This window comes from Neoarius graeffei, chromosome 27 (genome assembly GCF_027579695.1).
Source record: "Neoarius graeffei isolate fNeoGra1 chromosome 27, fNeoGra1.pri, whole genome shotgun sequence".
In the NCBI taxonomy this organism is placed as follows: Eukaryota; Metazoa; Chordata; class Actinopteri; order Siluriformes; family Ariidae; genus Neoarius; species Neoarius graeffei.
Genome location: NC_083595.1, coordinates 19,726,680 through 20,015,037, shown reverse-complemented (window position 1 = coordinate 20,015,037; position 288,358 = coordinate 19,726,680). Strand labels below are relative to the sequence as shown.

Sequence of the window (288,358 nt, the reverse complement as noted above, 5' to 3'; positions counted from 1 at the left end):
GACAAACACACACGACACACCACACGAGACACACACGACACACCACATGAGACACACACACGACACACCTCAAAAGACACACACACAAACACACGAAACACCACACGAGACACACACACACACGACACACCACATGACACACAGGCGACACACCACATGAGACACACACACGACACACCACATGAGACACACACACGACACACCACATTAGAGACACACACTCATGACACACCACACGAGACAGACACACACGACACCACACGAGTCACACACACAACACACCACACGAGACACACACACACAACACACCACACGAGACACACACACGACACAACACACGAGACACACACATGACACACTACACGAGACACACACACGACACACCACACGAGACACACACACACGACACACCACACTAGACACACACACATGACACACCACAAGAGACACACAGACACGACACACCACACGAGACACACACACCCAACACAGCACACAAGACACACATGACACACCACATGAGACACACATGACACACCACATGAGAGAGACACACACGACACACCACATGAGACACAGACAAGACACACCACATGAGACACAGACACGACACACCACATGAGACACACACATATGACACTCCACATGAGTCACACACACACGACACACCACAGGAGACACACACACGAGACACACACACACACGACACACCACACGAGACACACACACGACACACCACATGAGTCACACACCACACGAGACACACACGACACATGATTTGAGAGAGACACACACAACACACCATATGAGAAAAACAAACACGACACACCACATGAGAGACACACGACACACCACATGAGAGACACACGAAACACCACATGAGACACACACACACACCACATGAGACACACAGACAAGACACACCACATGAGGCACGCACACAACACATGAGAGACACACCCACCAGAGAGACACACACACCACACGAGACACACCACATACGACACACACGACACTCCACATGAGACACACACACAACACGCTATTTGAGACACACACGACACACCACACGAGACACACACACGACACACCACACGAGACGCACACACGACACACCACATGAGACGCACACACGACACACCACACGAGACGCACACACGACACACCACACGACACAACACGAGACACACACCACTCGAGACACACACGACACACCATATGAGAGACACACACGACACACTCTATGAGAGAGACACACATGACACACCACATGAGAGAGACACACACGACACACCACATGAGACACAGACAAGACACACCACATGAGACACAGACACGACACACCACATGAGACACACATATGACACTCCACATGAGTCACACACACACACGACACACCACAGGAGACACACACACGAGACACACACACACGACACACCACACGAGACACACACACGACACACCACATGAGACACACACCACACGAGACACACACGACACACCATTTGAGAGAGACACACACAACACACCATATGAGAAAAACACACACGACACACCACATGAGAGACACACGACACACCACATGAGAGACACACGAAACACCACATGAGACACACACACACACCACATGAGACACACAGACACGACACAACACATGAGTCACGCACACAACACATGAGAGACACACCCACCAGAGAGACACACACCACACGAGACACACCACATACGACACACACGACACTCCACATGAGACACACACACAACACGCTATTTGAGACACACACGACACACCACACGAGACACACACACGACACACCACACGAGACGCAAACACGACACACCACATGAGACGCACACACGACACACCACACGAGACGCACACGACAAACCACATGAGACACACATGACATACCACACGAGACACACACACGACACACCACAAGAGACACAGACAACACAGCAAATGAGACACACATGACACACCAGATGAGAGACACACGACACACCACATGAGACACATGACACACCACATAAGAGACACATGACACACCACATGAGAGACACACGACACACCACATGAGACACATGACACACCACATAAGAGACACACGACACACCACACGAGACAAACACGACACACCACACGAGACACACACACACACGACACACCACAAGAGACACACACACACACGACACATCACATGAGACAAACACATACGACACACCACACGAGACACACACGACACACCACACGAGACACACACACGACACACCACAAGAGACACACACAGAAACACACGACACACCACATGAGACTCACACACGACACACTACAGGAGACACACACACGACACATCACACGAGACACACACACACACGACACACCACAAGAGACACACACACACACGACACACCACAAGAGACAAACACACACGACACACCACACGAGACACACACGACACACCACACGAGACACACACACGACACACCCCAAGAGACACACACACAAACACACGAAACACCACATGAGACACACACGACACACCACATGAGACACACACGACACACCACACGAGACACACACACGACACACCACATGACACACAGACGACACACCACATGAGACACACACACAACACACCACATGAGACACACACACGACACACCACATGAGACACAGACACCACACGAGACACACACGACACACCACAAGAGACACACACTCACGACACACCACACGAGACAGACACACACGACACACCACACGAGACACACACACGACACACACACGACACACCACACAAGACACACACACATGACACACCATACGAAACACACACACACGACACACCAAACGAGACACACACACACGACACACAACACGAGACACACACACACGACACACCACACGAGACACACACACACGACACACCACACCACACAAGAGACACACGACACACCACACGAGACACACACGACACACCACACGAGACACCCACACACGACACACCACACGAGACACACACACGACACACCACACGAGACACACACACACGACACACCACACGAGACACACACACACACACACGACACACCACACGAGACACACACACACACACGACACACCACACGAGACACACACGAGACACACACACACGACCCACCACACGAGACACACACACGACACACCACACGAGACACCCACGACACACCACATGAGAGAGACACACACGACACACCACATGAGACACATACGACACACCACATGAGACACAGACACGACACACCACATGAGACACAGACACGACACACCACATGAGACACACATACGACACTCCACATGAGACACACACACACACGACACACCACACGAGACACACACACGAGACACACACACGACACACCACACGAGACACACACACGACACACCACACGAGACACACACGACACACCACATGAAACACACACATCACACCACATGAGATACACACCACACGAGACACACACGACACACCATATGAGAGAGACACACACAACACACCATATGAGAGAGACACGCACGACACACGACATGAGACACACACGACACACCAGATGAGAGAGACACACAAAACACCACATGAGACACACACACACACCACGAGACACACAGACACGACACACCACATCAGACACGCACACAACACATGAGAGACACACCCACAAGAGAGACACACACACCACATGAGACACACCACATAGGACACACACGACACTCCACATGAGACACACACAACACGCTATTTGAGACACACACGACACACCACATGAGACACACACAACACACCACACGAGAGACACACACGACACACCACACGAGACACACACACGACACACCACACGAGACGCACACACGACACATCACACGAGACGCACACTCAACACACCACACGAGACGCATACACGACACACCATATGAGAGAGACACACACGGCACACCGTATGAGAGAGACACACGACACACCACATGAGACACACACGACACACCACATGAGACACACACACAACACGCCATTTGAGACACACACGACACACCACATGAGACACACACGACACACCACATGAGACACACACGACACACCACACGAGACACACACACGACACACCACATGAGAGACACACGACACACCACATGAGACACATGACACACCACATAAGAGACACACGACACACCACATGAGAGACACACACGACACACCACATGAGAGACACACGACACACCACACGAGACACACAGACACGACACACCACACGAGAAGCAAACACGACACACCACATGAGAGAGACACACCACATGAGAGAGACACACACGACACACCACATGAGACACACACACGACACACCACATGAGAGACACACACAGACTACACACCACATGAGACACACACGACACACCAAATGACACACAGACGACACACCACATGAGACTCACACACGACACACCACACGAGACACACACACACGACACACCACATGAGACACACACACGACACACCACACGAGACACACACACACAACACACCACACGAGACACACACACACGACACACCACACAAGAACCACACACACAACACACCACATGAGACACACACAGACAACAAACCACACGAGACACACATACGACACACCACACTAGACACACCACATGACACACAGACGACACACCACATGAGACACACACTCAACACACCACATGAGACACACACACAACACACCACATGAGACACACACACACCACATGAGACACACACACGACACACCACACAAGAGACACACACTCACAACACACCACACGAGACAGACACACGACACACCACACGAGAGACACACATGACACACCACACGAGACACACACACGACACACCACACGAGACACACACACGACACACCACACGAGACACACACACGACACACCACACGAGACACACACACGACACACCACACGAGACACACACACGACATACCACACGAGACACACACACACGACACACCACACGAGACACACACACATGACCCACCACACGAGACACACACACGACACACCACACGAGACACCCACGACACACCACATGAGAGAGACACACACGACACACCACATGAGACACATACGACACACCCCATGAGACACAGACACGACACACCACAAGAGACACAGACACGACACACCACATGAGACACAGACACGACACACCACATGAGACACACACATATGACACTCCACATGAGACACACACACACACACACACACAACACACCACAGGAGACACACACACCAGACACACACACACGACACACCACACGAGACACACATGACACACCACATGAAACACACTCGACACACCACATGAGACACACACCACACGAGACACACACGACACACCATATGAGAGAGACACACACGACACACCATATGAGAGAGACACGCACGACACACGACATGAGACACACACGACACACCACATGAGAGAGACACACAAAACACCACATGAGACACACACACACACCACATGAGACACACAGACACGACACACCACATGAGACACGCACACAACACATGAGAGACACACCCACGAGAGAGACACACACACCACACAAGACACACCACATAGGACACACACGACACTCCACATAAGACACACACACAAAACGCTATTTGAGACACACACAACACACCACATGAGACACACACGACACACCACACGAGAGACACACACGACACACCACACGAGACACACACACGACACACGACACGAGACGCACACACGACACACCACACGAGACGCACACACGACACACCACACGAGACAGACACACACGACACACCACACGAGACGCACACACGACACACCACACGAGACACCACATGAGACACACACCACACGAGACACACACGACACACCATATGAGAGAGACACACACGACACACCATATGAGACACACACGAGACACCACATGAGACACACACACTACACGCCATTTGAGACACACACGACACCACATGAGACACACACGACACACCACATGAGACACACACGACACACCACATGAGACACACACACGACACACCACATGAGACACACGACACACCACATGAGACACATGACACACCACAGAAAAGACACACGACACACCACATGAGAGACACACATGACACACCACATGAGAGACACACGACACACCACACGAGACACACACACATAACACACCACACGAGAAGCACACACAACACACCACATGAGAGAGACACACCACATGAGAGAGACACACACATGACACACCACATGAGACACACACACGACACACCACATGAGAGACACACACACACACGACACAACACATGAGACACACACACACGACACAACACATGAGACACACACACACGACACACAACATGACACACAGACGACACACCACATGAGACACACACACGACAGACCACATGACACACAGACGACACACCACATGAGACACAAACACGACACACCACACGAGACACACACACACAACACACCATACGAGACACACACACACAACACACCAAACGAGACACACACACACGACACACCACACGAGACACACACACACGACACACCACACGAGACACACACACACGACACACCACACGAGACACACACACGACACACCACACGAGACACACACACAGATGACAAACCACACGAGACACACACACACGACACACCACATGAGACACAGACAAGACACACCACACGAGACACACACACGTGACACACCACACGAGACACACACACACACGACACACACACATGACACACCACACGAGACACACACACACGACACACCACACGAGACACACACACACGACACACCACATGAGACACACACAGACGACAAACCACACGAGACACACATACGACACACCACACTAGACACACACACGACACACCACATGACACACAGACGACACACCACATGAGACACACACACAACACACCACATGAGACACACACACCACACGAGACACACACACGACACGCCACACCACACATGAGACACACACTCACGACACACCACACGAGACAGACACACACGACACACCACACGACACACACACACGACACACCACACGAGACACACACACGAGACACACACACACGACACACCACACGAGACACACACACACGACACTCCCCACGAGACACACACACGACACACCACACGAGATACACACACGACACACCACACGAGACACACGACACACCACACGAGACACACACGAAACACACATACACGATGCACCACACGACACACCACACAAGACACACACGACACACCAAATGAGAGAGACACACACGACACACCAAATGCGACACATACGACACACCACATGAGACACAGACACGACACACCACATGAGACACAGACACGACACACCACATGAGACACAGACACGACACACCACATGAGACACATACACACGACACACCACATGAGACACACACACACACGACACACCACAGGAGACACGCACACGAGACACACACACACGACACACCACACGAGACACACACGACACACCACATGAGACAAACACCACACAAGACACACACGACACACCATATGAGAGTGACACACACGACACACCACATGAGACACACACGACACACCACAAGAGAGACACCCGAAACACCACATGAGACACACACACACACCACATGAGACACACAGACACGACACACCACATGAGACACGCACACAACACATGAGAGACACACCCACGAGAGAGACACACACACCACACGAGACACACCACATAGGACCCACACGACACGCCACATGAGACACACACACAACACGCCATTTGAGACACACACAACACACCACACGAGACGCACACACGACACACCACACGAGACACCACATGAGACACACACCACACGAGACACACACGACACACCATATGAGAGAGACACACACGACACACCATATGAGACACACACGACACACCACATGAGACACACACACTACACGCCATTTGAGACACACACGACACACCACATGAGACACACACGACACACCACATGAGACACACACGACACACCACATGAGACACACACACGACACACCACATGAGACACAGACGACACACCACATGAGACACACACGACACACCACATGAGAGACACACGACACACCACATGAGACACATGAGACACCACAGAAAAGACACACGACACACCACATGAGAGACACACATGACACACCACATGAGAGACACACGACACACCACACGAGACACACACACATGACACACCACACGAGACACACACACGACACACCACACGAGAAGCACACACAACACACCACATGAGAGAGACACACCACATGAGAGAGACACACACATGACACACCACATGAGACACACATGACACACCACGAGACACACACACGACACACCACGAGAGACACACACAAACACTTGAGACACAGCACATGAGACACTGAGACACACACACGAGACACACCACATGAGACACACATACACACACACATGAGACATACCACATGAGAGAGAGAGACACACCCACGACACACCACATGAGACACACACACACAACACACCACATGAGACACACAAACACAAGACACACCACATGACAGACGCGCGCACACACACGAGACACACCTCATGAGACACACACATGAGACATGCCACATGAGACACACACACACGAAACACGCCACATGAGACACACACATACCGAGACACGCCACATGAGACACACACACACGAGACACACCACATGAGAGAAACGCACACACACGAGACACACCACATGAGAGAGACAAACACATGAGACACACACACAAGACATGCCACATGAGACAAGCCACATGAGACACCCACACACGAGACACGCCACATGAGACACACACACAGGAGACATGCGACATGAGAGACACACACACACACACAGGAGACATGCCACATGAGACAGACACACACACACACACACACACACACACAGGTGACACGCCACATGAGAGAGACTCACACGCAGGAGACACGACGCATGAGACACACACCCAATAGACATGACACATGAGACACACACACACACACACACATGAGACACGCCACATAGGACACATGAGACACACCACATAGGATACACACACACGACACAACACATGAGACACACACGACACACCACATGAGAGACAGACCCACACGACACACCACATGAGACTCGCGCGCACACACACACAACACACCACACGAGACACACACACACACACGACACACACACACACGACAGACCACGAGAGACACACACAAACACTTGAGACACAGCACATGAGACACTGAGACACACACACGAGACACACCACATGAGACACACATAGACACACACACGAGACATACCACATGAGAGAGAGAGACACACCCACGACACACCACATGAGACACACACACACAACACACCACATGAGACACACAAACACAAGACACACCACATGACAGACGCGCGCACACACACGAGACACACCTCATGAGACACACACATGAGACATGCCACATGAGACACACACACACGAAACACGCCACATGAGACACACACATACGAGACACGCCACATGAGACACACACATAGGAGACACGCCGCATGAGACACCCACACACGAGACACGCCGCATGAGACACCCACACACGAGACACGCCGCATGAGACACACACACGAGACACGCCGCATTAGACACCCACACACGAGACACGCCGCATGAGACACCCACACACGAGACACGCCGCATGAGACACACACACACACAGGAGACACGCCACATGAGACACACACACACAGGAGACACGCCCCATGAGACACACACACACGAGACACGCCACATGAGACAGATACACACACGAGACACTCCACATGAGACACACACACACGAGACACGCCACATGAGACACCCACACACGAGACACGCCACATGAGACACCCACACACGAGACACGCCACATGAGACACCCACACACGAGACACGCCACATGAGACACCCACACACGAGACACGCCACATGAGACAACCACACATGAAACACGCCACATGAGACACCCACACAGGAGACACGCCACATGAGACACACACAGGAGACACGCCACATGAGACGCACACACACACAGGAGACAAGCCACATGAGACGCGCCACATGATACACACCACATGAGTCACACCCACACACACCACACGAGACACACCACATGAGACACACACATATATACACAAGACACACCACATGAGACACACACACGACACACCACATGAGACACACCCACACACCACATGAGACACACACACGACACACCACATGAGACACACACACACACAAATACTCGAGACACACCACATGAGACACACACACACACGACACAACACATGAGACACACATGACACGCCACATGAGACACACACGAGACACGCCACATGATACACAGGAGACACGCCACACGAGGCATGCCACATGAGACACAGGAGACACGCCACATGAGACGCACATGACAAATGCCACGAGACACTCCACATGAGACACGTCACATTAGACACACACCACATGAGTCACACCCACACACACCACACGATACACACCACATGAGACACACATACACAAGACACACCACATGAGACACACACGACACACCACATGAGGCACACATGACACACCACATGAGACACACACACTTGACACAACACATGAGACACACACGACATGCCACATGAGACACACACGAGACACGCCACATGATACACAGGAGACACGCCACATGATACACAGGAGACACGCCACATGAGACACGCCACACGAGGCACGCCACATGAGACCCGCCACATGAGACACACACACAAACAGGAGACACGCCACATGAGACACACACACACACACACAGGAGACACGCCACATGAGACACAAACACAGACAACACACCACATGAGAGACACACACACACAGGAGACACGCCACATGAGACACACACACAGGAGACATGACACATGAGACACACACACACACATGACACACGACACATAGGACACATGAGACACACCACATAACATACACACACATGACACACCACATGAGACACACACACACGACGCACCACATGAGACACCCACCCACACGACACACCACATGAGAGACGCACACACACGACACACCACATGAGACACACACACACGACGCACCACATGAGACACCCACCCACACGACACACCACATGAGAGACGCACACACACGACACACCACATGAGACACACACACACACACGACACACACACGACACACACCACATGAGACACACATATATACACACACACGAGAAATACCACATGAGAGAGAGAGACACACATGAGACATACCACATGAGACAGACACACACACACAACACACCACATGAGAAACACACACACACGAGACACACCACATGAGAGACGCGCGCGCACACACACGAGACACACCTCATGAGACACACACATGAGACACGCCACATGAGACACACACACATGAAACACGCCACATGAGACACACACATACAAGACACGCCACATGAGACACACACATACGAGGCACGCCACATGAGACACAGGAAACACGCCATATGAGACACACACACACACAGGAGACCCGCCACATGAGACACACACACACAGAAGACACGCCACATGAGACACAAACACAGACAACACACCACATGAGAGACACACATGAGACATACCACATGAGAGAGAGACACACACGAGACATGCCACATGAGAGAGAGAGGCACACACGCGACACACCACATGAGACACACACACACGAGACACACCACATGAGAGAGACACACACACACGAGACACGCCACATGAGACACACATACACGAGACACGCCACATGAGACACACACACACGAGACACGCCACATGAGACACACACACGAGACACGCCACATGAGACGCACACGAGACACGCCACATGAGACACACACGCACACACGAGACACGCCACATGAAACACACACACACGAGACACGCCACATGAGACACACACAGGAGACACGCCACATGAGACACACACAGGAGACATGCCACATGAGACACACACACACACAGGAGACATGCCACATGAGACAGACACACACACAGAAGACACGCCATATGAGACGCGCCACATGAGACACACACCACATGAGTCACACCCACACACACCACACGAGACACACCACATGAGAGACACACATATACATGATACACAGGAGACACAGCACATGAGACACACCCACACGACATGCCACATGATACACAGGAGACACGCCACATGAGACACGCCACACGAGGCACGCCACATGAGACACAGGAAACACGCCATATGACACACACACACACACACACACACACACACAGGAGACCCGCCACATGAGACACACACACACAGAAGACACGCCACATGAGACACAAACACAGACAACACACCACATGAGAGACACACATGAGACATACCACATGAGAGAGAGACACACACGAGACATGCCACATGAGAGAGAGAGGCACACACGGGACACACCACATGAGACACACACACACGAGACACACCACATGAGAGAAACGCACACACACGAGACACACCACATGAGAGAGACAAACACATGAGACACACACACAAGACATGCCACATGAGACAAGCCACATGAGCCACCCACACACGAGACACGCCACATGAGACACACACACAGGAGACATGTGACATGAGAGACACACACACACACAGGAGACATGCCACATGAGACAGACACACACACACACACACAGGTGACACGCCACATGAGAGAGACTCACACGCAGGAGACACGACGCATGAGACACACACCCAATAGACATGACCCATGAGACACACACACACACACACACACATGAGACACGCCACATAGGACACATGAGACTCACCACATAGGATACACACACACGACACAACACATGAGACACACACGACACACCACATGAGAGACACACCCACACGACACACCACATGAGACTCGCGCGCACACACACACAACACACCACACGAGACACACACACACGACACACACACACACGACACACCACGAGAGACACACACAAACACTTGAGACACAGCACATGAGACACTGAGACACACACACGAGACACACCACATGAGACACACATACACACACACACGAGACATACCACATGAGAGAGACACACCCACGACACACCACATGAGACACACACACACAACACACCACATGAGACACACAAACACAAGACACACCACATGAGAGACGCGCGCGCACACACACGAGACACACCTCATGAGACACACACATGAGACACGCCACATGAGACACACTCACATGAAACACGCCACATGAGACACACACATGCGAGACACGCCACATGAGACACACACATACGAGACACGCCACATGAGACACACACACACGAGACACGCCGCATGAGACACCCACACACGAGACACGCCGCATGAGACACCCACACACGAGACACGCCGCATGAGACACCCACACACGAGACACGCCGCATGAGACACCCACACACGAGACACGCCGCATGAGACACCCACACACGAGACACGCCGCATGAGACACCCACACACGAGACACGCCGCATGAGACACCCACACACGAGACACGCCGCATGAGACACCCACACACGAGACACGCCGCATGAGACACCCACACACGAGACACGCCGCATGAGACACCCACACACGAGACACGCCGCATGAGACACCCACACACGAGACACGCCGCATGAGACACCCACACACGAGACACGCCGCATGAGACACCCACACACGAGACACGCCGCACGAGACACCCACACACGAGACACGCCGCAGGAGACACCCACACACGAGACACGCCGCACGAGACACCCACACACGAGACACGCCGCACGAGACACCCACACACGAGACACGCCGCACGAGACACCCACACACGAGACACGCCGCATGAGACACCCACACACGAGACACGCCGCATGAGACACACACACACACAGGAGACACGCCGCATGAGACACACACACACAGGAGACACGCCACATGAGAGACCCACACACGAGACACGCCACAAGAGACAGACACACACACGAGACACGCCGCATGAGACACCCACACACGAGACACGCCGCATGAGACACCCACACACGAGACACGCCGCATGAGACACCCACACACGAGACACGCCGCATGAGACACCCACACACGAGACACGCCGCATTAGACACCCACACACGAGACACGCCGCATGAGACACCCACACACGAGACACGCCGCAGGAGACACCCACACACGAGACACGCCACACGAGACACCCACACACGAGACACGCCGCACGAGACACCCACACACGAGACACGCCGCACGAGACACCCACACACGAGACACGCCGCATGAGACACCCACACACGAGACACGCCGCATGAGACACACACACACACAGGAGACACGCCGCATGAGACACACACACACAGGAGACACGCCACATGAGACACCCACACACGAGACACGCCACAAGAGACAGACACACACACGAGACACGCCACATGAGACACCCACACACGAAACATGCCACATGAGACACCCACACAGGAGACACGCCACATGAGACACACACAGGAGACACGCCACATGAGACGCACACACACACAGGAGACAAGCCACATGAGACGCGCCACATGATACACACACCACATGAGTCACACCCACACACACCACACGAGACACACCACATGAGACACACACATATATACACAAGACACACCACATGAGACACACACACGACACACCACATGAGACACACCCACACACCACATGAGACACACACACGACACACCACATGAGACACACACAGACACACACACACACAAACACTCGAGACACACCACATGAGACACACACACACACGACACAACACATGAGACACACATGACACGCCACATGAGACACACACGAGACACAGGAGACACGCCACACGAGGCATGCCACATGAGAGACAGGAGACATGCCACATGAGACGCACATGACAAACGCCACGAGACACGCCACATGAGACACGTCACATGAGACACACACCACATGAGTCACACCCACACACACCACACGATACACACCACATGAGACATACACATATACACAAGACACACCACATGAGAGACGCGCGCGCACACACACGAGACACACCTCATGAGACACACACATGAGACACGCCACATGAGACACACTCACATGAAACACGCCACATGAGACACACACATGCGAGACACGCCACATGAGACACACACATACGAGACACGCCACATGAGACACACACACACGAGACACGCCGCATGAGACACCCACACACGAGACACGCCGCATGAGACACCCACACACGAGACACGCCGCATGAGACACCCACACACGAGACACGCCGCATGAGACACCCACACACGAGACACGCCGCATGAGACACCCACACACGAGACACGCCGCATGAGACACCCACACACGAGACACGCCGCATGAGACACCCACACACGAGACACGCCGCATGAGACACCCACACACGAGACACGCCGCATGAGACACCCACACACGAGACACGCCGCATGAGACACCCACACACGAGACACGCCGCATGAGACACCCACACACGAGACACGCCGCACGAGACACCCACACACGAGACACGCCGCATGAGACACCCACACACGAGACACGCCGCACGAGACACCCACACACGAGACACGCCGCAGGAGACACCCACACACGAGACACGCCGCACGAGACACCCACACACGAGACACGCCGCACGAGACACCCACACACGAGACACGCCGCACGAGACACCCACACACGAGACACGCCGCATGAGACACCCACACACGAGACACGCCGCATGAGACACACACACACACAGGAGACACGCCGCATGAGACACACACACACAGGAGACACGCCACATGAGACACCCACACACGAGACACGCCACAAGAGACAGACACACACACGAGACACGCCGCATGAGACACCCACACACGAGACACGCCGCATGAGACACCCACACACGAGACACGCCGCATGAGACACCCACACACGAGACACGCCGCATGAGACACCCACACACGAGACACGCCGCATGAGACACCCACACACGAGACACGCCGCATGAGACACCCACACACGAGACACGCCGCATGAGACACCCACACACGAGACACGCCGCAGGAGACACCCACACACGAGACACGCCGCACGAGACACACACACACGAGACACGCCGCATGAGACACACACACACACAGGAGACACGCCGCATGAGACACACACACACAGGAGACACGCCACATGAGACACCCACACACGAGACACGCCACAAGAGACAGACACACACACGAGACACGCCACATGAGACACCCACACACGAAACATGCCACATGAGACACCCACACAGGAGACACGCCACATGAGACACACACAGGAGACACGCCACATGAGACGCACACACACACAGGAGACAAGCCACATGAGACGCGCCACATGATACACACACCACATGAGTCACACCCACACACACCACACGAGACACACCACATGAGACACACACATATATACACAAGACACACCACATGAGACACACACACGACACACCACATGAGACACACCCACACACCACATGAGACACACACACGACACACCACATGAGACACACACAGACACACACACACACAAACACTCGAGACACACCACATGAGACACACACACACACGACACAACACATGAGACACACATGACACGCCACATGAGACACACACGAGACACAGGAGACACGCCACACGAGGCATGCCACATGAGAGACAGGAGACATGCCACATGAGACGCACATGACAAACGCCACGAGACACGCCACATGAGACACGTCACATGAGACACACACCACATGAGTCACACCCACACACACCACACGATACACACCACATGAGACACACACATATACACAAGACACACCACATGAGACACACACGACACACCACATGAGGCACACATGACACACCACATGAGACACACACACACAAACACTCGAGACACACCACATGAGACACACACACTTGACACAACACATGAGACACACACGACATGCCACATGAGACACACACGAGACACGCCACATGATACACAGGAGACACGCCACATGATACACAGGAGACACGCCACATGAGACCCGCCACATGAGACACACACCACATGAGTCACACCCACACACACCACACGATACACACCACATGAGACACACACATATACACAAGACACACCACATGAGACACACACGACACACCACATGAGGCACACATGACACACCACATGAGACACACACACACAAACACTCGAGACACACCACATGAGACACACACACTTGACACAACACATGAGACACACACGACATGCCACATGAGACACACACGAGACACGCCACATGATACACAGGAGACACGCCACATGATACACAGGAGACACGCCACATGAGACCCGCCACATGAGACACACACACACACAGGAGACACGCCACATGAGACACACACACACACACATACACACAGGAGACACACCACATGAGACACAAACACAGACAACACACCACATGAGACACACACACAGGAGACATGACACATGAGACACACACACACACATGACACACGCCACATAGGACACATGAGACACACCACATAGCATACACACACATGACACACCACATGAGACACACACACACGACGCACCACATGAGACACCCACCCACACGACACACCACATGAGAGACGCACACACACGACACACCACATGAGACACACACACACACACGACACACACCACATGAGACACACATATATACACACACACGCGAGACATACCACATGAGAGAGAGAGACACACATGAGACACACCACATGAGACAGACACACACACACAACACACCACATGAGACACACACACACACGAGACACACCACATGACAGACACGCGTGCACACACACAAGACACACCTCATGAGACACACACACGAGACACGCCACATGAGACACACACACACACGAGACACGCCACATGAGACACACACACACACGAGACACGCCACATGAGAGACACACACACGAGACATGCCACATGAGAGACACACACACGAGACATGCCACATGAGACACACACACACATGAGACATGCCACATGAGACACACACACACGAGACAGCCACATGAAACACACACACACACACAAGACACGCCACATGAGACACACACACACACACACACACGAGACACGCCACATGAGACACACACACACGAGACACGCCACATGAGACACACACACACGAGACACGCCACATGAGACATGCACACACACACAGGAGACACGCCACATGAGACACACACACACGAGACACGCCACATGAGACACACACACACGAGACAGCCACATGAAACACACACACACACACAAGACACGCCACATGAGACACACACACACACACACACACACGAGACACGCCACATGAGACACACACACACGAGACACGCCACATGAGACACACACACACGAGACACGCCACATGAGACATGCACACACACACAGGAGACACGCCACATGAGACACACACACACACACAGGAGACACGCCACATGAGACACACACACACACAGGAGACACGCCACATGAGACACACACACACACACAGGAGACACGCCACATGAGACACACACACACTCAGGAGACACGCCACATGAGACACACACACACACAGGAGACACGCCACATGAGACACACACACACGAGACACGCCACATGAGACACACACACACGAGACACGCCACATGAGACATGCACACACACACACGAGACACGCCACATGAGACACACACACACGAGACACGCCACATGAGACACACACACACGAGACAGCCACATGAAACACACACACACACACAAGACACGCCACATGAGACACACACACACACACACACACACACGAGACACGCCACATGAGACACACACACACGAGACACGCCACATGAGACACACACACACGAGACACGCCACATGAGACATGCACACACACACAGGAGACACGCCACATGAGACACACACACACACAGGAGACACGCCACATGAGACACACACACACACACACAGGAGACACGCCACACGAGACACACACACACACACACACAGGAGACACGCCACATGAGAGACACACACACACGAGACACGCCATATGAGACACACACACACACACAGGAGACACGCCACATGAGACACACACACACACAGGAGACACGCCACATGAGACACACACACACACACAGGAGACACGCCACATGAGACACACACACACTCAGGAGACACGCCACATGAGACACACACACAGGAGACACGCCACATGAGACAAACACACACACACACACACACAGGAGACACGCCACATGAGACACACACACACACAGGAGACATGCCACATGAGACACACACACACACAGGAGACACGCCACATGAGACACACACACACACAGGAGACACGCCACATGAGACACACACACACAGGAGACACGCCACATGAGACACACACACACAGGAGACACGCCGCATGAGACACACACACACAGGAGACACACCACATGAGACACACACACACAGGAGACACGCCACATGAGACACACACACACACAAGAGACACGCCACATGAGACGCGCCACATGATACACGCCACATGAGACACACACCACCTGAGTCACACCCACACACACCACATAAGACACACCACATGAGACACACACATATATACACAAGACACACCACATGATACACACACACGACACACCACATGAGACACAGCCACACACCACATGAGACACACACACGACACACCACATGAGACACACATACACACACACACACAAACACTCAAGACACACCACATGAGACACACACGACACGACACGAGACACACACGAGTGACGCCACATGATACACAGGAGACACGCCACATAAGACACACCACACGAGGCACACCACATGAGACACACACGACACAACACGAGACACACACGACATGCCACATGAGACACACACGAGACACGCCACATGATACACAGGAGACACGCCACATGAGACACGCCACACGAGGCATGCCACATGAGACACAGGAGACACGCCACATGAGACACACACACATAGGAGACACGCCACATGAGACATACACAGGAGACACGCCATATGAGACACACACACACACAAGACACGCCACATGAGACACAAACACCGGCAACACACCACATGAGAGACACACACACACGACACACTGCATGAGACACACACACAAGAGACACCACATGAGAGTCACGCGCACACACGAGACACACCACATTAGAGACACAAATACACACGACACGACACGAGACACACACAGGAGACATGCCACATGAGACACACACAGACACAGGAGACACTCCACATGAGATACACACACACACAGGAGACACGCCACATGAGAGAGAGACACATGCGACACACCACATGAGACACACACACAACACACCACATGAGACACACACACACGAGACACACCACATGAGAGAGACAAACACATGAGACACACACACGAGACATGCCACATGAGACAAGCCACATGAGACACCCTCACACGAGACACGCCACATGAGACACGCGCGCACACACACACAGGAGACATGCCACATGAGAGACACACACAAACATGAGACATGCCACATGAGACACACACACACACACACACACAGGAGACACGCCACATGAGACACACACACACACAAGAGACACGCCACATAGGATACACACACACACGACACACCACATGAGACACACACACATGACGCACCACATGAGACACCCACCCACACGACACACCACATGAGAGACACACCCACACGACACACCACATGAGACACACACACAACACACCACATGAGACACACACACGATACACCACGAAAGACCCACAAACACTTGAGACACAGCACATGAGACACACCACATGAGACACACTTACACACACACACAAGACATACCACATGAGAGAGACACACCCACGACACACACACACAACACACCACATGAGACACACACAACACACCACATGAGACACACACACACGAGACACCTCATGAGACACACATATGAGACACGCCACATGAGGCGCACACACACGAGACACGCCACATGAGGCGCGCACACACACGTGACACGCCACATGAGGCGCACACACAAGAGACACGCCACATGAGGCGCACACACAAGAGACACGCCACATGAGACACCCACACACGAGACACGCCACATGAGACAGACACACAGGAGACACGCCACATGAGACACACACACGAGACACGCCACATGAGATAGACACACAGGAGACACGCCATATGAGACACCCACAAACGAGAAACGCCACATGAGACACCCACACACGAGACATGCCACATGAGACAGCCACACACGACACGCCACATGAGACACCCACACATGAGACACCCACACACGAGACACGCCACATGAGACACCCACACACGAGACATGCCACATGAGACACCCACACACGAGACACGCCACATGAGACACCCACACACGAGACACGCCACTTGAGACACCCACACACGAGACACGCCACATGAGACACCCACACATGAGACACGCCACATGAGACACCCACACACGAGACATGCCACATGAGACACCCACACAGGAGACACGCCACATGAGACACCCACACAGGAGACACGCCACATGAGATACACACACACACTGGAGACACGCCACAGGAGACGCACACAAGAAACGCCACATGAGACACGCCACATGAGACACACACCAAATGAGTCACACACACTACATGAGACACACACGTATACATGACACACCACATGAGAGACACATGACACACCACATGACACACACACACACACACAAACACTCGAGACACACCACATGAGACACACACGACGCCACATGACACACACGAGACACGCCACATGATACACAGGAGACATGCCACACGAGGCACGCCACAGGAGACACGCCACATGAGACACACACACACACACAGGAGACACGCCACATGAGACACACACATAGACAACACACCACATGAGAGACACACATAAGACACACCACATAAGAGACACACGCACACGACACACCGGATGAGACACACACAAGACACACTGCATGAGATACACACGCACACGAGACACACCACATGAGACAGACCACATGAGAGACACACACATGAGACACGCGCGCGCACATTCACACACATGGCACACCACATGTTACAGACACACCACATGAGACACACGCACCACACCAGACACACACATACGAGACACATCACATGAGAGACACACACACGAGACTCACCACATTAGAGACACACCACATTAGACACACACACACACACGAGACTCACCACATGAGACACACGCGTGCCCACACACACGCACATGAGACACACCACATGAGACCCACACACACTACACCAGACACACATACGAGACACACCACATGAGAGACACACACACGAGACTCACCACATAAGAGACACACCACATTAGACACACACACACACACACACACACACACACACACACACACACACGAGACTCACCACATGAGACACACACACACACGAGACTCACCACATGAGACACACACGCACACAAGACACACCACATGAGACCTAAACACGGACAACACAGCACATGAGATGTGCACACACACCACATGAGACACCCACCCAGGAGACACATCACATGAGAGACACACATAAGAGACATCACATAAGACACACACACGAAACACCGCATGAGAGAGACACATAGGATACACCGCATGAGACACACACAGGATACACCACATGAGACACACACACAAGACACACCGCATGAGATACACACGCACACGAGACACCACATGAGACACGCACACGAGACAGACCACATGAGAGACACACCATATGAGAGACACACCCGAGAAACACCAAATGAGACAGACACACACACGAAGCTCACCCCATGAGAGACACACCACATGAGATGCACGCACATACACACACGGGACACACCACATGAGAGACATACGCGTGCACACACACATGAGACACACTCAAACCCGAGACACACCAAATTAGAAACACACACACACGAGACACGCCACATGAGACACCCACACACGAGACACACCACATGAGACAGACCACATGAGAGACACACACATGAGACACGCGCGCGCACATTCACACACACGGCACACCACATGTTACAGACACACCACATGAGACACACGCACCACACCAGACACACACATACGAGACACATCACATGAGAGACACACACACGAGACTCACCACATTAGACACACACACACACACGAGACTCACCACATGAGACACACGCGTGCGCACACACACGCACATGAGACACACCACATGAGACACACACACACTACACCAGACACACATACGAGACACACCACATGAGAGACACACACACGAGACTCACCACATAAGAGACACACCACATTAGACACACACACACACACACACACACACAAATAAGACTCACCACATGAGACACACACGCACACAAGACACACCACATGAGACCTAAACACGGACAACACAGCACATGAGATGTGCACGCACACCACATGAGACACCCACCCAGGAGACACATCACATGAGAGACACACATAAGAGACATCACATAAGACACACACACGAAACACCGCATGAGAGAGACACATAGGATACACCGCATGAGACACACACACAGGATACACCACATGAGACACACACACAAGACACACCGCATGAGATACACACGCACACGAGACACCACATGAGACACGCACACGAGACAGACCACATGAGAGACACACCATATGAGAGACACACCCGAGAAACACCAAATGAGACAGACACACACACGAGGCTCACCACATAAGAGACACACCACATGAGATGCACGCACATACACACACGGGACACACCACATGAGAGACATACGCGTGCACACACACATGAGACACACTCAAACCCGAGACACACCAAATTAGAAACACACACACACACGAGACACGCCACATGAGACACCCACACACGAGACACGCCACATGAGACACGCACACACGAGACACACCACATGAGACACCCACACACACGAGACACACCACATGAGACACCCCCACACACGAGACACGCCACATGAGACACCCACACACGAGACACGCCACATGAGACACCCACACACGAGACACGCCACATGAGACAGACACACAGGAGACACGCCACATGAGACACACACACGAGACACGCCACATGAGATAGACACACAGGAGACACGCCATATGAGACACCCACAAACGAGAAACGCCACATGAGACACCCACACACAAGACACGCCACATGAGACACCCACACACGAGACACGCCACATGAGACACCCACACACGAGACATGCCACATGAGACACCCACACACGAGACACGCCACATGAGACACCCACACACGAGACACGCCACATGAGACACCCACACATGAGACACGCCACATGAGACACCCACACATGAGACAAGCCACATGAGACACCCACACACGAGACACGCCACATGAGACACCCACACAGGAGACACGCCACATGAGACACCCACACAGGAGACACGCCACATGAGACACCCACACAGGAGACACGCCACATGAGACACACACACACAGGAGACACGCAACAGGAGACGCACACGAGAAACGCCACATGAGACACACCTTATGAGACACACACCACATGAGTCACACACACTACATGAGACACACACGTATACATGACACACCACATGAGAGACACATGACACACCACATGAGACACACACACACACACACACACACACACAAACACTCGAGACACACCACATGAGACACACACGACGCCACATGAGACACACAGGAGACACGCCACATGATACACAGGAGACATGCCACACGAGGCACGCCACAGGAGACACGCCACATGAGACACACACACACACACACACAGGAGACACGCCACATGAGACACACACACAGACAACACACCACATGAGAGACACACATAAGACACACCACATAAGAGACACACGCACACGACACACCGGATGAGACACACACAAGACACACTGCATGAGATACACACGCACACGAGACACACCACATGAGACAGACCACATGAGAGACACACACATGAGACACGCGCGCGCACATTCACACACACGGCACACCACAGGTTACAGACACACCACATGAGACACACGCACCACACCAGACACACACATACGAGACACATCACATGAGAGACACACACACGAGACTCACCACATTAGAGACACACCACATTAGACACACACACACACACACACACACACGAGACTCACCACATGAGACACACGCGTGCGCGCACACACGCACATGAGACACACCACATGAGACACACACACACCACACCAGACACACATACGAGACACACCACATGAGAGACACACACACGAGACTCACCACATAAGAGACACACCACATTAGACACACACACACACACACACACACACACACATGAGACTCACCACATGAGACACACACGCACACAAGACACACCACATGAGACCTAAACACGGACAACACAGCACATGAGATGTGCACACACACCACATGAGACACCCACCCAGGAGACACATCACATGAGAGACACACATAAGAGACATCACATAAGACACACACACGAAACACCGCATGTGAGAGACACATAGGATACACCGCATGAGACACACACACAGGATACACCACATGAGACACACACACAAGACACACCGCATGAGATACACACGCACACGAGACACCACATGAGACACGCACACGAGACAGACCACATGAGAGACACACCATATGAGAGACACACCCGAGAAACACCAAATGAGACAGACACACACACGAAGCTCACCCCATGAGAGACACACCACATGAGATGCACGCACATACACACACGGGACACACCACAGGAGAGACATACGCATGCACACACACATGAGACACACTCAAACCCGAGACACACCAAATTAGAAACACACACACACACACGAGACACGCCACATGAGACACCCACACACGAGACACGCCACATGAGACACGCACACACGAGACACGCCACATGAGACACCCCCACACACGAGACACGCCACATGAGACACCCACACACGAGACACGCCACATGAGACAGACACACAGGAGACACGCCACATGAGACACAGACACGAGACACGCCACATGAGATAGACACACAGGAGACACGCCATATGAGACACCCACAAACGAGAAACGCCACATGAGACACCCACACACAAGACATGCCACATGAGACACCCACACACGACACGCCACATGAGACACCCACACACAAGACACGCCACATGAGACACCCACACACGAGACACGCCACATGAGACACCCACACACGACACGCCACATGAGACACCCACACACGAGACACGCCACATGAGACACCCACACACGAGACATGCCACATGAGACACCCACACACGAGACACGCCACATGAGACACCCACACACGAGACACGCCACATGAGACACCCACACACGAGACACGCCACATGAGACACCCACACAGGAGACACGCCACATGAGACACACACACACACACGAGACACGCCATATGAGACACACACACACACACAGGAGACACGCCACATGAGACACACACACACACAGGAGACACGCCACATGAGACACACACACACACAGGAGACACGCCACATGAGACACACACACACTCAGGAGACACGCCACATGAGACACACACACACACACACAGGAGACACGCCACATGAGACAAACACACACACACACACACAGGAGACACGCCACATGAGACACACACACACACAGGAGACATGCCACATGAGACAAACACACACAGGAGACACGCCACATGAGACACACACACACAGGAGACACGCCACATGAGACACACACACACAGGAGACACGCCGCATGAGACACACACACACACACACACACAGGAGACACGCCACATGAGACACACACACACAGGAGACACGCCGCATGAGACACACACACACAGGAGACACACCACATGAGACACACACACACAGGAGACACGCCACATGAGACACACACACACACAGGAGACACGCCACATGAGACGCGCCACATGATACACGCCACATGAGACACACACCACATGAGTCACACCCACACACACCACATAAGACACACCACATGAGACACACACATATATACACAAGACACACCACATGAGACACACACACGACACACCACATGAGACACAGCCACACACCACATGAGACACACACACGACACACCACATGAGACACACATACACACACACACACAAACACTCAAGACACACCACATGAGACACACACGACACGACACGAGACACACACGAGTGACGCCACATGATACACAGGAGATACGCCACATAAGACACACCACACGAGGCACACCACATGAGACACACACGACACAACACATGAGACACACACGACATGCCACATGAGACACACACGAGACACGCCACATGATACACAGGAGACACGCCACATGAGACACGCCACACGAGGCATGCCACATGAGACACAGGAGACACGCCACATGAGACACACACACATAGGAGACACGCCACATGAGACATACACAGGAGACACGCCATATGAGACACACACACACAGAAGACACGCCACATGAGACACAAACACCGGCAACACACCACATGAGAGACACACACACACGACACACTGCATGAGACACACACACAAGAGACACCACATGAGAGTCACGCGCACACACGAGACACACCACATTAGAGACACAAATACACACGACACAACACGAGACACACACAGGAGACATGCCACATGAGACACACACAGACACAGGACACACTCCACATGAGATACACACACACACACAGGAGACACGCCACATGAGAGAGAGACACATGCGACACACAACATGAGACACACACACAACACACCACATGAGACACACACACACGAGACACACCACATGAGAGAGACAAACACATCAGACACACACACGAGACATGCCACATGAGACAAGCCACATGAGACACCCTCACACGAGACACGCCACATGAGACACGCGCGCACACACACACAGGAGACATGCCACATGAGAGACACACACAAACATGAGACATGCCACATGAGACACACACACACACACACAGGAGACACGCCACATGAGACACACACACACACAAGAGACACGCCACATAGGATACACACACACACGACACACCACATGAGACACACACACATGACGCACCACATGAGACACCCACCCACACGACACACCACATGAGAGACACACCCACACGACACACCACATGAGACACACACACAACACACCACATGAGACACACACACGATACACCACGAAAGACCCACAAACACTTGAGACACAGCACATGAGACACACCACATGAGACACACTTACACACACACACAAGACATACCACATGAGAGAGACACACCCACGACACACACACACAACACACCACATGAGACACACACACACGAGACACCTCATGAGACACACATATGAGACACGCCACATGAGGCGCACACACACGAGACACGCCACATGAGGCGCACACACACGTGACACGCCACATGAGGCGCACACACAAGAGACACGCCACATGAGGCACGCCACATGAGGCGCACACACAAGAGACACGCCACATGAGACACCCACACACGAGACACGCCACATGAGACAGACACACAGGAGACACGCCACATGAGACACACACACGAGACACGCCACATGAGATAGACACACAGGAGACACGCCATATGAGACACCCACAAACGAGAAACGCCACATGAGACACCCACACACGAGACATGCCGAATGAGACAGCCACACACGACACGCCACATGAGACACCCACACATGAGACACCCACACACGAGACACGCCACATGAGACACCCACACACGAGACATGCCACATGAGACACCCACACACGAGACACGCCACATGAGACACCCACACACGAGACACGCCACTTGAGACACCCACACACGAGACACGCCACATGAGACACCCACACATGAGACACGCCACATGAGACACCCACACACGAGACATGCCACATGAGACACCCACACAGGAGACACGCCACATGAGACACCCACACAGGAGACACGCCACATGAGACACACACACACACTGGAGACACGCCACAGGAGACGCACACAAGAAACGCCACATGAGACACGCCACATGAGACACACACCAAATGAGTCACACACACTACATGAGACACACACGTATACATGACACACCACATGAGAGACACATGACACACCACATGACACACACACACACACACACACACACACACACACACACACACACACACACACACTCGAGACACACCACATGAGACACACACGACGCCACATGACACACACGAGACACGCCACATGATACACAGGAGACATGCCACACGAGGCACGCCACAGGAGACACGCCACATGAGACACACACACACACACACACACACACAGGAGACACGCCACATGAGACACACACATAGACAACACACCACATGAGAGACACACATAAGACACACCACATAAGAGACACACGCACACGACACACCGGATGAGACACACACAAGACACACTGCATGAGATACACACGCACACGAGACACACCACATGAGACAGACCACATGAGAGACACACACATGAGACACGCGCGCGCACATTCACACACACGGCACACCACATGTTACAGACACACCACATGAGACACACGCACCACACCAGACACACACATACGAGACACATCACATGAGAGACACACACACGAGACTCACCACATTAGAGACACACCACATTAGACACACACACACGAGACTCACCACATGAGACAAACGCGTGCCCACACACACGCACATGAGACACACCACATGAGACACAAACACACTACACCAGACACACATACGAGACACACCACATGAGAGACACACACACGAGACTCACCACATAAGAGACACACCACATTAGACACACACACACACACACACACACACACACACACACACACACACACACACACGCGAGACTCACCACATGAGATACACACGCACACAAGACACACCACATGAGACCTAAACACGGACAACACAGCACATGAGATGTGCACACACACCACATGAGACACCCACCCAGGAGACACATCACATGAGAGACACACATAAGAGACATCACATAAGACACACACACGAAACACCGCATGAGAGAGACACATAGGATACACCGCATGAGACACACACACAGGATACACCACATGAGACACACACACAAGACACACCGCATGAGATACACACGCACACGAGACACCACATGAGACACGCACACGAGACAGACCACATGAGAGACACACCATATGAGAGACACACCCGAGAAACACCAAATGAGACAGACACACACACGAAGCTCACCCCATGAGAGACACACCACATGAGATGCACGCACATACACACACGGGACACACCACATGAGAGACATACGCGTGCACACACACGGGACACACCACATGAGAGACATACGCGTGCACACACACATGAGACACACTCAAACCCGAGACACACCAAATTAGAAACACACACACACGAGACACGCCACATGAGACACCCACACACGAGACACACCACATGAGACAGACCACATGAGAGACACACACATGAGACACGCGCGCGCACATTCACACACACGGCACACCACATGTTACAGACACACCACATGAGACACACGCACCACACCAGACACACACATACGAGACACATCACATGAGAGACACACACACGAGACTCACCACATTAGACACACACACACACACGAGACTCACCACATGAGACACACGCGTGCGCACACACACGCACATGAGACACACCACATGAGACACACACACACTACACCAGACACACATACGAGACACACCACATGAGAGACACACACACGAGACTCACCACATAAGAGATACACCACATTAGACACACACACACACACACACACACACACACACACACATGAGACTCACCACATGAGACACACACGCACACAAGACACACCACATGAGACCTAAACACGGACAACACAGCACATGAGATGTGCACGCACACCACATGAGACACCCACCCAGGAGACACATCACATGAGAGACACACATAAGAGACATCACATAAGACACACACACGAAACACCGCATGAGAGAGACACATAGGATACACCGCATGAGACACACACACAGGATACACCACATGAGACACACACACAAGACACACCGCATGAGATACACACGCACACGAGACACCACATGAGACACGCACACGAGACAGACCACATGAGAGACACACCATATGAGAGACACACCCGAGAAACACCAAATGAGACAGACACACACACGAGGCTCACCACATAAGAGACACACCACATGAGATGCACGCACATACACACACGGGACACACCACATGAGAGACATACGCGTGCACACACACATGAGACACACTCAAACCCGAGACACACCAAATTAGAAACACACACACACGAGACACGCCACATGAGACACCCACACACGAGACACGCCACATGAGACACGCACACACGAGACACACCACATGAGACACCCACACACACGAGACACACCACATGAGACACCCCCACACACGAGACACGCCACATGAGACACCCACACACGAGACACGCCACATGAGACAGACACACAGGAGACACGCCACATGAGACACACACACGAGACACGCCACATGAGATAGACACACAGGAGACACGCCATATGAGACACCCACAAACGAGAAACGCCACATGAGACACCCACACACAAGACATGCCACATGAGACACCCACACACGACACGCCACATGAGACACCCACACACGAGACACGCCACATGAGACACCCACACACGAGACATGCCACATGAGACACCCACACACGAGACACGCCACATGAGACACCCACACACGAGACACGCCACATGAGACACCCACACATGAGACACGCCACATGAGACACCCACACATGAGACAAGCCACATGAGACACCCACACACGAGACATGCCACATGAGACACCCACACAGGAGACACGCCACATGAGACACCCACACAGGAGACACGCCACATGAGACACCCACACAGGAGACACGCCACATGAGACACACACACAGGAGACGCGCAACAGGAGACGCACACGAGAAACGCCACATGAGACACACCTTATGAGACACACACCACATGAGTCACACACACTACATGAGACACACACGTATACATGACACACCACATGACACACCACATGAGACACACACACACACACACACACACACACACACACACACACACACAAACACTCGAGACACACCACATGAGACACACACGACGCCACATGAGACACACAGGAGACACGCCACATGATACACAGGAGACATGCCACACGAGGCACGCCACAGGAGACACGCCACATGAGACACACACACACACACAGGAGACACGCCACATGAGACACACACACAGACAACACACCACATGAGAGACACACATAAGACACACCACATAAGAGACACACGCACACGACACACCGGATGAGACACACACAGGACACACTGCATGAGATACACATGCACACGAGACACACCACATGAGACAGACCACATGAGAGACACACACATGAGACACGCGCGCGCACATTCACACACACGGCACACCACAGGTTACAGACACACCACATGAGACACACGCACCACACCAGACACACACATACGAGACACATCACATGAGAGACACACACACGAGACTCACCACATTAGAGACACACCACATTAGACACACACACACACACACACACGAGACTCACCACATGAGACACACGCGTGCGCGCACACACGCACATGAGACACACCACATGAGACACACACACACCACACCAGACACACATACGAGACACACTACATGAGAGACACACACACGAGACTCACCACATAAGAGACACACCACATTAGACACACACACACACACACACACACACACACACACACACACACACACATGAGACTCACCACATGAGACACACACGCACACAAGACACACCACATGAGACCTAAACACGGACAACACAGCACATGAGATGTGCACACACACCACATGAGACACCCACCCAGGAGACACATCACATGAGAGACACACATAAGAGACATCACATAAGACACACACACGAAACACCGCATGAGAGAGACACATAGGATACACCGCATGAGACACACACACAGGATACACCACATGAGACACACACACAAGACACACCGCATGAGATACACACGCACACGAGACACCACATGAGACACGCACACGAGACAGACCACATGAGAGACACACCATATGAGAGACACACCCGAGAAACACCAAATGAGACAGACACACACACGAAGCTCACCCCATGAGAGACACACCACATGAGATGCACGCACATACACACACGGGACACACCACATGAGAGACATACGCGTGCACACACACATGAGACACACTCAAACCCGAGACACACCAAATTAGAAACACACACACACGAGACACGCCACATGAGACACCCACACACGAGACACGCCACATGAGACACGCACACACGAGACACGCCACATGAGACACCCCCACACACGAGACACGCCACATGAGACACCCACACACGAGACACGCCACATGAGACAGACACACAGGAGACACACCACATGAGACACAGACACGAGACACGCCACATGAGATAGACACACAGGAGACACGCCATATGAGACACCCACAAACGAGAAACGCCACATGAGACACCCACACACAAGACATGCCACATGAGACACCCACACACGACACGCCACATGAGACACCCACACACGAGACACGCCACATGAGACACCCACACACGAGACATGCCACATGAGACACCCACACACGAGACACGCCACATGAGACACCCACACACGAGACACGCCACATGAGACACCCACACACGAGACACGCCACATGAGACACCCACACATGAGACACGCCACATGAGACACCCACACAGGAGACACGCCACATGAGACACCCACACAGGAGACACGCCACATGAGACACACACACACAGGAGACACGCCACAGGAGACGCACACGAGAAACGCCACATGAGACACGCCACATGAGACACACACCACATGAGTCACACACACTACATGAGACACACACGTACACATGACACACCACATGAGAGACACGTGACACACCACATGAGACACACACACACACACACACACAAACACTCGAGACACACCACATGAGACACACACGACGCCACATGAGACACACAGGAGACACGCCACATGATACACAGGAGACATGCCACACGAGGCACGCCACAGGAGACACGCCACATGTGACACACACACACACACACACACACACACACACAGGAGACACGCCACATGAGACACACACACAGACAACACACCACATGAGAGACACACATAAGACACACCACATAAGAGACACACGCACACGACACACCGGATGAGACACACAAAAGACACACTGCATGAGATACACACGCACACGAGACACACCACATGAGACAGACCACATGAGAGACACACACATGAGACACGCGCGCGCACATTCACACACACGGCACACCACATGTTACAGACACACCACATGAGACACACGCACCACACCAGACACACACATACGAGACACATCACATGAGAGACACACACACGAGACTCACCACATTAGAGACACACCACATTAGACACACACACACACACACACACACACACGAGACTCACCACATGAGACACACGCGTGCGCACACACACGCACATGAGACACACCACATGAGACACACACACCACACCAGACACACATACGAGACACACCACATGAGAGACACACACACGAGACTCACCACATAAGAGACACACCACATTAGACACACACACACACACACACACATGAGACTCACCACATGAGACACACACGCACACGAGACACACCACATGAGACCCAAACACGGACAACACAGCACATGAGATGTGCACACACACCACATGAGACACCCACCCAGGAGACACATCACATGAGAGACACACATAAGAGACATCACATAAGACACACACACACGAAACACCGCATGAGAGAGACACATAGGATACACCGCATGAGACACACACACAGGATACACCACATGAGACACACACACAAGACACACCGCATGAGATACACACGCACACGAGACACCACATGAGACATGCACACGAGACAGACCACATGAGAGACACACCATATGAGAGACACACCCGAGAAACACAAAATGAGACAGACACACACACGAAGCTCACCCCATGAGAGACACACCACATGAGATGCACGCACATACACACACGGGACACACCACATGAGAGACATACGCGTGCACACACACGAGACACACTCAAACCCGAGACACACCAAATTAGACACACACACACACGAGACACGCCACATGAGACACCCACACACGAGACACGCCACATGAGACACGCACACACGAGACACACCACATGAGACACCCCCACACACGAGACACGCCACATGAGACACCCACACACGAGACATTCCACATGAGACACCCACACATGAGACACGCCACATGACACCCACACACGAGACACGCCACATGAGACAACCACACACGAGACACGCCACATGAGACAGATACACAGGAGACACGCCACATGAGACACACACACGAGACACATCACATGAGATAGACACACAGGAGACACGCCATATGAGACACCCACACACGAGAAACGTCACATGAGACACCCACACACGACAAACGCCACATGAGACTCCCACACACGAGACACGCCACATGAGACACCCACACACGAGACACGCCACATGAGACACCCACACACGAGACACGCCACATGAGACACCCACACACGAGACACGCCACATGAGACACCCACACACGAGACACGCCACATGAGACACCCACACACGAGACACGCCACATGAGACACCCACACACGAGACATGCCACATGAGACACCCACACACGAGACACGCCACATGAGACACCCACACACGAGACACGCCACATGAGACACCCACACACGAGACACGCCACATGAGACACCCACACACGAGACACGCCACATGAGACACCCACACAGGAGACACGCCACATGAGACACCCACACACACACACACAAACACTCGAGACACACCACATGAGACACACGACGCCACATGAGACACACACGAGACACGCCACATGATACACAGGAGGCACGCCACATGAGACACACACACACACACACAGGAGACACACCACATGAGACACACACACACACACAGGAGACACGCCACATGAGACACACACTCACACACAGGAGACAAGCCACATGAGACACACACACACACACAGGAGACATGCCACATGAGACACACACACAGACAACACACCACATGAGAGACACACATAAGACACACCACATAAGAGACACACTCACACGACACACCGCATGAGACACACACACAAGACACACTGCATGAGATACACACGCACACGAGACACACCACATGAGACAGACCACATGAGAGACACACACATGAGACAAGCGTGCGCACATTCACACACACGGCACACCACATGTTACAGACAAACCACATGAGACACACGCACCACACCAGACACACATACGAGACACATCACATGAAAGACACACACATGAGACTCACCACATTAGAGACACACCAGATTAGACACACACACACACACACACACACACACACACACACACACACACACACGAGACTCACCACATGAGACACACGCGTGCGCACACACGCGCACATGAGACACACCACATGAGACACACACACCACACCAGACACACATACGAGACACACCACATGAGAGACACAAACACGAGACTCACCACATAAGAGACACACCACATTAGACACACACACACGAGACTCACCACATGAGACACACACGCACACGAGACACACCACATGAGACCCAAACACGGACAACACAGCACATGAGATGTGCACACACACCACATGAGACACCCACCCAGGAGACACATCACATGAGAGACACACATAAGAGACATCACATAAGACACACACACACACGAAACACCTCATGAGAGAGACACATAGGATACACCGCATGAGACACACACACAGGATACACCACATGAGACACACACACAAGACACACCGCCTGAGATACACACGCACACGAGACACCACATGAGACACGCACACGAGACAGACCACATGAGAGACACACCATATGAGAGACACACCCGAGAAACACCAAATGAGACAGACACACACACGAGGCTCACCACATAAGAGACACACCACATGAGATGCACGCACATACACACACTGGACACACCACATGAGAGACATACGCGTGCACACACACAAGAGACACACTCAAACCCGAGACACACCAAATTAGAAACACACACACACGAGACACGCCACATGAGACACCCACACACGAGACACGCCACATGAGACACGCACACACAAGACACGCCACATGAGACACCCCCACACACGAGACACACCACATGAGACACCTACACACGAGACATGCCACATGATACACCCACACACGAGACACACCACATGAGACACCCACACACGAGACACACCACATGAGACACCCACACACGAGACACGCCACATGAGACACCCACACACGAGACACGCCACATGAAACAGACACACAGGAGACACGCCACATGAGACACACACACGAGACACGCCACATCAGATAGACACACAGGAGACATGCCACATGAGACACCCACACACGAGACATGCCACATGAGACACCCACACACGAGACACGCCACATGAGACACCCACACACGAGACACGCCACATGAGACACCCACACACGAGACACGCCACATGAGACACCCACACACGAGACACGCCACATGAGACACCCACACAGGAGACATGCCACATGAGACACCCACACAGGAGACACGCCACATGAGACACCCACACAGGAGACACGCCACAGGAGACGCACACGAGAAACGCCACATGAGACACGCCACATGAGACACACACCACATGAGTCACACACACCACATGAGACACACACGTATACACGACACACCACATGAGACACACACACACACACACAAACACTCGAGACACGCCACATGAGACACACACACACACAGGAGACACACCACAGGAGACGCACACGAGAAACGCCACATGAGACACGCCACATGAGACACACACCACATGAGTCACACACACTACATGAGACACACACGTATACATGACACACCACATGAGACACACACACACACACACAAACACACACACACACTCGAGACACAACACATGAGACACACATGACGCCACATGATACACAGGAGACATGCCACACGAGGCACGCCAAAGGAGACACGCCACATGAGACACACACACAGACAACACACCACATGAGAGACACACATAAGACACACCACATAAGAGACACACGCACACGACACACCGGATGAGACACACACAAGACACACTGCATGAGATACACACGCACACGAGACACACCACATGAGACAGACCACATGAGAGACACACACGAGACACGCGCGCGCACATTCACACACACGGCACACCACATGTTACAGACACACCACATGAGACACACGCACCACACCAGACACACACATACGAGACACATCACATGAGAGACACACACACGAGACTCACCACATTAGAGACACACCACATTAGACACACACACACACACACACACACACACACACACACACACGAGACTCACCACATGAGACACACGCGTGCGCACACACACGCACATGAGACACACCACATGAGACACACACACACCACACCAGACACACATACGAGACACACCACATGAGAGACACACACACGAGACTCACCACATAAGAGACACACCACATTAGACACACACACACACACACACACACACACACACACACACACACACACACACGAGACTCACCACATGAGACACACACGCACACGAGACACACCACATGAGACCCAAACACGGACAACACAGCACATGAGATGTGCACACACACCACATGAGACACCCACCCAGGAGACACATCACATGAGAGACACACATAAGAGACATCACATAAGACACACACACACGAAACACCGCATGAGAGAGACACATAGGATACACCGCATGAGACACACACAGGATACACCACATGAGACACACACACAAGACACACCGCATGAGATACACACGCACACGAGACACCACATGAGACACGCACACGAGACAGACCACATGAGAGACACACCATATGAGAGACACACCCGAGAAACACCAAATGAGACAGACACACACACGAGGCTCACCACATAAGAGACACACCACATGAGATGCACGCACATACACACACGGGACACACCACATGAGAGACATACGCGTGCACACACACATGAGACACACTCAAACCCGAGACACACCAAATTAGAAACACCCACACACGAGACACGCCACATGAGACACGCACACACGAGACACACCACATGAGACACCCACACACACGAGACACACCACATGAGACACCCCCACACACGAGACACGCCACATGAGACACCCGCACACGAGACATGCCACATGACACCCACACACGAGACACGCCACATGAGACAACCACACACGAGACACGCCACATGAGACAGACACACAGGAGACACGCCACATGAGACACACACACGAGACACATCACATGAGATAGACACACAGGAGACACGCCATATGAGACACCCACACACGAGACACGCCACATGAGACACCCACACACGAGACACGCCACATGAGACACCCACACACGAGACACGCCACATGAGACACCCACACACGAGACACGCCACATGAGACACCCACACACGAGACACGCCACATGAGACACCCACACACGAGACACGCCACATGAGACACCCACACACGAGACACGCCACATGAGACACCCACACACGAGACACGCCACATGAGACACCCACACACGAGACACGCCACATGAGACACCCACACAGGAGACACGCCACATGAGACACCCACACAGGAGACACACCACATGAGACACCCACACAGGAGACACGCCACATGAGACACACACACACAGGAGACATGCCACAGGAGACGCACACGAGAAACGCCACATGAGACACGCAACATGAGACACACACCACATGAGTCACACACACCACATGAGACACACGTATACACGACACACCACATGAGACACACACGTATACATGACACACCACATGAGACACACACGACACACCACATGAGACACACACACACACACACAAACACTCGAGACACACCACATGAGACACACGACGCCACATGAGACACACACGAGACACGCCACATGATACACAGGAGGCACGCCACATGAGACACACACACACACACACACACACAGGAGACACACCACATGAGACACACACACACACACACACACACACACAGGAGACACGCCACATGAGACACACACTCACACACAGGAGACACGCCACATGAGACACACACACACAGGAGACATGCCACATGAGACACACACACAGACAACACACCACATGAGAGACACACATAAGACACCACATAAGAGACACACGCACACGACACACCGCATGAGACACACACACAAGACACACTGCATGAGATACACACGCACACGAGACACACCACATGAGACAGACCACATGAGAGACACACACGAGACAAGCGCGCGCACATTCACACACACGGCACACCACATGTTACAGACACACCACATGAGACACACGGACCACACCAGACACACACATACGAGACACATCACATGAAAGACACACACACGAGACTCACCACATTAGAGACACACCACATTAGACACACACACACACACACACACGAGACTCACCACATGAGACACACGCGTGCGCGCACACACGCACATGAGACACACCACATGAGACACACACACACACACCACACCAGACACACATACGAGACACACCACATGAGAGACACACACACGAGACTCACCACATAAGAGACACACCACATTAGACACACACACACGAGACTCACCACATGAGACACACACGCACACGAGACACACCACATGAGACCCAAACACGGACAACACAGCACATGAGATGTGCACACACACCACATGAGACACCCACCCAGGAGACACATCACATGAGAGACACACATAAGAGCCATCACATAAGACACACACACACACGAAACACCTCATGAGAGAGACACATAGGATACACCGCATGAGACACACACACAGGATACACCACATGAGACACACACACAAGACACACCGCATGAGATACACACGCACACGAGACACCACATGAGACACGCACACGAGACAGACCACATGAGAGACACACCATATGAGAGACACACCCGAGAAACACCAAATGAGACAGACACACACACGAGGCTCACCACATAAGAGACACACCACATGAGATGCACGCACATACACACATGGGACACACCACATGAGAGACATACGCGTGCACACACACAAGAGACACACTCAAACCCGAGACACACCAAATTAGAAACACACACACACGAGACACGCCACATGAGACACCCACACACGAGACACGCCACATGAGACACGCACACACGAGACACGCCACATGAGACACCCACACACACGAGACACGCCACATGAGACACCTACACACGAGACATGCCACATGAGACACCCACACACGAGACACACCACATGAGACACCCACACACGAGACACGCCACATGAGACACCCACACACACGAGACACGCCACATGAGACACCTACACACGAGACATGCCACATGAGACACCCACACACGAGACACGCCACATGAGACACCCACACACGAGACACGCCACATGAGACACGCACACACGAGACACGCTACATGAGACACCCACACACACGAGACACGCCACATGAGACACCTACACACGAGACACGCCACATGAGACACCCACACACGAGACACGCCACATGAGACACCCACACACGAGACACGCCGCATGAGACACCCACACACGAGACACGCCACATGAGACACCCACACACGAGACACGCCACATGAAACAGACACACAGGAGACACGCCACATGAGACACACACACGAGACACGCCACATGAGATAGACACACAGGAGACACGCCACATGAGACACCCACACACGAGACACGCCACATGAGACACCCACACACGAGACACGCCACATGAGACACCCACACACGAGACACGCCACATGAGACACCCACACACGAGACACGCCACATGAGACACCCACACACGAGACACGCCACATGAGACACCCACACAGGAGACATGCCACATGAGACACCCACACAGGAGACACGCCACATGAGACACCCACACAGGAGACACGCCACATGAGACACACACACACAGGAGACACGCCACAGGAGACGCACACGAGAAACGCCACATGAGACACGCCACATGAGACACGCCACATGAGACACACACCACATGAGTCACACACACCACATGAGACACACACGTATACACGACACACCACATGAGACACACACGACACACCACATGAGACACACACACACACACACACACACAAACACTCGAGACACACCACATGAGACACACACGACGCCACATGAGACACACACGAGACACGCCACATGATACACAGGAGACATGCCACAGGAGGCACGCCACATGAGACACACACACACACACACACACACACACACAAGAGACACGCCACATGAGACACACACACACACACACACAGGAGACACGCCACATGAGACACACACTCACACACAGGAGACACGCCACATGAGACACACACACACACACACACACACACACACACACACACACACACACACAGGAGACATGCCACATGAGACACACACACAGACAACACACCACATGAGAGACACACATAAGACACACCACATGAGAGACACACGCACACGACACACCGCATGAGACACACACACAAGACACACTGCATGAGATACACACGCACACGAGACACACCACGAGACAGACCACATGAGAGACACACACATGAGACAAGCACGTGCACATTCACACACACGGCACACCACATGTTACAGACACACCACATGAGACACACGCACCACACCAGACACACATACGAGACACATCACATGAGAGACACACACACGAGACTCACCACATTAGAGACACACCACATTAGACACACACACACACACACGAGACTCACTACATGAGACACACGCGTGCGCACACACACGCACATGAGACACACCACATGAGACACACACACACACACCACACCAGACACACATATGAGACACACCACATGAGAGACACACACACGAGACTCACCACATAAGAGACACACCACATTAGACACACACACACATGAGACTCACCACATGAGACACACACGCACACGAGACACACCACATGAGACCCAAACACGGACAACACAGCACATGAGATGTGCACACACACCACATGAGACACCCACCCAGGAGACACATCACATGAGAGACACACATAAGAGACATCACATAAGACACACACACACACGAAACACCGCATGAGAGAGATACATAGGATACACCGCATGAGACACACACACAGGATACACCACATGAGACACACACACAAGACACACCGCATGAGATACACACGCACACGAGACACCACATGAGACACGCACACGAGACAGACCACATGAGAGACACACCATATGAGAGACACACCCGAGAAACACCAAATGAGACAGACACACACACGAGGCTCACCACATAAGAGACACACCACATGAGATGCACGCACATACACACACGGGACACACCACATGAGAGACATACGCGTGCACACACACATGAGACACACTCAAACCCGAGACACACCAAATTAGAAACACACACACACGAGACACGCCACATGAGACACCCACACACGAGACACGCCACATGAGACACGCACACACGAGACACGCCACATGAGACACCCCCACACACGAGACACGCCACATGAGACACCTACACACGAGACATGCCACATGAGACACCCACACACGAGACACGCCACATGAGACACCCACACATGAGACACGCCACATGAGACACCCACACAAGAGACACGCCACATGAAACAGACACACAGGAGACACGCCACATGAGACACACACACGAGACACGCCACATGAGATAGACACACAGGAGACACGCCATATGAGACACCCACACACGAGAAACGCCACATGAGACACCCACACACGAGACACGGCACATGAGACACCCACACACGAGACACGCCACATGAGACACCCACACACGAGACACGCCACATGAAACACACACACGAGACACGCCACATGAGACACCCACACATGAGACACGCCACATGAGACACCCACACACGAGACACGCCACATGAGACACCCACACACGAGACACGCCACATGAGACACCCACACACGAGACACGCCACATGAGACACCCACACAGGAGACACGCCACATGAGACACCCACACAGGAGACACGCCACATGAGACACCCACACAGGAGACATGCCATGAGACACACACACACACACAGGAGACACGCCACAGGAGACGCACACGAGAAACGCCACATGAGACACGCCACATGAGACACACACCACATGAGTCACACACACCACATGAGACACACACGACACCACATGAGACACACACACACACACACACACACACACACACACACACACACACACAAACACTTGAGACACACCACATGAGACACACACGACGCCACATGAGACACACACGAGACACGCCACATGATACACAGGAGACATGCCACACGAGGCACGACACAGGAGACACGCCACATGAGACACACACACAGACAACACACCACATGAGAGACACACATAAGACACACCACATAAGAGACACACGCACACGACACACCGCATGAGACACACACACAAGACACACTGCATGAGATACACACGCACACGAGACACACCACATGAGACAGACCACATGAGAGACACACACATGAGACAAGCGCGCGCACATTCACACACACGGCACACCACATGTTACAGACACACCACATGAGACACACGCACCACACCAGACACACACATACGAGACACATCACATGAGAGACACACACACGAGACTCACCACATTAGAGACACACCACATTAGACACACACACACACACACATGAGACTCACCACATGAGACACACACGCACACGAGACACACCACATGAGACCCAAACACGGACAACACAGCACATGAGATGTGCACACACACCACATGAGACACCCACCCAGGAGACACATCACATGAGAGACACACATAAGAGACATCACATAAGACACACACACACGAAACACCGCATGAGAGAGACACACAGGATACACCACATGAGACACACACACAAGACACACCGCATGAGATTCACACGCACACGAGACACCACATGAGACACGCACACGAGACAGACCACATGAGAGACACACCATATGAGAGACACACCTGAGAAACACCAAATGAGACAGACACACACACGAGGCTCACCACATGAGAGACACACCACATGAGATGCACGCACATACACACACGGGACACACCACATGAGAGACTTACTCGTGCACAAACACATGAGACACACTCAAACCCGAGACACACCAAATTAGAAACACACACACACGAGACTCACCACATGAGAGACACACCACATGAGATACACGCACGCGCACATACACACACACACACACACACACACACACACACACACAGCCCACCACATGTTACAGACACACCACATGAGACACACACACACACCACACCAGACACACATACGAGACACACCACATGAGGGACACACACATGAGACTCACCACATTCGACACACACACACACGAGACTCACCACATGAGACACACACGCACACGAGACACACCACATGAGACCCAAACACGGACAACACAGCACATGAGATGTGCACACACACCACATGAGACACCCACCCAGGAGACACATCACATGAGAGACACACATAAGACACAACACATAAGACACACACACACGAAACACCGCATGAGAGAGACACACAGGATACACCGCATGAGACACACACACAGGATACACCACATGAGACACACACACAAGACACACCGCATGAGATACACGCGCACACGAGACAGACCACATGAGAGACACACCATATGAGAGACACACCCGAGAAACACCAAATGAGACAGACACACACACGAGGCTCACCACATGAGAGACACACCACATGAGATGCACGCACATACACACACGAGACACACCACATGAGACACAAACACAGATAACACACCACATGAGACGCGCACACACAAACACACACACACACACACACGAGACACACCACAGGAGACACACCACAAGAGAGGCACACACGAGACACACCACATGAGAGACACACACAGGAGACACCGCATGAGACACACACACACAAGACACTGCATGAGATACACACAAGACACCCTACATGAGACACACGCACATGAGACACACCACAAGAGTGACACACACATGAGACACACACACACAAGACACACCATATGAGACACACATACGAGACATACCAAATGAGACACACACACGAGACTCACCACATGAGAGACACATCACATGAGACACACCCGCGCGCGCGCACACACACACACACACACACACACGAGACACACCACATGAGTCTCACCACATGAGAGACACATCACATGAGACATGCGCGTGCACACACGAGACACACCACATGAGACACACGCACACAAGACACACCACATGAGACAAACACAGACAACACACCACATGAGATGTGCACACACACACGAGACACACCTCATGAGAGACACACAGGAGACTCACCACATGAAAGACACAACACATGAGATGCGCGCGCACACACGAGACACACCACATGAGATATACGCACACACACGAGACACACCACAAACACAGACAACACACCACATGAGATGCGCGCGCGCACACGAGACACACCACAAACACAGACAACACACCACATGAGATGTGTGCGCGCACACACACGAGACACACCACATGAGGGATACACACGCACACGAGACACACCACAAACACAGACAACACACCACATGAGATGCGCGCGCGCACACGAGACACACCACAAACACAGACAACACACCACATGAGATGTGCGCGCGCGCACACACGAGACACACCACATGAGGGATACACACACACACGAGACACACCATATGAGAGACACACGCACACGAGACACACCACATGAGAGACACACACATAAGACACACACGAGACACACCACATGAGACAGATACACACACACACAGGAGACACACAGACATGAGACACAAACGAGACCCAACACATGAGACACACACACCACTTGAGAGTGAGAGAGACACACACGCCACATGACACACACGCCACGAGAGAGACGCACACACGCCACATGACACACAAACAAGCCAAATGACACGACACACACACACCAAATGACACGCACGCGCCACATGACACACACACCACAGACACATGACACATACACACGCCATGTGTCACACAAGCCACATGACACACACACACACATGCCACATGACACACACATGCCACACTATTTTGGCGCAATCTTCAAATGTGTGTAAAATTATAATTCACCCACCTCTTCTCTGACAACTCTGCTATCATTGGCCTTGTCACAGACGGGGACGACAGGGAGTACAGAGGACTGTTGCAGGACTTTGTGGACTGATGCCAGCGAAACCACCTCCAGATCAATGTGAGGAAAACTAAGGAGCTGGTGGTGGATTTTTGCAGGCACTCTCACCCCACCCCCCCAAAAAACAAAAACAAAAAAACACCAGTGAGCATCCAGGGGAAGGACATTTTGCTGGTGACATCTTAAGTTCCTGGGTGTTCACCTAAACAACAAACTGGACTGATAACACCACAGCACTGTACAGGAAAGGTCAGAGCAGGCTGTATCTGCTGCTGAGATTTGGGTCTTTTGGAGTCAAGTTTATTTTTATAGTTCTTTGAACAATAAACATTGTCACAAAGCAGTTTTACAGAATTTAATAGCCTAGTAAACTAGACCCACCCGCCTAGCGGCCAAAAATATTTTTGCCTAGCGAGTGGGTCTAGCCTCGCACCATATAAACAAAAACACCCCGGGCATCAAATCGTGCCTGCCAATCACATCGCAAGGTTTTTGTTTGGATTCTTTGGGCGGGCTTTTGCAGGAGTGACGACAAAGCTGCGCGACGCTGGAGAAAGCACAGCAGGAAAGATGGCTATGGCTAGTGAACAGTGCGCGTTTGACTCCGCTTTGGAATCAGTTTTAGAAGAATTAGACTTGGAGTTTTCGTTGAAACATGAGCAGGAGGAGGCTCTCCACTCATTCCTTTTCAAGAAGGACGTTTTCGCTGTTTTGCTGACCGGCTATGGCAAAAGTCTGATCTACCAGCTGGCTCCGCTCGTAGCCAAAAGGATGGGGCTAGTTTGTGCAGTACGAAGAATTAATAAACAGCTTTGAAACATTACTTTTTGATTGCTTCTTATTTTCCCATTATTTTAAATTTAAGGGAAATAATTTCACCAAACACCACTAAATAAAAACTCTCAAAAACAGTTTAAGCAAACCCTTGAAAAACACTTGGAAAAAAAATGAGTGTATGTGGTACAGACTCCAAACTTGTGGTCATTATCTCCAAACTTCTTAATATCTAGAACCTGTTTATTAATTAATACACATTTTGAAAAATTATTTATTTCAAGGTCTCCCCCACTGCTTTCTGTCGCTCTGACTACGTCACAGTCACTGTTGCGCTGATTGGTCAGAGCGTTGGCCTATACGCACAGAGACAATTTGAAAGACAGCGGTTTGTTCCTCCCACCCCCTTCGGAAATGTCTACGGATCGAGGCCAGACTAAATATTCACATTTAGTCTGGCTTGCCAGGCTAAGAATTTAAATGATTTTAAACATGAGCTAATTTTATCCCTAATCTATCCCCAATGAGCAAGCCTGTGGTAATGGTTGCAAGGAAAACTCCCTCAGACGACATGAGGAAGAAACCTCAAGAGGAAACAGACTCTAAAGGGAACCAATCCTCTTTTGGGTGATAACAGACAACGTGACTATAACATTTTTAACAGTTTTAACATGAAGTCAGTTTCGTTGATGTTATAACTCTTCATTGATGGAAACTTGAGTGTAAAACTGTTCATGACAACTGCAGTCCTAAAGTTAGCAAGTCAACTGTAGTCCTCAGCCATAAAAGCATTACTGTAAGTGTCCAGAGCGTCCTCCAAGCGTGACTTTCAACTCTCCACATGGGGCCGTCCTCCACAGGAGCGATGTGATGAAACTCCAACCAGACATAGGGCATCAGGATGGATCAGGCAGATCTGAGGAGCAGAGGAGGTCAGCATCTCGATCTCAGGTTTGACATGTAACTCAGAGGGATGGGGTGGGAGTGAGAGAGAAAACACAGGTTGTTAGGTATGCCCAAAGTCACCTGATGAAGTAAGAACAGTATATATTTTGCTTTGAGTGCAAGCGGGGATTCCGACAAAACTATGACAGCATAACTAAAAGGGGAGAGCCAGAAGGTAACATGAGGGCGCCCCGGGACATAAAGCAGCAGCCACTACACAACCTGTGTTTTCTCTCCCCCCCCCCATCTCTCCCTCTGAGTTATATGTTGGGCCTGGGATCGAGATGCTGACCTCTTCTGCCCCTCGAACCTGCTTGATCCATCCTCGTGCCCTGTGTCTGTTTGGAGTCTTATCGCATCGCTCCTGTGGAGGATGGCCCCATGAGGACAGTTGAAAGTTACATCTGGAGGACGCTCTGGACTCTTACAATAATGCTTTAATGGCTGAGGACTACAGTTGACTTGCTAACTTTAGGACTGCAGTTGTCATGAACAGTTTTGCACTCAAGTTTCCATCAATGAAGAGTTACAACATCAACGAAACTGTCATGTTAAAATTGTTAATATTGTAGTCATGCTGTCTGTTGTTGCCCAAATGAGGATGGGTTCCCTTTTGAGTCTGGTTCCTCTCGAGGTTTCTTCCTCATGTCGTCTGAGGGAGTTTTTCCTTGCCACCATCGCCGCAGGCTTGCTCATTGGGGATAGATTAGGAATAAAATTAGCTCATGTTTTAAGTCGTTCAAATTCTGTAAAGCTGCTTTGCGACAATGTTTATTGTTAAAAGTGCTATACAAATAAACTTGACTTGACTTTACACCATCAACACACTCGAGTGAGCTAGCAAGCTGATTGGCACAAATCTCAAAAGCTTGGAGATGATCTATAGGGAACATTCACTGGGTAAAATAGACACGATTTTAGCAGATAAGAAACACCCTCTATTTTATACATTTGAATTATTGCCATCAGGCAATAGATTCCGTTACCCTGCTCTCTCCAAGAATAGGACCAAGCAGTCATTCATTCCACAAGCCATTAGCCTTTTTAATAAACAAAATCCCAGATCTTAATTTTGATTTTAATTTTAATTGTCCAGGAACTGTTCAGCGGGCCTGAGCAGGGAAGCCACATTTTATCACATTTTATCTTATTGAGTGTACATTTTTAACTTCTAACGTTTTTATTGTTTTTAAGGATGTATTTATTTCCTCCTTGCTGTTTGCACATTTCTCCAGTATATACTTTTATCTAGGACACTTTAGTGCTATTTATTTCCCCTCCCTACTGTACCTGCACAGCCAGCATTTTTGCACAACCAGTGCATTTTGGCCATTATGCACTTATGCCAGAGAAGTAGAAACTGTGAGTGGGACTGTTGAATAGTTTGTCCTGTCCTGTCTAATGTCCAATGTCTTTTTTGTTAATATCTGGGTAAATGTGTAATGTAAATGTGTTAGACTTTGTTCCTTCATGTCATAGGCAAATACAACATGCCTGGTGTACCTCACTTGCTGACCAAAATTTCCCCATGGGGACAATAAAGTTTCTAACTAACTAAACTGACCGCATCCATACATCCCAGTTTACCTCTACTCTATGTCTGAGGATCCTCCAGATCTACTCCTTTCCCTCATAAACACCATTAACAAAAGGCTTGACTAAACAGACATGTTTTCAGCCTAAACTTAAACACTGGGACTGTGTCTGAGTCCCGAACACTACTTGGAAGGCTGTTCCATAACTGTGGGGCTTTGTAAGAAAAGGCTCTGCCCCCTGATGTAGCCTTCACTTTACGAGGTACCAGTAGATAGCCTGCACTTTTTGATCTAAGTAGGCGTGGCGCGTCATAAAGGACCAGAAGTTCACTCAGGTACTGTGGCACGAGACCATTCAATGCTTTAAAGGTCAGTAGTAGTATTTTATAAACAATATAACATTTGATTGGGAGCCAGGGCAGTGTCGATAAGACAGGAGTGATGTGGTCATATTTTCTAGTTCTAGTAAGGACTCTTGCTGCTGCATTTGGAACTAACTGGAGCTTATTTATGCAGTTATTGGAACATCCATGTTGGTTTAAGCACTTATTGGAACATCCCTTGGCGTGCAAGGGGCACTCCTGAAGACCTTTCCTGACACTGTGGTGGCGTCAGCCATCTTTCATGGCGTGGTTTGCTTAGATAGCTGCATCTCCACAGCTGATAAGAAGAGACTGGACACACTGATCAGGAGGGCCAGCTCTGTGCTGGGATCTCCCCTGGAGCCAGTGGAGGTAGTGGATAGGAGGACAATGATGGCTAAGCTGTCATCTGTGATGGATAATGACTCCCACCTCCTACAGGACTTACTCACTGGACTAAAGAGCTCCTTCAGTGGGAGATTGCTCCACCCTAAGTGTGTGAAGGAGCGTTTCTGCAGCTCATTCCTTCCTGCAGCTGTTAGACTGTACAACCAGCACTGCTCACAGTAAACTCACATCTGTATGTCTGTCAATAGTTGTTGCATTGTTTTTTTTCTGTTTCTTCTGTTTTATCTTTTGAAATTATGACGACCTGATATGCACAATAAGTGTTTCATTGACTTCATAAGTCCTCTAATTTAGTATTTATCTTAGGTATCTTTTTTGTTTGTGTGTGTGTGTGTGTGTGTGTGTGTGTGTGTGTGTGTGTGTGTGAGAGAGAGAGAGATATTATGATTATTATTTATTTATTTAGATATATTTTTTAAACTTGTGTGGCTTTATATGTCCTCTTCTGCTGCTATCTACTGTGCTGCTGGAAACAGGAAATGTCCCCATCATGGTATAATAAAGGTCTTTTTATCTTGTATCTTATTACAAAGTTACACTAAGCAAGGAACTGGGCATGGTCCTGGAGCTCTATAGTGCCCCTGAGAACAAACTATGGTTGAGATGAAGTTGCTTGGATTGGCCCGAGATTTGGTGTGATCGATACTCTTGTGATAGAGGATAAAGTTTACTTAGTTGTATTTGACTCCACCCAACAGGAAGTCAGCCAGGTTGGACGGAATGTTGGATTTTGAAATTTTCCTGTGCTGTTTTGAAGGGCTTACGATGGCTAAAAATTCATGAAATTTTGCACATACATTTGTCCTATGATACTCTTTGAGGTGATATGGTAAATTAGTCTATGTGGGCTTCATTAATTCCATAGTGCCACCTAGTTCAAAAATACAGATTTGACACCTTGGACATATTCGAAAACTCATGAAATTTGGTACACAGGTCAGTCATGCACCCCGAAACTCAGCAATAGGGGCTTGACCCCAGGTGTGTCTGGGGGACTCCAAAGCGCCCCATATATCATGGAGCCTCCTGCTCGGTATATAGTTTCATCTATCCATATCAAATTTGGTAGGTGTGTGGAGTGCCCCTAGCCGAACAAAATTGCATGCTGCATTGCATCAGCCATACTCAACAGGAAGTGAGATATTTTTGGTTTTGTGCAATTGGACACGTGTTACATTTTAATGTACTCCTGCTTAGGGGTTTTGTTGGATCCATGCCATATTTGGTATCCATCATCTCAAGATGTTGCTGATGTTAAATTTTGAAGGGATTTGCAATATGTTGCAAGATGTTGAAATGGCGAACCAATAAATGTATATGTACTCCACACAAACAGGAAGCGAGTCATAAATTCACCATGCATTGCCTGATGCAGCTCGAACTTCACAGGTTATTGGATATCCTGGTTTGGAAGATATCCACATGCCCAAAGACACCCTCTGATATAGCGCCACCATTTGGACATGGACAGTAATGACTCCATTGCCAAAACATATGATGCATTTTGATGTACTCTTCCTAGGTGTTTTTTTCTTATTCATGCCATATTTGGTATATATCATGTCAAGATGTTGCTGATTTCAAGTTGCTAAGGGATTTGTGATATCTTGCACGATGTTGAAGTGGCGAACCAATAAATTTGTTATACCACATGAACAGGAAGCATGTCAAAAATTCACTATGCATTGCCTGATATGGCTAAAAATTCACAGGTTATAGGATAGGATGATTCTGATGATATCCACATGCCCAATTTGACCCTCTGGTATCGTGCCACCATTTGGATCTGGGCAGTAATGATTCCATTGCCTAAAAACTTTGACTCATGAAATTTGGTACTCACATCAGTCCTGGCCACTGCTACTCAGGGATAGAGGCTTGACCCCGGGTGTGTCCAGAGGACTCCATAGCACCCCCACATGTCATTGAGACTTCTGGCCGGTATATAGTTTCACCTATCAGTATCAAAACTGGTAGGTGTGTGGGGTGCCCCAAGATGAGCAAAACTGAAATGCACATTGTCTTAGCCAATTGACTTGCGACAGGATTTGTGATATATAATGTTGAAATGGTAAAACGATAAATTTATATGTTTCCCCATGCAAACCGGAAGTGTGTGATAAATTCACCATGCGTTGCTTGGTACAGCTCAAACTTTACAGGTTATAGTATATAATGTTTCTGATGATATGCACATGCACAAAATGACCCTCTGGTATAGCGCCACCACTTGGACATGGGCCATAATGACTCCATTGCCAAAAAATTAATCACTGTTAGCGCATACATTAGATACCCAGGCTTTTGTTTCATATCTCAGATGCGTGTGCATTGTTTGATGAGTAAATGTGACAGGTCATGGACCTGGAGGTGCGAGGGCCCCTCATCGCTACTTGTGGCTATATTTATTATTCTTTTTCTTCAACACATTGCCATTTTGGAGGTGGTTCCCATGGGCAAAACCTCATGAAATTTGGTATACGCATCAGTCATGCACACCGTTACTCAGCAATAGGGGCTTGACCCCAGGTGTCTCCGGAGGACTCCGTAGTGCCCCCATATGTCACTGAGACACCTCCCCGGTATATAGTTTCACCTATCCTTGTCAAATTTGGTAGGTGTGTGGAGTGCCCCTAGACGAACAAAATTGCAATATACATTGCGTCAGCCATACTCAACAGGAAGTGAGATTTTTAGTTTTGTGCATTTTGACCCATGTTACATTTTAATGTTATCTTCCTTAGGGGGTTTGTTGGATCCATGCCATATTTGGTATATGTCATGTCAAGATGTTGCTGATGTTAAATTGCAAAGGGAATGGTGATATCTCCCAAGATGTTGAAATGGCAAACCAATAAATTTATATGTTACTCCCCACAAACAGGAAGTGAGTCATAAATTCACCATGCATTGCCTGATATGGCTCAAACTTCACAGGTTATAGGATATGATGGTTCTGAAGATGTCCACATGCCCAAAGACACCCTCTGATGTAGCCACCATTTGGACATGGACAGTAATGACTCCATTGCCAAAATGCGATACATTTTGATGTACTCTTCCGAGGCGGTTTGTTTGATTCATGCCATATTTTGGTATATGTCATGTAAAGATGCTGCTGATTTTAAATTGTGAGGGGATTTGAGATATGTTACAAAATGCTGAAATGGCGAACCAAGAAATTTGTTACAACACACAAACAGGAATCGTGTCATAAATTCACCATGCATTGCCTGATATGGCTAAAAATTCACGTTATCGGATATGATGGTTCCGATGATATCCACATGCCCAATTTGACCCTCTGGTGTACCGCCACCATTTGGACCTGTACAGTAATGATTTTGTTGCCTAAACACTTTGACTCATGAAATTTGGTACTCACATCAGTCTTGGCCACCACTACTCTTCGCTAGGCTTGACCCCGGGTGTGTCCAAGGGACTCCATAACGCCCCCACATGTCATTGAGATTTCTGCCCGGTATATAGTTTCACCTATCAGTGTCCAAATTGGTAGGTGTGTAGTGCCCCGAAATGCACATTGTCTTAGCTTGTGACAGGATTTGTGATATCTTGCATGATGTTGAATAGGTGAACAAAAAAATTTGTATGTTTCGCCAGGCCAAAAGGAAGTGTGCCAAAATTCACCATACATTGCCTGAGCTAATACTTCACAGGTTATAGGATATCAGGTTTCTCCATGCCTATAGTGAGACTCTCATGTAGCACCACCATTTGGACCTGGACAGTAATGATTCCATTGCCGAAAAATTGACTCATGAAATTTATTACACATATCAGTCCTGGCCACTGCTACTCAGGGGTAGAGGCTTGGCCTCGAGTGCGAGGGCCTTTTATCACTGCTAGCAGCTATATTTTTTAATAATAATAATAAAATGTATTATTATTATTATTATTATTACACATGCGCAGCTCTGGAAAAAATTAGGAGACTGCTGCAAAATTATCAGTTTCTGTGGTTTCACTATTTAGGTATGTGTTTGAGGAACATGAACATTTGTTTTGTTCCATAAACTACTGACAACAGTGGGGAAGCCATGACCTAAGGGTTAGAGAAGCAGCTTTGGGACCAAAAGGTTGCTGATTTAATTCCCTGGACCAGCAGGAACGGCTGAAATGCCCTTGAGCAAAGCACCTAACTCCCAACTGCTCCCCAGGTTGCTCTGGGTACCTTGTACATCGCACATCGCTCTGAATAAGAGCATCTGCTAAATACCTCTTGTTAGGACTGGAACTGTTTTGGCCTCTAGAGGCCGCTGTTATTTCATTGTCTTGTCATGTTTGTTTTGGCCTCTAGAGGCCGCCACTGTTTCTGTGTTTTATGTTTGTTGTTTTCCATGTGTCTTGTGCCCCGCCTAGTCCTCATTAGTGTCACCTGTGGCCTATTTTAGTTTGTGTATTTATACCCCTGAGTTCAATCCTCTTGTCACAGAGTCTTTGTGTTGTTATGTTTAGCTCCAGTTACCTCTGTTCTGTGTTCCTTGCCGTTGTCTCTTTGGTTTTGCACTTTGCTTTTCTTTTTGGACTTTGTGTTTACTGTTTTTTGATCTTCTGAGCGTTGGTATTTTGCCTTTTCTTTTTTTTGCTTTTGTATTTAACTTTGACCTTTTGGATATTTTATTTTCCCTTCATCTTCTGAGCATTTTTTGGATTATATTTTTGTTTGGACTGTAAATATTGTAAATAAACTTTTTGATACTTTTCTACTTCCGCCTCACACCTCTGCACTTGAGTCATCCCCCTGGTGGCCTAGTGGGGGTTTGCTGGATTATCACACCAACGAACCAGGTTCGAATCCCAGCAAAACCCTAACAGAAAGACTCCGTCATGACCGACTCAGCAGAGGCTTCTTCATCTGTCTACCCGGCCAACCTTCAGGGAATGATGGCTGCATTAACACGCCTCGGATCCACCATGGACACTCATGGACAGACTCTCGCAAGCCAACGTGAGACCCTTGCTCACCACGAGGTACTGCTTCAGCAGATTGGGAGAACCCTGGCACAGCTGACTTCTCTGCCCCCATCTCCTCCACCTGATTCTGCTCCTGCTCCACCATCCGCTCCTGCTCCAGTGCCTCCTGCCATGCTGCCTTCTTCACCTCGCGAACCCAGCCTTCCTGCACCACAGAGGTATGACGGCAAGCACAGTGAGTGTCAGGAGTTCCTTACCCAGTGCCAACTCACCTTTGAGCTCCAGCCTACCACCTACAATACGGATCGCCGCAAGATCGCCTTTGTGATAACCTTGTTAGCTGGTAAAGCACGAGCTTGGGCAACAGCTATCTGGCAGAGACAGGGACCCGAGTGCTCTGATTTTGAACTATTTACTGAAGAGATGCTTCGGGTCTTCGACCAGGCGGACATCAGTACCGACGCAGCCAGAAAGCTCATGTCCATCTGGCAAGGAGGAAGCGTCGCCATCTCGTTCCGGACGCTTGCAGCAGTAAGTGGATGGAACGAGACTGCTCTGGTGTCAGCCTTCCACCATGGTCTGTCTGACCCCATCAAGGACAGCCTGGCCTCTATTGGATGCCCAAGTGACCTCGAAACTCTCATCTCACATTCTACTCGTCTGGACAACAGGATGAGAGAATGCCGCCAAGTCCTGAGCCTCCCCAGCCTCCCTGCCTCTACCTGGAGCCCGTCTACCTCCTCCAGTGACTGTCCAGAACCCATGCAAGTGGGTCGCACTCGCCTCTCCGCATCTGAGAGGGAGCGCAGAAGGAGGGACATGTGCTGCATCTACTGTGGCAAGCCTGGTCACTTCTGAGCATCATGTCCCAAACTCTCGGGAAAAGGACCGCCCCGTCCAGCCGAGGGAGGGTTGTGATGGGGCCTACCCTCTCTCCCGGACTCCCTGGCCAAGGAATCTACATCCCAGTCTCCATCTCCTGGGGTGAGTCTGTCCACTCTTGTCAAGCTTTGTTAGACTCAGGGGCTGCTGGGAACTTTATGGATATTCACTTCGCCCAAAGTATCAATGTCCCAACTGCACCTCTTGAAGTCCCACTGTCTGTGTCTGCCCTCGATGGCCAAGTGTTAGGTAATGGAAGAGTCACCCAAGTTACTTCTCCAGTCTTCCTCCAGTCTCAAGGTCACAAGGAAGAAATATCCCTGCACCTGATTCCTTCACCTGAGTTCCCAGTTATTCTAGGTCTTCCTTGGCTTACCCGCCACAACCCTCGTATAGACTGGGTCACTAGCCAGGTTGTGGAATGGGGCCCTGCATGCCATGCCTCTTGTCTGCTCTCTAGCTCTCCTGTGTCTCCTGCCGAGCCCCCTGATCTCACCGAGCTATCTCAAGTTCCCACAGAGTACTGGGATTTGAAGGAGGTATTCAGCAAGAGCAGGGCCGCCGCTCTTTCTCCACACCGGGCCTACGACTGTGCCATCGACTTGCTCCCTGGGACTACCCCTCCTCGTGGCAGACTGTTTTCCCTCTCTCAGCCAGAACGCAAGGCCATGGAGGAATACCTCAAAGACACCCTGATCTCTGGGTTCATTCGACCCTCCACCTCACCTGCTGGTGCCGGCTTCTTCTTTGTCGGCAAGAAGGATGGGGGGCTCCGACCATGTATTGACTACAGGGGCCTGAACAAGATCGCTATGCGCAACCGATATCCCCTTCCGCTGATGTCCACAGCATTCGACCTGCTCCAAGGCGCCACCGTCTTCACCAAGTTGGACCTACGGAACGCATACCACCTCATCCGTATCCGACAGGGAGACGAGTTGAAGACTGCCTTTAACACCCCGTCTGGGCACTACGAATACCAGGTGATGCCCTTCAGACTCACCAACACACCAGCTGTTTTTCAGGCCCTAATCAATGACGTCTTGAGGGACATGATTAACCTGTACGTTTTTGTCTACCTCGACGACATCCTTATCTTTTCCAAGACCATGCAGGAGCACCGCCACCATGTCCGCCAGGTTCTCCAGAGGCTGCTACAGAACAATCTGTTCGCCAAGGCCCAGAAATGCGAATTTCATGTTCCCGAGGTCTCCTTTCTGGGTTTTATTGTACGGACAGGCCAACTCCAAATGGACCCAGCCAAGACCCTGGCCATCCGGGACTGGCCCACTCCCAAGTCCGTCAAAGAGGTTCAGCGGTTCTTAGGATTTGCTAACTTCTACCGCAAGTTTATCAGGAACTTTAGTTCTGTAGCAGCACCCATGTCGGACCTCACCAAAGGGACAGGTGGATCTTATGTCTGGTCTCCTCAGGCGGAAAAGGCATTCAAAGACCTCAAGGACCGCTTCTGCACAGCACCCATTCTGGTCCTCCCGGACACCTCCCAACCATTCATCGTGGAGGTGGGCGCCTCGGACAGTGGTGTCGGCGCGGTGCTCTCTCAACGTTCGGAAGGAAAGCTGCACCCCTGCGCTTACGTCTCCCACCGCCTGAGTCCTGCGGAGTCCCGGTACGATGTGGGGGATCGAGAACTGCTAGCAGTCAAATTGGCCCTTGAGGAGTGGAGGCACTGGCTGGAGGGAGCGCAACATCCATTCCTGGTTTGGACTGACCACAAGAACCTGGAGTACCTCCAGCAAGCCAAGAGACTGAACCCACAACAGGCTAGGTGGGCCCTGTTTTTCAGTCAGTTTGACTTCACCCTCTCCTACCGCCCCGGCTCCAAGAACACCAAACCTGATGCACTGTCCAGGCTGTTCTCTGCCACTAACAGGTAGAGTGAAGTCGGGCCTATTATCCCTGTGTCCTGGATTGTGGCCCCTGTCCGCTGGGGTATTGAGGAGGCCGTCCGACGAGCCCAACGCCAAGACCCCGGTCCTGGGACGGGGCTACCGGGCCTCTTGTACGTCCCACATCAAGCCCGGGCCAAGGTTCTCCAGTGGGGTCACTCTTCCCCTCTCCCCGCCCACCCAGGAGCTCAGAGGACCCTGGACTTCCTGAAAAGAGGCTTCTGGTGGCCTAACATGGAGAAGGAAGTAAGATCATTTGTCCTGTCCTGTGAGGTCTGCACCAGAACCAAGAACCCGCGACAGCGTCCCCAGGGTCTCCTGCATCCTCTGACCATTCCCCGGCGTCCCTGGTCCCACGTGGCAGTCGACTTCATCACGGGTCTCCCTGAGTCTCAAGGTAACACTGTCATTTTGGTTATAGTCGACAGATTCTCGAAGGCCTGCCGCTTCATACCACTGTGCAAACTCCCTTCTGCTCTTGAAACAGCCAAACTTTTTTTTTAATCATGTCTTCCGAGTCTTTGGTCTCCCACAGGACATCGTCTCAGACCGAGGGCCCCAGTTCTCCTCCCGAGTGTGGCACGGGTTCTGCAAGGTCATCGGAGCCACTGCCAGCCTCTCCTCTGGGTTTCACCCACAGTCCAATGGTCAGATGGAGAGGCTCAACCAGAACCTGGAAACCACCCTGCGAGGCCTGGCTATGGATAACCCGACATCGTGGAGCACCTGGCTGCCATGGGCAGAGTACACCCACAACACCCTGCAGTCATCGGCCACCAAGCTGTCGCCATTCCAGTGCCAATTTGGGTTCCAGCCACCTCTGTTCCCGGACCACGAGGAGGATGCAGGCGTGCCCTCGGTCAACCAATATGTGAGATGGTGTCGCAAGACCTGGAGCAAGGTCAGGAAGACCCTCATCCAGACCTCTAGAACCAACCAGACTCCGGCCAACTGCCATAGAAGACCTGCCCACGCTTTCCGCCCTGGGCAGCGGGTTTGGCTGTCCACCAAGGACCTTCCGCTGTGGGTGGAGAACCGCAAGCTTGCTCCTCACTACATTGGCCCCTTCAAGGTGGTGTGCAGGGTGAATCCTGTCTCCTACCGGCTCCAGTTGCCCCGGACTCTGAGGATCAACCCCACATTCCATGTTTCCCTGTTGCGGCCCGTACTGACGTCCACGTATGCCCCTGCCCCTAGGAAACCCCCACCCCCCCGCATCTTCCAGGGTCAGACTGTGTTCACCGTGCATCGCCTGCTTGACTCCCGCTGGGTCCGCGGCGGGCTGCAATATCTTGTGGACTGGGAGGGCTATGGTCCTGAGGAGCGCTGCTGGGTTCCCGCTCGGGACGTCTTAGATAAAGAACTGTGTCGGGACTTCCATTTGGCCCATCCGGATCGCCCTGGGAACGTCAGGAGATGCTCCTGGGGGGGGGGGGTCCTGTTAGGACTGGGACTGTTTTGGCCTCTAGAGGCCGCTGTTATTTCATTGTTTTGTCATGTTTGTTTTGGCCTCTAGAGGCCGCCACTGTTTCTGTGTTTTATGTTTGTTGTTTTCCATGTGTCTTGTGCCCCGCCTAGTCCTCATTAGTGTCACCTGTGGCCTATTTTAGTTTGTGTATTTATACCCCTGAGTTCAGTCCTCTTGTCACGGAGTCTTTGTGCTGTTATGTTTAGCTCCAGTTACCTCTGTTCTGTGTTCCTTGCCATTGTCTCTTTGGTTTTGCACTTTGCTTTTCTTTTTGGACTTTGTGTTTACTGTTTTTTGATCTTCTGAGCGTTGGTATTTTGCCTTTTCTTTTCTATTTTTTTGCTTTTGTATTTAACTTTGACCTTTTGGATATTTTATTTTTCCCTTCATCTTCTGAGCGTTTTTTGGATTATATTTTTGTTTGGACTGTAAATATTGTAAATAAACTTTTTGATACTTTTCTACTTCCGCCTCACGCCTCTGCACTTGAGTCATCCCCCTGGTGGCCTAGTGGGGGTTTGTTGGATTATCACACCAACAAACCAGGTTCGAATCCCAGTGAAACCCTAACACCTCTAATTTAATGTAACATTTTCCCCAAATTCCACATTAAAATATTGTCACTTAGAGCATTTAATTGCAGCAACAATAAAAACCACCACCACAACAAAACAATTCCAAGGTCCAAATGTACTTTTTAATCGTTAACCGATTCCATTGCAGACCATTTACTTATCTGTGAGGGAATACTTTCAGGTCATACAAATTCCAGGATCAGTTTTGTTCTAATACATGTTGAAAATTTAGATTTACTGTATCCTTAATTTAAAAGAGGAAAGGTAAACAAAATATTTTAAAACTTTTTTTAAATTTGCTTGTTACACTAATTCTGTTTTAATCCATGACTTTCCTCTTCCCTGAACTTGTCAATGTTTAGAGATCAAAGTACATATCAACTGGATGGAACAGGTTCTGTCACATATCGAATGTTAGGCTGACCTGCTCTGTCCTCTCTGTTTCCACAGCAAAAATCAGAAGAATTATGTTGGCCAGGATTTTTAAGCATGAGTACAGAAGAAAATTTGATTCTGTATGGAGACATGCAAGTCAACACGCTGGTCAAAGGCTTGATATTGCTGGGATTTATCCTCCCATTGCCACTCCGTTTACACAGAAAGGAAATGTGGATTATCAAAGCCTTGATAAAAATCTACAAAAATATGGGAGGATACCTTTTAGAGGTAAGCATAACAATTTTATATACAATGAAAGTTGTTCATTCAGCAGGACCTATTTAGGCATACTTGATTTGCTTTATTTGTTAAGAATATACTGTCTTTAGAATGTTGAATACAAATGATTAGAAAGTTTACCATCTAGTGACTTCTTAAGTTTGCAATGCTTATCTGTAAAATGGTGTGGTGTGTTCCCCCCCGATTTTGTCAGGTCTTGTGGTGCAGGGCTCTAATGGAGAATATCCATATCTGACAACCGAAGAGCGAATAGATGTTGTTAGAAGAGTTAGAGAAGCTCTGCCTACATCAAAGCTAGTGATGGCTGGATCTGGCTGTGAATGTAAGATACTTATGTATGCTTGTGTTATTCACCAACTATTAATAAATTAATTCACGTCATCTGACATCATCTGATATTCCCCCATTCATATGCAAATCAGTAAGAAATTAAAGGATGAGCTAATGGCTGTTTGTCATGTGGGGCATTTTGATGGCATGGTTCGGATCCACTGATCCCCATAGAGGGAAGGATCACTACAAATCTATCCAACATTTTAATGACTAATCAAGGTTTTGAGTTTTTTATTGTCATTTCAACCATATACAGTTGGTACAGTACACAATTAAAATTAAATAACGTTTCTCCAGGACCATGGTGCTACATTAAACATCACAGGACTACAAATCTACATATAACAATAGAAACGTGTAAGAGTGCAGTGAGTGCAAACATTGCAGACAATAACCTACATACAGCATAAAGTGCAAACAACAAGGACAATGTAAAAATGACAGCTAGTACAAACAGACAGTCCAGTGCCAACTAGTATCTGTCACTGATGATGTGTGGAAATTTTGAGGTCGCATATGTAAATAAAATAAATAAATGTAAACTTTGTGTACATGTGAGAAGCATTGTAAATATTGTAAAAAGTGATAGTGCATTATTGTTCACTGTACAAAGACTGCAGTGGGAGTGGTGTGGTCAACAGTCCATGTGTATCAGTCCAGTCCCTCAGATTTGAGGAGCCTGATGGCATGTGGAAAGAAACCGTTACAAAGTAGGCATATCAGACGCTTGCTGGCCGTGTTGTGAAAATTTTGCATGCAGACACTCATCTAAGTTTCCAAATCTGTCATTGCTTAACTGTTGAATATTTTCTATCATCAATATTATCAGTGGGTGGCACGGTGGTGTAGTGGTTAGCGCTGTTGCCTCACAGCAAGAAGGTCCGGGTTCGAGCCCCGTGGCCGGCGAGGGCCTTTCTGTGCGGAGTTTGCATGTTCTCCCTGTGTCCATGTGGGTTTCCTCCGGGTGATCCGGTTTCCTCCACAGTCCAAAGACATGCAGGTTAGGTTAACTGGTGACTCTAAATTGACCGTAGGTGTGAATGTGAGTGTGAATGGTTGTCTGTGTCTATGTGTCGGCCCTGTGATGACCTGACGACTTGTCCAGGGTGTACCCCGCCTTTCTCCCGTAGTCAGCTGGGATAGGCTCCAGCTTGCCTGCGACCCTGTAGAAGGATAAAGCGGCTAGAGATAATGAGATGACATGAATATTATCAGTAAAAAGCTTATAATTTCTGCTTTCCAAAGAAATTCATCTTGTTAAGATCTGTTCAGTACTTTGGGAGTAATGGCAGGTTGAAATTGGTACAACAGAGGACACTCTATGCTCACGCACCTTCAGAAAACTGCCGGTGCTTTTTGAGTCACGGAAAAATGGTCAGGCTCTCTTCTGATTGATATTCACAACAAACAATCATGAATTTTTATATAGGGATGTTCTCTAGCTCTCACTGTTTCTGATGTAGTATTCAGCAAAAATTTCCATCTGCTAGTTTTGACGTGATTCACAGGAGACTTTGAAATGAGTTCTCATAGCTTTACTTATTTATTTTTTCAAATAAAACTGATTCATGTAAATAAATATTTTAGAATATAACTGTAGTTGTTTTGAAGAAAAATATTGAGATCTTCATGGTCAGAACGATGTTTAAAAAAACGGAAAGTCAGAAACGCGAGTGTCAATTCCAATTCAATTAACTGGAATTGTTTATTGGACGTGACTCACAGTTTTTTCGAGGTTAGCCTTGAAAGCTGTGAATATTATCATTTATATTATTTAATATAAACACGAGTAGACCCTACAAAGGCCTACAGAGCCCAAAGAGGGTATTAGTAAGAATCTTTTATCACTTTTTATTGAGTGTACCAGTTTAGTGGTTTACCTAATTAGCATAATTAATTATAATCAAATACTAATTTGTATAATTTGTTTTTCTTAATTTTTCAAACTTTGTATTCAGTATCCAACCAGTTATGTGCCTGCCAATTTCCATGTAAATATTTTGAAAAAAACAGAAAAGTTATTAATAAAAAACATTTGATCTCATTTGTTAATTAGGCCAACTTTGCACCATGTTATCCTAATGCATAATATTATGTTGGTTTTCTAAAAATTAAGCTGTTGCTTCAATCTTTGATTTGTAATATCTCAAGAATGGATAAACATTTTAATTCTGCACTCAGTTCTGAAGTCAGTGAGAGCTGTTTCAGGCAATTTGGATTTAATTTGAATTTTCACCTGATATGCCTATGCAAAGCCTGGCTGTGAAGGCCTGAATGCTTCATTACCTTTTTCCAAACAGCAGGAGGGTGAAGAGATTATGTGAGGGGAGCGTGGGGTCATCCATAATGCTGGTGGCTTTCCGCATGCAGTGTGTGGTGTAAATGTCCTTGATGGAGGGAAGAGAGACTCCAATTATCTTCTCAGCTGTCCTCACTATTTGCTGTAGGGTCTTGAGATCTGAAATGGTGCAATTCCCAAACCAGGCCATGATGCAGCTACTCGGAATGTTCTCAACTAATCCAGTGAAATATTCCTATCCTAAAAGCAATAGTCTCTTCCAGGATGACAATCCCCTCATCCATAGAGTACAATGGCCCACTGAATAATCTGATGAGCCTGAAAATTATTTAAATCTCATGCTATGGTCTTTGCAGACAGACTCCAATCCAGTTATTAAAGACCTGGGAGATTTTGTTCTAACCTGTCATGGAAATGTGAATATTTCACATTTACATTCTATACATATTGCAATCAAATATGAGAATTCAACATGAAGATTGAAGATTTAACAACCATGAACATTTGGAATTATCTCATTCATGTATTATTTTCATTTTCAGGAGCACCTGCTCACACACATTAAGATCTCATTCATTCATCTCATTATCTCTAGCTGCTTTATCCTGTTCTACAGGGTCGCAGGCCAGCTGAACCCTATCCCAGCTGACTACGGGCGAAAGGCAGGGTACACCCTGGACAAGTCGCCAGGTCATCACAGGGCTGACACATAGACACCAGACTACATTCACACCTATGGTCAATTTAGAGTCACCAGTTAACCTAACCTGCATGTCTTTGGACTGTGGGGGAAACCGGAGCACCTGGAGGAAACCCACGCGGACACGGGGAGAACATGCAAACTCCGCACAGAAAGACCCTCACCGGCCACGGGGCTCGAACCCGGACCTTCTTGCTGTGAGGCGACAGCACTAACCACTACACCACCATACCGCCCTACACATTAAGATATGCCCACAAATGATATTGATGGGCTGTGTTTATATGTATGTCAGAAGATGCAAGATTAATTTCAAAATGGAAGTCCTACAAACAATTGCATCCTGTGCATAAAGTTGTCTGCTATTGACAATCACATGCAAATTTGCAAGCTGATTTTTTTTAACTGGAATTATTATAATATCGCTTATGAATATGGAATAAGGCCATATTTACCTAATTGTGTAAAGTAGTGGCTGGTGTCTATGCTAAAATTAATTTGGCACTCATTATGTAATTGATGAGTCACTTTGGTGTTTGTGTGTTTAAATTAATATGACTGTGTTTCTGCCATTTGAATACAGAATTATACAAGTTACTGAATTTTAAGAACAAGAAAGTTTATTAGTTTTTCAATACCTCACTGCCTTTAATCATTATATCTGTATGTTTCTGGTATTCTCTTTTGAGAATCCATTGATATTTTGCACGTGCAAAAACAGAAGCAACATATTTAACTGTTAAGGGTGTTATCATATGTAAAATTCAAATTAGTTACAATATGATATGGTAGTGTGTTGCTGGTGTGTGGGTTTTTGTTTTGTTTTTTGTTGTTTTTGCTACAGCAAAAATAAGATTTGCCTGTATATGTGCCTTCAGGTTCAGTTTTCAATTAAGTCAACCATTCAAAAATATAAAATTACAATAATTGAAATTTAATAATGAGACAGGGTGTGCGTGATCCATTCAGACTTTGTAGGGGAAATGGTCTGTTTATACAGGAAGCACTAGAAATTAAAGGTATATACCATCAGCTTTATTTAATTTAAGTAATCAGTTTCATAAAGTAATCAGCCTCAATAAATCAGTGTCGTATGCCATTTTAGTTTAGAATTCTAATTTTAATAAGAGTGGGAACAAGAGAGATGACCCCGATCAGCCTAATGGTGACACTACAGCAAAGTGTTTTATATGACAGAAAGCACATGTCCTAAAGTGAAAATTAGGGCCCGAGCACCAAGGTGCACCATAGGTGCACCGTAGGTGCACAGCCCTATTGTTTTCGGCCTGTTTTTAGGGCCCGAGCACTGAGGTGCACCGTAGATGCAAAGCCCTGTTGTTTTCGGCATGTTTCTTCTTCTTATTATTATTATTATTAGGGCCCAAGCACCGTGTGTTTATAAATTCACCATGTATTGCCTGATGTAGCTAATACTTCACAGGTTATAGGACATCAGGGTTCTGATAATATCCCCATGCCCAAAGTGAGCCTCTCATGTAGCGCCACCATTTGGACCTGGACAGTAATGATTCCATTGCCGAAAACTCTGACTCATTAAATTTGGTACACACATTAGTCCTGGCCACTACAACTCAGGGAGAGAGGCTTGGCCTCGAGTGCGAGGGCCCTTTATCGCCACTAGCGGCTGTATTTCTTTTTATTCATTTGGTTCTCCATAACAAAAAAAGTCTCAGGAAACATTTAGCTCCATCCATTTTTTTTTTTTGATAATTTGCATAATATGCTAAACCTACTTTTGAGAACGTTGTCATAGTGATAGATTTTTTTATTTTTGTTGATTTATTTATTTTATTTTAATTAATTTCTTTATTTATTGTTCTGAACTACTCAGGGGAGTGTACCCTTCAATAATTATCAAAAACACATTGGCATTTGTAAACAATATGGCCAATCAATTCTAGTGGGGCAGAACCCAATTTACTTAAACAGCTGTAACTCATGCCTAATTGTACTGATTTGCACAGAACCTAAGATGTACAGGACAAGATTCTGTGGTAGATTGCAAATGTTGGGGTGTTGTCATACATAGCAGTGGGGCTAATTTTCAGGTAACTATTATCAGGGATCATAAATCTGATCAAGTTCAAATTTGATATGCTGCATCTATGTACTCATGTGCCTATGGATTTTTGATGTAATTCGTTCAACATGACTATGATTTCCACAGGTATTTGATAAGGATAGCATTGAGCTCTTATCACAAAACTTGAATGATTGGTCTGGGAAAGGACCCACTGCTATCTGATGCAGTCTCACTCAAATTGCCACTGGAGGTGTTTATTGCCATAATAAGAAGCATATCTCTTGATATGTACAAAATGAGGTGCATGGTGAAACAAACTCTAAAAAGTGCCTTTTGGAACATTCCGCTTTGCCCAATTAAATTTGTGATAATTTGCACAATATGCAAAACCTACTTCTATGAACTAGTGCTGGAATGTTCAGCCAATCTTCACAAAATTGGCATCAAACTACTCAGGAGGGTTTCAACATCACTAATTGCCAAAAACATTGACATTTGTAAACAATTTGGCTGCCACATGTCAATCAATTCGAAGGAGGTGGAGCCTAGTTTATTTAAACTGCTATAAGATAGTGTTAGGTTGTTTGTTTATATTTAATAATTAGGAATAATTTAGTAATTAAAAGAAAATTAATTGTTTTTTATTCCATTTAATGTTAATCTGCTCTGTTATATGTAGCTGGTGTTTGTGCACTGGGTCAGTCACACAGCAGCAAGGGAAGACCTCAGGTTTGAGAACAGTCTGTATCTGGATGCAGTGCTGACTATAAAGAATGTTATCGCAAGCACAGAAACAACAATAGAGTCTGTTTAATTTATTAATCCATCCTGGCTTGAAATGTTGGCATGAGGATGCTCTGGTTGATCGGATGTTACTGATATGAAAAGCCATGGTCTGGGAAGCATTGAATGCAAAATAAAGTCTTTATCAAAGTTTTCACAATTTAATCCTGCTTTTTATTATTTATTTATTTATTTATTTATTTTAAACCATTTCTACATTCTAGCTAAATGTCTGACAAAAATGCTGACCTATACTGAGGTCAGTCCACATCCTGTATCTACTTCAAAGTGTCACCAATTCAATCTCTCAGTAATTTTAAATGGATTAAAACGTGTTCTCATACACAAATTGATTTTGTTTTTCCCCCAGACAGAATGTATCCTAACCCAAACATTCCTTCACAGAATGCAGACAAAGATTTTGATTGTAAAGTAATCGGATATAAAAGTTAAACGCTCTTCATTCTTCTGTTTAGCATATCACTATGCTGCATGTAATTGTAACAAAATAGAGTGAACCGTATGAGCCCAATTAATGCCCATTTTCATCTGTTTGAAGAATGTGGGTAAAGCTTTTATATATATATATATATATATATATATATATATATATATATATATATATAAATTTTTTTTATATTTTTATAATTCATTATATATATATATATATATATATATATATATATATATATATATATATATATATATATATATAAATTAAGGCTTATTCACCATGTAAACTTTTGCACGAGATTCTTTTCATAGTCCCAATCAACATGTATGTCCTTTGCATGTGTGTTTGAGTCATGATGTGCTCCAACAATACAAGTCATATCAGAAAAAACAGCTCATCTTGCAGACTTCAGTAGGAACAGGGTTACATTCTACAACCCCAATTCCAAAAAATGTTGGGATGTTGTGTAAACTGTAATAAAAAGAGAATGCAATCATTTACAAATCATGGAAACCCTATATTTCATTGAAAATAGTACAAAGACAACATATCAAATGATAAATTTTATTGTGGGCGGCACGGTGGTGTAGTGGTTAGCGCTGTCGCCTCACAGTAAGAAGGTCCGGGTTCGAGCCCCGTGGCCGGCGAGGGCCTTTCTGTGTGGAGTTTGCATGTTCTCCCCGTATCCGCGTGGGTTTCCTCTGGGTGCTCCGGTTTCCCCAACAGTCCAAAGACATGCAGGTTAGGTTAACTGGTGACTCTAAATTGACCGTAGGTGTGAATGTGAGTGTGAATGGTTGTCTGTGTCTATGTGTCAGCCCTGTGATGACCTGGCGACTTGTCCAGGGTGTACCCTGCCTTTCGCCCATAGTCAGCTGGGATAGGCTCCAGCTTGCCTGCGACCCTGTAGAACAGGATAAAGCGGCTAGAGATAATGAGATGAGATGAAATTTTATTGTTTTTTGAAAAATATATGCTCATTTTGAATTTGATGTCAGGAACACATTTCAAAAAAGTTGGGACAGGGGCATGTTTACCACTGTGCTGCATCACCTCTACTTTTAACAACACTCTGTAAACATTTGAGAACTGAGGAGACCAATTGTTGTAGTTTTGAAAGAAAAATGTTCATGACAACAGTTCATGCTGCAAACCCAGCTACCTGTGCAGAAACCAAGACTGCAAGGAGAATACTGCAGAGCACCATTTACTATCTGTGCCCCAATGCTAAAGTAGAAAAAAGCAGCACAGAAGAGGAGCAGATTTGGTCTGGAGGAAGATAAAGGCAGGAGGAAATACACAGAGGATCAAGAGGAATTCTTCAGTAAACTCTCACCTGAATTGGCAAAACAATGCAGAGATATGTTTTCCAACATTGCATCCAGAGCATTCAGCACTGCAAAAGAGCAGCCAAGCCTTTTCGTGGAAAGTGGACTACTAGAGCTGCCAGTGATGATGATGCTTCTTGAAGTTACAGTTAATGCTGGACAGAAAATTGGGACATTGATTTGGCTTCAGATACCATTTATATAACCCACAAGGTTACAAGCAGGCTGAACCTCGAAAGTGAGAGAATCACATTTGTTCATGGAGTTTGAGGGATGAAGGCTCATATGGAAACAAAACAGTACCCCCTGAAGATCTGAGTAAAGACTCCTAAAGGCATTCTCAAACCATACCATCCATCCATCCATCCATCCATCCATCCATCCATCCATTTTCTTCCACTTATCCAAGGTCAAGTCATGGTGGCAGCAGGGTATGCCAGGCATCCCTCTCCCCAGCAACACTTTCCAGTTCCTCCTGGGGGATGCCAGGGTGCTCCCAGGCATGTTCTGGGTCTACCCCAAGGTCTCCTCCCAGTTGGACATGCCCGGAAAACCTCCAAAGGAAGGTGCCCAGGAGGCATCCTAATCAGATGCCTGAACCACCTCAGCTGACTCCTTATGACATGAAGGAGCAGCAGCTCTACTCCAAGATCCCATCTGATGTCTGAGCTCCTCACCCTAAGGGTGAGCCCAGCCACCCTATGGAGAAAGCTCATTTCAGCTGCTTGTATTCACGATCTCATCATTTTGGTCACTACCCAAAGCTCATAACCATAGGTGAGGGTTGGAACGTAGACTGACCGGTAAATCAAAAGCTTTGCCTTCTGGCTCAGCTCCCTCTTCATCACAAAGGACCGGTACAATGCCCGCATTACTGCTGATGCTACCCCAATCTGCCTGTCCATTTCACACTTTATTTTACCATCACTCATGAACAAGACCCCGAGATACTTCAACTCCTTCATTTAAGTCAGCAATTCCCTCCCAACCTGGAGGGAGCACTCCACTGTTTCCTGGCAGAGAACCATGGCCTCAGACTTGGAGGTGCTGACTCTCATCCAAGCTGCTTCACTCTTGGCTGCAAACCATCCCAGTGCATGCTGAAGGTCACACTCTGAAGAAGCCAACAGAACCATATCATCTGTAAAGAGCAGAGATGCAATCCTGAGGTTCCCAAATCAGACACCCTCCTCACCCTGGCTGTGCCTTGAGATCCCATCCATGAATACCACAAACAGGATTGGCAACAAGGGGCAGCCTTGACAGAGTCCAACACCCACCGGAAGCGTGCTTTGACTTTGTGCCAAGAATATGGATACAGCTCACACTTTATTTGTACAAGGATCAGATGGCTTGTAGCAATGACCCTGATCCCGTAATGCCCCCACAAGAACCCCTGGGGGACACTGTCATAACCCTTTTCCAAATCTATAAAACACATGTAGACTGGCTAGTCATATGTCCATGAACCCCCCTCCCCCCCAAACAACCCTGCCAGGGTAAAGAGCTGGTCCACTGTTCCATGGCCAGGATGGAACCCGCATTGCTTCTCCTGAATCTGAGGAGTCTCCTTTCCAGCACCCTGGAATAAACTTTCCTAGGGAGGCTGAGAAGTGTGATACCCCTATAATTGGAGCACACTCTCCCATCCCCCTTCTTAAAAAGAGAAACCACCTCTTTTTCTGCTACTCCACAGGCACTGTACCCGACCTCCATGAAACATTGAAGAGACATGTCAGCCAAGACAGCTCAACAATATCCAGAGCCTTCAGCATCTCAGGGTGTATCTCATCCACCCCTGGCCCCTTGCCACCAGGGAGCTTCTTGACTACCTCAGTGACCTCTGTCAGAGATATGGGTGAAGTCCTCAGATATACTCAAGTCCTCAGATTCTGCCTCCTCCATGGAGGACATGTAGGATGGGTTCAGGAGTTTGTGAAAATGCTCCTTTCACCACCCGACAATATCCCCAGTTCAAGTCAGCAGTTCTCCTCCCCAGCTGCGCACAGCCTGAGGCAAGCCCTGCTTCTCATTCTTGAGTCGCCAAATGGTTTGCCAGAACTTCCTTGAGGCCAACCGAAAATCCTTCTCCATAGCCTCCCTGAACTCCTCCCACACCTGGGTTTTTGCTTCAGCAACTGCCAAAGCTGCAGCCCTTCTGGCCTCCTGGTATCTGTCTGCTGCCTCAAGAGACCCCTGGGCCAATCAAGCCTGAAAGGCCTTTTTCTTCAGCTTGACTGCTTCCTTCACTGCCAGTGTCCACCAGCGGGTTCTTGGGTTACTGCCATGACAGGCACCGATGACCTTTCGGCCACAGCTACTACTAGCTGCCTTTACAATGGAGGCTTTGAACATGGTCCATTCGGATTCCATGTCCCCAACCTCCCTGGGGATGCACGAAAAGCTCTCCCAAAGGTGGGAATTGAAGACCCCACAGACAGAGGACTCTGCCAGACATTCTCAGTTCACCCTCACTACACACTTGGGTTTGCCAGGTCTGTCCGGCAGCCTCCCCCACTATCTGATTTCAGCTCACCACCAGGTGATGATCAGTTGACAGCTCTGCTCCTCTCTTCATCTGAGTGTCCAAGACATATGGACACAGATCTGATATGACCACAACGTCGATCATCGATCTTTAGCCTAAGGTGTTCTGGCACCAGGTACACTTATGAACCACCTTATATTCGAGCATGGTGTTTGTTATGGCCAATCTATAATGAGCACAGAAGTCCTAGCTGATGAGGCAAATGGTATGACCCTGCAGAAATAGCCGAATGCAAGGAGCTTTTTTTTTTTTTAATGCAAGGAACTTTAACTAATTAGCATAACAATGGAACTGCATCACACCAAGATGGAAATGCACAGAAAACATCGTGCCAATTAAAAATTGATTATACCAGCAGATCATATTACATCGAAAAGCTGAAACATGCACCACAGATTGATTGATTTATTTATTTTCCCTGCATACTGGTCTCTGTGTGTGTGTTTGTGTGCACGCGCGTGCGTGTGTTCACAGCTTCAGATGGATTAAATGCAGAGGAGGAATTTCGCTTTGCTTGAGTGAACATGTGACAAAAATAAAGCCTTCTTAATTTAACCACAAATGCATTTGAAAACCGAATTGAAAAGTGTATGGTAAACCAGCTCCTGGATTTGGGACACTATGACATCCTGGACTATTTGGTATTTGGGACTTCTAAGTACACCAAAGATGCTAAAGGCAGACAAAAGTACAGATGCCAACCAATATTTCAAGGCAGGTTTCGTGCATGCTGGAATATTCTGGGAAATCCCCGATCAAGAAAGTACCTTATTATGACAAAGGTAAGCTCAAACACAGACTTTTAACAGCAATAAACAAGCCAGGGTCTAGAGCGAGCATATTTTATGGTGTTTAGCCTCATGTACATTATCAGTACATCACAAATATGCTGCTACTCTAGCCAAGCATTAGATCTAATAAAATATATTGCGTCCCAAGCCCACATCCAGATTTTAACATTGCACAAAGTTTTAACACTAACCCGATATAAAATGTTTTCCACGCACATGGGATGTTTTGTTATCATCCAGTCTTCCTATTTAACTCCAGCTTGCCATTTTTCTCATCTTTTGGGGTTTATCAGGAAGCAGTGAAAAGTTAAACCAGGCTTATCTCCACATCTGTTATTACATCCAAAAGCACGTCAGGTCTCTGCCATTTGTTCTTTTAGATGAAACAAGTTTTTCTGTAAATGTACTGAATTGGGCTTACAATTACTCACATGCACTTGTGCCGGTCGTTGTCAAACGCAAAGCTTGGCTGGATAAACAAATCCACATTTACGATGATGTCATGTTAAAGGCCCCTTTAACTCCATACTCACTACTGTGGAGTCAAGCCCATGCATTCCAAGGCTAAGATAGCTAAGCTCAGAATAGAATGACTTAGTTATCTGTCCAGAAAAATTACTTGCTCTGTCTTGCAGTTGCACTCACTAGGCAGGTTTTCCTTTTCTTTACTGCTGAAATCTGCCATGTTTGCCCACGCCAACTTGTTTTGGTTAAAAGTAGGCCAAACGCGGCCCATGGTGGTCATGTGATATTGTTGTTCGCTTGCTTCGGCAATTTTCGGAATCATAAAATACGTGATGCATTTTATCTCGGCTAAACAGCAACACATGGTATATGGTGTGTGCAGCATTGCAATGTCTCGGAACTCCAACAGTTATAAGCCATAGAACATTTTGCCCAGAATTCAACTTTGCAGTCAGCACCTTTAAGCAACATTTTAGAACTCTTAGCACCATGGAGTTAATTATTAAATGGGTATATGTACAACTCCAAATCAGAAAAAGTTGAGACAGTATCGGAAATGCAAAAAAAAAAATTGTGACGTCTAAATTTACTTTGACTTTGTATTTCATTGCATACAGTATGAACCCAAGATATTTCATGTTTTGTCTGGTCACCTTCATTTCATTTGTTAATATACATCTATTCGTTTTTCAGGCCTGCAACATGTTCCACAAAAAGTTGGGATGAGGGCAATTTTGTGTTAGTAATGAGGTAAAACAACTAAAAATTATGTGATTTGAAACTGGCAATGTAATCATTAATTGGCACAAAATCACTATCCAGGAAAGGTCTCGTCTTTGAGGAGCAAAGATGGGCCAAGGAACTCCAGTTTGTCAAAAAATGCATGGGAAAATTATTGAAATGTTGAAAAACAATGTTCCTTAAAGAAAGTTATGAACGGATCTGGATATTTCACCTTGTATGGTGCATAATATAAAATGTTTCGAGGAATCTGGAGAAATTTCACTGCATAAAGTGTAAGGGCACAAGCCTAAGTTGAACACTCATGATCTCCGATCCCTTCCATGGCACTGCTTCAAGAACCATCATTTGTGTTTTGCTCATATAACCACATAGGCTTATGATTACTTTGGCAAACCTTTCAAGCATCACAATTCATAGTTACATCCACAAATGCCAGTTATATCTTGACTGTGCTAAAAGGAAGTATTCTATGTCTCTTTTGCCAGATCTGGACAATGTGTTCTGGACCAAAGGCAAAAAGACCCATCCAGACTGTTACCAGCAAAACGTCCAAAAGCCAGGGTCTGTCATGGTTTGGGGTAACTTAAAGATAACTTATCCTTCTGTGATGGCAGCATTAATGTAGAAAAGTACACTGAGGTTTGGAAGCAACATATGCTGCCTTCAAGATGACATCTTGTCCAGGGATAATTCAACAAGACAATGCAAAACCACATTCTGCACACATTACAAAGGCATGACTGTGAAAGAAAAGGGTACCTGTTCCCTCTGTCCCCAATTGAGAATTCTGAAATGTAGAATATGACAGTGTAGACCCTGTAATGTTACACACCTGCAGGAAGAATGAAACATCTTTTAAGTGTTGTGAGAAGGAATGGCAATGTTATAAAGTGGTAAATGCTTTACCATCCCAACTTTTTTTTGCAACATGCTACAAGAATCAAAAATGAAACGAGTGTTTTATTTAAAATAAATTAATAATAATAATAATAATAATAATAATGTAAAATGTCATGTGCTGTTGCATTGTTTTGAGTGCAATGCAAGTCAAAGATTGTTTACAAATTATTGTTTTCAGTTTTAATTTCAGTTTCAACATGCTGTCTGATTTGAGGTTGTATTTTTTTACCCTGTATGTTTAATTTTGGTCCAGTGTTTATTTCAGAAAATACAAAATAAATTAACACTTGTGCACAAATTCTTGTATTCTTTTTCTATTAAAGATAGACAAAAGAATAATTGTCATCACTGTACAATCATTCTTCCCCAGAAACAGAATAATTCAAAGAAATCATTGAAAGCCCAATATTGCCTTGGCATTCATGTCCATAACGAGTGTCTGTAAACTTCTGACCACAAGTATACCATCACAAAATTTTAACAGCATGTCCAGCTAACAGCATGGTTTCAGAGGCTGCAACAGCACTCAAACATGTAAAATTTCAACAAATTATTATTTTGGGAAATAATTCTCAGCTGAGAGTGTATAAGCCTCTCAACCTGTCTCTAGGAACACCAGTGAAACCATATCCATTCAGAAAAGCTTTAGAATATGCGTGTTTGAGTAAGACTCAATGACCCTCTTATTTCCAGAAGCACTCAGAGATGAGGATAACTGAGGCAAATCAGACAAATTAAAACCAGAGGAATCAAGATAAGACTGATCAAATCAGACATATCAAAATTGGTCTCTTCCAATCGACCCTAGGAAACACTATAAAACTATTTATATGGTGGATGAATGTGTGTGACTGGGACAACTGAAAAGTACTTCATCCAGTTGGCCCTAGGAATCACCAAAGGATTATTTATACGATGCACATATGTGTGAGATTGGGATAACCAGATTTCAGATCTCTAGATGGAAGAAGAGAACCCAATGTATTTAGTTAAAGAAATTATCTTACCATCCACATGGAAATCTCAGATTAGCTCCAGAAAACTGATAGGTTTTGATCTGTCTGTACTGAAGAAGGTTGAATTGACAAAGTATGATCTAGGAATGTCGACCTCTGCTGCCTAGAAGTTTCAGCCTCATCGATTGATCCAGGAGCAAATAGTCAATTGATGCAGACACAGCTGTTCAGAGATGTTTCTCAATTTATTGTAGGACAAACATAAGTATATATTCACATTCAAGTGTGTGTTGTAGCTATGTGACTTGATGATGATGATGATGATGATGATGTGATTGAAGTTCAAAAGTGTGTTGTAGCTACTGGTATGTGATTGGATGATGTGACTGACAAAGCTAAGTTATTGATGTATGACGGTAATGTCAATGGGTGATGAAGCGTTACATCACTGGTTGAGACTACTTTATGAAAGAAGAGAGACATTACAGTGGTGCTTGAAAGTTTGTGAACCCTTTAGAATATTCTATATTTCTGCATAAATATGAACTAAAATGTCATCAGATTTTCACACAAGTCCTAAAAGTAGGTAAAGAGAACCCAGTTAAACATCTATCCATTATCTGTAGCCGCTTATGCTGTTCTACAGGGTCGCAGGCAAGCTGGAGCCTATTCCAGCTGACTATGGGCGAGAGGCAGGGTACACCCTGGACAAGTCGCCAGGTCATTGCAGGGCTGACACATAGACACAAACAACCATTCAGACTCACATTCACACCTATGGTCAATTTAGAGCCACCAATTAGCCTAACCTGCATGCCTTTGGACTGTGGGGGAAACCGGAGCACCCAGAGGAAACCCACACAGACACAGGGAGAGCATGCCAACCCCAAACAGAAAGGCCCTCGTCAGCCGCTAGGCTCAAATCCAGGACCTTCTTGCTGTGAGGCGACAGTGCTAACCACTACACCACCGTGCCACCTCCCAGTTAAACAGATGAGACAAAAATATTATACTTGGTCATTCATTTATTGAGGAAAATGATCCAATATTACATGTGAGTGGCAAAAGTATGTGAACATTTACTTTCAGTATCTGGTGTGACCCCCCTGTGCAGCAATAACTGCAACTAAATGTTTCCAGTAACTGTTGATCAGTCCTGCACACTGGCCTGGAGGAATTTTAGCCCATTCCTCTGTACAGAACAGCTTCAACTCTGGGATGTTGGTGGGTTTCCTCACATGAACTGCTCGCTTCAGGTCCTTCCACAACATTTTGATTGGATTAAGGTCATGACTTTGACTTGGCCATTCCAAAACATTAACTTTATTCTTCTTTAACCATTCTTTGGTAGAATGACTTGTGGGCTTATCCACGTGATCTTTAGCAAACTGCAGATGAGCAGCAATGTTCTTTTTGGAGAGCAGTGGCTTTCTCCTTGCAACCCTGCCATGCACACCATTGTTGTTCAGTGTTCTCCTGATGGTGGACTCATGAACATTAACGTTAGCCAATGTGAGAGAGGCCTTCAGTTGCTAAGAAGTTACCTTGGAGTCCTTTGTGACCTCGCCGACTATTACACGCCTTGCTCTTGGAGTGATCTTTGTTGGTCAACCACTCCTAGTGAGGGTAACAATGGTCTTGAATTTCCTCCATTTGTAGACAATCTATCTGACTGTGGATTGATGGAGTCCAAACTCTTTATAGATGTTTTTTTTAACCTTTTTCAGCCTGATGAGCATCAACAATGCTTTTTCTGAGGTCCTCAGAAATCTCCTTTGTTCGTGCCATGATACACTTCCACAAACATGTGCTGTGAAGATCAGACTTTGATAGATCCCTGTTCTTTAAATAAAACAGGGTGCCTACTCACACCTGATTGTCATGCCATTGATTGAAAACACCTGACTCTAATTTTACCTTCAAATTAACTGCTAATCCTAGAGGTTCACATACTTTTGCCACTCACAGATATGTAATATTGTATCATTTTCCTCAATAAATAAATGACCAAGTATAATATTTTTGTCTCATTTGTTTAAATGGGCTCTCTTTATCTAATTTTAGGACTTGTGTGAAAATCTGATGATGTTTTAAGTCATATTTATGCAGAAATATAGAAAATTCTAAAGGGTTCACAAACTTTCAAGCACCACTGTATATACCATAACATCACCCATTAGGATCATAATCTTGTGAAAGAAGGAGGACATTACTGGTCAAAATAACCTTCATTAAGCAGAGAGCAGAAAGTGTGAGCAAAGATAAATCTTTAGGATTTCACTAACCAAAACAAGTAGCAATCTGACCAGCCTGCGTCAGTTTCAAGCATGCCAAACAGATATCTCTATCAATGCCCTCTTAGATTCTGAAAGGATCTGATGCATGCTAGTCAGACTGGACTTGCTTTGTACAGTGTCTTGCAAAAGTATTTATTCCCCTTGGTGTTTGTCCTGTTTTGTCATATAACAAGCTGGAATTAAAATCAATTTTTGTGGGGTTTGCACCATTTGATTTACACAACATGGCCACCACTTAAAAGGTACAAGTAGATTTTTATTGTGATGCAAACAATAATTAAGATGAGAAAACAGAAATCTGGAGTGTGCATAGGTATTCACCACCCAAATTCAATACTTTTGTAGAGTCACCTTTTGCTGCAATTACAGTTGCAAGTCTCTTGGGGTATGTCTCTATTAGCTTAGCACATCTAGCCACTGGGCGGCACGGTGGTGTAGTGGTTAGCGCTGTCGCCTCACAGCGAGAAGGTCCTGGGTTCGAGCCCCATGGCCGGCGAGGGCCTTTCTGTGCGGAGTTTGCATGTTCTCCCCGTGTCTGCGTGGGTTTCCTCCGGGTGCTCCGGTTTCCCCCACAGTCCAAAAACATGCAGGTTAGGTTAACTGGTGACTCTAAATTGACCATAGGTGTGAATGTGAGTGTGAATGGTTGTCTGTGTCTATGTGTCAGCCCTGTGATGACCTGGCGACTTGTCCAGGGTGTACCCCGCCTTTCGCCCGTAGTCAGCTGGGATAGGCTCCAGCTTGCCTGCGACCCTGTAGAAGGATAAAGCAGCTAGAGATAATGAGATGAGATGAGATCTAGCCACTGGGATTTTTACCCAAAACTCACAGCTTGTAATGTGACAAAATAGGACAAACACCAAGGAGGATGACTACTTTTGCAAGACACTGTTTACAAAAATGTATACAAATGTATATGGGGGGGGTCATGTAATTCCAATACTTTTGGAGCGCACTGTATATAGACTTCAATTACAGCCCTTTGGTGTCTGACAAAAAATGCTGATGTGGCCTGGGCAGAATTTGAGTTTGACACCCCTGCTCCATATTAATAACAAAGTCCACTTTCTGGAGTCAGATTATAATTAGAACATTTTATGTATTTTCTCTCTAGCCACAAGAGCCACAATCCAAATGAGTGAGAGTATGGCCAGTGCAGGTGCTGACTGTGTGTTGGTAGTGACCCCGTGTTTTTATCATGGAAGAATGAATACCAGTGCTTTCATACACCACTATACACAGGTAAGATATGTAATGCAGTGGTGGGATTCTTGGTCATTTTTTAATTAAAAATGCCTTTTTACAACATAGACTTAATCTCAACCCTAACCTGACCATGGTATATATAAATGTTTGTTGTAAGACCTGATTTGTGCTGGATATGAACATTGGCAAGTTTGGCAACACATTAATGTTACTAAACAATTGTGGTCATTACCACCTGTGCTAGTTGATTGATTTTGTTTTATTGATTTAAATATACTATAGCCAATATCTATTTAATCTGGAATTCCTTAATCTGGAATACACTGTAAATATACTGTTCAGATTTGCTGTCATTCATGCAGTGCATTATCTAAACAGTGTTCAAAGGGGAAACTGGAGTGCCAAATCAACACAAATGGATAAGAAAAGGTCTAGGGGCAGTCCAAGATGGAAGCTTGCTGATGCATATTTTTTTAAAGTGCCACAAAAAAGCTAATTAACACTGATTATAACAGCGATTTACAGTGAACAAAATAAAACTGGCATTAAACCACACCAGTGTGTGTTTTTACATTGCGAGCCGGTATTCCGCAACCACAGGCATGATGTGTCACAGCAGATTGTCGGGGCCGCGACTTACATGTTTCTTACATATTTTGTATTTCAGAAATACAACCCCGATTCCAAAAAAGTTGGGACAAAGTACAAATTGTAAATAAAAACGGAATGCAATAATTTACAAATCTCAAAAACTGATATTGTATTCACAATAGAACATAGACAACATATCAAATGTCGAAAGTGAGACATTTTGAAATGTCATGCCAAATATTGGCTCATTTGAAATTTCATGACAGCAACACATCTCAAAAAAGTTGGGACAGGGGCAATAAGAGGCTGGAAAAGTTAAAGGTACAAAAAAGGAACAGCTGGAGGACCAAATTGCAACTCATTAGGTCAATTGGCAATAGGTCATTAACATGACTGGGTATAAAAAGAGCATCTTGGAGTGGCAGCGGCTCTCAGAAGTAAAGATGGGAAGAGGATCACCAATCCCCCTAATTCTGTGCCGACAAATAGTGGAGCAATATCAGAAAGGAGTTCAATAGTGTAAAATTGCAAAGAGTTTGAACATATCATCATCTACAGTGCATAATATCATCAAAAGATTCAGAGAATCTGGAAGAATCTCTGTGCGTAAGGGTCAAGGCCAGAAAACCATACTGGGTGCCCGTGATCTTTGGGCCCTTAGACGGCACTGCATCACATACAGGCATGCGTCTGTATTGGAAATCACAAAATGGGCTCAGGAATATTTCCAGAGAACATTATCGGTGAACACAATTCACCGTGCCATCCGCCGTTGCCAGCTAAAACTCTATAGTTCAAAGAAGAAGCCGTATCTAAACATGATCCAGAAGCACAGACGTCTTCTCTGGGCCAAGGCTCATTTAAAATGGACTGTGGCAAAGTGGAAAACTGTTCTGTGGTCAGACGAATTAAAATTTGAAGTTCTTTATGGAAATCAGGGATGCCATGTCATTCGGACTAAAGAAGAGAAGGACGACCCAAGTTGTTATCAGCGCTCAGTTCAGAAGCCTGCATCTCTGATGGTATGGTGTTGCATTAGTGCGTGTGGCATGGGCAGCTTACATATCTGGAAAGACACCATCAATGCTGAAAGGTATATCCAGGTTCTAGAGCAACATATGCTCCCATCCAGACGACATCTCTTTCAGGGAAGACCTTGCATTTTCCAACATGACAATGCCAAACCACATACTGCATCAATTACAGCATCATGGCTGCATAGAAGAAGGGTCCGGGTACTGAACTGCCTCCAGTCCAGATCTTTCACCCATAGAAAACATTTGGCGCATCATAAAATGGAAGATACGACAAAAAAGACCTAAGACAGTTGAGCAACTAGAATCCTACATTAGGTTAACATTCCTATCCTTAAACTTGAGCAACTTGTCTCCTCAGTCCCCAGACGTTTACAGACTGTTGTAAAGAGAAAAGGGGATGTCTCACAATGGTAAACATGGCCTTGTCCCAACTTTGAGATGTGTTGTTGTCATGAAATTTAAAATCACCTAATTTTTCTCTTTAAATGATACATTTTCTCAGTTTAAACATTTGTTATGTCATCTATGTTCTATTCTGAATAAAATATGGAATTTTGAAACTTCCACATCGTTGCATTCCATTTTTATTTATAATTTGGACTTTGTCCCAACTTTTTTGGAATCGGGGTTGTACAAATACCCAGAGCATATGGGCATTGCTTTCAAAACAATGGCAGGTGAACTGTTGAGGTCCCCCCCCCCCCCTTACCTATGCACAGTTATACTGACCTTTCTGTGAGAAGTTTGCATGTTCTCCCCATGTTGCGTAGGTTGCGTAGGCTATCTGCTGGTACCTCGTATAGTGAAGGCTACATCAGGGGGCAGAGCCTTTTCTTACAAAGCCCCACTGTTATGGAACAGCCTTCCAAGTAATGTTCGGGAATCAGACACAGTCTCAGCATTTAAGTCTAGGCTGAAAACATATCTGTTTAGTCAAGCCTTTTGTTAATGGTGTTTATGAGGTAAAGGAGTAGATCTGGAGGGTCCTCAGACATAGAGTGTTTTGGTAAACTGGGATGTATGGATGCTGTCAGTCCCCACTCGCTTGCTCACTCGAGTTTGTTGACGGTGCAGTGGCTGGCTGCTTTATGTCCCGGGGCTCCCTCATGCCTGTGTTACCTTCTGGCTCTCTCCTTTTAGTTATGCTGTCATAGTTAGTTGCCGGAGTCCCTGCTTGTACTCGGTGCAATATGTATACTGTTCCTACTTATTCAGGTGACATTGGGCATACCTAACCACCTGTGTTTTCTTTCTCTCCCCCCCCCCACCCCAAATCTGTCCCTCTGAGTTACATGGAGTCAACAGGAAATCTTTTGGTGGAGACGGTGGGGACCTCGACTGGCTATCGTAGCCTACAGGGAATCGGCCGTCAGACATTCTGTCGCATGTCCCAGACCCGGTTAAATGTAACTGAATTGTCTTGGCCAGGCCTAACGGTCCCATCTGCATCTCATCATTGCTGAGGAGTGTGCTCCCATCACCCAATCAAGCATCCAGCCAGAGCAGGCCATGATATATTTTTTACCATATTAACATGCCATTGTGCGTCATGCCTGATGTAAAGACTCTCGTCTCTGCGAGCCTACCACACAGATTTAATACTTGTCATTTTTAGGGCATACCTAACAACGTGTTTTCTTTCTCTCCCCCCCGCCCCCCCATCTGTCCCTCTGAGTTACATATTGATCCTGGGATTGAGATGCTGGCCTCTTCTGCCCCTCGGACCTGCTTGATCCATCCTGGTGCCCTGTGTCTGGTCGGAGTTTTATCGCCCCACTCCTGTGAAGGACGGCCCCATGAGGACAGTTGAGGGTTATACCTGTTAAAACTGTTAATATTATAGTCAGGCTGTCTGTTGTTGCCCAAATGAGGATGGGTTCCCTTTTGAGTCTGGTTCCTCTCGAGGTTTCTTCCTCATGTCGTCTGAGGGAGTTTTTCCTTGCCACCGTCGCCACAGGCTTGCTCATTGGGGATAGATTAGGGATAAAATTAGCTCATGTTTTAAGTCGTTCAAATTCTGTAAAGCTGCTTTGCGACAATGTTTATTGTTAAAAGCGCTGTACAAATAAACTTGATTTGATTTGATTTGGTGCTCCAGTTTCCCCCACAGTCCAAAGGCATGCATTCAGTTAACTGGTTACTCTAAATTGCCCATAGATGTAAATGTATGTGAATGGTTGACCTCTATAATAATCCAGCAGAAGGCAATGGGAAACCACAACTGGGGCAGTGGTTGGTCAGTGGCTAAGGCTCTGGGTTACTGATCTGAATGTCATGGGTTCAAGCCCTAGCACTGACAAGCTGCTACTGTTGGGCCCTTGAGCAAGGCCCTTAACCCTCCTTGCTAAGAGCATCTGCTAAATGCCTGTAATGCAATTTAATGTAATGTAACTGCAGTTGTCCCTTGAAACTCTGATGGAGGTCAGCGTGACCACATCACTGTAGTAGGAACTTTTACTGAAATCTGGAAGCCCTCGTTAATGATATTATCTTTACTTTGTTTATACATTGAAACACACTTGCTCGATCAAATCCAGTTGAAAATATGTCCATGTGGTGCATTTTAAACATTTTTGTTTGTTTGTGCAAACCATGCACCTTTGACAGTGTGTTTAATACAGGAAACAACTTCAGTTACAAATGCCCAAACTGTGCTTGTTCTATTTCCGGGACATATTATGTGGATAGCAGTCAGATGTGAATTGGGACTCTCTCCTGGGTTTTATTGACGATGAAAACACAGAAGTGCCATCAGCCACTTTCTCATCTTCCTATATAGGAACACCTGACTATGAGTGTTTTAAAAAGAAGGGCCTGCATTTTCTGCATCTGAACGCAAGAAGCCTTCTGCCAAAAATTGATGATGTTCGATTGCTAGCCAAGGAGAGTAAAGCGGCCTTTATAGGCATCACTGAAACTTGGCTGGATTCAAGTGTACCTGATGCAGAAGTCTCTATTGAAAATTACATTCTATATAGGCAGGATAGATCCCGTATGGGAGGTGGTGTCTGTACTTTCGTCCGAAAGGACCTTGCCTGTAACTTCAGACCTGAATTTGGACAGAATGGTCTAGAGACAGTGTGGCTCAAGATACTGCTACCAAAATCTAAACCTTTCTTTGTAGTTGTTTGCTATAGACCTCCTAAACAAACAGATTTTTATGATTTACTAGTAACATCATTGTGTAATATACCAAACATTTGTGAATCTGAATTAATTTTACTTCAGTAAGAGAAGTAAAAGCAATAGTCTCATGAAATTTTTATCATTTTGTCAGGTTCTTGGTGTTACTCAGTTAATTACTGAACCCACCAGAGTGTCTGCATTTTCCAAATCAATCAGAGATTTGATCTTTGTTACAGATCCTTCTAAAATATGCCAGAGTGGCGTTGTACACATGGGTATTAGTGATCATAGTTTAATATTCTGCACAAGGAAAATCTGTAGAGGCCAGATCAAAAAGCATAATTCAGTATTAATCAGATGCCCCAAAAACTATTCCAGTGCTTTGTTTTGTGAAGAGTTACAAAATGCTGACTGGTCAGTAGTTTACTCAGAAAAAATATTGATTTAGAATTGATTTAGCTTTTAAAAATGTATTCACTTGTGTATTGGATAAATTTGCCCCAATCAAGAAAGTATGCCTAAAACAGCGCACTAAACCCTGGATTGATGATAGCATCCTTGAGTCTCTTAGAGCCAGAGACAAAGCTTTCCATGATTTCAAAAATGCTTCAGATCCTGTTATAAAACTAGAATGTAAGAGAAAGTTCAATAAAATTAGGAATAGGGTTCAATTTCTAGTTAAAAAAGCAAAAGCAGATTACATCCAAGGGGTGGCATGGTGGTGTAGTGGTGTCGCCTCACAGCAAGAAGGTCCTGGGTTCGAGCCCCGGGGCCGGCGAGGGCCTTTCTGTGTGGAGTTGCATGTTCTCCGCGTGGGTTTCCTCCGGGTGCTCCGGTTTCCCCCAGTCCAAAGACATGCAGGTTAGGTTAACTGGTGACTCTAAATTGACCGTAGGTGTGAATGTGAGTGTGAATGGTTGTCTGTGTCTATGTGTCAGCCCTGTGATGACCTGGCGACTTGTCCAGGGTGTACCCCGCCTTTTGCCCGTAGTCAGCTGGGATAGGCTCCAGCTTGCCTGCGACCCTGTAGAAGGATAAAGCGGCTAGAGATGATGAGATGAGATGAGATTACATCCAACATAATGTAGAAGCCAATACCAAAAATCCTAAAGAACTGTGGAAGGTGCTTAAAAATTTAGGATTACCTACTAAAGGCGTCAGATCTACTTCCTCTTCGATTGGACTCCAAATCGACGGGGAAGTTTGTTTTGAAAGCAAAACAGTTGCTCAGGAATTTAATAGGTTTTTTTTACAACAGTTGCTGACAAGCTAGTTTCAAAGCTCCCACAGGGTACTGGCAAATTTGGTCTAAAATTTGTTGAAACTTACTATAGTAGGTTAGGAATTCAGCAAAATAGTTTCTGTTTAAAACCAGTCTCAGAAGACCAGGTCTTAAAAATTATCAACAGTATTAGTGCAAACAAAGCTTCTGGCCTAGATGGATTGCCTGCTAAATTTTTGAAAGATGGGCAAAACAGGTCTGTCGTCCATTAACCTTCATTGTAAACATGTCAATCAACCAAGGTGTTGTACCTAGTGAGCTTAAGGTTGCTAGAGTCATACCAATCCATAAAAAGAGTAGTACCCTTGATGTTGGGAATTATAGGCCAGTATCAATTCTGTCTATTATGTCAAAAGTATTAGAGAAAGTGGTCTGCCAACAGATAGGGAGTTATCTTGATGAACGTAAACTGATGTATGACTTGCAGTCTGGCTTTCGCAAAGGGTACTCAACGGAGTCTTGTCTGATCTATTTGACAGATCATATCAGGAACCAAATGGATAAGGGGATACTTACTGATATGGCGATGCTAGACTTACAGAAGGCATTCAATACTGCTGACCATCAAATTTTAATTCAAAAATTAGACACACTTGGTTTGGATGAGATTTCTAGGAATTGGTTTAGATCTTATTTGTGTAATAGGAATCAATTAGTGGATATAAATGGGACTTTTTCTGAACAAGCCAAAATTACTTGTGGGGTACCCCAGGGGTCAATTCTGGGGCCCCTTTTGTTTTTAATTTATGTGAATGACATGAAAGGCGCAGTTGACTGTGACTTGTTGCTATATGCTGATGATTCGGCTGCAACAAAATTGAATCTAAATTGGAAAATGAACTTGGCTCCATTTGTGATTGGCTAATAGATAAGTTGTCGATCCATTTAGGCAAAACGGAATCTATTCTATTTGGTTCTAGAAAACGTTTGCAGCAAAATTCGGCACTTTGTATAACTTGCAATGGGGTCCAAATTCAAACTAAATCTTCTGTTAAATATCTAGGGGCTGAAATTGACCAGTGTCTTACTGGTCATCTAATGGCTGCATATTTGATCAAAAAAGGTACATCTAGACAAAAATTTTTGTTCAGGCAAAGCACATTTCTCACTGGGTCTATGAAAAAACTCACTTTGATTACTCTTGTTGTTGGTGGTATAAAAGTCTCACTTCTAGAGACAAATCCAAAATTCAAATTTTGCAAAACAAAATTATAAGATTTGTTCTTGGTCTCTCTCCTCGTTCTCATATTGGTGCTTCAGAATTTAGACAGATAAATTGGCTTCCAGTTGAAAAAAGGGTAGATCAAATTATACTCTCACACACTCACAAAATTGTTTTGGGCAATGCTGCTAGCTATATGTACATGGGCTTTATTCGGTTAAACCAGTATCATCATTACCAGACAAGGAGAAGTGCATCAAATTTTGTTATAAACAGAGTAAATTCAAATGATAAAGTTTCTTTCAGTCATGTTGCAAAAACGCTTTGGAATGCACTTCCTACCTCCTTGACCCAAATTATCGATTCAAAATTGTTCAAATTTAAGGTCAAGGAGTACTTTTTACAGGAAATTGAAAATAGCGAAAATAATGTCTTCATTTTTTATTAATCTTTTCATTTTTCCAGGTCTTCTTGCCCGAATTTCTCTTCCCCTTGGCATTTGGTACCTTTCGTTTTCTACCCTTTATTTTCATTTTATCTTTGTTTACAAGAGTTTATTTACACTCACTTTGTATTTAATTTTATTTGTGATATTTGTCAGTTTATATGCGATATCTATTTTAGTCCATTGTATTTAATTTATACTTAACAATGCTACACATGTGATATTATATTCTAATCTGTGTTGCGCAATCTTATGCTAACTTGCTTATCTGTTTTTTATGCACATTTATTTTTTGTTTTTACTTTTTAGTTGTAATTATATTCAGTTTATATGCTTATGTTCTTAATATGTTTTATTTCTGACTTTCCTGTTTGTTCATATTTTTTCTACTGTTTGACACACCTAAAATTTATTTTTTATTTTTAAATAATATTGATTGAGTTATGTCATCTTATAATTATTGCAACTTTGAAATATTCATTATACTCAGTTTAATCAATTATTATAATATTTTGATGATTCTGTGATTTTAAATATTATTTTAATTTTGTCATCAACAAATAACATCTAGTGACTATAACAATATATAGGACCGCAATGGAAATAAGAGACTGTTTTCCCTTTATTGCATTTTTATCCTGCAACTATATTTTAAAATATCATTGACATTCTATTAATTTTAATTTGTATTTTTGTTGTTTTTATGCATTATGCACTTGTAAATTTTTAGTTTGTCTATCTCTTTGTTGCAAATAAACTCAATCAATCAATCAATCAATCAATTGTTTGCTTGGCACTATACACTGAGGGTTTGCTCCAAGCTTATTAGTGTGTAACATTCCATTAACTGCTGCTTCTAAACACTCCATTTTCTAACACACAGGTAGCAGATTCCAGTCCTGTACCCATCGTTCTCTATAGTGTGCCAGCCAACACCTTTCTGGATCTGCCTGTGGATGCAGTGGTACAGTTATCCCAACATCCAAATATAGTTGGCATCAAAGATAGTGGTGGAGATGTAAGAGACACTTTCATTTTATTGTATTTTTTTTTTACTCAATCATGGGTTTGAGTTAAGAAACAAACCAATTAATTATCTTGCTTCTTAATGAAAACCACGCAACACAATAAAATTCTTTAGTGCCTTCCCACCTCCTAAAAACAAGCAGATAGGTGCATTTGCTCTGAAATTCCCCCAAATGTGAATGAGTGTGTCAATAGGTGTCTGAATGGTGTTCTGCAGTGGTTTAGCAATCCCATACAGGGTAAATTCCCATCTGGCACCAGTGTTCCTGGGGTAAACTCTGGATCCACCATGAATCCTGACCAGGGAGAGCAGTAACAGAAGATGAATGAATGGATGAATGAACAAAATTTTGGCACCTTTCAAGATAAACACCTTAAGAAATTGCTTACTTTTCCTAAAAAAGTTCACTGAATAATTTGATTTTTAAGGAATTATGTTAAATGGGTATACATAAAAATCTTTTTTGTTTTTCCCATGGTTATGTATGTATATACACTCCCTCCTCCCAGTATTGGAACAGCAAGGCCAATTTTCTTTTGTGTTTGCTATACACTGAAAACATTTGGGTTTGAGATCCAAAGATAAATATGAGGTGATGGATCAGAATTTAAGCTTTAACTTACTGATGTTTACACCTAGATGTGTTAAATAACTTAGAACATGGGACCATTTATTTGAACCCACCCATTCTTCAAGTGATCAAAAATATTGGAACATATTACAAACCGGTATTTCTTGCTTCCCAGGTGTTCCGTAGTTGTTAAAGAAGGCAACTGGACTTGCTTGAAATCCTTGAAGACATTTCATCTCTCATCCAAAAGGCTTCTTCAGTTCTGCCTGACTAGTAGGGAGTTTCAGGTATTTATCCTCTAATGAATCAAAAGCAACCCTAAGGAGAGTCATTGAGGTCACATGGGTCACTGACCCTCTCAGTCGTCCTGTAGGTTGTTAGGGTCACTGGAGTCCAGGTATGAATGGTGTTGGCAGCCTAGAGGATCATTAGGCTGATCTGTGAGTCATTGGCTCTCTGTCATCATTTGAGTCAATGAAGTCAGCTGAGTTTTGGTGTGGATATGTATTCAGTTTTCTGGGAAGTGTGCCAAGGACTGCATTGTAGGTGGCTGATAAGTGCTGTCTCAGACCATCTCCTCTTCTGCTCCACCTACCACTCACATGATGGAAGAGAGAGTCAACAACTCACAGATTGCCCTAACAACCCTCTAGGCTACTAACACCATTCACATCCAGGTGGGGTTTACATTGGACCGTATCAGCGGATCATCAGATTAACGTTTTTAAAACGATTAGTGTGCACACAGCACCACCAATACACGATTCGCGTGCACACAGCAACACCAATACACGGATACGCTCGGCTCCGCAGGCATCCTGCGCTCCAAATTACTCCGCCCTGAACAGCGAGTGCCCTCTGGAGGGTGCGCACTCCGGCCCTGCACAGCTCACAGAGCGCGCGAGTATAGCGCACGAGCAGTGATTCGGGACTGAGCCGCTGTGTGTGTGATCTCAGTGCATATCACTTACCACTTGCAAGTGGAAGGATGGCAAGCCTAAAGACAATCATAACTACACAATGGGCAGTATTTGCATCAGTATTTGCAGTATTTTCATACTTTTATACTCTTTAATGAAAGGTGATACAAGGCGGAAGTCCGCGCCGTTTTTCAGCAGTCGCATCACATGACCAACGCCAGCGAATCAGGAAGGTGGATGTCACAGTGATGTTGTCCAATGACGACGCCAGCTAGAGCTCAGCACAGCGTATCCGCGTATTCTCAATGTTTACACAGCACCGGACCAGACACGATCTAGATTGAATACGTGGACCCTGGCGGATTCCCGTTTCCCGGCGTTTCCAGGCAGTTTAATGTAAACGGACAGTGCATCCGCGAAGAAAATGAGACAGATACGGTCTAATGTAAACTTGGCCCCAGCCTCCAGTGATCCTAACAACCTACAGGATGACTGAGAGGGTCAATGACCCATGTGACCTCAATGATTCTCCTTAGGGTTGTTTTTGGTCCACTAGAGGATAAATACTTGAAACTGCCCACCCGAAACTTGCTTGAAATCCTTGAAGATGTTTCACCTCTCATCTGAAAGGCTTCTTCAGTTCTGTCTGACAAGCCAGAACTGGGGATAGATTAGGGATAAAATTAGGGATAAAATTAGCTCATGTTTTAAGTTGTTCAAATTCTGTAAAGCTGCTTTGCGACAATGTTTATTGTTAAAAGTGCTATACAAATAAACTTGACTTTACTTGACAGAGGCTTCTTCAGTTCTGTCTGACTAGACAGAACTGAAGAAGCCTTTCAAATGAGAGGTGAGACGTCTTCAAGGATTTCAAATCACCACTTATCAGCCATCTGCAATGCAGTCCTTGGCACACTTCCCAGAAAACTGAATATATTACACCAAGACTCAGCTGACTTTAATGACTCACATGATGACAGAGAGAGCTAAGGACTCACAGATCACCCTAACGACCCTCTAGGCTGCCAACAGACAGAACTGAAGAAGCCTTTCGGATGAGAAGTGAAACGTCTTCAAGGATTTCAAGTAAGTCCAGTTGCCTTCTTTAGCATCTACGGTTTACGATAACCTGGATGACTGAGAACCTTCAGGTGATCCCTGTTGGATTGATTGTTTAGACAGTTAATAGCTCTGATAATAGCTCTTGATTTGAGTCCTGGGTTTTGCCATGTGAAAACTGCCTTTATTACTGTAAAAAACCCTTTGTGGGAGTGTGGAGGAACATCTGTTGTCCGAAGAAACCTACAGCAAAAAAGCTCTACAACCAAATCACTTGGATAATCTAAGTCAGAAAGAAGCAAAGGATATATATATATATATATATATATATATATATATATATATATATATATATATATATATGCAAAAATTATAATTTTAGTGGTTATGATCTGTACAAAATTCCTCGAAATGATTGGAGTGACAAAACAGATTTGTGGCCTAGCATTACCTAAATGTTGGAATGTACGTTCTTTTTTTGAAGTGTCCCTACATGGAAGAACAGTTAAAAAAACTAAAAAAGCAAGAAAACTTTTGTGGAAAGAATTTTTCCCAACATCAGCTTTTGGGAACAGAATGTTGCAAAAGCCAAAGCATTTACACTTAAAGGACTTCAACCCGAAATGATGGCTCGATGGTATTGCCACCCCTTCATATCTCAACAACCTCAAGGACATCTAGTGAGATAGCTAGATGCACTCTGTCATTTATACATTGATACTTATTGTTAAAGCAAAATATGAAGTGTTATTATTTGTAAAATGACAAAATATTGTGCACTAGACTTTCTAACAATTCGTATTGTCAGATTTTATTCTAATTTTACCTAAGAGTGGATTATACAATAATTACAAACTCTAACACAATCAGCACATTCCAATTGTATCTACCGTGGTGCTTGAAAGTTTGTGAACCCTTTAGAATGTTCTATATTTATGCATAAATATGACTTAAAACATCATCAGATTTTCACACAAGTCCTAAAAGTAGATAAAGAGAACCCAGTTAAATAAATGAGGCAAAAATATTATACTTGGTCATTTATTTATTGAGGAAAATGATCCAATATTACATATCTGTGAGTGGCAAAAGTGTGTGAACCTCGAGGATTAGCAGTTAATTTGATGGTGAAATTAGAGTCAGGTGTTTTCAATCAATGGGATGACAATCAGGTGTGAGTAGGCACCCTGTTTTATTTAAAGAACAGGGCTCTATCAAAGTCTGATCTTCACAGCACGTGGAAGTGTATCATGGCACAAACAAAGGAGATTTCTGAGGACCTCAGAAAAAGCATTGTTGATGCTCATCAGGCTGAAAAAGGTTAAAAACCATCTCTAAAGAGTTTGGACTCCACCAATCCACAGTCAGACAGATTGTGTACAAATGGAGGAAATTCAAGACCATTGTTACCCTCCCCAGGAGTGGTCGACCAACAAAGATCACTGCAAGAGCAAGGCGTGTAATAGTCAGCAAGGTCACAAAGGACCCCAGGGTAACTTGTAAGCAACTGAAGGCCTCTGTCACATTGGCTAATGTTCATGAGTCCATCATCAGGAGAACATTGAACAACAATGGTGTGCATGGCAGGGTTGCAAGAGAAAGCCACTGCTCTCCAAAAGGAACATTGCAGCTCATCTGCAGTTTGCTAAAGATCACGTGGACAAGCCAGAGGGCTGTTGGAAAAATGTTTTCCATAGACAACATATCAAATGTCGAAAGTGAGACATTTTGAAATTTCATGACAGCAACACATCTCAAAAAAGTTGGGACAGGGGCAATAAGAGGCTGGAAAAGTTAAAGGTACAAAAAAGGAACAGCTGGAGGACCAAATTGCAACTCATTAGGTCAATTGGCAATAGGTCATTAACATGACTGGGTATAAAAAGAGCATCTTGGAATGGCAGCGGCTCTCAAAAGTAAAGATGGGAAGAGGATCACCAATCACCCTAATTCTGTGCCGACAAATAGTGGAGCAATATCAGAAAGGAGTTCAATAGTGTAAAATTGCAAAGAGTTTGAACATATCATCATCTACAGTGCATAATATCATCAAAAGATTCAGAGAATCTGGAAGAATTTCTGTGTGTAAGGGTCAAGGCCAGAAAACCATACTGGGTATCCGTGATCTTCGGGCCCTTAGATGGCACTGCATCACATACAGGCATGCTTCTGTATTGGAAATCACAAAATGGGCTCAGGAATATTTCCAGAGAACATTATCTGTGAACACAATTCACCATACCATCCGCTGTTGCCAGCTAAAACTCTATAGTTCAAAGAAGAAGCCGTATCTAAACATGATCCAGAAGCGCAGACGTCTTCTCTGGGCCAAGGCTTATTTAAAATGGACTGTGGCAAAGTGGAAAACTGTTCTGTGGTCAGACGAATCAAAATTTGAAGTTCTTTATGGAAATCAGGGACGCCATGTCATTCGGACTAAAGAGGAGAAGGACGACCCAAGTTGTTATCAGCGCTCAGTTCAGAAGCCTGCATCTCTGATGGTATGGTGTTGCATTAGTGCGTGTGGCATGGGCAGCTTACACATCTGGAAAGACACCATCAATGCTAAAAGGTATATCCAGGTTCTAGAGCAACATATGCTCACATCTAGACAACGTCTCTTTCAGGGAAGACCTTGCATTTTCCAACATGACAATGCCAATCACATACTGCATCAATTACAGCATCATGGCTGCATAGAAGAAGGGTCCGGGTACTGAACTGGCCAGCCTGAAGTCCAGATCTTTCACCCATAGAAAACATTTGGCGCATCATAAAACGGAAGATATGACAAAAAAGACCTAAGACAGTTGAGCAACTAGAATCCTACATTAGACAAGAATGGGTTAACATTCCTATCCCTAAACTTGAGCAACTTGTCTCCTCAGTCCCCAGACGTTTACAGACTGTTGTAAAGAGAAAAGGGGATGTCTCACAATAGTAAACATGGCCTTGTCCCAACTTTTTTGAGATGTGGTGTGGTCATGAAACTTAAAATCACCTAATTTTTCTCTTTAAATGATACATTTTCTCAGTTTAAACATTTGATATATCATCTATGTTCTATTCTGAATAAAATATGGAATTTTGAAACTTCCACATCATTGCATTCCGTTTTTATTTACAATTTGTACTTTGTCCCAACTTTTTTGGAATCGGGGTTGTAGGAACAGTATACATATTGCACCGAGTACAAGCAGGGACTCTGGCAAAACTAACTATGACTGAAAGGGGAGAGCCAGAAGGTAACACAGGCATGAGGGAGCCCCAGGACATAAAGCAGCCAGCCACTACACCGTCAACAAACTTGAGTGAGCAAGCAAGTGGGGGACTGACAGCATCCCTACATCCCAGTTTATCAAAATACTCTATGTCTAACAGGGCTTTGAACCGGTTCAAGGAACGAAAACGAAAACCGGGAACTTTTTCTATTTCACATGGAACAGAAACGAAACCAGAAACTTTATTATTTTTTATGTTCCGGAACAGAAACGCTTATTAAAAATAATGGTAACCGGTTAATACCGGTTTTTATTTCGTTCCTCAAAGTTTCCGTAGCCTACAAATAAAAAAGTCATTCTTCTCCTGCGCAAGTTTCTATGACCCGCTGGGGTTCACTTCCTGTGTGACAGTCGCTGACTGAATGGAGAGAGCGGGAAGGTGTACTACTATCACGTCTCCATGTGATAATAAGTGAATTACTGAGTGTCTGAGCAAAGAAGAGCCTGAACGTTGCAACCTCCCTATTGGCTGTTTGTAAAAATGTATCAATTGTTGCCCTTCCCACGGGAATCATCGCGGACTCGAGAGACGAGACCTGACGAGTTAGTTCGTTGGTCGCAGAACAAAATGTCTGGACACAAATCGGGTTTTCAGAAAAGGAAAGAAAATAAACGGAGGGTCGAAAATACAAAAAAGGAGGCAGAAAATGCAAAACGACTTTTAAGGTAGGACAAATGGTTACTTTTTAAGGCAGCCCGCTGTGGCTGCAGGCCTTCAGTTGTGTCATTGAATGGTTACTTTTCTGAGGCAGCCCGCCGTGGCTGCCTGCAGGCTTATTTATTATAGCCCATTTAGTTAAAATAGTTGATATAAAATGTTTATAGTTATAGTTATGTGATGGTTGTCCTGATTTAGACTGTTTTTTTTGTTGGGGGGGGGGGTTGCGCGATGTTGCACCCGGGTCCAGATTAGGGCAGAACCGGCCCTGGCTACATTTCAGGTGTAGTTTGTTTTATGTATGTATGTATATATGTACTTGCATAGATGTGTACTTGGTCTTCCAATATGGCGCCTAACAAAATCTCGCGGCGCGGTGACGTCATGCGGTAGCCCTCTACAGGGCCTGACTAGCCTTTGGTAACACACTAAACGAATTATCTTTCATTTTTGGCACTTTTTCTGTTTGTGTAGATGGGAAGACATACTGAGAATCCAAATCGCCAACATTTGAAATAATAATTGTTTTGAATTATTTCTTGTCTTATTTAATGAAGGTTGTAATAGAATTAGCCTACATTTGGCTTAAGCTGGATGAGACAGAGACATAATTTTATAGCCATTTGTTAAACAGCTGACAGGGAACGTAATTAACCGTTCCGGGAACGAAATTTTTTTGTTCTAACCGGTTCGGGAACGTCTATTTAATGGTGGAACCCCAAACCGGAAACGTTAAAATTCCGTTTCTGTTCGGAACGAACCAATAGGAAAAAAATTCTGGTTCAAAGCCCTGATGTCTAAGGACTCTCCAGATCTACTCCTTTACCTCATAAACACCATGAACAAAAGGATTGACGAAACAGATATGTTTTCAGCCTAGACTGAAAGGCTGAGACTGTGTCTGATTCCCGAACATTACTTGGAAGGCTGTTCCATAATTGTGGGGCTTTGTAAGAAAAGGCTCTGCCCCCTGATGTAGCCTTTAGTATACGAGGTACCAGCAGATAGCCTGCACCTTCTGATCTAAGTAGGCGTGGCGGGTCATAGAGGAGCAGAAGTTCACTCAGGTACTGTGGAGCAAGACCATTAAGGACTTTAAAGGTCAACAGTAGTATTTTATAATCAATACGAAATTTGATTGGGAGCCAATGCAGTGTGGATAAGACAGGGGTGATGTGGTCATATTTTCTAGTTCTAGTCAGGACTCTTGCTGCTGCATTTGGAACTAACTGGAGCTTGTTCATGTACTTATTGAAACATCCAGACAGTAATGCATTACAGTAATCCAACCTGGAGGTAAAAAAGCATGAACTAGTTTTTCCACGTCATGTAGTGACATTAAATTTCTTATCTTAGCAATATTTTTGAGATGAAATAAAGCTATCCAGGTAATGTTATCAGTGTGAGTTTCGAATGAAAGGCTGGGGTCAATAATCACTCTGAGGTCTTTTACTGCTGCACGTGGAGAAACAGAAACGCCATCCAGAGTTACTGTGTAATCAGAAAACTTATTTCTAGCTGCATGTGGTCCGAGTACAAGTACTTCAGTTTTGTCAGAGGTAAGCAGAAGGAAGTTAATAAGCATCCAGTGTCTAATGTCCTTCACATATTCCTCAATTCTATTAAGCTGGTGTCTCTCATCAGGTTTAGCAGAAACATAACTGCGTGTCATCAGCATAACAGTGGAAACTAATACATTGTTTACAAATAATATCACCCAGAGGTAACATATATAAAGAAAAAATCAGTGGCCCCAAGACAGAACCTTGTGGAACACCAAACTTTACCTCAGTATGTCTAGAAAAATCAGCATTTACATCAACATACTGATAGCGATCAGTTAAATAAGACCTGAGCCAGGAGAGGGCCATTCCCTTAACTCCCACAACATTTTCTAGTCTATCCAGAAGAATGGAATGATCAGTGGTATCAAATGCTGCACTAAGGTCAAGCAACACAAGCAGCGAGACACAGCCTTGATCAGACGCCAACAGTAGGTCATTTACTACTTTAACCAGAGCTGTCTCTGTGCTATGATGAGGTCTAAATCCTGACTGATACATTTCATGGATGTTATTCCTATGTAAATATGAGCATAACTGCTGTGCCACAGCTTTTTCAAGGATCTTGGAGATAAAGGGGAGGTTTGATATTGGCCGATAATTGGACAGCTGACAGGGATCAAGGTCAGGTTTTTTAATCAGGGGTTTGATAACTGCTAGTTTAAAGGATTTGGGTACATAGCCGATCCTAAGAGAAGAATTGATTATTTTTAGAAGCGGTTCAATTATTTCAGGTATTATCTGTTTGAATAGACGTGTACGGTAGGTAAGGGATCTAGTACACAAGTTGAGGCTTTTGATGCGGAGATTAATGAAAGTGATTCAGTTTCTCTAAGGCTACGTTTACATTACGTCGAATCAGCGGATCATCAGATTAATGTTCTTAAAATGATTCGCGTTTACACTAAAACCGTTAGCCGTGCACACAGCAACACCAATACGCGGATACGCTCGGCTCCGCAGGCATCCTGCGCTCCAAATCACTCCGCCCTGAACAGCGAGTGCCCTCTGGAGGGTGTGCACTCCGGCCCTGCACAGCTCACAGAGCGCGCGAGTGAAGTGAACAAGCCACGATTCGGGACTGAGCCGCTGTGTGTGAGATCCCAGCGCATATCACTTATTACTTGCAAGTGGAAGGATGGCAAGCCTAAAGACAATCATAACTACACAATGGGCAGTATTTGCATCAGTATTTGCAGTATTTTCATACTTTTATACTCTTTAATGAAAGGTGATACAAGGCGGAAGTCTGCGCCGTTTTTCAGCAGTCGCGTCACATGACCAACGCCAGCGAATCAGGAAGGTGGATGTCACAGTGACGTTGTCCAATGAGACGCCAGCTAGAGCTCAGCACAGCGTATTCGCGTATTCTCAATGTTTACACAGCACCGGAGCTGATACGATCTAGATTGAATACGTGGACGCTGGCGGATTCCCGTTTCCCCGCTTTTTCAGGGGGGTTAATGTAAACGGACAGTGCATCCGCGAAGAAAACGAGACAGATACGGTCTAGTGTAAACGTAGCCTAAGGGGAGTAAAACATTCTAATTGCTCATCTGATACAGTTATATTGTTAACTACAGGGTGACTTACATTGTCTGACCTTAAATTAGTAGTTTGAATTTTTTGTTGGATATTCTCAATTTTGTCATTCATGAAGTCATAGTGACTACTACATACTGTAGGTGTGCATGTGTCTATAGTAGACTTATTCCTGGTTAATTTTGCTACAGTATTAAATAGGAATCTAGGATTATTTTTGTTATCTTCTATTAGGGAGGAGAGATATGGTGATCTAGCAGCACTAAGAGCTTTTCTATACTTCAGGAAGCTCTCCTCCCTAGCTAATTTGAACGCTTCCAATTTTGTTTGACGCCATTTACGTTCCAATTTTCAAGTGGTCTGTTTTAAAGTGCGAGTGTCATCATTATACCAGGGTGCTAATTTTTTGTCTCTGACCATTTTCCTTTTAAGAGGAACTACATTATCTAAAGTATGGCAGAACGTTGACTCTAAGCATTCAGTTGCCTGATCAAGTTCTGCAGGGGCTGACAGTGACCCAATCAAAGTTGATAACTCTGGGAAATCATTTATAAAGCTCTGTGCAGTAGTTGACTTGAATGTATGTTTAATACAGTAGCGTGGTGAGGTGCATATATTATTACTCAGACATATTTTGAATGAGATGAGATAATGATCTGAGATAACTTCAGACTATGGAAGTGTGACTGTATTTTCTATGTTTAACCCGAATGTTAGTATTAGATTGAGGGTGTGACCACCATTATGGGTCGGTCCTATGACATTCTGATTAATCCCTACTGAATCTAAAATGGACACAAACACTGTTTTCAAAGGGTCTTCTGGGTTATCGAAGTGAATATTAAAATCTCCGACAACTAAAGCTTTGTCTCAGGAAATAACCAGATCTGAGATAAAATCTGCAAATTCAGAAATAAACTCAGAATATGGCCCCGGGGGCCTGTAAATAATAAGTACCGGAATTAACTGGGTAGACCTATTTTTCGAGGCTACATACATTATATGAGTATGAAGAACTTCAAATATATTAAATTTATGACCAGGTTTTTGTGTTGCACTTCGATAATCATTATAAATAACCGCGACGCCTCCTCCTCTGCCAGTTAGACAAGGCTGGTCTATATAACTGTATCCATGAGAACTAGCTTCATTTAATGCTATATATTTATTTGGCTTAATCCATGTTTCAGTTAAACAAAGTACATTAAACTCCTGATCAGTCATGAGTTCATTTACCATTAGCACTTTAGATGCAAGAGATCTAATATTTAATAGCCCCACCTTTAGATCAAAGGTGTTGGCAGCAGCTGTACAATCAGTATGATCTAACTTTATATTGATTAGGTTACTGGAACAAACACTCTGAATATTTCTACTTTTTTGTTGAGCTCGGGGAACAGACACAGTCTCAATGTAGTGGACCCTGAGTGACGACTCAGTGCAGCTAGCAGACAGTCGGTATAGCCTGTTTGTCTGCTCCCTGGCCTTGGCTCTGGATTGTCAGAAATTAACTAGGCCTGTTCTGAGACTATGATCTATGCTGCAGGAAAATGAGAGCAGCACCTTCCCGAGTGGGATGGATACTGTCCAGCCCTAACAGGCCAGCAGTGCCCTCAAAATTAGCCCAATTATCTGTAAAGCCCACACTGTTTTCAGAGCACCACCTGGACAACCAGCAGTTCAGTGACCATAACCTGCTGTAAGTTATATCACCATGCCTCATTGGGATGGGGCCGGAGCATACTACAGCATCGGACATCGCCTTCGCTAATTTAAACACCTCTACAAAGTTACTCTTAGTAACCTCAGACTGATGAAGGCGTATATCATTAGCTCCTGCATGGATAACTATCTTTGAGAACCTGTGCTTGCCTAGGACCCTAAGATTACCTGCTATGTCCGGCACCCTGGCTCCCGGTATACAACTGACTAAAGAAAACGTCAGGTCATCTGTCCATGAATCTCAAGAGAATGTGGGTCATGCAGCAAGACAATGACCCTTAGCACACAAGTCGTTCTACCAAAGAATGGTTAAAGAAGAATAAAGTTAATGTTTTGGAATGGCCAAGTCAATGTCCTGACCTTAATCCAATCGAAATGTTGTGGAAGGACCTGAAGTGTGCAGTTCATGTGAAGTCATTTGCAAAATCTGTATCGGTAAGTACTACTGCTGGATGTCTCTTACACCGTGCCTGTTGTAGCCTGAATCCAATGGGTTCTTCATTTCTTGTCTCCATTCTTATCACGTAGTCTAGAGCTATTATGAATAGAAAGGGTGCAAGAGTGTTACCTTGAAGTACTCCAGCAAGAAACCCACCAACATCCCTGAGTTGAAGCTGTTCTGTACAGAGGAATGGGCTAAAATTCCTCCAAGCTGGTGTGCAGGACTGATCAACAGTTACCGGAAACCTTTAGTTGCAGTTATTGCTGCACAAGGGCGTCACACCAGATACTGAAAGCAAAGGTTCACATAATTTTGCCACTCACAGATATGTAATATTGGATCATTTTCCTCAATAAATAAATGACCAATTATAATATTTTGTCTCATTTGTTTAACTGGGCTTTCTTTATCTACTTTTAGGACTTGTGTGAAAATCTGATGATGTTTTAGGCCATATTTAAGCAGAAATATAAAAAATTCTAAAGGGTTCACAAACCTTCAAGCACTACTGTATAGTCATCATCATCATCATCATCATCGGAGCATCCTCAGATGAACATCATGAACTACTTCTCTCCAGAGTCTCTTGTCCATTGCTTTTGGCAGGTCATTCTTCATCATTTCAGAGTCTTCAACCAGTTGGTCAACAAACGTTCTTGCAGGACGCCCTCTTAGTCGATTTCTGTGTGTTGGCTCCCATAGCAACATTTGGCTAATCAACTCATCCTTGTTACGATCACAATGTTCACAGAATTGCAGTCTTCTTTTCCTTATAATGGTGGTAACACTCGGAAGATTGCTGTATAACGCCTGGTTTGTTGTGTGGGACTGCCATTTGATATTCAGTGCTGCTCTTAGAAGCCTTGTGTGGGTTCCATCTAATTTTCTTTCCAATGTCTTTGTGAGGGTCCAAGTAGTGCAGCCATATAACAGTACGGTTTCTCCTGCTGCTCGAAAGAAATTGATCTTTAGCTTTCTGCTCAGGTTTGATTTCCATATTGTTTCCATCTTCGACATAGCTGACCATGCTTTTGCAATCTGGGTGTTAATATCCTTTTCACTTGTGTTCACCCAAGAGCCAAGATAAAGGAAATCATCCACTTGTTCCAATTCACAACCATTCAGCATTCTTACAAAGCTATCAGCTAGGTTGTAAGCCATGTATTTAGTTGTGTCTTCGTTTACATGTAATCCAATCTGTTCAGTATAGGACTCAACTCTCAGTAAGAACAGTTGGGCTTGCTCTATTGTTTCAGATAGTAACGCGAAGTTATTTGGAAAATCTGTATCGGTAAGTACTACTGCTGGATGTCTATTACTTCGTGCCTGTTGTAGCCTGAATCCAATGGGTTCTTCATTTCTTGTCGCCATTCTTATCACGTAGTCTAGAGCTATTATGAATAGAAAGTGTGCAAGTTACCTTGAAGTACTCCAGCAAGAATTTCGAAGGACTCAGTATCACCATCCAGTGAAAGAACTTTTGTAGAGGTGTCTTTCTAAAGTTCTTCAATTGCTGATGCTACTTTCTTGGGGATTCTGTATGCAATCAGGATATCCATAAGCTTCCCTCTGTGGATCGAGTCAAATGCTTTTCGGAAAGCTACAAATGTCAGCACAGCTGGCAGCTGTTTTGCTTTCACACCTTCGATTAGTCGCCTTCGTGCCAGTAGCTGCGCTGTTGTTGTTCTACCTTTCCAAAACCCATTTTGTTGTTTGTGGAGAAGTGGGTCGACATGAGGCCTTATCCTGTTCCAAAGCAAAAAGTCAAAGTCATTCCTGCACCATTCATGGCGCATTTGGCAGCGCCGATCTCCATTTCGTAGCCCTTGGCCTCTCACCTATACAGTAGGGGGCTAGTCCTCTGGTAACCGTGAGAGTTTAACTCCCCACTCATCTGTTTTGAAGCATGCCTTGCCAGAAGACACCATTTTTGTGATGGTCTTTGGTACGACCCAACCGTGAGTAGAACTCGTGATCTCCCGATCGAGAGGCGGACACGCTAACCACTAGGCCACACACCTGTTCCAAAGCATCTTGTTATACATCTTTGCTGCAACCACAGTTAATGTGATACCTCTGTAATTAGCTGCTTCTGCTAAGTTACCTTTCTTTGTCTCCACACTATTGCCACATCATGCTTTATTGCAAATGTTAAGGAGCTGCTTGTCCACTCAACCAGTTTTCTAGACTTCAGCTGGAATTTCATCTAACCCTGAGGCTTTGTTGTTTTTCAGTCCTTTGATCACAAGCTTCAGTTCATCCATTGTAAGTTCTCCAGTTTCTAATGGTAGGGTGTCATACACTTGTTCAATTTGCACATCATCAATCACTGGAGCTTGGCCTAGTAGATTCTGGAAGTGCTTCTTCCATAAGTCCACTCTTTCCTCTGCACTTTTGATTTTTATCTGTCCAGAATTTGTCTTCTTCCTTCCGAAAACTTCATCAGTTATGGACCATACAAGCCTAGTTTTCTGGTTTTCATGAGTTTTCTCTAGTTCATCGATCTTGCCTTCAACATATTTTTCCTGTTCAATCTCATCTGCATCATTAAGGCCTTTTTTTTTTGCTACCTTGAAATCACATGTTCTGTTGTGTAGGATTTGCTGGCTTGATGTTGTTCAGCTCTTTAAGGTTATGTCTTGCTTTTGCCATGTTGCTGTTTTCCCAAGGAACTCAGCTTTTCAGTTTGGGTTTCAAGTGGTATGTTGGACTCAGCTACAGCCTTGTGTGCTTCTATATGTTGCTATACATAGTATCAGCATTTTCGCTATCATTTAGATCTTGCAATGCATTGAATCTGTTGGTCACCTTTCAACAGCTTTGACCAGTCATATGGTGTTTTCTTTGTCATCTTGATCTCCCTTAACGAGAGACGTATTTTTGCACGGGGCGGTTTGCAGTCGAGTGTGAAGCGGCTGGGATGAGAATCAGCACCTCCAAGTCCGAGGCCATGGTTCTCGACCGGAAAAGGGTGGCTTGCCCTCTCCAGGTTGGTGGAGAAGTCCTGCCTCAAGTGGAGGAGTTTAAGTATCTCGGGATCTTGTTCACGAGTGAGGGAAGGATGGAGCGTGAGATCGACAGGCGGATCGGTGCAGCCTCCGCAGTGATGCGGTCGCTTTACCGGTCCGTCGTGGTGAAAAAGGAGCTGAGCCAAAAGGCGAAGCTCTCAATTTACCGGTCGATCTACGTTCCGACTCTCACCTATGGTCATGAGCTTTGGGTAATGACAGAAAGAACAAGATCGCGGATACAAGCGGCTGAAATGAGTTTCCTTCGCAGGGTGGCTGGGCGCTCCCTTAGAGATAGGGTGAGAAGCACAGTCACTCGGGAGGAGCTCGGAGTAGAGCCGCTGCTCCTCCACATCGAGAGGAACCAGCTGAGGTGGCTCGGGCATCTTTTTCGGATGCCTCCTGGACGCCTCCCTGGGGAGGTGTTCCAGGCATGTCCCCCCAGGAGGAGGCCCCGGGGAAGACCCAGGACACGCTGGAGGGACTATGTCTCTCGGCTGGCCTAGGAACGCCTCGGTGTTCTTCCCGAGGAGCTGGCTGAGGTGTCTGGGGAAAGGGAAGTTTGGGCTTCCATGCTTAGACTGCTGCCTCCGCGGATAAGCGGAAGAAGACGAGACGAGTATTTTTGCACTGGATGGCCGATGGTCAGACCCGATAGCATTGAAAGTATTCTATGCCTTACAATTCAGTGCACTGTTCTTCCACTTCTTATTTATCAGAATGTGATCCAGTTGGGCTTTCAATCCATTTGGATAGGTCAACGTCCACAGTTTATCAGGTTTTTTGGTGTACTTGGTGGTGAGATTGATCAGGTTACAATCACTCATAATGTCCAGTAAGTGTTGACCATTTCTGCTTGTTTTCTCATGATAGGGAGTGCCTTTACAATTGTCTTTGCCAATTTGCACATTCACATCTCCAGCTACTAAGGTAACATGATGTTTTGGAATCTGCTTGATGATGCTAGCAAGTTTGCAGTAGAATTCTTAAGCTACTGAATCTTCTGAGAAATTTGTTGGGCTATAGCAGCAGATAATGGTGGTACATAGGTTGCCAATGAATGTCACAAGAATAATTTGTGAGTTGATGGGCTCCATGTTAATGAGAGCTTTGTTGGCTTTTGAACTTATTAGAATACCCAATCCTCCTCCCGTAGAGTTTAATGTGTTCTTTGTTGCTGATCCAGAGTAAAACCTCCAACTCTTGCTGATATTGTGTGTCTTACATATTACATCCTCATGGAACAACCTGTGCTCTTAGATGCACATTTAAGAGCATCAATTCCAATCTCTTCTGATCAGGCTGCTAGTTCATAGAGCTTGTGATCTTGTTCTAGTGTGTTAGCATTGAATGTTATTATAATCAATGTTCTTCCTTAGTTTTAAACTAGGAGCACACTTTTCATTCCCAACCTGGTTTACCACTGGGGGACACACTCCTTGTTCACCCACGTGACGAGCGATGCAGTATGCTGGGTCATCAGAGACTGTAGTCACAGTGTTTTTCAGTTGCGTGAAGAGATACAATCAGCTGCTGCAACACATAGTGAATAAAGCAGTTCCTTTCTATTGAAGACTTTATCTCCTTGCCGTTGACAGGTTTTGAACAATTTGAACAACCAAAAACAGTGCAAAAATTAAACATATTTAAGGCAGATGAAGCCTTGCTTACAGGAAAGATGGTATCTGTTTGCCCCTAGGTGAAATTATCACATGATGTGTGAGGTCATGCACAAGGGGTCGATAGGACTGATTCTGAGCTTTAGAATGATTTACTGATTGGCCAGTTTGAAAGACAATAGGGGTGTGAAAACCCCCTCCCTGACAGAACATGCTGAGTCATTTGCTGTATCCGAAAAACTCACTATAGAGATCTTGCATGTGACGTCACAGCCGATCCAGATTGTAACAGACGCCATCTTGTCGGTCAAACGCCATATTTCCGCCTTCTACTTCTACTTCTGGTTCTACTTCTGCTTCTACTTCTACCTTTTCTTCTGGAAAACCCTACTATATACAATTCTACTACAGCGGCTGCGGCTACAAGCTCTCCCTACCTGTGCATGTTTTTTATGTTTTTTGTGTGTATTTCTGCGTGCTGTTCATCTGTACCGGACTTCAATATCCACTACAACCGTGTGGACTTACTGGACATTGGTTTCCAGCAGAAAATGACGGTTTGTAGCAATTTCCATCGCATGCACAACATTCCGGACGAGATAGCGAGACCAGCGGGGTCTCCGTGGATTGTTATCGGGTCTGGCAGGTGAAGGAGGCGGCGTCGGGAGAGTAAGCAAAAGCGAGGCTGCAGAGCCGGCCTGTTGACTAAGCTCAGAAAACAGCCACTCAAATCTCCACTGCCAAGCCTCTATCTCTCCAATGCCAGATCCATGGTAAACAAGACGGACGATTTGGAATTACAGCTGGAATTACCTTATTCTATTCTATTCTATTCTATTCTATAATCGGCTGGTCAGTGCTATACTAGATACTACTGATATATCTAGTATCAGTACTAGTAATACTGACTTACCCGTCCAATGAGGATTGTTATTTTCTTGTTTACAAGATGCCACATCTGAGGAGGGCTGACAAATCCTGAATTTCTGTAAAGATAACTGTCCAGACATTTATAAGCATGCAGTGCTTCACCACTGAACAGCGAGGGAAAGTTAATGAGGTAATTATACACATCTGGGTATTCCGCTGGCAGTTCAATATCCACTGACACGGTCGTGAAAACTACGTCCGGTAATCGATAAGGGTCACTAATCTGTAGGTTGTTTATTTTAGACATATATCTAGTTATCTGTTCATTAGAAAAATGAGCTGTGTAGTCTGTCGGTTGAAATTGATCCATTTTGTACACGAGTGCAGCAGTATTCACCTGTGTTTTTTACTGACAAGATGGCGGCTGTTTACATTCCGGTCACGTGACTGCAAGAGGTCTATACAATGAGTTCACCATTTTGTAGTGCTGTCCGAATGTATAGTGAGAATTATTACACCCTATATAGTGGACTCATACAACCCCGATTCCAAAAAAGTTGGGACAAAGTACAAATTGTAAATAAAAACGGAATGCAATAATTTACAAATCTCAAAAACTGATATTGTATTCACAATAGAACATAGACAACATACTGTATCAAATGTCGAAAGTGAGACATTTTGAAATTTCATGCCAAATATTGGCTCATTTGAAATTTCATGACAGCAACACATCTCAAAAAAGTTGGGACAGGGGCAATAAGAGGCTGGAAAAGTTAAAGGTACAAAAAAGGAACAGCTGGAGGACCAAATTGCAACTCATTAGGTCAATTGGCAATAGGTCATTAACATGACTGGGTATAAAAAGAGCATCTTGGAGTGGCAGTGGCTCTCAGAAGTAAAGATGGGAAGAGGATCATCAATCCCCCTAATTCTGCACCGACAAATAGTGGAGCAATATCAGAAAGGAGTTTGACAGTGTAAAATTGCAAAGAGTTTGAACATATCATCATCTACAGTGCATAATATCATCAAAAGATTCAGAGAATCTGGAAGAATCTCTGTGTGTAAGGGTCAAGGCCAGAAAACCATACTGGGTGCCCGTGATCTTCGGGCCCTAAGACGGCACTGCATACAGGCATGCTTCTGTATTGGAAATCACAAAATGGGCTCAGGAATATTTCCAGAGAACATTATCGGTGAACACAATTCATCGTGCCATCCGCCGTTGCCAGCTAAAACTCTATAGGTCAAAGAAGAAGCCGTATCTAAACATGATCCAGAAGCGCAGATGTCTTCTCTGGGCCAAGGCTCATTTAAAATGGACTGTGGCAAAGTGGAAAACTGTTCTGTGGTCAGACGAATCAAAATTTGAAGTTCTTTATGGAAATCAGGGACGCCGTGTCATTCGGACTAAAGAGGAGAAGGATGACCCAAATTGTTATCAGCGCTCAGTTCAGAAGCCTGCACCTCTGATGGTATGGTGTTGCATTAGTGCGTGTGGCATGGGCAGCTTACACATCTGGAAAGACACCATCAATGCTGAAAGGTATATCCAGGTTCTAGAGCAACATATGCTCCCATCCAGACGATGACTCTTTCAGGGAAGACCTTGCATTTTCCAACATGACAATGCCAAACCACATACTGCATCAATTACAGCATCATGGCTGCATAGAAGAAGGGTCCGAGTACTGAACTGGTCAGCCTGCAGTCCAGATCTTTCACCCATAGAAAACATTTGGTGCATCATAAAACAGAAGATACAACAAAAAATACCTAAGACAGTTGAGCAACTAGAATCCTACACTAGACAAGAATGGGTTAACATTCCTATCCCTAAACTTGAGCAACTTGTCTCCTCAGTCCCCAGACATTTACAGACTGTTGTAAAGAGAAAAGGGGATGTCTCACAGTGGCCTTGTCCCAACTTTTTTGAGCTGTGTTGTTGTCATGAAATTTAAAATCACCTAATTTTTCTCTTTAAATGATACATTTTCTCAGTTTAAACATTTGATATGTCATCTATGTTCTATTCTGAATAAAATATGGAATTTTGAAACTTCCACATCATTGCATTCTGTTTTCATTTACAATTTGTACTTTGTCCCAACTTTTTTGGAATTGGGCAAGGCAAGGCAAGTTTATTTATATAGCACATTTCATACACAATGGCAGTTCAATGTGCTTTACAGAAGTAAAAACAAAAACAGTAAACAATAGAGAAATAAAATTACATAAAATAATTTTATTTTTATTCTAAAACAATTAATTAAAAGAATTAAAATAAATTAAAAGAAAATAATAAGAATTAAACAATAGTAAAAATAAAATAATAAAATGAAGTAGTAGTTCAAATAGGATGAGAAAGAAAAGAGAAAAAAACCAGCAGAATAGAATAAAGAATAAAATAGGATAAAGTTAAAGTAAATTTAAAACATGCAGAGAAGTAAAGATTATAAAGAATGTAAAGAAGACAATATAATTATTTAACAGAAAGCATCTGAAAACAGCTTGGTCTTTAGTCTAGATTTGAAGCTGCCAACAGCAGGAGCATTTTTAATGTCCTCTGGGAGTTGGTTCCATAGCTGTACTGCATAGTAGCTAAAAGCTGCTTCACCACACTTTGTTTTAACAACTGGTTTTAATAGTAAATTTTTCTGTTTTGATCTGGTAGATCTGATTGGGTTAGGCCGCTGCAACATATCAGAGAGGTAATTGGGCCCTGTACCATTTAGAGATTTGTATACCAGCAGCAATACTTTAAAGTCAATTCTGTAGCTTACTGGAAGCCAGTGAAGGGACCTTAGAATTGGAGTAATGTGCTCTGTTCTTTTTGTTCGTGTGAGAACCCTCGCCGCTGCATTTTGAACCAGCTGAAGTCGTTTGATGGTCTTTTTTGGCAAGCCTGTGAAAAGGCCATTGCAGTAATCAACCCTACTAGAGATGAAGGCATGTATTAGTTTTTCCAGATCATTTTTTGACATAAGTCCTCTTAGTTTGGAAATGTTTTTTAGGTGATAAAATGCCGTTTTAGTGATTGCTTTCATGTGACTGTCAAAGTTTAGCTCGCTGTCAATGAAAACAATATTTTTAACCATTTCTTTAGTTTTAATCCCTTTTGTGTCAAGAATAGTGGTAATCCTGAGTCTTTCATCTTTTTTTCCAAATAGAATTACTTCTGTTTTATCTGTGTTCAGCTGAAGAAAATTTTGTGACATCCAGCTATTGATTTGATCGATACACTGGTAGAGACATTCAAGGGGGGCATAATCATTAGGTGATAGAGCAAAATAAATTTGGGTATCATCTGCATAGCAGTGACACAAAATTGAATTTTTATTGATAATTTGCCCAAGTGGGAGCATATAAAGGTTGAAAAGTAATGGTCCAAGAATCGACCCCTGGGAGACACCACAGGTCAAGGACATTGACGTTGAGGAACAATTTCCCAGGGTAACAAAGAAGCTTCTATCTTTTAAGTATGATTTTAACCAATTGATAACTTTACCAGTCAATCCAACCCAGTGTTCAAGTCGATATAGCAGTATGTTGTGATCAACAGTATCAAAAGCTGCACTGAGGTCCAGTAATACCAGGACCGATGTTTTGCCTGCATCAGTATTAAGACGTATGTCATTTATAACTTTAATCAGTGCTGTTTCAGTGCTATGATTGGCACGAAATCCTGACTGAAAATTATCAACACGGCTGTTTGATATCAAGAAGGCAGTTAATTGATTGAAGACATTTTTTTTCCAGGATTTTCCCGATGAATGGTAGATTTGATATTGGCCTGTAGTTATTTAACACTGAAGGATCCAGATTAATTTTTTTTTTAAGAAGGGGCTTTACAACAGCTTTTTTTAGGGACACAGGAAGAACGCCAGTCTCCAAGGATGTATTTATAATTTGAAGCACATCTGTAATTATAAGATGAAGAACAGACTTAAAAAAGTTGGTGGGCAGAATGTCCAGTTCAGATGTTGAGGAACTGAGATTTTGTACAGTTTTTTCAAGAGTCTCATAATCAATTAAACAAAATTCTGACATTGTGTTGAAGTTATCTATCTGTGTCATTGGTGATTGCAGTTTTTCAATTTTTTGCAACTGAGATATATTCTGAGAAATATTCTGCCGTATTTTATCAATTTTACCTTTGAAAAAGGATGCAAACTCATTGCATTTATTAACTGAGAGAAGTTCAGGTGCTAATTGTGGTGGGGGATTAGTTAGCTTCTCTACTGTTGAAAATAGCACACGGGCATTGTTCATATTCCTGCTGATGATGTTGGAGAAGAAAGACTGTCTTGCTTTACGAATTTCATAATTATAATTACAAAGCATCTCTTTATGGATTTGATAATGGATGTGAAGTTTAGATTTGCGCCATTTTCTTTCAGTCTTTCTACATTCTCTCTTTAGCAGTTTAACAGCCGGGTACTGCTTCCATGGTGCTTTCTGCTTATCATTGACTCTTTTTATTTTGAATGGAGCAATATCATCCATAATTTGGGTCATATTTAAATTAAAAAATTCCAGTAAATCATCGACAGAGTCTGACATTTTGGTTGAGTTCTGAGAGAGAGCTTGCTCAAAAAGAGCACATGTGTTGTCTTTTATGACTCTCCTACCTATAGTCGTTGAGCTATTCTGAATGTGAGGAGACATAGAAACTTCAAAGAAAACACAGAAATGATCAGATAAGGCCAGGTCAACAACAGTATTAGACACAGTAAGACCCTTTGTGATGACAAGGTCAAGAGTATGACCACGAGAGTGGGTCGGCCCCTGTACATGTTGTACTAGGTTAAAGTTATCAATAATTGCAAGTAGTTCTTTGGCATAAATGTTATCAGTATTATCTACATGCAAGTTAAAATCCCCAGATATAATAAGACAATCAAACTCTAAGCAAATGACTGATAACAGTTCACCAAACTCTTCAAGAAAGACTTTGGCTGAATGTCTCGGAGGCCTATAAATAGTTAATAATAATATGTTAGGAGAGCATGTAACAAGTGCACATAAGTGTTCAAAGGACATAAAATCACCAAGTGAGGATTGTTTACATTGAAAAGAGACTTTGAATATATTTGCGATCCCTCCACCTTTCCCTTGTCGGGTAACATTCAAAAAATTAAAATTTGGGGGAGCTGCTTCAATAAGGGTGGTAGCACTATTTGCTTGATCCAGCCAGGTTTCAGTTAGAAGCAAAAAATCAAGATTGTGTTTGCAAATAAGATCATTAATTAAAAATGACTTGTTTAAAAGTGATCTAATGTTCAGAAGAGCTAGCTTTACAGAAATTCTAGAAGTAATATCTGGTTGTGCATTCTGATGCTGTTTTAAAACAGGAAGGAGATTAGATTGGTTCACCCCCAGGGTTAAATGTGCTCTATGTTTTCTGTTTCTTATCAGCACAGGAATAATGTCAACATCGGGTCCCAGCTTGTTTTCAACACTACACCCATTTGCAGGGACCCAGAGTACATCAAACAAGACTTTCTAAATGTTCCATTTGGTTTGAGGGTGAAAGGATTGGAGATGACATGTATCTTTTGGATGGTGAAAAAGATTTGTAGCCAGCTGAAAGTCCTGGACGAATACAATTTTGATGAACTGGGTACACTGCTTGTCGCGACAGATTTGGGCTGGAAAAAGAGTGTAGCCATTGGGAGCAATTTTTTCATGCTATTTGGGAAATCCATCCGAGGAGAAGTGGAGTCGTCTGTCCTTGAATGTTGGGAGGCCTGCAAGTCAGATGTTTGTGTGTCCTTGATGACGACTTGCAAAGATGATTGTTTAGGCTTTGTAACTATGTCAGTCTGCGACATCTTATCAACTGTTTTCCTCTGTGCTGGCTGAGAAAAGATTGCAAGTTTGTAGTGGTCTGCTAAGACTTTGGCTCCAATCCAGCTGAGTTCAGTGCTATTTGGCTTGTAAAATTCTCTACGATTCCAAAAAAGATTAAAATTGTCTATGAAGTTCATACCAAATGAAGAACAAGTTTTTCCAAGCCAGGTGTTAAGACTGAAGAGTCGAGAAAAAGCAAAACTTCCTCTCGCTGGGAGTGGGCCACTGATAAAAGATTGAATTCCAGTCTTATAGAGCTCAGAAAAAAGTTTTCTGAAATCATCTTGGACAAACAGCTGTTCTCTGAAAACATCATTTGCTCCCACATGCACAACAATACGTTTAATAGTTTTATGCTCGGACATGAGTTTCAAAATGCTGTCTTTGGTGTCAGAGATGGATGCATTTGGAAGACAACAAATAATCATCTCATAACCTTTTAATTGTCTTACAGTGGAATCATCAAGAACAAGGGTTGTGGGATCAGGTGGTGTTACGAGCTGCTTTTTGCCTCTTCTCACAGCTCTTCGATCTTGGTGTGATCTCTTTTTACTATGTGTTTGTCCGCTTGACAAATCCTCTTCCACATCCCTGAGGCATTCAAATTTGTTCTGAAGCCTTATGGGCTGTGGATTTTCCATAGGATTGTAGATCCTATTGTAATTTGTAGAACGAGCTGGTGTTGAAGTAATTACTCTTCTGTTTTTGTTTTTGGGCTTAGCACCCATCATTTGCCAGTTTTCAGTACTCACATTTTGCAAAGCTTGAGTTATGGATTCTTCCACTTGATCTGCAATGTCCTCAGTCTGTCGGAGTGCAGTCTCTGCATTCTCAGCCACTGTTTCTGTACTCCTTTCCTGAGATATCGCTTTTAATTCGTCCGTCTTTGGCAGAGCATTAATCTTTGATTCCAGAATAGAAATCCTCTGTTCTAATTCCATGCATTTTCTGCAGGATTTTTTGCTCCCTGGCATTTAAAAAAAAAAAAATAGTGGAAACTAAATTAAAATTAAATTAAAAGCTTATAAAGATGAAAAATAAAATGAGAAAAAAAAGAAAAAATAGTGGAAATTCAATGAGAAAGTAAAGTATAGAAATAAAGATTAAGAAAGCAGGAGCAAAGCAAAGAAGCGTCCTACTCGCTTGAGTGAGACAGGGCAGTGCGTCATTGGGGTTGTAGTATCTCACAATGCATCATGAAAAGTAGTGTACAACCGATGGTCACTAACCAAGCAATATATACCATCATGCGTTGTGGTCACACTGAAAGAAAAACCAGACCATTAAGTATTTTAGACTGAGTGACTACGGGTACGAGATATATTTATAAGTTGTGACGCGAAAATTGCAATAATATTGTCGTGTGTTGGGGGTGAATGACGGAGGAAAAAACCCATTATAAACAGACATTCAAGTACAGTTAAAAATAGTAAGATAACAGAAAATGAGCTAAAATAGAATAAGACAGATAAAATACAAGAATAAAAATTACAGCGCAGAGTGAGGAATTAATCAAATGCCTCAAATTTGATTTAATAAAAGACGGCATCAAAGAAGAAAGTATTCAGCCTTGATTTAAAAGAACTGAAAGATGCACCAGACACAAAGTACTTTGTATTTATTAATATGGGAAATACGCTCAATATAATATGTAATTTATCACAAACATATATACATGTATTTATTATTTTGAAAACCCACCAGCTGACTGATCTGGCACGTTTTAATTGTGCAACAGTAATGACTTAAATAATGGTGCAGCGGAGTAGTGCCCAAAAGCGTTTTTTTTTTTTTTTCATTTTACCAATGAGCTCACTATATAGTCCTCTCTAGAATTCCCTCGATAGTGAGTAGGGAGTAGTGATTGAGTGAGTGATTTCGGACACAGCTATTATGTAAACACCACTTCCCAACTTCCCCTAACTTCTCCCAATTCCCTCCTTCACAAGCTTCTCCCCCTCCCTTTTCCCCTCTCCCTCACCAGGCGTGTCTAGGAAGTAACTGCACATTTTAAGCACAGTGAATGTAACAGATGTGTTTACAGATGTTTTGATATAAAAATACCCACTATATGAAATCCGCTGTGTAAAACTTGTAAACCTTTGTGTATTTGCTTCAAAATGTATACACAATCTGTCAAGATGTTGTTGAATCAGGAAATAAAGTTTCTAGATTGCTAGGCCTCTCAAAACCCAGTCCTACACCCCATATAAAAAAAATTATAATTAGGTATTTATGATTTTTATGACTATTTTATTTCTGCTCTGAAATTGAAACTAAAATGAACATAATAAAACATTTAAGTGACTGCAGTTGATGGCCCAAGTGTATTCTTTAATTGAAGCAATGAATGATCATTATGCAATGTGTACAACCACAAATATTCAAGGTTTAATCAAAACAGTCAAATATTGGCGAAAATTATCAATTATCCCGTTATGCACTGACAGCTTGCCAGAAAAATTGAGTTGGTGGGCAGAGTCCGGTGGAGTAGAGATAATTGTTTGGGTATTTAATATACAGTGGGAGCATGTGTCAGAGTTTGAGTCCCATCTTGTGCTCTGTGGATTACATTGTAATGTATTAATTGAATGTTAGTATTGTTAGTTATTATGAAGGTGTTCCTGCAGACTTGAGTCCAGAATTCAGGTTCAGGAGTAAATTCAGTTTCTGTAGTCTTTTTCCCAGGCTTTGACTGGGATGGGCATTGTTGAATCTACTGTGGATATTGTTTTATAAAATAAAATAAAAAATAATAATTCTTTTTGTTGGCTATGTTGTTAATTTCTTCTACCACTGGGGACATGAGTAAATACCCACTCAGTTTGATATCTTGTTTTTAGTTCTTTTTTTAAATTGAGCAGATAGTCAGGGTTGTGCTATATTGGGGTGTATTTACGTGGTTTCATTGAAGAGTCATAGATTTGATTTTCCACCAGGCTGTCAAAGTTCTTGAAGTTACAGAGTTATTAAAGCAATTATGATGTTTTATGTTGAGTAATGATAGATCGGAGATTGAAATTTCTTTACGATCTGATTGTTCTATTTCTAACCAAGAGTTGTTCTGTTGGTTTGAATGAATCCAGTTAACAATTATTCCACAAACTTGAGTTATACATGAGCTGATAGCCAACGAGGCGCATAGTGCTAAGTTGGCTATAATCCATGTATGATGACATTGAGTGGAATAACTGTTTTATTATATCCACATTCCCTGGATTTGAGAAACAGAGCATTTTTATTTTTTGCAAACTTGATAAATAAAAACTTTATATCCGACAAAATAATTTCCGCTTAGAATGTAAACAAACGGGCGAAATGATGGTAGCAATTTGTGGAAAAATGCTATAATAATAATTATTGTTAAAAAAAGATACATTCTTACTATCAAATAATTTTATTCCATATTTTGTTGCTGGGTTTTTTTTTTTTTTGTATTTTTGGGGTTTTGTTTCAGGAAGAGTTTTTATTTTGTCCTCAGTTGGTTCAGCAACACACCTCGCCATTTTGTTTTTCTCTACTCACATGTGGGTATGCATGTGCTATATACACATACATGTGCTATCTATCTATCTATCTATCTATCTATCTATCTATCTATCTATCTATCTATCAGAGGTGGAAAGAGTACTAAAATATTATACTCAAGTACAAGTACTGTTACTCTGATGAAATTTTACTTAAGTACAAGTAAAGTTACCAGACAAAAAATCTACTCAAGTAAAAGTAAAAAGTAGATCATTTAAAATGTACTTTGAGTAAAAGTAAAACGTTACTTTTAACAATGGGTGTTTTCTGCCTCCATTGTGTTGTGCAAAAATGAAAAAGAAGAGGAAACAAGGATATATGTACATCTCAACCCAGATGTTTTATTTAAAGGAAGTGTATCAAATTGAATGCTTAGGATAATGCTGCATTAAAACTGAGACAAACAAAAAAGGTCAATACACACAGTCATGTCGTTTACATCGCCCTGACCACACACAAAGCATTGTACACGAAATATGAAAGTGAAATGTTGCACCGAAATCTCGTAGCTTGCCTGTGTGCACTGTGTGTTATTGAACAATTCAATTCAAACATTATTTGTTTTGCTTAGTATTCCTTTCTGGCCTGTTGGATGTAGAATGGTAGGAGGACTGATCACATCAGGTTGGCGAGCTAACTTACTTGCATGATTAGCCAACCGAATAACAGACTAGTTACCGTTATGTTACAGTACCAACAGGTTGCTACTTCAACATTAGCAATGCCATCCACTATTTTTGGAATATAACCAGCCTATTGTTGGTTTTACTATGGAAAGGAAACATTATGCCAATGACAATACTTACCTCAACATGCTTGCGCAGATTAGACGTCGAATTTTTGTATGCCGCAATGGTTGTCTTCTTGGGCACACATAATCTGCATTGCATAATGAAACTGTCACCCCTTTTCTCTACGAAGCTGAAGTGATCACGTATGTAGGGCCAGGGGTGCACTTCATTACTGGAAGAAATTGCGTTTTCTGCAGGGTCGTCCACCACAGGTTCCTCGGTCTCCTCCATGTCCGCAGGGGCGCTTTATCAACACCCGTGGCCCAGGGGCTAGGCCCCCTCATAGGCTACCTGTCAACCCTACCCTTACCGTTGGCCAGGAAAACACTCTTATTTTATTTGCAATACGTGTCAAGCATTTACAGCATTTACAGAATATGATGAATTACACCATCTTTGTATGCTTCATGTAATGTTTGTAGTTTTAAATTATATTTTACAGTTTAAAATATATATGCCTTTTATATGTAAATCCACACAAACATATGTTTTTGTTTGAATTGTGGATGTATCGTAAAGGTATTCTATGATGGCTCTCTATGTTTTTTATATGTCAACATTACATTGACAGTAATTGGTTGACATTTTAAAAACATAGATAAACCTGAACAATTCATACAAAAAAACTCTTCTATTTTTACATTTATAGTAATTGATCGACATATAAAAACATCTATAAACCTAAAGAAGTCATACAATAAACCTGTCTTTTTCAGTAGGTTGACATATAAAAAACATAGAGAGCCATCATAGAATACCTTTACGATACATCCACAATTCAAACAAAAACATATATGTTTGTGTGGATTTACATATAAAAGGCATATACATTTTAAACTGTAAAATATAATTTAAAACTACAAACATTACATGAAGCATACAAAGATGGTGTAATTCATCATACACATTATCTGTAAAAACCATGCACAATGTTCACTTCATACATACTAGATTTTCATAAAAAATTTGTATGAGGAAAATGCAAAAGGGGCCACTTTCAGGAGTAAATCATACATGGCATATATATTTATTTATAAATCCTTATAAGGATTTATCCTTATATTTATAAGGATTTACTACTAAGACAGTGGTAAATTCATATAAGTTCAAATCACACGACACGTATTCAAATCACAACTGATTTATTTTACTGTTGGACAGATCATAGCATATCTAGCCTAGCTGCACATAGCCTAGCTGCTGGTAGGCTGATAACTGATAAGTAGCTGATATTCTGAACAGATTGGTGATCCTTACCTTCAAAAAGTCTGTGACTTTAGGCAACGATTCTATCATTACCTGCATCTCTCTTTTTTTTCCTTTTATGCGCCCCGCTAACATGTGAACGCTTCATCTTTCAAAGCCTCTAAATAAAAAAGTCTCAGTAGTCTGCAGTCTTTGGCGCGCTTTCGTGCGTGATGTTACATTTTGTTACATTTTATTCTGGTACAGTTGTGGGTGTTCGTTTCGCGAACCACATCCACCATGTCTCTTACAGCAGGCTACTGTGCGCTCATTTATTTCTAACCTTATTTCTATCCGTACATTAATGTAGGCCCACGATTCCGACAGTTTATTATTTTATTAATATTACAAGGCCCCTGATTGGCTGTGGCCCAGGGGCTTGAGCCCCCCCCCCCCCCCTTAAAGCGCCAGTGCATGTCCGCCATCGTCTGTGGAAAAAGCAGCTCGGGTCTTAGGGAACGGGGTCAGGTCTTTTGTGGAGAACCCCATGGGGATCTCAGACACCAGTAGTATGGATAGTGGAGGAGAAGACTGTGATCCTGAGGGCAATAGGACGTTTAGACCTTCCCCTACAAGGAGTAGGTCTAAACGGGATAGAGACAATCCGAGTAGATTTAGTGTTGGGAGTGATGAAGAGTCTCAGCGCCTTAAAACAAGAAGGAGTGAGTTTGTTGTAATTGTGAAATTGAAGAGTAATGCGCCCAAGACCTTGAACGCCGTGCATTTAGCTGAAAGCTTGTCGAAAGAAATGGGTGGCTTCCAGCATGCAAAATCTCTGGCTAATGGCAGGATCCTAGTGGTTTGTAATTCTAAAACGCAACAGGAGAAAGCCCTCTCTATCTCATCCCTTAGAAACTGCGATGTGGAGGTATATGTACCGGGGACTGGCACAAGGGCAAAGGGTGTAATTTATGGAGTGCCTATTGACATTACTGATGAGGAAATTCGGAACAATTCTATGGGAACAAAGATTGTTGAGGTTAGACGATTCCTAATTACTAGAAACAATGAGAAAATGCCTAGTCGAACAGTACTGCTGACATTTGACTCGGCGGTTATGCCGAGTCGTGTTGGGATTGGATTTTTGAGTTTTCAGGTGAAGCCATATATAAGGCCTCCTCTGCGGTGTTTCCATTGTCAGGGATATGGGCATGTTGCCTCTGTGTGCCGTTCGAAAAGAAAGTGTGGCAAGTGTGGGGGGGACCACAAATATGAGGAGTGCGATGCGGCTTTGATGTGCTGCCCAAATTGTGGGGAAAACCACAGTTCCGCGTATAAGGGGTGTCGGATGTATGCGACCGCTGTGGAAGTTCAGAAAGTCAGAACAATTGATAAGATATCTTATGCGGAGGCTGTAAGAAGAGTTAAAAATGCTGGTCCTGGCCATCTCCCTCAACAGCCGCCAGCTCCTAGAGCCCAAGTAACTTCCACTCCAAGTGATAACTTTGTTATTAAAAAGATGGATCTTCTGGCATTTATCTCTGACGTAATCTCAGAATTGAAGTTTTCTCGAGTGGTCAACAAGTCTGATGTGGTTCAATTAGTCTCTAAGGCTGCAATCAAATATTTGCAAGTGAACATTCTCCCTGAATCTCTGTTCCGGTTTCTTAAAGAAAGGGATGGCCGTCCTATGATGTCCCAAAGTAGCACTATGGGAGGGAATAGGTAGCTTTGATGGTTTTTAATCTTCTGCAATGGAACGCTCGTAGTTTGATTGGAAATGGGCAGGAATTTAAAAGGTTTGTCACTTCTAGTGAAATTAGTTGTCATGTTATTTGTGTCCAGGAGACCTGGCTGAAGCCATCTTTAGATTTTGTCCTGCCTGGATATGTATCTGTGCGGAAAGATAGGAAGGACAGGGTAGGTGGTGGGTGTGTAACTTTTATTAAAGTCGGCGTTGAATTCAGGGTTGTTCCAATAGAGTCTTCCCTAGAAGTACTAGTGACTGAAATTTGGAGTACTACTGGTCGTTTTTCACTGATTAATTTTTACAACCCGTGTTTACGTTTGCGCACAGTTGAGCTGGCTGATATATTAAGTCAGGTGCGCACCCCAGTTATTTGGACAGGAGATTTCAACGCGCATAATGTTTTATGGGGAAGCGGCAAGACGGATGGCAATGGGGAGGTAGTGGAAGATGTAATGTTTGATTTTAACTTAGTCTGTCTTAATGATGGACACCCCACTAGAGTGCAGCTTGGGTCGTCGACCACGTCATGCTTGGATTTGATGCTAGTTTCTGGCGAGTTGGCAGGCAAGAGTGGATGGGAAGTGTTTGATTTCAACTTAGGTAGTGACCATTTTCCTACGCTGGGAACTTTTGGACTGCAGCTTCCTGCTGAGATGATTAGGACAGATGGGAGGCTCAACTTTTTCAAAGCGGACTGGGAAAAGTTCGAAACTGTATGCGATACTCTCCTTCCAAGCATACAAAATGAGTCAATAGACCAGTGGAACTCTGACCTTACAGGCCTAATTTCAGCAGCAGCAGCCTCTGCTATTCCTAAGAAAGGCATAGGCCTACAGAGGAAAGCGGTCCCCTGGTGGAGCAAAGAATGTGATGAAGCTATTAAGGAAAGAAATTCTGCCTTTAGACTCCTGAGGAGGTACCCCACCGTTGACAACCTTATACAGTATAAACGCTGCAGGGCTCTGGCTAGGAGAGTCATTAAATCTGCTAAGAGGGATAGTTGGAGGGAATACTGCTCCTCTCTGTCAGGTGATACCCCTATTTCACAACTGTGGTCTACTGTGAGGAGGATGAATGGTATAGGAAAGAAGGTAGATATTCCTGTCCTGGTGGTTGGGGCTTCGACTGCTATGACTCCTGCAGAGAAGGCCAACCTTTTAGTGGAATCATTCAGGAAGGTTCACAGCTTTGATAATGTAGACCAGGAAAGCCGGGACATGATGAACCAGTCTGTGGGTGGGTTTGTGTACTCCCATGAATTAATGTCTGATGATTTTAATGTTTTCTTTTCTTTAGATGAGTTAAAGAGAGCTATAGCGGCAGGCAGGAAGACGGCCCCTGGCATGGATAACCTACATTACGAATTACTCAAACATGTTTCTGATGCCCTCCTGGATGAATTACTCAGTCTCATGAATGACATATGGAGGCAAGGTAGACTACCAAAGTCATGGAAACACGCAGTGGTCATCCCGGTGTTGAAGCCTGGGAAGGATCCCAGCTCCCCTTCTTCGTACAGGCCTATCGCCCTTACATCGGTTTTATGCAAGGTTATGGAACGAATGGTGACAGACAGGTTGGTCCATTTTTTAGAATCTAAGGGGGCATTGGCAGAGTATCAAAGTGGATTTAGAAAGGGGAGGAGTACCATGGACAATGTGATTGCCTTAGACTATGAGATCAAAAGAGCATTTGCTAATAAGGAGTCTCTTATCAGTGTCTTTCTGGACATAGAGAAGGCGTACGACATGCTGTGGAGGGAGGGCCTTCTTGTGAAGCTTTCTAGATATGGTGTAAGTGGTAGGATGTTTGGGTGGATTAGAAATTTCCTGGAGGAGCGAACAATTCAGGTGAGGGTAGGGCAAGTCTTGTCAGATGTAGTCTCTATTGACAATGGAACTCCGCAGGGGAGTGTGATTAGCCCTGTTTTGTTCAATGTAATGATTAACGATATGTTTTTAGATCTAAACCAAGGTACTGGGAAGAGTTTGTATGCGGATGATGGGGCTCTCTGGGTCAAGGGTAGAAACATTCCCTTCATTACAAATAAGATGCAGGAAGAGCTGAATACTGTGGTTAAGTGGGCTAGGAAATGGGGGTTTAAAATATCTGTGGCCAAATCTAAATTTGTAGTTTTCAGCCGTAGCAAGAAAAAGTGGAACATTTCTTTGTCCCTTTATGATTCTTCTATAGAGAAAGTGGATAGTTTTAAATATTTGGGAGTATGGTTGGATAGTAAATTGACCTGGAACGTTCATGTTTCTAAAGTGATTACAAAAACTAGCAAAGTGTTAAATGTTATGAGGTGTTTGTCTGGATTTTCATGGGGGGCTGAAAAGGGCACTTTACTAACTATTTATCAGGCTATGATAAGATCTATCTTTGACTATGGGTGCCAGGTATATGGTGCGGCTGCAATTTCTGTCTTAAAGAGGCTAGATGTCATTCAATTTAAGGCCCTTAGAGTCTGTTGTGGGGCATTTGCCTCCACATCGACCTCTGCTCTTCTGGTTGAAACAGGTGAGAAGCCTTTGATGGTGAGAAGAGTTCAGCTTTCTCTGCACTATTGGAATAGGCTCAGGGAGAAGTTTGCTATCTGCCCCACAAGCCACATACTCATGGATTGTTATGAATTTGCCTCTGACCAGATGAGAAGCCATCCATTCCTTAGACAATGTATGATATGGGCCAAAGATTATAACTTATTGGATATGGTCCCAGTTAAGAGTTCCTATTGGGGATCAGTACCTGTGTGGCTCCTTCCCTCCTTCCAAATTGATTTTAAGTTGCACAAGGATAAACATGATGAGGAGATTGAATTTTCTAAGGACTCTGTTCAGGAGCATATTCAACATAACTGGAATCTGCATTTGCAGATTTATACTGATGGATCTAAAGATCCCGAGTCAGGGAGAGTGAGTTGTGCGTTTTATGTTCCACAGCTAGATTTAAAATGCGGGTATAGAATAAGTGATAATATGTCTGTGTTTACAGCGGAGGCTTTGGGTATTTTAAAAGCCCTTCAATGGGTATTGGAGGCACGGCCTAAAAACGTGATTATTTGCTCTGACTCTTCATCAGTCTTACACTGTATTGAAACATACTCTTCAAATGCTCGCCCTGATCTAATCTCAGACATTCTATTGTTGCTGAATAATCTCCATAAGAGTGGCTGTGTTGTTTCTTTCCTGTGGGTCCCCGCCCATATGGGTATTAAGGGGAATGAACTAGTCGATCAGTGTGCAAAAGACAGCTTGAAAGAGGACACAATTTCTGTGTCGGTTAGCCCAGGTCGAACTGAACTAAGGAGTAAACTCATGGAGGAAGTGTTCCAGACATGGCAGCTCCAGTGGGACAGAGATGTGAAAGGGAGACACTTGTATGCAATTCAGCCTTCTGTAAGCTCCCAGTGTACTTTAACTGGAGTTAGGTCTCAGCAAGTAGTGCTGACACGTCTTAGATTAGGGCATTGTGCCCTAAACTCCAATCTATATCTGATTAATAAACACAGAGATGGATTGTGCGACAAATGCAGAGTTCCTGAGACAATTTCTCATGTTTTGTTAGAATGTGTGCAATACAGTGTGCATAGACGTACGTTTTTTAACAACCTCTCCGGCCTTGGTGTTACCACTGTCTCTCTCCCTGTTTTGCTTCAGTTGAAGGATTATAAAGTTACCTCCATCCTGATTGGGTTTTTAAAAGCCTCTGGGCTTTATTCCAGAATCTAAGAGTCTGACATGGTAGTGGACTTGATTATCCTGTAGGTGGCGGTAATACACCAGTTGGTGTCTAATCTGCCATATTAAACTCCGAAGAAGAAGAAGAAGAAGAAGCCATCGTCTGTGTGAGACTCGCACGCGCGACAACTGTCCTTCCCGTGATTCATTTCCAGAACGCATTTCCCCTTCTCCGTTTTAGCCTTTTTTTATTTTTTATTTATTTATTTTTTTTACTCAGTAACGGTTGTGATGTAAAATGTACCGAAGTACACTACTTAAAAGAAAACATACTTAAGTAAAAGTACAAGTACACTCTTTAAATATTACTTGAAAAAGTATAAGTACACAAAAAAGCTACTCAAGTACAGTAACGTGAGTAATGTAATTCGTTACTTTCCACCTCTGCTATCTATCTATCTGTGTGTGGTGTGTGTGTGTGTGTGTGTGTATATATATATATATATATATATATATATATATATATATATATATATATTTGTGCTCATAAGTTTACATACCCTGGCAGAATCTATGATTCTTTGACCATTTTTCAGAGAATATGAATGATAACACAAAAACATCATTTCCACTCATGCTTAGTGGATGGGTGAAACCATTTATTGTCAAACAACTGTGTTTTCTCTTTTTAAATCATAATGACAACAGAAACTACCCAAATGACCCTGATCAAAAGTTCACATACCCTGGTGATTTTGGCCTGATAACATGCACAGAAGTTGACACAAATGGGTTTGAATGGCTACTAAAGGTAACATCTTCACCTGTGATCTGTTTGCTTGTAATCAGTGTGTGTGCATAAAAGTTGAGTGAGTTTCTGGGATTCAGACAGACTCTTGCATCTTTCATCCAGCCACTGACGTTTCTGGATTCTGAGTCATGGGGAAAGCAAAAGAATTGTCAACAGATCTACGGGAAAAGGTAGTTGAACTGTATAAAACAGGAAAGGAATACAAAAAGATATCCAAGGAATTGATAATGCCAGTCAGCAGTGTCCAAACTGTGATTAACAAATGGAAAATCAGGGGCTCTGTTAAAACCAAGCAAATGCCACAAAGTATCTTGCCTACAATACGCCAAACAGCACAGAGACAAGCCTCAAAACTTCTGGAACAAGGTAATTTGGAGTGATGAGACCAAAATTGAACTTTTTGGCCACAACCATAAACATTGCATTTGGAGAGGTGTCAACAAGGCCTATGATGAAAGGAACACCATTCCTACTGTAAAGCATGGAGGTGAATCGCTGATGTTTTGGGGATGTGTGAGCTACAAAGGCACAGGAAACTTGGTCAAAGTTGAAGGAAAGATGAATGCAGCACGTTATCAGCAAATACTGGAGGTAAATTTGCACTCATCAGCCCGGAAGCTGCGCATGGGGCGTACTTGGACGTTCCAACATGACAACGATCCAAAACACAAGGCCAAGTTGACCTGTCATTGGCTACAGCAGAACAAAGTGAAGGTTCTGGAGTGGCCATCTCAGTCTCCTGACCTCAATATCATTGAGCCACTCTGGGGAGATCTCAAGCGCGCAGTTCATGCAAGACAGCCCAGGAATTTACAGGAACTGGAGGCTGTTTGCCAAGAAGAATGGGCAGCTTAACCATCTGAGAAAATAAAGAGCCTCATCCACAACTACCACAAAAGACTTCAGGCTGTCATTGATGTTAGAGGGGGCAATACACGGTATTAAGAACCGGGGTATGTAAACTTTTGACCAGGGTCATTTGGATGTTTTTTTGTTGTCATTATGATTTAAAAATAGAAAACACAGTTGTTTATCAATAAATGGCTTCACCCAACCACTAACCATGAGTGGGAAAAAAGTTTTTGTGTTATCATTCATATTCTCTGAAAAAAGGCCAAGAAAGCAAAAATTCTGCCAGGGTATGTAAACTTATGAGCACAACTGTATATATATATATATACACACACACACACACACACATACATATATATATCATAGATAGATAGATAGATAGATAGATAGATAGATAGATAGATTAATCTTCAAACCAACATTTTTTTTATAACTTTTGGTATTGTTCCCATTAGAACCTACCTGTCCCTTCCTTTTTTTCAGGGCTTCTGTGTCAGCTGTCTGGTCCTTATTCGGTGTGTTTGTGTCGAGCAATTAGATTTCCTTAAACTAAACAAGTCAAAATGATTTAAGTAAGTCACAAGTAAATAAGAGTAAAGGTGAGATTGAAAGTTATTCCATTTGACTTATTTCGTTCAGCACATGCATTCACATTTATATTAATTTATTTATTTATTTTAAGCAACAGTCAGATATTAAATCATGAGCATTTAAATTACACAACTCATGCAAAAATTGCATGTACATTTACACATACAAGCACATAAATGCTCGGAGCTAGACAGAAAAATAAAATCACTGGTGGTAACAGTATATTCTTACCTCTTCATTCATCTTTACCACCTCTGCTGTTATCTTCATAAATATCATCTCCTTGGTGTCATTGTCATCCAGAAAAGCCAGGTCTTTGAACCATGGCTCAAGTGCTGAGGCATAGTTGAGGAGGTCTTGGGGATATGTACAGTGACCATCAAAGTCCTGTCTGAATTACTCTTTCATCTGAATTCATTTTTCATCCAGAAGATTGCTCTCATCTGGCTGGAAATGCTTCTGCAGTTTGGCCTGGATTAGGGAGATAATTTCTCAATTATCTCCTCAATCCAGATGGGGGTGGGGATTTTTTTCCTCACTGATGAGTGACTGACTTTCGGGGGGGACATCAGTTTGATGACCTCTGGGATCAGTGTCATGTTGTCCTCTGTCAGGCTGGACATGGGTTCTCCCCTCTTTATCTTGCTTGACAGCAGAGTGTTCAACACAGCAGGCTGCTGTTCCAAAAAACGCTCCAACATTTCAAAGGAACTGTTCCATCTTGTAGAAACATCATGGACTAGCTTGTGGTTGGGCAGGTGTAACTGGGTCTGCATTTCATGTAGATCTTCAGTTGCTTTTGGGCTTTTGTGGAAAAAAAGTGACCAGCTTCCTCACTTTCACCATAAGCTCTGACACCCTGTCCACCTTCAGGGCTTCTTACGAGGCCAAATTCAGTGTGTGTGCCACGCATTGCACATGTGGGTTCATCTTAGCACCAGCCCCAGCCAGTATCATATTGTTTGCATTATCTGTGACCAACGCTGAGTTCTTGTCTTCAATCTTCCACTCGCGACAAACATCCTGCAGTATAACTGCTAGATTATTCCGTGTGTGCCTCGTTGAACACTGTAGTCTGTAGAACATGGTTTTGTAAAATCCACTCCTCACTGATGTAGTGTACTGTGACCATAATATACGAATCAGTGGTGCAAGATGTCCAACCATCCACTGTTTGTGCAACTCCTTGGACATTGGCCAATGACTAAGCAATCTTTCATCTCACTTTGTCGTACAGAGCAGGGATTTGTTTCTTGGTGAATAGCTTTGTATTTGGTATTTTGTACCTCGGCTCCAAGACGTTGGAGGAGATATTGGACGCCCTTGTTCTCTGTAACACTGTAAGGCTGGATATCTTTACAAATAAAGAAGATTATAGCATCTGTTATTGTCTTTGAATGAGTGGAGCTGCTAGCCATGGGGCCATTTAAAAAAAAAAAAGTTGCTTTTTGCTCACCACTGTTGGAACTATTAGCCCGAGATGAATCCAAACACGAGGTGGGGGAGGCCAGGGCCCTGGCAGATGACTCCACATCCACACCATGTCGCCGGCTCAAGTGTATAATAAGGTTAGTTGTGCTGTCCGTATACTTTACAGCAGTATGGCACATTTTGCCAATTGCATTTGATTTGTCAAGTTGTCTGTCTGTCTTGTAAAACCCATAGTGTTACCAAACTTTCGATTTATAGTTCACTGGTGTGTGTATTTGTTTCACCTCCACCATCTGCAACGCATGCAAGAGTTTGTTGTGACACACCTCGAACCTATGCTGCTCAGCAGCAGTCGGCATCCATAAAATAGTCCAAAATATTGAATTATTGGGTGGGTCGTATTTCTGAATAAAGGCATAGAACATCTAATAGTTAAATGGACCAGATTTTATCAACGCAAAGACGTAAAAACCAATGCATCTCGATTTGATTCCAGAATTGCATCTGCTTCACAACTGCTCTACTGATACACTCTCATTGTGCCCGCACATGTACGTGTAATGATACGAATCCGTAAATCTTCCCATCCATATGACAGTGTAGTTATTTATATAATATAGTTTGCTCACTCTAACTTCGCCGCCTAAACAGAACTAACAAAGTTGTCTATTGATTTAAGATTGGAAAATTGATCTAAATTGTAAAATTGATCTAAAATTGTAAAATGTAATTTAAACATGTGAGCCACTTTGATGCAAACAACTAATAAGCTGGGTATAGAGATATTTATTACCTGCATCCAGTACATTTGTAATCTAATTAACTAATCTAAAAAACACACACTGATGAACACATCAGCTATTAGGATGACATATTCAACCACAAATTAGCTAGTGGCGGGAGCACCACTTGTCCATGCCTTGCTACGACCCTGACATGCACACACACAAAGGCCTACATGTGGAATTGCTCGCTACCCATAGTATATCCCATATTATACTTGTGGGCCCATGTAGCAAAGCATTGCTTGTTTGCCTATTATCGCTCTAAAATTTGTCGTGGATCTGGAGAAAATTGTGAAGGGGTGGTCCATTTTTCATGCATAATTTGTTATATGCTAATAGCAGTCACTGTAAAACTTGTCCAGTGTTTTACCTTGCATTTTGGAACTTTTTATAATGTTAGATTTGTTACAGAAGTCAGTAATGTTCAAGGGATGTTTAAGTCAGTAATAGTGTCAGCCAATCAAAAAGAATAAAATCTTCTACATCCTTACCTGTATATGCTGGTTAGCTCTCTTACTCTCTCACTGTTCCAAATGGATCCTTGTACAGCTGTTTTGTTGAAACAGTATGCTTTTTCAGGACACTGTTTATGGTGGAGTCACTCACAGAGATAATGTTTTGAAAAATGCCATTGTCCTCCACAACAGCTCTCTGGATCTCTTTGAGTCTAATGGCATTATTAGCTGCCATTTCTCACCGGAGCGTTTTATTTTATTTAATTTTCTCTTTTGTTTTTCTTTTTTGTTTTTGTGGAGTTTGATGTTTGTTTTTTGTTTTTGTTTGAGTGTTTTGTCTGCCGGTTGTGGTGTAGCTCTGGACCCAGTTTTGGGCGTCGGTTCCCTCCAGGCCTTGGTTTGCTGTGGGTGATGCCTGTGCTATGGACTGCAGTGAGCTTGTTGCTCATTTTAACATTGGGGTTGTCCAGCGCTCTGTGCGGCGGTGCTTTTGTGCTTTGGTGCGGTGTTCCAAGCGGTTTTGCTCAGTGGCATTGCGGCGGCTGTGGAGACAGTTTGGGACATACCAGCACTCTATGTGGCGGTACTTCTGTGCTCGCTTTGTGGATCCATGGCGCAGTGTTCTGGGTGATGTCGCCCGGCGGTGTCGTGGCAGGCGGTGTGGGACTTGTTTTTGTGTGCCTTTTGGTGGGACTGTGGCTGCTATGCCATTGGAATGACATCCTGACCTTTATTTGGTGGACTTTTCTCCCCCCCCCCCCCATAATTGTAAAGCGACCTTGGGTATTGAGAGTGGTATATAAATTTAACTTACTTACTTGCTTACTTATTTATTTTCTCTTGCCATGTCCACAACACATTGTCATCTGTTGCTTGTGTGTCAAAAGTGAGCGCCTCTCACCAGAATGAGGCAGTGGTATTATTCTGATGATACAAAAGGTGACCGATTATGCAGAGGTCACAAATTCTAGTTTTCACTGCATAGCCAGAGACAATGTCAGAAGTGTCTTCTCTGGGCTAAGGAGAGAAAGAAATGGACTGTTGCTCAGTGGTCCAAAGTCCTCTTTTCAGATGAAAGTACATTGTGCATTTAATTTGGAAATCACGGTTCTAGAGTCTGGAGGAAGAGTGGAGAGGCACAGAATCCAAGGTGTTTGAAGCCCAGTGTGAAGTTTCCACAGTCTGTGATGATTTGGGGTGCCATGTCATCTGCTGGTGTTGGTCCACTGTATTTCATCAAGTCCAAAGTCAACACAGCCATCTACCAGGAGATTTTAGAGCACTTCATGCTTCCATCTGCTGACGAGCTTTTTGGAGATGCTGATTTCCTTTTCCATCAGGACTTAGCACCTACCCACAGTGCCAAAACTACTACCAAATGGTTTGCTGACCATGATATTACTGTGTTTGATTGGCCAGCCAACTTGCCTGACCTGAACCCCATAGAGAATCTATGGGGTATTGTCAAGAGGAAGATGAGAAACACCCGACCCAAAAATACAGATACGCTGAAGGCCACTATCAAAGCAACCTGGGCTTCAATAACACCTCAGCAGTGCCACAGACTGATCACCTCCATGCCACACCGCATTGATACAGTAAGTACAGGAGCCTCAACCAAGTGTTGAGTGTATAAATGAATATACTTTTCAGAAGTTGGACATTTCTGTATTGTAAATCCTTTTTTTGATTGATCTTAGGGAATATTCTAATAATTTGAGATACTGGATTTCTGATTTTCATGAGCTATAAGCCATAATCATCAAAATTAAAACAAAAAAGGCTTTAAATATTTCACTTTACATGTAATGAATATAGAATATATGAAAGTTTACCTTTTTGAATTAAATTATGAAAAAAAAGGAACTTTTTCATGGTATTCTAATTTTTTGAGATGCACTAGTACACTGGTTTCCATGATTATTGGCACCCCTTGTAAAGATTAGTAAAAAGGGTTCGAAAAAAAATCCAACTTTTGGTGAAGTAGTTTTATCTCTCACTGAAAAAATAAGAAAAATCCAACCTTTAATTTAAATTAATTTATTCAGAGAAAAACAAATCCCTCCTCAAGAAATAATTTTCAACAAAAATATGTACCACTATTATTGGCACTCCTGGAAATTATAGTGAACACAATATAACTAAAGTATGTGTCCCATTTAAATTGTACATTTTTGAGCTGACTGGAGTGTGTAGGAATTTTCAAGCTGATTAACTGGGGTACAAATATGAGGTGACAAAGAGGCCAAATTCCTTGGGTCATCCATCAACATGGGAGAGATAAGAGAACACACAAACCAAATGAGGGAGAAGTGTGTTGACATTTGTAAGTCAGGGAATGTTAAAAAAAAAAATAGCTCCTCACATGAAAATGCTCATTTCTACTATAATAATAATAATAATAATAATCTCTTCTTCTTCTTCGGCAGTCCATCGAGGTCGATGATGACTGTTATACTGAGAGGTTTTTATGGCCTGCAAGCCCTCGAGTGGGCTGCAAGGCCAGCACGTGAACTGCAGAGCCGTCCACACGGGTTGCATGTGTGTCCCATTGCAGCGGGGTTGTGTCGTCTGTCATGCGCTCTTTGGTAGTCCTGCTGACACTTTTCCTCTATGCTTTTGATGGATCTCCTCACCGATGTTCTCCACTTTCTTCTGTTGGAGGCAGCTTGCTCCCAGGTGTCAGGGTTGATGTCTGCATTCTTCATGTGTCTCTTTAGTACATCCTTGAAGCGGAGCTTCTGTCCTCCATGCTTCCTCCTTCCTTCGGAGAGCTCTCCATAGAAAACAGCTTTAGGGAGTCTGGTGTCTGGCATGCGTCGTACATGCCCAGCCCAATGAAGCTGTGATGTAACGAGTGCCTCAACACTAGGAGTCTGGGCTCTCCTCAAAACTTCAACATCGGGTATTCTATCTTGCCAGCGTATTCCCAGGATTTGACGCAGGTGCCGCAGTTGTGTTCTGGTGAGTTTCTTGATATGCCTTCGGTAGAGGATCATGCACTCTGTGGAATACAGAAGGGCTGGCAGGATGGCTGCATTGTATACCTTTATTTTGGTCTTCCTTTTGATGTCATGTCTTGACCATAGGCGCTTGTATAGTGAGCCGAAAACTTTGCATGCAGCTTGAATCTGTCTGTCCACTTCCAGGTCTGAGGAGTTAGTGTTGGTGACTGCACTGCCAAGATATACAAAATTCTCTGCTTTGGTTAGTGTCTTCCCACTCACAAGAACATCTGGGCATGGTGGTGGTTCTTCTATGGGAGGTTGGTAAAGAAGTTCTGTTTTGGACACATTGATTGTCAGGCCAAACAAAGTGGAAGTGGTGGCAAAGCGATCCACAATCTCTTGGATTTCTTCAGCATTGGTTGACACCAGAGCAGAGTCGTCAGCATAACGTAGCTCTCTCACACATATTTCTCTTGTCTTGGTAGAGGACTTTAGTCGAGCAAGATTGAAAAGCTTGCCATCAGACCTTGTCCGTATATAGACACCTATGCTGAGGTTGGTTCCCATTGTTTCTAGGACTGCTGCCAGGTAAGGAGTAAAAAGTGTTTGGGCTAGCACACACCCTTGCTTGACGCCATGGTTGATAGTAAATGCATCGCTGATGTCACTGCCGATTGAGCTCTCTTTTTTGCCTGACATGCCTTCATGGAAGTCTTTGATGATTCTCACAATCTTGTCTGGACAGCCATATAATTCCAGGACCTTCCAGACCGTCTCTCTATCCACAGTGTCGAACACCTTAGAGAAATCTACAAAGACGACATACAGGGCTTGTTGCTGTTCAATGGCTTTTTCCTGGAGCTGATGAAGGGTGAAGATCATATCTATAGTTGACCGGCCAGCTCTAAATCCACACTGGCTCTCTGATAGTACCTCCTCTGAGACCTTCTTGATGTGATTTAGGATGATTTTGGCCAGGATCTTGCCAGCTATAGACAGTAAGGAGATGCCACGGTGGTTTCCACAGTCGCTGCGTAGGCCTTTTTTCTTGTAGATGGTAACTATGACCGCATCTTTGAAGTCTTGTGGCACACAAGCATTTACCCAGCATGCATTCTATAAGCGTAGTAGCTCTCTTTTCAGGTTGTGACCCCCTGTCTTCCAGAGTTCTGCTGGGATCCCATCTTGTCCAGGTGCTTTGCCACATCTCGTGGTCTTCAATGCCTTTTCCAGCTCATGCTCAGTGATGGGAGCTGAGAGTTCATCTTGAGTTTCTCTAGGCTGTACCATGTTACAGGCTTGTGGATCTGCAGAGCTTTGCTGGTTGAGGAGGTTAATATTTTAACCAATAATAATAATTTAATAATTTAATCTATAATAATAATAATAATAAAGTGGACACCAAGTGGAACTGTTACAGACTTGGATGGAAAAAGACCCAAGTTTATTTTGCCCCCGTGTACCGTATAGTGAGGAATATGGTAAGAGAGGCAAATAATCCTTAAGGATCACTGTTGATGAATTTCAAGGAAAAGTAAAATCTTAGGGTTTCCAAATCTCCAAAACCACCATCAGATGGTGGTTAAATAATCTCTATGCCAACAGATTATTTGGAAGGTATGCCAGGAAAAAAAAGCTTTTTCTGTCAGTACACCACAAATGTAAGTGCCTGAAGTTTACAAAATGCTACTACAACTTTGACAACAGTGTTCTATGGTCTGATGTAACAAAAAGGGAGCTTTTTGGTGATAAACATTAAAGGTGGATTTGGTGTAAAAAGAAGAATGGCTATAATGAAAAGAACGCGATCCCAGCTCTAAAATATGGTGCAACTTCTGTGATGTTATGGGGCTGTTTTTCCTCCAAAGGCTCTGGAAACCTTGTACATGGCATCATGAAATACCAGGACATTTTAAATAAAAATCTGGCTGCCTCTGCCAGGAAACTAAAACTGGATTGTCAGTGGCTCTTCCAATGGGACAATGATCCAAAGCATATGTCCAAATCAACACAAAAATGGTTAGCTGACCACAGAATCAAGCTTCTGCCATGGCCATCTCAGTACCCTGTCCTGAACTCCATTGAAAACCTGTGGGGTAAGCTGAGGAGGACAGTGCACAAGAGAGGGCTAAGGACCCTGGATGATCTGGGGAGATTCTGTAAAGAGGAATGGTCCCAGATGCCCTGCTCTGTATTCTCCAATCTTAGAAAACATTATAGGAGAAGACTCAGTGCTGTTTTAGTGGCAAAGGGGGGTTGATGTGGGGCGGCCTTGGGCTGAGGTGCCCTTGAACAAGGTACCGAACCCCTGACTGCTCCCCGGGCGCTCTGGTGTGGCTGCCCACTGCTCTGGGTGTGTGTGCGTGTGTTCACTGCTTCAGATGAGTTAAATGCAGAGGATGAATTTCACTGTGCTTGAAATGTGCGTGTGACAAATAAAGGTTTCTTCTGATGATGATGATGATGATGATGATGAATTTGTTTTTCTTTAAATAAATTTTTCAATTAAAGGTTGGATTTTTCTCATATTTTTCAGGGTGAGATGAAGCTGCTTCTCCAAAAGATGGATTTTATTCTAACTCTTTTTACTAATCTTTACAAGGGGTGCCAGTCATCATTGTGGGCACTGTATGTATGTATGTGACCCTCCATTACGAAACCAATCAGAAGTCACAAGTCAAGATTAAGAGAAATGGGGAAATACATTATGTGGGCTAAAATAGTTGAATTTTAGATATTGGCATAATATCAGAATATAATGTCTCCATTTCATGTTTTGAAATAATTTTGCATAAATTCATACCTTATGACCAGGGCTTTGAACCGGTTCAAGGAACGAAAACGAAAACCGGGAACTTTTTCTATTTCACATGGAACAGAAACGAAACCAGAAACTTTATTATTTTTTATGTTCCGGAACAATAAACGCTTATTAAAAATAATGGTAACCGGTTAATACCGGTTTTTATTTCGTTCCTCAAAGTTTCCGTAGCTTACAAATAAAAAAGTCATTCTTCTCCTGCGCAAGTTTCTATGACCCGCTGGGGTTCACTTCCTGTGTGACAGTCGCTGACTGAATGGAGAGAGTGGGAAGGTGGACTACTATCACGTCTCCATGTGATAATAAGTGAATTACTGAGTGTCTGAGCAAAGAAGAGCCTGAACGTTGCAACCTCCCTATTGGCTGTTTGTAAAAATGTATCAATTGTTGCCCTTCCCACGGGAATCATCGCGGACTCGAGAGACGAGACCTGACGAGTTAGTTCGTTGGTAGCAGAATAAAATGTCTGGACACAAATCGGGTTTTCAGAAAAGGAAAGAAAATAAACGGAGGGTCGAAAATACAAAAAAGGAGGCAGAAAATGCAAAACGACTTTTAAGGTAGGACAAATGGTTACTTTTTAAGGCAGCTCGCTGTGGCTGCAGGCCTTCAGTTGTGTCATTGAATGGTTACTTTTCTGAGGCAGCCCGCCGTGGCTGCCTGCAGGCTTATTTATTATAGCCCATTTAGTTAAAATAGTTGATATAAAATGTTTATAGTTATAGTTATGTGATGGTTGTCCTGATTTAGACTGTTTTTTTTTTTGGGGGGGGGGGGGGGGGGTTGCGCGATGTTGCACCCGGGTCCAGATTAGGGCAGAACCGGCCCTGGCTACATTTCAGGTGTAGTTTGTTTTATGTATGTATGTATGTATGTATGTATGTATGTATGTATGTATGTACTTGCATAGATGTGTACTTGGTCTTCCAATATGGCGCCTAACAAAATCTCGCGGCGCGGTGACATCATGCGGTAGCCCTCTATAGGGCCTGACTAGCCTTTGGTAACACACTAAACGAATTATCTTTCATTTTCGGCACTTTTTCTGTTTGTGTAGATGGGAAGGCATACTGAGAATCCAAATCGCCAACATTTGAAATAATAATTGTTTTGAATTATTTCTTGTCTTATTTAATGAAGGTTGTAATAGAATTAGCCTACATTTGGCTTAAGCTGGATGAGACAGAGACATAATTTTATAGCCATTTGTTAAACAGCTGACAGGGAACGTAATTAACCGTTCCGGGAATGAAATTTTTTTGTTCTAACCGGTTCGGGAATGTCTATTTAATGGTGGAACCCCAAACCGGAAACATTAAAATTCCGTTTCTGTTCGGAACGAATCAATAGGAAAAAAATTCTGGTTCAAAGCCCTGCTTATGACCTTTTAAAACATGCTTTTATTGAGATGAGGTATTCTGAAAAATGTCCCTCAGACTTTGTACCACTGATTGTGTGTTTTTGAGGATAACCCATCATGTCTGGTATCAAAATACAGTTTAGATTTCACACTCAATAGATTCAGTATTCATTTTGACATAATTCCCAGGAAAGGAGTTTCTCCCAGATTGAGAGAGCGCATGCACATTCTGTGTGATGTATTTCTTGTTTTTGAGTTGTTTGCGGTGAGTCTTTTTTTTTCTGTGAATGTTGGCGTTAATCACCAATCCTTTTATCTTTTCTACAAATAATTTTCCACTGTCTTTTTTATTATACTTTCACTTTCCATTTTACTACATTTCAAATTTTTTTCAGAAACCGCCAAAGACCTCCCTTGCAAAGACCACAATCGGAGGCCATCCATGTCAGATCTGCTTTAAATTATCAACAGATCTTTGTTTAAAGTATGTAAATCCATTCATCATGGCATACCTTCAGCTTGTTCAGTGTGCTGAGTGCAGGATGTTTAGTCATTCTTCCTCCATCGTTAGTGATGGCTTTATTTGTGATAAGTGTCGATTAGTTAGCTCTCTGATGGAGAAAATTGCAGCTTTAGAGGTGCACATCTAGATTCTAGAGAGGGTTAGCGAGAATGAGAGCAGTGTAGTTTCTGGAGGGGAAAGTCTGGATACCCTAGGTGAAGTTAGCAACTCCCCCAACTCCAGTATTGCTGGGTTTCACATGACGTCACATTCGCCTCATTAGTTATTCAAAACATTAGCTGGTGGTCTACCAAAGCTCAGTTGACAAAGCGTTTGTATGAAGTAGGTGCATTACTCGCATGAAAAATGCCTTACACTTGCATTGTTTTAGGTTGTTTAAATCGATCAGACCATGAAACTGATAAAAGTTTCTTCACGGTTCCCCATTAACTAATAAAAAAGGGTGAATGAACACAGGATTTAACAAAAAGACATTGAGAAAGGTGGCTTTTGAACCTCTCACTGAAATCGAAGGGAGCTGAGTCGAAGCATGCTTGAGTTTGCAGTGATCACTTTGTGAAAGGTTTGTATATGCCTCTCAGCTATGTCTTTTGTGATTTCCAAGTAGTTTTCTTGCTATGTGGTGTTATTTTACGGTGCTTTTTTTCGTCACGAAGTGTTAATGTCCCCAGGTGTTGCTTTGTTTGCTCCTCACAAAGTCCATATGCATGAAGGTCGCGACAAAATTCTTACAGTTACAATGCACCATGATCACTTCTTCATCTTGTTTAACTAAGATCCAGGTCTTTAAAGGGGTTTCTGATGATCTTTGTGAATGATTTACCTGAGATATAAGAATGAACACAAGTGAAAATCAAGCAAACTGTTGTTTGTTTACACTTCAACTTGCAGCGCTTTGTTGTAAAGACACAAACAAAAAGCTTAAAAAAAACAATGCAGGATTCATTCGGCAGCAACTTGATACCGAGGTCCTTTACCCAGCCACATACAACAAAGTTGTAAGCCTCCATACTGTTCCACGCTTTCATCTGTCTGCAACACCAGATAGTTCAAGATGTCGGGGAACTTGACTGAAGGATAGTTTTTGAGATTGTATGACAAATCCTTCTTTCCCAGACTGTAGGGGTCTATTACATTGCACATGGCAATCTTCTGAATATACAGTCAAGCCGGAAAGTCTGCACACCCCTTTCACCTTCTCCATGTTTTATTACATTACAGACTTATTCTACAATAGATTGAATTAATTTTTTGTCACAAAATTCTACACAAAATAGCCCATAATGACAAAGTGAAAGCAGGTCTTTAGACATTTGTGATAATTTATTAAAAATGAGAATGTAAAATATCATATGTACACAAGTGTGCACACCCTTTGATGTGACACCCAAAAGTGAGCTGAGGTGCATTTTCTTTCCACTGATACCGCTTGAGATGTTTCTGCAACTTAATTGGAGTCCACCTGTGGTAAATTCAATTGATTGGACATTATTTGGGATTGCCAACACCTGCCTATAGGGTCCCAAAATTGAAAGTGCATGTCAGAGCAAACTCCAAGCTATGGGGTCAAAGGAGTTATCTGCAGACCTCAGAAACAGGATTGTGTCAAGGCATAGATCTGGAGAAGGGTACAGAAAAATTGCTGCAGCTTTACAGGTCCCAAAGAGCACAGTGGCCACCATCATTCATAAATGGAAGAAGTTTGGAACTACCAAGAATCTTCCTAGATCTGGCTGCCTGGCCAAACTGAGTGATCGGGGATGACGGGCCTTGGACAGGGAGGTGAGCAGGAACCTGAGGGTTACTCTAACAGCGCTCCAGCGTATCCTTGTGGAGATGGGAGAACCTTTCAGAAGATCAACCATCCAATCAGCACTCCACAAATCAGACCTTTATGGTAGAGTGGCCAGATGGAAGCCACTCCTTAGTAAAAGGCACATGACAGCCCACTTGGAGTTTGCCAAAAGGCACCTAGAGGACTCTCAAACCATGAGAAACAAGATTCTCTGGTCTGATGAAACCAAAATGGAACTTTTTGGCTTGAATACCAAGCATCATGTCTGGAGGAAAGCAGACACAGCTCATCACCTGGCTAATGCCATCCCTACAGCAAAGCATGGCGGTGGCAGCATCATGATGTGGGGATGTTTTTCAGCAGCAGGAATGGGGTGACTAGTCCTGATAGAGGGAAAGATGAATGCAGCTAAGTACACTGAGATCCTTGAAGAAAACCTGCTCCAGATTGCTCTGGACCTCAGACTGGGGTGAAGGTTTAACTTCCAACATGACAGTGACCCGAAGCACACAGCCAAGAGAACAAAGGAGTGGTTTTGGAGAAAGTTTGTGAATGTCCTTGAGTGGCCCAGCCAAAGCCCAGACCTGAATCCAATTGAACATCTGTGGAAGGAGCTAAAAATGGCTTTGTACCGATGCTCCCCATCCAACCTGATGGAGCTTGCAAGGATATGCCAAGAGGAATGGGCAAAAATGTCCATGAACAAGTGTGCCAAGGTTGTAGCTTCTTTCCCAAGACGCCTTGAAGCTGTAATTGCTGCCAAAGGTGCATCAACCAAGTATTAGGCTAAGGGTATGTACAGAGATATAACCCCTAAATAACCTATTTTTGTCAGTAAAATAAAATGGCATATTTTCTGAAAACCTGCTTTCACTTTGTCATTATGGGCTATTTTATGGAGAATTTTGTGACAAAAAAATGAACTCAATCTATTGTAGAATAAGTCTGTAATGTAATAAAATGTGAAGGTGAAAGGGGTGTGCAGACTTTCTGGCTTGACTATATCTAAAGTGACCAGTGGCTTCTAGATGATGAGCATGCTCTGATAAGTTATCACTAGTTGTTTGCACTACAGCAGCCCTTTAGACCACCAGCTATTTCACTTCTGGTAAAACCGCTAAGAAAAGTCATGTGACTGAAACCCAGCAATTAGAGCTGGGTTAGAATTATGAACAGTTCTAAATACCAGTCAATTTTGGCCCAAAACCTTCAGGTGTCTGCTAGAAGGCTGAAGATTAAGAGGAATTTCATCTTTCAGCATGACAATGACCCCAAAAAAAGTTTTGGAATGGCCCAGCCAGAACCCAGACCTAAATCCAATTGAAAATCTGTGGGGTGACCTGAAGAGGGCTGTGCACAAGAGATGCCCTCACAATCTGACCGATTTGGAGCGCTTTTGCAAGGAAGCGTGGGAAAATATTGCCTAGCCTAGATATGGCAGGCTGATAGACTCCTACCCAAAAAGACTGAATGCTGTAATTAAATCAAAAGGTGCTTCAACAAAGTATTAGTTTAAGGGTGTGCACACTTATGCAACCAGCTTATTGTACATTTTTTATTATTTGTTTTTCCACCAAACAGATTTGTTTGTTTCTCGATTACATTGTACATGTTATAGGTCACATTAAAGGTGGGAAAAGTTTTGAAATTATTTATCATGGTCTCGGTTTTTTTTACATCAGAAAAACCTATGATTTTAACGGGGTGTGTGCACTTTTTATATCCACTGTATATACCCTGGTATATACAGTGGATATAAAAAGTGATCAACAACTGAGTTATCAACTTTGATTGGATCACTGTCAGCCCCCACAGAACTTGATCAGGCAACTGAATGCTTAGTCAATGTTATGCTATACTTTACATAGCTCCACTTAAAATAAAAATGATTAGAGAGAAAAAATTAGCACCCTAATAGAACAATTACACTAGCACTTAAAAACAGATCACTCCAAAATAAATGTAAATGGCATCAAACAAAATTGGTAGTATTCAAATTAGCATGGAAAGAGAGCCTTCTCAAGAATAAGAAAGAAAGAAAGAAAGAAAGAAAGAAAGAAAGAACAACTTTATTCATCACACACTTGTGAAATTTCCTCTCTGCATTTAACCCATCTGAAAAAAGCTCTGAGTGCTGCTAGATCAATGTATCTCTCCACCCTAATAGAGGATAACAAAAATAATCCGAGATTCCTATTCAACAGTGAAGCAAAATTTACTCAGAAAAAGACCACTATAGAGCCATGCACATCTGCAATATGTAGTTGCAAAGACTTCATAAATGTTTTCAATAATAAGATTGAAAATATCTGACGAAAAAATTCAAACTACTAATTTAAGGCCAGATAATTTACTTAACCCTGTAGTTAACAATATAACTATATTGGATCAGCAATTGGAATGTTTTACTCCCCTTAGAGAAATCAAACTAATTTAATTAATTTCCACAACAAAATCTTCTACTTGTGTACTAGATCCTTTACCTGCACGACTCTTCAAACACCAGAAGCAATTGAACCTCTTCTAAAAATAATCAGTTCTTCCCTTAGAATTGGCTATGTACCCAAATACTTTTAAAATAGCAGTTATCAAACCCCTGATTAAAAAAAAAAAACCTGACCTCAACTGCTGTCAGCTGTCCAATTATAGGCCAATATCAAACCTCTCCTTTATCTTCAAGATCCAAGAAAAAGCTGTGGCAAAGCACTGATGCTCATATCTTACATAGGAATAGTATCCATTAAATGTATTAATCAGGATTTAGACCTCATTGTAGCACAAAGACAGCACTTGTTAAAGTAGTAAACAACCTACTGTTGGCATCTGATCAGGGCTGTGTCTCCCTGCTTGGATTGCTTGATCTTAGTGCAGCCTTTGACACCACTGATCATTCCATTTATCTGTATAGACTAGAAAATGTTGTGGGAGTTAAGGGAATGGCCATCTCCTGGCTCAGGTCTTATTTAACTGATCGCTATCATTTTGTTGATGTAAATGTTTTTTTTTTCTATACATACTGAGGTAAAGTTTGGTGTTCCACAAGGTTCTGTCTTAGGCCCATTGCTTTTTTCTTGATATATGGTACATCTGGGTGATATTATTTGTAAGCATGGTATAAGTTTCCACAGTTATGCTGACATTTCTGCAAAGCCAGATGAGAGACACCAGCTTAATAAATTGAGGAATGTATCAAGGACAGTGGATGCTTATTAACTTCCTTCTATTTAACTCTGATAAGACCGAAGTACTTGTACTAGGACCACATGCAGCTAGAAGTAAGTTTTCTGATCACACAGTAACTCTGGATGGCCTTTCTGCTTCTTCACATGCAGCAGTAAAAGACCTCGGTGTGATCATTGACTCCAGTCTTTCATTTGAAACTCATATTGATAATATTACCCACATTGCTTTCTTTCATCTCAAAAATATTGCTAAGATAAGAAATGTAATGTTGTGACATGATGCAGAAAAATTAGGTCATGCTTTTGTTACCTTTAGGTTGGATTACTGTAATGCCTTACTGTCTGGATGTTCCATTAAATGCATAAACAAGCTCCAGTTAGTTCCGAATGCAGCAGCAAGAGTCCTTACGAGAAGATATGACCACATCACCCCTATCTTATCCACATTGCATTGGTTCCCAATCAAATTTCGTATTGATTATAAAATACTACTATTGACCTTTAAAGCCCTGAATGGTCTTGCACCACAGTAACTGAGCAAACATCTGGTCCTTTATGACCTGCCATACTGACTTGGATCAAAAGATACAGGCTATTTGTTGGGACCTCATATAATGAAGGCTACATCAGGAGGCAGGACCTTTTCTTACAAAGCCTCACAGTTATGAAACAGCTTTCCAAGTAGTGTTCGGGACTCAGACACAGTCTCAGCATTTAGGTCTAGGCTGAAAACATATCTGTTTAGTCAAGCCTTTAGTTAATAGTGTTTATGAGGTAAAGGAGTAGATCTGGAGGGTCCTCAGACAGAGTTTTTTGGTAAACTGGGATGTATGGATGCTGTCAGTCCCCCACTTGCTTGCTCACTCGAGTTTGTTGATGGTGTAGTGGCTGGCTGCTTTATGTCCCACGGCTCCCTCATGCCTGTGTTACCTTCTGGCTCTCCCCTTTTAGTTATGCTGTCATAGTTAGTTTTGCCGGACTCCCTGCTTGCAGTCAGCGCAAAATGTATACTGTTCCTACTTATTCAGGTGATATTGGGCATACCTAACAACCTGTGTCCCCCCCCGTCTGTCCCTCTGAGTTACACGTCAATCCTAAGATCGAGATGCTGACCTCTTCTGCTCCTCAGACCTGCCTGATCCATCCTGATGCCCTATGTCTGGTTGGAGTCTCATCACATTGCTCCTATGGAGGACGACCCCATATGGACAGTTGAAAGTCACACTTGGAAGATGCTCTGGACACTTACAATAATGCTCTTATGGCTGAGGACTACAGTTGACTTGCTAACTTTAGGACTGCAGTTGTCATGAACAGTTTTACACTCAAGTTTCCATCGATTGAAGAGTTATAACATCAACGAAACTGACTTCATGTTAAAACTGTTAATGTTGTCTGTTGTCATCCAAATGAGGATGGTTCCTCTCAAGGTTTCGTCATCTGAGGGAGTTTTTCCTTGCCACCATCGCTACAGGCTTGCTCATTGGGGATAGATTAGGGATAAAATTAGCTTATGTTTAAAGTCATTCAAATTCTGTAAAGCTGCTTTGTGAGAATGTCTATTGTTAAAAGCACGATAGAAATAAACTTGACTTGACTTAATTGGTGCTGCAAGATGCTCAGTAAAACTTACCAGCTAATTTCCTTATAAAACTGCACAAATCGTACTCGAGATCACAATTTTTTTTAAAGCAAAGGGTTGTCACAACAAATATTAATTTGGTTGCATTTATTACAGTTTAGTTCTCCATATAGTACTTTTTATATGTAGAAAATTATAAATTCATCATGTTTGAGGGCATATTTACTGAAGAGCATATATATATTGTGTGTGTGTGATATAAAATTTATTTATTTCTATCCACATTCACTGGATATGAGCAATTGCATGCTCTGAATGGCTACACTTCTCCAAAGCTATCAGCTCACATACTATAAATAGAGAAAAACAAAATGGTGGAGCATGTTGCTGAACCAACTGAGGATGAAATAAAAACTCTCCTCGAAAACAAAATCCCAAACAATACAAAAAAAAAAGCAAGAAAACATGGAATAAAAGTATTTGATAGTAAGAATGTTATCTTTTTATTTTTCAAGAATTATTATAGCATTTTTCACAAATTGCTACCGTCATTTCGCCAGTTTGTTTACATTCTAAGCAGAAATCATTTTGTCGGACGTTTTGTACAAAGTTTTAATTTATTGAATTTGCAAAAAATAAAAATGCTCTGTTTCACAAAATCCAGTGAATGTGGATAGAATAAAACCGTTCGTGCACTCAATCTCGTCATACATGGCTTATCGCATATATATATATATATATATATATATATATATATATATACACACACACACACACACACACACACATTACACACACTCACATTCACACACAGTGGTGTGAAAAAGTGTTTGCCCCTTCCTGATTTCTTATCTTTTTGCATGTTTGTCACACTTAAATGTTTCAGATCATCAAACAAATTTAAATATTAGACAAAGATAACACAAGTAAACACAAAATGCAGTTTTTAAATGAAGGTTTTTTTATTAAGGGAAAAAAAATCTAAACCTACATGACCCTGTGTGAAAAAGTGATTGCCCCCTCAACCTAATAACTGGATGGGCCACCCTTAGCAGCAATAACTGCAATCAAGCATTTGTGATAACTGGTAGTGAGTCTTTTATTTACAGCACTGTGGAGGAATTTTGGCCCACTCATCTTTGCAGAATTGTTGTAATTCAGCCACATTGGAGGGTTTTCGAACATGAACTGCCTTTTTAAGGTCATGCCACAGCATCTCAATCGGATTCAGGTCAGGACTTTGACTAGGTCACTCAAGTCTTCATTTTGTTTTTCTTAAGCAATTCAGAGGTGGACTTGCTGGTGTGTTTTGGATCATTGTCCTGCTGCAGAACCCAAGTGCGCTTCAGCTTGAGGTCATGAACAGATGGCTGGACATTCTCCTTCAGGATTTTTTGGTAGACAGCAGAATTCATGGTTCCATTTACCACAGCAAGTCTTCCAGGTCCTAAAGCAGCAAAACAGCCCCAGACCATCACACTACCACCACCATATTTTACTGTTGGTATGATGTTTCTTTTCTGAAATGCTGTGTTACTTTTACGTCAGATGTAATGGGACATACACCTTCCAAAAAGTTCAACTTTTGTCTCGTCAGTCCACAGAGTATTTCCCCAAAAGTCTTGGGGATCATCAAGATGTTTTCTGGCAAAACTGAGACGAGCCTTTATGTTCTTTTTGCTCCGTAGTGGTTTTCATCTTGGAACTTTGCCATGCAGGCCATTTTTGCCTGGTCTCTTTCTTATGGTGGAGTCATGAACACTGACCTTAACTGAGGCAAGTGAGGCCTGCAGTTCTTTGAATGTTGTTGTGGGGCCTTTTGTGACCTCTTGGATGAGTCGTTGCTGTGCTCTTGGGGTAATTTTGGTCGGCCAGCCACTCCTGGGAAGGTTCACCACTGTTCCATGTTGTCGCCATTTGTGGATAATGGCTCTCACTGTGGTTTACTGGAGTCCCAAAGCTTTAGAAATGGCTTTATAACCTTTTCCAGACTGATAGATCTCAATTACTTTGTTTCTCATTTGTTCCTGAATTTCTTTGGATCGCAGCATGATGTCTAGCTTTTGAGGATCTTTTGGTCTACTTCACTTTGTCAGGCAGGTCCTATTTAAGTGATTTCTTGATTGAGAACAGGTGTGGCAGTAATCAGGCCTGAGTGTGGCTAGAGAAATTGAACTCAGCTTTCCAAAGATGTGATAAACCACAGTTAAAGTAATTTATGTTTTAACGGGGGCGGCGATCACTTTTTCACACAGGGTCATGTAGGTTTGGATTTTTTTTCCCTTAATAATAAAAACCTTCATTTAAAAACTGAATTTTGTGTTTACTTGTGTTATCTTTGTCTAATATTTAAATTTGTTTGATGATCTGAAACATTTAATTGTGACAAACATGCAAAAAAATAAGAAATCAGGAAGGGGGCAAACACTTTTTCACACCACTGTGTGTGTGTGTGTGTGTGTGTGTGTGTGTGTGTATAAACACAGTACTGTGCAAGTCTTCGCCACATTTAATGAGATGCTGTTAAATCAAAGATGCCTTCAAAAATAATTAAATTAAATTTTTCTAGATTAAAAAAAAATACCATAAAGATCAGTAAGCAGTAATGCATGAAAAAAGTCAGTGGTTGGTGTGATGACCTTTTGTTTAAAAAAAAATATATATATATATATAATATACCACTGAAAAGTGGTCTGTTTAATATGCTGCTATCTTAACTGACAAACAGACATTTTTCTGTAACATTTAATTTTGTGCTGGAAAACTAATGTTTGGAAAATCTAAAGTGTTTTTTGACTGGTTCCATTATGTAGAAATCATAAAAGTCTAGAACAAAGTTAGTTTGTACAAAAAAAAAAGGTTATTATTGTGCCTAAGGCTTTTGCACAATACTGTGTGTGATATATATATATTAGTGCTGTCAAAAATGTTGCATTATTAACGCGTTAACTTGACTCAATTTTAACGGCGATAATTTTTTTATCGCGAGATTAACGCTCTGTGACATGATGCCACGCCCCGCACAGCCAGAGTCCTCTGCCCTCCCCCGAAGAGCCACGGTGCTCGGCTTAAGTTTCGTTTTCCCATCGGCGGCTCCAGCCCCACTTTGCAGTGACTGTGACAAGACGTGTTATGCTCTGCAATAAAAATAAAAAAAAACATTGGTACAACCAGTGTTCGAACTATGCCGATATTTTCGGGGGGTCCCTTTTTTTTCCCTTGGGGGTGCTTGCGCTTGTCTCAGAGCGTGGATCTCCATCGTGCGCTCACTTCAGATATGCAAATGCTTCCCGTTACACACGATTGCTATGTCAATAAACATCATTTTGCCAATAGAGCGCTTCGAGATCAGCGCGAACCCGGCGGCGGCCATATTGGAAGTCAAATGTCGCTGTGTCAGCGCATTGTTGTTGCTCAGCGAAGCAAAATGCCGAATACGTGTGTCATTGTTGGCTGTAGTAGCCGGGGGTAAAAGGGTGGCAAAAGCTTCCACAGACTCCCTAAAGTCGTGACAAACCCGGGAATTGCAGCACAGGAGAAAAGCGAGCGGAGGAGACGACAGTGGCTGGCTGCCATTAACTGATCAAATTTAGGACAACTTGACTGTATCCGGATTTGTTCTGATCTCTTTGTGATAGGTAGGTTAAATTGTCTTGAATTTCATAGTTACTAAAATAAATGTGATACAAACTATTATCTTTTCTATGTACTTTCAGCAATAATTAATGGATATATTTGTCACATTAGGTAGCTTATGTCTACTGCAGTGCATTGTTGCATCAAATGGCATTTAAGATCTAGGCCTAGTAATGTTTATGTACACATGCTGTTAGTACAAGTTACATACTAGGCCTACATTTTATTCACTGACTAAAATAATTGATAATTATGCGGCAACAAGCTGGGGTCAGCTTTCCATTCCTTCTCACTAACAGTGTACGGATCTACGTTCCCAATGAAACGTACCTTCTCAGCATAACACTCCCGTGCCTGCTTATCCAAACTTTCACAGTAGTGCTCCATCACTTCAGATGTCTAAATTCTTAAAAAAATCAAAGCTTCTAAGCCCTCTAACGCGGAAACGAATCTGTGAATGTTTAATCTATGATGTGTACTCTATGAGCGCTCTGGAGCGAGTGACTTCCAAGATGGCTGCGCCGACCGCATGGTTACTATTTTTAGCATCATCTCGGAGCACTCTATATTTTAGAGACCCCCCAACATTTCCCAAATCATGTTTTCAAGGGATCTCATGTCTGTTTCAGGGGATCTCGGATCCCCTGAGTACCCCCGTAGTTCGAACGGTGAGCAAGCCCATTCACTTTTTATACTGATAAGAGAATTACAATGGTTTCTCATGTGACAAAAATGTACGATTAAATTGCGATTAATCGCGAGTTAACTATGACAGTCGCGACATTAATCGCGATTAAATATTTTAATCGCTTGACAGCACTTATATGTATGTGACAGATTAAATGGTACTGTTGCTTGCTGGTTTTTGTGTGTTGAACATGATGGTGAACAGGTTGAAACCGTCCTGTAAATCATCTTGCAGATATGATGTATGTTTTGTGAATAAATGGTTTCTACCATTTAAGTGTTAACATAATTTTGACTACCCCTGTATATATGCACACACTCACCATCCACTTTATTAGGAACATCTGTACCACTAAACACTCATCATCATGGACATAAAAGTCATGGCAATATTGGTCTTTCACTAATTTCTTTCAAACTGTTCATTTTCTGTACAACATACATCTTGCAGAGAAAAAAGCAAGAATTTGGTGCACAAGTTTTAATTTATTTTGGGACTTCTTGTTGTAAGACATGCAATATATTGTAATACATTATTTTGAAATATAATCAAATATATTAAGATAAATCATGTAAATCCATAAAGAATTATTTCCTTTACTTTCTTTTTTCCCTGATGGATAGATTACAAGAATAAGTCTGATTGTGTACAAAACCAGATCAGAAGATTTCCAGGTGTTGGCGGGATCAGCTGGGTTCCTCATGGCTGCTTATTCCGTAGGTAAGGACTCTTGTCTCTAGTCAGGTACACACAGTTATTTGCATTTAAGTGAATCATACTACAGTGGGATCTGAGAGTACGTTGAAAATCTGGAATTTATATTTCATTTGAAATTGGAAATCAACAGAAGCTTTTAGAATTTTGCAATATTTAAAACAAAGAAAATACATTTCAATATCTTGCAAATTTAGTATTCCATATTATACACTACTTCTAGGTTGAAAGTTAAATGCAAGTTAAAACCAGATATAAACAATATCCCAAAACACTGCCACCTTCTCTAGGCCCGAACTCTTTTACAATGGACTGAGGCATCCTTCATGCAGTAGAACCACTGGAGCGGGGTGTGGTTGGAACAGAGAATGAAAGGGTGTCCCAGCAGGTAGTATCAGAGAGTGAGGACCACTCATTTAATGGCCAGGCAATCCTACTTGATTGTGCTGTATTTACTGTCCCTCATGGACAGCTTGTGGCTGATGTACAGCATGGGGCACTCCTCCTTCTCCACTACCTGGGACAAAATGGCCCCCAGTCCTCTGTCTGACACATCAGTCTGCAAGACAAAAGGGAGAGAGAATCCAGGTGAATGCAACAGTGGGCCCCCTCACAAAACCACTTTAACCTAAGCAAAAGCCCATTCCCACAGATTTGGTCCACCCTTGGGGCACGCTTCTTCGTGAAGTTAGTCATCGGGCTGGTGAGGTCCAAAAAATTAGGTACAAACCTCCTGTAATAGCCAGTCAGCCCCAGGACCTGCCTCACACCCTTTGGTCTTGGATCTCAGGCGGGCTGCAATCGCTGCAATCTTATCATTTTGGGGGCGCGCATACCCATGGCCCAAATGGAAGCCCAGATACTGTACTTCCACCTGCTTAATTGCACACTTGCTTGGATTTGGACAGCCCTCAGATGTTGTCAGTGCTGCTGCCAAACATAACTATAAATAATGATGTCATCTAAATAGGCAGCGGCAGATGAACTGTGTGGGCGAAGGAATCTGTCTATGAGACACTGAAACGTTGCTGGGGCTCCAAACAACCTAAAGGGAAAAGTGACAAACTGTATAACCTAAATGGAGTGGAAAATGCCTCTTTTTTTTTCCCTCAGTACATTGGAATCAAGGGTATCTCCTAATATCCCTTAGTTAAATCTGGTGTTGAATAAAAGCAAGCCACACCTAAATGATCGAGCAGTTCATCGATGCAAGGCATCAGACGTGTCCAATTTAGACACCGTGTTGACTTTTCTAAAGTCTTCACAGAACCAGACTGACTCCTGTGAAGGACGGCCCCATGAGGACAGTTGAGGGTTATACCTGTTAAAACAATATTATAGTCAGGCTGTCTGTTGTTGCCCAAATGAGGATGGGTTCCCTTTTGAGTCTGGTTCCTCTCAAGGTTTCTTCCTCATGTTGTCTGAGGGAGTTTTTCCTTGCCACCGTCGCCACAGGCTTGCTCATTGGGGATAGATTAGGGATAAAATTAGCTCATGTTTTAAGTCGTTCAAATTCTGTAAAGCTGCTTTGTGACAATGTTTATTGTTAAAAGCACTGTACAAATAAACTTGATTGATTGATTGATTGACCTATTGGTTTTGAGAACCAAAACTACCTGGCTGTTGCAATCACTGTGTGACTCCTCAATTACCCCCATGTTGAGCATAGCCTTGAGTTCATCTGGAACTACTTTTTTTTCTTTTGTGTGTGTGTGTTCAGGGAGCTGATATGGGCAGCTGCATGCCACCACCCCTGGAGAAGTCTCAATGTGGTACTCAATGAGGTTAGTGTGACCAGGCAGAGATGAAAACACATTGGAGATTTTCTCCTGGAATGTGGAGCATTGTGTTTCCACCTGTTCTGTCTGGGACAGTGACAGGTGGTTTCCACAGGGGATCAGGGTGAATTGGGCCACACTTTTTAGACTTGCTTCTGGTCCCAGCTCCACCCTCTCAGGAACCACTGTCACCAGAGCCACAAGAACCTCCTCTCTCCACAGTTTCAATTGATTGAGATGGTAAAACTGAAATGCATCACTTCTGTCCATTGGCCTGACCTCATGTTCAACTTCTCCTACTTGCAGTGTGACACTGGTACGAATCGATTTAATCCCAAACAATTTGTATAGTTTGTGAAGTGTGTGCGACATAAAAGTTGTGCACTGATCAGTCAAGACCGCTTATGGAATCCTGCCTGAGGACAAAAAGCAGAAGAGTGCTTCCACAACATTGCATGCAGAAATGTTGCATGGGACACTGCTTCTGGGTAACAGAAAGTGACCCTTGTGCAGATCAATCTAATGGCCCAACAGGATCCATATTAATTCTTTCAAAAGGGATCTCGATCAATAGTAAAGGGTGCAATGGCACTTTTGGGGTGGATGGTGGATTCACCAGCTGATATTTACAACATGCCACGTGCCACCTGCGAACCTGTGTGTGTGTGTGTGTGTGTGTGTGTGTGTGTGTGTGTGTGTGTGTGTGTATATATATATATATACACACACACACACACACACACACACGCGCATACATACAGTGGTGCTTGGTTTGTGAACCCTTTAGACTTTTCTGTATTTCTACATAAATATGACCTAAAGCATCATCAGATTTTCACACAAGACGTAAAAGTAGATGAAGAGAACCCAGTTAAACAAATGAGACAAAAATATTATACTTGGTCATTTATTTACTGATGAAAATGATCCAATATTACATATCTGTGAGTGGCAAAAGTATGTGAACCTTTGCTTTCAGTATCTGGTGTGAACCCCCTGTGCAGCAATAACTGCAACTAAATGTTTCTGGTAACTGTTGATCAGTCCTGCACACTGGCTTGGAGGAATTTTAGCCCATTCCCCCATACAGAACAACTTCAACTCAGGGATGTTGGTAGGTTTCCTCAAATGAACTGCTCGCTTCAGGTCCTTCCACAACATTTCGATTGGATTAAGATCAGGACTTTGACTTGGCCATTCCAAAACATTAACTTCATTCTTCTTTAACCATTCTTTGGTAGAACGACTTGTGTGCTTAGGGTCGTTTTCTTGCTGCATGACCCACCTTCTCTTGAGATTCAGTTCATGGACAGATGTCCTGACATTCTGCTTTAGAATTCATTGGTATAATTCAGAATTCATTGTTCCATCAATGATGACGAGCCATCCTGGCACAGATTCAGCAAAACAGGCCCAAACCATGATACTACCACCACCATGTTTCACAGATGGGATAAGGTTCTTATGCTGGAATGCAGTGTTTTCCTTTCTCCAAACATAACGCTTCTCATTTAAACCAAAAAAGTTCTATTTTGGTCTCATCCGTCCACAAAACATTTTTCCAGTAGCCTTCGGGCTTGTCCATGTGACCTTTCGCAAACTGCAGTTGAGCAGCAATGTTCATTTTGGAGAGCAGTGGCTTTCTCCTTGCAACCCTGCCATGCACACCATTATTGTTCAGTGCTCTTCTGGTGGTGGACTCATGAACATTAACATTAGCCAATGTGAGAGAGGCCTTCAGTTACTGAGAAGTTACCCTGGGGTCCTTTGTGATCTCGCCGACTATTACACGTCTTGCTCTTGGTGTGAACTTTGTTGGTTGACCACTCCTGGGGAGGGTAACAATGGTCTTGAATTTTTTCCATTAGTACACAATCTGTCTGACTGTGGATTGGTGGAGTCCAAACTCTTTAGAGATGGTTTTGTAACCTTTTCCAGCCTGATGAGCACAGGGATGAGAATTTTCCGTGGATCTGCGGAATTCTGAGTTTTTCCTGCTGAAAATGTCATTTTTGTGAAACGTGTAAATCCGTTGAGAAAATTTCGGGGGGTAGGGGTCGGCGCGAGGCGAGGCTTGTGGTGGCACAAGCAGGCAGGACTGACCGACCGACCACCAGCATCTTTTGGCAACACTCATCGCAAAATTAGTTGCAGCTGTGATAATGGAAATCGTCATTGCTTTCTTCAATATTTATGGTAACGACAGCTCACGACGATTTCCGGCAACGTTTTGGTGCTAGTTTCATCTCACTTCTACAATTCACGGAGAAATAAGCTACACATACACGGTTTTGATCACTTCTTAAGTTCTAGTTATTTTGGTTAGTTTTCAAAGTTACTTCGCCAATATGGCGAAAGTTTTGGACCGCAAAAATGAGGATCGTGCCAGGGAAATCGATAAATCGAACGGGATAAAGAACTGTTTCCGATGGGCATGGCTCGATAGTAGCATTACCATGCAGATAGGGACAGAAACTGTGATGACGTGCCTGACAGAACATATCCGAAAAGTGGACGTGCTGGGAAAGGTTCTGTGTATTCTGTGCTCAGATATGATCAATTATGGAAACAGAGGAGCTAGAAACATCCAGGAGCACATCAAAACAAAAAAGCACAAAGGTACATTTTACTTAAATTGTCAAAGATAGAGTCAGGAGGAATCTAATATATCGTTACGGTTACCTCCATTATCGCTCACGATATATATGTGTCATGGAGTGAGCCATGACGTTCACGCACACACACCTTCACACACACCTCTCACGCAAGCGCATAGGCAGCAATCTGCCGGCAACGTTCAAACATCTTGGCTGACCTGTCGCTGTGAGTTGCACTTCATTTCCATTACTGTTTTCTGTATGGGTATTACTGGTTTTCAAGCATTTCATACTCCACCGTTGGCCATAGTTTCTAACGAGAGCAGCATTTGTTGCGAGTGCAGGGAAAGGCCTACCGGCATTCTAGTAACATTTGTTTGGCTCCACTCATATGTAAAACGCATCACACATTTCTAAGCATTTTCATCTCCCATCTGTTAAGCATTGTCTATGGTCTAGGAAACATGTACAAACCGGTTATTTCTAACGTCAAGTTTATTTAGTTCTAGCATTTTTATAACACAAAATAAACTCATCACGTGAACTCCACATACTTCCTGTTTGTTGAGAGAAACCGAGGGACTGTACCATTGGCTTGTTATGGAGGGGTTTCGCGGGTGTTTGGTAGAACGGACTATTTTAACGGGGGTGTTTTACTGGTGTTGGGGAAACATGTATTTTACTATGCACTGAAGGGTTTTTGGTTAATGAAAATTATTTTGGATGTTTGTATATTTTGTGTTTGTTTCTTTAAATTATTTTGTATTTAGGATGTCATTATTTAGTTGATTGATTAATTTTGCAATTTGGGTTCAACTGTGGGAGGGGCTGCGGGTATGTAAGCTCTGCAGTAGCTCCAGAGCCTCAGTTGTGGTTGGAACGTCTTGTTTGAAGGTACTGTGGTTTGGCTGACTAAGTTTTGTTCAGGGTCTTTGATTTAGTCTGGTAAACTTGAAGCCTCTTTATTTTTGTGTCTTCTTATTTTGTTTGTATAGTTTTCTTTTTGGCAATTTGAACCTTTGGTTGGTGCACTGTAAATATTTGCACTATTTTAAGAAAAGTTTTGAAAATAGAAAAAAAAATAAAGAAATATATTTTTGGAGGAAGAAGTTTTCCGGCTCTCTGTCTGCTCCACCGCCGTCCATCCTTGCAAATATATATATATATATATATATATATATATATATATATATATATATATATAATAAAGTTAAACCATCATTGAATTTGAAAACATTCATTCATATATATTATGTGGGAAAGGGGGATTGTGAATTGGGCAAATGCCCCCTGAAATGCCAGGCATTTCAGAGTTTTTTTAAAATGTCCCATTCTTATCCCTGTGAGCATGAACAATGCTTTTTCTGAGGTCCTCAGAAATCTCCTTTGTTCGTGCTGTGATACACTTCCACAAACATGTGTTGTGAACATCAGACTTTCATAGATCCCTGTTCTTTAAATAAAACAAGGTGCCCACTCACACCTAATTGTCATCCCATTGATTGAAAACACCTGACTCTAATTTCACCTTCAAATTAACTGCTAATATTAGAGGTTCACATACTTTTACCACTCACAAATATGTAATTTTGGATCATTTTCCTCAATGAATAAATGACCAAGTATAATATTTTTGTCTGGGTTCTCTTTATCTACTTTTAGGACTTGTGTGAAAATCTGATGATGTTTTAGGTCATATTTATGCAGAAATATAGAAAATTCTAAAGGGTTCACAAACTTTCAAGCACTACTGTGTGTGTGTGTGTGTGTGTGTGTGTGTGTGTGTGTGTATATGGGCTGCTCCAACAAGCCCGGGGTTGGGGCTCGTATGCGAGCGCTTGGTGGCCGGGCCTTTGCCCACGGGGCCCGGCCGGGCTCAGCCCGAAGCGGTGACATGGGCCTGACCTCCTGTGGGTTCACCACCCACAGAGGTAGCTGTAGGAGGCTGGTGCAGTGGGGATTAGGCGGCAGTCGAAGGCAGGGGCCTCGACGACCTGATCCCCAAACACAGCGGCTAGCTGTTGGGACATAGAATGTCACTTCGCTGGGGGGGAAAGAACCTGAGCTTGTGCGGGAGGTTGACAGGTACTGGCTAGAGATAGTCGGACTCGCCTCCATGCACAGCTTGGGCTCTGGAACCCAGCTCCTCGAGAGGGGCTGGACTCTCCACTTCTCTGGAGTCACCCATGGTGAGCAGCGGCGGGCTGGTGTGGGCTTGCTTATAGCTCCCCAGCTCAGCCGCTATGCGTTGGAGTTTACCCCAGTGAACGAGAGGGTCGCTTCTCTGCGCCTTCTGGTCGGGGAGAGGGCTCTTGCTGTTGTTTGTGCCTACGGGCCGAATAGCAGTATAGAGTATCCGGCCTTCTTGGAGTCCCTGGGAGAGATACTGAGAGGTGCTCAGACTGGGGACTCCATTGTTCTACTGGGGGACTTCAACGCTCACGTGGGCGATGACAGTGACATCTGGAGGGGCGTGATTGGGAGGAACGGCCTCCCCGATCTGAACCCAAGTGGTGTTTTGTTATTGGACTTCTGTGCTAGTCATGGTTTGTCCATAACGAACACCATGTTCGAGCATAGGGGTGTCCATAAGTGCATGTGGCACCAGGACACCTTAGGTCAGAGGTTGATGATCGACTTTGTTGTCGTTTCATCTGATCTCCGGCCCTATGTCTTGGACACTCGGGTGAAGAGAGGGGCTGAGCTGTCAACTGATCACCACCTGGTGGTGAGTTGGATCCGCTGGCGGAGGAGGAAGCCGGACAGACGTGGCAGGCCCAAACGTATGGTGAGGGTCTGCTGGGAACGTCTGGCCGAGCACTCTGTCTGGGAGGTCTTTAACTCCCACCTCTGGAAGAGCTTCTCCCAGCTTCAGAGGGAGGTGGGGGACATTGAGTCTGAGTGAACCATGTTCTCTACCTCCATTGTAGATGCAGCTGTTCAGAGCTGTGGCTGCAAGGTCTCCGGTGCCTGTCGTGGCGGTAATCCCCGAACCCAGTGGTGGACACCGGAAGTAAGGGACGCCGTCAAGCTGAAGAAGGAGTCCTATCAGGCCATGTTGGCCTCTGGGACTCCTGAGGCAGCTGACGGGTATTGGCAGGCCAGACGTGCCGCAGCTCGGGCAGTTGCGGAGGCAAAAACTCGGAACTGGGAGGAGTTTGGTGAGGCCATGGAGAAGGACTATTGGTCAGCCTCAAAGAAATTCTGGCAAACCGTCCGGCGCCTCAGGAGGGGGAAGCAGTACTCTGCCAACACTGTTTACAGTGCGGGTGGGGAGCTGTTGACCTCAACTGGGGACATTGTCGGGCGGTGGAAGGAATACTTTGAGGATCTCCTCAATCCCACCATCATGTCTTCCATTGAGGAAGCGGAGGTTGATGACTCAGAGGTGGACTTGTCCATTACCCAAGCTGAAGTCACTGAGGTGGTTATCAAGCTCCTCGGTGGCAAGGCACTGGGGGTGGATGAGATCCGCCCTGAGTATCTCAAGTCTCTGGATGTTGTGGGGCTGTCTTGGCTGACACGCCTCTGCAACATAGCGTGGTGGTCGGGGACAGTGCCTCTGGAGTGGCAGACTGGGGTGGTGGCCCATCTTTTTCAGAAAGGGGACCGGAGAGTGTGCTCCAATTATAGGGGAATCACACTTCTCAGCCTTCCCAGGAAGGTTTACTCCAGGGTACTGGAGAGGAGAATTCAGCCAATAGTCAAACCTCGGATCCAGGAGGAACAATGCGGTTTTCGTCCTGGTCGTGGAACACTGGACCAGCTCTATACCCTTCATAGGGTGCTCGAGGGTTCATGGGAGTTTGCCCAACCAGTCCACATGTGCTTTGTGGATCTGGAGAAGGCATTTGACCGTGTCCCTCATGGCATTCTGTGGGGGGTGCTTCGGGAGTATGGGGTTCGGGGCTCTTTGCTAAGGGCTGTCCGGTCCCTGTACGAACGGAGCAGGAGTCTGGTTCACATTGCTGGCAGTAAGTCAGACCTGTTCCCAGTGCATGTTGGACTCCGGCAGGGCTGCCCTTTGTCACTGGTTCTGTTCATAATTTTTATGGACAGAATTTCTAGGCGCAGCCAGGGGCCGGAAGTAATCCTGTTTGGGAACCACAGGATTTCATCTCTGCTTTTTGCGGATGATGTTGTCCTGTTGGCTTCTTCAAACCAGGACCTTCAGCATGCACTGGGGTGGTTTGCAGTCGAGTGTGAAGCGGCTGGGATGAGAATCAGCACCTCCAAGTCCGAGGCCATGGTTCTCGACCGGAAAAGGGTGGCTTGCCCTCTCCAGGTTGGTGGAGAAGTCCTGCCTTAAGTGGAGGAGTTTAAGTATCTCGGGATCTTGTTCACGAGTGAGGGAAGGATAGAGCATGAGATTGACAGGCGGATCGGTGCAGCCTCCACAGTGATGCGGTCGCTTTACCGGTCCGTCGTGGTGAAGAAGGAGCTCAGCCAAAAGACGAAGCTCTCGATTTACTGGTCGATCTACGTTCCGACTCTCACCTATGGTCATGAGCTTTGGGTAATGACCGAAAGAACAAGATCGCGGATACAAGCGGCCGAAATGAGTTTCCTTCGCAGGATGGCTGGGTGCTCCCTTAGAGATAGGGTGAGAAGCACAGTCACTCAGGAGGAGCTTGGAGTAGAGCCGCTGCTCCTCCACATCGAGAGGAATCAGCTGAGGTGGCTCAGGCATCTCTTTTGGATGCCTCCTGGACGCCTACCTGGGGAGGTGTTCCAGGCATGTCCCCCCAGGAGGAGGCCCCGGAGAAGACCCAGGACACGCTGGAGGGACTATGTCTCTCAGCTGGCCTGGGAACGCCTCGGTGTTCTTCCCGAGGAGCTGGCCGAGGTGTCTGGGGAAAGGGAAGTTTGGGCTTCCATGCTCAGACTGCTGCCTCCACAACCCGGCCCAGTATAAAGCAGATGAAGACAAGACAAGACGGGCTGCTCCAGTCATTGTGTGACTCCTTGATTTTGCCCATGTTGAGCATGGCCTTGAGTTCATCCCAAACACCTTTTTTTTTTGTGGGTTTGGGTAAGCGGTAAGGGTGGTTGTGCACCACCACTCCCGGGGCCATTTCAATGTGGTGTTCTATGAGGTGGGTGCGGCCAGGAAGGGGCAAGAACATGTCGGAAAATTCCTCTTGCAACTTGGCAACCTCTGTGGGTTGGGCCAGTGAGAGGTGGTTTCCACAAGGGACCAGAGTGGTTTGAGTGTTCGAATTAGTGTTTTTTACCTCCGGCCCCAGCTCCGCCCTCTCCAGAACTGCCAACGCCACAGGGACACCCTCATTCCAACATCTTAAGTTGAGGTGGTATATTTGCAGAGCCCCACCCCTATCCATTTGCCTCACCTTATACTCAAAGTCTCCAATTCGCCATGTGACCTCGAAGGGCCCTTGCCACTTGGCGATTAATTTGGAGCTCGACGTGGCCAGTAAAATGAGTACTTTGTCTCCTGGCATGAATTCCTTAAGGCGTGCATCCTTGTCGTACAGCCAGGCTTGACAATCTTCCGTAAATTCTTCTGGGTTAAAGTGTGTAAGTGTGTGGAACTTTGCGCGCAGGTCGAGAACATATTGTATTTCATTTTTACGAGGTGAAGGTCCTTCCTCCCAATTTTCTCATAGCACATCTAAAATGCCGCGTGGCTCTCGCCCATACAATAATTCAAATGGGGAAAATCCCATGGAGGCTTGTGGGACCTCTCATACTGTGAATAACAGGGGCTTTAGCCATTTATCCCAATTACATGCATCTTCACTTACAGAATTCCGAATTAAATTTTAAGTGTCTGATTAAATCGCTCTACTAAGCCTGTTCGTGGGTGATAAACACTGGTGCTGATAGATTTAATTCTCAACAACTCACGCAGTGTGCATGACATAAACATAGTCCCTTGGTCTGTCAGGATTTCTTTCAGAATCCCAACCTGGGACATAACATGGAAGAGCGCCTTCACAATACTGCGTGTGGAGATATTACAGAGACACACCACTTCTGGATATCATGTTGCATCGTCCACCAGGACTAAAATAAAGCAATATCCATGTGATGACCCATCTAATGGCCTGACGAGATCCATATCAATTCTCTCGAAGGGGGTCTTAATTAGAGGAAGAGGGCGCAAAGGCGCTTTTGGAGTGGCCACGGGATTTACTAACTAGCATTCGCGGCACACCACAAACCACAGACGGGCATCCCTGTGAATCCCTGGCCAGTAGAACTGGGCCATTATTCGGGCTAGTGTCTTATCCTGCCCCAAATATCCACCCATCGGATTAAAGTGAGCCACATGGAACATGAGTTCCCTATGGCTCTAAGGGATAGACAATTGGGTTAACTGTCCACCGGTTTGAGTGTCCTGCATCACTTGGTACAATCTATCCTTAATAATAGCGAAATACGGGAAAGCTGGTGTCGTATTTGGCTGGAGAGTTTGACCATCGATTACTCTCACTTGGTCAAATGCATGATGCAGAGTCCCGTCTCATAACTGCTCTAATGGGAAATCCTTGAGGAAATCCCCAAGAGGGGGAGGAGGGACGACCTGCTCCTCACTCCTCGTATCGCCCTGATGTGGTGCTTATGTTGACGGCTCTGTGACAGCTTCCCCAGTCAATGCCACACCGGGATCTCCCAGTGATGTACTAACGCACCCCCTACTATGTGTTCCATCAATCCTTTGAATCCCAACCAATCAGTTCCCAAAATCAGTGAGTGGGTGAGATGAGGATTAACCGCCGCCATTATTCTATGTTTTTCTCCCCGGAATAGAATGTGGACGGACACTACTGGGTAGTTGTGAACATCCCCGTGCACACAAAACCTTCACCATTTGTGCTGTCCCCAATGCCTCACCTTGCACCAGGCTTTGGTGGATTGAGGTCTGATTACAGCCGAAATCCACCAATGCATGATACGTATCCCCTTGGACACTTACCAGTATGCGATACACCCTGGCCTGATCTGGGGCGGTCTCTGTCACATTGGGAATCCAGATCACCGCTTCCACCTCCATCGTGGAGCAATGATTTTGGAGATGTCCCAGCTCCCCGCAGTGCCAGCATACCGGCCTAAGCTTCCCCTCTGCACCGGTGTTATGGGCGTCACTCACCTGAGGGGGAGAAGACACAGACATGGAAGGGGAAGACAGGAGGACATCACAGGTACAACAGGTCAGCTGGGGAGGAGCTGGTCCTTGTGGTGGGGGAACAGGGCAGGGAAGGGAAGATTCAAGAAGTTTGTCATATGCATAGTAAAAACACAGAGGTTCAGACAATGCAATGAAATTCTTACTTTGCTGCTCTCCTTACACACAATAACACATACGCTCAACAAACACATGACAAAAAGGTGCTTAAAAAGGGAATAAAAGTAATAAAAGTCATCAATGTAGTAAAACTGATTACTAGCTTAAAAAAAAACTAAAGTAAAAAAAAAACCTGAAACTGAAGTAATAAAATAGTAAACGTATTAAAACTGAATAGGTAAAAGAAGTACCAGAAAAACCTGAGTTAATTTGTAAAGTGACTCTGTGCTTTGTGCAAACAGGTAGCTGCACTGGGGATGCTGGAGAATTGGGGGGGTATTTAGTGTGTTGTATTGTTCAGGAACCTGATAGCCTGTGGATAGAAACTGTTTGTGACACTTGTAGTCCTTGATTTGACACTCCGGTAGCATCTCCCTGATGGCAGGAGTGTAAAGAGACTGTATTGTGGGTGTGTGTTGTCCTTAATAATGTCATGGGCCCTCCTGATGACCCTGGTGTTGTAAATGCCCTGTAGTGATGGGAAAGCTGTTCCAGAGATGGACTGGGCAGTCTTTATCACCTGTTGGAGAGCCTTCCTGTTCTAAGCAGTGCAGTTTCCATAGCACACTGTGATGGAGCTGGTAAGGACACTCTCGACTGTGCATCCACAGAAGCTGCTGAGGATTTTGGTTGGCAGGCCAAACTTCCTCAGCCTTCTCAAGAAATACAGTCTCTGCTGTGACTTCTTCAGAAGCTGCTGAGAGTTGTGAGACATGGTGAGGCCCTCACTGATGTGAGTGCCAAGGAACTTAAAAGTTCTTACTCTCTCCACCTCTGTATCCCCAATGTATATTGGGGCGTGCTGCTCCCTCCTCCTAGGATCACTAATCATCTCCTTGGTCTTATCTGTATTTAAGGAGAGATTATTTTCCTGGCACCAGGCCACCAGTCCTGCCACCTCTCTTCTATATGCTGTCTCCTCTTCACCGGTGATCAATCCAATGACTGTGGTGTCGTTCACAAAATTTACAATGCTGGTATTGGACTCAGAGGCCACGCAGTCATAGGTGAAGAGGGTGTACAGCAGAGGGCTCAGTACACAACCCTAGGGGGTCCCTGTGCTCACAGTTCTGATGCCTGATGTCCGGTTTCCTACTCTGACTGACTGGGGTCTGTTAGACAAAGTTCAGTACCCAATTGCAGAGGGAAGGTGACACTCCAAGGGTGAGGAGCTTTTCAGACGGTCTGTGTGGTATGACTCTGTTAAATGCTGAGCTGTAGTCTATGAATAGCATTCTAATATATGTGTCCTTGTTCTCCAAGTGAGTGAGGGCTATATGGATGGCAGTGTTAACAGCATCATCAGTGGACCGGTTCTGTCTATATGCAAACTATAAGGGGTCCAAGGTGGGTGGTATAGTCCTTTTTACGTATGTCATGACTATCTTTTCAAAGCACTTCATTACAGTTGAAGTGAGTGCAATGGGGCGATAGTCATTTAAGCAGGTCACTGTGTTTTTCTTGGGGATGGGCACAATAGTTGCTGTTTTAAAGCAGATGGGCACCAAGGCCTGAGCGAGGGACAGATTAAAGATGTCCATAAACACGTCCGCCATCTCAGATGAGCAAGCCCTGAGTACTCGCCCTGGGATGTTATCTGGGCCAGCTGCCTTCCGTGGGTTCATCCTCCTCAGAGCTGTGCTCACTTCTGCTGAGGACACAGAGAACGGTGTGCCCAGCTTGCTCTGCACAGTCAGAATCCCAGTGTTGGAATTAAGGGCATCAAAGCGAGCACAGAATTAGTTCAGTTCATCTGGGAGCTTGCTTTTGTTAGTTATGGCCCCCAGATTTTTCTGCCTGTACTACGTGATGTGTTGCAGCTTTTGCCACATGCACTGGGAATCTGCAGCGGTGTAGTGTCCCTCCAGCTTCAGCTTATAGTGCCTCTTGGCCCATGTGATGGAGCTGCGCAGGTTGTATCTGGCCTTTTAATATTCTTCAGCATCACCAGAAGTAAATGCAGTGGTGTGAGCACATAGCATGGACCGCACTTCCCTGTTGATCCAGGGTTTGTCATTGGGGTAGGTCTTACAGTGTTTTGTTGGAAGAATGCTCTCAGTGCATGTGGTGATGTAGCCAGTTACAGCTGCAGCATACTCCTCTAAGTCCACAGTAGCATCCTCCCTCATAGCAGCAGTTTTAAACACATCCCAATCTATGCTATCAAAGCAGTCCCGAAGCACCAGATCTGATTCCTCAGTCCACACTTTAACAGTTTTACTTACTGGGGGGGTCTTGCTTGAGGAGCTGTCTGTCAGATGAATAGAGGAACTCTGAGATATGGTCTGACTGTCCAGAGTGTGGCCGGGGCGTAGCCTTATAGGCATCCTTCACATCGCTGTACACCTGATCAAGAGTGTTATTCTCTCTTGTTGGGAAGTGTACATGTTGATGGTACTGGGGGAGGACATTCCTGAGGTTGCAGTGGTTAAAATCACCGGCCACAATGAACACAGCATCTGGATGCACTGTCCCCTGCATGCTGATGATGTCATGCAGCGCCCCCAGTGCGGTCACGTGATCCGCCTAAGGTGGAATGTAAACAGCCAGCAGAAACACAGCACTGAACTCTCTAGGTAAATAAAAAGTTCTGGTCTTTACCATTAACAGTTCAATGTCCGCAGAGCAATGCTTTTCAACTAGCTCCGGGATGCCTGCTGATGGTGGCTGAGGGCAGACAACCGCAACGCCGAGGGAATCATTGATCTGGTAACACTGGAACAGTTCATCGCATGACTTCCAGAAGGAACGATGGAATGGGTCCAGTGTCATCGCCCGGTGTTGCTGGAACAAGCCATTGAATTGGTGGAGGACCATCTGGCAGCGGTTCTAACGGCAGGTGGACCTGTCACCTCTTGTCTTTTTCTCCCCCCCATCCCTCCGCTTCAGCCACTTGCTCGAAGAGAGCGATGAAGGCCTCCAGATTGTCATGCGGGCCCATCTTTGTAAGGGTGACGTGGGATGGTTCACTGCGGTGGTGGTCGAGGACCCCGCCAACGCAAACGGGTACTGGAACGCCTGCCGATCTTCCTGCTGGGCCAGCACTAAGGCTTCAAAGCATTGCTCCCGCTCCTTTCGGAGGGCTATCAGCGCTTGATGCTTGTTTTGTTGGGCAGTAGCAAGGGCACGAATGAGGTGGTTCCCTTCAGTATCCCAGATTTCGGCACCACTGTTAAGTAAGCCCTGACTTGGGTGGAGTACTGAAGTACAGCAGGTGGGAGATAATGTTCACACACACTTTATTTTTATGATTGTCGCTTCTCAGCTTCATTCATTTGCTCACTCACTCACTCACTACTCAGCCCCACACACACACGTGTTCTGGTCAGGAGAGCGCTCTTCTCTTTGCTCTCCCTCTCCTTTTCTACCCCCTACTGTCACTGCAACACACACACACACACACACACACACACACACACACACACACACACACACACAAACATTAATAGACAACAGGTGCATTGATGTTGCCACTCACCTTCCCTGACCCCACCCTCCATTCACAAACTGATGCTTGGCCATGCCCCTGCTGTCACATACGTTTATGTACAGAATCAATTTATCAATATAAGCATTGCATTCTGACTATTTACATAAAATGTGTTTTTTATATGCTTTTTATGGTCCAGAAAGGAGAAAAAAAGACGTGTTAAGGTCCAGGTGTGTGTGTGTGTGTGTTTGTGTGTGTGTGTGTGTGTGTGTGTGTGTGTGTGTGTGTGTGTGTGTGTGAGAGTGAAAGCACAGGCTGCACACTGGAGTGAGAGGTTTTCTTTATTGTGAGAAATTTGTGAGTTATGTAAAAGTGTTCAGAAATGCAGTTTTTGCTCATGAATGTAGTGTATATTTACATCTTTATGAGCTGTGTGACTTTACAAATGTATTTGTTTGGGTTTTGTATTTTTATTTTCTTAATTTAAAGATAGCCACTACTGTTGTCCAGAGTCCATATCACCTAGTTATTTAGTTTATTTTATTGCATAGTTTGAGGTTGAAAGTTAAGTGCAGAACTAGAGGAAAATACTACATTGTTTTGTTCACACTGAATCGTGTTAAACCCTCAAAATTATAAAGTTAGTGCTGCTTTATTTTTAAATGCAGTGGGGTAATAAAGTACCCACAAAAATAATTGATGCTGTGTCTTGGCCTGATCATTTCTGACCTGGCCACATACATTTGCATAAAGCAGGCATATTTGTCCACTCCCAGTCTCCAAAAACTTGAAAAATGTCCCTTTAAGGTAGATTTGGAACAGATTAAAAACTGTGTGAGTAATTTGCGATTAATCGCAAGTTAACTATGGGCAATAATTAAATTAATCGTGATTAAATATTTAAATCGGGTGACAGCCCTTTAGTGGATCTCAAAAAATTAGAATACCGTGAAAAAGTTCCTTTTTTCATAATTTAATTGAAAAAGGTAAACTTTCATATATTCTATATTCATTACATGTAAAGTGAAATATTTAAAGCCTTTTTTGTTTTAATTTTGATGATTATGGCTTATAGCTCATGAAAATCAGAAATCCAGTATCTCAAATTATTATAATATTCCCTAAGATCAATCAAAAAAAGGATTTACAATACAGAAATGTCCAACTTCTGAAAAGTATATTCATTTATACACTCAATACTTGGTTGGGGCTCCTTTACCATGAATTACTGTATCAATGCGGTGTGGCATGGAGGTGATCAGTCTGTGGCACTGCTGAGGTGTTATTGAAGCCCAGGTTGCTTTGATAGTGGCCTTCAGCGTATCTGTATTTTTGGGTCGGATGTTTCTCATCTTCCTCTTGACAGTACCCCGTAGATTCTCTATGGCTTCAGGTCAGGCAAGTTGGCTGGTCAATCAAACACAGTAATATCATGGTCAGCAAACCATTTGGTAGTAGTTTTGGCACTGTGGGTAGGTGCTAAATCCTGATGGAAAAGGAAATCAGCATCTCCAAAAAGCTCGTCAGCAGATGGAAGCATGAAGTGCTCTAAAATCTCCTGGTAGATGGCTGTGTTGACTTTGGACTTGATAAAATACAGTGGACCAACACCAGCAGATGACATGGCACCCCAAATCATCACAGACTGTGGAAACTTCACACTGGGCTTCAAACACCTTGGATTCTGTGCCTCTCCACTCTTCCTCCAGACTCTAGAACTGTGATTTCCAAATTAAATGCACAATGTACTTTCATCTGAAAAGAGGACTTTGGACCACTGAGCAACAGTCCATTTCTTTCTCTCCTTAGCCCAGAGAAGACACTTCTGACATTGTCTCTGGCTCAGGAGTAGCTTGATATTAGGAATACGAAAGTTGTATCCCCTTTCTTGAAGATGTCTGTTCGTGATGGGTCTTGATACACTGACACCAGCCTCAGTCCACTCCTTGTGAAGCTCTCCCAAGTTCTTGAATCAACTTTTCTTGACAATCCTCTCAAGACTGCAGCCATCCCTGTTGCTTGTGCACCTTTTCCAGCCACCCTTTTCAGCAATGACCTTTTGTAGCTTACCCTCCTTGTGGAGGGCATCAGTGATCATCTTCTGGACAACAGTCAAGTCAGCAGTCTTCCCCATGATTGTGGTTGTGTGTACTGAACTAGACCGAGAGATACACTGTGTTCATACTGTTTTACTCAAACTCAAAATGAAATATTCTAATATTTTGAGATGGGTTTTTTTATGTTTTTGTACTGTATGCCATACTGATTAAAATAGAAAAATGCTTGAAACATTTTAGTTTGTGTAATGAGTCTATAATATATAACATTTTCACTTTCTTAAATAACTGATGGAAAATATTGAACTTTTTTACAATGTTCTAATTTTTTGAGATGCACGTGTGTGTGTGTGTGTGTGTGTGTGTGTGTATATATATATATATATATATGTGTGTATATATATATGTGTATCTATATAATGACACACAGTGCCTTGCAAAAGTATTTATTCCCCTTGATGTTTGTCCTGTTTTGTTGCATTACAAGCTGGAATTAAAATGGATTTTTTTTGTGGGGGTTAGCACCATTTAATTTACACAACATGCCTACCACTTTAAAGCTGCACATTTTTTTTTTATTGTGACACAAACAATAATGAAGATGAAAAAACAGAAATCTGGATTGTGCATAAGTATTCACCCCCTTTCATATGAAACCCCTAAATAAGAGCTGGTTCAACCAATTCACTTCATAAGTCACATAATTAGTTGATTAAGAGCCACCTGTGTGCAATCAAAGTGTCACATGTTCCGTCACATGATGGTCTGTATAAATCAACCTGTTCTGGAAGGACCCTGACTCTGCTATACTACTAAGAAAGCAACATGAAAACCAAGGAGCACTTCAGACAGGTCAGAGACAAAGTTGTGGAGAAGTATAGATCAGGATTGGGTCATAAAAATATCCTAAACTTTGAATATTCCAGGGCGCACCATTAAATCCATTATAGCAAAATTGAAAGAATATGTCACCACTACAAACCTGACAGAGAAGGCCACCCACCAAAACTCTCAGACCAGGCAAGGAGGGCATTAATCAGAGATGCAACAAAGACACCAACGATAATGCTGAGGGAGCTGCAAAGATCCACAGTCCTATCTGTCCATAGGACCACTTTAAGCTATACACTCCACAGAGTGGGGCTTTATGGAAGAGTGGCCAGAAAAAGTCATTGCTGAAAAAATCAAGCTTGGAGTTTGCCCAACAGCATGTGGCAGACTCCCCAAACACATGAAAGAAGATTCTCTGATCAAATGAGACAAAAATTGAACTTTTTGGCCATCATGAGAAATGCCATGTGTGGTGCAAACCCAACAACCTGAGAACACCATCCCTACAATGAAGCATGGTGGTGGCAACATCATGCTGTGGGGATGTTTTTCATCTGCAGGAACAGGAAAGGTGGTCAGGACTGAAGGAAAGATAGATGGCACTAAATACAGGGCAATTCTGGAGGAATACCTGTTTGCGTCAGCCAGAGGTTTGAGACTGGGACGAAGGTTCACAGCAGGACAATGACCCTAAATATACTGCTAAAGCTACACTGAAGTGGTTTAAAGGGAAACATTTAAATGTCTTGGAATGGGCTAGTAGATCTCAATCCAATTGAGAATCTGTGGTATAACTTGAAGATTGCTGTACACCAACGCAACCCACCTAACTTGAAGCAGTTGGAGCAGTTTTTCCTTGAGGAATGGGCAAAAATCCCAATAGCTAGATGTGCTAAGCTAATAGGGACATACCCCAAGAGACTTATGCATACTCCAGATTTCTGTTTTTTCATCTTAATTATTGTTTGTGTCACAATAAAACAACAATGTGCACCTTTAAAGTAGAAGGCATGTTGTGTAAATCAAATGGGCTAACCCCCCAAAAATCCATTTTAATTCCAGCTTGTAATGTAACAAAACAGGACAAACACCAAGGGGGATGAATACTTTTGCAAGGCACTGTATATATAAAGACACACACACACACACACACCATTTCAAAAAATTTTTGTGAAGATTTGCAAATCATGGAAACCCTATATTTCATTGAAAATTTAAAATAGCACAAAGACAACATATCAAAGGGTGGCACGGTGGTGTAGTGGTTAGCGCTGTCGCCTCACAGCAAGAAGGTCCGGGTTCGAGCCCTGTGGCCAGCGAGGGCCTTTCTGTGCGGAGTTTGCATGTTCCCCCCATGTCCGCATGGGTTTCCTCCGGGTGCTCCGGTTTCCCCCACATGCAGGTTAGGTTAACTGGTGACTCCAAATTGACCTTAGGTGTGAGTGTGAATAGTTGTCTGTGTCTATGTGTCAGCCCTGTGATGACCTGGCGACTTGTCCAGGGTGTACCCCGCCTTTTGCCCGTAGTCAGCTGGGATAGGCTCCAGCTTGCCTGCAACCCTGTAGAACAGGATAAAGCGGCTAGAGATAATGAGATGAGATGAGACAACATATCAAATGTTGAAACTGAGAAATTTTATTGTTTTTTGAAAAATATATGCTCATTTTGAATTTGATGTCAAGTCAAATTTATTTGTATAACGCTTTTAACAATAAACATTGTCGCAAAGCAGCTTTACAGAATTTGAACAACTTAAAATATGAGTTAATTTTATCCCTAATCTATCCACAACAAGCATGCCAATGGCGACGGTGGCAAGGAAAAACTCCCTCAGATGGCATGAGGAAGAAACCCCGAGAGGAACCAGACCCAAAAGGGAGCCCATCCCCATCCGGGCAACAACAGACAACATAACTAACATTAACAGTCCTAACATAAAGTCAGCTTCATTGATACTATAAACCCCCCACCGACAGAAACCCGAGCGCAAAACCATTCATGACAACCGTAGTCCCAAAGTCAGCAAGTCAACTGCAGTCCTAAAGTCAGCAAGTCAACTGCAGTACCCAGCCACAAAAGCACCACTGCAAGAGTCCAGAGCATCCTCCAGGCACGACCCCCAACTGTCGACTTGGGGCCACCTTCCACAGGAGCGATGCGATGAGACTCCAACCAGACACAGGGCACCAGGACGGATCAGGCAGATCTGAGGAGCAGAAGAGGTCAGCATCTCGATCCCAGGACCGACATGTAACTCAGAGGGACAGATTTGGGGGGGGGGGGGGGGACACAGGTTGTTAGGTATGCCCAATGTCACCTGAATAAGTAGGAACAGTATGCATATTGCACTGAGTACAAGCAGGGACTCCGGCAACTAACTATGACAGCATAACTTCTGGGAGAGCCAGAAGGTAACACAGGCATGAGGGAGCCCCGGGACATAAAGCAGCCAGCCACTACACCATCAACAACCTCAAGTGAGCAAGCGAGTGGGGACTGACAGCATCCATACATCCCAGTTTACCAAAACACTCCATGTCTGAGGACCCTGCAGATCTACACCTTTACCTCATAAACACCATTAACAAAAGGCTTGACTAAACAGATATGTTTTCAGCCTAGACTTAAACAATGAGACTGTGTCTGATTCCTGAACACTACTTGGAAGGCTATTCCATGACTGTGGGGCTTTGTAAGAAAAGGCTCTGCCCCCCGATGTAGCCTTCACTATACAAGGTACCAGCAGATGACCTGCACCTTTTGATCTAAGTAGGCGTGGCGGGTCATAGAGGAGCAGAATTTCACTCAGGTACTGTGGAGCAAGACCATTCAGTGCTTTAAAGGTCAATAGTAGTACTTTATAATCAATACGAAATTTGATTTGGAGCCAATGCAGTGTGGATAAGACGGGTGATGTGGTCATATTTTCTAGTTCTAGTAAGGACTCTTGCTGCTGCATTTGGAACTAACTGGAGCTTGTTTATGCACTTATTGGAACATCCAGACAGTAAGGCATTACAATAATCCAACCTGGAGGTAACGAAAGCATGAACTAGTTTTTCCACGTCATGTAGTGACATTAAATTTCTTATCTTAGCAGTATTTCTGAGATGAAAGAAAGCTATCCGGGTAATGTTATCAATGTGAGTTTGAATGAAAGACTGGGGTCAATAATCACACCGAGGTCTTTTACTGCTGCACGTGGAGAAACAGAAAGGCCATCCAAAGTTACTGTGTAATCAGAACACTTACTTCTAGATGCATGTGATCCTAGTACAAGTACTTCAGTCTTGTCAGAGTTAAGCAGAAGGAAATTAATAAGCATCCAGTGTCTAATGTCCTTTACACATTCCTCAATTCTATCAAGCTGGTGTCTCTCATCAGGTTTTGCAGAAACATACAACTGTGTGTCATCAGCATAACAGTGGAAACTAATACAATGTTTACAAATAATATCACCCAGAGGTAAGATGTATAAAGAAAAAAGCAGTGGACCCAAGACAGAACCTTGTGGAACACCAAACTTTACCTCAGTACGCCTAGAAATATCACCATTTATATCAACATGCTGATAGTGATCAGTTAAATAAGAGCTGAGCCAGGAGAGGGCCGTTCCCTTCACTCCCACAACATTTTCTAGTCTATCCAGAAGAATGAAATGATAATGGTATCAAATGCTGCACGAAGGTCAAGCAACACAAGTAGCGAGACACAGCCCTGATCAGACGCCAACAGTAGGTCATTTACTACTTTAACCAGAGCTATCTCTGTGCTATGATGAGGTCTAAATCCTGACTGATACATTTCATGGATGTTATTCCTCTGTAAATATGAGCATAACTGCTGTGCCACAGCTTTTTCAAGGATCTTGGAGATAAAGGGGAGGTTTGATATTGGCTGATCATTGGACAGCTGACAGGGATCAAGGTCAGGTTTTTTAATCAGGGGTTTGATAACTGCTAGTTTAATAGGATTTGGGTACATAGCCAATCGTAAGAGAAGAATTGATTATTTTTAGAAGCGGTTCACTTACTTCAGGTATTATCGGTTTGAATAGACATGTAGGTAAGGGATCAAGTACACAAGTTGAGGCTTTTGATGCCGAGATTAATGAAAATAATTCAGTTTATTTTAGGGGAGTAAAACATTCTAATTGATGATCTGATACAGTTATATTGTTAACTACATGGTCACTTACATTGTCTGACCTTAAATTAGTAGTTCGAATTTTTTGTCAGATACTCTCAATTTTGTTATCAAAAAAATTCATGAAATCATTGGTACTACATACTACAGGTATGCATGTGTCCATAGTGGACTTATTCCTGGTTAAAAAGACGTATTAAATAAGAATCTAGGATTATTTTTGTTATCTTCTATTAGGGAGGAGAGAGATGTTGATCTCACAGCACTAAGAGCTTTTCTATACTTCAGGAAGCTCTCCTTCCATGCTAATTTGAACACTACCACTTTTGTTTGACGCCATTTATGTTCCAATTTTCGAGTGGTCTGTTTTAATGTGCGAGTGTCATCATTATACCAGGGTGCTAATTTTTTTGTCTCTGACCATTTTCCTTTTAAGAGGAATCTAAGGTATGGCAGAATGTTGACTCTAAGCATTCAGTTGCCTGATCAAGTTCTGCGGGGGCTGACAGTGACCCAATCAAAGTTGATAACTCTGGGAGATCATTTATAAAGCTCTGTGCAGTAGCTGACGTGAATGTACATTTAATACAGTAGCGTGGTGAGGTGCATATATTATTACTCAGACATATTTTGAATGAGATGAGATAATGATCTGAGATCACTTCAGACTGTGGAAGTATGACTATTTTCTACCTTTAACCCGAATGTGGGTGTGACCACAATTATGGGTCGGTCCTATGACATTCTGATTAACCCCTACTGAATCTAAAATGGACACAAATGCTGTTTTCAAAGGGTCTTCTGGGTTATCAAAGTGAATATTAAAATCTCTGACAACTAAAGCTTTGTCTAAGGAAATAACCAGATCTGAGATAAAATCTGCAAATTCAGAAAGAAACTCAGAATATGGCCCTGGGGGCCTGTAAATAATAAGTAATGGAATTAACTGGGTAGACTTATTTTTTGAGGCTACATACAGTGGTGCTTGAAAGTTTGTGAACCCTTTAGAATTTTCTATATTTCTGCATAAATATGACCTAAAACATTATCAGATTTTCACACAAATCCTAAAAGTAGATAAAGAGAACCTAGTTAAACAAAGGAGACAAAAAATATTATACTTGGTCATTTATTTATTGAGGAAAATGATCCAATATTACATATCTGTAAGTGGCAAAAGTATGTGAACCTCTAGGATTAGCAGTTAATTTGAAGGTGAAATTAGAGTCAGGTGTTTTCAATCAATGGGATGACAATCAGGTGTGAGTGGGCACCCTGTTTTATTTAAAGAACAGGGATCTATCAAAGTCTGATCTTCACAACACATGTTTGTGGAAGTGTGTCATGGCACGAACAAAGGAGATTTCTGAGGACCTCAGAAAAAGCGTTGTTGATGCTCATCAGGCTGGAAAAGGTTACAAAACCATCTCTAAAGAGTTTGGACTCCACCAATTCACAGTCAGACAGATTGTGTACAAATGGAGGAAATTCAAGTCCATTCTTACCCTCCCCAGGAGTGGTCGACTGACAAAGATCACTCCAAGAGCAAGGCATGTAATAGTCGGCGAGGTCACAAAGGACCCCGGGGTAACTTCTAAGCAACTGAAGGCCTCTCTCACATTGGCTAATGTTCATGTTCATGAGTCCACCACCAGGAGAACACTGAACAACAATGGTGTGCATGACAGAGTTGCAAGGAGAAAGCCACTGCTCTCCAAAAAAGAACATTGCTGCTCATCTGCAGTTTGCTAAAGATCACGTGGACAAGCCAGAAGGCTATTGGAAAAATGTTTTGTGGACGGATGAGACCAAAATAGAACTTTTGGTTTAAATGAGAAGCGTTATGTTTGGAGAAAGGAAAACACTGCATTCCAGCATAAGAACCTTATCCCATCTGTGAAACATGGTGGTGGTAGTATCATGGTTTGGGCCTGTTTTGCTCCATGTGGGCCAGGACGGCTTTCCATCATTAATGGAACAATGAATTCTGAATTATACCAGCGAATTCTAAAGGAAAATGTCAGGACATCTGTCCATGAACTGAATCTCAAGAGAAGGTGAGTCATGCAGCAAGACAACGACCCTAAGCACACAAGTCGTTCTACCAAAGAATGGTTCAAGAAGAATAAAGTTAATGTTTTGGAACGGCCACGTCAAAGTCCTGAACTTAATCCAATGGAAATGTTGTGGAAGGACCTGAAGCGAGCAGTTCATGTGAGGAAACCCACCAACATCCCAGAGTTGAAGCTGTTCTGTACACAGGAATGGGCTAAAATTCCTCCAAGCCGGTGTGCAGGACTGATCAACAATTACCGCAAACGTTCAGTTGCAGTTATTGCTGCACAAGGGGGTCACACCAGATACTGAAAGCAAAGGTTCACATACTTTTGCCACTCACAGATATGTAATATTGGATCATTTTCCTCAATAAATAAATGACCAAGTATAATATTTTTGTCTCATTTGTTTAACTGGGTTCTCTTTATCTACTTTTAGGACTTGTGTGAAAATCTGATGATGTTTTAGGTCATATTTATGCAGAAATATAGAAAATTCTAAAGGGTTCACAAACTTTCAAGCACCACTGTACATTATATGAGTATGAAGAATTTCAAATGTGTTAAATTTATAACCAGTGTAGGTACAGTCCCTTTAAGAAACTACATTTCCCATCAGCCAACTTCGGCGTTGACCTACGTCACGCCTGGGCGGGATCACCTACGTCGCTTCCTCCATGAGCACATAAGTGAATCAACCACAGTCCGTATAAGAACTACATTTCCCATCAGCCAACTTCCTCGTTGACCTACGTCACATCTGGGCGGGATTTCCTACGTCACTTCCTCCTGGAAGGCATAAGTAACGGAACAATGCTTCCATCTCTCTCTCTCTCGTCGTGGATGTCAAGCCATCTGGACACAAAGAGATACCCTGCACCAGAAAACCCAAGACAGACGTCTTTTTCTTGCAAGATCCACATTTTAGCGCAATTTCTTTGTTTACCTTTGGCCATGGTAAAATTCCAGAATCGCGCGATTTTAAACTCGGATAGAGTTATAACCATTTTTTTAATTCGTATATCAGTAATGTTACCAAACTGCCGCCAAGCAGTTAATTTAAGTTTAGGAACGACCGGATCCTCCTAATTAAAGCACTGTGCACATTGTCTGATCAGAGTCTTTCTTTTCATCACGAGTGACCACGCGCCGGACTAAGAAATTCTCTGCGATTCATAGAAGTGACTCACGTGCTCCACAACGGTGAAACTCCAAAAATCTCATAACATCTTCTCATAATCTCACGTAGAGGTGAGATACTGAAGTAAGACTGGCATTTGGGCAAAACTAGTCTTAGGAATTAGCTTTATTGAAGTAGTGTGAATTTAAACTCAGGAACGGTTTAAATGTGTACACTGTAAACACGCAGCATGTTGAATTGATGATTGTTCTATTTAGTTTCTCAATTGTTAATAGATAGGCTTTGCATGCTCTCTCTCTATTCTTGGCTAACACTTTAATTTCATTATTTACACATATTTTGACCTCATCAAGATTTCAGTGGATTCAGTACTGTGGTAAGCTAGTGAAATTAGCATACGGCTAATTCTTTTGTCTCATTAGCATCCAGGGCTAAGGGTATTACCTCAAGGGAACACGTGGCAGTCCTCCCCCACACTCACATACACACCTTTTATTTTAACTCCACGAGGTAGGATCCTTGGGCCTTAGCTAGCCACATACGGCTAATTCTTTTGTCTAATTAGCAACCAAAGCTAATTTTCCTTGTTTGACTTAGAAACACGTGGTCACAAGACCTACACCACGTGGACACACACACACACACACACGTGGAGTTGGCTACCAGAGCTAATTCTTTTGTTTCCACTTAGAAACACGTGGTCACAAGGCCTACACCACGTGGACACACACACACGTGTATGTCTATGAAGATTCTCAGTCATCCAGGTCATGGTAAACTGTGGGTGGTAAAAGAGAGCAGCTGGACTTGCTTGAAGATTCTTGAAGACGTTTCACCTCTCATCCAAAAGGCTTCTTCAGTTCTGTCTGACTCTCACCACCCACTGGAACACAAATTGGGGGTCATTAGGACCTTGCAACACAGTGCTCAGAATATCCCTACAACGATAGAGGGAAAAGAGAAGGAGCAGAATCACATCAAGAAAGCACTTCAGAACTGCGGGTATCCCAACTGGTCTTTCCTCAAGAGCAGAAAAAGGAACAGAACAGACAAGGAGGATAACAGGAACAAACGCAAGAACATTGTCATTCCCTACATTTCTGGTCTATCTGAGAAACTCAGGAGGATCTTCTATAAACACATTTCGGTACATTTCAGACCCAGTAACACTCTGAAGCAGAAACTGGTTCACCCTAAGGGCAGAATACCCAGACACAAACAGGACAACATAGTGTATGCCATTCAGTGCAGTGAGGAATGCACGGACTCGTATATTGGGGAGACGAAGCAACCGCTTCACAGGCGCATGGCTCAACACAGGAGAGCCAGTTCCTCAGGCCAGGACTCTGCTGTCTACCTTCACCTTAACAACAAAGGACAGGACACTCATTTCAGGATTGCAATGTACACATTTTAGCCAGAGAGGATCGTTGGTATGAGCAAGGAGTTAAAGAAGCAATTTTTGTCAACCTGGAATGGCCATCACTGAACAGAGGTGGGGGTCTAAGACATCATTTATCAACCACCTACAATGCAGTCCTTGGCACACTTCCCAGACAACTGAATGCACACCAAAACCCAGCTGTTTTCAGTGACTCACAGGAGGACAGAGAGAATCAGCATTCCATTGATCACCCTAACAGGCAATCCATTGATCATCCTAACGACTCTCGAGGCCATTCACAACGAGCCCCCAGTTGACCCACACCAACAGGATGACTCAATGACACCTTAGATGAGCTTTTCATCCATGAGAGGATAAATACCTGATGCTCCCTACCAGTCAGACAGAACTGAAGAAGCTTTTCGGATGAGAGGTGAAACGTCTTCAAGCAAGTCCAGTTGCTCTCTTTTACCACCCACAGTTTACACACACGTGTAGTTAGCTACCAGAGCTAATTCTTTTGTTTCCACTTAGAAACATGTGGTCATGACCACACACACCTCAGATAACATACACACACAAATACACACACACATATACATACCTCACTGTTTGCTGAAGATTTCAACCGTTTATGCTTACTTATATGTATATATCTGCTGCCATTATCCATTTTTATCTTTGTTATAATAAATTCATTTATTATTGAAACCATGTGTAATATGGTGAAGGATGTTAAATTCACCAAAGGTTCCCCAACAATGTTCAAAAGGATCCAGAGGACAAGTGAGATGGAGTAGAAAACATATATTTTGTTTATTTTTCTTCAATAGAGGAAAATGTCGTTTTGTCTCTCTTTCTTTCTTTGTTATTTCGATTTCAATCAATATAAAAACAAAACAAATACATAATATACAAAAAACACAATTAACTTGAGGCTGGCTAAGCCGCAGTACTGTGTCAATGGCTTTGAAAATCTAAACCCACAGCAGGTATAACCATCACACGTCTATAAGAAAGGCACCACAATCACACATGGGAACCTCACGGCAAACAGTAGTTAAGGTGGCTTGTAGTACACGAAATGAGCCACAACAAATCGAGCACACGTCTGACGCACACCGCAATACTTAATAAAAACTGATGGTGAACACTGCTGTAAGTAGCTTCAAGCAAATTGACACAGACACCGTATGCTGGATTATGGCCTCAGTCAAACAAAACAAGACAGACATAAAATCAAAATAAATCTGTCCCTAACTCAATTTTAATACACTAAACGGCTTGGAGGTTTATACAGGAGGGAGAGAAAGCGGCACAACCACCCTCTGAGCACTGAGCCACTAAAACATACCAAAAATATACATAAGTACAAACACATTAAATTTAAAATCACATTTCTAACTACACAAATCCCATTCCCACTCTTACTCTCCCATGAATGTTACATACCCATTGTTTGCATGTGTGTGTGGACAGAAAGATGGAGTGTGAGAAATTACTCATCAACCAATTAAATCCGCTAGGCACCCTCAACCCGAATCTTCCCCCCAGTTAATTTAACAGTAATATGGACGTTAGCTACCTACCACAGTGGGTCCTAGGTGTGAGTCCGCGGGAAAATGGCGAGCCCACCAATCTGCGCACGCAGACGCCGCTCCTGTTATTAAAATGTAACCATTCCAGAACATGAGCATTGATAATTGTTTGTCATAGCAGCCTAGCAAACATAACGAGGCTAGGGACAACAAGACAATGGCAGCTACCTGGTACGCTGGTGGTCCTACGAGGCTACTCCTTGATGGCGTGATGTTTACAAAGGCCAATACGCGAGCCTGTCCCTGATTCTCTCGGTTATTCCCTCGCGATGAGGCGCCGATTGAGTACGGGTTCACTTAATATTCGCCTCTTTGCAGTCAAAACACACCCAGTGACCAAGGAGCTACACACATGAGCTATGCCAGGAGTTAGCTTGGCCTGAAATTAGCCTTAAGCTGCCAGCAGACCAACTCCCCACACGCTCCGTCTAAAAAAAAGGGTTTTAGATGTTTTTCTTCTAGTCCCTTTTATCCCCTCCCCTGCTTGTGGCTTCCACTCCCAATCTAGGAGTCCAAGCTCCACTTAAACATCACTGCTCCCCCCACTGGGAGGGAGTGTACGTATATCAATAAGTGGGTTTATGTGCGTTGGAATAAACAAAAGTCATCAATATTACACCCGGTCACACATGTGTTTATTGGTCTTCCGATATTTTTGAAGTCGCCCAACTTCAAAGAATTCCAAGGTGCATATGAGTTATGTAATATGGTAAGTGATCATAATAATTTGGAATATACCATAATTTAGCTGTTTGGTAATTTATTATTAAGCACCAAAATTAATGGTATTAATTAATAAGACTGATCCAATGAGACTGATTCCATGAGTGATTTAATGATTCAATGAGACTGATTTAATGAGATTGATCACTTAATTACCAACTGCACCTACACCAGGTTTTTGTGTGACACCTAGATAATCATAAATAACCACAGCACCTCCTTCTCTGCCAGTTAGACGAGGCTGGTGTATATAACTGTATCCAGGAGGACTAGCTTCATTTAATGCTATATATTCATTTGGCTTAATCCATGTTTCAGTTAAACAAACATTAAACATTAAACATTAAACTCCTGATCAGTAATGAGTTCATTAACCATTAGCACTTTAGATGTATGAGATCTAATATTTAGTAGCCCCACCTTTCGATCAAAGGTGCTGGCAGCAGCTTTGATCGAGTGGCAGCAGCACCTTCCCGAGTGGGATGGATACCGTCCCGCCCTAACAGGCCAGCAGTGCCCTCAAAATTAGCCCAGTTATCTATAAAGCCCACACTGTTTTCAGAACACCACCTGGACAACCAGCAGTTCAGCGACCATAACCTGCTGTAAGCTACATTGCCACGCCGCATTGGGATGGGGCCAGAGCATGCTACAGCATCAGACATTGCCTTCGCTAATTTAAACACCTCTACAAAGTTACTCTTAGTAACCTCAGACTGACGAAGGCATATATCATTAGCTCCTGCATGGATAACTATCTTTGAGAACCTGTGCTTGCCTAGGACCCTAAGATTACCTGCTATGTCTGGCACCCTGGCTCCCAATATACACCTGACTAAAGCTGCTGGTGCCCCTAAAGGCTGAGCTAATTTCACATGCCGTATGATAGAGTCCCCTATAGAGATCTTGCATGTGACGTCACAGCCGATCCAGATTGTAACAGACGCCATCTTGTCGGTCAAACACCATATTTCCGCCTTCTACTTCTACTTCTGGTTCTACTTCTGCTTCTACTTCTACCTTTTCTTCTGGAAAACCCTACTATATACAATTCTACTACAACGGCTGCGGCTACAAGCTCTCCCTACCTGTGCACGTTTTTTATGTTTTTTTGTGTGTATTTTTGCGTGTTGTTCATCTGTACCGGACTTCAATATCCACTACAACCATATGGACTTACTGGACATTGGTTTCCAGCAGAAAATGACGGTTTGTAGCGATTTCCATCGCATGCACAACATTCCGGACGAGATGGCGAGACCAGCGGGGTCTCCGTGGATTGTTATTGGGTCTGGCAGGTGAAGGAGGCGGCGTCGGGAGAGGAAGCAAAAGCGAGGCTGCAGAGCCGGCCTGTTGACTAAGCTCAGAAAACAGCCACTCAAATCTCCACTGCCAAGCCTCTATCTCTCCAATGCCAGATCCATGGTAAACAAGACGGACGATTTGGAATTACAGCTGGAATTACCTTATTCTATTCTATTCTATTCTATAATCGGCTGGTCAGTGCTATACTAGATACTACTGATATATCTAGTATCAGTACTAGTAATACTTAAGTGACTTACCCGTCCAATGAGGATTGTTATTTTCTTGTTTACAAGATGCCACATCTGAGGGGGGCTGACAAATCCTGAATTTCTGTAAAGATAACTGTCCAGAGATTTATAAGCACGCAGTGCTTCACCACTGAACAGCGAGGGAAAGTTAATGAGGTAATTATACACGTCTGGGTATTCCGCTGGCAGTTCAATATCCACTGACACGGTCGTGAAAACTACGTCCGGTAATCAATAAGGGTCATTAATATGTAGGTCGTTTATTTTAGACATATATCTAGTTATCTGTTCATTAGAAAAATGAGCCGTGTAGTCCGTCGGTTGAAATGTATCCATTTTGTACACGAGTGCAGCAGTATTCAGCGGTGTTTTTTACCGACAAGATGGTGGCTGTGTACTTTCCAGTCACGTGACTACAAGATCTCTATAACCAGAGCTCTTTCAGGTTTCTCAGCGGGTGCATCACTAAGGAACAGGTGCATGAGCAACATGTTTCAGAAAAGTTGGGACGGGGCATGTTTACCACTGTCTTGCATCACCTCCAATTTTAACAATACAAATTAGGGTTTTGTGTGTGTGTGTGTGTGTGTGTGAGATTTTTTTTATATGAATTTTATATGAATGTGTGTGTGTATGAGATTATTGAATTATTCAATTCAGTAATTCAATTCAAAACACTTTATTTGTCCCCTAGGGGCAATTTAAAGGCACGCAGAGAAGTACAGTTAAACACATAAATAAAAAACAAAACAAACATTAAACATAAAAATTATGACAGTGGGCAAGGTGGCAATATGTGGATAAATAACTACAGTGGTACAATATGTATAAATATGATTTAAAAAAAAAACAAAAAAAAAAAACCTGTATATACAAAAATACAGTGTGGTGCAATTTGCTTATGAGGTAGAAGGATCAATAGCAGCAGAGTCTATGTTTTAAAGTGGTATGTGTACAGCGGGGGTGGTTAGTGCACCAGACAGGTTAGAGTGCATGTGAAGAAGGGGGAAGGGGCTGGTGGGGTGGGTAGAGGGACAAGGATGGCAGAGAATTGAGGAGCTGAACCTATCTGGGGACAAAGGTCGCTCTTCTCCTCTGTGTTCGGCAGCTCAGACAACAGAGCCGGCATCCTGAGGGGAGCTACTCAAATGCAGGAAACAGTACATGTGAAGGGTCCTGAAGAATCCTGCCTGCTGAGTTCTGCTGAATCTGCTGCTCACAGAGAGTTGAGAGTGACCTGAGGAGGAGTCCAATAATTTTAGAGCACACCTTGACTGTGCTCTGCAGGCAGTTTTTGTTCTGAAGGCTAAGGGAGTGGAACCAGCAGGCTATGGAAAATGTCATTATAATCTCAATGAAGGAGTAGTAGAAAGTAGTAAGAATGCTCTTGCTGACTTTGGATACCTTGAATTTCCCTCTGGGATTAATAAAGTGCCTGCCTGCCTGCCTGCCCACCCGCCTGCCTGCCTGTTTGCTAGCTAGCTAGAAAGCCCTTGCTGATCCCAAAGGACTTGAGCTTCCTCAGGAGGTACTGTCACTGCTGGCACTTCCTGAGGATCTCTTCTGTGTTGGAGGCAAATTTGAGTTTATTATCAAAGACTGTGCCCAAGTATTCGTACTCCTCAACAATCTTCACCGGCCTCCCATAAATGGTGGTGATGACTGCAGCAGCACTCTGCTTGTTATTAAATGTCACCATCATGTCTTTAGTCTTGCTGGAGTTCAGTTCCAGGCAGGAGTTGTCACACCACTCCACAAAGTCCTGCAGAACTCAGCTGTGGTGCTGTGAGGGGCCAGAGAGCAGAGACAAGAGCACAGTGTCATCTGCATAAATATAAATAAATAAACTGTACAACCAGGTGACAGGTTGGCTGAGTGGACCTGCAGTCGTCAGTGTACAGGATGAAGAGCAAAGGTGAGAGGACACATCCCTGTGGGGAGCCGGTGGAGGTGTGGAGAAGGTGTTACTGAACAGCACTCTCTGTGACCTGTTGGTGAGAAAGCCTATTATCCATAAGATTACCTGGTCATTTAGTCCAAAATGAGTGGTGAATTTCTCTGTGTAGGCTGGTGCAAGCAGAATGATGTGGTGATCAGCAGAGCCAAGGGAGGGGAGGGCAACAGATCTATATGCATCAGGGACTGAGCCATAGCATTTGTCCAGTATCTTTCCCATGCGGGTGGCACATGTGACATATATAAAAAATATAAATAAAACATGCACACACACACCGACACACTGACTTTTTTGGAGGGAATGATATTGTCCATGCAGAAGGAGATGTAAGATGACACCATGTCCACTTGCTCATTGATTTCACTGACAGGTGAAGTGAATAATATTTATCTCAGTATGATGGCTCCTGTCAAGGGGTCGGATATATTAGCCAGCAAGAGAACAGTCAGTTGATGTGTTGGAAGCAGGAAAAACAGGCAAATATAAGGATTTGGTTTTTCAGCAGTTTGTGCTACATTGGTTGTTGTGTGGGATTGGACCATGTGGGCTAGCCTTTGTGCCTAATATATCCCACCCCTTGACAGGTACCATTGTAACAATATAATGTAATTCACTTTACCTGTCAGTGTTTTCAATTTTAGGGCTGATTTTGTGTGTGTGTTTATATATATATATATATATATATATATATATATATATATATATATATATATATATGCAGTGGTGCTTGAACGTTTGTGAACCCTTTAGAATTTTCTATATTTCTGCATAAATATGACCTAAAACATCATCGGATTTTCACACAAGTCCTAAAAGAAGAGAAAGAGAACCCAGTTAAACAAATGAGACAAAAATATTATACTTGGTCATTTATTTATTGAAGAAAATGATCCAATATTACATATCTGTGAGTGGCAAAAGTATGTGAACCTTTGCTTTCAGTATCTGGTGTGACCCCCTTGTGCAGCGATAACTGCAACTAAACGTTTCCGGTAACTGTTGATCAGTCCTGTACACCAGCTTGGAGGAATTTTAGCCCATTCCTCCATACAGAACAGCTTCAACTCTGGGATGTTGGTGGGTTTCCTCACATGAACTACTCACTTCAGGTCCTTCCACAACATTTCGATTGGATTAAGGTCAGGACTTTGACTTGGCCATTCCAAAACATTAACTTTATTCTTCTTTAACCATTCTTTGGCAGAACGACTTGTGTGCTTAGGGCCATTGTCTTGCTGCATGACCCACCTTCTCTTGAGAATCAGTTCATGGACAGATGTCCTGACATTTTCCTTTAGAATTTGCTGGTATAATTCAGAATTCATTGTTCCATCAATGATGGCAAGCCATCCTGGCCCAGATGCAGCAAAACAGGCCCAAACCATGATACTACCACCACCATGTTTCACAGATGGGATGAGGTTCTTATGCTGGAATGCAGTGTTTTCCTTTCTCCAAACATAACGCTTCTCATTTAAACCAAAAAGTTCGATTTTGGTCTCATCCGTCCACAAAACATTTGTCCAATAGCCTTCTGGCTTGTCCACATGATTTTTAGCAGACTGTAGACAAGCAGCAATGTTCTTTTTGGAGAGCAGTGGCTTTCTCCTTGCAGCCCTGCCATGCACACCATTGTTGTTCAGTGTTTTCCTGATGGTGGACTCATGAACATTAACATTAGCCAATGTGAGAGAGGCCTTCAGTTGCTTAGAAGTTACCCTGGGGTCCTTTGTGACCTCGCTGACTATTACACGCCTTGCTCTTGGAGTGATCTTTGTTGGTCGCCCACTCCTGGGGAGGGTAACAATGGTCTTGAGTTTCCTCCATTTGTACACAGTCTGTCTGTCTGTGAATTGGTGGAGTCCAAACTCTTGAGAGATGGTTTTGTAATGTTTTCCAGCCTGATGAGCATCAGTAACACTTTTTCTGAGGTCCTCAGAAATCTCCTTTGTTCGTGCCATGATACACTTCCACAAACATGTGTTGTGAAGATCAGACTTTGATAGATCCTTGTTCTTTAAATAAAACAGTGTGCTCACTCACACCTGATTGTCATCCCATTGATTGAAAACACCTGACTCTAATTTCACCTTCAAATTAACTGCTCATCCTAGAGGTTCACATACTTTTGCCACTCACAGATATGTAATATTGGATCATTTTCCTCAACAAATAAATGACCAAGTATAATATTTTTGTCTCATTTGTTTAACTGGGTTCTCTTTATCTACCTTTAGGACTTGTGTGAAAATCCGATGATGTTTTAGGTCATATTTATGCAGAAATATAGAAAATTCTAAAGGGTTCACAAACTTTCAAGCACCACTGTATAAACACACACTGAAATCTTCTACTCATATTTTTCATATAAGCTACACGGAGAACCAAATCCATGACATAAATGTCTTTATGTGTCTTTATGCTCGTGAGGAAGTCGATGAACTGTTTTGATAAATTTGGGTCCTTTTTGTTTGTGAATGTGTCTCCCTCCCTCCCTTCCTCCATCCATTATCCATAACCACTTATCATGTGCGGGGTCACGGGCAAGCTGGAGCCTATCCCAGCTGACTATGGGCGAGAGGCGGAGTACACCCTGGAGAAGTTGGCAGATCATTGCAGGGCTGACACATGGAGACAAAAAGACATTCACACTCACGCCTATGGTCAATTTAGAGCCATCAGTTAGCCTAACCTGCATGTCTTTGGACTGTAGGGGAAACCAGAGCACCCAGAGGAAACCCATGCAGAAAAGGGTTTGACATGCCCCCATTGGACACTGGGCTTGAACCCAGGACCTTCTTGCTGTGAGGCAACAGTGCTAACCACTACACCACCGTGCCGCCCCTTTTGAATTTGTCTGTATAATAAAAAGAAACATACATTACTTAAAATATAATACATTGGCTTAAATATATGAACCTTATCTTCTCATGTTCAAAAACTCACATTTTTTATACAAAATAAATTGCGTATCTGAGTGACACCTTTTCCGATATTTCACTCTGACGTCACCCCCAGTGTTTTCTTATTGACTAGATGCGCATTGTCAAAATGGTGAACCATTTCAAAATTAAAATCATTTTCATTAACTTGTGTATTTTGTTTGTGTGTATGGATGTGTCCATATAATATAAAGAACATTACACGGTAGTGCGAAGATATGAAGTTTATTTTCTCGTGTTGAAAATCTTTTCACTCGTTCGCTTCGCTCACTTGTGAATAGATTCACCACTTGAAGATAAACTTCATATCTTTGCACAACCATGTAATATTTTATATATATAAAATGTGTATGTATATGTGTGTGTGTGTGTTCTATCCACATTCACTGGATATGAGCAATCGCACGCTCTGATTGGTTACTCTACTACTAGGCTATCAGCTCATATACCGTGAGTAGAGAAAAACAAAAATGATGGAGCGTGTTGCTGAACCAACTAAATAAAAATTCTAGTCGAAAACAAAACCCCAAAATAGCAACAAAATAAGGAATAAAAGTATTTGATGGTAAGAACTTATTTTATTTTTCAAGAATTATTTTGATAGCATTTTTTTACAAATTGCTACTGTCATTTTGCTGTTTATTTTTTTACATCCTCAGTGGAAATGAGCTTGTCAGATGTTTTGTATAAAGTTTTTATTTCTCAAATTAGCAAAAAATAAAAATGCTCTGTTTTTCAAAATCCAGTGAATGTGGATAGAATAAAATAATAATTTCACTCAGTGTCGTCGTACATGGCTAATAGCCACCTCGGTGCTGCGCACCTTGGTGGCTATCAGCTCATGTACAACTTGAGTTCGTGGAATATCTGATTCGTGTGTGTCTACACACACACACACACACATACACACGCATATATATATATATATTAGTGCTGTCAAAAATGTCGCGTTATTAACGCGTTAACTTGACTCAATTTTAACGGCGATAATTTTTTTATCGCGAGATTAACGCTCTGTGACATGATGCCACGCCCCGCATAGCCAGAGTCCTCTGCCCTCCCCCGAAGAGCCACGGTGCTCGGCTTAAGTTTTGTTTTCCCATCGGCGGCTCCAGCCCCACTTTGCAGTGGCTGTGACAAGATGTGTTATGCTCTACAATTAAAAAAAACATTGGTACAACCAGTGTTCGAACTATGCCGATATTTTCGGGGGGTCCCTTTTTTTTCCCTTGGGGGTGCTTGCGCTTGTCTCAGAGCGTGGATCTCCATCGCACGCTCACTTCGGATATGCAAATGCTTCCTGTTACACACGATTGCTATGTCAATAAACATCATTTTGCCAATAGAGTGCTTCGAGATCAGCGCGAACCCGGCGGCGGCCATATTGGAAGTCAAACGTCGCTGTGTCAGCGCATTGTTGTTGCTCAGCGAAGCAAAATGCCGAATACGTGTGTCATTGTTGGCTGTAGTAGCCGGGGGTAAAAGGGTGGCAAAAGCTTCCACAGACTCCCTAAAGTCGCGACAAACCCGGGAATTGCAGCACAGGAGAAAAGCGAGCGGAGGAGACGACAGTGGCTGGCTGCCATTAACCGATCAAATTTAGGACAACTTGACTGTATCCAGATTTGTTCTGATCACTTTGTGACAGGTAGGTTAAATTGTCTTGAATTTCATAGTTACTAAAATAAATGTGATACAAACTATTATCTTTTCTATGTACTTTCAGCAATGATTAATGGATATATTTGTCACATTAGGTAGCTTATGTCTACTGCAGTGCATTGTTGCATCAAATGGCATTTAAGATCTAGGCCTAGTAATGTTTATGTACACATGCTGTTAGTACAAGTTACATACTAGGCCTACATTTTATTCACTGACTAAAATAATTGATAATTATGCGACAACAAGCTGGGGTCAGCTTTCCATTCCTTCTCACTAACAGTGTATGGATCTACATTCCCAATGAAACGTACCTTCTCAGCATAACACTCCCGTGCCTGCTTATCCAAACTTTCACAGTAGTGCTCCATCACTTCAGATGTCTAAATTCTTAAAAAATCAAAGCTTCTAAGCCGTCTAACGCGGAAACGAATCGGTGAATGTTTACTCTATGATGTGTACTCTATGAGCGCTCTGGAGCGAGTGACTTCCAAGATGGCTGCGCCGACCGCATGGTTACTATTTTTAGCATGATCTCGGAGCACTCTATATTTTAGAGACCCCCCAACATTTCCCAAATCATGTTTTCAAGGGATCTCATGTCTGTTTCAGGGGATCTCGGATCCCCCGAGTACCCCCGTAGTTCGAACGGTGAGCAAGCCCATTCACTTTTTATACTGATAAGAGAATTACAATGGTTTTTCATGTGACAAAAATGTACGATTAAATTGCGATTAATCGCGAGTTAACTATGACAGTCGCGACATTAATCACGATTAAATATTTTAATCGCTTGACAGCACTAATATATATATAAAACCCCGATTCCAAAATAGTTGGGACAAAGTACAAATTGTAAATAAAAATGGAATGCAATAATTTACAAATCTCAAAAACTGATATTGTATTCACAATAGAACATAGACAACATATCAAATGTCGAAAGTGAGACATTTTGAAATTTCATGCCAAATATTGGCTCATTTGAAATTTCATGACAGCAACACATCTCAAAAAAGTTGGGACAGGGGCAATAAGAGGCTGGAAAAGTTAAAGGTACAAAAAAGGAACAGCTGGAGGACCAAACTGCAACTCATTAGATCAACTGGCAATAGGTCATTAACATGACTGGGTATAAAAAGAGCATCTGGGAGTGGCAGCGGCTCTCAGAAGTAAAGATGGGAAGAGGATCACCAATCCCCCGAATTCTGCACCAACAAATAGTGGAACAATATCAGAAAGGAGTTCGACAGTGTAAAATTGCAAAGAGTTTGAACATATCATCTACAGTGCATAATATCATCAAAAGATTCAGAGAATCTGGAAGAATCTCTGTGCGTAAGGGTCAAGGCCGGAAAACCATACTGGGTGCCCGTGATCTTCGGGCCCTTAGACGGCACTGCATCACATACAGGCGTGCTTCTGTATTGGAAATCACAAAATGGGCTCAGGAATATTTCCAGAGAACATTATCTGTGAACACAATTCACCGTGCCATCCGCCGTTGCCAGCTAAAACTCGATAGTTCAAAGAAGCAGCCACATCTAAACATGATCCAGAAGCGCAGACGTCTTCTCTGGGCCAAGGCTTATTTAAAACAGACTGTGGCAAAGTGGAAAACTCTTCTGTGGTCAGACGAATCAACATTTGAAGTTCTTTATGGAAATCAAGGATGCTGTGTCATTCGGACTAAAGAGGAGAAGGACGACCCAAGTTGTTATCGGCGCTCAGTTCAGAAGCCTGCATCTCTGATGGTATGGGGCTGCATTAGTGCGTGTGGCATGGGCAGCTTACACATCTGGAAAGACACCATCATTGCTGAAAGGTATATCCAGGTTCTAGAGCAACATATGCTCCCATCCAGATGACGTATTTTTCAGGGAAGACCTTGCATTTTCCAACATGACAATGCCAAACCACATACTGCATCAATTACAGTTTCATGGCTGTGTAGAAGAAGGGTCCGAGTACTGAACTGGCCAGCCTGCAGTCCAGATCTTTCACCCATAGAAAACATTTGGTGCATCATAAAACAGAAAATATGACAAAAAAGACCTAAGACAGTTGAGCAACTAGAATCCTACATTAGACAAGAATGGGTTAACATTCCTATCCCTAAACTTGAGCAACTTGTCTCCTCAGTCCCCAGACATTTACAGACTGTTGTAAAGAGAAAAGGGGATGTCTCACAGTGGTAAACATGGCCTTGTCCCAATTTTTTTGAGATGTGTTGCTGTCATGAAATTTAAAATCACCTAATTTTTCTCTTTAAATTATACATTTTCTCAGTTTAAACATTTGATATGTCATCTATGTTCTATTCTGAATAAAATATGGAATTTTGAAACTTCCACATCATTGCATTCCGTTTTTATTTACAATTTGTACTTTGTCCCAACTTTTTTTGGAATCGGGGTTGTGTGTGTATATATATATATATATATATATATATATATATATATATATATATATATATACAATTCAGGATGAAACAAGAAGCATCCAAGAATACATCAGAAAGATGGCCCCCCGGGATGAGTGCCTCAGGCAGCAGAAGACAGAGGGTGATGAGGATGAAGAGGAAAAATCGTGGAAGACCAAGCCCCTCCACTGGATGCATCATCAGCCAATAGAAGGAGTGGCATCCTTCATGGCAGCACAATAACAGGCCCAAAACACTTGGTCCATAGGGGCAGGTGTCTACCACAGTAGACAGAACCCACGGTGCAGGCTGTAGAAAAATGCCCTTGATGAGTGCCACAGGCAGCATTAGACAGGACGGTGATGAGGATGAAGATGAAAAATTATGGAAGACCAATATAGTACAACCCTGATTCCAAAAAAGTTGGGAAAAAGTACAAATTGTAAATAAAAACGAAATGCAATGATGTGGAAGTTTCAAAATTCCATATTTTATTCAGAATAGAACATAGATGACATATCAAATGTTTAAACTGAGAAAATGTATAATTTAAAGAGAAAAATTAGGTGATTTTAAATTTCATGACAACAACACATCTCAAAAAAAGTTGGGACAAGGCCATGTTTACCACTGTGAGACATCCCCTTTTCTCTTTACAACAGTCTGTAAATGTCTGGGGACTGAGGAGACAAGTTGCTCAAGTTTAGGGATAGGAATGTTAACCCATTCTTGTCTAATCTAGGATTCTAGTTGCTCAACTGTCTTAGGTCTTTTTTGTCGTATCTTCTGTTTTATGATGCGCCAAGTGTTTTCTATGGGTGAAAGATCTGGACTGCAGGCTGGCCAGTTCAGTACCCGGACCCTTCTTCTACTCAGCCATGATGCTGTAATTGATGCAGTATGTGGTTTGGCATTGTTATGTTGGAAAGTGCAAGGTCTTCCCTGAAAGAGATGTTGTCTGGATGGGAGCATATGTTGCTCTAGAACCTGGATATACCTTTCAGCAATGATGGTGTCTTTCCAGATGTGTAAGCTGCCCATGCCACACGCACTAATGCAACCCCGTACCATCAGAGATGCAGGCTTCTGAACTGAGCGCTGATAACAATTTGGGTCGTCCTTCTCCTCTTTAGTCCGAATGACACGGCGTCCCTGATTTCCATAAAGAACTTCAAATTTTGATTCGTCTGACCACAGAACAGTTTTCCACTTTGCCACAGTCCATTTTAAATGATCCTTGGCCCAGAGAAGACATCTGCGCTTCTGGATCATGTTTAGATGTGGCTGCTTCTTTGAACTATAGAGTTTTAGCTGGCAATGGCAGATGGCACGATGAATTGTGTTCACAGATAATGTTCTCTGGAAATATTCCTGAGCCCATTTTGTGATTTCCAATACAGAAGCATGCCTGTATGTGATGCAGTGCCATCTAAGGGCCCGAAGATCACGGGCACCCAGTATGGTTTTCCGGCCTTGACCCTTACGCACAGAGATTCTTCCAGATTCTCTGAATCTTTTGATGATATTATGCACTGTAGATGATATGTTCAAACTGTTTGCAATTTTACACTGTCGAACTCCTTTCTGATATTGTTCCACTATTTGTCGGCGCAGAATTCGGGGGATTGGTGATCCTCTTCCCATCTTTACTTCTGAGAGCCGCTGCCATTCCAAGATGCACTTTTTATACCCAGTCATGTTAATGACCTATTGCCAATTGACCTAATGAGTTGCAATTTGGTCCTCCAGCTGTTCCTTTTTTGTACCTTTAACTTTTCCAGCCTCTTATTGCCCCTGTCCCAACTTTTTTGAGATGTGTTGCTGTCATGAAATTTCAAATGAGCATGCCTGTATGTGATGCAGTGCCGTCTCAGGGCCCGAAGATTTGGCATGAAATTTCAAAATGTCTCACTTTCAACATTTGATATGTTATCTATGTTCTATTCTGAATACAATATCAGTTTTTGAGATTTGTAAATTATTGCAATCCGTTTTTATTTACAATTTGTACTTTGTCCCAACTTTTTTGGAATTGGGGTTGTAGTCCAGCACATAGCAGCAGCACATCGTTGCAGAGTGTAAGATGCAAGGTGGGACAGTGTCCACTGAGAGGCATAACCAAGTGGCTGGGATTGTATACAGGAACATCTGTACTGAGAATGGACTAGAAGTCCCCAAGTCCTAATGAGACATACCACCAAAAGTGGTTGAGAACAACAGAGCTAAGATCCTGTGGGACTTCATGTTCCAGACTGACAAGCAGGTGCTGGCTAACCAACCAGACATAATTTTGGTAGACAAGGAGCAGAAGAAAGTAGTTGTGATAAATGTGGCAGTCACAGCTTACAGTAACAGAGAGAGCACAGGAAGTTCGAGAAGTATCAGGGACTGAAAGAACAACTGGTTCAGATGTTGAAAGTAAAGTCCACAGTGGTCCCAGTGGTGAGAGGAGCATGAAGGGCTGTGACCCCCAAACTGGGAGAGTGGCTCCAGCAGATTCAACATCTGAGGTCTCTGTCCAGAGGTTGCAGTCATAGGAAAAGCTAAGATAATGTGCAGAACAATCAAACCTTCAGGCCTCTGGTTGAAGACCTGGGCTTGAGGAAAACACATGAAGACACAAGGAAGACAGTGTTTTCAGCTCTTGTCCATGAGTGTCTTGCTCTTGTTCCAGTAGCCCATTTCTCATCCGGTTGCCTTCATTCCTCAACACCCGATGTGGACATTGTTAGACTAGGTGACATCCAAGCTTGCATGACTCTTGTTTTTCTGTCTCTCATTGATGACGTAGGCAGGTAGCATTAAGGGCCTTGCCTACAGACCCTCACTAGAGTTGCCTCAACCAGGGCACAAACCCATGACCTTCTGCACCAGAGTCACAGGTCACCATCAAGTGTGGCATATACCAAGAACATGCCATGTCCTCGCTGCTGTTCTGCCTGCATAGGTCTGAACCCCCTCAGCCAGATCATCTCCAAGAGTGGCTATGGATACAGGCTTCAAAATGGAGCAACCATCAACCACCTCCTCTACATGGATGACATCAAGCTGTATGCCAGGTCTGAGCAAGACATCGACTCACTGATCCACACCACCAGGATCTACAGCAATGACACTAGAATGTCATTTGGTGTAGATAAGTGTGCCCAGATGGTAACGAGGAGAGGGAAAGCAGTCAGAACTGAGGGGGTGGTGCTACCAGATGGCATAATAGGAGATATGGTTTACAAGTACCTTGGAATCCCGCTGGTAAATGGCAACCATGAAGAGGCCGCTAGGAAAGCAACAACAGCCAAATACTTATGGAGGGTAAGGCAAGTTCTGAGAGGTCAGCTGAATGGGAAGAACAAGGTCTGGGCCATCAACACCTGTGCCCTGCTGGTCATCAGATAACCTGCTGGCATAATAAGCTGGCTAAAGGAGGAGATAGAGGCCACTGACATCAGGACAAGAAAACTCCAGACAATGCACAGAGGGTTTCACCCAAAGTCCAGCATCTTGAGCCTGTATGCTAAGAGGAATGAAGGAGGCCAAGGACTATTGAGTGTCAGAGCCATGATCTAGGATGAAACAACAAAGATCCATGAGATGGCCCCGAGTGCTTAGTGAATTCCTCAAGCAGCAGAAACCCAAGAAGGAAGTACAAGAGGAACCATCGTGGAAAGACAAACCACTGCACGAGATATACCACCAGCAGATAGAAGTGGCTGATATTGAAAAATCCTACCAGTGGCTGGATAAAGCTGGACTGGAAGACAGCACAGAGGCACTAATCATAGCTACACAGGAACAGGCCCTAAGCACAAGATCGATAGAGGCCGGAATCTACCACATGAGGCAAGACCCCAGGTGCAGACTGTGCACAGATGCCCCCAAGACAATCCAGCACATAACAGCAGGGTGTAAGATGCTAGCAGGAAGCGGGGACTCCTGCTATGGAATGCCATAACTCACGTGGCTGGCATAGTGTACAGAAACATCTGTGCAGAGTATGGACTGAAAGTCCCAAGGTCAAAGTGGGACACACCTGCAAAGGTGGTTGAGAATGACCAAGCTAAGATCCTGTGGGACTTCCGGATACAGATGGACAAATTGGCAATGGCTAACTAACTGGACATGGTAGTGGTGGACAACCAGGAGAACAAGGCCATGGTGATAGATGTGGCAAAGCCAAGTGACAATAACTTCAGGAAAAAGGAACTTGAGAAGCTTGAGAAGGATCAAGGGCTGAAAGAAGAGCTAGAAAACATGTGGAGGATGAAGACAACAGTGGTCCCCGTGGTGATGGGAGCCCTCGGTGCAGTGACCCCCAAACTGGGAGAGTGGCTCCAACAGATCCCAAGGACAACATCTGAGATCTTTGTCCAGAAAAGCGCAGTCCTAGGAACAGCTAAGATACTGCGCAGGACCCTCAAACTCCCAGGCCTCTGGTAGAAGACCTGAGCTTGAGGGGGAAAAAAAAGACGGCCTGAAGGAGGGGAAAGTGGGGATTTTTTTTTAATATATAATCTGTTTTGATTAAGTAATTACTAATTGGACTGCACGGTGGTGCATTGGTTTGCACTGTCACCTCACAGCAAAGCAGAATCAGGGTTCAAATCTCCCAGGGCCTTTTTGTGTGGTTTCATGTTATCCCTGGGTTTACTCCAGGTGTTCTGGTTTCCTCCCAAAGTCTACAGATTAGGTCAACCGGCCCATAGGTGTGAATGTGAGTGTGAATGGCTGTCTTTGTCTCTGTGTTAGCCCCATAATACACCCTGGACAGGTCACCAGTTTATCCCCCCTCTCTCCCAATGTCAGCTGCGATTGGCTCCAGTTCACCTGGCCGTAGCCCTCAATGGATAAGGGGTAAAGACAATGAATGAATTACTAATTGTGGACTGACTTTAACTGTCTTTCTTTCTTTCTTTTGAAGGTGCTGTTGGGGGTGTTTGTGCTTTAGCAAATGTTTTGGGTCAACAGGTGTGTGAGCTAGCACAGCTGTGCACTTCAGGACAATGGGACAAAGCCAAAGAACTCCAATACCGTCTCATTGAACCAAACATGGCGGTGAGGTTTATGTAACAGTTTTCACGAGATACTGCAAAAAAGTGTTCATGACATTTATACTTGTTATTGCTTAAAGGGCCTTATGTCATTTGATTGAAAGCTTTTATCCATACTACTGAAAAATTAGACATAGGCAAAAGTATGTAACAAAGAGTACATAGCCATTTCTCATATCCATACATATTGTATGAATATAAACCAGGGTTAATGAAATGTTGCGGTCACCTTTTAAAAGACATAAAAAGACATCAGGAATACACAATCATTGAGGTGAACATTCAGTTTCTTTCTTTTTTTTCCTGTCTTGCTGTCTTTTTTTGCTTACCCATCAGGCTTCCCAAACTGGTTCTGTCTTTTCACATGTTCTCCCCTCCTTCCCATCAATCACACCTGCAAAACCATAAGATAGATGAGTCATGGTCCAGTTTTGTCAATAACATATTATATAACAGTTATTATTTCAATAACCCCAAATCAGAAAAATGTTAGGGCAGTACAGAAAATGCAAAACGATAGCAGTGATTTACATTTTTTTTTTTTGTTATTTTGACCAGTTGTCATTTTCTGCAATTAAATGCTCAAAGTGACAATATTTTTATGTGGAATTTGGGGAAATGTTGTCAGTATTTGATGGTGCTTAAGTCTCTCCACGCCATAAGTCGCATAAGGCCTTCACGCTGGCTGACCAACCCCTTCTGTCTTGTGCTGCAATCCTGGCCACATTCCAACTCGGCCATCCTTGCCGAGTTCTTGTTTTTGCAGTTTCATTTATTTTCTTGTTTGATGTTTCACTGTCTGTTCATTGTTCTTCCCCATGTCATTTTGGGCCTGCCTCTAGCTCTCTTCCCTTCCAGAGCCCATCCAAGTGCAACAACACTGTTCTTTCTCGTGTCTCAAAATGTGTCCTAGCCATGTCCACCTTCTTCTCTTTATCTCACAGCTGATGTTTCTTGTTTTTATAGTTTCATTTATTTTCTTGTTTGATGTTTCATTTTGCCATCTAATTTTGAGTAACTTTCTTAGGCACTGATGTTGCAATGTGTTGAGTTTCTTTTCTTCAGCTTTAGTGATCTTCCATGTTTCACATCCATATAGCAATACAGGTCTTACTAATGCTTTATAAAGATGTATTTTTGTTTCTCTTCCAATCCTTCTTGCTGTCCATACATTTCTTAAGTGATGGAATGCCCCTCTTGCCTTTTGCCGTATATCACTACTACGGTACCTCCTCCTTCTTTGTCACTGCTCCAAGATATATAAATTTGTCCATGTCCTCCACTTTTACGTTGTTGACAGTCAGTGCGTTTACATGCACATCCAAATCGAGCTACTGTCGGTAATCGAGCTAAGGGTCCCAGCAGGGGTGCCAGAGAAATCCAATCCTACATGTACACAAGGAAATCGAGCTATTGTGTGAGGTACATTGTGCACCCAAGCCACAGGTGGCGCTACACACCCCATCGTGTTGGTACACTTCCGGTTGTCATCATGAAGAAGAGGAGTGATTTCCACTTTACATTCACACCACATGTCATTGCCACCTGTTAGCTACAAACTGTCCTGCGCAGACCACTGTTTTGTAAGACAACTTATTTTGCACAATTGTATATTTTTCTAAAGTCCATTTTTTGCTTACAATTTAACTTATGTCTTAATAAACACACAAAAAGTTCAATTGTTTTTTGTCTCCTTGTTCCTCCTGACCGCTTCTGCTGCTCACTACTACTACTGTTGTCATGCCAACCGAGGCTGTTGTGTTTCCCGCTTGTGGTCTCGTCACTCGTCACTTCCGGAAGGGAAGTAACTAGCTCGACTACGTAGCTCGATAGGGTTACATGCACTAAGTAGCTTGGCTACAATCGCATAATCTAGGTCGCGTAGCTCGATTACGAGAAATCCAGTTCGTTTCGATTTCAGCCGAGCTAAGGTGTATCCATGGCATTTAGAACTTCGATTTCAGTCGAGCTATGGCAGAAATTCGATTTTCTCTATGTGCATGTAAACACACTGACTGATCTGCTTTTTACTCTTTGTTTGGTGGGCTCTTGGGTCTTGCACTTTTTAGGATTGATTTTCATCCCAAATCTCGCAGTAAGTTTCTGAGTTTTTTCATCAAGATCACTAAATTTGGATGATAACAGCACTATGTCATCTGCAAAGTCAAGATCTTGTAGAATGGTGTTAAAATCCCATCTGATCCCTCTGGCTTTGTCTGCTGCTGCTGTTTGCATAATCCAATCTATGACCAGAAGGAAGAGAAATCCTGAAATAACACATCCTTGCTTCACTCCTGACTTTATTTCAAACCATTCAGATGGTTTGCCTTCATCAATAACTGTACATTTAAATCCATTGTATATATATCCCTTATAGTTCTGATAATTTTCTCTGGTATACCAAAGCTCTTCATTATTTCCATAAACTCTGATGGTGTACTGAATCAAATGCTTTCTCAAAATCTATGAAAATGTATGTATAGTGCTGATCTCCATTCATTTGTTTGTTCTAGGATGTTTCTCAGTATAAATATCTGTTCAGTTATTCCTGTTTGGTCTAAATCTTGCTTGTTCCTTCCTTAATTTTTTTGTCCACTCCTTTCTTTAATCGTTCAATTAGCATCCTGCAAAATGCTTTACTGATAACAGGTAGAAGCATCACTCCTCTCCATTTGTTACAATAAGTCATGTCACCTTTTTAAAGAAATAATTCCTTTTTTCCAATCTGATGGCCATTTCTCTTCTTCCCAAAACCTATTAAATATTCCTGTCAATTTTCTTGCTGTTCCATCTATGTCAGCCTTTACAAGTTCTGGCGTTATACTGTGTATCCCTGTAGATTGACCATTTTGTGTCCTTTTCAAAGCAGTTTTCACCTCTGATACTGTCCACTCACCCAATTCAATCTCTTCTATCTCTTGCACTTTGTCAATATCATCATCTGTTATTGGATGTAGTGGGTCTTCCCTATTTAACACTCTAGTGAAGTGTTCTACCCATCTCTTTAATCTATTATTTTTTTCTGTTTTTAGCTTTCCATCTTTTCCTTTCACTCAAGTATGTTGCCTCTTTCTTTCACCAGATATAAGCTTTGTGATGTTATATAGTTCTTTGCTCCTCCCATTCTCTGCTGCCTTTTCTGCATTTTCTGCCATTTTGTTGTACCAATTCCTTCTATCCTCACATGTGCTTTTCTTTACATCTTTATTTTTCTGATTGAACTCTTCATTCAGTCTCTCTTTTAGTCTTTCCGATTTTGCACCCTCTATTTTCATCTTGATCTCCTTTCTCTCTTCTACCTTTTTCCATGTTTCGTTGGTTATCCATGGCTTACTGAGCATTTTTTGTCTTTCCCAATACATGCTTTGCTGCCTCCTTGTATATCTCTTTTTTTAAACATATGTTTATTGACATTTTGAGTTAGCTATACAGAGTGTACATTAACATACAACACGAACTTCAACAACCCCACCCATCAAGCATCTCATCCATCAAGGTCCACAGAAAGAAAGAAACAGGAAAAATAAATAAACAAATGGAAAATAAGAAAATGTAAGAATACATAGAGCCATAAACTCAAACAGTGCAACGCCACTAAAAAAAAAATGCACAGACAACAGAGCGACAGCACCCAGACGATTACAGAGCCAGTGTAGAGCAATAACATTCAAGGGTTAAGGGCACAGTGCAGATCTGCGCTTTCAAGAAAATGCAAGAAAAGCCCCCAGATTTCATAGAATTCACAAAGTTTAATACTATAAGTTAGCTTCTCTAAAGCCAGACACAATGATAATTCTTTAAGCCAATGACTAATAGGGGGACAAGACATATTTTATATTTTTTATATTTACATATATTTTAAGGAAAGATTTTCAGGATAGAGGCCTAAGATACAGAATTTAGGGGAGACAGGAATGGGTTTTGAATTTTTTTGGGAAATTATATGTATTACTTCCTTCCAAAATTTTTTGCATCTTCTCACATTCCCAGATGCAATGGAAGAGGGTGCCTTTATGAGTTTGACATTTCACACAAGTGTCTGGAATGTCTGGGTTAAATTTGTTCAGCTTTACTGGGGTAATGTAGGTCCTCATTATCCAATTATATTGTATTAATTTGAGTCTAGAGTTAATAGAGAGGCTCTGGGCCTTTGAGCATATTTGACTCCACTCACTGTCCAGCACACATTCCTGTACCGGTAAGTCCTCACTCCATAACCACCTCTTTGAGTCAGATGAGTCTTTAGAATGAGTTGAGAATATATTGTAAAGTGTAGAGATCTGACCTTTGCTTCACTGACGCTGGGTTGCAAACCATTCTAATACTGTTAAAGGGGGACCGTTAGATGAGTGATTTAACTTAGAGTGGATAAAACTTCATAGCTGTAGGTATTTAAAAAAGTGAGACTGTGGAATGTTGAATCTATCTTTGATTTCGTTAAAGGACATCAGTGTATCACCATTATAGAGGTCTATGATCCTTCTAATCCCTTTGTGTGATCATTGTTTGAATCCTAAGTATTTCATGCCAGGTTTGAACTCAGTGTTTCCCAAGATAGGTGCAAGGCAGGACAAAGGTGGATTATCACCTACAGCATTATGAGCTTCATGCCATATCATCAAGGTGTTTCTAACAAATGGATTTAGTGTATTTTTCTTCAAGTTCTTAAGAGAGTCAGAATATAAATATGAATCTAACGCTAGCCCTCTTGTGGACAATGCTTCCATTTTTACCCAAGGTAAGTCTGGATGTGATGAGAACCATAAATGGGCAGCTCTAAGCTGGGCTGCCCAGTAGTACTATACTAGGTTTGGTACCTTTAGGCCTCCTCTGTCAAATGGAAGGTATAGTAGTGCAAGTTGGAGGCTCGGGCACCTATTTTTCCAAATTAACTTTGGAAGAGTTGTTTTCATATCTTGGAAGAATTTAGGAGGAGGCGGGAGTGGGATTGACTGGAACAGATAAAGAAATTTGGGGAGGACATTCGTCTTGAAAGCATTTATACATCCAATCTCAGACAAGGGAAGTGAGATCCATCTGCTGAGAGATTCCTTGACTTTTGAAATACAGTGCTCAGCGTAAATGAGTACACCCCCTTTGAAAAGTAACATTTTAAACCAGGGGTGTTCAAAGTGTGGGAGAGTCAGCCCCCCCTCAGAGAGCAAATAAACAACAGCCCCCCCCCCCTTACAATTTTTGATGTTGCTATACTTAATGTTCCATTCGTATTTTTAAAAAAAAAGGTTGTTGTACACTTTTTTCTTTGACACATTTTAAACATATGAGCTTTTTTAAAACCTCTTTTTTAACACATTTTAAACATTTGTGCTTTTTAAAACATCATTTTTTACACATTTTAAACATCTGTGCTTTTTAAAACCTCTTTTTTTTACACATTTTAAACATCTGTGCTTTTTAAAACATCTTTTTTTTACACATTTTAAACATCTGTGCTTTTTTAAAACCTCTTTTTTACACATTTTAAACATCTGCTTTTTAAAACATCCTTTTTTACACATTTTAAACATCTGTGCTTTTTTAAAACCTCTTTTTTTTACACATTTTAAACATCTGTGCTTTTTAAAACATTTTTTTACACATTTTAAACATCTGTGCTTTTTAAAACCTCTTTTTACACATTTAAAACATCTCATAGCATCGTTAGCTAGCACCTCTTGGCAGACAACACACTGTGGCAGTGGAGCATCTTCAGATCCAGGCCACGAAAATCCAAACTTTAAATAATCGTGGTCATACTTCCTTCTTTTTTTGCTTGGCCCAGACTCTGTCTCCTCACTCACTGTAGCTTTAGGTACTAAAAATCAATCCATTTTGTCTCTGGCAGAGGCTAGCTGAAGTTCGCTAAATGTCCGCAATAGTAACTTATTCTGATTTATTTTTCCTCACGTTGCGCCCCCCCTGAAGAACTCTGGTGCCCCCTAGGGGAGGCGCGCCCCACACTTTGAAACACCCTGTTTTAAACAATATCTCAATGAACACAAGACAAGACAAAGTTTAATATAACATCTGTTTAATTTATAACGTGAAAGTAAGGTTAATAATATAAACTTAGATTACACATTTTTCAGTTTTACTCAAATTAGGGTGGTGCAGAAGTGAGTACACCCCACAACAAAAACTACTACATCTAGTACTTTGTATGGCCTCCATGATTTTTAATGACAGCACCAAGTCTTCTAGGCATGGAATGAACAAGTTGGTGACATTTTGCAACATCAATCTTTTTCCATTCTTCAACAATGACCTCTTTTAGTGACTGGATGCTGGATGGAGAGTGATGCTCAACTTGTCTCTTCAGAATTCCCCATAGGTGTTCGATTGGGTTCAGATCAGGAGACATACTTGGCCACCGAATCACTTTCACCCTGTTCTTCAGAAATGTGTTTAGTTGTGTTGGAAAAGTGCACGACGACCAAGGGCACGGAGTGATGGTAACATCTTCTCTTTCAGTATAGAGCAATACATCTGTGAATTCATGATGCCATCAATGAAATGCAGCTCCCCGACACCAGCAGCACTCATGCAGCCCCATATGAGGACACTGCCACCACCATGTTTCACTGTCGGCACCATGCATTTTTCTTTGTATTCCTCACCTTTGCAATGCCATACATTTTTGAAGCCATCAGTTCCAAAAACATTTATCTTGGTCTCATCACTCCAGAGTATACAGTCACAGTAGTCTTCATCTTTGTCAGCATGGGCCCTGGCAAATTCTAGGTGGGCTTTTTTGTGCCTGGGCTTTAGGAGAGGCTTCTTTCATGGACGGCATCCATGTATGCCATTCCTCTGCAGTGTATACTGTATTGTGTCATGGGAAATAGTCACCCCAGTTTGGCTTTCTATTTCTTTAGATAACTGCAGTGAACTTGCATGCCGATTTTCTTCAACCCTTCTTATCAGAAGACGCTCCTGTCAAGGTGTTAACTTCCATGGATGACCTGGACGTCTCTGTGAGATGGTTGCAGTTCCATCTTTCTTAAATTTTTGTACCACTTTTGCTACAGTATTCTGACTGATAAGTAAAGCTTTGCTGATCTTCTTGTAGCCTTCACCTTTGTGGTGTAAAGAAATTATTTTCTTTGGGGAATTCTGAAAAGACAAGTTGAGCATCACTCTCCATCCAGCATCCAGTCACTGAGGCCCTGTCCACACGGCAACAGATTCAGGTGAATCTGATAAAATTGTCTGGCATGTGTATTGCATCGTTTTCAGCAAGCGTCGCATTGCCATATGTACCTGATATTTTACTGATTCGTTGCCCATGTGGACGCGATATTTTTTTAAATAAAATCTCGTTGCCGTTGTCGTGTGGATATAGCCTAAAAGAGGTCATTGTTGAAGAATGGTAAAAGATTGATGTTGCAAAATGTCACCAACTTGTTCATTCCATGCCTAGAAGACTTGGTGCTGTCATTAAAAATCATGGAGGCCATACAAAGTACTAGATGTAGTAGTTTTTGTTGTGGGGTGTACTCATTTTTGCACCACCCTAATTTGAATAAAACTGAAAAATGTGTAATCTAAGTTTATATTATTAACTTTACTTTTTCCTGTTATAAGTTAAACAGATTGTACTGTTCCCACTATGTGTTATATACGTCCAGTATGTTAATGTAGATAAACAGCCAGCCAAACTCGGTTTTCACGAGCCAGGAAGTGAGCGCCTTGCTCCTTTATTTACAGTTTCCATGTGTGACAGGTGAAAGACTTTGCGTAAAACTGTTACAGAAACAAAAGGAGAGAGAAAATCTCTCTTATAGCATAAAACTGTTACTGAATGACAAAACGCCCTGTGATGACCTGGCGACTTGTCCAGGGTGTACCCCGCCTTTCGTCCGTAGTCAGCTGGGATAGGCTCCAGCTTGCCTGCGACCCTGTAGAACAGGATAAAGCAGCTAGAGATAATGAGATGAGATGAATGACAAAACATAGGTAGCTTTAAATGCTAATGTTAGCCATTAAGGTAACAACAGATACTCACGCAAATATGAAGGGTAAACATAATTGATGTGCTAATGTAGTGACAAAGGGCTTGAAACACTATTAGCATGCTAACACAGTGAAACAATAGGCTAAAATGCTTCTCGATTAGCATTAATGCTAGCAAAGTCAATTAGCTACTATCAAAACTGATATGCAAAAAACGAACTTTTCCTCTATGCAAAAAATACATCTAACACACTTAACCTTGTGCTTTAAGGTACTAAACAATCAAAACTTACAGCCGTTGCTTTCAAAGGTGTCTAGACGAAGTTTAAGACATAAGGAAAACCTCCATCATGTTCATCGAAGCTACTTATTTACAACAATTAGTCTCTATCCCATAATGCATAGCGTATCCCTTACAAGCCTTCAAAGTAAGAATACAACATGAAATAATGTAACCCTTTTAGCTGTAAATCATATTATTTAACATTACATAAATTATGAACTCCCCTTTTTTAATGAAATAAATTTAAGGGCAAATCACAACTTTTATCAGAGGGCAGAACACTCCCCGTCTGGCATTAACTAATGCCACTGTCCATACATTTATCCTCAGTCTTTTCTCAATCAGTCTCCAAAAGAATGATGACATCAGAGATGAACCTCAGGTAAGTTTTAATGGTGCCCTGAAAAGATGTCCTCACTTCAACCTTGCGAACCTTCCCATCCCTACTTGGAAAAGTGGACGTGACCAGAGCCATCAGCCATTCGTTCCTTGGTGCTTGGCCCTGTTTCAACAGCACACCGTCCCTGGGTTGTAGGTTGCGACGTGTCCTGTGCCATTTGCGTCTTGAGTGAAGGGTGCTGATGTATTTGTTTCTCCAGCGGCTCCAGAATTCATTAGTGAGTGCTTGTACTCGTCTCCACTGGCATTTCAAGAGGTCTTTTCCAGTAAAGTTTCCTGGTGGAGCAGGCAAGCCTGGTTTCTGAGTCAAGAGCATAGCTGGGGAAAGCAGGAACGGTGAGGAGGGGTCCGATGAGATTGGGGCCAAGGGTCTGGCGTTGATTATTGCAGATACCTCTGCCATCAATGTACAAAGTACATCATGTGTCAGATGAGTGTGTTTGTTCTGCAAAAACATGGAGTCAAAGATTCTGCATGTTACACCTATCATCCTCTCCCATACTCCTCCCATGTGAGAGGCATGAGGTGGGTTAAACTCCCATGTGCAGCCCTTGCTATGGAGATACTTCAAGATGTTAGACTGCTTTTCATCAGGCGATCTCATGCCTTGTTCTGAACTGGCAGCAAGGAAGTTGGTGCCCCTGTCTGACCGGAGCTGCTTTGCTGGGCCTCTAGCTGCAAAGAATCTTCACAATGCATTTATGCAGCTGCTGGCATCCAGAGACTCAATGATTTCAATATGTAAACCTCTGGTACTCATACAAGTGAACATAATGGCCCACCTTTTACTTTGAGCCACACCGCCTTGTGTGCATCGGGTCACAACTGTCCAAAAACATCCAACCCAACATAAGAGAAGGGTGGAGATGTGTCAAGTCATTCTGGGGGTAGGTCTGCCATTTTTTGGACTTCTACCTTCCTTCTGAGCTTGCGGCATGTCACACAATGATGAAGTATAGATCCAATTAGCCTTTTGCCGGCGACGATCCACAGTCCTGCTGCTCTAATAGCTCCCTCCATAAACTGCCTTCCCTGATGTCTCACTTCATTGTGATAATGTCTCGCAAGCAACTTAGTTACATGGTTTTGCTTTGGAAGGAGAATAGGGTGTTTTATCTCTGACTCAAGAGAGGCATGGCTGAGACATCCTCTGACCCTCAACAGACCGTCACTCATGTATGGATCCAAGTTCAGGAGTGAGCTTGAACTAGGGATTTACTTCTTTGCCTGTAGGGCACCATACTCATTAGGAAATGCATCTCTTTGAACAGTCTCGAGGATGAGCCTCTTAGCAGCTGCGAGTTCCTCAGGAGTGTAAGGCCTGCTGCATGGATGCCATCCTTTACATGTGTGCTGTGTTGCGTCGCTGGAGCCAGCCGACCTATGAGAGCGTGCTTGGTGAATCAAGAAGGAGACAGCTCGCAGTAGAGAATTCCATGTTGAAAAGCGCTGGAAACGTTCTGACGTACGTTTCTTGCTTTCAATGTGTGTAGCAAGAGCAGTCACTTGTGGTTTCACTTCCACGTCTGCTTCAGGGTCTACAACCCCGATTCCAAAAAAGTTGGGACAAAGTACAAATTGTAAATAAAAATGTCTCGTCTCGTCTTCTTCCGCTTTATCCGGGACCGGGTCGCGGAGGCAGCAGTCTAAGCATGGAAGCCCAAACTTCCCTTTCCCCAGACACCTTGGCCAGCTCCTTGGGAAGAACACCGAGGCGTTCCCAGGCCAGCCGAGAGACATAGACCCTCCAGCGTGTCCTGGGTCTTCCCCAGGGCCTCCTCCCGGGGGGACATGCTTGGAACACCTCCCCAGGGAGGCGTCCAGGAGGCGTCCAGGAGGCATCCAAAAAAGATGCCTGAGCCACCTCAGCTGGTTCCTCTCGATGTGGAGGAGCAGCGGCTCTACTCCGAGCTCCTCCCGAGTGACTGTGCTTCTCACCCTATCTCTAAGGGAGTGCCCAGCCACCCTGCGAAGAAAACTCATTTCGGCCGCTTGTATCCGCGATCTTGTTCTTTCGGTCATTACCCAAAGCTCATGGCCATAGGTGAGAGTCGGAACGTAGATCGACCGGTAAATTGAGAGCTTTGCCTTTTGGCTCAGCTCCTTCTTCACCACGACGGACCGGTAAAGTGACCGCATCACTGCGGAGGCTGCACCAATCCACCTGTCAATCTCATGCTCCATCCTTTCCTCACTCCTGAACAAGATCCCGAGATACTTAAACTCCTCCACTTGAGGCAGGACTTCTCCACCAACCTGAAGAGGGCAAGCCACCCTTTTCCGGTCGAGAACCATGGCCTCGGACTTGGAGGTGCTGATTCTCATCCCAGCCGCTTCACACTCAACTGCAAAACACCCCAGTGGATGCTGAAGGTCCTGGTTTGAAGACGCCAACAGGATAACATCATCCGCAAAAAGCAGAGATGAAATCCTGTGGTTCCCAAACAGGATTCCTTCCGGCCCTTGGCTGCGCCTAGAAATTCTGTCCATAAAAATTATGAACAGAACCGGTGACAAAGGGCAGCCCTGCAACTTAGTCCAACATGCACCGGGAACACCGAGTGCCGACTTACTGCCGTACAGGAACCGGACAGCCCTTAGCAAAGGGCCCCGAACCCCATACTCCCGAAGCACCCCCCACAGAATACCATGGGGAACATGGTCGAATGCCTTCTCCAGATCCACAAAGCACATGTGGACTGGTTGGGCAAACTCCCATGAACCCTCGAGCACCCTATGAAGGGTGGTCAAGTGTTCCGTGACCAGGATGAAAACCGCATTGTTCCTCCTGGATCCGAGGTTCGACTATCGGTCGAATTCTCCTCTCCAGTACCCTGGAGTAAACCTTCCCTGGGAGGCTGAGAAGTGTGATTCCCCTATAATTGGAGCACACTCTCCGGTCCCCTTTCTTAAAAAGAGGGACCACCACCCCAGTCTGCCACTCCATAGGCACTGTCCCCGACCGCCACGCGATGTTGCAGAGGCGTGTCAACCAAGACAGCCCCACAACATCCAGAGACTTGAGATACTCAGGGCGGATCTCATCCACCCCCGGTGCCTTGCCACCGAGGAGCTTGCAAACCACCTCAGTGACCTCGGCTTGGGTAAGGGATGAGTCCACCTCTGAGTCATCAGCTTCAGTCTCTTCAATGGAAGACATGACGGTGGGATTGAGGACATCCTCAAAGTATTCCTTCCACCGCCCGACAATGTCCCCAGTCGAGGTCAACAGCTCCTCCCCCGCACTGTAAACAGTGTTGGCAGAGTACTGCTTCCCCCTCCTGAGGCGCCGGACGGTTTGCCAGAATTTCTTCGAGGCCGACCAATAGTCCTTCTCCATGGCCTCCCCGAACTCCTCCCAGTTCCGAGTTTTTGCCTCCGCAACTGCCCGAGCTGCAGCACGCCTGGCCTGCCAATACGGAATGCAGTAATTTACAAATCTCAAAAACTGACATTGTATTCACAATAGAACATAGACAACATATCAAATGTCGAAAGTGAGACATTTTGAAATTTCATGCGAAATATTGGCTCATTTGAAATTTCATGACAGCAACACATCTCAAAAAAGTTGGGACAGGGGCAATAAGAGGCTGGAAAAGTTAAAGGAACAAAAAAGGAACATCTGGAGGACCAAATTGCAACTCATTAGGTCAATGGGCAATAGGTCATTAACATGACTGGGTATAAAAAGAGCATCTTGGAGTGGCAGCGGCTCTCAGAAGTAAAGATGGGAAGAGGATCACCAATCCCCCTAATTCTGCGCTGACAAATAGTGGAGCAATATCAGAAAGGAGTTCAACAGTGTAAAATTGCAAAGGGTTTGAACATATCATCATATACAGTGCATAATATCATCAAAAGATTCAGAGACTCTGGAAGAATCTCTGTGCGTAAGGGTCAAGGCCGGAAAACCATACTGGGTGCCCGTGATCTTCGGGCCCTTAGACGGCACTGCATCACATACAGGCATGCTTCTGTATTGGAAATCACAAAATGGGCTCAGGAATATTTCCAGAGAACATTATCTGTGAACACAATTCATCGTGCCATCCGCTGTTGCCAGCTAAAACTCTATAGTTCAAAGAAGAAGCCATATCTAAACATGATCCAGAAGCACAGACGTCTTCTCTGGGCCAAGGCTCATTTAAAACGGACTGTGGCAAAGTGGAAAACTGTTCTGTGGTCAGACGAATCAAAATTTGAAGTTCTTTATGGAAATCAGGAACGCCGTGCCATTCGGACTAAAGAGGAGAAGGACGACCCAAGTTGTCATCAGCGCTCAGTTCAGAAGCCTGCATCTCTGATGGTATGGGGTTGCATTTGTGCGTGTGACATGGGCAGCTTACACATCTGGAAAGACACCATCAATGCTGAAAGGTATATCCAGGTTCTAGAGCAACATATGCTCCCATCCAGACGACGTCTCTTTCAGGGAAGACCTTGCATTTTCCAACATGACAATGCCAAACCACATACTGCATCAATTACAGCATCATGGCTGGGTCCGGGTACTGAACTGGTCAGCCTGCAGTCCAGATCTTTCACCCATAGAAAACATTTGGCGCATCATAAAACGGAAGATACGACAAAAAAGACCTAAGACAGTTGAGCAACTAGAATCCTACATTAGACAAGAATGGGTTAACATTCCTATCCCTAAACTTGAGCAACTTGTCTCCTCAGTCCCCAGACGTTTACAGACTGTTGTAAAGAGAAAAGGGGATGTCTCACAGTGGTAAACATGGCCTTGTCCCAACTTTTTTGAGATGTGTTGTTGTCATGAAATTTAAAATCACCTAATTTTTTCTTTAAATGATACATTTTCTCAGTTTAAAAATTTGATATGTCATGTATGTTCTGTTCTGAATAAAATATGGAATTTTGAAACTTCCACATCATTGCATTCCGTTTTTATTTACAATTTGTACTTTGTCCCAACTTTTTTGGAATCGGGGTTGTACAAGTCCAAAGTTCTCATGCACTTCAGGTTTTGGGGGTTTGTAAAGAAAGTCAGGTCCCTTAAACCACATAGTGTCCATGAGCTGCGATGCAGGTTTAGATCTGGTGGCGAGATCTGCTGGGTTTTGCTCCGAAGAGACACAGTTCCACTGCTCAGGAGAAGTTGTCTGGCAAATGCGGTGCACACAGTTATGCACATACACAAAGAAGCGCTTCGAGTCATTGCAGATTTAACCAAGAACGACTCGGCTGTCACAGTAAAACCTCACAACATTTGGTTTGTGATCCATTTCATCCAAGATGAACTCTGCCATCTCGACCACCAAAACAGCTCCACACAGCTCAAGGCAAGGAATAGTGGGCTCTGGCTGTGGTGCAAGTTTTGCTTTCCCGAGCACAAATCCAACTTCACAGTGACCTTCTTCAGTGACAGCTCGTAAGTACGCTACTGCACCTATGGCCCAGTTTGAGGTGTCAGAGAAGACACATAGCTCAGTGTACGTGGATGCCGAAAGTGATGTTGGTACATAGCAGCGAGGTAGGTAAAGACTGCTTAGCTCCTGAAGTGATGCTTTCCAAGCCTCCCATTGGCTCATTCTCTCATCAGAAAGAGGTGCATCCCAGTCTTGAACTCCGATGGAAAGCTCTCGCAACAATGATCTACCTCTGTCACTGGTGCTGCTAATCCCAAGGGATCAAAGATGCTGTTAATGATAGAATGCACCCCTCAACGGGTGTATGGCTTGTCGACAACAGCTACTTTGAAGGTGAAGATGTCTGTTTTTATGTCCCAGCATAAGCCCAGGCTCCTTTGGGTTGTCAAAGTCTCATTGTCAAGACCCAAGTCCCTGATGCCTGTAGCCAGTTCCTCAGGTTCGAAGGCTTGCATCACAGCGACACTGTTTGATGCGATTTTGTGAAGTTTCAGGTTTGACTCTGCAAGTGATGCACAAGTATGTTTCAGCAGATCTATAACTGCAGACTCTTCTTGAGCTGCTCTTCGGAGGCAATAGATCACAACCGCTGGGGATGGACTATTGCCAAAGACGTGCACACGCATGCGATACTCTTGTACTTCCTTGGACAGGTCATTATCTTTATGCCATAGGAAACTCAAACAGTCTCTGTGGTCAGGTCTCACTAGGAATCCATAAAACATTTGCTGGATATCAGCACTGACTGCGACGAGGTCCTTCCTAAACCGTAGCAATACACCCAGGAGAGTATTATTTAGGTCGGGACCTGTCAGCAAGACTGTGTTGAGTGATATACCGTGTTGCTGGGCACTTGAGTCGAACATGACTCGTATTTGCCCTGGCTTCTGGGGGTGATAAACCCCAAAAAAGGGCAGATACCAGCATTCACATTTCTCACTGACAGTCGGTGCACTCTCTGCATGCTTATTCTCGAACAGCTTTTCCATGAAGGAGGTGAACTGCTGCTGCATCTCAGGGTTCTTACTCAGAGTGCGCTTCAAAGAACTCAGACGGGACAATGCTTGCTCCCTGTTGTTTGGGAGTGGGAGATGAGGTGAACGAAATGGCAAGGGGGCCACCCAATTGTTCATTTCATCCTGCTGGACTTCTGTCTCCATTATTTTCAGAAAGGTTTCATCCTCAAAGGACATAGCACACTTGTTGTCATTCTCCGTACGTTCAAACACCTTGAGCCTGAGCTGATCTTCAGCTGATGTAGGCTTTGATGTACGTGTAAAGAGGCCATTTCTGTGCTCCCTACTGTAACTTGGTTTCTCCTTTACATCAATGCTATTATGACAAGGAGCAAAGAGGGCTGGTCGGTCATTCTGAAGAATATGGGTCTTGAACACACATTTGGCTTGTGAGCATCGTCAATGCAAACTTCACCCACAACTACCCAGCCTAAGTCGAGGCGCTAAGCAAAAGGTGCATCATGGGGCCCATTCACTTGCTGTCTCACTTTGTGCACCCGTATCATGTCTCTTCCTAATAAGATCATCATCTGAGCATTAGGGTCCAGCTTGGGAATGTATGGGGCAAGGTGTTTTAAGTGAGTATGTGCTAGAGTGACCTCTGGTGTTGATATTTCAGATTCATTGGTCATCATTTCATTGCATTCAATGAGAGGTAGGAGATCCAAGCATACACCTCCATTTACTGCTTCAATCTGGAAGCCTATTGCCCTCCTTCCAGTCATCTCAGTTGAACCGGCACATGTCCTCATCAGATATGGTGACGGACTGCCTTTAATCCCAAACAAGTGAAAGAACTCAGAACAAGCAAGTGAATGGTTACTCTGGTCGTCAAGGATAATGTACATCTTGACAGAGTGTTCTGGCTGACCACGAGGGAAGACCCGCACCAAACACACCTTGGAACAGGATCGAGGTATGTTGCTGGCTTCACCACAGACCTCAGTGCACCGTGATGTCACCTCAACTGGATTCCCATCTTGCGACTCTGTATTTGAATCAGGCATAGGTGATGGAGAACGTGGTTGAGAGGTGTCAATGTGCATTGCAGTGTCTTTCACTTTTGCATTCACTACATTTCAATGTGGCTTGACAATCCTTAGCCAGATGGTTCAGAGAGCAGGACTTGAAACAGCGTTTGCGTTTTTTAAGATGTTTCTTCGTTCCAACAATGTTTTCATTCTAAAGGCTCTACATTTTGCCAGAGGGTGGGTTTTCTTATGGATAGGGCAGTATCAAACAAGATCTGTGTCTTTGGGACTTGTATCAGTGGTTACAGTAAAGTCTGTCTTATACACAGATACAGTTTTGTTTCCACTGTGTCTAAATCAGATTTTCTCACCTTTGTCGTGAGACTGGCTGCTGTTTGACAGGATGAAGCTTGGGTCATTTCTTGCTTTAGCCTGGCCATAGACAAAGTCAATGAAGAATGAAAAAGGAGGGAATATCACTCCGTGGTCGTCTTTATAGAGGGAGCCAGCGAAAAGCCACTTATCCTGTAGACTTACAGGCAGCTTCTCGACTATAGGCTTTATCCCGCGAGGAGTATCGAGATAGGTGAGACCTGGAAGATCTCATCTCATTATCTCTAGCCGCTTTATCCTTCTACAGGGTCGCAGGCAAGCTGGAGCCTATCCCAGCTGACTATGGGCGAAAGGCAGGGTACACCCTGGACAAGTCGCCAGGTCATCACAGGGCTGGCACATAGACACAGACAACCATTCACACTCACATTCACACCTACGGTCAATTTAGAGTCACCAGTTAACCTAACCTGCATGTCTTTGGACTGTGGGGGAAACCGGAGCACCTGGAGGAAACCCACGCGGACACGGGGAGAACATGCAAACTCCACACAGAAAGGCCCTCGCCGGCCCCGGGGCTCAAACCCAGGACCTTCTTGCTGTGAGGCGACAGTGCTACGCACTACACCACCGTGCCGCCGACCTGGAAGATATCCCTCATTTTTTGCTGTCAGGAGCTCCAAGAGAAGATCGCTGAGTTCTCTTAGTTTTGTGTTGTCTCTGGGAGATAGATGAGGAAAATTATCAAGTCTCTTGAATAGGGCATGTTCCACAATTTCTGGTGTAGCGTAGCATTCTTCAAGTCTGTCCCAGAATAGCTCGAGGGCTGCTTGAGGGTTGATGGCATAAGCAGCGCGGATTCTCTTGATGTGCTCGGAAGGCTCTTTGCCGAGCCACTTGACTAGGAGATCCAACTGTTCACCGTATGTGAGCCCTACGTCCCGTGTGGCATTGAGAAATGATGATTGCCATGCTCTGAAGCTTTCTGGTGTATCATCAAATTTTGAGAGACCTGTAGTCACCAACTCTGTGCGTGCGAAGAACTTGGCAAAGTCTATCATTGGTGGGACAGTAACATGATGAGGAGAATGCTGATTGTATTGTCTTTGCTGGTTATCCGGTGGGCTTGGAGAAGGTGTGTGATGAGCCGAATGTGTGTGCTTCACCACTGAGGGCGTGAAGATGTTGTGTGTGGATGTTTCTCCTGCAACCATGGGTGATGTCTTCAAAGTGGGATTTTCTCCATGGTGTAAGAGTCCGTTGTGCGGTGGAGCTAAGCTTTGAATGTTGAACTGTGTTTGCACATACTCTTCCGTTCTCTGTTGGACCGCTTGGGGTGGAATTGTGCTTCTCACACTGTGAATATCATCATTTTCAATGGCTGCAGCTGCTTCTAGGATCCAGCTCTAGCCCGAGTGGCTGTTGCTTCTTTCTCACTCTCAAATACCTCTATTTCTGCTTGTAGCATGGATTTTTCTAGATCTAACCTGGATCATTCCTTCTTAATTTCTTGCTGGTTCTTAACATAGGCTGCCTTAGCAAACGCAGCTTCCGCTGAGGCTCTAGCTCTGGCTGCTGCTTCAATCACAGAAGATCTTGTAGAAGATGAACGTTGAGAGCTAGCTTTGGATGCAGCCTTGACCAAAGACTTTGCAGAGGCTGAACAGCGGAGGCTAGCTTCTGATGAAGCTATATTGACTCTTCGGCTGGCTTCATGGTTGGAGTCCATAGCTGTGTCTTGTATTTTCGCTTTCACCCTCTGATGGTACGGCTTTTTACTGTACTGTTCCCACTACATGTTATATACGTCCAGTATGTTAACGTAGATAAACAGCCAGCCAAACTCGGTTTTCACGAGCCAGGAAGCGAGCGCCTTGCTCCTTTATTTACAGTTTCCATGTGTGGCAGGTGAAAGACTTTGAGTAAAACTGTTACAGAAACAAAAGGAGAGAGAAAATCTCTCTTATAGCATAAAACTGTTACTGAATGACAAAACATAGGTAGCTTTAAATGTTAATGTTAGCCATTAAGCTAACAACAGAAACTATTGATGTCACTACAAAAAGCCTTTTGTAGTGACAAAAGGCTTGAAACACTATTAGCATGCTAACACAGTAAAACAATAGGCTAAAATGCTTCTCGATTAGCATTAATGCTAGCAAAGTCAGTTACCTACTATCAAAACCGATATGCAAAAGACACTTTTCCTCTATGCAAAAAATACATCTAATACATTTTACCTTGTGCTTTAAGGTACTAAACAACCAAAACTTACAGCCGTTGTTTTTGAAGGTGTCTAGACGAAGTTTAAGACATAAGGAAAACCTCCATCACGTTCATCGGAGCTACTTATTTACAACAATTAGTCTCTATGATGATGATGATGATCCACTGTATTCTGAAGCTCAGTATTGCTGTCGAAACAACTTCTGGCTGCAATCAGTCTTTCTTCCTTTCATTCCACTGTGTCTTCTTCCTTGCGAGCTGCTGTAGCTCTCTGAGTTTCTTTGCAGTTCTGAGATTTCCCATCCCTTTGTTTTTGAGGTCTGTCCTCAGGACACTTAGTAAGTTTGTACAGTGTCTTCCTCTTCTCGCCCTATACGTGCTGCATCCCACTATGGCAAAGTCCAGCGCTTTTTGTGCTGAAGTGTCTGCTGGCATTCGGAGGATATGTCCAAACATGCACCACCTGAGTTGGGTTACTTTTGTTGACAGTGGGATAGTATTACATATCTTGTACAGTGCCTTGTTGGAGATCTTGTGCGGCCACTGATATCCTGTGATTTTACGCAGATGTTTTCAGTGACAGGCATCAAGTTTGTCCATGGCTGTTTTTGACACTGCCCAGCTGTTGCAGTTGTACAGCATTATTGAGACACAAGTTGCATTATATATTTGCAACTTTTTTGTCAGAGGAATTTTTGATCCACGGATCCATAGCTTCCAAAAGGATTGAAAGGCGATGTTAGCCATGATGCAGCGTGCTTCTATGTCTGAGGAGCTGCAGAGTAGGGATCCAAGGATCTTACTTTTCCTCCAGCTCTCCACTCCTCGGAGGGGTTCATCGTCCTCTCCTTTTTCCTTTGTATCCGCTAGGTAGATGTGGGTGAATTCTGTCTTACCCTCGTTAACAAACAGGTTTGAATGTTTCAGATTCTTGACAGCTATTGGAAGGAGTCTTTACAGTGTGTCCTTTTCCTCATCAACAAAATCCACGTCATCCGCATATTCCATTTCTAGTGGCATACCTAGATCTGAAATTGGAGGGTTTGGTTTTGTAGAACTTCTCCGTATGGATGACAGTGCAGAGGCAAGGTAGCAGATGAACAGCACTAGGGACAGACTGTCTCCTTGTGGGGACCCAATAGTTGTTTCAAAATCTGCTGAGTAGATGGTGTTGACTCTAACTTTCAGCTTGGTGCCTGCAAGTAGAAGTCTTACCAGTCGGAGTTCATCTTCGTTGCACCCTGCTTGGTCTAGCACTTCCAGGATTTTGGATCTTTTGATGGTGTCGAAGGCACGGGACATATCCCATCTTGTAGAAGTCCCAATGTTTGATCATTACCACAGAAACGAGCATTCTCTGGGCCCACACGATATCTGCGCAACTGCATCCCCTCTTGAACCCACTCTGATAAGGTCCTGTAAACTTGTCAATTTTGTCCCTGATGCGGTGCAGTGTAACAGTGGACAGGATTTTCCTTATGCTGTTCAGGAGGACAATAGGGCGAAGATTCGCGGGTGGACCAGGTGTTTTTTTGGGTTTGGGCAGGGCAATCAAGATTCCTTGACCAATAGATTCAATTGAATGATGATGTTCAAAGGCATAATTGATGATGGATGTAATGATTGGTGATATGGCATCACTCCTGTATTTATATAGTTCATTACTAACTCCATCTGGCCCTGCTGAGCGTCCGTTGTTAAGGGTCTTTATGGCATTTTTCACTTCAAGCTCTGTGATTGGTGCTTCTAGGGGTCTGGGTTCCCCTTGGAATGGCTCCAGCTGTTCACCTTCTGGGTCTGTGAACTGTTCCTGGAACCACTCTCTGATTGCTTCTGCCTTTCCCCTGTCCGTAGCAATGAATTGGCCTTCTGTGTTGTGCACTGATAGCGTTGGCTGGGGGAGTCCAACTTTAAGGGCACGGACGGCCTTGAACATCTTTCGGCATTCATCTGTGGATGAGATCTCATCTGCCAGGATGTCTGCTCTAGCGATCTCAAGTTCCTTGAGATGTTTGTTTATTTTGCTAAGGATGTTATTACGTTCTTTATGGAGGTTGCTTTTGTTTTGGCCGTGGCCCTTTTGGTAGATGCATAGTCTCAGTGCTTTTTGCTTCTCTGATAGTTCCATTACCAAAGGGTTGTCTGTGTTTCCTGCCTCTGTTGCCTTTACTCCTAGGGTGCTGGCAGCTGACAGGTCCATGCATTTTTGCAGGGAGTTTAATGCTTTGTTGGGATTTTGCTCAATGTTTGTGTTGGCTATTTTCTTTTGCAAGCTTTTCTTATACTGTTCTTGTGTTTCGACATTGTTGATGAGTCTTGCTAGGTCGTACTTGACCTGGTTATTCTGACTGTGTTTTCTTATGGACCAGATAAATTTTGTCCATCCTAATACATGTGACCACTGGTTTGTGATCTGAGTTGAGATCTGTGCTTCCATATGTTCGGGAGTCTTTGAGTTTGCTCTTGGACTTACAGAGTATAAAGTCTATTTGGTTGAAGATGGCTTTTGTGGCTTTGGAACCTGCTCCTGCCTTGTGGTCAGCAATGTACCCAACCCAGGTTGTTCTGTGACGGGATGGGTGCTTGAATGCTGTGTTTGTTGCAAACAGGCCATTAGCGCTGATGAAGGATGCCAATGCTTCCCTGTTGCTATTTCTCTTTCCTATTCCATATGACCCTATACACATGTCTAGTCCTGCATCTTTGTCAGCTTTGCTAAGTCTCCCTAGTTTAGCATTGAAATCTCCACATACAAATAGAGACCACCTGGCTGGGACTTTGATAGCATGTCTCAGTTCATTGTAGAGTGTATCTACTAGTGACGAATTTTCTTGAGCTCTCTCTGATGTTGGGCCATATACATTGATGATTCGGCATTTTATGGTTTTGCCATTTCTAAGTGGAAGTGATAGGTCCATGGTGGCTATGCAGTCACTGATGTGTCTGTAGTTAAGTACATTGTTCAAGAGTCTTGTTCCTATCACAAACCCCAACCCGTGATGGGTTGTTTCTTTTTGCTCCATGAGAATCAGTTTGTGACCAGTTTGGAGAGTTTGTTCTGAATGACTGGTTACTTTTGTCTCTTGGATACATGCAATGTCAATGTTGTAATGCTCACAGTCTGTTCCAAATGTTTGTCTCTTCATGGCTGAGGTCAAGCCTCGTACATTCCATGTTGCAAAGGCAAACTGTTGAGAAGATGGCAGTGCCCGAGGGTGCCGGACACAGCTTCTCGGTTGAAGAAAGGTAGACATTGAAGAGGTTGCCCTCTTTATGCAGTTGTCAGTTCGCAATCCTTGACGACTTGGCTTCCCAACTGTGTTGGTACTGACAGGGAGGACCTCGTGAAGGTGTCGTCATCCCTCCCCTTAGTCTCTATCCCATAATGCATAGCGTATCCCTTACAAGCCTTCAAAGTAAGAGTACATCATGAAATAATGTAAACCTTTTAGCTGTAAATCATATTATTTAACATTACAACTGTTGAGAAGATGGCGGTGCCTGAGGGTGCCGGACACAGCTTCTCGGTTGAAGAGAGGTAGACATTGAAGAGGTTGCCCTCTTTATGCGGTTGTCAGTTCGCAATCCTTGACGACTTGGCTTCCCCTCTTTATGCGGTTGTCAGTTCGCAATCCTTGATGACTTGGCTTCCCAACTGTGTTGGTACTGACGGGGAGGACCTCGTGAAGGTGTTGTCATCCCTCCCCTTAGTCTCTATCCCATAATGCATAGCGTATCCCTTACAAGCCTTCAAAGTAAGAGTACATCATGAAATAATATAAACCTTTTAGCTGTAAATCATATTATTTAACATTACATAAATTATGAACTCCCCTTTTTTAATGAAATAAATTAAAGGGCAAATCACAACTTTTATCAGAGGGCAGAACACAGATGTTATATTAAACTTTGTCTTGTCAACATTTTGGAAATTGTTTGTGTTCTTTGAGATCTTGTTTAAAATGTTACTTTTCAAAGGGGGTGTACTCATTTACGCTGAGCACTGTAACTGGGTCGTAATTGGCAGAGATTAATGAGTTTAGATTGAGAGTAATAAAAGATACCAAGATACCTGAATCCTTGAGGCGCGTTCATAAACGGGTGCCGGACTGTGGGATGGAGTCTTTCCCGCTCATGGAGGAAGAGAACAGAGGATTTAGTTTTGTTAACTTTGTATCCTGAGAACTTCCCAAACCTATTGATCACGTCAGCAAGGGCTGAGAAAGACTGTTCCAAGTTCGTCAGAAAAAGTAATATATCATCTGCAAATAAAGCTATGCGATGCTCTACATCTGCAATCTGAATTCCGTTAATAATAGGGTGATTTCTAATGGAGATGGCAAAGGGTTCTAGCGCTAAAATAAAAAGCAGGGGGGACAAGGGGCAACCCTGACTGGTCCCACAATGGAGATTGAATGGTTTGGAAATAATATTATTGGTCATATTCTCTGCACATGATCCTGAGTATAAAAGTTTGATCCATTGCCTAAAGTAAACACCGTAACCAAAGCAGGAGAGTACTTCAAATAGATATGGCCATTCAACTCTGTCGAACGCTTTTTCAGCGTCCAGTGACAAAATACATGAATCTTGCATCTCTTTTATTCATGAATTATATTTTAAATTCTTCTAATATTATAATATGCCTGACGGTTTTTTATGAATCCATTCTGATCAATATCCATTAGAGATGGGAGGCATTTCTCTAGCCTTAACGCCAAAACTTTAGCAATTATCTTTGTATCTGAGTTCAACAGAGAGATAGGTCTATAGGATTCACATTTAGAAGGAGGTTTGTCTGGTTTTAATATCAAGGTGATAAGTGCGTTTCTCAGAGAGGGGGGCAGGGTACCCTTCTGAAAAGATTCTTCATACATATCCCTCAATGGACTTATCAATTTATCTTTAAATAATTTATAAATATCAATTGGGAGTCCATCCGGACCTGACATTTTCCCTCCTTTCATGTGATTTATAGCCTCTAAGATTTCCTGACTTTCAAGTGTTTGGTCCATCCAGGATTTATCGTCTTCAGATATGATGGGGACTGGGAGTTGGTTGAGAAAGGGAGTTTGATCTTCCTCTAATTCTGATACTATTGATGGCTATTTCTGTATCCAACTTTTTTATTTGCCAAGCTAATAGCTTCCCACTTTTCTCCCCTTGTTCTTAAAATGTTTGTTTCAATCTTATTAAGCAATTTTCTGCTTTAGAGGCAGAAAGTGCATTATATCTGGCCCTGAGGGAAGCTAATTCCTGTGTATGAGGATTTGTCTTGTCTCCCTCCCTCTCAAGTTGCTTAATTGACTCATCTAAAGTAAGCATTTCTAAATTAGTTTTATTGGTTATTGAACTGGTGTAACTAATTATTTGACCACGAATATAAGCCTTAAATGCCTCCCATCTCATAGAGGCTGAAGTCTCATCCTTATTGATGTCAAAAAAGTAGTCTATTTGTGTTCCCACAAATTTCAAAAAGCTGGGCTCATTTAGCCATTTAGGGTGGAGCCGCCATCTCCGAGCACCCTGCACAAGTTTTTGGTCATTATAAATAAGAGATGCTGGACCATGATCTGAGATTACAATGGAGTCATAAACACAATCTGTTATTTTTGGAAAAAGATCATTGGACACCAAAAAATCGTCAATCCGTGAATGCCCTTTGGATACATTTGCGCAACAAGAGTATTCTCTGTTATTAGGAAACAGTCTCCTCCAGGGGTCACATAAATTTAGCTCTTTTATAAAATACTGCAGCGTTTTTCTACTCTGTATATGAGCTGTGTCAGTGCCAGAAGAGAGATCAAGGTGGGGAGAAATTGTGCAATTAAAATCTCCACCAATTAGTAATTTCCCTGGTAGTGAGGCTAATAGTAGAAATAGATCTCATCTCATCTCATTATCTCTAGCCGCTTTATCCTTCTACAGGGTCGCAGGCAAGCTGGAGCCTATCCCAGCTGACTACGGGCGAAAGGCGGGGTACACCCTGGACAAGTCGCCAGGTCATCACAGGGCTGACACATAGACACAGACAACCATTCACACTCCTATTCACACCTACGGTCAATTTAGAGTCACCAGTTAACCTAACCTGCATGTCTTTGGACTGTGGGGGAAACCGGAGCACCCGGAGGAAACCCACGCGGACACGGGGAGAACATGCAAACTCCGCACAGAAAGGCCCTCGCCGGCCCCGGGGCTCAAACCCAGGACCTTCTTGCTGTGAGGTGACAGCGCTAACCACTACACCACCGTGCCGCCTAGTAAAAATAGATTTTCAAAAAATTTGGGGCAGTCATCACTGGGTCCATATAAGTTCACCAATGTAATATTTTCATTAAAGAGTGAACCTTGCAAAATCAGATATCTTCCAGTAGGGTCTGGTAATGTTTTCGTAACTTGAAAAGGGAGAGACTTGTGAATTAATGTAATAACTCCCCTAGCATTAGTAGAGAACGAAGCAAGGTAAATTGGGCCCGGCCAACGCCTCCTTACCTTTAGCATGTCACTAGACATAAAATGAGATTCTTGTAAAAATATAACTGTTGATTTAAGATGTTTAAGCCTCGTCATAACCTGCTTTAATTTGGATAATTTCCCTAAGCCTCTCACATTCCAAGTCGTTATCTTTATACTTGAGTCACCATCCATCATTTATCATCAGTGATTGTGAGTACCGCACTGAGTGTCGTCTAAACACAAACAGTCAAAAAGTGTGTGAAATGATTGAAGTGAGGACAATAAAAGGTCTGATAGCCCTATGACATTAAATTGAATTCCAATGATGGATGAGAAAATCCCTCCCCTGCTGTCATCTAGAACTTGACAGCATTCCCTGCTAACCCAATCAGATGAAAAAACAACATAACGCTGGTCTGATCCTACAGAGAGGAGCAGAATAATGATACTCAAACACATGTCCATCATCAGCCATCCCGCCGAATGGCGAAAAGAAAAAACAGAGAATACTCAATCTCAAAGAAAGAAAAGAAAACGTTCAACAAAAACATGGTTCCTCTAGCTGTCTTGTTATTTCCATAAGTTTTAAGGAGAGGAAGAAAAAGTAAACCAAGAATTTCCACTATTAACTTCAACCTCGGTAGCCATGCCTGTCATGGTGTTATTCCTTACTGAATCCGTAAAAAGAAAAAGAAAAAAGGGATTTGAATGAGCCAGTCGTAGTCCTCACCTTCACTCAGGATCTATACCGGAGACGGTGATATGTCATGCCGGCCATCGGAGAGACTTCGGACAAACGTCGCAGCATCCTCTGGGGTGTCAAAAATCCGGGATCGACCTGCATGTGTCACCCGGAGTCGGGCTGGGTATAGGATTCCATACTGGACGTTCAGGGCTTTAAGCTGCTGCTTCACTTCGTCAAAGCGCTTCCTTTTGATATGTGTCTCCCTGGCAACATCCTGGAAGAATTTCACCTCCTGCTCTTTAAACATCACTTTTCCTTTGGCCCTGGCTGCCAGGATCACTCTCTCTTTATCATTAAAGTTGAGGAAGCGCATTATTAGTGCTCTGGGGATGTTGTGAGCTTGGCGACCCTGCAGGCGGTGGGCTCGTTCGATGAAGACCGGATAAGGGAAGGAGCTCCAGAAAAGCTGTGGCATCTTGTCCCTCTGCTCCCTCCGGCAGGTTGATGAGGCGAAGGTTGTTGCACTGGCTGCGGTTTTCCTGGTCTTCAGTCTTGGCAGTGAGAGAAACTACCTGCTTCTGGAGCTCAGCAACTGTTTTTTGCAAAGTAGTAACGTTGTCCTTCGTGTCTCCAATACACTGTTCAGCCTCCGCAAGTCTGTTAGAAAACTCGTTGAAGTCATGTTTAATATCTTGTATGGCTGTTAGGACCCCAATAAAGTTTGCAGAGAACTCATCTCTCATGTTGGTTATAACTTTCATGATCATGTTTCCCCCAACAGTTTCCACATTGCTAGCTGCGCTGCTCGCTGTTAGCATAACTGAAGGAGCTGAGGCAAGTGGGCCCACTTCGGTGGAATTAGCAGGCTGGTTTGTCTCCTTTTTCTGTTTTCTAGTTTCCATTATGAGCACAGAGGTTGTAGCGAATCAAGATATTTTTTAGAGTATTTATGAGCAACTTCCAGGTTGTATTTTTTCCTGACTTTGTCGCTCTTAAGTTTATTCAGATCAAAGCTTTCTCTTTTGTTTTTGGCTCCTTTGTTTTTAGAAAATTTTATTCGAATTTTTGTTCTTACAAATTAAAAAATTAGTGGTCACTGTATACATCAGTTCCTCTCATTACTCTTGTGTCTAGTACCGATGACCTCATATCCACTCTTATCCACATGGTCTTTCTCATTTGCAGTTTTTCCATCAGGGGACTTCCATCCATGTTACTTTGTGTATTTCTTTGTGAGGAAATATGGAACTAGTAATTATAAATCCATTAAGTTTACAAAAACTACACAGCATTTCACCATTTTCATTCATTGTCCCACATCCATGTTTTCCAAGTACTTCCTGCATGTGGCTGTTGTCATTGCCTACTTTAGCATTCAAGTTGCCTATAATGATTAACACATCATGTTTATTGCAAGCTGAAACACTATCTTGGAGTTGATGGTAAAATTCTTCTCTCTCTTCTTCCTCCCCAGATAGCAAAAATCAGTTGAATCAACATTGAAATAGCGTTTGGCAGAAAACATTGAAATAATGTTGAAATGATATTGAAAGTGTCCCCTTGAATTTGGGTTGAATCAACATTGAATTTTCAACCCTATCAGCATTGAATCAATAGTGATTCAACCATCATCTAAATAGAAATTTCTATTTAGATGATGGTTGAATCACTATTGATTCAATGCTGATAGGGTTGAAAATTCAACGTTGATTTAACCCAAATTCAAGGGGACACTTTCAATATCACTTCAACATTATTTCAATGTTTTCTGCCAAACGCTATTTCAATGTTGATTCAACTGATTTTTGCTATTTGGGAATTGCTCAAGGGCACCTCAGCCCAAGGCCACCCCACATCAACCTAACTGCACATCTTTGGACTGTGGAGGAAACCCACACAGACACGGGGAGAACGTGCAAACTCCACACAGAAAGGCCCTCGCCGGCCGCTGGGTTCGAACCTGGAACCTTCTTGCTGTGAGGCGACCATGCTAACCACTGCACCACCGTGAGAAATTGGGTTGATGTTGATGTTTCACCGTACACAATGATGGAAAGGCCTGTCTGTGGACATGAACCAGATATGATATGAACCAGAAAGGATTATACAGTCTTTACCTGGACAATAAAATATTGCCTAAATACAGTACTAGCAGTTAAACTTACTGTACAATTCAAATAACTGCCTGACTAAGAAAATATTTGAATATTTGCTCTGGTTTCCCCCACAGTCCAAAGACATGCAGGTTAGGTTAACTGGTGACTCTAAATTGACCATAGGTGTGAATGTGAGTGTGAATGGTTGTCTGTGTCTATGTGTCAGCCCTGTGATGACCTGGCGACTTGTCCAGGGTGTAGATACCCTGCCTTTTGCCCATAGTCAGCTGGGATAGGCTCCAGCTTGCCTACAACCCTGTAGAAGGATAAAGTAGCTAGAGATAATGAGATGAGAATACATAACATGTCATAATAAGTCTGTATAGTAATCCTCAGTCACTGTTTTATCCTACTCAGTATGGTGGTGAATCTGGAGCCTATGCCAGGAACACTGGGCGTGAGGTGGGATGGGGTTCTTGTCCATCAGAGTACCATGTGTACAAGCACATGTTCACTTAACCACTATTTTTAACCACACTACCACAAAGAGGAGAACTGGCCAGTATTGTTGAAGCAAATTTCTTCAGTCGCAAGCACGGACAGTCTATGGTCACAAGTCTCATCGTCAACGGAGCTCGAGCTCTTCTGAAAGTTCTTCTGAGAGACGGTTATTTGGACCATTCCAAATAGCGGCCGGTACGGTAGAATTTTCTGTTCGTTTTTTCCTTACATGTTGCACACACAAGATTTGCACATAACCATAAATAATAATCTATTCTTCATAGTTCCTTGTGCTCTATTAAAATTCTAAATTAAATAAATGAAATTCAATGAAATATAGGAAACCCCCCTCCCACAAAATGGTCTCACCCAGAGTGCACCCCAGGCTCCCGTCCAGTGGTGTAGTGTATGATGACAACAAAATCAACATATATTCAACATTGATCAAATGTTTCCTTCAACCATTACATTGATTCGAACACATTTTTTCAACTTTTTATTTTATCACTGGTTGATTAATGGTTGATCCACCATCAGTGTTCAACTATAACTGTAAATCAACCATCTTGACCAAATATCAACACTGAAATAACATCATTTGCTATCTGGGTCTGCATCATTTATTGGTGCATATGCTTGTATTGCTGTCATCTTTTTGTACTTTGAATAGAATCTAGTTTTTATTATTCTTTTGCTAATTGGTGTCCGCTTGAGCAATAATTTCTTTGCTCTTTCACTCATCATTATTGCTATCCCACCTATTTGATTTTCATTGTCCCCAACATATATTACTGTATCTCCACTCTGTAGTCTATATTCTCCTATTCCCTTCCATCTACTCTCACTTGTGCCTAAAATGTCTGTTATAATTTCTCATTTCATTTGCTACTTGTGCTGCTTTTGATATGTCTGCCATTGTTCTTACATTCCAACATCCTATGTACATATTAAGTTTTGGCACCACTATGGAACCTATCGGCTTTTGGGCTCCCCTTCGGCTTTCACCCAAATGTGTCATGTTGGTTACTTCAGCAGTACGCCTATTCTGGGTTTCATCTATGTCAGTGTTTTTGGTTTCTGTAACATCTTGTTTTTTACAGGACAGGGCTGCACCCAACCTCCCCTCCTGTGGACCGGGTTTTCTCTCTGGGTTGTCCTTCCCATAGATTATTGCATTTACCCTGCTAATGAGTTTCATCTACCCGGATTTCCTTCTGGGTGCTCTCCCATAGCCTTTGACAAACCAAAACCATCCACAAGGCAGTGGAACTACAACCCCAATTCCAAAAGAGTTGGGACGCTGTGCAAAACATGAAGAAAAACAGAATGTGAAGATTTGCAGTCATGGAAACCCTATATTTCATTGAAAATGGTACAAAGACAACATATTAAATATTGAAACTGAGAAATTTTATTGTTTTTTGAAAAATATATGCTCATTTTGAATTTGATGTCAGCAACACGTTTCAGAAAAGTTGGGACTGGGGCAACAAAAGACTGAAAAAGTTGTGTAATGCTAAAAAAAGCTAATTTGATTAATTGGCAACAGGTCAGTAAGATGATTGGGTATAAAAAGAGCATCCCAGAGAGGCAGGGTCTCTCAGAAGTAAAGATGGGGCAGGGTTCACCGCTCTGTGAAAGACTGCATGGGCAAACAGTGCAACAATTTAAGAATAACGTTCCTCAATGTAAAACTGCAAAGAATTTGGGGGTCACATCATCTATGGTCCATAATATCATTAAAAGATTCAGAGAATCTGGAGAAATATCTGTATGCAAGAGACAAGGCTGAAAACTGGCATTGGATGCCTGTGATCTTCAGGCCCTCAGGAGACACTGCATTAAAAGCAGACATGTGCCTGTAGTGGAAATCACTGGATGGGCTCAGGAACACTTCAGAAAACAATCAACTGTGAAAACACTTCATTACTGCATCCACAAATGCAAGTTAAAATCAGATATAAACAATATCCAGAAACCCCACCACCTTCTCTGGGCCCAAGCTCTTTTATGATGGACTGAGGCAAAGTGGAAAACTGTCCTGAGGTCTGATGAATCAAAAGCAGAAATTCTTTTTAGAAATCATGGACACCATGTCCTCCAGGCTAAAGAGGAGAGGGACCATCTGGCTTATCAATGCACAGCTCAAGAGCCAGCATCTGTGATGGTATGAGGGGGCATTAGTGCACATGACATGGGTAGCTTGTACACCTGGGAAGGCATCATTAATGCTGAATGATATTACAGTGCCTTGAAAAAGTATTCATACCCCTTGAACTTTTTCACATTTTTCACGAACTTAAAAGTTTTTTATTAAGATTTTATGTGATAGACCAACACAGAGTAGCACATAATTGTGAAGTGAAACGAAAATGATAAATGGTCTTCAAAATTTTAAACAAATAAAAATCTGAAAAATGTGATGTGCATTAGTATTCAGCCCCCCTGCGTCAATACTTTGTAGAGTCAACTTTTGCTGCAATTACAGCTGCAAGTCTTTTGTGGTATGTCTCTACCAGCTTTGCACATCTAGACACTGAAATTTTTGCCCATTCTTCTTTGCAAAATAGCTCAAGCTCAGCCAGATTGGATGGAGAGTGTCTGTGAACAGCAATTTTCAAGTCTTGCCACAAATGCTCACTGGGATTTAGGTCTGGACTTTGATTGGGCCATTCTAACACATGAATATTCTTTGATCTAAACCATTCCATTGTAGCTCTGGCTGTATGTTTAGGGTCATTGTCTTGCTGGAAGGTGAATGTCCTTCCCAGTCTCAAGTCTTTTGCAGCCTCCAACAGGTTTTCTTCCAGGATTGCCCTGTATTTAGCTCCATCCATCTTCCCATCAACTCTGACCAGCTCCCCTGTCCCTGCTAAAGAAAAGCATCCCCATAGCATGATGCTGCCACCACCATGTTTCACAGTGGGGATGGTGTGTGCAGGGTGATGAGCAGTGTTAGTTTTCTGCCACACATAGCACTTTGCATTTAGGCCAAAAAGTTCAACTTTAGTCTCATCTAACCAAAGCACCTTCTTCCACATGTTTGCTGTGTCCCCTACATGGCTTCTGGCAAACTGCAAACGGGACTTCTTATGCCTGTCTTTCAACAATGGCTTTCTTCTTGCCACTCTTCCAAAAAGGCCAGATTTGTGGAGTGTATGACTTATGGTCCTTTTCCACTACCCTTTTTCAGCTCACTTCAGCTCGCTTCAGTTCACTTCAGCCCGACACGGCTCGCGTTTCGACTACCTCAGAGCGGCGCGACTCAGCTCGCTTCAGCCCTGTTTAGCACCCAAAACTCGCACGGTTTTGGAGTAGGGCTGAAGCGAGCCAAACCGAGCCGAGTGGGGCTAGGGGCGTGAGCAGACACTCCCCTGTGCACTGATTGGTGAGGAGGAGTGTCCTCACATGCCCCGCGAGCACGCTGTGATCTGTAAACACGATAAACCCGGAAGAAGAAGAATTACGAATTACGAGAATTTCTGAAGCCTTATGCGCCTCGCCTCATCTATCCGCTCTTGCCAGTATCTGTTGGCGTTGTTGGTGACAACAAGCCACAGCACCAAGACCAGCAACACTAACGACTCCATGTCCTCCATGTTTATTGTTTACTATCCGGGTCGTGAGACTACCGCTTAAAAGGTCACTGATGTCACTGTTTGCACTGCCTAACGACATGACGTGACGTCTACCCACTTTCGCTAACTCCACCCAATGTGTCCATCCACTTCCAGCCAGCGCGGTTCAGCGCGGTTGTCGTCGAAATGCAACTCCAACAGCCCCACTCAGCTCGACTCAGCCCGACTCAGCACGGCACGGCTCAGCCCAACTCAGCCGCGTTGGTAGTGGAAAAGCGGCATTATAGTTGTCCTGTGCACAGATTCTCCCACCTGAGCTGTGGATTTCTGCAGCTCCTCCAGAGTGATCATGGGCCTCTTGGCTGCTTTTCTGACCAGTGCTGTCCTTGCTCGCTCTGTCAGTTTAGGTGGACGGCCATGTCTTGGTAGGTTTGCAGTTGTGCCATACTTTTTCCATTTTTGAATGATGGATTGAACAGTGCTTCTTGAGATTTTCAGAGCTTGGGATATTTTTTAATAACCTAACCCTGCTTTAAACTTCTCCAGAACTTTATCCCTGACCTGTCTGGTGAGTTCTTTAGTCTTTATGATGCTGTTTGTTCTTCAGTGTTCTCTAACAAACCACTGAGGCCTTCACAGAACAAGCGTATTTATGCTGAGAGTAAATTACGCACAGTAGGACTCTGTTAACTAATTAGATGACTTCTGAAGGCAATTGATTGCCCTGGATTGTATTTAGAGGTATCAGAGGACAGGGGGCTGAATAATAATGCACACCACATTTTTCAGATTTTTATTTGTTTAAAATTTTGAAGACCATTTATCATTTTCATTTCACTTCACAATTATGTGCTACTCTGTGTTGGTCTATCACATAAAATCTCAATAAAAAACTTTTAAGTTCGTGGTTGTAAGGTGGAAAAATGTGAAAAAGTTCAAGGGGTATGAATACTTTTTCAAGGCACTGTAACATGTTTCAGAGCAATATGCTGCCATCCGGACAAAATCTTTTTCAAGGAAGGCCTTCCTTCTTTCAGCAAGACAACACCAAACCGCTTTTTGTACATTTTACAACTACATGGCTCCATAGCAAAAAAGAGTCCAGGTGCTAAACTGGCCTGCTGCAGTCCAGACCTGTCTACCATTTAAAACATTTGGTGCATTATGAAGTGCAAAATATGACAAATGAGACCCCGAACTGTTGAGCAACTGAAATTGTATATCAGGCAAGAATGGGACAACATTTCTCTTTCAAAACTACTGCAGTTTGTCTCCTCAGTTCCCAAACGTTTACAGATTGTTATTAAATGTAGACATGATAAACATGGTAAACACGCCCCATCCCAACTTTTCTGAAATGTGTTGCTGACATTAAATTCAAAATGAGCTTATATTTTTCAAAAAACAATAAAATTTCTCAGTTTCAACATTTGATATGTTGTCTTTGTACTATTTTCAATAAAATATAGGGTTTCCAGGATTTGCAAATTCTCTCATTCTGTTTTTATTTATACTTTACACAGCGTCCCAACTTTTTTGGAATTGGCATTGTATTTGACCCATAGCTGGGGACTAGGTTTGTAGGCATCAAGGCATATTCACACGCTGGTGGGCCATGAGTGCCATGCATCTAGGGGCCTAGTCACCTTCGAGACCTTGTGCTTCTGCCTGGGTCTGCAGGGTACCCAGTTACCATCTACCACCTTGGGGAGGATCCCATATCTGGGGCACATAGGTCAAACTGCGACCTTAACGCAGTGCCTTAGAATGCTCGGCCACCCTGACACTAGTATTTTATGGAATAAAAAAAAAATGCTCATGTTCCTCAAGCACATACATATTAATAGTAAAACCAGGGAAACTGATAATTTTGCAGTGGTCTCTTAATTTTTTCCAGGCCTGTGTGTGTGTGCATATATATATATAATCACACACATACATATTGGACATTTTGGTTTATTGTGATTATTATTCAGCAGCTTTCTTCTTTTTTGGACTTTTACAAGGCGTTTAAAGTGATACTGATGCGAACAGGTCTCCTCGGTGTCATTTTATAGATTTTAACACAAACTATCAATTTTCAATGTAATCGCAAAGTGTGGAGATGAACACTCAACAAAATAAAACATTTAAACCTCCCATCATGAAGTGATGCCTGGAATTCCCTTCCCTTCCCCCAAGAATGGCCCAAACTGGAAATGACGTAGATCGGTGAACCCCTGCCTGGAAGGTGCGCCGACCGAATGTTCTCATGACAGAACACGAGCTGTGAGCTATGTCCAAAATCACTCACTCATTCACGACTCCCTACTTGCTATCTAGGGAATTCTATATAGAGGACTATATAGTGAACTCATTGGTAAAATGGGGGATGACACACTTTCACACACTACTCCGCCTTGCCATTATTTATGTCATTACTGTCACACAATTAAAACTTGCCAGATCAGTCAGCTGGTGGGTTTTCAAAATAATAAATACATATTATACTGAACGTATTTCCCATATTAATAAACACAAAGTACTTTGTGTCTGCTGCATCTTTCAGTTATTTTAAATCAAGGCTGAATACTTTCTTCTGTACTACTGCCTTTTATTAAATCTAATTTGGAGAGGGAGAATGTAGAGCCCTACTGGTTTGAGCCGTACCAGGACCGTCACATTGACAACCACAATGAGGTGAGTGACTGCCACTCAGATCTCGGCAAGCTGACAAGTGGACATGGTGGACAGATGATTGTAACAGACCACCTGTTTGTTTGCATTAATAATTACCAATACCAGCTGTTGTTATAATCTTTTAATGATGTACTTGTTAGTATAATAGTAATTCCTGTCAATAAGTTATTACTCAGGCCAAGATAAAATCATTGTTCCAATTTGGCAATTGCCTACCGACCTCCCAAAAGCACAGTGTGGCACAGAGATGTGCTGCTTAGTGTGTCAGGTGGGTGAAGTATTCTATCAGGAATGGGTGGGAGACAGATGTAAGTGCAGAAGATAGTTTATTATTAAGAAAAGTGAAAACAGGCAAACAATCCAAAATGGCAAGCATAAATCGAGAAATGGTGAAACAGACAATAGGTTAAGTGAGACACAAACAGACCATCAAAGGCTAGGCAGGAAACAAACATGAGAAACAGGAAATCAAGGATCGAAAACCAAGAGATGCAACCAGGAAGTAAGGCTGTAAGATGTTAGCAAAACATATTGGTCCTTATATTGGTGTGCTGATTGCACCTTAATCCTGTGCAGGTGTGAGTCATTTATGGCGTGCACCAGAGTCCTCTTGGCATGCGCATGGTCTGGAGTGTGCCCGAGAGTCAGTCTGGTGCACGCGCCATGGCATGTAGGTATGACCATGTGGACAACTGTAGTGGAAAGTACAACCCCGATTCCAAAAAAGTTGGGACAAAGTACAACTTGTAAATAAAAACGGAATGCAATGATGTGGAAGTTTCAAAATTCCATATTTTATTCAGAATAGAACATAGATGACATATCAAATGTTTAAACTGAGAAAATGTATCATTTAAAGAGAAAAATTAAGTGATTTTAAATTTCATGACAACACCACATCTCAAAAAAGTTAGGACAAGGCCATGTTTACCACTGTGAGACATCCCCTTTTCTCTTTAAACAGTCTGTAAACGTCTGGGGACTGAGGAGACAAGTTGCTCAAGTTTAGGGATAGGAATGTTAACCCATTCTTATCTAGTGTAGGATTCTAGTTGCTCAACTGTCTTAGGTCTTTTTTGTCGTATCTTCCATTTTATGATGCGCCAAATGTTTTCTATGGGTGAAAGATCTGAACTGCAGGCTGGCCAGTTCAGTACCCAGACCCTTCTTCTATGCAACCATGATGCTGTAATTGATGCAGTATGTGGTTTGGCATTGTCATGTTGGAAAATGCAAGGTCTTCCCTGAAAGAGATGTCATCTGGATGGGAGCATATGTTGCTCTAGAACCGGGATATGCCTTTCAGTATTGATGGTGTCTTTCCAGATGTGTAAGCTGCCCATGCCACACGCACGAATGCAACCCCATACCATCAGAGATGCAGGCTTCTGAACTGAGCACTGATAACAACTTGGGTCGTCCTTCTCCTCTTTAGTCCGAATGACACGGCGTCCCTGATTTCCATAAAGAACTTCAAATTTTGATTCGTCTGACCACAGAACAGTTTTCCACTTTGACACAGTCCATTTTAAATGAGCCTTGGCCCAGAGAAGACGTCTGCGCTTCTGGATCATGTTTAGATACGGCTTCTTCTTTGAACTATAGGGTTTTAGCTGGCAACGGCGGACGGCATGGTGAATTGTGTTCACAGATAATGTTCTCTGGAAGTATTCCTGAGCCTATTTTGTGATTTCCAATACAGAAACATGCCTGTATGTGATGCAGTGCCGTCTAAGGGCCCGAAGATCACGGGCATCCAGTATGGTTTTCCGGCCTTGACCCTTACACACAGAGATTCTTCCAGATTCTCTGAATCTTTTGATGATCTTATGCACTGTAGATGATGATATGTTCAAACTCTTTGCAGTTTTACACTGTCGAACTCCTTTCTGATATTGCTCCACTATTTGTCGGCGCAGAATTAGGTGCATTGATGATCCTCTTCCCATCTTTATTTCTGAGAGCCGCTGCCACTCCAAGATGCTCTTTTTATACCCAGTCATGTTTATGACCTATTGCTAATTGACCTAATGAGTTGCAATTTGGTCCTCCAGCTGTTCCTTTTTTGTACCTTTAACTTTTCCAGCCTCTTATTGCCCCGTCCCAACTTTTTTGAGATGTGTTGCTGTCATGAAATTTCAAATGAGCCAATATTTGGCATGAAATTTCAAAATGTCTCACTTTCGACATTTGATATGTTGTCTTTGTTCTATTGTGAATACAATATCAGTTTTTGAGATTTGTAAATTATTGCATTCCGTTTTTATTTACAATTTGTACTTTGTCTCAACTTTTTGGGAATCGGGGTTGTAGTCACTAGACCACAACTATTACCGGCCTCCAAGTCTAGGGGAGCTTGGGGCATGGCGTAACCCAGGTTCCCTTAAAAATTAAGAGAGAGAACAGACAAGTTGTTCAAGGATGTTGCACGCTGGCATTCCAATTTATTAATATTAAAATAACTTAATACATAAATCATTGAATAAATATTTCAAGTTCCAAACATGACCTTTTAAACATATACATTGTATTTAGTTCATAGTTCACATGCAACCAAACTTCAAAAAGACTTTGGTCCATTTTACAACATATATCCAGTAATACTGCCTTAAAGCATACAGTGACAAGTATAACATTGACTTGAATTAGAAATGTATAAGTAAAGTTAAACACTCCAAAGCAAAAGGTCACATGGCCAATAATGGCACCAAACATTTCCCCGACTATCCATTAAATCAGACACTAAAAACCCACTTCACACACAAGATAACACAAGTCATAATAGTCACAGAAAATAAGAACTAAAATCAGTCCCCCCAGGATTTCGCGGGCCTTTTTTGTGATTGTTGCGGGCTAAAATGTCTGATGTTGCGGGGGGTTTTCCAAAAAATTGCGATGAAAGTTGCAGTGTTTTTTAGGTTTTTGTTGTGATTACATTGCGGGGGGAAGTGAAAGTTGCGAGAAATTTTTGCGATTTTCTCTTTTTGTGATTAAAATTGAGTGATATGTTAAATATTAAATTATTACTGAAAAACTATTGATTAAAAAAACAAAGACACTGAGAAATGGTCCTATAAAACATCTTTACCAATAAGATTACTAGGACTACAAAAATGCAGAAAAAAAATAGGCTTTACTTATCCAAATGCACCTGTTGGTTCAAAAGTTAAAGTGCATAGAACCTCACAGCACAACATGAATTACCTTAAAATATAATATAAATGCCTCAGCTTTCATGTAAGAAAAATAAAATATTAATACTAGTACTGTGTGCAGGTAGTTTCTCCTGAAGACTAAATTAAACAATAATTATAAACTAAAAATAAATGGGGCGGCACGGTGGTGTAGTGGTTAGCGCTGTCGCCTCACAGCAAGAAGGTCCTGGGTTCGAGCCCCAGGGCCGGCGAGGGCCTTTCTGTGTGGAGTTTGCATGTTCTCCCCGTGTCCGCGTGGGTTTCCTCCGGGTGCTCCGGTTTCCCCCACAGTCCAAAGACATGCAGGTTAGGTTAACTGGTGACTCTAAATTGACCGTAGGTGTGAATGTGAGTGTGAATGGTTGTCTGTGTCTATGTGTCAGCCCTGTGATGACCTGGCGACTTGTCCAGGGTGTACCCCGCCTTTCGCCCGTAGTCAGCTGGGATAGGCTCCAGCTTGCCTGCGACCCTGTAGAAGGATAAAGCGGCTAGAGATAATGAGATGAGATGAGAAAAATAAATGGCTCAGGCTTCATAGAAGAAAAAAAAAAACAATTTGAACAGAATCTCACAGTATGATGCTGAAGCTGCCTAAACAATGGAAAATAAAATACCATTTTGGCAAAAATGTTGGCATCCATTAATTTATTGTATTAAGTAAAAAAAAATAAAGTGCACACAGTCCTTCACTGTAAACATAACACACTTTCGGTAACAGAATTTAAGCCTATATAAACACTGACTCGCACATACTGCTTCTCTTGAACGTATACACGGAAGTAAGGCGGAAGGTAGTTTGTCGACGTCACCTCAAGACAATGCCAACGTACCTTAAAAATTAAGAGAGAGAACGCACAAGTTGTTCAAGGATGTTGCACACTGGCATTCAAAATCTCTTCTCTGCCAGCTATATACTTGCCCCTTTCCCTCCCTCCCAGAGTGCCATCTGCAGGTCTGGAGCCCAATACCTCCCCAATAACATGAAGTATGCAGTGTACCATATCAACATGCTGTTTTTTAAAATCATGAAATCTTTAATATTAGTTACTTTTCCTGTTCTTAATAAAAATGAACAATTGCTATTAAAACATAAGTCATCTTCAACTCAGCCCCTCTACACTCTCCCCTACTTCAGAAGATGCCTCCTGGCATCCAGGCTGATTTCTTTAAAATGGGACTAATAACTCCAAACTACAGGTCTTGGATAATAGAATGGTATGGGGAGCACTGGATACATCATTTCATTCTGAACACAGGTAGGATTAACCATCACTGCATTGGCCTCAGGCTTCAATTGTTGGTATATCGGCTGCCCAGGATTAGTATAAATTAACACTTCTCTAGGTTTTGGAGTACGCAAGGATCTCCTCAATCCTAGTACCTCTACATCTGGTATTGGTGCCTGCCTGGAGTCCTGCAGATTGTCTTGCAGTTCAACTGGAACTTCCCCTTCAGGCACATCCTGTTCTTGTCTCTGGCCCACATCTGGTTCTGCATCAGGTAACACTTCTTCTGGTTGCAGCCCTATCCCTTGCCTTGCAGGTCTAAACTCTCTGGCTGTAGCCCTCAAGTTGGAAGGAGATCTTTGTTGGATCATTGGAGGGATACCTGGCTGTGGTCCAGAATGCATCACTGGTTGGAACCTCGAACGAAAATTGTATGTCACTTCCTTCCCTGAATCTTCAGTGTCAGACTCATCCACATCAACATCCCTCCTCTCACTCTTCTGTTTTCTATTTACAGGCTTATCCTTCCCCACAGGTTGCTTATCCAGTTCTTCCTCAAGAGGCAAATCATTCACAGGCAAGAGAAGATTCGTATGTAATATCTGGATTGTCTTTCCACTATTTTCTTCTTGCACCTTGTACACTGGACTTACAGAATCTCTCACTCTGCTCAGCACTATATGTATACTTTTTTTTCCCAATAACTGCGTAACTTCCCTGGCCCATTCCTCTCTGAGAGGTTTCTTACAAGAACCCTATCACCAGGCTGAAGTGGCAACCCCTTTGTCATAATAATGCTTTCCTTTAACGGAGGATTTCTTACTATTTTCTGCTGCAATTTTATAAGCCTCTTGCATTCTGGCAGCCCATTTTTGCACAAACTGATTTCTGGTTCCCTCTCCATTCTCTGGCTTCAGGTTAAACAGCAAATCAACTGACAACTTGTCTTCCAAAGACAAGGAAATATGGAGAATATCCTGTTCCCTCATGTTTGGTACAATTATATGCATGAACCATATGTGGAAGATGGTCTTTCCACCCAGCCTTTTTCTCTTCTGCCAGCAAGCGAAGCATCTGCAATAATGTATGGTTGAGCCTCTTGACTGGGTTCCCTTGAGGGTGGTAAGGGGTTGTTCTAGAGTGTGAAATCCCAGCCAGTTGTTGCAATCTACAAAACAGTTTATTTTCAAACTCTCTACCCTGATCATGGTGCAGTTTCTGTGGAAAACCAAAGCGTGGGATAAAGCCATTGAATATCCTTTCTGCAGCCGTCTTGCCAGACTTATCTTTACTGGGATATGCCTGTGCAAATCGTGTAAAATGGTCCATCAGAACAAGAATGTATTCATACCTGCCATGACTAGGCTCGAAATGGAGATAATCGATGGCCACAAGTTCAAGGGGTGCAGTGGGTGAGATGGAACCCATAGGGGCCTTGTCTGGAACAGCAGGGTGCTTTTGAGCAATGCAGGTACAGTGGGGCAAAAAAGTATTTAGTCAGTCACCAATTGTGCAAGTTCTCCCACTTAAAAAGATGAGAGAGGCCTGTAATTTTCATCATAGGTATACCTCAACTATGAGAGACAAAATGAGAAAAAAAATCCAGAAAATCACATTGTCTGATTTTTAAAGAATTTATTTGCAAACTATGGTGGAAAATAAGTATTTGGTCAATAACAAAAGTTCATCTCAATACTTTGTTATATACCCTTTGTTGGCAATGACAGAGGTCAAACGTTTTCTGTAAGTCTTCACAAGGTTTTCACACAGTTGCTGGTATTTTGGCCCATTCCTCCATGCAGATCTCCTCTAGAGCAGTGATGTTTTGGGGCTGTCGCTGGGCAACACGGACTTTCAACTCCCTCCAAAGATTTTCTATGGGGTTGAGAATTGGAGACTGGCTAGGCCACTCCAGGACCTTGAAATGCTTCTTACGAAGCCACTCCTTCGTTGCCCGGGCGGTGTGTTTGGGATCATTGTCATGCTGAAAGACCCAGCCACTTTTCATCTTCAATGCCCTTGCTGATAGAAGGAGGTTTTCACTCAAAATCTCATGATGCATGGCCCCATTCATTCTTTCCTTTACACGGATCAGTTGTCCTGGTCCCTTTGCAGAAAAACAGCCCCAACGCATGATGTTTCCACCCCCATGCTTCACAGTAGGTATGGTGTTCTTTGGATGCAACTCAGCATTCTTTCTCCTCCAAACACAACAAGTTGAGTTTTTACCAAAAAGTTCTATTTTGGTTTCATCTGACCATATGACATTCTCCCAATCCTCTTCTGGATCATCCAAATGCTCTCTAGCAAACTTCAGATGGGCCTGGACATGTACTGGCTTAAGCAGGGGGACATGTCTGGCACTGCAGGATTTGAGTCCCTGGCGGCGTAGTGTGTTACTGATGGTAGCCTTTGTTACTTCGGTCCCAGCTCTCTGCAGGTCATTCACTAAGTCCCCCCGTGTGGTTCTGGGATTTTTGCTCACCATTCTTGTGATCATTTTGACCCCACAGGGTGAGATCTTGCATGGAGCCCCAGATCGAGGGAGATTATCAGTGGTCTTGTATGTCTTCCATTTTCTAATAATTGCTCCCACAGTTGATTTCTTCACACCAAGCTGCTTACCTATTGCAGATTCAGTCTTCCCAACCTGGTGCAGGTCTACAATTTTGTTTCTGGTGTCCTTTGACAGCTCTTTGGTCTTGGCCATAGTGGAGTTTGGAGTGTGACTGTTTGACATGTTGTGGACAGGTGTCTTTTATACTGATAACGAGTTCAAACAGGTGCCATTAATACAGGTAACGAGTGGAGGACAGAGGAGCCCCTTAAAGAAGTTACAGGTCTGTGAGAGCCAGAAACCTTGCTTGTTTGTAGGTGACCAAATACTTATTTTACCAAGGAATTTACCAATTAATTCATTAAAAATCCTACAATGTGATTTCCTGGATTCTTTCCCCCCATTCTGCCTCTGATAGTTGAAGTGTACCTATGATGAAAATTACAGGCCTCTCTCATCTTTTTAAGTGGGAGAACTTGCACAATTGGTGGCTGACTAAATACTTTTTTTGCCCCACTGTACACCTTCTAATAACATAGTCCTCTACTTCCCGCTGCATATAGGGCCAATAAAACCTCTCCCTGACTAACTGGATCACTTTATCGGCTCCCACATGACCCATATCATTATGTAGATATTTCAGGACAACTGATTTAAACTGATGGGGCAAGACAAGCTGTCGGAGTGACCCTGCTTGTTGATACAGTATTCCACCATCAAGGCTTAAGCGATTCCATTCATACAGCAATTTCCTGGCATCTCTTGACAGATTTCTCTTCTCCTCAGTAGTCAGACACCCTGCTCTTGTTTTCCAGTGCAATACTTCCCTAATCACTGGATCTTCCTCCTGGGCTTTCTTTATATCTTGAGGTGGAATTACTGGTACATCCAGAATAAGGTTATCATTAGTCCCTGAAAGCTGCAACACTGCTGTCCGTGGCACTTCTTCCTCTCCAGCAGCCTTGTTCCCTTGCCATACAGCAGCGATGACATCAGGTGACAAACTTTCAGTGTATTCTGTGATATTACTAAGGGAAACAGGGAATCATGACAAGGTGTCTGCATCTATCTTTGTCTTTCCGGGGTGATATTTAATATCAAACTGGAAATCGGCCAACTCACCCACCCATTGATGTCCAACTGCATTCAGCCTTGCTGTACTAAGGGCATAGGTGAGTGGATTATTATCTGTATAGACAGTAAAAGACTGGGCATAATAGAGAGAATCTCTAAACTTGTCACAAATTGCCCATTTTAAAACTAAAAACTCCAACTTTCCTGAATGGAGATGGTAATTTCTTTCTGCAGGCATAAGTGTCCTGGAACCATAGCCAATTACACAAAGTTTACCCTGTTGGCACTGATACAAAACTGCTCTGAGACCAGCATTAGAAGCATCAACATGCAGGAGGAAAGGCAAGGTAAAGTCAGGAAAGGCGAGAATAGGTGGTGTAGTTAACATATCTACCAGTTTGGCCACAATATCACTATGGCCTTGTGTCCACTGCACTGAAGCCTTAGAAGACAACTGTTGATTGGGCTTCTGCTTGCCTGACCTCATTGCAGGTGCTCTTTTAGGTCCAGCTCTAGGATGTTGCAATAGTTCAAATAGAGGTTTTGCTATTCTGGCAAAATCTTGTATAAAGGATTGGTAGTAACCAAGAAAGCGCAACAAGGCCCGGACTTCACCAACTGTGGCTGGTCTTCTCTCTAAGTGATAAAACAGTGAATGATAATATAAATGATTAAATAAATGATTTTTCTGACTTCCTGGTTTACGCACTTCCTGCTTCCTGAGTTGTTCGCGCCGAGTCCTTTTTTCCCACGAGTGCCGGCGTTAATTACTAATCCTTTTTTAACTTTTTTCTACAAATAAATTTCCAGTATCCTCTTCATTTTTATTGTACTGTCGCTTTCATTTTTGTACTTTTCACTTTCGCTTTCCTTTTTCCGGTTTTTTTTTCTTTCCCGTTTTTTTCTCTTTCTTTTTTCAGAAGAACACCGAGACCGGAAGCTTTCTTTTTCTCTCCTCCTGTGTAAAGACCACAAGCGGAGGCCATCCACATCTGATCTGCTTTAATATCAACAGATCTTCATTTAAGGTACGTGAATCTTTTCATCATGGCACACCTTCAGCCTGTTCAGTGTGCTGAGTGCAGGATGTTTAGTCATTCTTCCTCCGTCACTAGCGATAGCTTTACTTGTGATAAGTGCAGATTAGTCATCTCTCTGACGGAGAAGATTACAGTGCTAGAAGCGCGTGTCCAGGCTTTAGAGCAGGTTAGTGAGCGTGAGAACAGTGTAGTTTCTGTTAGGGAAAGTCTGGACACCCTAGGTGGAGTTAGCAATCCCCCAACTCTGGCATTAGAGCCCTTACAGCGGGGCGAATGGGTGACGGCTCGGCGGCATAAGCATAGAGCCAAAGCTACCGCTGAGGCTTGCCCACGGGAGCACCACTCCTCTCCGCGTCACGTGTCGAACAGGTTTGCTCTCCTTAGTGATGCACCCACTGAGAAACCTGAAAGAGCTCTGGTTATAGGGGACTCTATCATACAGCACATGAAATTAGCTCAGCCTTTAGGGGCACCAGCAGCTTTAGTCAGGTGTATACCGGGAGCCAGGGCGCCGGACATAGCAGGTAATCTTAGGTTCCTAGGCAAGCACAGGTTCTCAAAGATAGTTATCCATGCAGGAGCTAATGATATATGCCTTTGTCAGTCTGAGGTTACTAAGAGTAACTTTGTAGAGGTGTTTAAATTAGCGAAGGCAATGTCCAATGCTGTAGTATGCTCTGGCCCCATCCCAATGCGGCGTGGTGATGTAGCTTACAGCAGGTTATGGTCGCTGAACTGCTGGCTGTCCAGGTGGTGCTCTGAAAACAGTGTGGGCTTTATAGATAATTGGGCTAATTTTGAGGGCACTGCTGGCCTGTTAGGGCGGGACGGTATCCATCCCACTCGGGAAGGTGCTGCTCTCATTTCCTGCAGCATAGGTCATAGTCTCAGAACAGGCCTAGTTAATTTCTGACAATCCAGAGCCAAGGCCAGGGAGCAGACGAACAGGCTAAACCGACTGTCTGCTAGCTGCACAGAGTTGTCACTCAGGGCCCACTACATCGAGACTGTGTCTGTTCCCCGAGCTCAGCAAAAAGGTAGAAATATTCAGAGAGTTTGTTCCAGTAACCTAATCAATATAAAATTAGATCATACTGACTGTACAGCTGTTGCCAGCACCTTTGATCTAAAGGTGGGGCTATTAAATATTAGATCTCTTACATCTAAAGCGCTAATGGTTAATGAACTCATTACTGATCAGCAATTTAATGTACTGTGTTTAACAGAAACATGGATTAAGCCAAATGAATATATAGCATTAAATGAAGCGGGTCCTCCTGGATACAGTTATATACACCAGCCTCGTCTAACTGGCAGAGGAGGAGGCGTCGCGGTTATTTATAACGATTATCTAGGTGTAACACAAAAACCTGGTTATAAATTTAATACATTTGAAGTTCTTCATACTCATATAATGTATGTAGCCTCGAAAAATAAGTCTACCCAGTTAATTCCATTGCTTATTATTTACAGGCCCCCGGGGCCATATTCTGAGTTTCTTTCTGAATTTGCAGATTTTATCTCAGATCTGGTTATTTCCTTAGACAAAGCTTTAGTTGTCGGAGATTTTAATATTCACTTCGATAACCCAGAAGACCCTTTAAAAACAGCGTTTGTGTCCATCTTAGACTCAGTCGGGATTAAGCAGAATGTCATAGGACCGACCCATAATGGTGGTCACACCCTTGATCTAATACTAACATTCAGATTAAACGTAGATAATATAGTCATACTTCCACAGTCTGAAGTTATCTCAGATCATTATCTCATCTCATTCAAACTATGTCTGAGTAATAATATATGCACCTCACCACGCTACTGTATTAAACGTACTTTCACGTCAACTACTGCACAGAGCTTTATAAATGATCTCCCAGAGCTGTCAACTTTGATTGGGTCACTGTCAGCCCCTGCAGAACTTGATCAGGCAACTGAATGCTTAGAGTCAACATTCCGCCATACTTTAGATAATGTAGCTTCTCTAAAAAGGAAAATGGTCAGAGACAAAAAATTAGCACCCTGGTATAATGATGACACTCGCACATTAAAACAGACCACTCGAAAATTGGAACGTAAATGGCGTCAAACAAAATTGGTAGTGTTCAAATTAGCTTGGAAGGAGAGCTTCCTGAAGTATAGAAAAGCTCTTAGTGCTGCGAGATCAACATATTTCTCCTCCCTAATAGAAGATAACAAAAATAATCCTAGATTCCTATTTAATACTGTAGCAAAATTAACCAGGAATAAGTCCACTATCAACACATACACACCTGCAGTATGTAGTAGCAACGACTTCATGAATTTTTTTAATGACAAAATTGAGAATATCCGACGAAAAATTCAAACTACTAATTTAAGGTTAGACAATGAAAGTGACCTTGTAGTTAACAATATAACTGTATCAGATCATCAGTTAGAATGTTTTACTCCCCTAAAAGAAACTGAATTACTTTCATTAATCTCTACATCAAAAGCCTCAACTTGCATACTAGATCCCTTACCAACACATCTATTCAAACAGATAATGCCTGGAGTAATTGAACCGCTTCTAAAAATAATAAATTCTTCTCTTATGATTGGCTATGTACCCAAATCCTTTAAACTAGCAGTTATCAAACCCCTGATTAAAAAACCTGACCTTGATCCCTGTCAGCTGTCCAATTATCGGCCAATATCAAACCTCCCCTTTATCTCCAAGATCCTTGAAAAAGCTGTGGCACAGCAGTTATGCTCATATTTACATAGGAATAACATCCATGAAATGTATCAGTCAGGATTTACACTTCATCATAGCACAAAGACAGCACTGGTTAAAGTAGTAAACGACCTACTGTTGGCGTCTGATCAGGGCTGTGTCTCGCTACTTGTGTTGCTTGACCTTAGTTCAGCATTTGATACCAATGATCATTCCATTCTTCTGGATAGACTAGAAAACGTTGTGGTAGTTAAGGGAATGGCCCTCTCCTGGCTCAGGTCTTATCTAACTGATCGTTATCAGTATGTTGATATAAATGGTGATATTTCTAGATGTACCAAGGTAAAGTTTGGTGTTCCACAAGGTTCTGTCTTGGGTCCACTGCTTTTTTCTCTATATATGTTACCTCTGGGCGATATTATTCGTAAACATTGTATTAGTTTCCACTGTTATGCTGATGACACACAGTTGTATGTCTCTGCAAAACCTGATGAGAGACACCAGCTTAATAGAATTGAGGAATGTGTTAAGGACATTAGACACTGGATGCTTATTAATTTCCTTCTGCCTAACTCTGACAAGACTGAAGTACTTGTGCTAGGACCACATACAGCTAGAAGTAAGTTTTCTGATTACACAGTGACTCTGGATGGCCTTTCTGTTTCTTCACGTGCAGCAGTAAAAGACCTCGGAGTGATTATTGACCCCAGTCTTTCATTCGAAACTCACATTGATAACATCATCCGGATAGCTTTCTTTCATCTCAGAAATATTGCAAAGATAAGAAATTTAATGTCATTGCATGATGCAGAAAAACTAGTCCATGCTTTCGTTACCTCCAGGTTGGATTATTGTAATGCCTTACTGTCTGGATGTTCCAATAAGTGCATAAACAAGCTCCAGTTAGTTCAAAATGCAGCAGCAAGAGTCCTTACTAGAACTAGAAAATATGACCACATCACACCTGTCTTATCCACACTGCATTGGCTCCCAATCAAATTTCGTATTGATTATAAAATACTACTATTGACCATTAAAGCACTAAATGGTCTCGCACCACAGTACCTGAGTGAACTTCTGCTCCTCTATGACCCGCCACGCCTACTTAGATCAAAAGGTGCAGGCTATCTGCTGGTACCTTGTATAGTGAAGGCTACATCAGGGGGCAGAGCCTTTTCTTACAAAGCCCCACAGTTATGGAACAGCCTTCCAAGTAATGTTCGGGAATCAGACACAGTCTCAGCATTTAAGTCTAGGCTGAAAACATACCTGTTTAGTCAAGCCTTTTGTTAATGGTGTTTATGAGGTAAAGGAGTAGATCTGGAGGGTCCTCAGACATAGAGTGTTTTGGTAAACTGGGATGTATGGATGCTGTCAGTCCCCACTCGCTTGCTCACTCGAGTTTGTTGACGGTGTAGTGGCTTGCTCCTTTATGTCCCGGGGCTCCCTCATGCCTGTGTTACCTTCTGGCTCTCTCCTTTTAGTTATGCTGTCATAGTTAGTTGCCGGAGTCCCTGCTTGTACTCGGTGCAATATGTATACTGCTCCTACTTATTCAGGTGACATTGGGCATACCTAACAACCTGTGTTTTCTTTCCCTCCCCCCCCACCCCAAATCTGTTCCTCTGAGTTACATGGAGTCAACAGGAAATCTTTTGGTGGAGAGGGTGGAGACCTCGACTGGCTATCGTAGCCTGCAGGGAATCGGCCGTCAGACATTCTGTCGCATGTCCCAGACCCGGTGAAATGTAACTGAATTGTCTTGGCCAGCCCTAAGGGTCCCATCTGCATCTCATCATTGCTGAGGAGTGTGCTCCCATCACCCAATCAAGCATCCAGCCAGAGCAGGTCATGATATTTTTTACCATATTAACATGCCATTGTTGTGTGTTATGCCTGATGTAAAGACTCTCGTCTCTGCGAGCCTACCACACAGATTTAATACTTGTCATTTTTAGGGCATACCTAACAACCTGTGTTTTCTTTCTCTCTCTCTTCCCCCCCCCCCCCCCCCAATCTGTCCCTCTGAGTTACATGTTGATCCTGGGATTGAGATGCTGGCCTCTTCTGCCCCTCGGACCTGCTTGATCCATCCTGGTGCCCTGTGTCTGGTCGGAGTTTTATTGCACCGCTCCTGTGAAGGACGGCCCCATGAGGACAGTTGAGGGTTATACCTGTTAAAACTGTTAATATTATAGTCAGGCTGTCTGTTGTTGCCCAAATGAGGATGGGTTCCCTTTTGAGTCTGGTTCCTCTCGAGGTTTCTTCCTCATGTCGTCTGAGGGAGTTTTTCCTTGCCACCGTCGCCACAGGCTTGCTCATTGGGGATAGCTTAGGGATAAAATTAGCTCATGTTTTAAGTCGTTCAAATTCTGTAAAGCTGCTTTGCGACAATGTTTATTGTTAAAAGCGCTATACAAATAAACTTGATTTTGATTTGATTCTCTCTAAGTGATAAAACAGCCTCAACATCTTTAGAATCCATCTTCACCCCTTCCCCGACACTAGACGGCCAACAAAACGCACTTGCCGCTTAAACAGTTCACACTTATTTGGCCGTAATTTAATCCCACTTTCTTGCATCTTTGCCAAAACTCACCTCAGATCCGAAATATGGTCTATAAAGGTCTTTGAATAACAAAGGACATCATCAAGATAGGGGGCGCAACATTCATCCCACACCCCCTCAAGAACACCCTCCATGCACCGCTGAAATGCTGCAGGCCCATTAGATAATCCAAAAGGGAGGCGTATCCACTCATATAGCCCCCAGGGGGTACTGAAAGCTGTGGCATGCTGTGATTCTTCATTAATAAAGCCTTGGTGATAGGCACTACCTTGATCCAAGATAGAAAACCAAGAATGACCCCCAAGATTATCAAGAAGATCCTGAATACGGGGCAAAGGATGCCTATCAGGAATGGTCTTGTGATTAAGTTCTCTATAATCTACACAGAGGCGCAAGGTGGAGTCCTTTTTTTGTACACAGACCACAGGGGATGAGTAGGGGGATGCTGACTTTTGAATCCAGCCATGTTCTAGAAGGCCCTGTAAATATTCCTTAACTTCCTTATAAAGAGGTTTGGGAATTGAGTTATAACATTTCTGCACCGGAATGTCATCCTTGAGATGGATTTTTAAATTCAAGGAAGGTATGCAACCTATATCACCCTTGCCCCTAGAAAACACGTCTGATTCTTCATACAGCATCTCTCTAGCTAATGTTTGCTCCTCCTCTTGGAGATGGGACAAATCAACAGGCGGATGCCACTTCTCATGCTGATGCGTCACTGGAAGCTGAAATCGATTGTGCCTGTACAGTGACTGGATGATCCTGCTGTAAACAGGACACTGGCAAGATAGAGACAGTTTCTTCTATATGACCAAGAACCGTTTTAGGTGGTAAGTAAATGTCATGCTGGGACAAATTCTGAATAGGGATTGTAACCAATTTTGAAAGGCCCGCAGGAACCCCAATGACAGCGGGAAAGAGCTCCAAGTCATCAGGCCAATGAGACTCCAAAGCAGGCTCAAAGGACATTGCACCCCCCTCAGGCCACTCCCTGATCCTGCACTTAACTTCACCATTTTCCTGGCTGGGATGACAAGACCTCTCTTACCTACTTTTAGCAGCGCAACATAGAAACTTTTCTTCTGATGTTTCAACTTGAGTTGCAGAGACAATGGTTTGGGCAGTACTTGGGTTAATATTCAAAGCCTCACTGAGGAAAACACAGAGGTTAACAGTACCAGTCATTTCACAGTTTTCACGAATCAATTCTGAAATGACATTCACACCCAACAAAGGATTATCCAAACAGTTACAGGAGACTAAGAAAGGAACTTGAATAGCCATTTGCCCCTGACTTACACTTAACCCTCCTGTTGTCTTCGTTTTCTTGTATACACCCCTTGTTAAACACAGTTTCGGGTCATTTTTGACCCGAAGACAACAGGAGGTAAACATCAATCAATTCCTCAAATGGAATATTTGAGCCATTAGCTGCAACAACATACGGGGGTTCAGTGACTAGATTGCTGAGTGGTTTTATCTCTACTTCAGGCAGATTCCTTTCCGCCCAGTCTTTTCCAATCACACTGACTTGTGCCCCTGTATCCACTAACATCTGGGCCCCAACCCCATTAACTACACATGAAATGAGGCATTTGCCCCCAATCAGTTGAGCTGTTCTTTTCTGACGGCAGGGATTTATTTTGAAACCTGGCTGCTCCACATTTGCTGATTGGATATAAATGGGGGACTGAAAACTTGCGATGGTCACTGGTCGTCCTGCTCCTGTGACCTCAACTGGTTTCCTGACTTTGTTCTATTTAAGTAGCCTACTGCTCGATGTCCACTTTGGCCACAACAAAAACAGTGGAAACATTTATCCAATTTTTGTTGAGTGCATTCACAGCATTTTGCTTTTGTGAACTTCCACTGAGATTGAGTGCTTGTAGATTCGAACATCCCTGACTTCGACATCATTTCCATGCTCTTAATTAGGGCTGATACTTGGGCTGTCAATTGCATAATAGCTGTGCGATTGGCTTCTATTTCAGTGTTCACTACTGTTTGTTGATTTCGCTGACTGTCCTGTTCACTCTCCAACTACTGAGTCACATTAACAGTAACTAGTCTGGATTTTGGCACCGTAGAAAATTGTTTGGCTCTCTCTGCTTCAATGCAGGCTGACTTAGTTAATTGTTCTAACAAGACATCATCAGTTACTTGAAGGTGAGACACAAAAGGTTTTAAATCTTGCCGAATGCTACTATGTATCATTCAAACCCTAATACAGTGTATGAAGAAAGACTCCTTGTACAAGCCCCTTATCATAATGGAATTCCGCACCATTTTGTGTTGATGCAAGTAACACTCGCTGCCTTAAGCCCATTATCTTATACAGGAATTGGTGAGGTGTTTCTTTATCCTGTTGCTTTGCATTACTCAGTTCTTGAAACAACTCGGCTGCACTTTTATCCATGATATGAGACCTAAGGAACCTTTTTAACTCAATTATTGTCATATCATCCTTGTTGGTGAGTAAATCTTTAAATACCCCCCTTTTGGTCACCTTCAAGATAGCCCTCATTATTTCAGACTCAGTAAAACCATCACGAATACTTTCATCAATCTGTTTACAGATATGAGCATAAGAAATTTCAGAACCACAATCAGAAATTTGCCCCCCTTGAATTTTAAATTCCCTGCATGGCAATAAAGCTGCAACATCAGTAAGTTTAACCCATTGGTCTGACATATTAGACTGTAAATTTGATCTATTTGATGTCACACAACCCTCAGAATATACATGTGGTGCAATTAGAGTGGTATGTACCGCATAGTCCACCTGGGGTGATGTATTGCTCGCTGACATCTCTTGTGCTGTTACAGTCCCTAGTACAGCCTCAGTAGAGCGAACCTGCTTGCCGTCCTGTTGTCCTACTGTGTCTTTGCTGACTAGTAGTTCAGTCATTTTATCTTGGAATGAAAGCAGGTGGGACATGCCTGTGTCTTCCCGGATCATCAGCTTGTTGCTTTTCAGGTAGTCGGAAATAAAATAGTAAAGCTGAGGTTCTGACTTTTCAGACAGCTCTGAAGAATCCCCCTCTTCCACCAAGGTTGCTGCCAGCTGGTACAACTGGGACGCAGTCAACAGAGGGAGCTTTTTGTGCATTTCCCACTGGAGCACCTGGCGCAATTCAGATGTTGCCATTTTCTGTAAGTTCCACCTTCCTGTCCTTATTGGATGACCTTCCCAAGATGGCCACCCTCTCAGCGATGTGGATCTCCCAGACCAATGGCAAAACACTCTTCAAACCGCTCCTGGACGAGCCCCCAAAATATTACCGGCCTCCAAGTCTAGGGGAGCTTGGGGCATGGCATAACCCACGTTCCCTTAAAAATTAAGAGAGAACGGACAAGTTGTTCAAGGATGTTGCACACTGGCATTCCAATTTATTAATATTAAAATAACTTGATACATAAATCATTGAATAAATATTTCAAGTTAAAAACATGACCTTTTAAACTTATACATCGTATTTAGTTCATAGTTCACATGCAATCAAACTTCAAAAAGACTTTGGTCCATTTTACAACATATATCCAACAATACTGCCTTAAAGCATACAGTGACAAGTATAACATTACTTATACATTTCTAATTCAAGTCAAGTTAAACACTCCAAAGCAAAAGGTTACATGGCCAATAATGGCACCAAACATTTCCCTGACGATCCATTAAATCAGACACTAAAAACCCACTTCACACACAAGATAACACAAGTCATAATAGTCACAGAAAATAAGAACCAAAATAACCTATAGAGATCTTGCAGTCACGTGACCGGAAAGTACACAACCCCCATCTTGTCGGTCAAAAACACCGCTGAATACTGCTGCACTCGTGTACAGAATGGATCAATTTCAACCGATGGACTACGTGGCTCATTTTTCTAATGAAAATGATAACTAGATATATGTCTAAAATAAACGATCTACAGATTTGTGACCCTTATGGCTTTCCGGACAGAGTTTTCACGACCCGATTTTGAACTGGCAGCGGAATACCCGGACGTGTATGATTACCTCATCAACTTTCCCTCGCTGTTCAGTGGTGAAGCACTGCGTGCTTATAAATCTCTGGACAGTTTCCTTTACAGAAATTCAGGATTTGTCAGCGACTCAGATGTGGCATCTTGTAAACAAGAAAATAACAATCCTCATTGGATGGGTAAGTCACTTAAGTATTGAGTATAGCACTGACCAGCCGATTATAGAATAGAATAAGGTAATTCCAAATCGTCCGTGTTGTTTACATGGATCTGGCGTTGGAGAGGTAGAGGCTTGGCAGTGGAGGTTTGAGTAGCTGTTTTCTGAGCTTAGTCAACAGGCCGGCTCTGCCTGTAGCCTCGCTTTTGCTTCTGCTCCCAGCGCCGCCTCCTTCGCTTTGCTTCCGATAACAATCCACGGAGACCCCGCTGGTCTCACCCAGAATGTTATTTATTTATTTTTTTCTCGTCCGGAATGTTGTGCATGCGATGGAAATCGCTACAAACCGTCATTTTCTGCTGGAAACCAATGTCCAGTAAGTCCATACGGTTGTAGTGGATATTGAAGTCCGGTACAGACAAACAACACTCAAAAATACACACAAAAAACATAAAAAATGTGCACAGGTAGGGAGAGCTTATAGTCACAGCCGTTGTAGTAGAATTGTATATAGTAGGGTTTTCCAGAAGAAAAGGTAGAAGTAAAAGCAGAAGTAGAAGGCGGAATATGGCGTTTGACTGACACGATGGCATCTGTCACAATCTGGATCGGCTGTGACGTCACATGCAAGTGCTCCATAAAGTTTGAAACGTACCTTAAAAATTAAGAGAGAGAACAGACAAGTTGTTCAAGGATGTTGCACACTGGCATTCAAAATCATCTTCTTCTTCTGGTTTTATGGCGGTTGGCAAACCAGCATATTTGGTGCATTACCGCCACCATCTGGACTGGAGTGTGGAACAAGAATAGCTAACCACCCTCTACCCTAAAAAAAAAAAGTGGAAAATAGATGCCAGGGGAGACTGGCAAAAACACGGGGAACCTAAATTCTGTGTATTAACCCTGTGGTTCTCAAGAAATTGCATACATAGTTGAAGCATACATGCCCTGTACTTAACTGTAAGATGTTGTGTAGAGTAAACTCAACATGTTCTTGTTGTAGCTGATCCTCAAGTCTTTATCTGTCTATGTGATATTTTGGACACACCATGAATACATGTTCTATGGTCTCCCGGCTGTCACTGCACTCACAGGTTCCGTCAACATGTTTCTTTATCTTGAACAACGTGCTGTTAAGTTTGTGTGGCCAAATCGCATTCTTGAAAATACATCCTCCTCTTTTTCCCTCTGTTTGTGCTTCTACCTTTTCCAACTTCATTCTGTATCATATGGTATTGCCGTCCTGTGTTCCCATTGTTCCACAGACTCTGCCATCTAGCACTGGTCTTAGCTTTGACCATACTTTTGACTTCGGCCTTGCTGTGGGGAATTTCCAGATCTACGCCTTCTTTCTTTGTGGCCTGCTTGGCATACTTGCGAGCTCGTTTCCCTTGACACCTATATGAGCTGGCACCCATATGAATATCACTTCAATTCCAGCTTTAATTAAGTTGTTCCCCATCTGTGTTACCTAATGTCTTGCCTTGATTCAGACTGGCCATTTCTGATGCTGGATAGTGCTGAACTGGAGTCAGAGGCTATCACTGCTTTCCTTGGTTTATGCTCTTCCACCCACAATAGTGCTAACCATATTGCCACCAGTTCGGCTGTGTACACAGCTATGTTGTTGCTTATTCTTTCACCTTTTGCAATCTTCAGCCTTGGGATAGCATATGCCACTCCAACCCTGTCATCTGCCCTTGACACGTCTGTGTAAACCTCAAGTGATCCAGTGTACTTCTCTCTCATGTAAGTCATCACTCTATTGCAGTCCACTTCTTCTTTTTGTCTCTCCTCCAGTAGCCCTAGATCAACCCTGACCTCAGCGTACAGCCATGGGGGGGTTATTGGGAATACGACAGTGGGCGCTATGTTGACTGCACTCAGTTCCATCTCATTAACCTTGTGCATGATTGTCCATCCAAAGCTTTTGCTTTCCCTTTCCCTTTCTTGGCAGTGTAACAGTACTGACTTTGTCATATGGCTCTCACTGTGTCCCCTCAGGTTCGCCCAGTATACCAGAGAAAGCTGGTCTCTCCTAAGGTGGAGAGGCGTCTCTCCCATCTCCACTTGAATTGCTGCTACTGGCGTTGTCTTAACTGCCCCACAACATATTCTCAGTGCTTGATTATGGATAACATCTAGCCGTTTAAGTGAAGTGGCAGCTGCTGAACCATATACCATACAGCCGTAGTCTAACACTGATCTAATCAGACCTGTGTAGATAGTTTTCAGAGCTCCTCTGTTCGCACCCCACCCAACCCCACATAGGCACCTCATGACATTCAACACCTTTTTACACTTGTCAATTACTTTTGTGATATGTGTTTCCCATGTCAATCGCCTATCAAACCACACTCCCAGATACTTGAAGGAATCAACCCATTCTAGGTCTTTGCCCACCAACTTCAATTTTACTTCTGCTCTTGCTCTCTTTTTGGTGAATATCATGGATTTAGTCTTTTCTTCTGATATTCTAAATCCCCACTGGAGGACCCAACCCTGCACTGTGTTAAATGCCTGCTGCACTTTCTGCACTACATAGGCAATGTTCCTTCCTCTCTTCCATATTGCCCCATCGTCAGCAAACAATGCTACTCCAGTTACACTTTGTACGTCTTTAAATATTCCATTAATCATAATTGCAAACAATAATGGGCTAACAATGCTGCCCTGCGGGGTGCCATTTTCAACTGCGTAGCATTCACTCAGCCTTCCATTAATCCTTACCATTATAGACCTTTCTGTCAGGAAATCCTTAACCCACTGAAACATTCGACCCTTCACACCAAGCTGATTTAATTTAATTAAGAGTCCATCCTTCCACAGCATGTCATACGCTTTTTCTGTCTAGGAATACAGCCACCACTGACTCCTTATTTACTTGCGCCTTTCTGATGTCATCCTTCAGACATCGGATGGGGTCCATTGTCCCTCTTCATTTCCTAAACCCACTCTGATAATTTTCCAGCTTTCCCCTTGTTTCCACCCAATATGTTAGCCTGTCGTTGACCGTGCGCTCCATAGTTTTCCCCATATGTGATGTTAAGGCTATTGGCCTATAGCTTGCTGGCTGCTTAGGGTCTTTCCCTGGCTTTTTAATTGGGAAAATGACTGACTTTTCCCATTCAACTGGGATCACCCCTTCCTCCCATACCTTATTGTATAGCTTTAGCAGCACATCCTGCCCCTTTTCGGTTAGTTTCTCCAGCATAGTGTAGCAGATCCCATCCTTCCCTGGAGATGTCTTCCCCAACTTCCTTAGTGCACAGCTAAGCTCCGCCCTTATAAATGCAGTATTCAACACCTCCTCTTCTTCACCTGCCTCTAGCTCAAACTGATATTTTTTAGTGGTTTCTTCTCTCCATCTTTTCTCTTCCTGCCTTAAGTTGTCTGTACTGTGTACCTTAACTAGTGTCTTTGCTATAGTTTCTGCTTTCTCCTTACTGTCAGTAATTATCTTTTCACCATCGACCAACATTGGATACTCGTACTCTTTTCCATTTCCCTTCATCTTTTTAATCATACCCCACACTCTCTCTATTGGGGTAGTTCTGCCAATAGAATCACAGAATTTCCTCCAGTATTCTTTCTTTGCTTGCTTAACAGTTTTCCTTACAACCGCCTGTTGCTGCTTATAATCAATAAGGCTCTGAACATTGTGTGTTCTCTTTAGGCATCTAAATGCCTAAATTGCCATCATTCATGCAGACTAGCTCTCTATCTTCAATAAATTCTTCTATTACCCTCCCACTACTATCATCCCTATCTCCCCATAGAGTATTGTGGGCATTAAAGTCCCCACACCAAACCGTTCTCCCCTTAACCTCCTTCCACATCTCTTCTAATTGCTCCCTCTGTAGGGCTCTGCATGGGTTATAAAAGTTTATTATTTTCAGATTTCCCTCACTAGACCATATCTCCACCGTAAGGTATTCTAGGTCCTCCCCTCTCTTAACTTCTCTATGTTGGATTCCCTGTTGTATAAAAGTAATGATTCCGCCACCTCGCCCTACTTCCCTATCCTTTCTTATAGCACTGTACCCTTTAATCACAAAGTCCAGCCTTGGTATTAGCCATGTTTCTTGTACACAAATTACGCTTGGCTTTTCCCTTATATTTTCAATATATTTCTTAAACTCCTGACCATTTGAAAGTAGGCTCCTTGCATTCCATTGCAATATTATTAAAACGATTATGTACAACCACTCCATTCTTGACTTTGAGTTTGCTGGTCCTCTTCAAATATCTTAAACATATCCCTCACTGACTCCCTGTTAGAGACACAGGCAAAGAACATGGAACAGAGGGAACTAGCACTCTGCACGCCTCTGCACTTGAGTCATCCCCCTGGTGGCCTAGTGGGGGTTTGCTGGATTATCACACCAGCGAACCAGGTTTGAATCCCAGCAAAACCCTATCACTCCCAAGAAATCCCTCTTACTCCCAAGTACTTCTCAGCTGCACCAACAAATATTTTAATTCTCTTGACCTGCTTCTGTGTCTGTGCTGAACTGTTGATGACTTCTGCCATGAAGAGAACAAAGTCACTTTTCCTCACCATTAGTGTATCTTCTTAATTTTGTCACACTTTGTACACTTACTCTCTTTCCTTTCATTCTCTACTGCTTGCGTCGGTGCCACCTCTTTCACCACCCGTATTGGCTGTACTTTCCTTACTGCCTGAGCATAAGACATACCTTCTGTCACTCTGACTCTCTGTACTTCTTGCATCCTCTTACTCACTTCGCATCCACGATACGCCGAGCTATGTTCTCCTCCATAATTGCTACACTTCAGTTGTGCGTCTTTACCACACTTCCCATATGCATGCTCCCCACTACATCTGCTGCACCTCTGTTTCCCCTTACAGATCGCTACTATGTGTCCAAACTTTTGGCATTTAAAACACATGAGCGGTGGAGGAACATATACCCTCACGTCGTAACAGAGATATCCAATGAAAACTTTTTCTGGCAGTTTATCCTCATCGAATGTCAGCAAAACTGACAAGCTATCCATTAACTCACCATTTCTTTTAGTTTTCAGCCGTTTGGCTTCTTTAACCTTAGCATTACTTATTCCCTCAATCACATCAGCTATTGACTCAGTAAGCGGTATCCCTGAGATGACACCTCTTACACGTTTCCTGTCAAACACAACAGTACATTTTACTTTGCTGCCATTTATCTCTTTAACCTTGATCACTTTCTTTTGTTGGTCCTCATCCTTACACATAATTACCAACCCCCCATTTGCGGTCTTTCTGGCAGCCCTTACCTCTCCAAACTCCTTATGCAGTGCTTTCGTGAGACGAGTTGGGTTCCATTCTTCAAACGTCACTCCTTCGTGTTCCAACCTAACAAACACTTTGTACTCCTGCCTTCTTTCAATCACACTTACTACACTAGCGGTCTCCATGTCATCCTCAGAACTCAATTCATCCGTATCCGATTTGTTTTTTGATTTTTTCCGCTTCTGTCCCTTACCTTTCGCCTGCACCCTCTTTCCATTTCCAAAACTCCCGCTCTTGTCCCTGTCCTCAACCTCACTTCCTTGTCCGTCACTTCCACCTCCCCATTCCTGTCCATTCACAGTCCAGTCGTTGCCAACCGCCTCCACTACACGTCCTCCACTCCTCTCAGCCATCCTCCCACGTCACAGCAGCCCTCCCGCATTCAAAATCTCTTCTTCTCTGCCAGCTATATACTTGCCCCTTTCCCTCCCTCCCAGAGTGCCATCTGCAGGCCTGGAGTCCAATACCTCCCCAATAACATGAAGTGTGCAGTGTACCATATCAACATGCTGTTTTTTAAAATCATGAAATCTTTAACATTTGTTACTTTTCCTGTTCTTAATAAAAATGAACAATTGCTATTAAAATATAACAGTCATCTTCAACCCAGCCCCTCTACACAGCCAGTGTAACAGAACAGTGCTAGTGTAGATCTACCCTACTTTTTTTTTTACCTGAAGGCTAAAATAAAATATTTTCCCAGCTTCCCAAGAGTACTTACCCACTGTTCAAGCCTATGTTTGCCGTTGTTTTCAAGTATTTTCAACACTAAAAAGTAATGGAGTATGTGTACAATAGAGTGCACCATCTATCTACCAGATTGTTTGTTTTATTTTCACGGAGTCATAGAGAAGAGTGAAATTATTTAGGTGTCAGTATTAATTTTAAACTGTGAGTTGGCCTAGTGGTTAGCATGTCCGCCTCTCAATCAGGAGATCGTGAGTTCTACTCACAGTTGGGTCATACCAAAGACCATCATAAAAAATGGTACCTACTGTTGTCTGGCAAGGCACGCTGCAATACAGATGTGAGTGGGGAGTCAAACTCTCATGGTTACCACAGGACTAGCCCCCCACTGTAACCCTAGCTATGTAATAGGCGAGAGGCTGAGGGCTACAGAAATGGAGATCAGCACTGCCACATGGCGTGGGAAGGACTTTGATTGATTTTGATTAATTTAAAACCTTTTCAGTATTGTAAAGTACCACAAAGGAATAGTGCATTAATACCATAATTATTTCTAAATAAACTGCCATGTTATTATGTGATTGGGCTTGTCTGGATTCCTTTGGTAGTGATGGAGAATGATGTTTAAAAGTCCTGGCTTCAGATGCTGCGGGCACACTTCCGATTTCTGGAGATTCCCTGATCTACATCACAACAACATGCCGCATTTCCCATCTGTTTGATCGTGCTGTTTTGTTGGTGGGGGGGGGGGGGTCCACTTTTTTATTATCAAAGGCTTATTATTTGCAATCGCATTGTGGATGAAAATTATCATAACTATATTTTCACTGAGTCATAGGGAAGGGTGAATTTATTTAGGTGTCTGTATTACTTTAATATGGTGGAGTAAAAATGTATTTTAATTGTCTCAATTTTTGGCTTTAATGGGAGTAGGTCTTAACCAGGGCTTTGAACCGGTTCAAGGAACGAAAACGAAAACTGGGAACTTTTTCTATTTCACATGGAACAGAAACGAAACCAGAAACTTTATTATTTTTTATGTTCCGGAATAGAAAGGCTTATTAAAAATAATGGTAACCGGTTAATACCAGTTTTTATTTCGTTCCTCAAAGTTTCCGTAGCCTACAAATAAAAAAGTCATTCTTCTCCTGCGCAAGTTTCTATGACCCGCTGGGGTTCACTTCCTGTGTGATGGTCGCTGACTGAATGGAGAGAGCGGGAAGGTGGACTACTATCACATCTCCATGTGATAATAAGTGAATTACTGAGTGTCTGAGCAAAGAAGAGCCTGAACGTTGTAACCTCCCTATTGGCTGTTTGTAAAAATGTATCAATTGTTGCCCTTCCCACGGGAATCATCGCGGACTCGAGCGACGAGACCTGACGAGTTAGTTCGTTGGTAGCAGAACAAAATGTCTGGACACAAATCGGGTTTTCAGAAAAGGAAAGAAAATAAACGGAGGGTCGAAAATACAAAAAAGGAGGCAGAAAATGCAAAACGACTTTTAAGGTAGGACAAATGGTTACTTTTTAAGGCAGCCCGCTGTGGCTGCAGGCCTTCAGTTGTGTCATTGAATGGTTACTTTTCTGAGGCAGCCTGCCGTGGCTGCCTGCAGGCTTATTTATTATAGCCCATTTAGTTAAAATAGTTGATATAAAATGTTTATAGTTATAGTTATGTGATGGTTGTCCTGATTTAGACTGTTTTTTTTTTTGGGGGGGGGGTGGGGGGGGAGTTTGCGCGATGTTGCACCCGGGTCCAGATTAGGGCAGAACCGGCCCTGGCTACATTTCAGGTGTAGTTTGTTTTATGTATGTATGTATGTATGTACTTGCATAGTTGTGTACTTGGTCTTCCAATATGGCGCCTAACAAAATCTCGCGGCGCGGTGACGTCATGCGGTAGCCCTCTATAGGGCCTGACTAGCCTTTGGTAACACACTAAATGAATTATCTTTCATTTTTGGCACTTTTTCTGTTTGTGTAGATGGGAAGACATACTGAGAATCCAAATCGCCAACATTTGAAATAATAATTGTTTTGAATTATTTCTTGTCTTATTTAATGAAGGTTGTAATAGAATTAGCCTACATTTGGCTTAAGCTGGATGAGACAGAGACATAATTTTATAGCCATTTGTTAAACAGCTGACAGAGAACGTAATTAACCGTTCCGGGAACGAAATTTTTTTGTTCTAACCGGTTCGGGAACGTCTATTTAATGGTGGAACCCCAAACCAGAAACGTTAAAATTCCGTTTCTGTTCGGAACGAACCAATAGGAAAAAAATTCTGGTTCAAAGCCCTGGTCTTAACAGATCTGTCACTAACATGCGGATTGAAAAGAATACCAGAACAGATCAGTTGGGGCCCGGGTTAACAACGACTGCCTCCGGTGTACTGTTGGTCAACAGGGTGCCGGTGGAAAGTATGCTACTGTTGCGTCAAAACAGAGAAGGAGAAAGAAAGAGGGGAGGCGTGTTAGGAGAGAGCATGAAAGATGGAAGGGAAGGAGCTTAGAATTGAGGGTAGGAGCACTGAATGTGGGAACACTGACTGGCAGAGCGAGAGAGTTAGCAGGTATGATGGAAAGAAGGAAGTTGGACATTTTGTGTGTGCAGGAGACGAGGTGGAAGGGAAGCAAGACCAAGAACATTGGAGGTGGATGCAAGTTGTTTTATTATGGAGTCAATGGAAAGAGAAATGGTGTTGGTATTGTTTTGAGGGGAGAGTTGGTCAACAGTGTGATTGATGTGAAGAGGGTGTCAGATAGAGTGATAGGCATGAAGTTGGAGATTCAAGGAGTGGTAATCAATGTTGTGTGTGCATATGCCCCACAGGTTGGATGTGAGAATGAAGAGAAAGAGTCTTTCTGGGAAAAGATGGATGAAGTGGTAGAAAGTATACAGAGGGAGGAGCGCATGCTGATAGGAACAGATTTCAATGGACATGTTGGCGAGGGAAACAGAGGAGATGAGGACGTGATGGGCAGATATGGTGTAAGAGAGAGAAATGTGGAAGGGCAAATGGTGGTTGATTTTTCAAAGAGGGTGAATTTGGCAATAGTCAATACATACTTCGAGAAGAAAGAGCAGCACAGGGTGACGTTTAAGAGTGGAGGAAGATCTACACAGGTGGACTACATACTCTGCAGAAGGGGTAACCTGAAGGAGATTGGAGACTGTAAAGTGATGGCAGGGGAGAGTGTAACTAGACAACATAGAGTGGTCGTGTGCAGGACGAGCTTGAAAGTGAAAAAGAGGAAGCGTGAATAGTGGAGCTGAAGATTAAGTGGTGGAAACTAAAAGAGGTTGATCATCAGAAGGAGTTTAGGGAAGAAATGAGACGAGCATTGAGTGGTAATGGAAGTCTGCCAGAAGATTGGGATACTACTGCTGTACTAGTAAGAGAGGCAGCAAGGAAGGTGCTAGGGTGGTCATCAGGAAGGAGGAAGGAAGACAAGGAGACATGGTGGTGGAACAAAGAAATGCAGGAAATTATAAAAGAGAAGAGGCTAGCAAAGAAAATTGGGACGATCAGAGAGATGAGGAAAGCAGGCAGTTATACAGAGACAAAACAGAAGGCAAAAAGAGCAATAGCGAAGGCAAAAGCAGATACATACCAGGAGTTGTATGAAAGACTGGAGACCAAAGAAGGACAGAAAGACCTGTACAAACTAGCTAGGCAGAGAAACAGGGAAGCGAGGGATGTACAGCAGGTAAGAGTGATGAGAAATGGAAATGTGCTGACAAACAAAGAGAGTGTATTAAGAAGGTGGAAAGAGTACTTTGAGGATTTCTTAAATGAGGAGAATCCAAGAGAGAAAAGGTCAGATTCGTTGGAGACAGCAAATCAGGAAGCAAAGTTGGTTAGTAAGGATGAGGTGAGGGCAGCCATGAAAAGAATGAAGACTGAGAAAGCAGTCGGACCAGATGGTATCCCCATTGAGGCTTGGAGATGTTTGGGTAAGACGGCTGTGGAGTTCCTAACGAGATTGTTTAATAAGATCCTAGAGAATGAGAAGATGCCAAATGAATGGAGAAAGAGTGTGCTAGTCCCAATATACAAGAATAAGGGAGATGTACAGAGCTGCAGTAATTACAGAGGGATAAAATCGATGAGCCACACCATGAAGCTCAGGGCTCGAAATTCGCGGTGGTCCAGTTGCCCGAGGCGACTTAATTTGTCATTTGGTGGGTAATTCCTGTCACTAGCCAACCCGGCTGGCTAGTTGAAAATGAAAAATATATATATGAAGCAAAGATTCAGACACACCGTCAACTAAAGCCGCCACATATTAAGCGTGTGCCATGTCTATGTTAATCAATGTGTTTATCAGCAGGATGGAAAATACCGAAGAATTCCGAATCATATCGTGTATAAGTCAGGCTGTCGGTTTTTTCACTACTGCGCATGCATATAACGCATCTCGTTGAATATCACGGTAATCACGTGTAGTATTGGACCAGGTGGGTGGAGCACAGAAGCACGGCAGGCCAGAACTGAGTTCTCAATGAACTATTTATTGCTAGCTTTTCAGCCTTTTATCACTTCCCAGCCGCGCGCGCGCACACACACACACACACACACACACACACACACACACGTGTTCTGGTTGGGGAGAGCTCCCTTTCTCTGCTCTCCTCTCCTTTTAAAGGGCGCGGTCACTGGGGAAGACATACAAGCACAGGTTAATCCCCATCAGGTGCAATGATTCCACCACTTACCTTCCCTGACTCCGCCCTCCATTTACAGACTGCCGCTTGGCCACGCCCCCGCTGCCACATCACGTTATCAAATTCAATAGATGTGGCCACATTATTGCCCATTTAAACACGTGTGTTTTTTTGTTGTTTACATCTACATCTGCCAAAGCTACGTTGCGGTGTGGAATTTTCTGAAAGGTGTACAGAAACCGCCAGAGACGGGGACAAAGCGACCTCGGTCTGAAGAGGAGAAAAAGGCCGCCGATAAAGCGTACGAGAAGGAGAAACGACAAAGGACTTATAAGCAAACATGGGAGCAGGGTAGGCCTTGGCTGCGATACGATTTTTATGGAATAATTAATTTTTTTCAAGTTGATTCCTAGTCAATATGAAGCTCCTCATGCTTTCTCTCTCATAAATGGTTCAATACAGAAAGCATGTTGGACATATTTTGGGTGCTATAGTTATGATAGTAAGTATATTTGTTTTCAATACTCATACACCAAGTTGCCAAGTTTTCCAATATATTATTATTTGTTGATATATTATGGTGCTCTGTGTTGTTCTCATTTATGTATTTAACAACAGTATCAAAATACTCGGGTCTTGAAATAAATGCACATTAGTCATGAACAATGGTAACTACTCTCTTTTGCGTTATTTTTGACAGAAGTAAAATTCATACATGAACAAATTTTGGCTAGTTGATTTTCTGTTTGGCTAGTTACTTTGGAAGGTAACTAGTCCGGCTGGCTGGTGAAAAAATATATGAATTTCTAGGCCTGAAGCTATGGGAAAGGATATTGGAGGTGAGATTGGACTTAAAGCAAGAAGATAGCGATTGCGATAGTGAAGAGAGGTAACAATCTGTGAACAGCAGTATGGGTTTATGCCAAGGAAGAGCACGTCGGATGCAATTATTGCTTTAAGAATGTTAATGGAAAAGTACAGGGAAGGCCAGAGAAAGGTACATTGTGTGTTTGTAGACCTGGAAAAGGCATACGATAGAGTGTCGAGATGAGTTATGGTATTGTATGAGAAAGTGTAGAGTGAAATGAGAAGTATATCAGAGTGGTGCAAGACATGGATGAGAACAGTGAAACAGCAGTGAGGTGTGCAGTTGGAACAACTGAATGGTTCAAGGTGAAGGTGGGACTTCATCAAGGATCTGCTTTGAGTCCTTTCTTGTTTGCCATAGTGATGGATAGCTTGATGGACGAAGTGAGGCAAGAGTCACCATGGAACATGATATTTGCGGATGATATTGTGATATGTGGTGAAAGTGGAAAGGAGGTTGAGTTGGGTTTGGAGAGATGGAGATATGCATTGGAACGAAGAGGAATGAAGGTGAGCAGGAGCAAAACAGAATACATGTGCATCAATGAGAATGGGGATGAGAGTGTAGTGAAGATGCAAGGAGTAGATGTAAAGAAAGTTGATGAATTCAAGTACCTGGGGTCAACTGTGCAGGAAAATGGGGGCTGCGATAGTGAGATGAGAAAGAGAGTGCAGGCAGGGTGGAGCAGTTGGAGAAGGATCTTGGGAGTCATTTGTGATAGGAAAGTCCCAGCAAAAGTGAAAGGTAAGATGTATAAGACAGTAGTGAAACCAGCTATGATGTATGGATTGGAGACAGTACCCTTAACGAAGAGACAGGAGGCAAAGTTGGAGGTGGGCGGAGTTGAGGATGTTAAGGTTTGCAATGGGAGTGACAAGGTTGGACAGGATGAGGGACAGCTTGGGAATTAAGCTAAGAGAGATGAGACTGAGATGGTATGGGCACATCCTGAGAAGAGATGCAGAGCATGTTGGAAGGAGAATGTTGAGGATGGAGCTGCCAGGCACACGAAAACAAGGAAGGCCAAAGAGGAGATACATGGATGTGGTGAGAGAGGACATGAAAGTGGCAGGTGTGGTAGAGAAGGATGCAGAAGACAGGGAGCAATGGAGATGAATGATCCACTGTGGTGACCCCTAATCGGGAGCAGCCAAAAGAAGAAGAAGAAGACTGTGAAACGTGGAACTTCTCAAAGGTTTGAGATAAATTGGGACATTCAGCAAGGTTGTCCAGTCTCTTCCTTTCTCTTCCTCCTTGCTGCCCACCTTTGTATGCATGTAAAAACATGTAACTTGAAGGGAATTCATATTATGGTGTGAGAAATATTATATTTTATATATTATATAACACACTGATGACACCAGGTACCACAGAACCCTCTTCAAAAGCCTCTTGTCTTGACTTGAATATTAAGAAATATAGACTGTTGGTTGTTCAAAACTGTCAGACACCTTTCAACTAAGGATCAAGTTTCTTATTTAGCTGTAGTTGTGACAAAGCAATTGAAAGATATGCCCTAAACTTCTAGTCTATTTTTGAAAAAAAAAAAAAGAAAAAAGGCTCAGTCAATGGCTGCAAAGATATCTTTTCTTAAGAGGTAAAGTATTGAAATATTTGAAAAGGGTGGGCTTAATTTTCTAGATTTTAATACCTTAAACTTCACATTTAAGATTAATTGGCTTAATCATTTTAGAAGAAAACCTAATATTTTTGTGGAATTTCTTTTTCAAGATAAATAACTTTTTTTCATTCTGACAATGTATCAATACCTTATATATTACTGGAATAGTTTTATTGATCATGTTCGCTCAAGAAATGTATGGTTCTTGCTGAAATTTTTCTTCTCTGACAAATAAGGTAAACACTACATGCCTACACACTACACAAGAATTATTGCAAGTTGCTCTTTCTGTGAAAGTCAATCTGAAACAATTACTCATCTCTTCTGGTACTGCCCATATTCTAAAATATAATGGTAAGCAATATCTGGATTTACACCCCAATTCCAAAAAATGTTTGGATGCTGTGTAAAATGTAAACAAAAACAGAATGCGATTTTTTTTGCAAAATCATGGAAGCCCTATATTTCATTTAAAATATTACAGAAATAAGATGAAATCTTGAAACTGAAACATTTTATTGTTTTTTTGAAAAGTATATGCTCACTTTGAATTTGATGCTAGCAACACAAAAATTTAGGACAGGGTTATGTTTACCTAGCCTGGCTAACGCGACTTCAAAGCTCTCCGAGCATTTGGTCTGGCCAAGCTATTAAGCCAAACCGTTTCCCAGAGCCTGTGGTTGACCCGCCTCCCTGAAATGCCTCAGTTTGCTACTGGTCGAAGCCAGAAAAGGCTGTGACGAAGCTTAAACCAATCACATCACTCTTTCCTCTGACGTATGTGATGCGACGGAAACTGCTTGAGTAACAGGAAGAAGATAAATACCTCCAGGGCTGCTCTTTGCTCCGTTTTCAATAAGAACTTCCCATTGAATGCTTTCAATACAGCATCTCCCGCTGTGTTAAAGGCTTGCCGCTGCTCCATGTTCGTGATGTGAATGAAGCGCTTCTGGCATAGATTCTGTAAACAATCTATGGCTTCCGGTTGCAGTTCTACTACGTCACTGCCTTGAACACGCCTCTACCCAGGGCCGTTGGAGATGCTCAAAGTTGATTGGTTCCCGATTTTTCGGGAGCTTGGAAATGCTGTAGAATGCCTGGCCAGACTAAGCTCGGAACAGGCCCTCGTGTTGCGTCACGCTTAGGATGGGCGGGCCCAGGCTAATGTTTACCACTATGGTGCATCACCTCTAGTTAACAACACACTCAGTTTAGGAACTGAAGAAACCAAATGCTGTAGTTCTGACAGTGAAATGTTGTCCCACTCTTGCCCGATATGGGATTTCAGCTGCTCGACAGTTTAGGGTCCCCTTTGTCATATTTTTAGTTTCAAAATGCACCAATTTTTTTTTTCCATGGGTGAGAGGTCTGAACTGCAGACGAGCCACTGTAGCACCCAGACTCTTTAGTAAAAGAGCCATGCAGTTGTAAACCTGTACAGGTATGCGTCGACTTACGACTGCGTTTGGTTACGACTGACCGGTCGTAAACCGATCTGGTCGTAAGTCGGCCTATGTTAAATGAACGTAAGTATATTATGATGTGTAATGATATTGTAATCATCTTAAAGTCTTATTTTATCAACATTTTCTTATTTCATTACCTTGGCTCATTATTTGGTTTCAGTCAAACACTGCATACTACACTGCGTACAGTACAATTCGTTTAATATGTGCAAAACAAAAAATATGAAATACAGGTGTGAAAAATAGAAAACATTTTGGTTTGAAACATACCAATCGGTCAAAGTTGCATAGGTCGTAAGTCGACGACTACCTGTATATATCGTTCAACATTAATGTTGCCCTCCCAGATATGCAAGCTACCCATGCCATATGCACTAATTTACACCTTCATACCATCACAGATGCTGGCTTTTGAAATTTGTGCTGATATCAACCTAATTAGGAGGTACCTCTCCTCTTTAGCCTGGAGTATGCAGCATCCATGATTTCCAAAAATAATTTCATATTCTGATTTGTCAGACCATAGAACAGTTTTACACTTCGCCTCAGTCTATTGTAAATGAGCTCTGGCCCAGGGAAGGCGGTGATATTGTGTATTATGATATTATGTATGGTTTCTTCTCTGCATGGTAGAATTTTAACTTGCATTTGCAGCGGCAAACTATGTTCACAGACAGTGGTTTTTGGAAGTGTTCCTGAGCCCCTGGAGTAATTTTCACAACAGAATAATGTCCATTTTTAATGCAGTGCCGCCTGAGTGCTAAATATCATGGGCATCCGATATTGGTTTTCAGCCTGGTCCCTTGTGTACAGAGATTTTTCCAGATTCTCTCATCTCATCTCATCTCATCTCATCATCTCTAGCCGCTTTATCCTGTTCTACAGGGTCACAGGCAAGCTGGAGCCTATCGCAGCTGACTACGGGCGAAAGGCGGGGTACACCCTGAACAAGTCGCCAGGTCATCACAAGGCTGACACATAGACACAGACAACCATTCACACTCACATTCACACCTACGGTCAATTTAGAGTCACCAGTTAACCTAACCTGCATGTCTTTGGACTGTGGGGGAAACCGGAGCACCCGGAGGAAACCCACGTGGACACAGGGAGAACATGCAAATTCCGCACAGAAAGGCCCTCGCCGGCCACGGGGCTCGAACCCGGACCTTCTTGCTGTGAGGCAACAGCGCTAACCACTATATCACTGTGCCACCCATCCAGATTCTCTGAATGTTTTAATTATATTATGTTCCATAGATCCCCATATTCTTTGCAATTTTACATTGAGTAACATTATTCTGAAATTGTTACACTATTTACCCATGCAGTCTTTCACAGAGTGGTCAAACACTCTGCACCTTTACTTCTAAGCTCCACAACTTGTCATCACAACACATCTGCAATTAAGCTTGGTTGCCAACACAGGTACCAATATCATGTATATTGGACACCAATACTTGGAGCAAAACCAAACTCAGCAAAATATCAGAGAAAGAAAGAAAAGGGGGGGGGGAGTCATATTTTTTGTTCACCCATTGCATAAAAAAACATTTTTTCCAAGCATTAAAAAACCTAATCCCAAAACATGAGCCTCCCCACTGAATCTGGCCAAAATAAGGAGCCCTCCATAAAAGGTTAAGCATTTTCCCCATTTTTTTTTTCATATGGACATCTGACCTTCCAAGCTGTTTGTAGTATGTCTTTTCAAATACTGCCATTTTTGCCATCTCAGCCGCTCATTCTTGGACTGAAAGCATCCCCTCCACCTTCCATCCTCTAACGTGACAATGGGGCAAGAATACAGTGGTGCTTGAAAGTTTGTGAACCCTTTAGAATTTTCTATATTTCTGCATAAATATGACTTAAAACATCATCAGATTTTCACACAAGTCGTAAAAGTACATAAAGAGACCCCAGTTAAACAAATGAGACAAAAATATTATACTTGGTCATTTATTTATTGAGGAAAATGATCCAATGTTGCATATATGTGAGTGGCAAAAGTATGTGAACCTTTGCTTTCAGTATCTGGTGTGACCCCCTTGTGCAGCAATAACTGCAACTAAACGTTTCCGGTAACTGTTGATCAGTCCTGTACACCAGTTTGGAGGAATTTTAGCCCATTTCTCCAAACAGAACAGCTTCAACTCCTGGATGTTGCTGGGTTTCCTCACACGAACTGCTCGCTTCAGGTCCTTCCACAACATTTCAATTGGATTAAGGTCACGACTTTGACTTGGCCATTCCAAAACATTAACTTTATTCTTCTTTAACCATTCTTTGGTAGAACGACTTGTGTGCTTAGGGTCATTGTCTTGCTGCATGACCCACCTTCTCTTGAGATTTAGTTCATGGACAGATGTCCTGACATTTTCCTTTAGAATTCACTGGTATAATTCAGAATTCATTGTTCCATCAATGATGGCAAGCCGCCCTGGCCCAGATGCAGCAAAACAGGCCCAAACCATGATATTACCACCACCATGTTTCACAGATGGGATAAGGTTCTTATGCTGGAATGCAGTGTTTTCCTTTCTCCAAACATAGCACTTCTCATTTAAACCAAAAAGTTCTATTTTGGTCTCATCCATCCACAAAACATTTTTCCAGTAGCCTTCTGGCTTGTCCACATGATCTTTAGCAAACTGCAGATAAGCAACAATGTTCTTTTTGGAGAGCAGTGGCTTTCTCCTTGCAACCCTGCCATGCACACCATTGTTGTTCAGTGTTCTCCTGATGGTGGACTCATGAACATTAACATTAGCCAATGTGAGAGAGGCCTTCAGTTGCTTAGAAGTTACCCTGGGGTCCTTTGTGACCTTGCTGACTATTACACGCCTTGCTCTTGGAGAGATCTTTGTTGGTCGACCACTCCTGGGGAGGGTAACAATGGTCTTGAATTTCCTCCATTTGTACACAATCTGTCTGACTGTGGATTGGTGGAGTCCAAACTCTTTTGGAGTTTTTGGTTACAAAGGTTTTGTAATCTTTTCCAGCCTGATGAGCATCAACAACGCTTTTTTCTGAGGTCCTCAGAAATCTCCTTTGTTTGTGCCATGATACACTTCCACAAACGTGTTGTGAAGATCAGACTTTGATAGAGCCCTGTTCTTTAAATAAAACAGGGTGCCCACTCACACCTGATTATCATCCCATTGATTGAAAACACCTGACTCTAATTTCACCTTCAAATTAACTGCTAATCCTAGAGGTTCACATACGGAGTGCTTCTGACTTGGATCAGTTCACCTTATAACCTGAAAATTTTGAAAAAGAATTAATGATCCTAAAGAGACAAAGTATTGACCTACCAGGGTTAGACACAAATAATAAAATATCATGTAATATCATGTAATTTTGGATCATTTTCCTCAATAAATAAATGACCAAGTATCATATTTTTGTCTCATTTGTTTAACTGGGCTCTCTTTATCTACTTTTAGGACTTGTGTGAAAATCTGATGATGTTTTAGGTAATATTTATGCAGAAATATAGAAAATTCTAAAGGGTTCACAAACTTTCAAGCACCACTGTAGATTGCTCCAGGGAGGGGCCCTCTCAGGAGAAAGAGCCCACTGGGCCAGATGTCTTGGATTAAAAGCATAGTGGGAAAAGATCATCTTGGGTAGTCCCAAATCTCCTCTGTCTACTGGATTTTGTAATTTACTGCGATGTAATCTGGATATTTTACCATTCCAAATAAACATACATATCCTGTCAAACCATCTAAAATACAAAAGGGGTACCTCCAGCAGAAGAGAATGAATGAGATAATTAATTTTGGGGATACAATTCATTTTTATGACACTGACCTTCCTAGATAAAGTAAGTACAGCCCATCTATTCACATCACAAGAGAGCTTTCGTAATAAGGGATCAAAATTAACTTTAACCAGGTCTTTCAACTGTGGGGGAAATAGCATGTCTAAGTATCTGATACCCTCCTTGGGCCATTGGAATGCATCCAGTTGAAAGGCCCTACAAGGGCAATAAGATGTTAAACGGAGTGCTTCTGACTTGAATCAGTTCACCTTATAACCTGAAAATTTTGAAAAAGAATTAATGATCCTAAAGAGACAAAGTATTGACCTACCAGGGTTAGACACAAATAATAAAATATCATGTCCATAAAGCCGCACTACTCTTCCTGCCACAACTCCTGAGAAGTCAGTCTCTCTCCTTATAGCAGCCGCTAGAGGCTCAATAGCTAAACAAAACAACAGAGGAGAAAGGGACAAGCTCTGCCTCGAACCTCTCCCAAGTGTAAATTATTCAGAAATGAGCCCATTGGTTTGCACTATAACATCTGGATGCTTACTTAGTCCACTTTATTTTTATTGCCGAACCCACAGATTTTCAGGATTTTAAATAAACAGCCCCATTCAACCATATCAAATACCTTTTCAGCATCCAAAGAAAGAGCAGCTACTGGGGACTGGATATCCATTACTGACCACATAATATTAATAAAACCGCATATTATCTGAGAAGCTGCAACCATGAATAAACTCCACCTGGTCAGGATGGAGTAGAAATGTAATTACTTTGTTGAACTGGTTTGCAAGGATTTTAGAAATTATTTTAACATGCATCTGGATTTAAGAAATTGGGCAGTAACTTTTACAGTCACAAGAGTCTTTACTTTTTTTAGGACCAAGACAAATCAATACCTGCCTCAGAGCTGGCAGCAGCACACCCCTCTCTAATGCCTCTGTAAATATGATGGAGCCAGCTCTGATGCACAGTTCTTAAAAAAACTCTGCATTGAAGCAATCAGGCCCCAACACCTTATCTGTGGGCAAAGCCTTAATTACCTCAATAAATTCCTCCCTAATTATGTTTGAGTCAAGGAAATTTTCCTCCCCGTCAATTTAGGTAGCCCTAATGGCTCTAAAAAAGTAGCCACTTTCTCATCAGTAGAGGTAGAAAATCAGTGGGGAGTTCTTTAAAAGTCTTATTGCTATTTAATGTTGCAGTGAGTGCCGCCCCAGTCGGGGATCTAATCACAGGAATGGTGGAGGCTAGCTCTCTCTGTTTTATGTTTGTGACAAGTACCTTCCTTGCTTTGTCCCCTGACTCAAAATAAGTCTGTCTTGCCCTAAATAGATTAAATTCAACTCTCTGGGTAATATATCCATCCATCCATAACCGCTTATCCTGTGTAGGGTTGCGGGCAAGCTGGATCCTATCCCAGCTGAGTATGGGCGAGAGGCAGGGTACATCCTGGACAAGTCACCAGATCATCACAGGGTTGACAACCATTCACACCTATGGTCAATTTAGAGCCACCAGTGAGCTTAACCATGTCGTTGGACTGTGAAGGAAACTGGAGCACCCAGAGGAAACCCACACAGACACAGGGAGAACATGCAAACTCCACATAGAAAGGCCCCCATCAGCTGCTGGGCTCAAACCCGGAACCTTCTTGCTATGAGATGACAGTGCTAACCGCTACACCACCGTGCAGCCGGGATAATATATTGTTGTATCTATATTTTAATTTTGTCAGCTGGCTCAGACTATGATATGACATTTGTCGTTTCAGCTCTGTTTCGGTATCTTGAATTTTACTCTCCAGCTCGAGTAATTCTTGTGCTTTAACCCTTTTACAAAATTATGTTGAATAAGGGCATCCCATGCCACACCCAGAGACGATACAGAGGACCAGTTCGTCTCTAAATCTTTTAGCTCAGTTTTCAACCACTCTACACTTGATGGTTCCTGTAAAAGAGATGAATTATGATACCATCTACCAGCACGTCATCTATCACTTTAAGACAACAGGTCAAAGCACAATCAGACATGGTGGGAAATTATGATATTTCCTATTAGACATCCAATAGATAAATAAATAAATATTTATCTTGCAGTCACGTGACCGGAAAGTACACAACCGCCATCGTGTCGGTCAAAAACACCGCTGAATACTGCTGCACCCGTGTACAGAATGGATCAATTTCAACCGATGGACTACACGGCTCATTTTTCTAATGAACAGATAACTAGATATATGTCTAAAATAAACGATCTACAGATTTGTGACCCTTATGGCTTTCTGGACGGAGTTTTCACGACCGGATTTTGAACTGCCAGCGGAATACCTGGACGTGTATGATTACCTCATTAACTTTCCCTCGCTGTTCAGTGGTGAAGCACTGCATGCTTATAAATCTCTGGACAGTTTTCTTTACAGAAATTCAGGATTTGTCAGCGACTCAGATGTGGCATCTTGTAAGCAAGAAAATGATCCTCACTGGATGGGTAAGTCACTTAAGTATTGAGTATAGCACTGACCAGCCGATTATAGAATAAAGTAATTCCAAATCGTCCGTGTTGTTTACATGGATCTGGCGTTGGAGAGGTAGAGGCTTGGCAGTGGAGGTTTGAGTAGCTGTTTTCTGAGCTTAGTCAACAGGCCGGCTCTGCAGCCTCGCTTTTGCTTCGGCTCCCGGCGCCGCCTCCTTCGCTTTGCTTCCGATAACAATCCACGGAGACCCCGCTGGTCTCGCAATCTGGTCTCGTCCGGAATGTTTTTTTTTTTTCTTGTCTGGAATGTTGTGCATGCGATGGAAATCGCTACAAGCCATCATTTTCTGCTGGAAACCAATGTCCAGTAAGTCCATACAGTTGTAGTGGATATTGAAGTCCGGTACAGACGAACAACACACAAAAATACACACAAAAAACATAAAAACCGTGCATAGGTAGGGAGAGCTTGTAGCTGCAGCCGTTGTAGTAGAATTGTATATAGTAGGGTTTTCCAGAAGAAAAGGTAGAAGTAAAAGCAGAAGTAGAACCAGAAGTAGAAGGCGGAATATGGCGTTTGACCGACACGATGGCGTCTGTCACAATCTGGATCGGCTGTGACGTCACATGCAAGATCTCTATAGCAAAGGTAGTGAGTGATTTGGAGTTTTGTCTGTGTGTAAGTTGTATAAAAGGGCTGAGGTGCCCTTGATCGAGGCACCTGACTCCCAACTGCTCCCCGGGCACTGTTAGCATGGCTGCCCACTGCTCTGGGTATGTGTGTGCGCTCATTGCTCATGTGTGTTCGCATGTGTGTGTTCACTGCTTCATATGGGTTAAATGCAGAGAGGAATTTCAAAAGTGTGTGATGAATAAAGTTGTGCTTTCTTTCTTAGACATGCACATTGGTGCTTGAAAATTTGTGAACCCTTTAGAATTTTCTATATTTCTGCATAAATATGACCTAAAACAACATCGGATTTTCACACAAGTCCTAAAGGTAGATAAAGAGAACTCAGTTAAACAAATGAGGCAAAAATATACTTGGTCATTTATTTATTGAGGAAAATTATCCAACATTACATATCTGTGAATGGCAAAAGTATGTGAACCTCTAGGATAACAGTTAATTTGAAGGTGAAATTAGAGTCAGGTGTTTTCAATCAATGGGATGACAATCAGGTGTGAATGAGCACCCTGTTTTATTTAAAGAACAGGGATCTATCAAAGTCTGATCTTCACAACACATTTGTGGAAGTGTATCATGGCACGAACAAAGGATATTTCTGAGGACCTCAGAAAAAGCGTTGTTGATGCTCATCAGGCTGGAAAAGGTTACAAAACCATCTCTAAAGAGTTTGGACTCCACCAATCCACAGTCAGACAGATTGTGTACAAATGGAGGAAATTCAAGACCATTGTTACCTTCCCCAGGAGTGGTCGACCAACGAAGATCTCACCAAGAGCAAGGCATGTAATAGTCAGTGAGGTCACAAAGGACCCCAGGGTAACTTCTAAGCAACTGAAGGCCTCTCTCACATTGGCTAATGTTAATGTTCATGAGTCCACCGTCAGGAGAACACTGAACAACAATGGTGTGCATGGCAGGGTTGCAAGGAGAAAGCCACTGCTCTCCAAAAAGAACATTGCTGCTCGTCTGCAGTTTGCTAAAGATCATGTGGACAAGCCAGAAGGCTACTGGAAAAATGTTTTGCGGATGGATGAGACCAAAATAGAACTTTTTGGTTTAAATGAGAAGCATTATATTTGGAGAAAGGAAAACACTGCATTCCAGCATAAGAACCTTATCCCATCTGTGAAACATGGTGGTGGTAGTATCATGGTTTGGGCTTGTTTTGCTGCATCTAGGCCAGGACTGCTTGCCATCATTGCTGAAACAATGAATTTTGAATTATACCAGTGAATTCTAAAGGAAAATGTCAGGACATCTGTCCATGAACTGAATCTCAAGAGAAGGTGGGTCATGCAACAAGACAATGACCCTAAGCACACAAGTTGTTCTACCAAAGAATGGTTAAAGAATAATAAAGTTAATGTTTTGGAAAGGCCAAGTCAAAGTCGTGACCTTAAACCAATCGAAATGTTGTGGAAGGACCTGAAGTGAGCAGTTCGTGTGAGGAAACCGACCAACATCCCAGAGTTGAAGCTGTTCTGTAGGGAGGAATGGGCTAAAAATCCTCCAAGCCGGTGTGCAGGACTGATCAACAGTTACCAGAAACGTTTAGTTGCAGTTATTGCTGCACAAGGGGGTCACAGCAGATACTGAAAGCAAAGGTTCACATACTTTTGCCACTCACAAATATGTAATATTGGATCATTTTCCTCAATAAATAAATGATCAAGTATAATATTTTTGTCTCATTTGTTTAACTGGGTTCTCTTTATCTACTTTTAGGACTTGTGTGAAAATCTGATGTTTTAGGTCATATTTATGCAGGAATATAGAAAATTCTAAAGGGTTCACAAGCTTTCAAGCACTACTGTGTGTGTGTGTGTTATTTATTTATATATATATATATATATATATATATATATATATATATATATATATATATATATTTATTGGCGGCATGGTGGTGTAGTGGTTAGCGCTGTCGCCTCACAACAAGAAGATCCGGCTTCGAGCCCCATGGCCAGCGAGGGCCTTTCTGTGTGGAGTTTGCATGTTCTCCCCGTGTCCACGTGGGTTTCCTCCGGGTGCTCCGGTTTCCCCTACAGTCCAAAGACATGCAGGTTAGGTTAACTGGTGACTCTAAATTGACCGTGAGTGTGAGTGGTTGTCTGTGTCTATGTGTCAGCCCTGTGATGACCTGGCGACTTGTCCAGGGTGTACCCCTGCCTTTCGCCCGTAGTCAGCTGGGATAGGCTCCAGCTTGCCTGCGACCCTGTAGAAGGATAAAGCGGCTAGAGATAATGAGATGAGATGTATATATATATATATTTTTTTTTTTAATTTTATTTATTTAAAAAAAAATCTACCCTAGAATAAATCTTGGCCACTGATGAAAAAATATATAATCCAGAGTGATGCAAGGTTGTCCACAAGTTCCAAAGTCTTGCAAACCCTCTGCAGTGTCAAAGAGGCCCTGGGAGTCCTTCACACTTTTGCTCCACTGTGGTCAAGAACAGGGTCCATGAGCAGGTAGAAAGCTCCCCCCCAAAAAAGCATGGTTCCCCGCTGCTTGTATTTTCCCTTCGAGATCTATAAAAAATGTCTGATGATGCCATCTGGGTGCATAAAATAAATGTGTGTGTGTGTGTGTGTGTGTGTGTGTGTGTGTTAGTGAGAATAAGTTTTTGTTCCTGCATTTTGCCCCATGCAATAATAACTCTTTCTATGCTATCTTTAATTTGTTTAATACATTTAAATTGCACGTTTGCTAATTAATGTACAGTTGTGTTTAAAAAATAGCAGTACATCATTCATAACCTGATGAACCACTGTGATTAGTAGTAGTGTATTTCTGCATGGCAAATAATTTACTTGTAGATGTAGTAGTGTAATAGAAAAACAACAGAAACCCATACCACAGAAAACCGACAGTTCACGACTCAACTATGAAAGTCCCCTCATCCTCGCCAGCTCTGCTGCTTCTTCTTTCCCATAGCCAGCAAGGGCCGTCGGGGCACCACTGATGAAATTTTAACAGTCCATCATTGGTGTGTCTAGGGCATTTAAACTTGGTAGCGCCCATCCCTCTCCAAGCTTGACCAATAGACAATTTAGAGTAGCCAGTTGGCCTATCTGCATGTCTTTAGACTGTGGGGGAAACCGGAACACCCAGAGGAAACCCACGCAGACACAAGGAGAACATTCAAACACACAGCAAGGCCCACTCTTGGGTTCGACACAACCAGAGCAACTTAACTTTCTACAAAACGATAATTTCAAATAAATAAGGAATAAATATCAATGAATATACAGGTTAAGTTTTGTATTTAGTTTCACTGTGCTGCCTGTTACAATTAATGTTGTATGTATGACAGTTACATCCAGCTGTCCTAATTATCCAGCTGTATACAGTAGCTAGAAGGGGCTCCACTTAGGGGGTTTTGGGATAGCGGCAATGAACTGTATGGTGCCTTTATGGGAGGTTTAAAGTGGTTTCTAGATCTCATTGCAAAATGTGCCAATATGAGTGGCCTTTGGGGGCCACTTAACTGAAATTTTTTTGGGGGGCTAAAAAAACCCAAAACATTTGCCTATTCTGATTGTGCAACCCTGGTTCCAACACAAAACAACTTAACTTACAAAACAGTATATTTAAATAATGAAACCAACACACACACAAAAAAAGAGTTACTGTTAAAAGGCTAGATTAGCCGGCTAGCTTAGCTTAGCTTAAGACCAGCTAGTGTTAAAAGAACCAGTTCTGCATCTTTTTTGAATGGTCTACCAGGCGTTTACATCCTGCATTTCTCAGAAACATTTCAGCTTATTTCAGTGTTTCTGATTTTGCATGTGTTTTCTGTATTTGTCATGTGTTGGCCCTCTGTCGGTATTGTGCGTGTGTTGCCAGTTTAAGGCATCTGTATTTGCATGTGTTTTCTGTATTTGCAGTGCTTTTGTCCCTGTCAGCCACCATAGGTTCCATGTATAATATCCAAGTATTGCACATTGCAAATCAGAAACGTGCACCCCTGTTGACTTGTTTCCCCAATAAGACTGAGAAAAATAATACCACCATGTCTACGTTTTCTGTGCTCAAATTTTTTTGGGCCAGTTTCATATCTTATGAGGCAAGTAAAAACTCACCCCACCCCACCCCACCCCACCCCTTTTTTTGGTTTTGTACTCCATAATCCACACTGATGTGAAGCTTTTTGGCAAGCTTAAAACACACACACACAATCAAATAATCCACCTCCTGTCCATGACTGTCCATATTTAAATAATAATCCAGCTACTGGATCTGTATTTGTATCGGCATTTGCATTCGTGTAGGACAAATTATCTGTTCAATAACATTCATATTTGCAAACACCCCTACTGAACATGTAAAAAATGATGTGGACTATATATACTGTGTAGATGAACATTGGAATGACCAAGCAGAGAGAATGTATTCACAATCCCATATTTAAAACAAGAGTGGCATCACTGCTATAGTTCCATGTTCAATGTCACATTATAAAAACATAATTAAATATAATTAACTTGTGATTTTAATATAGTTTTAAAATGAAAGGCTCTGATGAAATATTTTGTCTGTACTCTTATTTTGTTAGGTTACAAGGAAGTTTGGTGTTCCTGCTCTAAAGCAAGCAATGGAGTGGTTTGGATACCAGGGTGGTGTGTGCCGCTCCCCTTTGCAGCCTTTGTCCAAGGTGGAGTTGGAAAATCTTCAAGCAGACTTCTCCTCAAATGGATGGCTGTAGCTGTTCTTTAGATCCCTAATAAATAATTTTCTATCAATTGAGATTATACATATGGGAACATATGGCTAATTTTTATCACAACTTGGATTGAAATCTAGTTGAAACACACTTCAGCTGGCATTGAAGTTCCTAGAGAACAAATTATAAGTCTTAATTCCTAGTTGTAATTAATTTGAGTTAATTAATTTTAGAGTTAAATTTGGTTTTAAATTAAATTAAGTTTTACTTAATGTAGTTTTTATTCACATGTGACACTATCTTGGGTTTGAGTGGACATGAGGAAGTGGAAGGAATGTTTGGAACAGCTCAAAAGGGTTTTTATTCCTGTTGCTTGGAACCCTTTCTACTTTGAGGACTCTCATGCACGTGCTCGCATGCATGCAAAATGCAGTTCAGCACAGCTCTGGCTCTGTCCGTGCCACTCCCTCCTCTGTTGCTCACTGCAACAGTTAGTAGTACAATTAGCCTTCGGGTGCATGCTCCTCAGAAACATTAATCTCCCTGACAGAAGAATGCTTGACCACACCCCTGCTGCCACATACCTTCACCACCCAACCAAGAAGACAGTCTGGCCCGCAGCCAATTAACCACCCACAATTCCCAACGGGAGAGGAAGTCTGCCAGAATCATTTGTGCCTGTGGCCTGTTGACCACCTCAAACTTAAATGGCTGAAGTGCCAGATACCAACAAGTGGTACTGGGTTTTGGGTATGCTGCTGTCTTATCAATTTGGCAACAGACCTGCCGATGTCCCAAGTGGAAGCCCAGGTACTACATCTCCACCCATCTAAGTGCACACTACTTTGGGTTTGCTGCGAGTCCTGCCCATCTCGGGGATCTCAAGACAACCCTCAGATGATGACAGTGATTGTGCCAGTCACAGGCAGCATTTGAGCAGAGGAGTCTGTCTAGGAGTTGTTGAAATGTAGCCAGAGCTCTGAACTGACCAAAACGAAGTGTGACATGTTGGTCAAATGCACAGCCAATAAAAATCAGCCATGAGACTGTTCAGTGTTTTTTCTTGACCTAAATGACCTGTCAGTGGGTTTTGATGAGCTAAATAAAAAGCATATCCATGCGGCTCTTTGGGACCAACAACTGGGTCTTCTCTTCTTTCATACAAGTGTCCTGCATCACTGCCATCCTTAACAATGGAAAAATATCAAATCAAATCAAGTTTATTTGTATAGCGCTTTTAACAATAAACATTGTCGCAAAGCAGCTTACAGAATTTGAACGACTTAAAACGTGAGCTAATTTTATTCCTAATCTATCCCCAATGAGCAAGCCTGTGGCGACAGTGGCAAGGAAAAACTCCCTCAGACGACATGAGGAAGAAACCTCAAGAGGAACCAGACTCAAAAGGGAACCCATCCTCATTTGGGCAACAACAGACAGCCTGACTATAATATTAACAGTTTTAACAGGTATAACCCTCAACTGTCCTCATGGGGCCGTCCTTCACAGGAGCAGTGCGATAAAACTCCGACCAGACACAGGGCACCAGGATGGACCAAGCAGGTCCGAGGGGCAGAAGAGGCCAGCATCTCAATCCCAGGATCAACATGTAACTCAGAGGGACAGATTGGGGGGGGGGGGGGGGGGGGGGGAGAGAAAGAAAACACAGGTTGTTAGGTATGCCCTAAAAATGACAAGTATTAAATCTGTGTGGTAGGCTCGCAGAGACGAGAGTCTTTACATCAGGCATAACACACAACAATGGCATGTTAATATGGTAAAAAATATCATGACCTGCTCTGGCTGGATGCTTGATTGGGTGATGGGAGCACACTCCTCAGCAATGATGAGATGCAGATGGGACCCTTAGGGCTGGCCAAGACAATTCAGTTACATTTCACCGGGTCTGGGACATGTGACAGAATGTCTGACGGCCGATTCCCTGCAGGCTACGATAGCCAGTCGAGGTCTCCACCCTCTCCACCAAAAGATTTCCTGTTGACTCCATGTAACTCAGAGGGACAGATTTGGGGTGGGGGGGGAGGGAAAGAAAACACAGGTTGTTAGGTATGCCCAATGTCACCTGAATAAGTAGGAGCAGTATACATATTGCACCGAGTACAAGCAGGGACTCCGGCAACTAACTCTGACAGCATAACTAAAAGGAGAGAGCCAGAAGGTAACACAGGCATGAGGGAGCCCCGGGACATAAAGCAGCCAGCCACTACATCGTCAACAAACTCGAGTGAGCAAGCGAGTGGGGACTGACAGCATCCATACATCCCAGTTTACCAAAACACTCTATGTCTGAGGACCCTCCAGATCTACTCCTTTACCTCATAAACACCATTAACAAAAGGCTTGACTAAACAGATATGTTTTCAGCCTAGACTTAAATGCTGAGACTGTGTCTGATTCCCGAACATTACTTGGAAGGCTGTTCCATAACTGTGGGGCTTTGTAAGAAAAGGCTCTGCCCCCTGATGTAGCCTTCACTATACGAGGTACCAGCAGGTAGCCTGCACCTTTTGATCTAAGTAGGCGTGGCGGGTCATAGAGGAGCAGAAGTTCACTCAGGTACTGTGGTGCGAGACCATTTAGTGCTTTAAAGGTCAATAGTAGTATTTTATAATCAATACGAAATTTGATTGGGAGCCAATGCAGTGTGGATAAGACAGGGGTGATGTGGTCATATTTTCTAGTTCTAGTAAGGACTCTTGCTGCTGCATTTTGAACTAACTGGAGCTTGTTTATGCACTTATTGGAACATCCAGACAGTAAGGCATTACAATAATCCAACCTGGAGGTAATAAAAGCATGGACTAGTTTTTCTGCATCATGCAATGACATTAAATTTCTTATCTTTGCAATATTTCTGAGATGAAAGAAAGCTATCCACGTGATGTTATCAATGTGAGTTTCGAATGAAAGACTGGGGTCAATAATCACTCCGAGGTCTTTTACTGCTGCACGTGAAGAAACAGAAAGGCCATCCAGAGTCACTGTGTAATCAGAAAATTTACTTCTAGCTGTATGTGGTCCTAGCACAAGTACTTCAGTCTTGTCAGAGTTAAGCAGAAGGAAATTAATAAGCATCCAGTGTCTAATGTCCTTAACACATTCCTCAATTCTATTAAGCTGGTGTCTCTCATCAGGTTTTGCAGAGACATACAACTGTGTGTCATCAGCATAACAGTGGAAACTAATACAATGTTTACGAATAATATCGCCCAGAGGTAACATATATAGAGAAAAAAGCAGTGGACCCAAGACAGAACCTTGTGGAACACCAAACTTTACCTCGGTACGTCTAGAAATATCACCATTTATATCAACATACTGATAATGATCAGTTAGATAAGACCTGAGCCAGGAGAGGGCCATTCCCTTAACTACCACAACGTTTTCTAGTCTATCCAAAAGAATGGAATGATCAATGGTATCAAATGCTGCACTAAGGTCAAGCAACACAAGTAGCGAGACACAGCCCTGATCAGACGCCAATAGTAGGTCGTTTACTACTTTAACCAGTGCTGTCTCTGTGCTATGATGAGGTCTAAATCCTGACTGATACATTTCATGAATGTTATTCCTATGTAAATATGAGCATAACTGCTGTGCCACAGGTTTTTCAAGGATCTTGGAGATAAAGGGGAGGTTTGATATTGGCCGATAATTGGACAGCTGACAGGGATCAAGGTCAGGTTTTTTAATCAGGGGTTTGATAACTGCTAGTTTAAAGGATTTGGGTACATAGCCAATCATAAGAGAGGAATTTATTATTTTTAGAAGCGGTTCAATTACTCCAGGCATTATCTGTTTGAATAGATGTGTTGGTAAGGGATCTAGTACGCAAGTTGAGGCTTTTGATGTAGAGATTAATGAAAGTAATTCAGTTTCTTTTAGGGGAGTAAAACATTCTAACTGATGATCTGATACAGTTATATTGTTAACTACAAGGTCACTTTCATTGTCTAACCTTAAATTAGTAGTTTGAATTTTTTGTCGGATATTCTCAATTTTGTCATTAAAAAAATTCATGAAGTCGTTGCTACTACATACTGCAGGTGTGCATGTGTTGATAGTGGACTTATTCCTGGTTAATTTTGCTACAGTATTAAATAGGAATCTAGGATTATTTTTGTTATCTTCTATTAGGGAGGAGAAATATGTTGATCTTGCAGCACTAAGAGCTTTTCTATACTTCAGGAAGCTCTCCTTCCAAGCTAATTTGAACACTACCAATTTTGTTTGACGCCATTTACGTTCCAATTTTCGAGTGGTCTGTTTTAATGTGCGAGTGTCATCATTATACCAGGGTGCTAAGTTTTTGTCTCTGACCATTTTCCTTTTTAGAGGAGCTAAGTCCTAAAAGTAGATAAAGAGAACCCAGTTAAACAAATGAGACACAAATATTATACTTGGTCATTTATTTATTTAGGAAAATGATCCAATATTACATATCTGTGAGTGGCAAAAGTATGTGAACCTCTAGGATTAGCAGTTAACCCTTTGATGCAAAACATATGCACACCCCTTCTAATGCACAACATGGGTCAAAAATGACCCGCATTCATTTTCCAGGTTATTTCATGCTGACTGAGTTTTTCTTTGCTCTATCTTTTGAAATCAATTTATTTTATGATTGAATATTCCAAGTATTCTTTAAATATCTTGTTTTTAATTACCACAAATCATTAATTTAATTTTTTCTTTCCTACTTTATGAACAAAAATACTTTTTATATTACTACACATGGGTCATCCAAGTGTAAATAATAATAATAAGTTAAATTTATATAGCGCCTTTCAAGAAACCCAAGGACGCTTTACAATTATAGACAAGGAAAAAAAATAAATAAATAAAAAATAAAAATAATAATAATAAAAAATAATAATAAAAAGTAAAAAGTCCACCAAGTAGGGGTCAGGATGTAATTCCTGAGGTGTAGCAGCCACAGTCCCACCAAAAGGTGCCCGAAAACGAGTCCCACATCTCCAGCACCGCCGCCGTGACGCTGTCAGCAACATTGTTCGAACACCACACCATGGACCCACAAAGCAAGCAGAGAAGCCCCGCCACGCAGAGTGCCGGCGCGTCCCAAACCGCCTGCACAGCCGCTGCGACGCCACCGAGCAACATCGCTCAGAACATCACGCCAAGCACCAAAGCACAGAGCGCTGGACAACCACGATGCAAAATGAGCAACAGGCTCACCGCAGTCCACAGCTGGGAGCACAGGCATCACCCACGGCGAACCAAGGCCTGGAGGGAACCGACACCCAAAACTGGGTCCGGAGCTACACCACAACCGGCGGACAAAAACACTCAAACAAACATCAAACTACACAAACACACAGAAAAAATAAATAAATAAATGAAAATAGAAAAAGAAATAAAATAAAATAAAGCTCTGGTGGGGCGGCACGGTGGTGTAGTGGTTAGCGCTGTCGCCTCACAGCAAGAAGGTCCTGGGTTCGAGCCCCGGGGCCGGCGAGGGCCTTTCTGTGTGGAGTTTGCATGTTCTCCCCGTGTCCGCGTGGGTTTCCTCCGGGTGCTCCGGTTTCCCCTACAGTCCAAAGACATGCAGGTTAGGTTAACTGGTGACTCTAAATTGACCGTAGGTGTGAATGTGAGTGTGAATGGTTGTCTGTGTCTATGTGTCAGCCCTGTGATGACCTGGCGACTTGTCCAGGGTGTACCCCGCCTTTCGCCCGTAGTCAGCTGGGATAGGCTCCAGCTTGCCTGCGACCCTGTAGAAGGATAAAGCGGCTAGAGATAATGAGATGAGATGAGAGCTCTGGTGAGAAGCGGCAGCCAGAACGCGCACGACGTACTCTCAACCGGAAATGGAAACGAAAAAAAAAGTGTGATTTAAAATTAAATGTCTTAATACTATAATAATAATTTGTTTCAAGTAATTACTTTAGCAGTGAATGGGGCCAGTTATTTATTTATTAACTATGTAGTTAGCTAAGCCAACTACAATAAAATTAGCTAACTAAAGTAGAATATGTCGACAGCTCGGTAGCTAATAGTAATTACTTGTAACTTTCTGACAAGTAATCTACTCACTCTCAAGGTAACCTAAACATCAATTTTTTTCTAAGGTAATGTTAGAACAATTGAAAAACATTACTTCCATGTATTAGATGGGCAAAGGGTGCTGTGCTGAGCTGTGAAATGTCTGACACAAGCACAATTCACAGTTCCCACCAAACGCTGTAGTAAATGCATGCGGGTCGGTTCTGACCCGTGTGTAAACTTGATGTAGAATTACAAAAGCTGTGCTTGTTCATAACTTAAGAAAGGAAAAATAAAAATGATGATTTGTGCGAAACAAAAACAAGATATTTACTGCATATTTGGAAAAGTAAATGACAAAATGAATTTATTTCAAAAGTAGATCATAGAAACACTCAGCCATACATGAAATAACCTGGAAAATGAATGCAGGTTGTTTTTGACCCATGTTGTGCATTAGAAGGGTAGTGATACAAAAAGGGTTTTTATTCAAAAAGTAAGAAAGGAAAAAATAAAATAAGGATGTATGATGATCAAAAACAAGTTAATTGAGGAATACCTTGAATACTGAATGATGGAATTAATTTAATGCAAAGATATAGAAGATAAAAACTCAGCCGGGTCACTTTTGACCCATGTTTTGCATCAAAGGGTTAATTTGAAGGTGAAATTAGAGTCAGGTGTTTTTATAATCAATGGGATGACAATCAGGTGTGAGTGGGCACCCTGTTTTATTTAAAGAACAGGGATCTATCAAAGTCTGATCTTCACAACACGTGTTTGTGGAAGTGTATCATGGCACAAACAAAGGAGATTTCTGAGGACCTCAGAAAAAGCATTGTTGATGCTCATCAGGCTGGAAAAGGTTACAAAACCATTCTCTAATGAGTTTGGACTCCACCAATCCACAGTCAGACAGGTTGTGTACAAATGGAGGAAATTCAAGACCATTGTTACCCTCCCCAGGAGTGGTTGACCAACAAAGATCACTCCAAGAACAAGGCGTGTAAGAGTCGGCGAGGTCACAAAGGACCCCAGGGTAACTTCTAAGCAACTGAAGACCTCTCTCACATTGGATCATGTTAATGTTCATGAGTCCACCATCAGGAGAACACTGAACAACAATGGCGTGCATGGCAGGGTTGCAAAGAGAAAGCCACTGCTCTCCAAAAATAACATTGCTGCTCATCTGCAGTTTGATAAAGATCACGTGGACAAGCCAGAAGGCTATTGGAAAAATGTTTGTGGATGGATGAGACCAAAATAGAACTTTTTGGTTTAAATGAGAAGCGTTATATTTGGAGAAAGGAAAACACTGCATTCCAGCATAAGAACCTTATCCCATCTTTGAAACATGGTGGTGGTAGATTCATGGTTTGGGCCTGTTTTGCTGCATCTGGGCCAGGACGGCTTGCCATCATTGATGGAACAATGAATTCTGAATGATACCAGCGAATTCTAAAGGAAAATGTCAGGACATCTGTCCATGAACTGAATCTCAAGAGAAAGTGGGTCATGCAGCAAGACAACAACCCTAAGCACACAAGTCGTTCTACCAAAGAATAGTTAAAGAAGAATAAAGTGAATGTTTTGGAATGGCCAAGTCAAAGTCCTGACCTTAATCTAGTGGAAATGTTGTGGAAGGACCTGAAGCGAGCAGTTCATGTGAGGAAACCCACCAACATCCCAGAGTTGAAGCTGTTCTGTACGGAGCAACAGGCTAAAATTCCTCCAAGCCGGTGTGCAGGACTGATCAACACTTACCGCAAATGTTTAGCTGCAGTTATTGCTGCACAAGGGGGGTCACACCAGATACTGAAAGCAAAGGTTCACATACTTTTGCCACTCACAGATATGTAATATTGGATCATTTTTCTCAATAAATAAATGACCAAGTATAATATTTTTGTCTCATTTGTTTAACTGGGTTCTCTTTATCTACTTTTAGGACTTGCGTGAAAATCTGATGATGTTTTCGGTCATATTTATGCAGAAATATAGAAAATTCTAAAGGGTTCACAAACTTTCAAGCACCACTGTACATTATCTAAAGTATGGCGGAATGTTGACTCTCAGCATTCAGTTGCCTGATCAAGTTCTGCAGGGGCTGACAGTGACCCAATCAAAGTTGACAGCTCTGGGAGATCATTTATAAAGCTCTGTGCAGTAGTTGACGTGAAAGTACGTTTAATACGTGGTGAGGTGCATATGTTATTACTCAGACATATCTTGAATGAGATGAGACAATGATCTGAGATAACTTCAGACTGTGGAAGTATGACTATATTATCTACGTTTAATCTGAATGTTAGTATTCGATCAAGGGTGTGACCACCATTATGGGTCGGTCCTATGACATTCTGCTTAATCCCGACTGAGTCTAAGATGGACACAAACGCTGTTTTTAAAGGGTCTTCTGGGTTATCGAAGTGAATATTAAAATCTCCGACAACTAAAGCTTTGTCTCAGGAAATAACCAGATCTGAGATAAAATCTGCAAATTCAGAAAGAAACTCAGAATATGGCCCCGGGGGCCTGTAAATAATAAGCAATGGAATTAACTGGGTAGACTTATTTTTCGAGGCTACATACATTATATGAGTATGAAGAACTTCAAATGTATTAAATTTATAACCAGGTTTTTGTGTTACACCTAGATAATCGTTATAAATAACCGCGACGCCTCCTCCTCTGCCAGTTAGACGAGGCTGGTGTATATAACTGTATCCAGGAGGACTCGCTTCATTTAATGCTATATATTCATTTGGCTTAATCCATGTTTCTGTTAAACACAGTACATTAAACTGCTGATCAGTAATGAGTTCATTAACCATTAGCGCTTTAGATGTAAGAGATCTAATATTTAATAGCCCCACCTTTAGATCAAAGGTGCTGGCAGCAGCTGTACAGTCAGTATGATCTAATTTTATATTGATTAGGTTACTGGAACAAACTCTCTGAAAATTTCTACCTTTTTGTTGAGCTCGGGGAACAGACATAGTCTCGATGTAGTGGGCCCTGAGTGACGACTCTGTGCAGCTAGCAGACAGTCGGTTTAGCCTGTTCGTCTGCTCCCTGGCCTTGGCTCTGGATTGTCAGAAATTAACTAGGCCTGTTCTGAGACTATGACCTATGCTGCAGGAAATGAGAGCAGCACCTTCCCGAGTGGGATGGATACCGTCCCGCCCTAACAGGCCAGCAGTGCCCTCAAAATTAGCCCAATTATCTATAAAGCCCACACTGTTTTCAGAGCACCACCTGGACAGCCAGCAGTTCAGCGACCATAACCTGCTGTAAGCTACATCGCCACGCCGCATTGGGATGGGGCCAGAGCATACTACAGCATCGGACATCGCCTTCGCTAATTTAAACACCTCTACAAAGTTACTCTTAGTAACCTCAGACTGACAAAGGCGTATATCATTAGCTCCTGCATGGATAACTATCTTTGAGAACCTGTGCTTGCCTAGGACCCTAAGATTACCTGCTATGTCCGGCGCCCTGGCTCCCGGTATACACCTGACTAAAGCTGCTGGTGCCCCTAAAAGCTGAGCTAATTTCACATGCCGTATGATAGAGTCCCCTATAACCAGAGCTCTTTCAGGTTTCTCAGTGGGTGCATCACTAAGGAGAGCAAACCTGTTCGACACGTGACGCGGAGAGGAGTGGTGCTCCCCTGGGCGAGCCTCAGCAGTAGCTTTGGCTCTACGCTTATGCCGCCGAGCCGTCACCCATTCGCCCCGCTGTAAGGGCTCTAATGCCGGAGTTGGGGGATTGCTAACTCCACCTAGGGCGTCCAGACTTTCCCTAACAGAAACTACACTGTTCTCACGCTCACTAACCTGCTCTAAAGCCTGGACACGCGCTTTTAGCACTGTAATCTTCTCTGTCAGACAGCTAACTAATCTGCACTTATCACAAGTAAAGCTATCGCTAGTGACGGAGGAAGAATGACTAAACATCCTGCACTCAGCACACTGAACAGGCGGAAGGTGTGCCATGATGAAAAGATTCACGTACCTTAAATGAAGATCTGTTGATATTAAAGCAGATCAGATGTGGATGGCCTCCGCTTGTGGTCTTTACACAGGAGGAGAGAAAAAGAAAGCTTCCGGTCTCGGCGTTCTTCCGAAAAAAGAAAGAGAAAAAAACGGGAAAAAAAAACGAAAAAAGGAAAGCGAAAAGTGAAAAGTACAAAAATGAAAGCGACAGTACAATAAAAATGAAGAGGATACTGGAAATTTATTTGTAGAAAAAAAGTTAAAAAAGGATTAGTAATTAACGCCGGCACTCGCGGGAAAAAAGGACTCGGCGCGAACAACTCTGGAAAAGAAAATATGGATAGGAGAGTGCAGTGTTTGGCTGGACTTGCTGAACATCAACTACAGTGGTGCTTGAAAGTTTGTGAACCCTTTAGAATTTTCTATATTTCTGCATAAATATGACCTAAAACATCATCAGATTTTCACACAAGTCCTAAAAGTAGATAAAGAGAGCCCAGTTAAACAAATGAGACAAAAATATTATACTTGCTCATTTATTTATTGAGGAAAATTATCCAATATTACATACAGTGCCTTGCAAAAGTATTCATACCCCTTGAACTTTTTCACATTTTTCCACCTTACAACCACGAACTTAAAGGTTGTTTATTGAGATTTTATGTGATAGACCAACACAGAATAGCACATAATTGTGAAGTGAAATGAAAATGATAAATGGTCTTCAAAATTTTAAACAAATAAAAATCTGAAAAATGTGATGTGCATTAGTATTCAGCCCCCCTGCATCAATACTTTGTAGAGCCACCTTTTGCTGCAATTACAGCTGCAAGTCTTTTGTGGTATGTCTCTACCAGCTTTGCACATCTAGACACTGAAATTTTTGCCCATTCTTCTTTGCAAAATAGCTCAAGCTCAGCCAGATTGGATGGAGAGTGTCTGTGAACAGCAATTTTCAAGTCTTGCCACAGATGCTCAATGGGATTTAGGTCTGGACTTTGACTGGGCCATTCTAACACATGAAAATTCTTTGATCTAAACCATTCCATTGTAGCTTTGGCTGTATGTTTAGGGTCATTGTCTTGCTGGAAGGTGAATGTCCTTCCCAGTCTCAAGTCTTTTGCAGCCTCCAACAGGTTTTCTTCCAGGGTTGCCCTGTATTTAGCTCCATCCATCTTCCCATCAACTCTGACCAGCTCCCCTGTCCCTGCTGAAGAAAAGCATCCCCATAGCATGATGCTGCCACCACCATGTTTCACAGTGGGGATGGTGTGTGCAGGGTGATGAGCAGTGTTAGTTTTCCGCCACACATAGTGCTTTGCATTTAGGCCAAAAAGTTCAACTTTGGTCTGATCTGACCAACGCACCTTCTTCCACATGTTTGCTGTGTCCCCTACATGGCTTCTTATGCCTAACAATGGCTTTCTTCTTGCCACTCTTCTAACAAGGCCAGATTTGTGGAGTGTACGACTTATAGTTGTCCTGTGCACAGATTCTCCCACCTGAGCTGTGGATTTCTGCAGCTCCTCCAGAGTGATCATGGGCCTCTTGGCTGCTTCTCTGACCAGTGCTCTCCTTGCTCGCTCTGTCAGTTTAGGTGGACGGCCATGTCTTGGTAGGTTTGCAGTTGTGCCATATTTTTTCCATTTTTGAATGATGGATTGAACAGTGCTTCTTGAGATGTTCAGAGCTTGGGATATTTTTTATAACCTAACCCTGCTTTAAACTTCTCCAGAACTTTATCCCTGACCTGTCTGGTGAGTTCTTTGGTCTACATGATGCTGTTTGTTCTTCAGTGTTCTCTAACAAATCACTGAGGCTTTCACAGAACAAGCGTATTTATGCTGAGAGTAAATTTCGCACAGTAGGACTCTGTTAACTAATTAGATGACTTCTGAAGGCATTTGATTGCCCTGGATTGCATTTAGAGGAATCAGAGGACAGGGGGCTGAATACTAATGCACACCACATTTTTCAGATTTTTATTTGTTTAAAATTTTGAAGACCATTTATCATTTTCGTTTCACTTCACAATTATGTGCTACTCTGTGTTGGTCTATCACATAAAATCTCAATAAAAAACTTTTAAGTTCGTGGCTGTAAGGTGGAAAAATGTGAAAAAGTTCAAGGGGTATGAATACTTTTGTAAGGCACTGTATATGTGAGTGGCAAAAGTATGTGAACCTCTAGGATTAGCAGTTAATTTGAAGGTGAAATTAGAGTCAGGTGTTTTCAATCAATGGGATGACAATCAGGTGTGAGTGGGCACCCTGTTTTATTTAAAGAACAGGGATCTATCAAAGTCTGATCTTCACAACACGTTTGTGGAAGTGTATCACGGCACGAACAAAGGAGATTTCTGAGGACCTCAGAAAAATCGTTGTTGATGCTCATCAGGCTGGAAAAGGTTACAAAACCATGTCTAAAGAGTTTGGACTCCATCAATCCACAGTCAGACAGATTGTGTACAAATGGAGGAAATTCAAGACCATTGTTACCCTCCCCAGGAGTGGTCGACCAACAAAGATCACTCCAAGAGCAAGGACCCCAGGGTAACTTCTAAGCAACTGAAGGCCTCTCTTACATTGGCTAACATTAATGTTCACGAGTCCACCAACATGAGTCCACCATCAGGAGAACACTGAACAACAATGATGTGCATGGCAGGGTTGCAAGAAGAAAGCCACTGCTCTCCAAAATGAACATTGCTGCTTATCTGCAGTTTGCTAAAGATCATGTGGACAAGCCAGAAGGCTACTGGAAAAATGTTTTGTGGACAGATGAGACCAAAATAGAACATTTTGGTTTAAATGAGAAGCGTTATGTTTGGAGAAAGGAAAACACTGCATTCCAGCATAAGAACCTTATCCCATCTGTGACACATGGTGGTGGTAGTATCATGGTTTGGGCCTGTTTTGCTGCATCTGGGCCAGGATGGCTTGCCATCATTGATGGAACAATGAATTCTTAATTATACCAGCGAATTCTAAAGGAAAATGTCAAGACATCTGTCCATGAACTGAATCTCAAGAGAAGGTGGATCATGCAGCAAGACAACGACCCTAAGCACACAAGTCGTTCTACCAAAGAATGGTTAAAGAAGAATAAAGTTAATGTTCAGGAATGGCCAAGTCAAAGTCCTGACCTTAATCCAATCAAAATGTTGTGGAAGGATCTGAAGCGTGCAGTTCATGTGAGGAAACCCACCAACATCCCAGAGTTGAAGCTGTTTTGTAGAGAGGAATGGGCTAAAATTCCTCCAAGCCGGTGTGGAGGACTGATCAACAGTTACCGGAAATGTTTAGTTGCAGTTATTGCTGCATAAGGGGGTCACACCAGATACTGAAAGCAAAGGTTCACATATACTTTTGCCACTCACAGATATGTAATATTGGATCATTTTCCTCAATAAATCAATGACCAAGTATAATATTTGTCTCATTTGTTTAACTGGGTTCTCTTTATCTACTTTTAGGACTTGTGTGAAAATCTGATGTTTTAGGTCATAGTTATGCAGAAATATAGAAAATTCTAAAGGGTTCACAAACTTTCAAGCACCACTGTACATTTTCATCTGTATAGTGCCAAGAGGAAATCCTCAAGGGGAATTCCCCCAAAATGTCCATCCACAACATCCCCCTTCACAGTTTTGGAAATGCCATCCAATTTGTCCCCAAACGCAGTGGATGGCAAGGAATAACCATCACATCTATTCTATGTTTTTGTCCCTACAGTTGAATAATGACTCCATGACGGCATATCTTCAGTTTGATACTCTCTCATTCCTGTTGCTTTTCAGCACTTTCTACTTCGAGATCTCACTCAGAGAGCAAGAGAGAGGCACAGACAGACAGACACACACACATACTGTACTTCAGAATGGCTCTCTCTGTCATGTCCATGTCATTCTCCCCTTTTTTCTTCTCTCCACCAACACTTATCAGAACAATTACCCACAGTTACACTCATTCTCCCTAACTCCGCCCTCCATTCACAAACTAGCACTGGACCATGCCCCTTCTGTCACACCAGCATTTATAAGCAGGGTTTACTCTAGACTCATATGTGTTATGATATGCATAGATCAGCCATAACATTAAAACCACTGGCAAGTGAAATGAATAACTGATTATCTTGGTTCAGTGGCAGCTTGTCAAGGGGTGGGATACATGAGGGAGCAAATGAGCAGTCAGTTGATATGTTGGAAAAATAGATAAGTGTTAGTATCAGCGCAACTTTGACAAGGGCCAAATTGTGATGGCTCGATGGTCAGAGCCTCTGGGTCAGGGTCTTATGGGGTGTTCCTGGTATGCAGTGGTTAATACCTACCAAAAGTAGTCCAAGGAAGGTCAACCAGTGAACTGGCAATAGGGTCATGGGTACTCAAGGCTCACTGATGCACACGGGGAGCGGAAGCTAGGCTGTCTAGTCCAATCCCACAGAAAAGCACAAATTGCTGAAAAAGGTTAATGCTGGCTATGATAGAAAGGTGTCAGAAGTGCATCACAGCTTGCTGCATATGGAGCTGTGTTGACACAGACCAGTCAGAGTGCCCATGCTGATCCGTGTCCTCCACTGAAAGGGCCTACAATGGGCACATGAGTATCAGAACTGAAACATGGAGCAATAGAAGAAGGTGGCTTGGTCTGATGAATCATGTTTTCTTTTACATCATGAGGACAGTCAGGTGTGTGTGTGTCTGTCTCTTACCTGTTGAAGAACTGGCACTAGGATACACTATGGGAAGAAGGCAAGCCAGTGGAGGCAGTATGATGCTCTGGGCAATGTTCTGCTGGGAAACCTTGGGTCTTGGTATTCATTTGGATGTTATTTTAACATATACCACCTATCTAAACATTGTTGCAGATAAGCACAAGGTATTCCCTAATGGCAGTGGCCTAATGGCAGGGGATGGATGAAGGATATCATTGCTGATATGCATATGCCCTTAAAGCACAATATTTTCACAAAACAGAAATCTAGTTGTTATTATTATTAATAGTCAGAACAGCACAGTGTGCACAGCAGAACAAGTGTTATGTTTGAGGTAGCAAAAGCTGGCAGAACTAAAGGACCCAGACTGGAGATAGGATCATTACTTAAAGGTATACAGCCTTTGAATTTCATAAAATCAGTGAAATTTAGTTCACTCTGAAATTTAGTCATTGTTATATATGTTTATTTCTGCAATATTAAAAAAACAACAAAAAACTAGGCCATTCGGTGGCTGGGAAGTTATTTGAGGGGATTCCTTAGCAAATAATGTGCATGAAATCGCTTGCTTCGTGCAGTCAAGCAGACAGAGGAAGTCTGGTGTACGCATGCACAGGTTTACCTGCTTCTTCTTCTTTTCCTTCATCTTTTGGGTTTTATGGCAGCTGACATCCAGTGTTGTATTACTGCTATCTAGAGGTTTACGTTGACCGTGCACTGACTGTTACATCATTCTGTTGTGAAATGAACAGCTGCTCACATTGAGGTTCTCGCTGACCGCCAATATTTATTAGTTTGGTCCTTTCCTTCGCAACATAACGTCTTTTCGTCTCGCTTTCCGTTACTGTAGTTGGTCTTTCACGTTTCATTCGCGTCCTCCATTTTCCTCTCCTGTTTCAAATTTGTGTCTCACAATGCTTTGCGCGAACCGGGAAAGCCCACCATGTGATGCATGATGTAGTATCTTGAATTGGGTCATGATGAAGCAAGAAAAAAATAGTCGAGAATTTAGGGCCACCTGGCCCCAAATTCATTAATTGTTCTATTTAAAAAAAACCCTAATAAAATTGGAAGTCTGAGATTCGAATTCAGTAGCTTTCAGTCCACCAAACAAAAATAACTGGGTGTCAGAGAAAATTATTTTTATGACCTAAACTTGAAAAATCTGAAAGGCAGTCGACCTTTAATGCCTGCAAGTAAATATTTGTCCTTACCCATCTAACTTCCTACTACGATGGCTAGTACAGTTGTTAGCACAAAGGTAGATAATTACGTAACATGTACGAGGGTACTTCAAAAAGTTCTCAGCCTCACACGGAAACAAGGAGTGTAATGCCAGTTTTGCAGTATAACTGTAGACTATAAAGCCTTATATCACTGTCAATAAAAACTCAAATGAAAGAAACAATCAAGGAAAAAAGGAGAGAAAAGCTTTAAGCTAGCATGCTGTTGCTCCAGGACAATGTAGCTATCCACACAGCACAAGTGGCAGAAGCAGCCAAATGTGGCTTTGAATTGTTACCTTACGCCCGACCTGGGTGTAATATTTTGTTGATATTATCAACAAGATTACACTGATTTGAACAGGTTAGGCCTTGTTATATATTATGATATTATGAGATAAATGAGGGTGGCACGGTGGTGTAGTGGTTAGCGCTGTCGCCTCACAGCAAGAATGTCCAGGTTCGAGCCCCGTGGCCAGCGAGGGCCTTTCTGTGAGGAGTTTGCATGTTGTTCGCGTGGGTTTCCTCTGGGTGCTCCGGTTTCCCCCACAGTCCAAAGACATGCAGGTTAGGTTAACTGGTGAGTCTAAATTGACCGTAGGTGTGAGTGTGAATGGTTGTCTGTGTCTATGTGTCAGCCCTGTGATGACCTGGCGACTTGTCCAGGGTGTACCCCGCCTTTCGCCCGTAGCCAGCTGGGATAGGCTCCAGCTTGCCTGCGACCCTGTAGAACAGGATAAAGCAGCTAGAGATAATGAGATGAATATATTATGAAACTTTTAGCAAACAAGGCTACTCATGTACACCCTGTAGTATTAAGTCTAATGTTAGCTAGCTTCATATTGCCCCTGATAGCCTTACCAGCAAATCATATTTAAGGCCCAAGCACCATAGGTGCAAAGACCTTATTAGCTATATAAGGATCCATCCATCCATTATCCGTAATCGCTTATCCTGTGTGCAGGGTCGCAGGCAAGCTGGAGCCTATCCCAGCTAACTATGGGTGAGAGGCAGGGTACACCCAGGACAAGTCACCAAATCATTGCAGAGCTGACACATAGAGACAAACAACAA

The 288,358-nt window shown here is 43.8% G+C and overlaps 1 protein-coding gene across 1 annotated transcript; it reads left to right on the top strand.

Annotated features, from left to right (window-relative positions):
- Window positions 1-62,442: 62,442 nt before the first annotated feature.
- Window positions 62,443-271,426, top strand: hoga1 (4-hydroxy-2-oxoglutarate aldolase 1). The gene is made up of 7 exons (XM_060911451.1): window positions 62,443-62,641; window positions 62,847-62,975; window positions 80,410-80,537; window positions 89,028-89,162; window positions 147,299-147,395; window positions 191,895-192,028; window positions 271,216-271,426. Exons 1-7 carry the CDS (start codon window positions 62,443-62,445, stop codon window positions 271,363-271,365), a joined length of 972 nt encoding a protein of 323 aa, XP_060767434.1. The 3' UTR covers window positions 271,366-271,426.
- The last annotated feature ends 16,932 nt before the right edge of the window (window positions 271,427-288,358 follow it).

Coding starts and splice junctions, on each gene's coding strand:
- hoga1 (XM_060911451.1), top strand. CDS start 62,443: ATGTTGGCCAGGATTTTTAAGCATGAGTACAGAAGAAAATTTGATTCT. Junction 62,642..62,846: donor TGGGAGGATACCTTTTAGAG/GTAAGCATAACA, acceptor CGATTTTGTCAG/GTCTTGTGGTGCAGGGCTCT. Junction 89,163..147,298: donor TCAAAGATAGTGGTGGAGAT/GTAAGAGACACT, acceptor CCTGATGGATAG/ATTACAAGAATAAGTCTGAT.